The sequence below is a fragment of the Furipterus horrens genome, unplaced genomic scaffold (assembly GCF_987537825.1).
Source record: "Furipterus horrens unplaced genomic scaffold, mFurHor1.1.pri manual_scaffold_10, whole genome shotgun sequence".
In the NCBI taxonomy this organism is placed as follows: Eukaryota; Metazoa; Chordata; class Mammalia; order Chiroptera; family Furipteridae; genus Furipterus; species Furipterus horrens.
Genome location: NW_028327180.1, coordinates 59,271,893 through 59,546,330, shown reverse-complemented (window position 1 = coordinate 59,546,330; position 274,438 = coordinate 59,271,893). Strand labels below are relative to the sequence as shown.

The window sequence follows — 274,438 nt, the reverse complement described above, 5'->3', positions numbered from 1 at the left end:
GTGGTCTTTGTGTCCTGGGCGGTGGTCTTGTGTGTCCTGGGCTGTGGTCATCTCACTCTGGAGTATAATGGCTCAGATACTGTTTTGATTGCTTGCAGGACTCGTGAGACACAAAGGTGGAATGGCTTATGGTTTTCTGGAGTCGAGGTGGGTCATGTTTCCAGGTCCTGAAAAATAGCTTTTAACATACATTGGTTACTAAGTTTATTGGTTTTTACCTGAAACTAAAATTTTCCAACATTTGAGGCCCCCATCAGAGCAGGAGTGTGTGAGAAATGCTCACAATAAAAACACCAGGACACAGGACTTTAGCATAACTGAGGCAGTTGTTTATTCACAGATCTGCAGCTCCAGGCCCAGCCAAATCAAAGGTGCACACCGACAAACAGAGCAGGCTGTTTTTATCCTAACACAAGTAAAACACCCCTCTCCATTCTCCTCCTCCTCCGTTTTTCCGTGTTGGTTACTCTGGAGTTACGATCTAATGCAATTAGCTAAATTAACTGAGAGTGATAATTAACTAAGAATGATCTGGTTATAGGTCTGTCTCCAGCTCTCCTTTGAAATTTCCCTAACTTGTTTGCTTGGCTGTCTAGCTACATTTTCCCATTTTCCTGTGTTTGGTGATGAGTATCTCCCCACTTTGATCTCAGATATCTTCCCCCTTTGATCTCAGAGGCATTTGTGCTGAGCTGTGGAACATCCCTTCCTGATTTGTAAATATGCTAATACTGTTAACTCTGGCTCAGAGACCCCCTAATTCAAGATTACGTTTGTACTTTGCTGCTAATTGTTTTCTACTGGTTTGAGAGTCACCAGTTTCTCTGCCCTTACAAGTGCAGCTAGGTTTTTCCCCATCTTAGTGCTATAGCTGTGTTTTGGGAAATTTAGTGCTGTATGCCTAATGAGGTGCCCCCTTTTGAGTTACCTACTCCAATGTCAGGAAAACTCTGACTCCAAAAAACCTCCGCTGCCTTGCGGCATACCTCTTCAGGGGAAAGGCTAGGGGAGTAAACCCCGACAGAAAATCCGGAGCCGGAGTCCCTAAGGCGGTTTGACGTTGTAGTCAACACCGGCAACTCCTGCGGCGCACCTGAAGCCAAGCTGTATTGACTCCGTCTTTCCCTTGGACCCTTCAGCTGCGAAGAGAGGGGGGGTCTGCTGCATGGGCAACAGCAGACCCTCCATATCACCCTGCCCAGGCTCTGTAGCTTCAGCTCCACTGGAGAGGACACTCCAGCGTCATCGCAAGATGTCGATTCAACACGGGAGGAGACAGATACCGTGTCACTCCCGAGTCGGACTGCGCAGCCATTCTCGGCGGTGCAGATAGACTCTTAAGAAGCTACACCATCGTCTCTCGAGACGGACGGCTGCCGCCGCCGCCGCCGCCGCCGCCGACGACTCCAATGTCCTTCCTTCCCATAGTATGTATACCTCTTTCCTTTATTCCTTCACGATCCTTCACTTTCTTAATTCCTTTATTTCTCTTTCCTTCCTTTCACTTTCTGCAACTTACACGGACCATCTATGACTTACACGAACCCTCTGCAACTTATATAGTCCTTTGTGCAAAACACAACATTCTCAAATAAGGGAGATGAACTTTCCTTTAAAGTTAATCAGGCATCTGATTAATAGTTTGCTTTTTAGGCAGATATAGGGAAAGATTTTATCCTATGGTGGGTTTACATAGTGCTCAGAAGTGAGCTGTTTTGTTATCTTGTAACCTTGATAGCAGCTAGGGCTGGAGAAGAAGAGAGACCAGGCTTGGGCGACCTTCAGCAGCTCCATTTTTAAAAGTATCAGATTTTTTCTTTTGTACATCGATGGAGGGGTGTTTGGTGAGAGAGGATCCATAAGACTGTTTACACATTTGGTCTTCCCCAACTCTCTTACATGTCTCAGTTTTTCCCCTGACTGTCTAAAACAGCCAGGGGGGCTCAGAGTGCTGGATGACCAGCCCTTATCTGGCACATCCCCAAATGAGCCAAAATTATGTTACAGTGCTGGGAGTTCCCTATGAGGCCCATACACGTCTTAGGGATTGACCCCAAATGCCTCCATGACCGGAGGGAGAGAAGAAGTACCTCTTTTGTCTTTGGAGCCCGGGCAGAATCTGAGCACTCATTTCATATTTCATTGTTTCTGTCTCTAAAAACAGGGCTAGCACATTTGAAATCCCCACTCCCACAGTGCAGCACCTCCTTTACCTCAAAGGCGAGAGACCGTGCTCACTGCATTCCAAACAGCTGGAGACAAAGAGTGGAATCCAAGTCATGGCACCATTTATATTAAATAATGGAGGGAAGAGAGTGGGGAGCAGTAGGTGGTTGAGACAGGGGAGAAAAATGCCATGTGAGCTCTGAGGAGAGGGAAGGAGTATCTGAGCTTTAAGCTTGACTAGAATATCTTGGCAAATACATGTTCTTCTAAGGAGCGTGGAAGGAGGGGATTAATGGATGGTTGCGAGGTTATGCTGTCAATCCCAATAATTAAGATTGAGGAACTAGTAAGTGGCTCAATGTATCAATAAGAAAAGATATTGGCTTACCTGCTACTAATGGAATTACTTGATGTTCCTTCCTGGAGATAGGCATGGGGCCTGTGTGGTCCCTGGGCAACTTCAGTCCTCCACTGCTAGTCCCAGAAGCTCTTAGAAGTCAAAGCCAGGGGTCTGTTCTGGGTGGGTAACCGATATCCCTGTGCCTTGAGGGGCCTGGGGACAATCAGACTTTCGATGGCCCTCTAGTTTGTACAGGAGGCATGGTCCCAGAGGGGCATATGGATTTGGGAACTGTTTAGTCCAGTGTTCAGACTTTTCCTCGTTTGAAGTAGTCTGTGGAGGTGTCTGACTTTTACCTTTTGATGGGTTAGGTTTGTGGGACTCTTTCAGAGCAGAAGCCTGTAATTGGAAAGCCTAAGTTCACAATTGGGCGCACTCCTCATCTTGATTGTTGAAGACCTTGAAAGCCAGGTTAACTAATTTGGTCTGACTGGTTTGATGGCCTGCCTCTGGTTTTTGGAGTTTGTGGCATATGTTGGGAGCTGACTGGGAGATAAAATGTATATGTAAAAGCAGGTTGCCCTCTGGTGAGTCAGGCTTTAATTTAGGTTAGTATATTTTTGGAGGGCTTCCCTGTAACCTGGCTAGGAAGACTGCTAGATTTCCATAGGATTTTGGGGATATTTCTTTTAATTTGTCCTGTAATCCAGCTAGGAAGCACACTATCATATGATTATGGGCCTGTCTCCTAGGTTTGCCATTCTGATAGTCCCAGTTGGGTTCCTTTCTAGGGACTGCCATGACCCCAACCAGACTATTGTTGGGGTCCTGTCTGTTAAGAGTATTGGCATGTACCTGGGATGCCAGTCATACCCATTCCCTCCCCTCACTAAATAGATATGTGGACAGAACAACAAAGAGATCTTGCCAGGTGAGGCAATAGAAGACAGTGAGATATTGAACTTCCTTAATTAAACTGGTTGGGTCAGTAGAGTAGACATGGTCCTTGTTTCTGGGAAATGGTCAAGGGAAAGGGGAAGGGCCAATGGGGGCATAACCCTCTCTGTTTCAGCACAGGTGGTGGCTCAGATCCTCCAAGTCCCAGTACATTCTAACAGAAAGAGTATTTTTTAAAAATTAACTACATACAGCAGTTTGGCAGGAAAGAGCACACTGTGGTGGATTGGAAATCAGAAGGCCTGGATTCTGCTACTAATCAGTTGAATGGGAACAGTCACAGAATCTACCTTATTATTAAATAAGATTTTGCAGGATGGAGCACAGGGCAGATGCTAGCAGCTGGGGTGCTTGTTACCTAGCCAAGCATCTGGGGCAAGGTACTTACCACTTGTGAGGAGTTACAGCCTCTTTTATCACTTGGGGAGGAGGGAATTTGATAAAGTAGAAACCCAAATTTCACTAGCATTTGACACTTTGCTTGCAAGGTACTGTATGTGGGCCTCATCCAACCAGAACTGTTTAGTTTGATTCCCAGAATGCTTAAATTTTAAATTCAAAATGTTTAACTTGTTAGAGATATTTAGAAATTGAAAATATTTTGCATAAAACTCTAGACTTTGGCCTTCTCTTGAAATATTGGGAGATTTGGCAACTCAGTATATTTCGAATGGCAATGAACTGGTGGAGTGGACAATGCCTCCCCTTTAAACATCGAGGCATCTTGGCCCAGCCCCCTTCTCTAGTTTGCATGATCTGTCTGGCTCCTGAAGGCCAGTTGTTTTCAGTGGGGTGGGGAATGAGTGGGGAATGACTGAGCAGTGGGGTGGACGGAGGTGTTAGGTAGTCTGGAATGACAAACAGTTGTCCAGGCTCCGTCAGGACTCTCCAATGCAGGGTGACAGCCACATAACAGAAATCAGAGCCTGGAGCCAAATTCCATTTTGCATAAAAACATAATTCCTTTTTGGGGAGACAGTTTTGATGTGGTATCAGGCTATGCTTCAGTAACAACCCCAAATCTCAGTGGCTCAACATAATAAAAGTTTGTTCCTCATCATGCTTCACTGGAGGACTTGGGCTTTGGCAGGTTCCATCACTAACATTAAATGCCCTGGCCCTGGAGGGACAGGCTTCACTTGTACACATTTCATTGGCCAAAGCAAGTCACATGCCACCTCTAACTTCAAGGGGGTTAGAAAGTTCAATCCTACTAGTATCTGGGAAGAGAAGTGGGGACATTGGTGAACAGTATAATGACTACCATAAATGTACCCTGAATTTTACCTGAATACCACTAAGTTGATTTGTTCAGAAACTAAGAGTTATTCACCATTTCAGAACATCACATCACCCAGAACAATGTTGCCTTCAGTATTTGAGATATTAAGATGATGCCTGTGTTGTCACGATCATGGGGATTTTATATAAAGGGGCAAATGTCTGGTTACAGTATTTCTTTCAGTGTTAGTTGTACCTCATTTACATATTAAAATATATATTATAAACTCATTTCTCTTTTATATTATAGTTAGGACATTAGATTAATTTTTTGAAATTTTATGTGTGGGTGGGCTTATTGTCTACGAATTTTATTTCAAAATTGTAAATGGGGCATTATAAAATACGTATTCCTGATAGGGTAGGCAATTGAGTGTGCTGGTAATGATCTTAATTCTCCTAGCAACAAACAGCAATTCTAAGTGCTTTCAATTTTCACTTCACATGAGAGCAACTCTGGAGAGAAGTTAGTAAGAGGAGTTTTGGTGAAGAGGATGTGTGTGATTATTTTAGGTCAACTAATAACACTTAGAAGACATCCTACTATATTTGTTATATTATTTTCTATAATTTTCCATATACTTGAAATGTTCTATAATAAAAGTTCCTTTCCCCAAACATATGGCCCAGTTCTCCCTCCCCGACTCTACCTCCACTTTTTTCTAATACATTGCCCTCTGTGTGGTTTGTCCCCTAGCCCTTTCCTCCACTCTGCTTAGGCCCTGTTTCTTATGCTTTGGGTTCCATCTGTCTGCTGCCTTCTCCAGAGTGTGAGTCCACCCTCAGCCCGTTGTCACTCTCGCCTTTTTTCTAACCTTTGGGTGGATGGGTGGATTCTCACTGCATTTAGATCCTGTCTCTCAAATCTGGCCTTGCTCTTCTTGTCCCAGCTGCCCAAGTGCTCCTCACCTGTGTGTTGCAGTCACCCTCCAGATGTCTCCTTGTGTCTTAGGGCCTTACGGCCTCTGTTTTGTTTTTGACACCTCAGCCCTTGGATTTCCTAAGGCCCAGTACTGATCCTTTAACCTTCCTGCTTACAAATCTCCCTTTGCTTCCCCTTTGCAGGAGACCTTTTTCTTGTCTGTGTGCTGCAGGTGCAGATTGCTCACTGTTTCCTCAGTGTGGCCTAGCAATGGAGTTCTGCAGCACCTTGTGGGGGCACGGTAGGGGGTTTGCTGAGCCCAAAGCAATTCCCAAAGAGACAGAGTGCCTGGAGCTTTACTAGTTTCTTCTCACGTGTACAAAATATACATTTGGTTGGCATTTTATAATCTAGGAAATCCAAACTGTCTGGACATAGTCACTACCCTGGTGCCAGGAATGCCATTTAAAGTCAAATCATTTTTATGAACAGTGTAATATAAAGCATAAACCATTGGCTATGAGCATTGCCTGATAGGCCCTCTGAGGTGATGGAATGTTCTAGGTTTGTGCTTGTACCACAGGAGCTCAGCTCCAGGCAGGTTAACTTTGGATTTGGTGAGACTGAGTGGAGTGCTGGAGAGGGAATCCATACCAGGTTTATTCTTGCAGTGGCAAATGAGACAGCAACAGAGCATCCACCTTTATTCTATTCTTGTGGCGGCAGGCAAGACAGGAACAAAGCATCTGTCTTTATTGTTGTGGCAGCAGGTGAGACAGGAACAAATCATCCATGCTTATTCTAATGGCAGCAGATGAGACAGTAGCAGAGCATTTGCACTAGAGTATCCATGCCCCGTGAACAACAGGGGCTCATATATAGAGAGTATTGAACAAAAGCGGCATGGGGCCAACAAAAATTGTGAGATAGTGTAGCACTTGAGCACTAAGGCACTCTCTTATATAAGGATGATTTGAGAAAATACATGCGCGTTGAGGTGGGGATCCTGACTACAGTCATCCCAACACAATATCCACCCTTCCCGGATTCTTGCTTCACAATCTACGTGACAGGATTCTTCTGCCTGGGGCCCTGTGTAGGAAGACTGGAGCACTGCATTCAAACCCCACAGCAGCAATATAGGTTGTAACAACAGAAAAAAATATGAACTGCAATGCATAGAGCTGTAATTAAGGCTGTATGCCATCCAGAGGTTAGTGAGGCTCACTAGGCCCTCCCCAAAGAACTGGGAATGCACTTACACAGGCAGTGCCATGTCTTCCCCAGTGACCTGCACCAGAGACGGTGTGGGTGTTGTGACACAAGGGAGTAGGTAACCACCCTACTGCCATGGAGGTCTTGGGCATGGTGCCATTTTGACATTCTAGACAGAGGGTAGCAAGGTGTGCTAACTCCACCATCACCGCCGTTAGCCAGCCTAGTCCGTCCCAGAGTGAGTACCTTAACAGGTGCCTGGTGCAATTCACTTGGCTGTGTACCAAGCCCTTAACTTCAGTCCATGTGTCCTTTCATGAGGAGGTGGGGTCAGCATCGGTCCAATGGAGCAGCACTGCCACGAAGAGTGGTTGGCAGGCTGCACTCTCCATGGCAAGCCAGTGGCATCTCTGTGTAGACCCAGCTGGGGCATTTGCCACATCAGCGAAGCTGCATGTCCCACCCATAAACGCATTGCTATCGACCAACCTGGAGTTGGGTGTGCATGCTGCTTCAGCGCTGCGTGTGTGGTAACAGATGCGAACTCACCCATTTCCTGCTGGAAAGCAAAATGCCATCCACCACCCCTACATCACATAATCTGAGCAACCAAGCTGCTAAAGATTTTGGTGCCTTTTGTTGGAATCAGCTCCCCAAATCCACCAGTTCCGCTTGCAAGTATGGACACATGGTGGAGCACTCTGTGACTTGCAGAGGGGCCTGGGCTTGGCCCTGGGCCATTTGGGGACACTCAGTATTAATCTTCCACATTACCACTGGTCATGCCTGAGACAGGGGAAGGGTCTGGCTATCCCTATCATCCTAGTCCTCTGAGGAGTATAAGACCTGTACCTCTGATCCTGTTATGGAACTGGTCCCAATGTGGGCTCTCAGGTCAGCCACTTCCATCTCTAGTAGATCCTGTGTTTTCTTCCAGGTAGCCCTCATTTCCTGCTCCTGGGACAGGTCCTCCTCCAACTCTCAGACCTGTGCCTACAACACAAGTGACTCCCGGACTGCTTTACACAGAACAGTGAGAAATAGCCAGCCCACAGCACTGGCCTCTACCTGGGCACTTTTCTTCTCCAGAGAGCCCTCTGTCTTCAACGGGGCCTCCTCTGTTGCCTTAGGAGTTACTTTTATCACCTCCCAATCCTGCAGGGGCACCCAAGCCTCCAACACAGTCACCACTGTGAACCACGTATCCATGATGGGCCAACCTGATGGCCCACCCTGAGTGGCCATGGCTGACCCCTGCTCCATAGTTTCAATCTGCAGCAAATCTTGAAGACTATGCCAAGTTTTCCACAGGAGCTCAGCTCTAGGCAGGTTAACTTTGGATTTGGAAAGAGGAAAAAACAACAGTGGAGCATTGAAGAGGGAACTCATACCAAGTTTATTCTCATGGCAGCAAATGAGACAGCAACAGAGCATCCATCTTTATTCTATTCTTGTGGCAGCAGGCAAGACAGGAACAAAGCATCTGCTTTTATTCTTGTGGCAGCAGACAAGATATAGCAGAGCACCTGCACTAGAGTATCTGCATCCCCTGAATAACAGGGGCTCATATTTAGAGTATTGAACAAAAGCAGCATGGGGCCAACAAGAACTGTGAGATAGTGTAGCACCACGCACTAAGGCACTGTCTTATATAAGGATGATTTGAGAAAATACATGTGTGTTGAGGTGGTAATCCTGGCTGCAATCATCTTGACACAACAGTGCTGGACTGTATGGGGGCTGCCAGCCACAGGTGGACACTGAGCACTTGCAGTATGGTTCATGACACTGAGAAATGGAACATTTACTTAAATTAAATTAAAAGAGCTCTATGTAACTGATGACTATTGTATTGCACAACACAGGTATAGATCTAACTCCAAGGTTACAGGGAATATAGGGGAAAAAGGAAGGAGGGAAACAGCACCTGTGTAAATAGCAAGACTCTTCAAGACAGGGCAGCATCCCCTGGGCCTGGCTGAAGACGCAACTCCTTGAGACCAGAATTACTTGCTGGGAAAGACTGGTGTTTGCCAGGTGGTGAGGTTTGAATATGGGCTGAATATTAGATATTATGGAATTACTATTAATTCTGTTAAGTATGATCATGGTTGTAGGCATGAAGGAGAGGCCTTTATTTTTTAGAGCTGCATTAGAGTATCAAGTGGTAACATGTCATAATGTCTACAGCTTTAAAAACTTCAGCAAAAGAAAATAGATGATACAAATGTGACAAGAGGTTGACAGTTTTGAAGTCTAGTAACAAATATAAGTTATTACAGATTCCTTCTACTTTTCTGAATGAATTTTCATAAGAAAAAGTGAAAATACATTAACAATTGAATCTGTATGCAACAGAAACCAGTGCTTCATAAAGAGATTTCTTTTTTGAAAAATGAAATAAAAAATGAAGAAAATAAGTTTATTTTATGTACATTTAATAAAATTTAGAATGTGTTCACAACCATGTGCAGGCTTTCAGAATGAACAAAGACTGAACAAGTAATGGTTTTTGCCCATCTTTTCTGAAAAATTACATGATATTAAGGCATGGCATATCACTCACACCATCCCATGTGTCACAGAGTCAGAAGGATCCAGACCACTCAGGCTTCATCGTACTCCTCAAGGCCTCTTTAGTCCTTTGGTAGACAAGCCATACCTTTTGTTTTTGCTGGCCGTATTTCCATTTAAATCGTATCTCTGCATGTAGTTAGTATTCAAGCTAATTGGTCAAAAGTGGTGAAGTAATTATCCCACTGACCAAGCTGTTTGTCCTTTTGGATGCTTTTGTGGGATCTCTGATAAGGAAATAAGCCATTTTACTGTATTATTACTCTATACTTTGTGCCTATACCCTGGCTGGTTTGGCTCAGTGGATTGAGCGTCGGCCTGCGAGCTAAGTGTCGCTGGTTCGATCTTCCAGTCAGGGCACATCAGAGAAGGAAAACTCTGACTCCAAAAAACCTCCGCTGCCTTGCGGCATACCTCTTCAGGGGAAAGGCTAAGGAAGTAAACCCCGACAGAAAATCCGGAGCCGGAGTCCCTAAGGCGGTTTGACGTTGTAGTCAACACCGGCAACTCCTGCGGCGCACCTGAAACCAAGCTGTATTGACTCAGTCTTTCCCTTGGACCCTTCAGCTGCGAAGAGAGGGGGGGTCTGCTGCATGGGCAACAGCAGACCCTCCATATCACCCTGCCCAGGCTCTGTAGCTTCAGCTTCACTGGAGAGGACACTCTAGCGTCATCACAAGATGTCGATTCAACACGGGAGGAGACAGATACCGTGTCACTCCCGAGTCGGACTGCACAACCATTCTCGGCGGTGCAGATAGACTCTTAAGAAGCTACACCATCGTCTCTCGAGACGGACGGCTGCCGACGACTTTGTGCCTATCTAAGCTCACTCTTTACTTTTAATATAAGCTGTAAATTCATTATTTTTTCAACCATCTTTTAAAAAAGATTTTATTTATTTGAAGAGAAAGGGGAAGGGAGGGAGAGAAACATTAATGTGTGGTTACCTCTTGCACATCCCCAACTGGGGACCCAGCCACAACCCAGGCATGTGCCCTGAGTGGGACTCAAATGGGCGACTCTTCAGTTCGCAGGCCTGTACTCAGTTCAGTGAGCCACACCAGCCAGGGCTCAATCATCATTTTTGAAGCTCCTATCAGATCAGCAGTATTGACTTTCTTTTCTGTGGACCTCATGTGTCTGTGGCTTTGTGTGGGAATTAAGTGGGACCTGAGCAGCATTCTCATTTATTTGGGAAATCTTGCATCCGGTGTGAGGTTTATAGTTCCACTGTACAATTGATTTGCACTGTAGACATCTGACAGTTGGAGAGACTGGCCTGCCTTTGGCGCAATATGCAGGGAATGGTGCTTTGTGTCAGCAGGCATTAGCTTTGAGAAAGGACTGATTTTATGACTGGTAATAGATTTTATAAGGAGTAATACTAATATATTCATTAGTGAATATTTTAACATTATGAAGACTTGCTTCTCTAAATGGCCTTGTAACTGCAGAGACTTGGGTAAAATATCTGCACCCAAGGGACACCCTCTGTTTTGAGTTTAGAACTTAGACCTTGTGGTGGTAGCTGTAACTGAATGGGATGCAGGTACTGGTGCTAAGATGACCTCAAAGCTCAGCAGTTTCAAGGGTGATCAAATAAAAGGAAAATCTCGCCTACTTGTCACAATTCTGATGAATTGCCCAGAATGGGTGCACTCCACCTACATCAGACACTCATCACTAGTCTGGGCCACTGGTACTTCCAACCAACTGGCTACCAGGGATTCCTGTGACACCCTCCTCTGGCTCAGTAATTTGCTAGAATGACTCATATAAGTCGGGAAAGCACTTCACTTACTGTAATCGTTTATGACAATGGATATAGTTCAGGAACACTCAAATTGAAGAGCTGTGTGGGTCAAGGGTTGTGGGAAGGGATGCAGAGCTTCCACACCCTCTCTGGGCATGCCATCCTTTCAGCACCTTGATGTTTTCAGCAACCTAGAAAATCTGTGAACCCCGTTGTTTAGGACTTTTATGGAGCTTTCATTACCTGGGTGTGATTGATGAAATCATTGGCCATGGGTGGTTGAACTCCATCTCTAGTCTCTCACCCCTCCCTAGAGGTCCAGTGGTGGAAATGAAAGTTCCAACCTGTTACCAAACAGCAAGTTGGTCCTGTTGCCAACTGTCACCATCTATCCAAAATTCTAGAGGCAAAAGTTTGATGAGAAAGGAAAGAAATCTTTATTCAAAAGTGGTCACTTAATCCTATCAAGTCACAGCTTTAATTATTAAGCCTATCAATTAAGGCTAATCTCTAACATTTTGGTTCTCTTATCTTTTCCCATTAGTTTGTATGGGGTAAGTTTACAAACTAAAACAACATAATACACAAAAGCCACACAATTCTGGAAGAAAGGCAGGCTTCTGCCTCAGAGGTTGTCCCCCCTAGAACACCCCCAAAATAAACCTGCCACCCTCTGCCAGGCCAGCATTATCCTAGGCTGTATCCAGAGTTCCTTATCATCAAAAATACCATATGTTGGGAAATGCAGGCATCCTCAAGGATGAATACCAGGAGAGCCCCAGCCCCAGCCAGAGCCTCAGAGAGTCAGCCATCTCAGGAACCAGAAAAGCTAATGAGCCGAAGAGCCTGCCCTCTTTTTATTTCCATTGGCTCTGGAGGCTTCAGCTTCTCAGCCAATCCCATCCTAGACTGCCTTCCATTGGGTCAGCAAACTCTTCCTATGGCCCCTCCCACTTCTCCCCAGTGATCTTAATCAGATCTCTCTGTGTCAAACCCTCTAACCACTTGGTTTAGGTTCCTCAAGCAACCAGTCCTCATCCTGCAAGAGTCACCTCATTAACATAAACTTAGGTGTAGCTGAAAGGCTATTTTTAGAAGAAAAAAAAACAGACTTCTGGCCAAGATGGAGGTATAGGTAGACAGACTTCACCTCCTTCCACAACCAAAAGGATTACATCTACCTCAAAACTAAAAACAACCAGAACTACCAGAAAATTGAACTGCATGGAAGTCAAACAAACAAAGATATAAAGAAGTAATACTCATCCTGATGGGTAGAAGGGGTGGAGGAGGATATCGGGTGATTGTGGTGGTGGTGGCGGTGATGGTGTTGGCGGCGGTGATGGCGTTGGCAGCGGCAGCAAGACAGTAGCTGTGGCCAGCCAGCAGAAAGAGCAATCATACATTATAAAAGCCTGGAGGGACATGTGGGGAGCAATCTCAGCCCCAAACCAGACCGCACAGCTCATGGTTCCAGCGCTGGGAAAAATAAACCCTCATTGCTTCTGACTGTGAAAACCAGTGGAGTTCAGGGCAGCAGGAGAAGAAACTGCTGGGCTCTCAGCAGAGTCTGTTTGTTGAGAGGCCCCCACAGTTCTAGCCCATCTGCCAAGACACTCATTCTGGGAACCACAACCAGGACAACAGCTAGAGGGGCAACAGTCCCATATGGGAAGTGGGTGAAGTGCTTGGAAAAGGAGCAAGTGCTTAGAAAGTGCATTGTTCCTTCTCTGACCCCTCCCCAGCTTGCCCTTCACTGATGAATACCTAAGGCTCCACTCCTTACAATGTAACAAGTGCGGCAACTCTTCCTAAGACACAGAGGCAAACACAGGAGCCTGTCAGTTGAGGATATGGAGAAGCATGGCCCAAAAGAGGGAATGGATCAAGGTTCCAGTGTGAGAACTAAGCAAGGAGGAGATAGCCAACCTAACAAATACACAATTCAAAACACTGGTGATAAAGATGCTCACAGAAATTATTGAGTACAGCAAATGCATAAGCAAAGAAGTGAAATGAAGAAAAATCCACATGAAGTCGATAGTGAAGGGAAGGAAGCCGGGATTCAAATCAATGATTTGGAACATAAAGAAGAAATAAATAGTCAACCAATACAGAATGAAGAAACAAGAATTGAGAAACATGAGAAGAGGCATAGAAACCTCTGGGATAGCTTTAAACATGCCAACATCTGAATCATAGGGGTTCCAGAAGGAGAAGAGGAAGAGCAAGAAATCGAAAGCTTATGTGAGAGAATAATGAAGGAAAACTTCCCTAATTTGGTAAAGGACATACAAGCCTAGGAAGCACAGAGAGTGCCAAACAAGCTAGACCTAAAGAGGACCACACGAAGACACATCATAATTAAAATGCCAAAGGCGAAAGGTAAAGAGGAAATCTTAAAAGCAGCAAGAAAAAAGAAGAGAGTTACCCACAATGGGGTGCCTATGAGACTGTCAGCTGATTTCTCAAAAGAAACTTTGCAAGCCAGAAGGGACTGGCAAGAAGTATTCAAAGTAATGAAAAGCAAGGACCTACAACCAAGATTACTCTATCCAGCAAAGCTATCATTTAGAATAGAAGAGCAGATAAAGTGCTTACCATACAAGGTAAAGCTAAAGGAGTTCCTCATCACCAAGCCATTATTATGTGAAATGTTAAAAGGACTTATTTAAGAAAAAGATTAAAACTATGAACATTAAAATGACAACAAAGTCACAACTATCAACAACAGAACCTAAAAAAATAAAAACAAAAACAAACTAAGCAAACAACCAGATAGGAACAGAATCATAGGCACGGGGAGCATTTGGAGGGGTATCAGCTGGGAGGAGAAAGGGGGAAATGGCAGAGATTAAGAAGCATAATTGGTAGGAAAAAAATAGACAAGGGGAAGTTAAGAATAGTATAGGAAAGGGTGAAGCCAAAGAACTTACATGCATGACCCATAGACGTGAACTAAGTGGGGGTGGGATTGTTGGAGGGAAGGGGTTTACTGGGCGGAGGGGAGCAAAGGAGAAAAAACTGGGACAACTATAATAGCACAATCAATAAAATACACTGAAAAAGGAAAGAAAAGAAAAAAAGCAAAAGATGAACCTACCTCACCATTTACTCAGGAATTTAAAGAGCTCTGTGCCAGGAACCAGGAGCAAAAACAAAGTATAATACCAGTTGTAAGACATGAGGGGCAGAAAATGAAGTTTGTTTGTTTTTTATGGCAACAGAGATGTATATTTTGATACCAGAAATTACAGGTTCAGTATCATAACGTGGAGCATGGCACGTTCCACTGTCCACCTGATGGCTTGTAATGTGGAGAGAACTGAATTAAAGTGATTTTATAACAATAAAACAAAACAAAGCAAACAAAAAAAGTATTATTTCTTCTCCTGCTCTTTATTCTTCTTATTCTGTACATCATTTTTAAGTATATTTATTGATTATATTGTTACAGTAGTCCCAATATTTTTCCCTTTGCTCCTCTCTTCCCAGTACTCCCCTACCCTCCAGCAATCCCACCCCCCCTTAGTTCATGTCCATGGGTCATGCATATAAGTTCTTTGGCTTCACCCTTTTCTACATTATTCTTAACTTCCCCTTTTTATCAACCAATTATGCTTCTTAATTCCTGCACCATTTCCCCATTTCTCCCCCTCCCCCCTACCAGCTGATAACCTTCCAAATGATCCCCATACCTATGATTCTGTTCCTATTCTGGTTTGCTTAGTTGGATTTTGTTTTTATTTTTTAGATTCAGTTGTTGATAGTTGTGGCTTTGTTGTCATTTTATTGTTCATAATTTTGATCTTCTCTTTCTTAATTAAGTCCCTTTGACATTTCATATAATAATAGCTTGGTAATGAGGAACTCCTTTAGCTTTACTTTGTCTGGGAGGCACTTTATCTGCCCTTCCATTCTAAATGATAGTTTTTCTGGATAGAGAATCTTGATTGGAAGTCCTTGCTTTTCATCACCTTGAATACTTCTTGCCAGTCCCTTCTTGCCTGCAAACTTTCTTTTGAGAAATCAGCTGACAGTCTCATAGGCACCTCTTTGTAGGTAACTCTCTGCTTTTCTCTTGCTGCTTTGAAGATTCTCTCTTTCTCTTGAACCTTTGGCATTTTAATTATGATGTGTCTTGGTATTTTGCTCAGTGGATTGAGCGTCGGCCTGCGAGCTAAGTGTCGCTGGTTCGATCTTCCAGTCAGGGCACATCAGAGAAGGAAAACTCTGACTCCAAAACACCTCCGCTGCCTTGCGGCATACCTCTTCAGGGGAAAGGCTAAGGGAGTAAACCCCGACAGAAAATCCGGAGCCGGAGTCCCTAAGGCGGTTTGACATTGTAGTCAACACCGGCAACTCCTGCGGCGCACCTGAAGCCAAGCTGTATTGACTCCGTCTTTCCCTTGGACCCTTCAGCTGCGAAGAGAGGGGGGGTCTGCTGCATGGGCAACAGCAGACCCTCCATATCACCCTGCCCAGGCTCTGTAGCTTCAGCTTCACTGGAGAGGACACTCCAGCGTCATCGTAAGATGTCGATTCAACACGGGAGGAGACAGATACCTTGTCACTCCTGAGTCGGACTGCACAGCCATTCTCGGCGGTGCAGATAGACTCTTAAGAAGCTACACCATCGTCTCTCGAGACGGACGGCTGCCGACGACGTCTTGGTGTGGTCCTCTTTGAGTCTAGCTTGTTTTAGACTCTCTGTGCTTCCTGGACTTATATGTCTATTTCCTTCACCAAATTTGGGGAGTTCTCCTTCATTATTTTTTCACATAAGCTTTCAATTTCTGGTTCTTCCTTTTCTCCTTCTTGCACCCCTATGGTTCAGATGTTAGCACGTTTAAAGTTGTCCCAGAGGTTTCTAAGCCTCTTCTTATTTTTTCAATTCTTTTTTCCTCATTCTGTACTGGTTGACTGTCTTTTTATTCCTTATGTTCCAAATCGTTAATTTGAACCCCGGTTTCCTTCCCTTCAGCATTGGTTTTGTGTGGATTTTCCTGTTTCATTTAGCATAGCCTTCACTTCTTCCCTTATGTATTTGCCGTACTGAAGCACATCTGTCAAGCTTGTGAACATCTTTAGCACTGGTGTTTTGAACTCTGGGACTGTTAGGTTGGCTATCTCCTCGTTGCTTAGTTCTCCCACTGGAACTTTGATTTGTTCCCCCTTTTGGGCCATACTTCTCTGTCTCCTCATCTTGACAGACTCCTGTGTTTGTTTGCCTCTGTGTCTTAGGTAGAGTTGTTGTTCCTGTTACATTGTAAAGGACGGAGCCTTAGGAATTCATCAATACAGGGCAACCCATTACCCATTTCACCATGTTGTGGTGCTGTATGTGGGGGAGGGGTCTGAGAGGAAACAATGTTGCTTGCTCAGCACGTGCCCCTTTTTCCAGGCACTTCTCCCACTTCCATATGGGACTGGTGCCCCTCTAGCTATTGCCCTGGCTGATGTTCCCACAGCAGGTGGGTCTGTGGATGTTCTAGGACCATGGGGGTCCTTTAAAGAAATGGACTCTTCTGAGAGACCAGCAGTTTCTCCCTCCACCTCAACTCCCACTGGTTTGCACAGTCAGAAGCAATGAGGTTTTTTTTCACCAGGGCTGGGACCATGAGCTGCGCGGTCTAATCTGGTGCTGGGAGCTCTCCCCAGGTCTTCCTCCCTACTTGTTAAAATGTATGACTGCACTTTCCGCTGGCCTGCCACTGCCGCTGCTGCTGCCACCACCACATCATGTCCTCTCCACCCCAGCTCTGCTCCTTCTACCTGTGGATGAGTATATCTCTCTCTGTTTTTTTGTTGGACTTCCATGCAGCTCAATTATTCTGGAACTTCTGGTTGTCTCTAGTTTTGAGGTAATTGTATTCCTTCTTGGTTGTGGAGGGAGGTGCAGCATGTCTGTCTAGGCCTCCATCTTGGCCGGAAGTCTCATTTCTTTATTAACAGGTTACACCACACAAATCAGGTTACCCTTTTTAAAAAGTCTGATTACAGAGCTAACATAATTTGTTCCTGTATTTAGAGCAGCAACAGAAAATTTTACTAGAAAGATATTCTGTATCTGGACCAAAGGACTAGAACATGCATTGGCAATCTAATGACTAAGACAGTGCAAGTGGCTGCAAGGGTGCAACCCTGCAAGAAAATTAAGGTGTGTGTTCCATGCCTTTCATAATAAGCCTCTCTCTAGAAGAGATCATACATGAAGAAGGGAGTGATGTAGCCAGAGAAGGGTTGATGTAGGAAACCACAGGAAATCCAGCCAGTAGAGAAGGAGCAGAGGGTCCATGAAAATTTAGAAGTGTTAAAAAGAAACACTGAAGACCCGGCTCCCTGGAGGGACACTGCCATGAAGGAATGCACTGCGGTGGCTGCTGCTGGAGGGGCCTCCTCTGGGCACTTCATTCAGAGAAATCAGATTAGTCACTTAAAAGGGGTTTTTACTTATTTGCTTATTTTATTATTTATTTATCTTTAGAGCGAGGGGAAGGAAGAGAGAAAGAGAGGGAGAGAAATATCAATGTGTGGTTGCCTCTCCTGTGCCCCCAACTGGAACCTGGACCACACCCCAAGAACATGCCCTGTCCAGGAATCGAATTGATGACCCTTTGGTTTGCAGACCAGTGTTCAATCCACTGAGCCACACCAGCCAGGGCAAGGGGTTTTATTTAAAATAGATACAAGGTAGGAAGAGAAAGGGAAGCACTGGGGAGTTCCTTGAGAACTCAAAAAGTATTTAAGAAGCCAAATGAAGCAAAGAAAAATATAAAGTTTAGGTGAAAATGTTTCTCTACAAATAAAATTTAGTTTCTTGAGGGCTTTCAACTAAAACACTCTAAGAGAGTGATATTCAAAGTAGGCTTCAAGGTCCTTCCTCCCCAACCCTGGCTTACTTAAATTCAAGCATTTCTAATTTTGCTTTGTCTTTTGTGGTTTCAGGAAAGATTTCCCTTAAAATCTTTTATTTCATAAAATAAATCTGATGAGTTACTTTATGAAAATGATATTAACTCAAAAATATATGTGCAAAAAATGTTAACCTGAGAATTTGCATAATGAATCTGCATGATGTGTCCCTAACAGGGAGAACCCTCATCCCAGCAGTTAAGTAGCCTGTCATTCACAATTTGGTGCCTCACGCTGGCCATGGGTGGCAGAGAGAATCCTGTATGTAGCCCAAGTCACACTTTTGGAGAAAATACCAAGTAACAGCAGGGCCTGGGAGCTGGTGGGCTTCAAAGCCCCTGCCAGTGACTTCTAAAACAATGGATTTTCTGGTTTGGCAACATTTTTTCATAACATGTTCTATAAAATTTCCTAGTGCTTCCCCCGTCCCACAATACTTTATTATTAAAAATATAGAGTGTAGCATCTATTACATCTATCTATATATTCATTCCTGTGTCCATCTGTTAATCCATCGTATTTTTTGATGTATTTCAAAGAAAATTTACTAATACTTTAAAAATTTTATTGATAAATAATTTTCATCTTACAAAAAAGGTGCAACAGTAAAGATGGAGCAAAGCAAACTGTGCAGCCTCGCCCCATCGCCCTGCAGGTCACACGATTCCTCCCCTGCTCTGCCACCTGCCCGTGCTCTCTGTCTGTGTTCCTGTATGCACAACTCACAGGGCCTTTGAGTGAAAATTCTGACCCACATAACAATGGTGAAGTTATTAACTTCAGTATGTTTAACATTGAAACAAACTTTTTTTAAAAAGATTTTATTTATTTATTTTTAGAGAGGGAGAAAGAGAGGGAGAGAAACATCACTGTATGGTTGCCTCTCTCATGCCCCCAACTGGGGACCTGGCCTGCAACTCAAGCATGTGCCCTGACTGGGAATCAAACCAGTAACACTTGGTTCACAAGCTGGCGCTCAATCCACTGAGCCACACCAGCCAGGACGAAACAAACTTTTAATAAGATATTTTTTATCTAAACCTGTTTTATAAGAAATGCTAAAGAAGATCCTTGAAGTTGAAATGGAAGGACATTAATTAGTGACATGAAAACATATGAAAGTATAACTCACTGATAAAGGTAACTATATAGTCAAATTTAGAATACTCTTCTAATGGTAGGGTGTAATCACTTTTAACTCTAGTATAAAGGTTAAGGGAAAAAAGCATTAAAAATAACTATAGATATAATAATTTGTTAATGGAGACACAATATAAAACATAAACTGTGACATCAACAACATAAAATGTGGTGGAGGAAACCATGTACAGTTTTTGTATGGGATTAAGGTTGTTATTATCACCTAAAAGTAGACTGTTGTAACTGTGAGATATTTTATGTGAGCCTCGTGGTAATTGTGAAATGAATACCTATGTTAGATACACAGAGATGAAGAGAAAGGAATCAAAGCACATTAAAAAAAAGATATTTTAATCTTATCTTGCATTTGTATAAATTTCTAATTTAAAAAAATGATGCACTGGATCATGTGGAGGCATCTTCATTTACTTTACCAATTTCCTATTGTGAGATATACATATAGTTTCCTGATTTTAAATATCTAAACAACACTATATCTTTGTGTTGTTATATCTCCTAAGAATAACTATCTAGGAATAGAATTGTTATGTCAAAATACTAACAGTGGAAAAAACCTTGATTTTTAGTACATTACCAAATGAGGATGGTGTCTTTCTACCCACTGGCTGTGAAGTGTTCGCTTTCCTCTATCTTCCCAACAGTAATGTTGTCAACCTTTTAAAATCTGCCCAGTTTGATAGGCAAAAAGGATCTCTCATTTTAATTTGCATTTTTTGATTAGTAGTGTATGTCCAAGGCCAGTTCCCTTTTCTTTTGCCAGTGAGCCCTGATTTTGTTCATAGGGTCAACCTGAGGCGAGGCCCACATGCCAACAGCCTCCTGGCAGCCAGGCCTGCAGTGGGGCTTCATTCTGACTAATTATCTATAACTGGAGTGTGTTAGGGTTTCTGGGGAGTCTGCTGCTGCTTCTGATAAAGTACAGTTGACAATGTATGTCCTTTTTCTTTCCTGCCTCAAAGGCAGACATGACACCTGGAGCTAGGGTAGCCACTCTGCCACCATGAGGTGACCAACAGGAGAAAAATGTCCAGAGAAATAGCTCTGTTTCAGCCACGGGACAGCTCTCACTTGTCAGCACTCCTACATGATGTACCCAATAAAGCTGACCTTCATTTTGTAGGCTGGTGGGCCACAAGGACCTTTTGCTGTAGAAGTCCTCAGCTTGCCTGTCTGCCTGCCTCTATAGTGGGGGTTCCTTCACAGAAAGGACTTCCTGATAATAATACCCACATCTGGGTGTCAGAGCAAACAAAGATCAGGTGCTCATTAAGTGTGTTTTGAAGGAATGAATGATATAATTTAATTCCACAAATAATTTTTTAAATGAAGAGTGCAGGACTAGGTCATTTCCTGATCTAGTATTCTCAAACTTTTCGGTCTTTTTACTTCTTTATCAGAACCAGAGGTTCTCATCCTCTAAAACTGCGCCTCCTTATCTTGTTTACATCACGACCGACTTAGAACATGATAGTGTTATGTACAACATGGCATTGTAAATGGGCGCAGACTGCCTGCTGCAGAGGTAATGCTGGGGAGTCTGGCTCCCCCAGACCTGGCTCCATAGCTCCTGGACCAGGACATCAGCATCTCTGCACAGCTGCTGGCCCAAGAGCTGCACCTGCGGAGAAGCTGCTCTGCCTGAAAGAGAGTGAAAAGCCCGGCTATTTCCCAGTGAGGAATATTGTGTATGCTTTTAAATGTATGCCAAAAGACAGACACAACTATGCAACCAATGTGTGGCTCTATCTAGTGGTCCAAAATGGACTTGGGTTTCCATCCATCCACCCTCCCTTCCTCCCGTTCATCCTTCAGTCCATGCGTATTCATTCTCCCACCCCTGCAGCCATCGCAGACCATGAGACCCTGTGGGGCCTGACCCTTACCAATCCTTCTGACCCCATTTAACAACATTATATGTGGATTTGTTAAGCCCCACATGGTTTCTTTCTATTCCTTAAACACACCAATCTTATTCTTCACATATACTTCCCCTTCTGCTTGCAGTGATTCTTCCCCCAGTCTGAGTCTGACCACCTTGTATCACCATCCTCCCTATCCAAGCTCAATTCAGCTTTTCAGAGAGACCTTTCTTAACCACTCTGAAACACACAGTTGCCCCAGTCCCCTCCCCTCTTTGTCACTGGGGGAAGTGACAAGGTCCTGGTCTCTGCCTGCTAGAGTCTTGCTGGTATTGCTTGACTCCCCACCAGAGTGTAGCTCAGAGGGAAGCCTGCCTCGTCTGTTCACTGCTGGATCCTCAGTGCTCAGAACAAATGACCCCCTTATGTTAATGACTTTAAACAACACAAGTGTGTGTCATGCTCACACCACGCAGTCATCATGCAGGCATATATTATTTATTTGCCAAGTATAGGAATGTACAAGTTTGAATGGTTTTATGTAAACTTCTTTTGTATTTAAGAAAAGGTTCAGAAAAAAGTTATAGACAACTGAAGACTACTTTTGTTAATGTTACTTCTGAATACCCATTGTAAATAATGTTTTACAAATTTTACAATTTTCTTCATATTTGAAAATAAATTTATTATATAATGAAGTTAATATTTCTCTTCATTTTTACAGGACTGATGTTTACAATTTTAATCTGAATAGAGCTGATGAGCCTATTATAAAACTTGGAGTAAGCTAAAAATCTGTAGTTATTTTAAATATATTTAATATTTATTTTGTATTTATCATGCAGTTATTAGAGTGTGTATCTTATTTCCATCCTCTTAAATATATGCTTTTGAAATATATATTCTATTTATTTTTATTAAATATATTGGAGTAACATTGGTTAATAACATGATAGAAATTTCAGGTGTACAACTTTGTAAGAGAAAAACAAGTAATTGGGACACGGAGGCACTCAGACTACTTCATCAAGAAAGTCACTTTTCTTGGATACAGCAATTTAACTTTTTTACAATTCTTTAAAATTTTTAAATGATTATTTTATTTTTAGTATATTTTACAGCACTTGCTCTCCTAAATATGAAACCATTTTAGTGAGCTTAGTTTTATTGTCACATCTTATGGCCATATGAAATGATAGAGACTAGACTTTGTTTTCTTTTAGTTTTTGTTTATTTTGACAGTAAAATTTTTTTTAATGCTTATTCACTATATAGATCCAGGAATTTCAAACTACAGCTAGAGAAGCCTGCGTGGATAATTCAGTAAAACCGTACGTGCTTTATTATACTTAGTTGGGTCAGATTAAACTACTTCTCTCAGTTGTTCTTTTTCTTAAATATTTTCTCCCAATGTATCTCATCTGAGAGTTCTTAATACATGAAAAGAGCAGATTAAAAGGCTGTTGTCATGATAACTCCGTTATGACCCTATTATTTCAGCATTTAGAGTTGACCTTGAACCACACGGGCATTAGGGGCACCGACTCTTTGTGCAGTTAAAATTTTGTGTATAACTTTTGACTCCCCCAGAACTTAATTACTAATACCCTACTGTTGACACAGAAGCCTTACCGACTACGTAAACAGCTGATAAACACATATTTTGTATGTCATATGTATTATAGACCGTATTCTTACCGTCAAGTAAGCTGGAGAAAAAATCATAAGAGAAAAATACGTTTGCAGGTTTTATTGAAAATAATCTGTATATAAGTGAACCTGTGCAGTTCAAACCTGTGTTGTTTAACAGTCAACTGTACTCCTAAAATAAATAATGCAGATTCTGTGCACTTTTAATATTAGCTGTATATCTTACATGATAAAGCTGAAAGGACTTAGTATTTTTATCTAACCTTTTAACTTTATAATTAACTGAGGTCAGAGAAAGTCACTTAGCTACATTGTATAGTGAATTAGTAAAGAGTAAGGCTGAAAACCCAGGTCTAACTGTTTAGTGCATGCTGCCTTAAGAAAACAAGTACTTAAAATTAATTAATGCATATTTTTGTTTAAGGGTTGGTTTAAGGAATCATGATGAACTTGAACCTTCTCTCAAAACAAAAGATAAAAGAGTAATTTTAATATCTTGATATGTCTACTAAAACCAGTATTTCTTTTAATAATTTTCCAATACCAAAGATTGTCACAGAACTGGAAAAGAGAAGTAATTGGACCATTTTTTCCCCTGAGAGATTATCTGTGTTCTCATTGACTTTTCTTAACATCTAGTAACACATGTGGCAACTTTAGTTACTTTCCTTGATGGCAGTACGTTATGTTTCTGTGGAAGTAAGCCGTTTTGTTGTAACCTTTAATTAACACCACCACTGACAACACAACACAAATGTTGATCTCTGATCTAAATTTCCAAGTGACTTTCCTGGACAGGCCCTTGAGGCCAGGTAGATTAGTATGCTAAAAACACAAGAAGTTGGTTCTTCTCATTTTTTGGTGGACTTTATTTTTGGCTTAACTTATTTTGCATGACATATACGACACATTTCTTCCTCTTTTACAAGGATTCTTTTTTAAAATAGATTGTAACAAGTCATAAAAATAGAAACCTCTTTAGTGACACTGACACAGAATACAGGTGTGATGACAGCAAGACAGACATCAGCTGGCTGACAGAGCCCAGATCAAAGCCACCGCTCATAGACTAAAGCAGGAACAAAAGTGGGAAGAAGAAATGCAACAGTGGGAAAGCAAGTAAGAAATCACCTCATAGAGAAATGTTGCAAATGATCGTACTGTTTCAATTATGTAAAATGCATAGTTGGCAGATTTGCTCCGCATTCCTTCCACCTAGAGACCCTGCTGGCCGAGCCCCCATCCTCTGGAGCTTCCTTGAGCAGCTCAGCAGGGGAAGGAGCGGGGAGAAAAGCAACCTGCTCCTAAGGGCCTCCTCACAGAAGTGACCATGCACTGGTGCTCATATCTCACTGCCAGGAGGGAATACGTGGCCATGCCTCACTTTCAGGGACACCAGGGGTGGGAAGTGCCATCCCTCCCCGTGCCAAGGAGAAGAACCAGGCCAGGGGTGTGCAAGCCCAACAGTTCCCAACTCAATGGGGTAGACACAGCAAGGAGAGCTGAAAGGGTCAAGGCTGGAGGGAACACACAGCAGAGCACCTGCGCACACACAAAGGAGCCAGTGGTCATCCTCAGGTGGGGTGCTGGGAGGGGCCAAAAAGGGTTGGCAGAGAAGTTGACCTGGCCTGAGCCTGAGAAGACTAGCAGTTGCACGCCTGTATGGGGAGCTGGGGAGGGGAAGCAGCTAGGGTGAAGCTCAGAGGTCTGAAGTGGCTGTGAGACCGTACCCTGTGTAGAGCAGGCTGTGGGCCCTGAGGCACTGTGTGGGTCATGGGGAGTCTGCACAGTTGTCTGCGTGCAGGCCTTGGAGGGCGCCTGGGTAGATTAAGGAGTCTGGGCTTTATCCTGCATGCAGCAGGGACAAGGACACTTGTAAGCAGGGAAGTGGCCTGTTCAGAAATACGCTTTAGAAATGAAAACGAGGCAGGTGGATGGTTCAAAGGCGCATGAGATCACAGAGCGGTGGGCTGGTGGGGAGGTCAGTCTGGCCATCTAGGTGGGAGGCCTGCATGGGGCAGAGGCAGTGGGGTCACTGGAAAGGGCCAGATACCAGAGCTGCTGGAGGAGGAGTGGCAGAGGACTTGCTGTGCTGAGACATGGACAGAGGGGAGGAGAAATGAAGGCGGTACTCAGCTTCCTGACCTGGTGAGAGGATGTGGTGGGAATAGGACAGGACATGCTCAGGGACATCCAGGTGGACCGAGCGCTTGGAGAGGCTGGCTGGTGTCTCCTGCTGTGTGAGTGGCAGTGAAGGAATACTGGTGTTCAACGCTTACTCCCCGTCCCTGTGAAGGAGCTGCGTGGGGAATGAGATGAACACCTCCCCCCAGGCCTGTTCATCAAGGTCTGTGTACCTGTGGGAGGTGAGATCGGGTCTCCTTCCAGGCCTCCCACTGCCTCTGGGTAGCCTTGGATGGATCACTGCATTCCTCTGGCCCTAACAGTGCTCTTCTTTGTTGTGAGTTTGTGGGAGGCACACATGATGAATTCTTTTCTTTTTTTTTAATATTTATTAATTTTTTTTAGAAAGAGGGGAAGGGAGGGACAGATGGAAAGAAACAACCATGTGAATAGACTGCCATGGGGTAAAGGCTACATAAATCGGTGTTATTGCTCCTTATGAGCAGAGCTTCAGGGCCAATGAGACCATTACCCCTGTATCCATAGTTAAAGTCTAGGGTACTCAAGCAACCGAGAGTGAGCAAACTACCCACCAGATGCTGGCAGAAGAGTATTTATTTACTGTATTAAAATAAAGAAAGATAAAACTTCTGCTTTCATGTATGTAAAGCAGAAGATATCTAGGCTGACTATTCCTAGGTTATGTGCAGTTTTTTTTGTTGTTGTTTTTGTTTTGTTTTGTTTTTATACCCTTTATAATCTTATAAAGGACAATGGGCAAAGGTCTTGTGCTCCTCTAGCTGCTTCAAGCTGTGCATGGTTGTTGTCCTACCTACCCTTGGGCCCAGAAATCCCTAATAAGAGTGGAGATGTGGAGGGGAGGGTGGCCTTCCCACGTGGGGAAGGATCTTGCAGACTCCAGGTCAGCTGGCTGTCCCGGGACAACGGCATGCTTGGTTTAACAGGCTGGCATCCTTCTTGTATTCTGGGGGCAACAGATTTGGCAGGTTATGTGTGTTTTTAAGAAGGTAAGATAAGCCGGGGCATGCTGTGGGAAGGTCATAGGGTCCCCCCACTGCCTCTTTCTCCCAGGCACCTTTGGAGTATTCCCTTCTCAAGCTGACTTCTCTACCTTCCACCTGTCTACAGGCCAGAAATGATCAGTAGATAATAAAATGAGGCTCAAATTTCACTGGGCATGTGGTCAAGCCACTGAACGCTTGTGCCTTTCCCTCTCTGGGCTCTTTACCCCTATATTTCTGCAGCCTTATTTAGGCCTTACCATGACCACAGGAACTCCAGCCATTTCCTCCTTTCACTTATCTCTGAGGTGAATCACAGATCTGATTACTTCTCCTGTGCCTATTTAAAGTAACCCAGTGTCTTTCTCTTGCCTTCAGGAGAAAGTTTCTAGCTACCTAGGTGGCCTGCAAGACTCTTTGCAGGCTGGTCCTGCCTTTCCAACCTCAGCTCTCTCTTCTACTTCAACCCTGCATTTCAGATCTCTGAACAACATAGAGGTGCTTACCCACAGTGTGCTTTTGGGTGACACCAGGTAGGTGCCTCACATGCTCTTCCTTTACCTGGGCACCCACTCTTTGCCCTCCAAGGTGTAGCTGAAGAATTGTCCTCTGCGACATCTTTACCAAAGTCTGCCCCAAGCACACTTGAAGGTAGAAATGTATGTGTCATCTTGCCACATGCCTGCTGCATTATAAAATGGTAAATACTCCATTAATGCTCATGGAAACATGCAATAATTATTTCAAATTCAATGGATCCTTCCCCAAAGAAACTCAATAACTGTCATGAGTTCACTGAAAGAAAGGCACACATAAAAAACAACAAAGGTCTGCTCAGTTTGTACACTGACCATCTGCCTTGCTAGAATTCATCTCTTACAAAAGTGCAAGCACACGGTGCTGAAGCACATGGTCTATCTTGTCACTTTCACATGCAGCACCTTGGAGAGCTCATCTCTGTTTCCTAAATTAACTCCAGTGATCTCTCTTACCTTTGCTTCATCAGAATCCCTGGATTAACCTGACTCCCACCTTTACTCTCCTATCCTTATCCCATAGTGCACCTCCCACTGCCATGCAAAGGAACAGGTATGATCCATCTGTCACAAAGCAGTTCCAATGTCACCTCTTTCATAAGCCTGTTCCTAATTTTACCCAGCAGAGCCTCACCCTCCACAACCTCACAGCCGTCTTTCTGTGGCTGTCATGCCCCACCTTAGGGCTGGTTGCACATATGTCTCCCTGCTCCCTGGACCTCAGGCTTCCATAGGTCAGAAGATGTGCTCTCATTTTCTCCATCCATGTGCATGCCTTGTTCCCACAGACAATAAATATCAGTCCAAACAAAATTCTGCGCTGGTGCAAAATACTAGTGAGTGCCCTGCAATGCTACAGAGTCTTTACGGACCTTCAGTCATAAAGGAAGACCTGGGGGAAAGGACAGTGCACACACTCTAAATTCAGTCCCCATTCAGTGGCCAGAAGAGGTCCCAGACAGTATACTTAATCTTTCAGTGGTGAGCATGTTACAGGACAAAAAGGGGTTCTTTCACGTGGCACCTTTGTGTAAAACCCAACAACTAGTGTTGAGGAAAACAGGTCTTTATTTACAGTATTCCAACCTGGGGAGGACAGTGAGCACTTCAGCTCAGAGCCCAGTTCTCCCACGGGACCCAACACTTCCCTTGCTCCACAAAAGGCTAAAAGCCTAAAACATGCCCAGAAGTTCCCCACCCCTTATCTGTCAGCTGTGTCCTTCAGGATCTGAGGTTCGATGTCATCAGCCTCCGTATAACAGTCCAGGAAAACATGTGCCATGTTGCACTGGATCATACGTGGTTCTCTCTTTGCCCTTTCAAAGCCGCATAGTATTCCCCTCTTCTCAAAACCGCATGGAGAACCTAGCTAAAATGTCTGCTGCCTATTTTTAAACTCCTGACTGCGTCCTCTGATGCAGTGGGTGTGGTAACCAATTCTGACCATTCACAGAACCTTGCGCAAGATCTGTGTGCTCTTTCCGCACCATTCCGTGGTCAAAACCCCTTCCATCTTCTTGGGGTCTTGGAAGAACCAAATTCATTTGCATAACTGAGAGACTAAGCTACTAGCTGTAGTCATGCAAAGGCATCTTATAAGCTCTTCCCTTTTCTCCACCCCCAACGTGCAGGCTCTGGGGACTTTTGGAGACCCCCACTCTGTAACAAGCAGACACATGTGCTGTGTTTCAAGACTACAAACTAGGACAGTCACCAAATTCACACATGCTCAGTGCCTAAAGGTCATGTGAAACAAGTGCCTCCAAGGCAAAAGTTCTTCCCAAGAAATTGCTCTTAAAGAACCCACACATGGACTCACCTACTCAGATTCACTCTCACGAGCCCCAACCCTGGGGTAGCAGCTTGAAAGTCACGAGTGGTCAGTGGTACATAGGCAGAAACTGAAATGTCTGGCATCAAGGCCAGCAGAGGCCACTGTTTCTTTTCTAAACCCTCCCCCCTCAGAGTTGGAAGCTGGTGCCATATCTGAGACTCCATCAGCCTGGCTAACATTGTTTGACCTGCCTTGGAGATCCCCAGAGACTCCATCCCACCCAACTTGCAGACCCACCCAAGCTTCTTTTCCATACAAATGGCTGGTGTTGACATATGCTTTACAACCTCCTAGATCCTATCAATAAGCAACAGCTGGTCTCGGTGAGCTCCAAGCATGGACTAGCAGCAACTAGCTTGGATTCACAACTTGGCTTTGCCTGGGAATCTCCAAGCCCAGCATAAGTAGCAGCCATCTCCAATTGCTTTACAGCTCATGCAGGGTGGCTGCAGGCAGAACACAGGTGGGGGTTAACCTTGGCCTACACTACTTGGGAAACCTCAGAGCCTGCACACCCAGTGGACAGCTACAGAAGGCATTAGAGCACCACTGCCTTGCCCCTGCACATCTGATCCTCCACGAAGAGCAGAGGTTGGTGGTCAGTGGTCACAGCCAGTCCTAGCCCCTGACTGGCCTGGGTAAATCCCTCCCATTGACTTGCCAACAGCAATCAAGGCTCAACTGCAAGAGGAGGGTGTAGTCAGCCCACATGGGGAGGGCACCTTGAGTACCCAGTTTGGGTGATAGGACAGACTGTGCCACTGGACCCTGCAGGACACGTACTACATTAGAGCAATTACCAAGAGAGGGAGTCATAGCAGCTCCAGCTAGTACATAGAAACAAACACAGGGAGGCTGACAAAACGAGGAGACAAAGAAACTTGACCCAAATAAAAGAACAGATCAGAACTCCAGAAAAAGAACTAAACAGTGGAGATAAGCAATCTATCAGATGCAGAGTTCAAAACACTGGTTATAAGGATACTCAAGGAACTTAGTGAGGACCTCAGCAGCATAAAAAAGATTCAGTCAGAAACAAAGAATACACTAACTGAAATAAAGAAGAATTTACACGGAAACAACAGCAAAGTGGATAAATCAAATCAATGATTTGGAACCTAAAGAAGCATAAAACAACCAATTAGACAACAAGAAGAAAAAAGAATTAAAACAAAAAAAAAGGATAGTGTAAGGAGTGTCTGGGACAACTTCAAGCATTCCAACCTTCACATCATAAACGTGCCAGAAGGAGAAGAGAAAGAACAAGAGATTAGAAATCTATTTGAAAGAATAATGAAAGAAAATTTTCCTAATTTAGTGAAGGAAATAGGCATGCAAGTCCAGGAAGCACAGAGAGTCCCAAACAAGATGGATGCAAAGAGTCCCACTCCAAGACACACCATAATTAAAATGTCAAAGGTTAAAGATAAAGAGAGAATCTTAAAAGCTGCAAGAGAAAAGCACTTAGTTACCTACAGGGGAGTTTCCATAAGACTGTCAGCTGATTTCTCAAAAGAAACTTGGCAGGCTAGAAGGAACTGGCAAGAAATATTCAAAGATCAGTCTACCCAGCAAAGCTATCATTTAGAATAGAAGGGCAGATAAAGAACTTCCCAGACTAGAAAAAGCTAAAGGAGTTCATCATCACCAAACCATTATTATAAGGAATGTTAAAGGGGCTGATTTAAGAAAAAGATCAAAACTATGAATAATAAAATGGCAAATAAACACATGCCTATCAACAATTGAATCTAAAAAAAACAAGCTAAGCAAACAAGAAAAACAGAGACAGAATCATGGATACAGAGAATGTTTTGATGTTAACCAGATGGAAGGGTGTGGGAGAATGGGTGAAGAGGTGAGGGGATTAAGAAGTACAAAGAGGTGGTCACAGAATAGCCATGGAGATGTAAAGTACAGTATAGGAAATGGAGAAGCCAAAGAACTTATACTCATGACCCATGGGCATGAAAAATGGTGTGGGAATTGTCTGAGGGAGTGGGGGGTGCTGGGTGGAGAGGGGCAAAGAGGGGAAAATTGGAACAAGTGTAATAACGTAATCAATAAAATATAATTAAAAAATAAAATTTGTGTTTGTTAAGCCAATACTGGGTTGTGTGTGTGTGTGGACATTTGCTTTGTAATCCAAATTTTCTCCCATTCCAAACTATTAAAGAAGAATAACATTTTAAAAGGAGGATAAAATATTCAAGAAAATATAAGGGTTAGTGATTTCCATTTTAATTATTCAAAAGTAATGTCCTCCAAATGCTCACTTTTTTTCCCACAGAAAAGGTAAACAAATAAAAAATAAACCTTTAAATCTTTAAATTTTCCATCAAGAAAAGCACATTTTAAAAGTCATGATTCACAGTCACTGCTGTATCATTATAATGCTTTGCATATACAATGGGCACATTGGAGCACTGGAAACAGTTTCCTCCAGCTGGAAGTGACACGTCCAGTAAATGTACACAAGAGAGCCCTTTTGCCTTCCCTGCGAAGGGGTTGTTCTCTTTGAAAACGACAACCAGTTATTATTCTAGTTGTGAGCTCTTCTATCTGTTCCAAAGCATGTTTTATATTTCATATCAATACTTCATGTGATTAAAAGGAATTAAGTTACTGTTAGCTCTGTGTGATGACCACCTCAAATAGAATGGATAAAACTGTGAGGCTACACCTTGCTAGTTTCTACCTTCATCTCTATGTCTGTGGATAACAGGCTCTACTCTCACTTATAATTTGGTGCTCCTCAGACGGTGGGCTTGGAAATGCGGTGGCTCAGCTGGTTTAGAAAAGTACAATGAAGGGAACAGCAGCAGCCTCTGAGATTAACATGCAGTTGGGGCTGTGATCAGAGAAACAGCTGGTGTGAAACAGGGGATGGCAGGGGCTCCTGCCTTGGGTCACCACCAAAGCCTTTCAGAGAGAATTCCTAAACTGAGCCCCAAAAGATGAGCAGCTTAAAAGCTTACAGGTGAAAAGGCAGAGTAGATGAGTGTGTGTTCAAGTCCAGCTCGGGGAAGGCCAATAGGCAAGCAAGTAGGAGAAAGGTAGGAAATGGGAAGTAATTATTGCTGTGGTTTCAGCTGAGATTCTGTGACAGAGGGGATAGAAGAAGCTAGAGAACAGGTAGGGGCCACACCAGGAAGAGCTGTGCAGGGTCCCTGCCTGGACTTTGGTCTCCAGAGCCATGGCAAGTCCAGATGCCTTTCAGCCAATGGGTGGGGAGGGGGCAGGATGGGGGACAGGGGTCATGTGGAAGAGATGAAGACTAGAGAGAAGGAGACTGGTTCAGGAACATTCAATAAGCCAAGTGAGGGACAAAGGTGGTTTGAATTTTCCTCTGACCTTCCACATCATTTAGGAGCAGAATGGAGAAGACTTGCTTGTAGGATATGGAAGACCAGAAAAAACGCAAGTCCCAGATGCCTCTCAGTTCCCTGCTTGCACAGTGAATGGAGAGAGTTCCCACAAACAGGCCACACTAGCAATGCCACCCAGAAAAGACTATGGGGCCTTTTGAACTAAGAAAGATTTATGTGGTTTAGTGCACAGATTCTGTACCATTTACTTTGCTGGTTCAGGGCTTATGTTGTTGTTATGGTTTCTCTTGGTTTTCATTTTTGTTCTAAATGCGTTTTATTGTGAGAGAGCTAAACTCTCAGAAGTGAAAATGTATGCATTTAATGAATTGACTTTTCTTCACTTGACAAACCAAATTTGATAAATGTGTTTTAAGGATATTTAATATATTAAAAATAAAATACAAACTATAAGTTTGAATGTGCTTATTGACATTAAAAATGATTTTTAGTCCTTTAAGAGATAATTCACTCTAGTTTTATCTTTATTATCAATATCAATTTTGGATTATTAACTAATGGTTTCATTATAGGTAATTAAGAAAATATGGGAATTTTAAAGCAGAAAGACATCTCTATGCCATCATAAAGAGAAAAATTACATTAATGTTTTCTTGGTTTCCCTCAATTATTTTACACTAGTAATAATTTGTTCTCTCATTTAATCTTCATAGTAACTTCATAAGGCAGATGCTACTATCATTATGTCAATTTCACAGAAGAAAAATGGAAATACTGTCATGTAACTAATAACTAAAGGTAAAGTCAGTATTCAAATCTAATCCATTTACTGGGCCTCTGTACTCTTAGTCACTAATTAGTTTTCACACTTTAAAAAGTTGAAATAATACCATGTATACTATTTTATATTGTTAAACAACATTAACATCTTTTTAAAAAGTAAGAAGTATTAATATCTCATGATGACCCTTTTTGTATAAATTATTCAAAAGCATGATTTTCACAAGATATATAATATCCCATCATAACGTATTTAATCATTTCCTTTTGTTCCAACTTTTTATTAGTGTCAATGAATCTTTCCACATTTTTGAGCATGTCTTAAATTGTTTTCTAGACTAAATTGTTACAAATTAAAATGATTGGTATTGAGAATAAGATATTTAAAATTCTTGATAAAAACAAGCAAACTGCTTCCTAGAAAGTCTACCAATTTATACTATCTCCAGACATGTATGAAAGTGTTTATTTTACCCCCATTGATTATTTATAATTATATTTATTTTGCAAATTTTAAAGATGAAAATATTTTAAATTTTATTTTGCATTTTTTTATTCTCCAGTATATTGATAAAAATTCCTCATTTTATTTTCTAATGGGATATGTAAAAAATTTCATTCATTCATTTACTCATCAACATTTATTGATAATCTATACTGTGGTACTCTGAGTTACCAGGAAGTGGAAAATCAAATTTGGGTGTTATTGAGCTTAGTTTAGTGGGGAAAAAAAAACACATACACATTAATAAAGTAAACAAGCTATAACTGTATAAATTACAAAATATAATAACAAATTAATGAAATTATATGCTAAATAAAATCTTAATGGCCTTGGCCAGGTATTGCAGTTGCTTAGAGTGTCCTCCCTAAGGTTGTGAGTTCAATCTCCGGTCAGGGCACATACAAGAAGCAACCAATGAATGCATAAATAAGTGGAACAACATATTCAGGTTTCTCTCTCTCTCTCCTGTCTCTTCTCTCTCTGTCTCTCTAAAAGCAATCAATAAAATAAATAAATAAGTCTCAATGACTAAAAAAATGAAGTAAGAACGAGTGCAACTAGTGACTTATCTCAAGTGGAAACTTTCACCTTCTAAACTCTGTTCTGATCCATCAAATGACAAATTTTATTTCTTCGTGGGAAGTTATCTTGCTTGTTTTGAACACCATTTCCGAAACCCTTCCACCGAGATTATAGTAATTCGTGACATTAATTTCCACTAAAAACAAAATAAAACACACACATGAACACACAATAAAATTGCATCTAAACTTCTAAAATCAAAATTACAAATTTCAACTGAATTTTCTTTTATTAGAAGTCCATTAAGAAAATCATTTATCGTAGGTATTACATTCTAGTTCCCCCCATGGTAGGTGAAAACCCATGAAGTAGGAACCTTACATTTATTTTAGTATTTATATATATTTTAAGGCTTTATAAACCTTTCCCGCACACTCATAAACCATTCCCAGTCCCTTATTAACCTTTCCCACTCCCTTATTAACCTTTTACACACTTTTATAAACACTACTTATGTTCTTAAACATATTCTACACTCTTAAACCTACGTAACTTTAACAACATATGTATAAAGTACCGCAAAATCCCGCGATATAGCGAAAAATCCACGATAAATAATTAAATGCAATATTTTTTAAAATCCCACGATACAGTGAGGCCACAAGAAGTGAACCACGATATAGAGAGGGACTACTGTAAAAAAAAAAAAAAAGCCCTGACTGCTGTGGCTCAGTGGATTGAGCGTCGCTCTGCGAGCCAAGTGTCGCTGGTTCGATTCCCAGTCAGGGCACGTTACTAGGTTGCTCATCAGGTCCCCAGTTGGGGGTGCAAGTGAGAGGCAACCACATAGTGATGCTAAAAAAAAAAAAAAGTTGTCCTTTGGAAACTGAAATTGTATCTGTGTGATATACTTAATATATCTAACTTACTGCCACAGATGGTAACTAACCAAAGACCATAAATGCTGTGGGACCCTCAGAGCAGAAGTCGGCCAGCCAGGCTGCCTGCCCTGTGTGTTTGATGTCCTGAGCTGCCCTGAAGCTCTGCTTCTCTCAGGCATCTGATGACAGTGAGGGGACAAAGTGAGGGGAGAAGGAACAGAGGAAAGGAAAGAAGAAAATTCTCCTCTGGGGAGTGCTTCCGACCTCTCACTTATAGCTCGTTTCTATCCCACCAGGCTGCTGCTCCGCCCACCTTCTATCCCTCCACGCATCAACCCAGTCTCCACCAGGTCCAGAACCTCTGTCCCAGGCTTTGGCAAGGAAGGCGGAAACCCATTCCCAGCTCACCTTGGAGCCCCGAGTGACAACTTTCAAAATCATAAATTCTCCTGATTGAAGTTCCAAGGCAGAGATTATCTGACTGTATTTCAAGAGTTGTCTTGAGATAATCGACTCCCTTTAGAGTCTACTGCAAGGTTTTAATGTTGGGGAACAGCTCCTGGGTTTCCTGTGCCAGGACAAACATCGAAGCTGCAGCAGCCAGTGTTCATGAGAAGAACAAGCCCCGCCCAGGGGAAAAACACCCACCCCACCCTCTGGAAATCTGCTTGTCCCACCCTGCATCTTTTCTTTTCTTTTTTCATCTTAAGCCCTGCTGAGGAGACAGCAACATAGGCAGACTTGGGGTGTCAGAGATTGGCTATGGGAGTTGGCATTTCCATACACATTCCCAGGTACCAGACTGGCAATTCCTGTTCATGGCAAGCCATTAAAACACCCTCCTGGTGTCCCGCAGACCCAGACTCTGGACTATGCAGACCCCACCTACTATCCTACTAGGGGATTTGCCCTGCCAAGTTCAGGGAAACACTTTGAGACAGACTCAGATGTGTTGCAGGGGTATGAGGGGACACACCCACCATCTTCCCTGAAGTCTATATCCCAACTCCCAGGGGAGAGCCGTGTGCTTCACCATCCCAGTTCTCCCAGAAGCCCTCTCAGAAACAGCCTGGTCAGGAGCAAGACTAGAACTGACATCAGGACAGCAGGCAGAGGCAAGTGGAGGCAATTCGCGGTGCCTTCAGTTATAGGCACAGCGACTGAATGTTTGACCTCTCTGCTAGCCTGCCGGCCTGCCGGGGCCACCTCATTAGCCTCCCACATGCCAGCATAGCTTCTGTCACGGCCAGGCCTGGGAAAGAGGCCATGATGCTCCACATCCCCATCACTGCCGAGGGACACCCACAGCCCTCTGGCGGCGTCAGACAGTCTTCTGGGGGCTGTGGCTGAGGGCATCCTACTGTTGGTCCTCTGCTGAGGCATGGTGGTCAGAGGACTGATGAGTACAGAGAGCCCAGAGGCGGTGAACACAGGACTGCCTTTACCTGGAGTAGAACATGTGGGACCCTGAACCCCCAGGTCAGTGGAAGGGATCAGCTGGACTCAGGAAGGGCTTTCTCATGTGCTCCCCTCAACCAACCCCGCCCCCACACATACACCCTCCTGATTGTCATGCACACACCTGCCCTTCATGTTCGCACACACACCATCACACACCCGTGTTGTCACATGCATATACCAACACACCTGTGGACACAGACGCACACACTCACCGTTGGACACACGAAGCTCTATCCAGAGCTTTGACACCTCCTCCTGGAGTCTTTCCAGTGAAGTCAAGGCTGTGCGTCTCTCATTTAAGCCTTGGGGGATTGAATGGGAACAGTGGTCACAGGAAAACATGTGGGCCCCTCCTGGCTCTTCCCTGCCTCCGGACCCTCCCAAGCCTTACCCTGGGACTTGAGGTTGCTCAGGTCCTCTCGAAGTCCATCCAGGTTCCGGGAGAGCTCAGAGTCTGATGGGGGGGTGTCAGGAGTGATACCCGAGGGTCGCAAGGTTCCCATGGCTCTAGGACCCCACCGCCACCCCAGTCTCTCACCCTGAGTTCCCGTTCTCTTCTGTTCTGCTTGGGTTTTCTCCATGGTCTGGAACATCTGGACGGCTGGTTGCGGGGAAGGGCTCAGTGGTCAGCAAAGTCTGTCAGGCCATCCGCATTCCCCCGCCGCCCCCCTTGGCTCTTGGTGTGTCATTTAGGGCCTCCTGCTCATTTTGCAATTCACAGCTGGTTGGGAGCACTGTATCCACATGTTCATCCAAGTCCCCTTCCTCTCTTTCTCCCAGACCCCCAGCGAAGGTCACTTACCCTGGAATTTCTGGGCCATCCGGTCACCCGTGTGTCTTTCCAAATCCTTGGAAACCTGAGAAACTGGGGAAGGGGGAGGGAAGACATGTCCTCAGGAGCCAGGCAGACAGGTCCTCGCATCCCGCACCCTTCCCCAAGTGCAGGGACCCCTCTCACATAGTCACATTGGCTAGAGCTTTTTGTTTCTCTTTCTTTTTAAGGATTTTAGTTATTTATTTTTAGAGAGAGGGGAAGGGAGGGAGAAGGAGAAGAGGAAAGCACCGATATGCAAGAGACACATTGATTGGTTGCCTCTCACACGCCCCCAGCTGGGGACCGTGCCTGCAACCCAAGCCTGTGCCCTCACCCGGGATCAAACCGGCGACCCTCAGGCGCTTGGTCCACTGAGCCACTCCAGCTAGGGCTACAGCTTTTTGTTTCTAACCTTGGTGGCGAAAGCACTAGGGAAAGTGTGGGTAATAGAGTGAATTTGTGTGCCCTTGCTGCACCCAGAATTATATATAAAAACAGGAGGCAGGTATTGAAAGCTCACTGGATGCCAGGGGCCCGCTGAGTGCCTCACAGTCTGAGCTGGTCCCACCTCAGAGCACTGAAATGATGCCCATTCTACAAGTGACTGGTCGAGGCTCGGAACAGCTCCATCACATTCCATCAGCGCTTCTCAGAGCCTCTCCTCCAGGAGCCACTGGGTTACCCGCCCCATGGGTGAGGGGGAGGGACTCAGGCTGACCCTCATCTGACAGTGACCAGTGGCAGAAGCAGGACAAGAGCCTGGTGTCCTAGTTCCCCTCTCCCATGGCCCCTCCATACCATTCCGGGCAGCGGTGTCTTCCAGCTGTTTCAGATGCTGTACAGTCTCCCAGTCTGGGCAGGAGGAGAGGAAGCATTTTTCAGGTGCCCCCAGCCACCCACACCCAACCCGCCAGCCGGGGACGGAGGCCTTGGGTGTATCATGGGGAGGTGCCCACAGGGTGGGAGACGGGGGTGCTGAGCGGGAGTAGGGGCTCTTGAGAGTAGAGGGAGAGCCGTGAGAAGGGGCTGGCAGGGCCAAGGTGGGAGGCATGCTGGTGAATTGGGCTCCAGGGGTGTTTTGGGCTCCCCAGGATCTTAGAGAGGGGGTCTGGGAGGGAACAGGGGAGGTGGGCCACACGGGGCTGGGGATGTGCTCACGCCACAGGAGAAGCAGGGTCAGCAGCCCAGCCCACAGTGCAGCCGTCCCCAGCCCCAGCAACACCGTCTGCATCCCCGGTCTGCAGCACTGCCGCTGCCTTCCGTGCAGATGGCAAACGTCTGTAGGGAGTTGGGGTCGGGGTTGGGGGTGGGGGGCGCTCAGGGGCACAGGGAAGCCGGGTCCAGTCCTGCTTCAGAGCACCCCCATCCTGGGAGTCCAAACTGAAGTAGAGGGTCTCATTGGACCCCAGCCTCTTCTGTACCCCTGCCCACCGCTCTATCTCTCATGTCCGTTTCTGCATCTGTGCTCTCTGTGTCTGTCCCTCTGCCCATCCAGCCCAATGCCTGCCGCCCCTTCTGCCCAAACTCCAGCTGTCAGAGAGCCCAACTTGGGGCTGGGTCACTGTCCAGAGAGACACACCCAGGGCCAGGGGCTGAGAGCCCACTTCCCTGTGCCCCTCCTGACATGCTGGCCCCAGCCAGCTCTCACCTGTGCCCCTCCTGCCTTTTATAGGTCCAGCTACCCCCACTACTAATGATGGGTCCCCAGCCTCACCTGAAAGGGGGCTGGACCTCCTTCCCCACTGACCCTAGCCCTTACCCTGATGCCTGTCTCCCAACGTGGCCGTTCCCTAAACACAGGACGTGGGGTCTCGGTTCTTCTGCGGATCCGAGCTCTTCCTCAGCCCTTTCCCGGATGTCAGACCCCCAGGCCTCACTCCAGCTCCTGCCCCCACAAACCCTACCTTGATGCTCCACTGCAGGTCCAGGCCCCCTCCCCTCGTCCTGGCTGTGAGGATTCATCCTGCGGAACCTCACTTGCTCCCAGTCCCCTTCCCACTTGCTCTCCACTCTTTTGGGCCCCCAGGGACTGCTTTGTTCTTGTTTTGAGGGTGTGAGTCAGAGAGGGGAGGTGCCCTGTGCTTCTCTTTCTGCTTGGTCTGGGCTGGGAAGGCCACGCGGGGCTCACCTACACGCGCCCCCACCCCCACCCAGTGGGCCTCCCCTAGACATTCACTCCTCTTCCCAGAGGGGACCCAGCAGCCTCTCTCCTCTCCTGGGGGAAGTAGCAAGTCAAGGTCAGCTTCAAAGGGTCCTCTCACTTGAGTGGGCACTTTCTTCCGTGGCAGCCCTGATTGGTCCTCCCAGGGACAGGGTGCTCACCACCGGTTAAGGTGGCCCACGGGCTGCACGGTCTCAGCTCCGCCTGGGGTCTGTGTCTCACGAGGGGTAGGGTCCGATAGCAGCGTCTGAGTCGCTGAGAGGCACAGTGAGCACTGGCTGGTTGTGTCTGGCTCCCCGCCGGGGGCTGGTGTTGCAGTGAACTAGGAGGTGCGGCTGGTGGGCACGGTCACAGGCCGAGCCCAGAGCTGAGCGCCCTAGAGCCCGTCCCACACGAGGGACACAGCAGGCGCTCAATAAATGTGCGCCCAGGCAGTCCGGGCCAGTGGCTGAACCTCGGAACCAGTTTCCTCGCTTATAAAATGGTGATAGGAAGCTCTGGCCGGGTTGCTTAGTTGGTTAGAGCATCGTCGAGTTCCCCAAGGTTGCAGGTTCGATCCCCGGTCAGGGCAAATACAAGAAGCAACCAGTGAACGCATAGATCAGTGGAACAATAAATCCATGCTTCTCTCTCTCTCTCTCTGTCTCTCTCCCTCTCTCTCCTTTCCTTGCTCACTCTTTAAAAAAAAAATAAAATGATATTAATGACACCAATACTGTAGGGTGGTGGTCGGCTCTACATGAAGGGCTAGTGTGCTTTGAACACAGCCTGGCACATAGGAAGCCCCCAAATACCCTCAGCTCTTGTTAGTCTTGCTGCCGGGCAGCGGCAGCCTGGGACTCAACCCTCCAGGGCCTCGGTTTTTCCGTCACTGGAATAGGGGCTGAGCGGGGACCCGCTCCTGAGGCGGGAGAGAGCCAGGAGAGAGCACACTGTGTGCGAGGCTGTCGCACAGAGCTGGACATGGCACGTTTTCAGACACTAACCCTTTTCCAGCCTCTGCTCTGTGCTAGGTCTGGCTGGGAAATGCAGAGACCCTGCTGCAGGCCTCAGCGACCTCTTCTGCCAACCTTCTGAGACATCTTTAAAGTCGCTTGACTTTAAAGTACGTACTATGTGCTGAAGAGCGCGGACTTGGGTCAGGCAAGCCTGCGGGTCACTGGCTACCCCTCTTGCTGTGTGACAATGGGCAACTGGCTTCCCTTCTCTGAGCCTTTGGGAAATGGCGATGTGGGGCGGCCAGACTCTGATTCCTGGCAGCTCAAAACAAGTGTGTGGCCCTCCTGGAGGAGGCCAGGAGCGTTACCATTCTGTGGCTGGACGGGCCTGAGCCCGAGCCAGCCAGACCTGGGGCTGAGTCCCGGCTTCCCCTGGGTCAGCGACTCAGTTTGCTCACCTGCTCCTGGAGTGACAGTGCTGACTCCACGGGGTGGCATACAGTGGGGTATGGGAGGGGCTGCTATGCAGTAGGTGCTCAGCGAACCTGCTGGGGGTGCTGGGCGAACTGAGGCACAAGAGGGTGAGGAACTTGCCCGCTCCCCAGGGCTTGAACCCAGGACCTTGGAGCTTTTCTGTTCAACCACTGGGGCACATGGCCTCCTGGGAGGTGTCTGCTGGTAAGCGTCAGGGTGGCAGGGTCCAGAAGCCAGGCCCCTATTCCAACACAAGGGTGCCTGCCTGTGCACGCAACCTTCCGTGGCTCCCCAGGGCTCTGCCCCATCAGCCCCCGGAGCACACATCAAACTCATCCTTTCGGCTGCCTGTCACTTTGCCCAGCTTGGTCCCCGCACCCCTGGAGAAGGTGTCCATGACACCTGCCACCCATTGCCCTGTCCTCTTCTCACACAGATCTCTTCCTGGCCATCCCTCAAGACTGAGCCCAGACTTGTTCCTTCCAGCAAACCCATGCCCACTTCCCACCACCAGCACGGACACACACACACAAGCACATGCGCCAGCACACCCACACTCACTCAGGCACACGCTCGGAGACAGCACACACAGACACATGTGTGCACGATGGCAAGCATCGCACGCTCACACTCGCTCACGAGAGTTCTGTGCATGGCGCTGCCCAGGCCACAGAGGCCACGAGCTGTGGGAGGCACTGAACCTGGAGGCGCACTTTTTCTTCTGGGAGCACAGCCACCCCTGCTACTGTTTTCACGGCCGATGGTGGGCTCGCCCCAGATAAGCACGTCACACGCATGGCCTCACCTCATGTGCCCACAGCCGGTAAAGTCCCCGCTATTATTGTCGCCGTGTCTCAGGGGAGCAAACTGAGGTTCCGAGGCACCAACCCAGGGTCCCAAAACTGCTGAAGGGGTCAGCGATAGAGTCGGGATTTGAACCAGAGTGACTGGGCAGGAAGAGGGGAGAGAGAGAGAGAAGGAGGGAGAAAAGAAAAAGAAAGACACCTGAGATATCATGATAAAATTGTGCCCAGATATTGGCGGCTATGCTGTACGGTTTCTTTTAGTAGCAGCAAGGACTAGGCACACTTCTTAGCATCTCAGAGCAGCAACACATTTAATATTCATAATCGCCCTATGAAGTAGATGCTTCTGTTATCCATGCTGCCTTATGGATGAAAGACGTGAAGCACAGAGAGGTAAAGTAGCTTGCCCAAGGTCACACAATTCCTAAGTGGCAGAGGCAGGACTTGAACTCAGGCAGTGTGAGTCCCAAGTCTACAGCCCTAACCATCAGGCCACCTAGCCTTGTGTTTACAGGGACTGCTTGGCACTTTGCCCACCTCACTCTTTCTCCCTACACCATGTCCCCTGGTCCTTAACCCTATTCCCACTCTCACTTGGGACTGCTCATTGCCAACCCCTCCACTCCTGGCTGGGCCACCTCCTCACCGCAGGCTGGACACCCTGGCTCTCACTCTGGAAGATGCCCACCTGTGCCCCATGTCCCAACCAGAAGAGAGCCGGGCCACCCACCAGCTGGGAAGGGGCCTGGCTGGAATGTCCCCCTGAGCGTGCACTCCTGGTCAGAAGGGACAGTGCTGCCTTGTCCGTCGCACTGTGTTGTGTCCTCAGCGTGGGGACGCAGAGCACTCCGTACGTGTCTACTGAATGAATGACTCCCGTGGGTTGGGGCTACTCCATTCTCTCCACACAGATGTCCCTCTCATCTTGATCTGGGGCAGTTGTGAAGGCTTGAACCCATTGCGTAGTTTGCCAAGTGACGAGGACGACCGTCTTCAGTAGGGGAGAGAGCTGTCAGCTGGGCATCAGAGAGGGCACTGGGGGCTGCTGGTGGGAGAAGGACAGCGCCAGGCCTGGGGGTCCTGGGGAGCTGTCCTGGGGCCGGTAGGAGGGGAACGCAGGGAGGGCTGTTTTTGGAGGGCCTGGCAGGGATGGAGATGCGGTGGGGGTCTGTCACCCGGTCCACAGGCAGAGGCAGCCCGAAGCTGCAGCCAAGGGATGGAGAGAAGCAGACTGGTTTGAAAAGACACCGGCGTTGGTAATGGCTGAGATGTGGAGGTGGCCACTCGGAAGATGCTGTGAAAAATGACCAGACTCAGCCGAGCGTCTGGGTGTACAGTGGGGCCGTCCTAGCGACGAGGACACAGGAAAGAGGAGGAGAAAGTTTGGGAGCAAGTCCTGTTGCCCGCACTGAGGACACAGGGTGGCGGGTAGAGGGTAGGGTTGCATCGGGTTTTGGAGTTTCTGTGTCTCTGCTCTGCCTGGGAGCTCTGGCGCCTGTCCCCACTCGGACCGCTGGGGTCTCTCCATGCTCCACGCTCAGCCGTGCTGGGTCCCTGCCAACATTTCGTTTAGACAAGAGCATGCTTTGGGAGTGAAATCTCAACTGGGGTTCCTGTCACGCGACCGCCCCCCCTCTTCCCCTCCGCGGTATCAGCCCCTGTCCCTCACCCGCGTTAGGGGAAAAACAGGAAACTGTGCGGATGTGGGCCCTGATCTGAGGGTGTCGGTTTTTCTTTCAGGTTCTCGATCCTCGTGCCTGGGGTGTGCCTCGCCCAGTGCCAGGCGTGGGTCCTGACTCAGTAGGAATGAGTCAGGGGTCCTGCAATGTCCATACGCGGTCCCCAGAGGGGATCTCTCCGGAGCTCCAGCCCTGGCCCCACACAACCCCAACTTGACCCCCCGCCCCGCACTAAATTCAGAGCCTCGGCACCTGGAACAGGGCCACACCAACTGCAAACGTGAGGAAGGAACCTGGCCACCCTAACGCCAACCGCACCCTGCCACAGCCCTGGGCACCCCCCACCCCCCGCTTCATCTCCCCTGGTGCTACCAGGAGAGAAGGGAAGGGGGTAGGTGAGGCAGTAGGAGTGTCAAATCCCAGAGGCCCTCGAGGAGGAGGTGTCTCTAAAGCTGGTTTCTCTTTCTCCACACTGCTGACATTGGGGCCGTGGGGCATCCTGTGCATTGTAGGCCTTTAGCAGCTTCCCTGGCCTCTACTCACCAGTGACCAGTAGCATCTCCCTCCTCCCTTTCTTCCACCCAGTAGTGACAACCAAAAATGTCTCCACGTGTGGTGAATGCCCCCTGAGGGGACGGAATCACCTCAGTTGAGAACCACTGCTCGGAAGCACGATTTAAAGATGATGGACGAGAAGGCGCTGCTTCGGCGTCAACTTTCACCGTTTTCTCTGTGCCCATCTGTCTCTCCATCAGCTTGGACAGATCACCTCTCTCCTCTTTCATTCCCTCAACCTGTCATTGACCACCTACTGTGTGCCCAGCTCTGGGAAGGAGGTAAAGAAAGCCCCAGCTCTCAGAGGGTGGAGGGCAGAGTTTTATTTTCAATTGTAGTGAAATATACATAACATAAAAGTTACCATTTTAATCATTTTCAGTGGCATTGAGTACAGTGTTGTGCAACCAACCCCACCATGCGTCTCCCGAACTTTCTCATCTTCACAGACTGAAACTCTGTCCCCATTAAACACTAACTCCCACCCCCTCCCGCAGCCGCCCCCCACCCTGCCACCTCCTCTCTCTCTATGGGTCTGACCCCTCTAGAGACCGCCTGTGAGCGACTCACACAGTGTGTGTCCTGTTGTGACTGGGTTGCCCCCCTGAGCAGCACGGTGCCCTCAGGGCTCACCAGGTTGTAGCATGAGAGCAGAAATTAAACCCATATAGCCACAGGACAGTTTTGGGTGGTGGAAAGCAGGATTGGGGGTGTCTTGGGGAAGAGCTAGTTTAGACTGGAGGATTGAGAAACCTGAGGCACAGGAGGTGACCTCTGAGCAGGTCACTGTGGCAGGAGCAGAGCTGTGGCTAGATTTTCACCCTTAACGTTCTCCACAGGCACAGGTCCTCCCCTGAGCTTTACAACCTCAGTCACGAGCAGCCACCAGGCCCCCGCCAGCCAAGGGAAGTCCACTCTGCCCTCTCCCAGAGGCCTCAGGTCTGGGGCCAGGGCCAGTGGCCTTTCAGCTTCCCCAAAACTTGCCTGTGGGGCTTAAGCAGTCCCTACCCTTCTTGAGCCTCAGTGTCCCTCACAGAGAAGAGCACTGGACTCTTGGCCCCAGCAGGCCTGGAAACCTTATAACCTCTAGCAGAACACCCATGCTGCAGGGACCTGGGAATTCTAGAGAACTGGGGCTGGGCCCAAGGGACAGCTGCTGTGGCTCAGCAGGTGGGACTCCAGCATGTAGATGTACAAAGTGACGCAACACCATCACTGGCAGAGACACACACACGGACAGAGACTGACAGGCACTACACAAGAAAATCACACCACACGCACAGCGCATTTGCAGCCCACGCACACAGCACACACACACCACACGCACAGCACATGCACATGCACACAGACACTTACACCACACACATGCAATTCAGACACGTAGACAAATGCAACACAATCCAATCAGATGCAGACGCAACATAAAACCACAGACAGCACATACACACAGACTCTGCTCGGAGAGATGTCTACACAACACATACACAAAGATACAGGCCACAGGGCACAACCAAACCAGACATACATTACAGAAGACACACACACGACCTACATAATGCAAGCACACAGATACTCACAGAGACACAAACTTGACATAGGAACACGGACACTACACAACCAACCACACACTCGATATAATAAGACCACAGATACGACCCATCGATGTCTGCACAGCACATGCACAAAGATGCAGACCCCACGATACACCCAAACCACAGCTGAACATCCGCACACACACAGACACAACACAGTAAACCATAGACACACACAACAACACACACACAGAAACACGGACACACACAAACACACAGACACCCACAGAGGCATACACAAAGCACACACATCATAAACACACATAGACACGACACTGTCTAACTACAGACGCAAGAATGACACAACAATGTGCACACAGATACACACACAACACAATCGCATGCACAAACACATAAGCACACGCACATAAACGTATGCACAAACCAAGCACACACATGAACAGAGACCCACACCACAGGTGTGAGCACGCGCACAGACACACGTGTGCCCTCGGCTAGCCCCCTGCACAGCTGAAGGAGCGGCTGGACAGAATCGGCACCGTCTGCCGTAGCCCTCCTGCACCACTCCGCTCCTCTCTGCAGTGCAGCCTCACTTTCCCTCAGGACCTCCTGCTTTGCCTCTTCACGACCCCTGGACTCCCATGGGCCGTCCTTGCTGACTCCCCACCTCTCTGTGTTCAGCCCAGCCCCATCTCCTGAGTGTCACTTAGAAATGCAAGGGCTCCCTCACTCACACACTCATTCCTTTATGCAGCGAGGCTCTGGGCACTTGGGCCACAGTAGGGAACGAGACAGACAGAAATCCCTTTCCTCGGATCTGCCCTTCCACCCAGAGAGACAGCGATAGCACACGGTGGCGAGCATCCTAGGGTACATGAGGCAGGAGGAGTGGGAGACAGGTGCTGTCCACCTGGAGTGGTCAGGGACCAGGGAGGGACGGCTCTCTGAGTGGGTGATGTCTGGAGGAAGCAGCCTTCAGGGATCAGGGGGAAGGGTATCCCCGGACGAGAGAACAGCACAGGCAAAGGGCAATAGCCCGCAGGCCCAGTGTGGCTGTCCCTTCCCCCAGGTGGTACCCCCTTTGCTTGGCTGGGGAATCCCTGGGCTGGACCGAACCTGGCGTGTTGGAGGGACTCCGAGGAGGCCAGAGTGACTGGAGTGCAGTGAGCCCGATGCGGCCGCTGCCCCACGCTGGGCACAGGATCGCCCCAAACCACCACCACCTGGCCATGGGCCCCTCTCCCTCATTTCTCCTTTGATGGGTCCTGGTTCTCCTCTTCCACGACCCCACCCCCAGTCACTGTCCTTTCTCCTGGACAGTGGTGGCAGCCCCCCGTATCACCCATCTCCCTCCACCCTCTTTCAGTCCCTTCCCTGCATAGCAGCGGTATGAGTGCCCAATTCCTACACTACAACTTTCTGTGGCTCCCCTCTTCCATGCACCCAAACTGCCAGCTCCGCACCTGGAGTTCAAGAGCCTCACCTCTCAGGCCCAGCTGCTCCCTCCTAGCCACACCTCCGCCACTGCCTACAAGGCTCCCCAAGCTCCTGACCAACACAGAGCTCTGCCACGCCACACTCTCCTGCACCCACACCCTTGGCTCTGTGCACTGGCAGGTTCCCACGCTCGGAAGCCGAGCTGGCGTGCAGCGCTGGTCTGTACAGAGGCCTTTCTGACTGCAGACGCCAGACCAGGGGCCTGCCTCCTCTGAGCCCCTGCAGTCCTCTGCACCCCTCTTCCCCCAGCACTGAGCTCCTGCGTGGAATGCACCTCTCCTAGGCATGGGAGCTCCCCAAGGGCAGAAACTGGTTTCCCTTCCTGGAGGGGCCCTGAGCTCACAGCCACATCCACCCCACGTTGCTCTCCATCCTGACCCTCACCCGTGCAGAGAGCAGGAAGGGGGAAAGCCTCTGGGAGAGGCGCCTTCCTGGAGCTTGGGGGTCTGGAGCCAGGCTGGCTTTGTTTTTGTCTGTTGTTGGGGGTGCTCAGGAGTGGACCCAGAAGAGGGCTCATCCACAGCTTTCCTTCCAGATGGCCTCTCAGGCCCACTGCCCACTCCCTCCAGCCAGGGGCTGAGCCGATTTGTCCAGGAACCCTCAGAGCATTCCGGGCGACACTGGGAGATCTGGGCGTTTCTCGCCAACAATAACCACGGTTCCACGAGAGGATGAGACGTTGTGTGGGGACCAGGCTGATGGCCGGCTCTCAGCCCCTCAGACATCCAGAAATTCCTCAGGGACCCAGAGGTCCAGGGCCCCAGGAACCCCAGCCCCTTAGGGGCCCAGGGAGCCAGGACGCAGGCCCTGACTTTCAGGGACCCAAAGAGCCGGGACTCCAGCCTCAGGGAGCCAGGCCCCCAGCCCCTCAGGGACTTCCCTCTAGGGTTGTGCGGTGTTTTTTCTGCCCCATCCCACTGGGCTGTTTTGCCAGCTGGTGCGACACATGGACCAGGACAGGAGGGGTGCTGCCCCCCCGCTGGAAACACCCGGTCACTGTCCCCCACTGGGTGTTGGGAAAGTTGCAGAGTCCCAGCTCCACCCCCTTTCCCTGCAGGGTGACTTTGTCCTGCTCAGGCTTCAGTTTCCTCAGCTGTACAGTGGGGAACAGCTGGATTCTCCCACGTGGGCTGTCTGTGCATTCAGCCTTCCACACCACGCCGCGTGCAGAGAAGTGCCCGCTACCTGGGAGGGTTATTAGCGCTCCTTCCCAGATCACACGGCTGTCCTGTCTCTCCCATCATGGACCCTCACCCCTGCCAAGGCCCATGGAGGGACACCCAGCACCCTGCAGCCAGCAAGGCACCATGTGGCCCACACTCCCCGCAGACATGGTCCTCCCTTCGCTACGGCTACAGCCGCAGCCACAGGCTTTCCCCATTGCTGAGCCCTTTCGCCAGTCCTTGCTCATCCTCTAGGACTCCTCTCTCTGTGGGAAGGGACCCCGGCTAAAGGGGCCCCTCGCTCCCCAGTCATCCCTCTAATGGTCTCTGTGACCCCTGCCCCCCGTGTGTCAGTGTGCCTAGGTCACCACCAGGTTGTGGGCTCATGGCTCGGGGGCTTGGCACACAATAGGTGCTCTATAGGCATCATATCTGTGACTGAATTGGTTACCAGAGACCTGGAGGCTTTAAACAACACAAGCGTATAGCCTCACAGCTCTGGAGGTCAGACATCCACCGCCGTCCTGCTGGGCTGACATCAGGGTGGCCACCGGGCTAGTCCTTCTGGAGGCTGCGGGGAGGACCCAGCTGCTGGAGGCGCCACATCCCTCGGCCTGTGGCCCCTTCCTCCCTCTCCCAAGTCCGCAGCGCAGCTTCTTCCCGTCTCTGCTGCCTCTGCTTCTGTGGTCACGTCTTCTTCTCTGAGTCTGACCCCCGCCTCCCTCCCACAGGGCCCTTGTGACTACATGGCCCCCTGCCCGCATAACCTCCCATCTCCAGATCCTTACCTTCACCCCACCTGCAAAGCCCCCTTTACCAAGGAAAGCCACACGTCCACAGGACCCAGGGTGCGCACTGGGCATCTTCGGGGGCTGTTATTCAGTCGACCGCAATATTCTCGGAGGTGCGTGCTGCTGTTGTTATTATTCCCACCTGAGAGATGCAAGAGCTGGGGCTCGGAGAGCCAGCATCACAGGCCCGGGCTCACTCTGAGAGTAAGCGGCAAGCACCAGTTTTGGACTTGGGGCTTTCTCACAGCACCTGCCAAATTCACCCGTGTGAGCCATCTGTGAGTGGGTTGGGGACACAGCAGAGGCGAGGCTGGGATAGGGGATGAGGGAGCAGTGAAGAAGTTGGGGAAGGGGCGGTCCAGGGCTGGAGGCAAGTGTGTCCTGTCTCACCCTGGGGGCTTCCCCAGACACCTTGCCAACCTGGGCAGACGCCTGGGGATCCCGGGGTTTTCCTGGAATTGGGAGCAGGGAGGAGGAAGCTTGGAAAGACAGGTTACTGTTTCTCAAGGCCATTTCCTTCGAAAGGGGGGTGACGGGTGGGACCAGTGTGTCCAGGAAGCCCTGGCTGGCCTTCAAGGCCACCACTGACCTGCTGATTCAACCCCAGAAAGTGTGGTCATGTGGTCGCTCAGGAGGATGTTGGGGACAGCCACTGGGGAAAAGGCAGAGGGCGGCTGGAAGGGGCTTCTGCCTGCACCCCCGGCCTCCCAGCAAAAGCCCCCTCTGTCTCCAACGCAGACCCTCCTTCCCCCACCACTTCACCCTCAGGCTAGAAGTTTCGGGGGAAGTTTCTTTTCTAGAAAGTTCCACCTCCAACCTCACCGCATGGGCACAGCAACGTCTACCCCTCCTCCTCACCTCCTCCTCCCCCTGCCAGACTCTGAGCCACCGGGAGGCAGCAATCAGTTTCCTGAACCCCAACATTTCACTATGACCGTCTTCAAGCATCCAGAGAGTCGAGCTTGAAAACGGAACACTCATCCTTAGACTCTGCAGTCAATATTGTCCTTATGTGCTTTATTATGGATTTATGCATAAAGAATAAATCCATCTTATTCTTTATGCATTTCAAGCTTAGTTACAGATTTCCAGCTCACTTCCCCCGAAATACTGCAGCCTGCAGAACGTGAACCAAAGTCCAATATTTGTTTACCACGCTCTTTACTCTCCTTTCCTTTTGAGTGAAACTGCATGGAATGAAGTGCACAAATCCCAAGAGTGTTTTCTCTGGGCTTTGACAAATGCATTTGCCTTGTAATTCAAATGTCTCTCGAGATCACAGAACACTTCCATGCCTCCAGAATGTTCTCTCATGGCCCTTCCCAGGACACCCTGCCTCTGCTCCCAGACAGGCACTGTGCCCATGTGTTTTCCCATCTAGAGGAGTTTTGCCTGTTCCAGAACTTGATGTAAGTGGGTGCCTAGAGTCTAGACTGGTTTGTGGATGGCTGTTTCCACTCAGCCTAAGGATTTTCAGAATCCTCCACGTCCAGAGACCCTAACCTCTTGTCCTCCGTCAAATGCAGTGCCCGACCTATAATAAGCTAATCAGCGCCCGAGAACTGTTTGTGGATGGGAAAAGGATTGCATGAATGAATGAACAAAATTGCTCCTCGCTCCCAGGAGACCTGGTCTCACTCCTCTCTAGCTTCTCTCGCCAACCTCCTCCTTGGTCTTGGTTCAGGGGGCTGTAGTTCCACATAGCAGAGATCCCCCAACTCCTGTTTCCCAAGTCCCCCAGTCTCCCCATAAGAACACACAGCACCAGGCACATGCTAGCCCCAGCTTCCTGCCTTCCCCTTTATCTGCTTCAGCTTGCAGCTTCATTTGCTTCCCTCCTGCTCATCTCTAGAGAAACCCCTCCACCTGCTCTAGAATGGCTGAAATCTCTCCTGGGTCACAACGTCCTTCCTGAGCAACCAGAGCCCGAGGCACTGCTGATGGGGCGCAAAGTGGTGCAACCCCTTTGGAAACTGGTTTGGCAGTTTCTTATAAATGTTAAACACTCATCTGCTCTCTGACCCACTGCCAGGTATTTACCCAAGAGAAGTGAAAACTTAAAGCCATAAAGATCTGTGCAAGGTAGGGGGATTTGGGGGGCAGGAGGGGCAGGGCCTGCTGGCTGGGGTTGGATGGGAGGGGCAACTTTCTGGGGCAGCCAGTGAGGGTGTCATGACCATGCCCTGGTACTCCTCAGCCCTGCACACGCTGCCACACAGAGCCTGGAGCCCCCTGCCTGAGGCGTCCCAGGCCTGAATTAGGTCCCTGGGGCCCCTCCCAGATTGGGGCTGGGCAGGCAGCCGCTGCAGATTTAATGAGGTGGGCCACCTGCTGCAACCAGTCCTGCCCCGATGGACAGCCTGAGGAGGCCCTACCTCCCCTGGTGCCAGGGTGCAGGTCTGTTCCAGCCCTGGGTACAGTTCCTTCCCGTCCCCAAAGGCTGGGAACCAAGGTGCAAGGCCTGGGGGACCATGCCACAAGCACGGCCAGGAAGCAGAGCTGCCTGGACTGTCAGGCAAGTTTGTGCATGACCGGCTCCAGCCAAGTGGGGATGGGCCCTGCCTCTGCCTTCTCTGTCCCCAGATCCATCGGACCAGCAACCTTTCAGCAGGAGGAGCTCAGGAGATGAAGGGGAAGAACCTGTGGGGCTCCGCCTGCATGACATCTCTACCTAAATGAGCCACGGGGGTGGCGGTGGGGGGGTGGGGGGTGAGGGGTAGGGGGGTGGGAGAGGAGCTTAGCCAGCAGCCCATCATCTCCAGGGAGGCAGGACCCGTGCCCCCACCGCTTCCCGGATGTCCCTGGGCAGCAGGCCTTTGGGACCCAGCCTCCCTCCAGCACACGGCCTCCACCCTCACCCAGCCTCCCTTCTTCACCCACACAAGCCACTCCTGTGCCCCTGGCCCAGGCTCAGGAAAATCAGCAAGGTCGGTCCACTGGAAGACGGCTCCGTCCGGGGCTGGAGGGCTTCTCTGTCTGACTTGACCGACCCGGTCTGACTGGGCTGAAAGAGATCCTAGCTGTCGCTTCGTCAACAACAAGGGCTGCTGTAAGAAGTGGGAGCTGATGCAGAGGGAGATGCGGCGGGACAAGGACCAGAAAGGCCTCCAACACCTGGTGTGCGTTGCCAAAGACAAAATGGGACTGGGGGGGAGGAGGGGCGGGCAATGCCTTGCGGCATGCAGGAGAGCCTGCCTAGGCTTGGCAGGGACCTGCCCACTGACTGTTCTGCAGGAGTGTGGCCACATGGTACCCCACACCACGTACCACGTGGGGCAAGCGCACGAATGTGTCCCACCGGCTGGCAGTATGTGACCCGAGCCGTGCGTGCTTCCGACCATGGGGGCTTGGTACCGGCTTCCTCAGTGCCTCCCAGGGACACAGCGCCAGCTGCCAGGGCTCCAGGCTGGCCAGCTGCAGTGGGCCAGGAGGACAGGAATATCTGTGGTGTTCCCCAGACCCGGGCGAGCGGAGATGCCATGGCACCTCTGGGCACACCTGTCTCGCTGCAGAGGGACACCTCAGCTGGCAGAGTGTCTGAGGCAGTGAGGGCTGGCATAGGCCACTGGGGCAAGTCCGTGTTTCAATGATCTCGGGTGGTGTGGTAACTGATGAAGGCAGAGGACTTTCCAGAACTTGGACCTCCTCCTGGACTCCACCCACACCCCTGAGCTGCCGGCCTGTGTTTCACCAATCAGGAGCCCTGGTGGAAACGGTTCTCCTCCTCCCCAGAACATCTGGATTTATTTCTGGTTTCCCCGGCTTTCTGTGCCTTAACCTACCTTTCCTCAAGTTTCTTGCTACGTTGCCTAAAATCCATTTCTTTCTTCAGACCAAAAAGATGTTAGCTTACCAGACCAATAAGGATCCTCCTTAGGACGGAATTGGACCGGTAAACTTATCTCTGGGGAGGGAGGGAATAAAAAGAACGATCTGTACAAGAATGTTCACAGCACTTTAATTCGTCGTAACTGACACTGGAAACAATGCAAACGCGAGTCCACAGGGAACGTGCAGAGATGGGGTCCGGCCACGCGATGGAAGATGAGTCAACATGAAAAGGAGAAACCATGGATACACACAACAGTATGGATGAATCTCAAGGATGTTATGCATAGAGAAAGCTCTGGGCTCAAGGGACAACAGACGGTGAGATTCCATTTCCAGGCCACCTGAGGAGGAGAGTCGCGTCTAGCCAGCGGAGATGGAAGCCGACCGTGGGGGCGGGGCAGGGTGGGCGGGGCCTGGAGGAGACGGTGGGAATGTTTCCTCTCGGGTGTGATGGTGGCTACACAACTGTACACATTCCTCAAAACTCTTGACTTGCAGTTTGAAATGGATGCATTAAAAGTATTTAAAGATTTTCATTCTGAAAAGACAGATGTGTGGAACGCTAATGACTGAGCAAAAAAAAAGTATTTAAAGTTTTAATTGTGGTATAAAATATTTACACATAACATAAACTTTACATCTTAAGCGTTTTTAAGCGGGCAGTTCAGTAGCATTAAATATAGTCACATTGCTGAACAACGAATTGCCAGGGGTTTTTTTCTTGCAAAACTGAAACTCTATATCGTTAAATAACTCCCCAAATCTCCCTCTCCCCAGGCCCTGGCACCCACCATTCTACTTTTTGTGTCTGTGATTCTGGCTGCTCTAGGTACATCAAGTAAGTGAAATAATACAGTGCCTGTCCTCGTGACCGGTCTATTTCCATAGCAACAGAAATTTAGAGGACACGATTAAGGATTTAGAGGTGGGGGAGGGGTTCTGTGTTAAAGAATCTGATTGATCTCTGTCCCTGGTTCTCGGCAAGGAGCGTCTAAACCCTCGGGACTTTCCAAGTGCTAGGAGTGTCCTCGACCTTCATCGGGACCCCTTGGCTCACACCTGAGTTTATACCAAGGAGATGGCTCAGGGTGGGGGCTGGTCATACCAAAAGACCAACCATGGGTGGTGGTGGGGGTACTTCCAGGGAGGGGAGTAGGGCTGGAGAGGCAGTGCAGGCCCCTGACCAGAGAGTCAGTCCATCACACCTTCATAATGAAGCCCCAAGGAAGACTGACACCCATGCTCACAGCCGCCTCCTGGGCGGTGGACGCACGGAAGGGCTGGACGGCGACCTGCCCTGCGTCCGTGGGAAGAGGGCACGGGAGCTCTGTGTTCGAGACCCTCCCACCCCTCTGCCTATGGGTCTCTTCATTTGCCTAGTGAATTTACGTCCTTTATAATACAACTGTAAGTGCAGGGCTTTCCTGAGTGCTCAGTCACTCTGACAAATTGTGGAACTACAGGGGGCTGTGAAAGCCTCTGAATTTGTATCCATTGGTCTGAATCCACTGGTCAGAAGTGTGGGTGGCTTGGAGACTCCCCAACTTGCAGTTAGGGTAGCCCTGTTAGGAATGTACCCTTAATCTGTGAGTGGTGTCTGCACTAGCTAGGAGTGGTCAGGGCCCCAATTCCATCGCAGGATTACAGGATTTCATCCCAGGTTATCTGGGTGGACCTTAAAGTCCCATCACAAGCATCCTTCCAAGAGGAAAGCAGAGGGAAATGGACCCAGAGGGGAAGGCAGTGTGACAAGGGAGGCAAGATGCTACCCTACCGGCTTTGAGATGGAAGAGGGGGCCATGGGCCAGAAAACAAGCGGGATGCTGCTATAGAGGCTGGAGGCCTTGGAGCTTCCGGAGGGAGCCTGGCCCAGGTGACACTCCTCGACTGTGGCTCAGTGAAACCGATACTGGGCTCCGGTACTGTACAGAATGTGTGCTGTCCCTTTTTTTTCAATCCATACCCAAGGATATGTTTATTGATTTTTAGAGAGAGAGAGAGGTACATCGATGTGAGCGAGAAACATCGGCAAGTTGCCTCCTGTATGCACCTGGACTGGGGACCAAACCTACAACCCAGGGATGTGCCCTGACCGGGAATTGAACCCAGAACTCTAAGGTGTACGGGACAATGCTCCAACCAACTGAGCCCCCTGGCCAGGCCCAGAATGTGTGCTGTCTTAAGCCATCCAGTGGTGGTCATTTGTTTACAGCAGCCCTAATGAACTCACACACTCCTGCAAGCTGACCATCTGAAAACGGTCAGTCTGGCTGCCAGTTCACCACGAACACTCTCTGTCCAGGATCAGACGGCTCCTGGGCCTGGCCAGTGCCTCGCTCTGAGCTGTAGTTGTAGAGGGCCCAGAGAAGGGGGGGAGGGCTGGCTGGTCATAGCACTGGAAGGGTTCACCTGGCCAGGCTGTCTGGCTGGTGGTCTCGCTCCTTCCTGCTCAGTCAGTGCTCTCAGAGACAGGCATCCTCGGGGCTCCGGCAGCTCTGGTTTTGGACTCAGTTCTGCAGAGAACTAAAGGCTGCTAGCCGTCATGCCCCTCAGTTAGACCTGACTTCACTGGAAATTTCAGGAAAGCCCCAAGGTCCCAGGACAGGGGCAGGAAACTTTGGGAGTACAGAGTGAATTCAGATCGAAAGTCCCCAGTTGATCAAGCCAAGCTTTGTGCTCCCTGCATCCCCCAAATGGGTTCAGCCATACTTAATACCTTCCAACACTCTCCACGTGCAAACCCTCCCTTTGCAGTTCCATGTGCTGAAATCTCATTGTTCCTCGAAAGTTCATCTTCTCTGGGATGGATTTCCTGATCGCCCCACCCAGTGGTCACAGAACCCAAGTGCCCGACGCATAAGGCCCCTGCTCTTCAGATCCCAGCAGCCCCCCTCACACCTGCCTCAGGCTGCCTGAAATTTCAACGGTGCAGCGACAGTCTCTTCAAGAAAAGGGGCCACCACTTTGGTATCTCAGCACAGCCTCTCTCCCCGCAGACAGTCGGTGCCTTCAAATGCATCCTGTGTCACTCACTCATGCATTCCTCCCAAGTCACTGGGCACATTGTCCCTGTGCCCAGCTGAACCAGAATGAGACAGTCTGGGTGGAGGTGGGGCGAGGACCGGGCCCGCCTCACTCGTGTGTCCCCAGCGCTGCACAGCGTTCGGGGCCCAGTGCAGGCCACTCACTGAGTTTGGGGGCATCGCAGAGCCATGAGATCACTCAGAGAGGTGGGGGTCACTCACAGGGATCATGTCAGGCTTTCTGGGATAAAGGTAAGAAGAACGCCCCAGAGCCAGGAGCCAAGGTTCACATCTCACACATGAACTGATGCTCCCCAGGGCTTTGGGGGCAGTTCACAAAACCCCTGTCTTTGAGGCCTCCCAGTCTGGGGAAAAAGGCAAGAAAACCAAACAGCTCACCTCTGAGTCACCTGGCCTTGGCTGGGGAGGGATGTAGGTGTCAGGGCAGCCTTGCTCTGAGAAATCACCCAGAGAGCACTCACTCTGGGAGCAGGCAACGGGTTTATTGAGGGAATAAGGGAGAGGGGGTGAAGGGGCGAGGGAATTCCCAGACCTACTCGAGGGCTTGTAGGAGCAAGGAAATGGGGACTCCCAGGACTCTATGCAGCCATAGGAATCCCACCCAGATTTTTGCAGGTACGCTTCTTAAACTTGCGAACCACACATTTCATTGAGGGTGAGTTTGTTGTATTAGCGTGTTCAGTAGATCCTTTGCATTTCATTGCTTTTCCCCACCAGCAGGTGAGTTAACACATCCTTTTGTCTGACCAGGTTTGCATCCTGGCTACCTCTATATTCTGAGATTTCCAGCCTTTTGTTTGTAATAAAAAGAATGGCGATGAGACTCAGGATTGTGCATTGTGTGGAAGTTGAAGGAAAGGGGGTGCCATGGTCATTCTAGCTACTTCTTGCTGACACGGTTTCATTGAACAGGGGTTGTGGGGCTTTTACCCCCGTTCAAGTGATGTATGTCTCAGCCTGGTGGATGGGCTGGTAGCAGTAATCTCTCAGCATTACTGTTACAGAGAGAAGGGGGATTCTTTCACGTGGTGCCTTGGTGTAAAACCCAACAACTAGTGAAGGGCAGTGAGCACTTCAGCTCAGAGCCCTGTTCTTCCACAGGACCCAGCACTTCTCTTGCTCGCCAAAAGGCTATAAGCCGAAAACATGCCCAGAAGTTCTCCATCCCTTATCTGTCAGCTGTCTCCTTCAAGATCTGGGGTACGATGTCATCAGCCTCCCTATAACAGTCCAGGAAACCATGTGCCATGTTGCACTGGACACATGGTGTTCCTAGCCAAAATGTCTGCCGCCTTATTCTTAAATCCCTGACTGTGTCCAGTGACGCAGTGGGCATGGTAACCAGTTTTGACTGTTCACAAAACCTTGTGCAGGCTCTGTATGCTCTTTCCTCACCATTCCATAGTCAAAACCCCTCCCATCTCCTTGGGGCCTTGGGAGAACCAAAGTTATTTGCATAACTAAGACACTAGCTACCAGCCATAGTTATGCAAAGGCATCTTAAAAGCTGTTCCCTTCTCCCCATCTCCCAACGCACAGGCTCTGGGGACTTTTGGGGACCCCTACCCAGTAACATTATGATTGAGTGGGTTGCCTTGTGCCGTAGCTGCGTTGACAGTCCTATGAATAAAATAGTCTAATTAATAATTGGTGCTGTGTGGTGGATTCAGGACTTGATTCCCATCAGCTTCAGGGAAGAATGCGTTGTCTACAGGACATCATAGGGACCAGTCTATTGTTCGACCAGCTGCTGGTTAGGGTCTTGAGTCTTCAGGTCTTTAGTAAGACTCGATCCTGTGGTCAGGATGAGTACGGTGCCTCATCAGGTGAATAGACAAACCTGCAAGGAGCAACCTTGTGCAAGATGGTTAATTTATGCAACAACCTACAAACCGGTCACTGAGTCTATAAGACTGTCTTTGGGAAGACATTCAGTTGCAAGCCCCGCCCCCCCCCCTTTTTTGAATGACATTTAACAGATGCAATTTGAAAGATTCTTCTTGCCTGTAAATTGAGCATTTCTTCCTGTGTGGAAGGAGTCATGTAGGGCCTTTAAAAGGGTCCATTGAGAGGCCTGGGGAAGAAGTCTCTGGCAAATGTAAATTCATGGCCTTTCCTGTGTATCCCCTTGCTCTATAGCCCAAGATTTCTCCTCAGTGGATAGTCAGGTTTCAAGTTAGTGTTGTCCATGGATGAGAATAGTCAGAACATGGAGGAAGCTAAAATGCACACCTGGATTTTTGGTATATGCTAATCAACTTGGCCCTGGACTTAGCCATTCCCAAAGGATATGCTAATGGACCGAGCAGTTCCCAAAGGATATGCTGATGGACTGAACCTGTTCCCAAGGGAAATGGTAATGGAACTAGCCTGATATGTTAACTAACCTGGAAGAGGGGGTGGGGCGGGGGGGGGGGAAGCAATGAGATATAAATGACCTACTGAATATGTTGATAAGCAAACTCACCCTCACCGACTTATGTGATTGACAAAAGGCATCTGCAGAAGTGTGAGTGGGATTCCTACAGGCCCATGAGGAAGACTGGGAGTCTCCATTCCTCACTACTGGTTCCCCATTCTCCGTTCCCTTGCTCCCGTTCCCCTTGCTCCTATGGGCCCTTGAGTTGGTCCAGGAGTTGCCTCTCCCTCCACCCCCTTCCCCTTTTTCCCTCAATAAACCCATTGCCTGATCCCACAGTGATGTCCGGGTGATTTCTCAGAGCAGGGCTGCCCTGACATTTTGGTGCCGAAACCCAGAGGGACTTCAAGAGAGATCAATGACAGCTTGGGGGCAGGGGAGCAGTGGGCTGCAGCAGCACGTCCCAGGTTTACCCCCTGTTCTGCCTGTTGGAACCTTCTCTCCCCCTCCTCCCACACCTTGCTCGAGAGATCTGCCCGTCTGACGACCTCCGCCTCTGGACCTTTTGCCGTGGCCTGCCCTCCATCCTCACCGGACACGAACTAGTCGAGTTTTGTCTCATTGGGCGAGTCTCTCCTCAGGTTGACCATCTCATTTCTGAGCCTACTGTGGCTCTGCTTGAAAACCTTAGGCCTAGGTCAGTCTTCCTTGGGGCCTTGCACCTCATTGGACTTTTAGCAGTGGTTGGGAACGCCCACCCTGTGGACAGTTTGTTTGAGGCCTATGCGCCTTGGAGCCTTTGCATTCAGTTGAACTTCCAGAGGCGGCTGGGGACGCTCTTCCCCTGGACAGTTTGCTCAGGGCCTTTGTGCCTCGTAGCATCAGCGGCTTAAGTGGGGGTGCCCCTCAACTCTCCTGATTCATTTAGTCTCAGGCTCACCCTCTGGGTCGTTACTCTCAGTGCCACGGGAGTATATCAGCCCCTGCTAAGGAAGCTAATTTTTCTCTCCATTGTTGACTGGCCTCAATATTCTTTTGATAATCAACACTGTTGGCCAGAACATGGGACATTTGACCCTCAAATTCTTACTGATCTCAACAACTGCCCAGGCATAATGGCAAGTGGTCCGAAGTTCTGTGAGAAATGCTCACAAGAAAACACTGGGACATAGGACTTTAGCAGTAACCGAGGCAGTTGTTTATTCACAGATCTGCAGCTCCGGGTGCAGCCAAAAAGCCAAATCAAGGTGCGCACCGAAAAGATGGAGCTGGCTGTTTTTATCCTAACGTGAGTAAAGCACCCGCCCCCTTCCCCTCTCCCCCTCCTTCTCCGTTTTTCCATGCTGGGTACTCCGGAGTTACAATCTAACACGATTAACTAAATTAACTGAGGGTGAAAATTAACCAGAGATGTCTGGTTATAGGTCTGTCTTCAGCTCTTCTTTGAAATTTCTCTATCTTGTTTGCTGGGCCATCTAGGTACATTTTCTCACTTTCCAGAGTTTGGTGATGACTATCTCCCCTGCTTTGATCTCAGATATCCTTTGTCCTCAGAAGCATTTGTGCTGAGCTACGGAATGCCCCTTTTTCTGACTTGTAAATATGCTAATACTGTTAACTCTGGCTCAGAAACCCTCTAATTTACATTTGCTAATTATTTTCTACTGGTTTGGGAGTCACCAGTTTCCTTGCCCCTTACAGTTCCATACTCATGGAGGCTTTTTTTATTCTTCACAGCGGACCGACCCTTTGCTCCTCCTGCTCCCCCCTCCAACTTATTCTCCTTCAACTGACCTCTGCCTACATTTCCTCTGTGTCGATGAGCTCCCCTGACTGCCCCCCCATCAGCCTCTTTTACAGCCGACCTTTTGGGCCTTGGACACCCTTACTCCTCCCCTACATGCCCCCTCCCAGTCAACAGCAGTAAATCCTTCTCCCGCATCCCCCTTCCCACCTGACTCGCTGGCCAAAGACAAGCCATTGCTGCCTCCAAACTCCACCACTCTCATTTTGCCTCCCCGCACCCGTTCTTGGGCTGCACTCATGCCCTCATTCTCCCTACCATCCTCGGGCCTGTACCTTCTTTGCGAGGTGGCAGGAGCCGAGGACATTGTCCGGGTACATATCCCCCTTTCCCTCACGGATTTATCCCAAATTGAGTACCACCTAGGGTCTTATACAGCAGAGCCTACCCACTTTTGCAAGGAGTTCCAATATATAACTCAGACATATTCGTTAACATACCAAGATGTCTACGTCATCCTAATCTCCTCCACCACCCCAGAGGAAAAGGATCATATTCTGCCCGCTGCCTCTATATTTGCGGACACCCTACATATCCAGGATCCCAAAAGAAATCCAGCCGGACCCGCTGTAGTTCAAACTGCAGATCCTCACTGGAACTATCAGTCAGGGTCCCCTTGTGAGAAATGCTCACAATAAAAACTGGGACACAGGACTTGAGCAGTAAAGCGAGGCCTTTATTCACGAGTCTGCAGAGCCTGGCACACCCTCACAGCCAGGAGAATGTGCGCGCCAAGTAGACAAAGGAAACTGGTTTTATAGTCTTAGCTTCCCCACCCTGAAATTGCCACCCTAAAGTGATTATCTTCCTTGCCCTAAAGTGAGAGCGATTAGCTTCCCCGCCCTAACGCAATTAGCTCCCCGTCCCCTCTCCTCATTCCCCGTTTCTCCATTACTGGTTACTCCGGAGTTACAATCTAACACGGTTATCTAAATGCCCCTTCTGTGGTTTGTAGATATGCCAGTGCTGTCAGCTCCCTTCTCAGAGATCCTCTAATTACATTTGCCCTTTGTTACTGATGACTTTTTACTGGTTTGGGAGTCACTATGTCCTTATTTCTAACACCCTTGTTACAGAAACAGGGGTGTTCCAAAAAAAAAACCCAGTTTGCGGCTGGGGGATGGGGAAAAGGAAGCAGCTTTTAGAATGCCTCCACATGCCTGAGGCTGGTGGCTAGTGTCTTTTTTATGCAAAATGGCTTTAATGCATCCAAAGCCTCAGGTAGATGGGAGGGGACTTGGACCAGGGGAAGGTATGGAGAAAGCACACAGAGCCTAGTAAGGTTCTGTGAATGGTCAGAACTGGTTACTGCACCCACTGCATCAGAGAACGTAGTCAGGGATTTAAACATAAGCGGCAGACATTTTAGCGAGGCTGAGTGCGCGGATTTGTCTGAGGCTGAGGCTGAGGCTGACTATGTGAATTTAACTGGGACTGACGATGCAGTTTTAAGGAAGGGACATACCTTGCTGCTTTGAAAAGGAACAGACTGACCATGTGGATTACAAAAGGACTAACTATACAGTTTACAAGGAAGCTGAGAATCCATGAGGTTCTGGATTAAAAGCTGGTGGACTCCATAACACAGACAAGGTCTCCCCAATCAGAATTAAATGATTGGCAGCTACTGGTAAAGCTGAACTGTGTTTGCAAAGTAGGAAAACAGTTTCTCTGACTTTTCTAAAGCTAGCCTGGTTTGGTAGGGGGGAGGCAAGAATATGTGTTTGTGGGTGTTTTAAAGAACATAAGACAACAACAGAAATCCGCAAATAACTAAATCTATGTAACTGTTAAATAAACGATTCTTTTTCTTTTCACTAAACTCTGGTATTGAGAGTTATAATTTTGGCGGCGGCAATTGGGCCCCTAACTAAAAAGCCCGTGGGTTTGTTTTCAATTGGAGCAGTCCAGGGGTTCTGTAACAATTTGGCGACCCAGATGGGACGTTAATAATTGCCCATGGCAGGTTGACCCCCTTGGGAGACACCCTTCTGAGGGCGCCGGCCACCTAAGTACTCCTGTGTGGTGAAAAGAAAATAGAACTGGGAAGGGATTAGAGAAGTAAGATTGTTTGCTAAAATTATTTCTGAGCACTTCTGAAAAATGGGATTGTGGATGCTAGATTTTTTTGTCCGATTAAGAGTACTCCTGGTAATAATAGAATTATGGATGCCTGAGTGGTATATATGTTTTCTGGTCCTTGCCTCTCCCCAAGTAGAGGTTGTTTCTGCGGCACTGCCCTCTCCCCAGGTGGAGGCAGCTTCCACCACACCACCCACTCCACAGGTGGGAGTGGCTTCCGCAGTGCTCACCCCTTTGCAAACTCAAGGGACTTTTCTCGTACCACCCTTTTTGGTTCTAGCCTCTGAAGTGACTGCAAAGCCAATGACTCCACCCCTGCAGAAGGAGAAATGGGTCTCTCCCTCCAGAGCCCACATGAGGGTTGTGAATTGGACACTAAGCCTCATAGGTATACTGCCATTTTGGGTAAGCCACGTGAGTGCTCCACCATGGTGGTAGAGTCACGTGGATTTGCCACCATCTTGTGGGTGGTACTTATGGGTGCCGCCATCTATAAAGATGTTGCATGTAATGCTACCGTCTTTGAAGTGGGCAAAATGGTTGGTTAGGTATGCTCTCAAGGTGATGTGCTTTGTTTGCAAAATGGTATATGTCTAAACATTCAAGTCATTGTTGCATGACAGGTGTTTGCAAGGTCTAAGCTTAAGAAAACTGCAGAATACCTACAAATCTAGGGAAATTTTAGCTGCCAGATACTGAGTTTGAGTATAGTCCTTTACAGTGTGAAAAAAAAAAAACAGGAATTAGAAAATAGGTTATGGTTAAAACTAAATGGGTAAATATATGGAAAGTTTGTGAATGTTGCAGAAGGTCTGTGGAAAGTCATAAAAATATATAGAAAGGTTGTGAAAGTTTTTAAACCTGGGGAAAGAAAACCTCAACAACTTGTGGTCTTATTGTATGGTTACTGTACCCCTGTATTGGCATTTAGCCTTGGGACCTATGTAAGGTCTAGAATTCTCTGAGACCTAGGAAGGGTCTGGAATTATTTCGGTTGGCATTAGCCATTGGAGACCTATGTAAGGTCTAGAATTCTCAGACCTAGGAAGGGTCTGGAATTCTTTGGTTTGGCATTAGCCATTGGAGACCTATGTAGGTCTAGAAGTCTCTGAGGCCTAGGAAGGGTCTAGAATTCTTTGTATTGGTACTGGCCATATAATCTGAAAGGAAAATTGAGGTTTCCCAGAGAAAGTTAAAAAAACTTCACATGTAGAAAAATGAACAAAAGAAAGTATAAGGCATGGAAATGCAATTTTGGTGAATACCATAAGGACAAGGATTTTCCTTCACACTGTGTATTTTTCTCCTTACCTGATCCCTCCAGAATTTGGCAATTTTGAAGGATTAAGTAATGACATTAGGTTTCTTTGCATAAAACTAACAAGACCAGTTGTTAATAAAGGTATTGTTAACCAAGACTTTTGACTGGAATGACATGCCTGAGGGAGGCATGCATATGCTCTGGTTGTTACCAGAAAGCCCTGAGGAACTGGACTTGACTTTTGAAGGTAAAGGAAGCCCAGAAGGAAAAAGGCCTGACACCTTGGTTTGTTGTGTGGTTCATGGCAATCTTTCCAGGGAAGGAACGAAGGTTGCTTTCCTGAAGGATGGCGAGAAAGAACCTTAAGGCACAATGGAAAACCCAAAGGACTTGGAAAAGCAGGTGTTTACAGGCAAGGCTGAATGGCAGGTATGTGGCTCAGCTTCTGTGCCCTGATGGGCAGACTAAAAGTCAACATGAAGGTTCCTTGTGTAAGTTCCAGCAAAGTAGACTTAAAGATCATATGTGATCAATCACTGCTCTTGTTGTGTTTATGCAAATGAACAGACTAAATTAAAACTGGACTTAATGCAGTCCCTTTACTGACAAGGAAGGTGATCTTAAGGAGAAAAATCGTGACTCAAGGAAAATCGCAATGCTCAGTGTAGCTAACTGTCTATAAAGTTTGTTTTCACTTAAAAGTTAAACCAGGTCTGTGACATTATCAAGGATGCTTAATTTACAGGCAAGAAGAATGTCAAATGCCTTGCAACTGAATGTCTTCCCAATAAGACAGTCTCTCAGATTAAGAGACTGGTTTGTGAATCGTGTTGTGTGAATTAACATGTGTATTTTTTCTGTTTTCATAGGGCATAAGCCTATGATCTCTACCTGAGTGATTATCTGTACGTATAGGCCTCATTTAAGAAGCCCATCTATCTGCATTGCCATCTCCTGAGACTCAACGGCTTGGCTGAACTACGTGGTTGAGTTGGTGAAATATGGGGTGGTCTGCGGGCTTCACTTTAAAAACTTCTCTCTTTTCTGTCCTAATGGCTTGGACAGAAAGGGCCCAGAGGTTTGAGAGGGGGGAAATCCAAAAATTATACCCAGTTGGCCCTGGCTGGTTTGGCTCAGTGGATTGAGCGTCGGCCTGCGAGCTAAGTGTCGCTGGTTCGATCTTCCAGTCAGGGCACATCAGAGAAGGAAAACTCTGACTCCAAAAAACCTCCGCTGCCTTGCGGCATACCTCTTCAGGGGAAAGGCTAAGGGAGTAAACCCCGACAGAAAATCCGGAGCCGGAGTCCCTAAGGCGGTTTGACGTTGTAGTCAACACCGGCAACTCCTGCGGCGCACCTGAACCCAAGCTGTATTGACTCCGTCTTTCCCTTGGACCCTTCAGCTGTGAAGAGAGGGAGGGTCTGCTGCATGGGCAACAGCAGACCCTCCATATCACCCTGCCCAGGCTCTGTAGCTTCAACTTCACTGGAGAGGACACTCCAGCGACATCCCAAGATGTCGATTCAACACGGGAGAAGACAGATACCGTGTCACTCCCGAGTCGGACTGCACAACCATTCTCGGCGGTGCAGATAGACTCTTAAGAAGCTACACCATCGTCTCTGGAGATGGACGGCTGCCGAGGATACCCTTCAGCCCAAGCTAAGTATAGTGGGCAAAAGGGCTTTGGACAGGTGTGACATGCCCTGCACACATTCCTCCAAAGAAGACATTCTTTTTCCTATTGTGGGACATTGAAAAATTAATTCCTGCCTTTTGTATATAGTGGTTGTAGGTTAAATTGTGTTTATTTTTTTAACCCTGTTGCCAAATCTGTTGCCCTCAGAATACGACAAGGATGCCAGCTTGTCCAGCAGTGCCAGCCCTTGGAAACCAAGCATGCCACTACCAGAAAACCAGAAATAACCAGAAGTTCCAGAAAATAAATGGAAGTCCAACGTATGAAGTTATAAAGAAGTGGTGCTTATCTGGACGGGTAGGAAGGGTGAAGCCAGGGCGGAGAGGTCAAGCTGTGCTGGTGGCAGCAGCAGCGGTGAAGGCAGTGGGACAGCGGTAAGCATAGACACCCATATTTAAGGGGAGGTGAGAAGCACCTGGAGAGCACCCCCAGCTGCAGACCAGACCCGTCAGCTTGCGATTCCAACACCAGGGAAGGCAGACCCCCATTGCCTTGGACTGTGAGGCCCAGATGGGGTGGGGATGGAGAAGGAGGCTCCTGGTCTCTCAGCAAGAGTGAAAGGTAGGAATCCATCTTGGACCCCCACCCCCACAGAAAACACCACAGCATGGTGAGAAGGGTCGCCCGGTTGTGAGGAGTGCACGGGGCTCCGCCCCCTATAGCGTAGGAGGTGTGAAAGCCCCGCCCAAGAAGGAAAGGTAAACACAAAACGGTCAGGATGACAGAGATCATGATAGAGATCCCGGTGATGCAGCTGACCAGACAGCAAACATCTAATCTAACGAAGCAGCAGATAGAAAATCTTTCTGAGCACAGTTCAGAGCTTTGGTTATAAAAATGCTTACAGACCTAACAGCAGATCTTAAATAAGATGGGGAAGGAATGAAGGCTAGTCCTGCTGAAATGAACAAAACCACATACAAAACTAGTGGTGAGGGTAAGAAAACCAGGGATAAAATCAACAAATCAGAACATAGGGAAGGAACAAACAGTCAACCAGTGCAGAAAGAGGAAATGAAAAGTGAGGAAAATGAGGAGGGGCTCAGAAAGCTATAGGACAGCCATAAGCAGGCCAACATTTGAATCATAGGGTTGCCAGAAGGTGAAGAAGAAGAACTAGAAACTAAAAAATTATGTGAAAAAATAATGAAGCAGAACTTCCCTAACCTGGGGAAGGAAATAGACTTACATGTCCAGGAAGCACAGAGAGTTCCAAAAAAACTGGACCCGGGGAGAACCACATCAAGACACATTATAATCAAAATGTCAAAAATTAGGGATAAAGAGAGAATCCTGAAAGCAGCAAGAAAGAAGAGAATTACGTACAGAGGGGTCCCAATAAGAATATCAGCTGATTTCTCAAAAGAAACTCTGCAGGCAAGAAGGTACTGGCAAGAAATATTCAAAGTAATGAAAGGAAAAACCTACAACCACAATTACTCTATCCAGAAAAGCTATCATTCAGAATAGAAGGGCAGAGAAAGTGCTTCCACAACAAATTAAACTGAAGGAGTTCATCAGTTCCAAACCACTGTTATATGAAATGTTAAAGGGACTTGTTTAGGAGAAAGAGGATCAAAGCTATGAACATTAAAATGAAAACTGTATCACAACAACCAACAGAAGCTAGGGAACTGAAACAAAGGCAAACTAAGTAGGCAACGAGAGTGGGAAAAGAATTATAGATATGGAGAACATTATGGGGGGAGGTCAGCAGGGAGGGGGAAGGGGGTAAAGGGAGGGAAATGGTACAGGAATTAAGAAGCATAGTAGGAGGTAGTGGAGTAGACAGTAAGATGTTGAGAAGAACTATATGCACAACCAACGGGCATGGGCTAAGTGTGGGGGCGGGGGGACAACTGGAGGGAGGGGAACAAAGGAAAAAGAAATTGGGACGACTGTAACAGCATAATCAATAAAGCATTATTTCAAAAAATAAAATAAAGGGCTTTGGACAGGTGCGACGTGCCTTTCACACCTTCCTCCAAAAAAGCCATTTCTTTTTTCCTAATGTGGGACATTAAAAAATTAATCCCTGCCTGTTGTCATGTAGTGGTTATGGATTTAATGATGCCTTTTAACCCTGTTCCAAATCTGTTGCCCCCAGAATACAACAAGGATGCCGGCCTGTTAAACCGAGCATGCTGTTACCCGGGGACAGCCAACTGACCTGGAGTCAGCAAGATCCTTCCCCATGTGGGAAGGCCACCCTCCCCCTAACACCATCACTCTATTAGGGATTTCTAGACCCAAGGGTAGGTAGGACAATGACCATGCACAGCTTGAAGCCGCTAGAGGAGCACGAGACCTTTGCCTATTGTCCTTTATAAGATTATAAAGGGTCTTAAGTCTGAGAAGGGGGAATTGTTACAGAGTGGGGGTCCCCCCCCAAAAAAATAAATCCCCAAAGCCTACAAGTTGGGGAATGGGGGGAAGGAAACAACTTTTAAGATACCTTGCATAACTATGGCTAGTAACTAGTGTCTTAGTTATGCAAATGGCTTTGGTTTTTCCAAGGCCCCAAGGAGATGGAGGGGTTTTAACCATAAAGTGGTGAAGGAAAAACATACAGAGCCTATGCAAGGTTCTGTGAATGGTCTGAACAGATTACCATGCCCACTGCATCACAAGCCACAGTCAGGTGGCAACCATTTTAGGGAGAGGAGAGGAAATCCACACGGTTTGCAAGGAGAGCAGAGAAAAGATCCATTCAGCTTTGGAAGGGCGGAGAGCAGAACTGTGGGCCCTGATGCGGGCATTACAATTAGCAAAAGGTCAGGTGGCAAACATCTACACAGATTCTCGATATGCCTTCACCACCATCCGTGTCCACAGGGCTATATACAAGGAAAGAGGTCTCTGCACTATGGGTAGTAAGGAAATGAACAAGGAAAGAATCCTCCAACTCCTTACCAGTCAGTAGCCTTGCAGAACAGGCGAGCATTAAATCTGCTCACAGCAGAAAAGGGGGGAACCTGTGTTTTCCTCAGAGAAGAGTGCTGCTACTATGTAAACCAATCCAGTATAGTAACTACCAAAGTAAAGGAGATAAGAGACAGAATCCAGAGAAGAAAAGAGGAGCAAGAGAACGGGGGCTATTGGGGCTTAGGACAATGGCCATCCTGGCTCCTACCACTAACAGGACCCCTCGTCACTATCTTACTACTTGCCACTATTTGGCCTTGCCTGGTTAATGCCTTCATAAAGTTTATAGAACAGAGAGTCACCCGAAGGGAAACCACCAAAATCTTAGCCCTAAGGGGATATCACCTATTAGCCATAAGTGATGCCTTATAGAGAAGTAATGGCATCAAAAGGGGGAATGATAGGGAAAATAATCACCATGTTCTGTACCTGTAACTGTAAGAAACAAGGAAATAGTGGCTCCTGAACCAGTAGAAAATCATTAGTAACAAAGGGCAAATGTAATTAGAGGGTCTTAAGGGGCATCCTGAAGGGGGAAAGATAGTCATCACCGGACAAAGGGAAAATGGGAAAAGGGAGTTGACAGTAGTAGCATATTTACAAATCACAAAAGGGGCATTTAGATAATCGAGTTAGATTGTAACTCCAGAGTAACCAGTAAAGGAGAAATGGGGAAGAAGGAGAAGGGAGGGGAAGCTAATCGCGTTAGAGGGGGAGCTAATCACATTTCTATAAAACCAGTTTTCTTTGTCTACTTGGTGCTCACATTCTCCTGGCTGAGAGTGCGCCCAACTCTGCAGACTCGTGAATAAACACCCCGCTTTGCTGCTCAAGTCCTGTGTCCCGGTTTTCATTGTGAGCATTTCTCACATAACTGCTTGTATTTGCATCAGAAAAACTTTGAACAGTTTGCCCACAAACAATCTTCCCATGAGCATTGATTCCCACGCTTACTGGGAAAATGCCATAAAAACCTGCAAGATGTGCAGCTCGTGGCTCAGACCTTTGGAGACTGCTCCTCTGGGCCCACATGCGTGAATAAAAGTTTGTTTCTCTGCCTCTCTGAGTGATGCTTGAGTTTCTCGCTCCTGGTAATTTCCTGCAACACCATAACTTTCTTCTAATATAGGGAGCAGAGTATGTAATAAAATGGGTATTAAGATACACCTTGCCTTCTGAGTGGGGTTCCAGGTTGGTGTACTTGAGAACCGCCCCTGTAAGGCAGTTCGTGAATGTGGCTGGGTTCTCAGAGGCCTCCTGCATAATTTGTAGGATTTTGTCATAACTTATGGCTTAAGGGAAGCCCTGTGCATGCCTTTATTTAGGCATGTGAGAAAATGAGACATCTTAGCAAAATCAGGGTGTTACAGAACCCTTGGGCTGTTCCAATTGAAAACAAACCCACGGGCTCTTTAGTTAGGGGCCTGATTGCCGCCGCCAAAATTATAACTCTCAATACCAGAGTTTAGTGAAAAGAAAAAGAATCGTTCATGTGAGAAACGCTCACAATAAAAACTGGGACACAGGACTTGAGCAGTAAAGCGAGGTCTTTATTCACGAGTCTGCAGAGCCGGGCGCACCCTCACAGCCAGGAGAATGTGCGCCCCAAGTAGACAAAGGAACCTGGTTTTATAGTCTTAGCTTCCCCACCCTAACGCAACTAGTTTCCCCTCCCCTCTCCTCCTTCCCCGTTTCTCCATGACTGGATACTCCGGAGGTACAATCTAACGCGTTCATCTAAATGCCCCTGTTGTGATTTGTGAATATGCTAATGTTATCCACTCCCTTCTCAGAGATCCTTTAATTACATTTGCCCTTAAGACCCTTTAATTACATTTGCCTTTTGTTACCAATGACTTTGCTACTGGTTTGGGAGTCACTATGACCTTCTTTCTAACAATTTCCCCCTGTCTCTTTTGGAAAATTGACTACTCAAACCATTCTATTTATTCCTCCAAATTTAAGGAGGATTTCTTGACTTTCTTCCTCATGGTTAGGATTCCCTTTGGTCTCTCGGAGGAGGAGATTATGAAAAGTTGCTGCATCTGTTTAGTTAGTGCAGTCTCAATTAGTCTTTGAACTAAACCTCTGATGGATGGAATACAGCAGCCTAAAGCTGTGAGGATGCCTGTTACCACTATGAGGGATACCAGAGCTGATGAGATTATTCCTTTTCAGTTGCCAAACCAATTTTCTAACCATTCTGTTATGGGATTGTCAATACCTGAGTTTTCTGCTAGCTTATTTGCTAAGGTAGTTAGTCCCTGCAGAGCCTTAGTGATAGATTCATCAGGGGCTGTATTATTAGGGATAAAGGTGCAACACTGCCCCCCAAGCATGACACATACACCTCCCTTTTCTGCCAGCATCATATCCAGTGCCATCCTGTTCTCCCAAGCCACTCAACTGGTGGCATTTAATAAATAAATCAACAGAAGAGCACTGACTCAAACCCTGCTGCTATTTGATTTCTAGCTTTAAACTCATTTGGAACTCCTCTGGGGACCCCAATTGCATCAATATAGATATGAGGATCAAAGGATCCACCAGACACCACTGACCTCTTTTCCCTAACAGGGGCAGTCTAGTCTGGACCAGTTTTGGAAATGCTAGGGTAAATGGGATAGCCAATTGAACCAGGGCACAGGTTCCACTCCACCTGTCAGGTAGGATTTTCCAGAGACTCCTTTGCCCACAATACCACCAGACATCTGCTCTGGGGACTTGGAGGGGAATATAGTCGCCGGCCCCACTGTGAAGGTGGCTCGCATTTCTGGTATGAGTGCATGTTCGGAGTTCTTCTGCAGGGGTACCCGAATTCGCTTCCCACCTAGAGAGGCAAGAAGAGTAATTCATGGGCCCCACTGAGTATGAAGGGAGGGATTGAGTCCCATTACTCCTTATAGAGGGAAGAGGAGAGACAAGCTTCTGCAAGTCCCATTTCCCCATCCATTCTCATCCTGGTAGAGAGCGAGCATACAGGCCATTCCCGAGGGGTCAGAGCCCCAGCCTAGTGGAAATGGTACGACCTGTGCCTGGGGTCTCCCTGTGGTACAAGCATAACAGTTGCTTTTATTCAGGGAATTAACAGCAAATTTGACCCATTCTACCCAAGCATTTGCGTCCCCGTACCCAGTCTCTATCTCTAAGGTTTGTCTGAGATCTAATACCTTAAAAACTTTTACCTTGGCTGGATTATTCTGGAGTCTTTTCTGAGGTGTAGCTGAGAGAAGTTAGATTTTCTAGGGAAGGAGTAGTTGTCACTAAGTGAAGACCTAGCCACCCTACTGGATTTATGTCAGATACATTAGCTTTTAGGCCATAAACTCTGGCAGCCACATGGGGTTCCTGACTTAAGGTCTGTGGCTGGTTCAGTGTCAGAAGAAGAGGGTTGCACTGGAGAGGCTGGCAGTTTGGGGAAGGAGCTCCTTGGTGAAAGTTATTTTAAGCAAAAGAGAGACCAGTTTAAAGTGAAGCCCACTGACCAACCCATACTTCGCCAACCCAACCACTTAGTTCAGCCAAACTGTTGAGTCTCAGGGGGTGGCAGTGCAGATGGGCTTCTTAAGTGCAGCTTCTATGTACAGACAATCACTCAGGTAATGAGATTATAGGCTTATACCCTATGAAAACAGAAAGAACACACACATGTTAATTCACACAACACAATTCACAAACCAATTTCTAAATTTGCAAGACTGTCTTATTGGGAAGACATCCAGTTGCAAGGCATTTGACATTCTTCTTGCCTGTAAATTAAGCATTATTGATAATGTCTTAAGATTACCCTCCTTGTTATTAAAGGGACTGCATTAAGTCCAATGTTAATTTAGCCTATTCATTTGCATAAATACAACAAAAGCAGCGTTTGATATTATAAATTTTTTAAGTCTGCTTTGCTGGAACTCACACAAAGACTCTTCAGGTTGACCTTCAGTCTGCCCCCTGGGCAAGAAGCTGAGCCACACACCTGCCATCTGGCCTTGCCTGTAAAACCCATGCTTTCCCAAATCCTTTGGGTTTTCCATTGTGCCTTAAGTTTCTTCCTAGCCATTTATTAGGGAAGCAACCTTCGTTTTTTCCCTAGAAAGATTGCCATGGACCGCACAACCAGCCAAGGTACCAGGCCTTTCCCTCATGGGCTTTCATTAGCCTGGGCATGCCTCCTTCAGGCATGACATTCCAGTCAAAGCCTCGGCTGACATAACCACCATTAGCAACTGTGTTTTTAGTTTTATGCAAAGAAACCTAATGTAATTACTTACTTCTTTAAATTGCCAAGTTCTGGAGGGATCAGGTAGGGAGAAAAATACACAGTGTGAAGGAAAATTCTTGTCCTTCTAATATTCCCTAAAATTGCATTTCCATGCCTTATACTTTCTTTTGTTCACTTTCCTACATGTGAAGTTTTTTTAATTTTCTCTGGGAAACCTCAATTTTCCTTTCAGATTATATGGCCAGTACCAATACAGAGAATTCCAGACCCTTCCTAGACCTCAGAGAATTCTAGGTCTCCAACAGCTAAATGCCAAACCAATACAGGGAATTCCAAATGACCTTTCATAGGTCCCCAATGGCTTAATGCCAATACAGAGGTACAGTAACCATACAATTAGACCACAAGTAGTTGAGGTTTCCCTTTTCCCAGGTTTAAAAACTTTCACAACCTTTCTATACATTTTTATGACTTTCCACAGACTTTCTGCAACATTCACAAACTTTCCATATATTTACCCATTCAAATTTAACCATAACCCATTTCCAATTCTTTTCCACACTGTAAAGGACTCTACCCAAACTCAGTATTTAGCAGCTAAAATTTCCCTAGATTTATAGATATTCTGCAGTTTTCTGAAGCTTAGACCTTGCAAACACCTGTCATGCAGCAATGACTTGAATGTTTAGACATATACCATTTTGCAAACAAAGCACATCACCTTAAGAGCATATCTAACCCAACATTGTGCCCACTTCAAAGATGGCGGCAGCATTACATGCAGCATCTTTGAAGACGGTGGCACCCATAAGTACCACCCACAAGATGGTGGCAAACCCACGTGACTTATCCACCATGGTGGAGCGCTCACGTGGCTTACCCTAAATGGCAGTATACCTATGAGGCTTAGTGTCCAAATCACAACCTTCATGCAGGCTCTGGAGGGAGAGACCCATTTCTCCTCCTGCAGAGGTGGAGTCATTGGCTTTGCAGTCACTTCAGAGGCCATAACCAAAAGGCGTGCTGAGAGGGAAGTCCCTTGAATCTGCAGACGGGTGGGCACTGCAGAAGCCACGCTCACCTGCAGAGGGGGCTGCGCCCCAGGAGCCTCCGATGCTGCCGCGGGAACCGCCCCCACCTGGGGAGAGGGCTGTGCCGTGGGAGCCGCCCCTACCTGCGGAAGGGGTGGTGCCATGGGAGGCGCCTTTACCTGGGCGCAGTTTGGCGCCAAAACAGTTCCTTTGTCTCCCGGATTTAGAGAGTTAAAGAGGGCTACTTCCTCATTCTCTTCCTCTCTTCTAACATACACTTTCTGAGCTTCCCTGAAGAGTTTTCCAGTTGCTTTAATTGGCCCATTCACTTACTTTTTGCAATTTCTTACAAATATTTGGCCAGTTTCTGTTACAATGGTGACTTTTAAGAGTCCCTGTCCTACAGCATTCTCTGGATTTAGACCAGAATACTTCCTCATTTTGTCCCTGAGCTTCTGCAGGGATCTGATGGAGCTGTATTTCGAATGCCTTGGAGACATTCTGTGCATGGGGAACGGACTCCTTGATTTCCCTGATGACGAAGCTCCTAAGGTCTTTCATTTGAGCCCTAGCCTCCGGCCTGTTATCCCAATCAGGGTCTATACTGGGAAACTTCTGTTAGGCCGGGACAATTTCCTGACCGGGGGGGATGTTCCCTTTCCCATATCCTCATAGCAGCCCGTCTGATCACTCCCTTCTCTTCCCCACTGAAGATGTCTAGTATAGACATTAATTCTGTCCACATGTATATGCTGGGTCCGGGGAACTGATCTAATTATTCTGCCAGTCCAAGGGGGTCCTTTACCAAGCGCTTCATATTGCGCTTGAAGTTTCTAACTTCAGTGCTTGTTGAAGGAGCATTTGACATATCTAATATGTCCTGGACCCCTGGAGACTTCCCTAAGGGGAAACCAGCTGCTCTGAGGGAATGGGGAAGTTCTTTAGGTCTTGCTTACATTGTTTCAATTCCTTTCTTAATTTAGATAAGTTGCCACCAGCGCCGTAGGTGTCATGAGGACGGATACTGGTGGGGTATCTGCTAGGTGTTCCTGGCCTCTTCCGTCTGTACTGTCCGTCCACGGTGCCTCTGCCCAGTTGGCCGCCGGCTGGCCAGGGCTATAAGGCAGTGGGAGACAGGACAGAGGGTCCCAGGCCTTCTCTTTTTCTTTTTTACAGGGAAGAGACCTGCGGATCTGCTGGTAGGTGGTGATCAGCAGAGAGCATATTCCCTCTCTTCCTTAAAGGCTGATGCCTGGCCCTGGCTGGTGTGGCCCAGTGGACCCAGCACCAGCCCACGAACCAAGTGTCGCCGGTTCAACTCCCAGTCAGGGCACACGACCAGGCCACATGCCAGGTCCCCAACTGGGGCATGAGCGAGAGGCAACCACACAGCGATGCCCCCTCTTCTCTCTCCAAAAACAAACAAACAAACGAACAAACCATCCAAAAAAGCTGAACACACATATAAGACCAGGGCTTGACAAACCCAACATTCATCAGACCCAAATCGGGGCTAGGAGACAGATTTCCCCTAAATGGGTTCCTTTGGCCAAAGGAAACAACAATAATTTACCATTGTCTGTTCTTCCTTACTTTTGGTCCCCACCCCTAGGCCTAAAATTTCCATTTCCCATCCTCAGCTGATTCCCGTGGCTGAATCCGGCTGTGTTCTCAACCTAACAGACCCAGTGGAGGGGCACTCCACACTCGCTTACTTGCACACAGACCGAGATGCTTCGTTTGTCTCCGGCCGCTTCCCTCACAGGACAATGGACCCAGCGGAGGTGCACTCCGGCTGTTTCCTTCACGGGACAACGGACTCAGCGGAGGTGCACTCCGGCCGTTTCCTCACAGGACAATGGACCCAGCAGAGGTGCACTCTGGCCGTTTCCTCACAGGAGAACGGACCCAGCGGAGGTGCACTCCGGCTGTTTCCTTCACGGGACAACGGACCCAGCGGAGGTGCACTCCGGCCATTCCCTCACAGGAGAACGGACCCAGCGGAGGGGCACTCCGGCCGTTTCCTCACAGGACAATGGACCCAGCGGAGGTGCACTCCGGCCGTTCCCTCACAGGAGAACGGACCCAGCGGAGGTGCACTCCGGCCGTTTCCTTCACGGGACAACAGACCCAGCGGAGGTGCATTCCGGCCGTTCCCTCACGGGAGAACGAACCCAGCGGAGGAGCACTCCGGCCGTTTCCCTCACGGGACAACGGACCCAGTGGAGGTGCACTTCGGCCGTTTCCCTCACGGGACAGCGGACCCAGCGGAGAGGCACTCTGGCCGTTTCCCTCACAGGACAGCGGACCCAGCGGAGAGGCACTCCACACTCGTACCAGCCACACGCACAACTCGTACCAGCCACACGCACAATCAGCTTCCCGAGGATGCCCAACCACCAACGCACTACTTAAGTCCAATTTTCCTACCTTGGCCCGTGCACGAGGTTGCCTGGTTGCCGCGGTGTTTGCTTTTGTTTCCCCCTGCGTCGATCCACTGCTGTCCCAACAAGAAGTCTCGGGTCGTTTCCGGACACTGAGCCGGGTGGGCCCTGGGTCAAGCGGGCCACCCAAAAGCGGGTAGGACGCGTCTCCCCGCCTTGGCTCAGAGCCCTTCCCGCACACAGGCGGAGGATCCCGGACGAGCCCCCAAATTGTGAGAAACGCTCACAATAAAAACGGACACAGGACTTGAGCAGTAAAGCGAGGCCTTCATTGACGAGTCTGCAGAGCCCGGCACACCCTCACAGCCAGGAGAATGTGCGCCCCAAGTAGACAAAGGAACCTGGTTTTATAGTCTTAGCTTCCCCACCCTAACGCAACTAGTTTCCCCTCCTTCCCCGTTTCTCCATGACTGGATACTCCGGAGGTACAATCTAACGCGTTCATCTAAATGCCCCTATTGTGATTTGTGAATATGCTAATGTTATCCACTCCCTTCTCAGAGATCCTTTAATTACATTTGCCTTTTGTTACCAATGACTTTGCTACTGGTTTGGGAGTCACTATGACCTTGTTTCTAACATTTATTTAACAGTTACATAGATTTAGTTATTTGCGGATTTCTGTTGTTAAGTCTTATGTTCTTTAAAACACCCACAAACACATATTCTTGCCTCCCCCCTACCAAACCAGGCTAGTTTTAGAAAAGTTACGAGAAACCGTTTCCCTACTTTCCAAACACAGTTCAGCTTTACCAGTAGCTGCCAATCATTTAATTCTGATTGGGGAGACCTTGTCTGTGTTATGGAGTCCACCAGCTTTTAATCCAGAACCTCATGGATTCTCAGCTTCCTTGTAAACTGTATAGTTAGTCCTTTTGTAATCCACATGGTCAGTCTGTTCCTTTTCAAAGCAGCAAGGTATGTCCCTTCCTTAAAACTGCATCGTCAGTCCCAGTTAAATTCACATAGTCAGCCTCAGCCTCAGCCTCAGACAAATCCGCGCACTCAGCCTCGCTAAAATGTCTGCCGCTTATGTTTAAATCCCTGACTACGTTCTCTGATGCAGTGGGTGCAGTAACCAGTTCTGACCATTCACAGAACCTTACTAGGCTCTGTGTGCTTTCTCCATACCTTCCCCTGGTCCAAGTCCCCTCCCATCTACCTGAGGCTTTGGATGCATTAAAGCCATTTTGCATAAAAAAGACACTAGCCACCAGCCTCAGGCATGTGGAGGCATTCTAAAAGCTGCTTCCTTTTCCCCATCCCCCAGCCGCAAACTGGGTTTTTTTTTTGGAACACCCCTGTTTCTGTAACAAGGGTGTTAGAAATAAGGACATAGTGACTCCCAAACCAGTAAAAAGTCATCAGTAACAAAGGGCAAATGTAATTAGAGGATCTCTGAGAAGGGAGCTGACAGCACTGGCATATCTACAAACCACAGAAGGGGCATTTAGATAACCGTGTTAGATTGTAACTCCGGAGTAACCAGTAATGGAGAAACGGGGAATGAGGAGAGGGGACGGGGAGCTAATTGCGTTAGGGCGGGGAAGCTAATCGCTCTCACTTTAGGGCAAGGAAGATAATCACTTTAGGGTGGCAATTTCAGGGTGGGGAAGCTAAGACTATAAAACCAGTTTCCTTTGTCTACTTGGCGCGCACATTCTCCTGGCTGTGAGGGTGTGCCAGGCTCTGCAGACTCGTGAATAAAGGCCTCGCTTTACTGCTCAAGTCCTGTGTCCCAGTTTTTATTGTGAGCATTTCTCACAAGGGGACCCTGACTGATAGTTCCAGTGAGGATCTGCAGTTTGAACTACAGCGGGTCCGGCTGGATTTCTTTTGGGATCCTGGATATGTAGGGTGTCCGCAAATATAGAGGCAGCGGGCAGAATATGATCCTTTTCCTCTGGGGTGGTGGAGGAGATTAGGATGACGTAGACATCTTGGTATGTTAACGAATATGTCTGAGTTATATATTGGAACTCCTTGCAAAAGTGGGTAGGCTCTGCTGTATAAGACCCTAGGTGGTACTCAATTTGGGATAAATCCGTGAGGGAAAGGGGGATATGTACCCGGACAATGTCCTCGGCTCCTGCCACCTCGCAAAGAAGGTACAGGCCCGAGGATGGTAGGGAGAATGAGGGCATGAGTGCAGCCCAAGAACGGGTGCGGGGAGGCAAAATGAGAGTGGTGGAGTTTGGAGGCAGCAATGGCTTGTCTTTGGCCAGCGAGTCAGGTGGGAAGGGGGATGCGGGAGAAGGATTTACTGCTGTTGACTGGGAGGGGGCATGTAGGGGAGGAGTAAGGGTGTCCAAGGCCCAAAAGGTCGGCTGTAAAAGAGGCTGATGGGGGGGCAGTCAGGGGAGCTCATCGACACAGAGGAAATGTAGGCAGAGGTCAGTTGAAGGAGAATAAGTTGGAGGGGGGAGCAGGAGGAGCAAAGGGTCGGTCCGCTGTGAAGAATAAAAAAAGCCTCCATGAGTATGGAACTGTAAGGGGCAAGGAAACTGGTGACTCCCAAACCAGTAGAAAATAATTAGCAAATGTAAATTAGAGGGTTTCTGAGCCAGAGTTAACAGTATTAGCATATTTACAAGTCAGAAAAAGGGGCATTCCGTAGCTCAGCACAAATGCTTCTGAGGACAAAGGATATCTGAGATCAAAGCAGGGGAGATAGTCATCACCAAACTCTGGAAAGTGAGAAAATGTACCTAGATGGCCCAGCAAACAAGATAGAGAAATTTCAAAGAAGAGCTGAAGACAGACCTATAACCAGACATCTCTGGTTAATTTTCACCCTCAGTTAATTTAGTTAATCGTGTTAGATTGTAACTCCGGAGTACCCAGCATGGAAAAACGGAGAAGGAGGGGGAGAGGGGAAGGGGGCGGGTGCTTTACTCACGTTAGGATAAAAACAGCCAGCTCCATCTTTTCGGTGCGCACCTTGATTTGGCTTTTTGGCTGCACCCGGAGCTGCAGATCTGTGAATAAACAACTGCCTCGGTTACTGCTAAAGTCCTATGTCCCAGTGTTTTCTTGTGAGCATTTCTCACAGAACTTCGGACCACTTGCCATTATGCCTGGGCAGTTGTTGAGATCAGTAAGAATTTGAGGGTCAAATGTCCCATGTTCTGGCCAACAGTGTTGATTATCAAAAGAATATTGAGGCCAGTCAACAATGGAGAGAAAAATTAGCTTCCTTAGCAGGGGCTGATATACTCCCGTGGCACTGAGAGTAACGACCCAGAGGGTGAGCCTGAGACTAAATGAATCAGGAGAGTTGAGGGGCACCCCCACTTAAGCCGCTGATGCTACGAGGCACAAAGGCCCTGAGCAAACTGTCCAGGGGAAGAGCGTCCCCAGCCGCCTCTGGAAGTTCAACTGAATGCAAAGGCTCCAAGGCGCATAGGCCTCAAACAAACTGTCCACAGGGTGGGCGTTCCCAACCACTGCTAAAAGTCCAATGAGGTGCAAGGCCCCAAGGAAGACTGACCTAGGCCTAAGGTTTTCAAGCAGAGCCACAGTAGGCTCAGAAATGAGATGGTCAACCTGAGGAGAGACTCGCCCAATGAGACAAAACTCGACTAGTTCGTGTCCGGTGAGGATGGAGGGCAGGCCACGGCAAAAGGTCCAGAGGCGGAGGTCGTCAGACGGGCAGATCTCTCGAGCAAGGTGTGGGAGGAGGGGGAGAGAAGGTTCCAACAGGCAGAACAGGGGGTAAACCTGGGACGTGCTGCTGCAGCCCACTGCTCCCCTGCCCCCAAGCTGTCATTGATCTCTCTTGAAGTCCCTCTGGGTTTCGGCACCAAAATGTCAGGGCAGCCCTGCTCTGAGAAATCACCCGGACATCACTGTGGGATCAGGCAATGGGTTTATTGAGGGAAAAAGGGGAAGGGGGTGGAGGGAGAGGCAACTCCTGGACCAACTCAAGGGCCCATAGGAGCAAGGGGAACGGGAGCAAGGGAACGGAGAATGGGGAACCAGTAGTGAGGAATGGAGACTCCCAGTCTTCCTCATGGGCCTGTAGGAATCCCACTCACACTTCTGCAGATGCCTTTTGTCAATCACATAAGTCGGTGAGGGTGAGTTTGCTTATCAACATATTCAGTAGGTCATTTATATCTCATTGCTTCCCCCCCCCCCGCCCCACCCCCTCTTCCAGGTTAGTTAACATATCAGGCTAGTTCCATTACCATTTCCCTTGGGAACAGGTTCAGTCCATCAGCATATCCTTTGGGAACTGCTCGGTCCATTAGCATATCCTTTGGGAATGGCTAAGTCCAGGGCCAAGTTGATTAGCATATACCAAAAATCCAGGTGTGCATTTTAGCTTCCTCCATGTTCTGACTATTCTCATCCATGGACAACACTAACTTGAAACCTGACTATCCACTGAGGAGAAATCTTGGGCTATAGAGCAAGGGGATACACAGGAAAGGCCATGAATTTACATTTGCCAGAGACTTCTTCCCCAGGCCTCTCAATGGACCCTTTTAAAGGCCCTACATGACTCCTTCCACACAGGAAGAAATGCTCAATTTACAGGCAAGAAGAATCTTTCAAATTGCATCTGTTAAATGTCATTCAAAAAAGGGGGGGGGGCGGGGCTTGCAACTGAATGTCTTCCCAAAGACAGTCTTATAGACTCAGTGACCGGTTTGTAGGTTGTTGCATAAATTAACCATCTTGCACAAGGTTGCTCCTTGCAGGTTTGTCTATTCACCTGATGAGGCACCGTACTCATCCTGACCACAGGATCGAGTCTTACTAAAGACCTGAAGACTCAAGACCCTAACCAGCAGCTGGTCGAACAATAGACTGGTCCCTATGATGTCCTGTAGACAACGCATTCTTCCCTGAAGCTGATGGGAATCAAGTCCTGAATCCACCACACAGCACCAATTATTAATTAGACTATTTTATTCATAGGACTGTCAACGCAGCTACGGCACAAGGCAACCCACTCAATCATAATGTTACTGGGTAGGGGTCCCCAAAAGTCCCCAGAGCCTGTGCGTTGGGAGATGGGGAGAAGGGAACAGCTTTTAAGATGCCTTTGCATAACTATGGCTGGTAGCTAGTGTCTTAGTTATGCAAATAACTTTGGTTCTCCCAAGGCCCCAAGGAGATGGGAGGGGTTTTGACTATGGAATGGTGAGGAAAGAGCATACAGAGCCTGCACAAGGTTTTGTGAACAGTCAAAACTGGTTACCATGCCCACTGCGTCACTGGACACAGTCAGGGATTTAAGAATAAGGCGGCAGACATTTTGGCTAGGAACACCATGTGTCCAGTGCAACATGGCACATGGTTTCCTGGACTGTTATAGGGAGGCTGATGACATCGTACCCCAGATCTTGAAGGAGACAGCTGACAGATAAGGGATGGAGAACTTCTGGGCATGTTTTCGGCTTATAGCCTTTTGGCGAGCAAGAGAAGTGCTGGGTCCTGTGGAAGAACAGGGCTCTGAGCTGAAGTGCTCACTGCCCTTCACTAGTTGTTGGGTTTTACACCAAGGCACCACGTGAAAGAATCCCCCTTCTCTCTGTAACAGTAATGCTGAGAGATTACTGCTACCAGCCCATCCACCAGGCTGAGACATACATCACTTGAACGGGGGTAAAAGCCCCACAACCCCTGTTCAATGAAACCGTGTCAGCAAGAAGTAGCTAGAATGACCATGGCACCCCCTTTCCTTCAACTTCCACACAATGCACAATCCTGAGTCTCATCGCCATTCTTTTTATTACAAACAAAAGGCTGGAAATCTCAGAATATAGAGGTAGCCAGGATGCAAACCTGGTCAGACAAAAGGATGTGTTAACTCACCTGCTGGTGGGGAAAAGCAATGAAATGCAAAGGATCTACTGAACACGCTAATACAACAAACTCACCCTCAATGAAATGTGTGGTTCGCAAGTTTAAGAAGCGTACCTGCAAAAATCTGGGTGGGATTCCTATGGCTGCATAGAGTCCTGGGAGTCCCCATTTCCTTGCTCCTACAAGCCCTCGAGTAGGTCTGGGAATTCCCTCGCCCCTTCACCCCCTCTCCCTTATTCCCTCAATAAACCCGTTGCCTGCTCCCAGAGTGAGTGCTCTCTGGGTGATTTCTCAGAGCAAGGCTGCCCTGACACCTACATCCCTCCCCAGCCAAGGCCAGGTGACTCAGAGGTGAGCTGTTTGGTTTTCTTGCCTTTTTCCCCAGACTGGGAGGCCTCAAAGACAGGGGTTTTGTGAACTGCCCCCAAAGCCCTGGGGAGCATCAGTTCATGTGTGAGATGTGAACCTTGGCTCCTGGCTCTGGGGCGTTCTTCTTACCTTTATCCCAGAAAGCCTGACATGATCCCTGTGAGTGACCCCCACCTCTCTGAGTGATCTCATGGCTCTGCGATGCCCCCAAACTCAGTGAGTGGCCTGCACTGGGCCCCGAACGCTGTGCAGCGCTGGGGACACACGAGTGAGGCGGGCCCGGTCCTCGCCCCACCTCCACCCAGACTGTCTCATTCTGGTTCAGCTGGGCACAGGGACAATGTGCCCAGTGACTTGGGAGGAATGCATGAGTGAGTGACACAGGATGCATTTGAAGGCACCGACTGTCTGCGGGGAGAGAGGCTGTGCTGAGATACCAAAGTGGTGGCCCCTTTTCTTGAAGAGACTGTCGCTGCACCGTTGAAATTTCAGGCAGCCTGAGGCAGGTGTGAGGGGGGCTGCTGGGATCTGAAGAGCAGGGGCCTTATGCGTCGGGCACTTGGGTTCTGTGACCACTGGGTGGGGCGATCAGGAAATCCATCCCAGAGAAGATGAACTTTCGAGGAACAATGAGATTTCAGCACATGGAACTGCAAAGGGAGGGTTTGCACGTGGAGAGTGTTGGAAGGTATTAAGTATGGCTGAACCCATTTGGGGGATGCAGGGAGCACAAAGCTTGGCTTGATCAACTGGGGACTTTCGATCTGAATTCACTCTGTACTCCCAAAGTTTCCTGCCCCTGTCCTGGGACCTTGGGGCTTTCCTGAAATTTCCAGTGAAGTCAGGTCTAACTGAGGGGCATGACGGCTAGCAGCCTTTAGTTCTCTGCAGAACTGAGTCCAAAACCAGAGCTGCCGGAGCCCCGAGGATGCCTGTCTCTGAGAGCACTGACTGAGCAGGAAGGAGCGAGACCACCAGCCAGACAGCCTGGCCAGGTGAACCCTTCCAGTGCTATGACCAGCCAGCCCTCCCCCCCTTCTCTGGGCCCTCTACAACTACAGCTCAGAGCGAGGCACTGGCCAGGCCCAGGAGCCGTCTGATCCTGGACAGAGAGTGTTCGTGGTGAACTGGCAGCCAGACTGACCGTTTTCAGATGGTCAGCTTGCAGGAGTGTGTGAGTTCATTAGGGCTGCTGTAAACAAATGACCACCACTGGATGGCTTAAGACAGCACACATTCTGGGCCTGGCCAGGGGGCTCAGTTGGTTGGAGCATTGTCCCGTACACCTTAGAGTTCTGGGTTCAATTCCCGGTCAGGGCACATCCCTGGGTTGTAGGTTTGGTCCCCAGTCCAGGTGCATACAGGAGGCAACTTGCCGATGTTTCTCGCTCACATCGATGTACCTCTCTCTCTCTCTAAAAATCAATAAACATATCCTTGGGTATGGATTGAAAAAAAAGGGACAGCACACATTCTGTACAGTACCGGAGCCCAGTATCGGTTTCACTGAGCCACAGTCGAGGAGTGTCACCTGGGCCAGGCTCCCTCCGGAAGCTCCAAGGCCTCCAGCCTCTATAGCAGCATCCCGCTTGTTTTCTGGCCCATGGCCCCCTCTTCCATCTCAAAGCCGGTAGGGTAGCATCTTGCCTCCCTTGTCACACTGCCTTCCCCTCTGGGTCCATTTCCCTCTGCTTTCCTCTTGGAAGGATGCTTGTGATGGGACTTTAAGGTCCACCCAGATAACCTGGGATGAAATCCTGTAATCCTGCGATGGAATTGGGGCCCTGACCACTCCTAGCTAGTGCAGACACCACTCACAGATTAAGGGTACATTCCTAACAGGGCTACCCTAACTGCAAGTTGGGGAGTCTCCAAGCCACCCACACTTCTGACCAGTGGATTCAGACCAATGGATACAAATTCAGAGGCTTTCACAGCCCCCTGTAGTTCCACAATTTGTCAGAGTGACTGAGCACTCAGGAAAGCCCTGCACTTACAGTTGTATTATAAAGGACGTAAATTCACTAGGCAAATGAAGAGACCCATAGGCAGAGGGGTGGGAGGGTCTCGAACACAGAGCTCCCGTGCCCTCTTCCCACGGACGCAGGGCAGGTCGCCGTCCAGCCCTTCCGTGCGTCCACCGCCCAGGAGGCGGCTGTGAGCATGGGTGTCAGTCTTCCTTGGGGCTTCATTATGAAGGTGTGATGGACTGACTCTCTGGTCAGGGGCCTGCACTGCCTCTCCAGCCCTACTCCCCTCCCTGGAAGTACCCCCACCACCACCCATGGTTGGTCTTTTGGTATGACCAGCCCCCACCCTGAGCCATCTCCTTGGTATAAACTCAGGTGTGAGCCAAGGGGTCCCGATGAAGGTCGAGGACACTCCTAGCACTTGGAAAGTCCCGAGGGTTTAGACGCTCCTTGCCGAGAACCAGGGACAGAGATCAATCAGATTCTTTAACACAGAACCCCTCCCCCACCTCTAAATCCTTAATCGTGTCCTCTAAATTTCTGTTGCTATGGAAATAGACCGGTCACGAGGACAGGCACTGTATTATTTCACTTACTTGATGTACCTAGAGCAGCCAGAATCACAGACACAAAAAGTAGAATGGTGGGTGCCAGGGCCTGGGGAGAGGGAGATTTGGGGAGTTATTTAACGATATAGAGTTTCAGTTTTGCAAGAAAAAAACCCCTGGCAATTCGTTGTTCAGCAATGTGACTATATTTAATGCTACTGAACTGCCCGCTTAAAAACGCTTAAGATGTAAAGTTTATGTTATGTGTAAATATTTTATACCACAATTAAAACTTTAAATACTTTTTTTTTGCTCAGTCATTAGCGTTCCACACATCTGTCTTTTCAGAATGAAAATCTTTAAATACTTTTAATGCATCCATTTCAAACTGCAAGTCAAGAGTTTTGAGGAATGTGTACAGTTGTGTAGCCACCATCACACCCGAGAGGAAACATTCCCACCGTCTCCTCCAGGCCCCGCCCACCCTGCCCCGCCCCCACGGTCGGCTTCCATCTCCGCTGGCTAGACGCGACTCTCCTCCTCAGGTGGCCTGGAAATGGAATCTCACCGTCTGTTGTCCCTTGAGCCCAGAGCTTTCTCTATGCATAACATCCTTGAGATTCATCCATACTGTTGTGTGTATCCATGGTTTCTCCTTTTCATGTTGACTCATCTTCCATCGCGTGGCCGGACCCCATCTCTGCACGTTCCCTGTGGACTCGCGTTTGCATTGTTTCCAGTGTCAGTTACGACGAATTAAAGTGCTGTGAACATTCTTGTACAGATCGTTCTTTTTATTCCCTCCCTCCCCAGAGATAAGTTTACCGGTCCAATTCCGTCCTAAGGAGGATCCTTATTGGTCTGGTAAGCTAACATCTTTTTGGTCTGAAGAAAGAAATGGATTTTAGGCAACGTAGCAAGAAACTTGAGGAAAGGTAGGTTAAGGCACAGAAAGCCGGGGAAACCAGAAATAAATCCAGATGTTCTGGGGAGGAGGAGAACCGTTTCCACCAGGGCTCCTGATTGGTGAAACACAGGCCGGCAGCTCAGGGGTGTGGGTGGAGTCCAGGAGGAGGTCCAAGTTCTGGAAAGTCCTCTGCCTTCATCAGTTACCACACCACCCGAGATCATTGAAACACGGACTTGCCCCAGTGGCCTATGCCAGCCCTCACTGCCTCAGACACTCTGCCAGCTGAGGTGTCCCTCTGCAGCGAGACAGGTGTGCCCAGAGGTGCCATGGCATCTCCGCTCGCCCGGGTCTGGGGAACACCACAGATATTCCTGTCCTCCTGGCCCACTGCAGCTGGCCAGCCTGGAGCCCTGGCAGCTGGCGCTGTGTCCCTGGGAGGCACTGAGGAAGCCGGTACCAAGCCCCCATGGTCGGAAGCACGCACGGCTCGGGTCACATACTGCCAGCCGGTGGGACACATTCGTGCGCTTGCCCCACGTGGTACGTGGTGTGGGGTACCATGTGGCCACACTCCTGCAGAACAGTCAGTGGGCAGGTCCCTGCCAAGCCTAGGCAGGCTCTCCTGCATGCCGCAAGGCATTGCCCGCCCCTCCTCCCCCCCAGTCCCATTTTGTCTTTGGCAACGCACACCAGGTGTTGGAGGCCTTTCTGGTCCTTGTCCCGCCGCATCTCCCTCTGCATCAGCTCCCACTTCTTACAGCAGCCCTTGTTGTTGACGAAGCGACAGCTAGGATCTCTTTCAGCCCAGTCAGACCGGGTCGGTCAAGTCAGACAGAGAAGCCCTCCAGCCCCGGACGGAGCCGTCTTCCAGTGGACCGACCTTGCTGATTTTCCTGAGCCTGGGCCAGGGGCACAGGAGTGGCTTGTGTGGGTGAAGAAGGGAGGCTGGGTGAGGGTGGAGGCCGTGTGCTGGAGGGAGGCTGGGTCCCAAAGGCCTGCTGCCCAGGGACATCCGGGAAGCGGTGGGGGCACGGGTCCTGCCTCCCTGGAGATGATGGGCTGCTGGCTAAGCTCCTCTCCCACCCCCCTACCCCTCACCCCCCACCCCCCCACCGCCACCCCCGTGGCTCATTTAGGTAGAGATGTCATGCAGGCGGAGCCCCACAGGTTCTTCCCCTTCATCTCCTGAGCTCCTCCTGCTGAAAGGTTGCTGGTCCGATGGATCTGGGGACAGAGAAGGCAGAGGCAGGGCCCATCCCCACTTGGCTGGAGCCGGTCATGCACAAACTTGCCTGACAGTCCAGGCAGCTCTGCTTCCTGGCCGTGCTTGTGGCATGGTCCCCCAGGCCTTGCACCTTGGTTCCCAGCCTTTGGGGACGGGAAGGAACTGTACCCAGGGCTGGAACAGACCTGCACCCTGGCACCAGGGGAGGTAGGGCCTCCTCAGGCTGTCCATCGGGGCAGGACTGGTTGCAGCAGGTGGCCCACCTCATTAAATCTGCAGCGGCTGCCTGCCCAGCCCCAATCTGGGAGGGGCCCCAGGGACCTAATTCAGGCCTGGGACGCCTCAGGCAGGGGGCTCCAGGCTCTGTGTGGCAGCGTGTGCAGGGCTGAGGAGTACCAGGGCATGGTCATGACACCCTCACTGGCTGCCCCAGAAAGTTGCCCCTCCCATCCAACCCCAGCCAGCAGGCCCTGCCCCTCCTGCCCCCCAAATCCCCCTACCTTGCACAGATCTTTATGGCTTTAAGTTTTCACTTCTCTTGGGTAAATACCTGGCAGTGGGTCAGAGAGCAGATGAGTGTTTAACATTTATAAGAAACTGCCAAACCAGTTTCCAAAGGGGTTGCACCACTTTGCGCCCCATCAGCAGTGCCTCGGGCTCTGGTTGCTCAGGAAGGACGTTGTGACCCAGGAGAGATTTCAGCCATTCTAGAGCAGGTGGAGGGGTTTCTCTAGAGATGAGCAGGAGGGAAGCAAATGAAGCTGCAAGCTGAAGCAGATAAAGGGGAAGGCAGGAAGCTGGGGCTAGCATGTGCCTGGTGCTGTGTGTTCTTATGGGGAGACTGGGGGACTTGGGAAACAGGAGTTGGGGGATCTCTGCTATGTGGAACTACAGCCCCCTGAACCAAGACCAAGGAGGAGGTTGGCGAGAGAAGCTAGAGAGGAGTGAGACCAGGTCTCCTGGGAGCGAGGAGCAATTTTGTTCATTCATTCATGCAATCCTTTTCCCATCCACAAACAGTTCTCGGGCGCTGATTAGCTTATTATAGGTCGGGCACTGCATTTGACGGAGGACAAGAGGTTAGGGTCTCTGGACGTGGAGGATTCTGAAAATCCTTAGGCTGAGTGGAAACAGCCATCCACAAACCAGTCTAGACTCTAGGCACCCACTTACATCAAGTTCTGGAACAGGCAAAACTCCTCTAGATGGGAAAACACATGGGCACAGTGCCTGTCTGGGAGCAGAGGCAGGGTGTCCTGGGAAGGGCCATGAGAGAACATTCTGGAGGCATGGAAGTGTTCTGTGATCTCGAGAGACATTTGAATTACAAGGCAAATGCATTTGTCAAAGCCCAGAGAAAACACTCTTGGGATTTGTGCACTTCATTCCATGCAGTTTCACTCAAAAGGAAAGGAGAGTAAAGAGCGTGGTAAACAAATATTGGACTTTGGTTCACGTTCTGCAGGCTGCAGTATTTCGGGGGAAGTGAGCTGGAAATCTGTAACTAAGCTTGAAATGCATAAAGAATAAGATGGATTTATTCTTTATGCATAAATCCATAATAAAGCACATAAGGACAATATTGACTGCAGAGTCTAAGGATGAGTGTTCCGTTTTCAAGCTCGACTCTCTGGATGCTTGAAGACGGTCATAGTGAAATGTTGGGGTTCAGGAAACTGATTGCTGCCTCCCGGTGGCTCAGAGTCTGGCAGGGGGAGGAGGAGGTGAGGAGGAGGGGTAGACGTTGCTGTGCCCATGCGGTGAGGTTGGAGGTGGAACTTTCTAGAAAAGAAACTTCCCCCGAAACTTCTAGCCTGAGGGTGAAGTGGTGGGGGAAGGAGGGTCTGCGTTGGAGACAGAGGGGGCTTTTGCTGGGAGGCCGGGGGTGCAGGCAGAAGCCCCTTCCAGCCGCCCTCTGCCTTTTCCCCAGTGGCTGTCCCCAACATCCTCCTGAGCGACCACATGACCACACTTTCTGGGGTTGAATCAGCAGGTCAGTGGTGGCCTTGAAGGCCAGCCAGGGCTTCCTGGACACACTGGTCCCACCCGTCACCCCCCTTTCGAAGGAAATGGCCTTGAGAAACAGTAACCTGTCTTTCCAAGCTTCCTCCTCCCTGCTCCCAATTCCAGGAAAACCCCGGGATCCCCAGGCGTCTGCCCAGGTTGGCAAGGTGTCTGGGGAAGCCCCCAGGGTGAGACAGGACACACTTGCCTCCAGCCCTGGACCGCCCCTTCCCCAACTTCTTCACTGCTCCCTCATCCCCTATCCCAGCCTCGCCTCTGCTGTGTCCCCAACCCACTCACAGATGGCTCACACGGGTGAATTTGGCAGGTGCTGTGAGAAAGCCCCAAGTCCAAAACTGGTGCTTGCCGCTTACTCTCAGAGTGAGCCCGGGCCTGTGATGCTGGCTCTCCGAGCCCCAGCTCTTGCATCTCTCAGGTGGGAATAATAACAACAGCAGCACGCACCTCCGAGAATATTGCGGTCGACTGAATAACAGCCCCCGAAGATGCCCAGTGCGCACCCTGGGTCCTGTGGACGTGTGGCTTTCCTTGGTAAAGGGGGCTTTGCAGGTGGGGTGAAGGTAAGGATCTGGAGATGGGAGGTTATGCGGGCAGGGGGCCATGTAGTCACAAGGGCCCTGTGGGAGGGAGGCGGGGGTCAGACTCAGAGAAGAAGACGTGACCACAGAAGCAGAGGCAGCAGAGACGGGAAGAAGCTGCGCTGCGGACTTGGGAGAGGGAGGAAGGGGCCACAGGCCGAGGGATGTGGCGCCTCCAGCAGCTGGGTCCTCCCCGCAGCCTCCAGAAGGACTAGCCCGGTGGCCACCCTGATGTCAGCCCAGCAGGACGGCGGTGGATGTCTGACCTCCAGAGCTGCGAGGCTATACGCTTGTGTTGTTTAAAGCCTCCAGGTCTCTGGTAACCAATTCAGTCACAGATATGATGCCTATAGAGCACCTATTGTGTGCCAAGCCCCCGAGCCATGAGCCCACAACCTGGTGGTGACCTAGGCACACTGACACACGGGGGGCAGGGGTCACAGAGACCATTAGAGGGATGACTGGGGAGCGAGGGGCCCCTTTAGCCGGGGTCCCTTCCCACAGAGAGAGGAGTCCTAGAGGATGAGCAAGGACTGGCGAAAGGGCTCAGCAATGGGGAAAGCCTGTGGCTGCGGCTGTAGCCGTAGCGAAGGGAGGACCATGTCTGCGGGGAGTGTGGGCCACATGGTGCCTTGCTGGCTGCAGGGTGCTGGGTGTCCCTCCATGGGCCTTGGCAGGGGTGAGGGTCCATGATGGGAGAGACAGGACAGCCGTGTGATCTGGGAAGGAGCGCTAATAACCCTCCCAGGTAGCGGGCACTTCTCTGCACGCGGCGTGGTGTGGAAGGCTGAATGCACAGACAGCCCACGTGGGAGAATCCAGCTGTTCCCCACTGTACAGCTGAGGAAACTGAAGCCTGAGCAGGACAAAGTCACCCTGCAGGGAAAGGGGGTGGAGCTGGGACTCTGCAACTTTCCCAACACCCAGTGGGGGACAGTGACCGGGTGTTTCCAGCGGGGGGGCAGCACCCCTCCTGTCCTGGTCCATGTGTCGCACCAGCTGGCAAAACAGCCCAGTGGGATGGGGCAGAAAAAACACCGCACAACCCTAGAGGGAAGTCCCTGAGGGGCTGGGGGCCTGGCTCCCTGAGGCTGGAGTCCCGGCTCTTTGGGTCCCTGAAAGTCAGGGCCTGCGTCCTGGCTCCCTGGGCCCCTAAGGGGCTGGGGTTCCTGGGGCCCTGGACCTCTGGGTCCCTGAGGAATTTCTGGATGTCTGAGGGGCTGAGAGCCGGCCATCAGCCTGGTCCCCACACAACGTCTCATCCTCTCGTGGAACCGTGGTTATTGTTGGCGAGAAACGCCCAGATCTCCCAGTGTCGCCCGGAATGCTCTGAGGGTTCCTGGACAAATCGGCTCAGCCCCTGGCTGGAGGGAGTGGGCAGTGGGCCTGAGAGGCCATCTGGAAGGAAAGCTGTGGATGAGCCCTCTTCTGGGTCCACTCCTGAGCACCCCCAACAACAGACAAAAACAAAGCCAGCCTGGCTCCAGACCCCCAAGCTCCAGGAAGGCGCCTCTCCCAGAGGCTTTCCCCCTTCCTGCTCTCTGCACGGGTGAGGGTCAGGATGGAGAGCAACGTGGGGTGGATGTGGCTGTGAGCTCAGGGCCCCTCCAGGAAGGGAAACCAGTTTCTGCCCTTGGGGAGCTCCCATGCCTAGGAGAGGTGCATTCCACGCAGGAGCTCAGTGCTGGGGGAAGAGGGGTGCAGAGGACTGCAGGGGCTCAGAGGAGGCAGGCCCCTGGTCTGGCGTCTGCAGTCAGAAAGGCCTCTGTACAGACCAGCGCTGCACGCCAGCTCGGCTTCCGAGCGTGGGAACCTGCCAGTGCACAGAGCCAAGGGTGTGGGTGCAGGAGAGTGTGGCGTGGCAGAGCTCTGTGTTGGTCAGGAGCTTGGGGAGCCTTGTAGGCAGTGGCGGAGGTGTGGCTAGGAGGGAGCAGCTGGGCCTGAGAGGTGAGGCTCTTGAACTCCAGGTGCGGAGCTGGCAGTTTGGGTGCATGGAAGAGGGGAGCCACAGAAAGTTGTAGTGTAGGAATTGGGCACTCATACCGCTGCTATGCAGGGAAGGGACTGAAAGAGGGTGGAGGGAGATGGGTGATACGGGGGGCTGCCACCACTGTCCAGGAGAAAGGACAGTGACTGGGGGTGGGGTCGTGGAAGAGGAGAACCAGGACCCATCAAAGGAGAAATGAGGGAGAGGGGCCCATGGCCAGGTGGTGGTGGTTTGGGGCGATCCTGTGCCCAGCGTGGGGCAGCGGCCGCATCGGGCTCACTGCACTCCAGTCACTCTGGCCTCCTCGGAGTCCCTCCAACACGCCAGGTTCGGTCCAGCCCAGGGATTCCCCAGCCAAGCAAAGGGGGTACCACCTGGGGGAAGGGACAGCCACACTGGGCCTGCGGGCTATTGCCCTTTGCCTGTGCTGTTCTCTCGTCCGGGGATACCCTTCCCCCTGATCCCTGAAGGCTGCTTCCTCCAGACATCACCCACTCAGAGAGCCGTCCCTCCCTGGTCCCTGACCACTCCAGGTGGACAGCACCTGTCTCCCACTCCTCCTGCCTCATGTACCCTAGGATGCTCGCCACCGTGTGCTATCGCTGTCTCTCTGGGTGGAAGGGCAGATCCGAGGAAAGGGATTTCTGTCTGTCTCGTTCCCTACTGTGGCCCAAGTGCCCAGAGCCTCGCTGCATAAAGGAATGAGTGTGTGAGTGAGGGAGCCCTTGCATTTCTAAGTGACACTCAGGAGATGGGGCTGGGCTGAACACAGAGAGGTGGGGAGTCAGCAAGGACGGCCCATGGGAGTCCAGGGGTCGTGAAGAGGCAAAGCAGGAGGTCCTGAGGGAAAGTGAGGCTGCACTGCAGAGAGGAGCGGAGTGGTGCAGGAGGGCTACGGCAGACGGTGCCGATTCTGTCCAGCCGCTCCTTCAGCTGTGCAGGGGGCTAGCCGAGGGCACACGTGTGTCTGTGCGCGTGCTCACACCTGTGGTGTGGGTCTCTGTTCATGTGTGTGCTTGGTTTGTGCATACGTTTATGTGCGTGTGCTTATGTGTTTGTGCATGCGATTGTGTTGTGTGTGTATCTGTGTGCACATTGTTGTGTCATTCTTGCGTCTGTAGTTAGACAGTGTCGTGTCTATGTGTGTTTATGATGTGTGTGCTTTGTGTATGCCTCTGTGGGTGTCTGTGTGTTTGTGTGTGTCCGTGTTTCTGTGTGTGTGTTGTTGTGTGTGTCTATGGTTTACTGTGTTGTGTCTGTGTGTGTGCGGATGTTCAGCTGTGGTTTGGGTGTATCGTGGGGTCTGCATCTTTGTGCATGTGCTGTGCAGACATCGATGGGTCGTATCTGTGGTCTTATTATATCGAGTGTGTGGTTGGTTGTGTAGTGTCCGTGTTCCTATGTCAAGTTTGTGTCTCTGTGAGTATCTGTGTGCTTGCATTATGTAGGTCGTGTGTGTGTCTTCTGTAATGTATGTCTGGTTTGGTTGTGCCCTGTGGCCTGTATCTTTGTGTATGTGTTGTGTAGACATCTCTCCGAGCAGAGTCTGTGTGTATGTGCTGTCTGTGGTTTTATGTTGCGTCTGCATCTGATTGGATTGTGTTGCATTTGTCTACGTGTCTGAATTGCATGTGTGTGGTGTAAGTGTCTGTGTGCATGTGCATGTGCTGTGCGTGTGGTGTGTGTGTGCTGTGTGCGTGGGCTGCAAATGCGCTGTGCGTGTGGTGTGATTTTCTTGTGTAGTGCCTGTCAGTCTCTGTCCGTGTGTGTGTCTCTGCCAGTGATGGTGTTGCGTCACTTTGTACATCTACATGCTGGAGTCCCACCTGCTGAGCCACAGCAGCTGTCCCTTGGGCCCAGCCCCAGTTCTCTAGAATTCCCAGGTCCCTGCAGCATGGGTGTTCTGCTAGAGGTTATAAGGTTTCCAGGCCTGCTGGGGCCAAGAGTCCAGTGCTCTTCTCTGTGAGGGACACTGAGGCTCAAGAAGGGTAGGGACTGCTTAAGCCCCACAGGCAAGTTTTGGGGAAGCTGAAAGGCCACTGGCCCTGGCCCCAGACCTGAGGCCTCTGGGAGAGGGCAGAGTGGACTTCCCTTGGCTGGCGGGGGCCTGGTGGCTGCTCGTGACTGAGGTTGTAAAGCTCAGGGGAGGACCTGTGCCTGTGGAGAACGTTAAGGGTGAAAATCTAGCCACAGCTCTGCTCCTGCCACAGTGACCTGCTCAGAGGTCACCTCCTGTGCCTCAGGTTTCTCAATCCTCCAGTCTAAACTAGCTCTTCCCCAAGACACCCCCAATCCTGCTTTCCACCACCCAAAACTGTCCTGTGGCTATATGGGTTTAATTTCTGCTCTCATGCTACAACCTGGTGAGCCCTGAGGGCACCGTGCTGCTCAGGGGGGCAACCCAGTCACAACAGGACACACACTGTGTGAGTCGCTCACAGGCGGTCTCTAGAGGGGTCAGACCCATAGAGAGAGAGGAGGTGGCAGGGTGGGGGGCGGCTGCGGGAGGGGGTGGGAGTTAGTGTTTAATGGGGACAGAGTTTCAGTCTGTGAAGATGAGAAAGTTCGGGAGACGCATGGTGGGGTTGGTTGCACAACACTGTACTCAATGCCACTGAAAATGATTAAAATGGTAACTTTTATGTTATGTATATTTCACTACAATTGAAAATAAAACTCTGCCCTCCACCCTCTGAGAGCTGGGGCTTTCTTTACCTCCTTCCCAGAGCTGGGCACACAGTAGGTGGTCAATGACAGGTTGAGGGAATGAAAGAGGAGAGAGGTGATCTGTCCAAGCTGATGGAGAGACAGATGGGCACAGAGAAAACGGTGAAAGTTGACGCCGAAGCAGCGCCTTCTCGTCCATCATCTTTAAATCGTGCTTCCGAGCAGTGGTTCTCAACTGAGGTGATTCCGTCCCCTCAGGGGGCATTCACCACACGTGGAGACATTTTTGGTTGTCACTACTGGGTGGAAGAAAGGGAGGAGGGAGATGCTACTGGTCACTGGTGAGTAGAGGCCAGGGAAGCTGCTAAAGGCCTACAATGCACAGGATGCCCCACGGCCCCAATGTCAGCAGTGTGGAGAAAGAGAAACCAGCTTTAGAGACACCTCCTCCTCGAGGGCCTCTGGGATTTGACACTCCTACTGCCTCACCTACCCCCTTCCCTTCTCTCCTGGTAGCACCAGGGGAGATGAAGCGGGGGGTGGGGGGTGCCCAGGGCTGTGGCAGGGTGCGGTTGGCGTTAGGGTGGCCAGGTTCCTTCCTCACGTTTGCAGTTGGTGTGGCCCTGTTCCAGGTGCCGAGGCTCTGAATTTAGTGCGGGGCGGGGGGTCAAGTTGGGGTTGTGTGGGGCCAGGGCTGGAGCTCCGGAGAGATCCCCTCTGGGGACCGCGTATGGACATTGCAGGACCCCTGACTCATTCCTACTGAGTCAGGACCCACGCCTGGCACTGGGCGAGGCACACCCCAGGCACGAGGATCGAGAACCTGAAAGAAAAACCGACACCCTCAGATCAGGGCCCACATCCGCACAGTTTCCTGTTTTTCCCCTAACGCGGGTGAGGGACAGGGGCTGATACCGCGGAGGGGAAGAGGGGGGGCGGTCGCGTGACAGGAACCCCAGTTGAGATTTCACTCCCAAAGCATGCTCTTGTCTAAACGAAATGTTGGCAGGGACCCAGCACGGCTGAGCGTGGAGCATGGAGAGACCCCAGCGGTCCGAGTGGGGACAGGCGCCAGAGCTCCCAGGCAGAGCAGAGACACAGAAACTCCAAAACCCGATGCAACCCTACCCTCTACCCGCCACCCTGTGTCCTCAGTGCGGGCAACAGGACTTGCTCCCAAACTTTCTCCTCCTCTTTCCTGTGTCCTCGTCGCTAGGACGGCCCCACTGTACACCCAGACGCTCGGCTGAGTCTGGTCATTTTTCACAGCATCTTCCGAGTGGCCACCTCCACATCTCAGCCATTACCAACGCCGGTGTCTTTTCAAACCAGTCTGCTTCTCTCCATCCCTTGGCTGCAGCTCCGGGCTGCCTCTGCCTGTGGACCGGGTGACAGACCCCCACCGCATCTCCATCCCTGCCAGGCCCTCCAAAAACAGCCCTCCCTGCGTTCCCCTCCTACCGGCCCCAGGACAGCTCCCCAGGACCCCCAGGCCTGGCGCTGTCCTTCTCCCACCAGCAGCCCCCAGTGCCCTCTCTGATGCCCAGCTGACAGCTCTCTCCCCTACTGAAGACGGTCGTCCTCGTCACTTGGCAAACTACGCAATGGGTTCAAGCCTTCACAACTGCCCCAGATCAAGATGAGAGGGACATCTGTGTGGAGAGAATGGAGTAGCCCCAACCCACGGGAGTCATTCATTCAGTAGACACGTACGGAGTGCTCTGCGTCCCCACGCTGAGGACACAACACAGTGCGACGGACAAGGCAGCACTGTCCCTTCTGACCAGGAGTGCACGCTCAGGGGGACATTCCAGCCAGGCCCCTTCCCAGCTGGTGGGTGGCCCGGCTCTCTTCTGGTTGGGACATGGGGCACAGGTGGGCATCTTCCAGAGTGAGAGCCAGGGTGTCCAGCCTGCGGTGAGGAGGTGGCCCAGCCAGGAGTGGAGGGGTTGGCAATGAGCAGTCCCAAGTGAGAGTGGGAATAGGGTTAAGGACCAGGGGACATGGTGTAGGGAGAAAGAGTGAGGTGGGCAAAGTGCCAAGCAGTCCCTGTAAACACAAGGCTAGGTGGCCTGATGGTTAGGGCTGTAGACTTGGGACTCACACTGCCTGAGTTCAAGTCCTGCCTCTGCCACTTAGGAACTGTGTGACCTTGGGCAAGCTACTTTACCTCTCTGTGCTTCACGTCTTTCATCCATAAGGCAGCATGGATAACAGAAGCATCTACTTCATAGGGCGATTATGAATATTAAATGTGTTGCTGCTCTGAGATGCTAAGAAGTGTGCCTAGTCCTTGCTGCTACTAAAAGAAACCGTACAGCATAGCCGCCAATATCTGGGCACAATTTTATCATGATATCTCAGGTGTCTTTCTTTTTCTTTTCTCCCTCCTTCTCTCTCTCTCTCCCCTCTTCCTGCCCAGTCACTCTGGTTCAAATCCCGACTCTATCGCTGACCCCTTCAGCAGTTTTGGGACCCTGGGTTGGTGCCTCGGAACCTCAGTTTGCTCCCCTGAGACACGGCGACAATAATAGCGGGGACTTTACCGGCTGTGGGCACATGAGGTGAGGCCATGCGTGTGACGTGCTTATCTGGGGCGAGCCCACCATCGGCCGTGAAAACAGTAGCAGGGGTGGCTGTGCTCCCAGAAGAAAAAGTGCGCCTCCAGGTTCAGTGCCTCCCACAGCTCGTGGCCTCTGTGGCCTGGGCAGCGCCATGCACAGAACTCTCGTGAGCGAGTGTGAGCGTGCGATGCTTGCCATCGTGCACACATGTGTCTGTGTGTGCTGTCTCCGAGCGTGTGCCTGAGTGAGTGTGGGTGTGCTGGCGCATGTGCTTGTGTGTGTGTGTCCGTGCTGGTGGTGGGAAGTGGGCATGGGTTTGCTGGAAGGAACAAGTCTGGGCTCAGTCTTGAGGGATGGCCAGGAAGAGATCTGTGTGAGAAGAGGACAGGGCAATGGGTGGCAGGTGTCATGGACACCTTCTCCAGGGGTGCGGGGACCAAGCTGGGCAAAGTGACAGGCAGCCGAAAGGATGAGTTTGATGTGTGCTCCGGGGGCTGATGGGGCAGAGCCCTGGGGAGCCACGGAAGGTTGCGTGCACAGGCAGGCACCCTTGTGTTGGAATAGGGGCCTGGCTTCTGGACCCTGCCACCCTGACGCTTACCAGCAGACACCTCCCAGGAGGCCATGTGCCCCAGTGGTTGAACAGAAAAGCTCCAAGGTCCTGGGTTCAAGCCCTGGGGAGCGGGCAAGTTCCTCACCCTCTTGTGCCTCAGTTCGCCCAGCACCCCCAGCAGGTTCGCTGAGCACCTACTGCATAGCAGCCCCTCCCATACCCCACTGTATGCCACCCCGTGGAGTCAGCACTGTCACTCCAGGAGCAGGTGAGCAAACTGAGTCGCTGACCCAGGGGAAGCCGGGACTCAGCCCCAGGTCTGGCTGGCTCGGGCTCAGGCCCGTCCAGCCACAGAATGGTAACGCTCCTGGCCTCCTCCAGGAGGGCCACACACTTGTTTTGAGCTGCCAGGAATCAGAGTCTGGCCGCCCCACATCGCCATTTCCCAAAGGCTCAGAGAAGGGAAGCCAGTTGCCCATTGTCACACAGCAAGAGGGGTAGCCAGTGACCCGCAGGCTTGCCTGACCCAAGTCCGCGCTCTTCAGCACATAGTACGTACTTTAAAGTCAAGCGACTTTAAAGATGTCTCAGAAGGTTGGCAGAAGAGGTCGCTGAGGCCTGCAGCAGGGTCTCTGCATTTCCCAGCCAGACCTAGCACAGAGCAGAGGCTGGAAAAGGGTTAGTGTCTGAAAACGTGCCATGTCCAGCTCTGTGCGACAGCCTCGCACACAGTGTGCTCTCTCCTGGCTCTCTCCCGCCTCAGGAGCGGGTCCCCGCTCAGCCCCTATTCCAGTGACGGAAAAACCGAGGCCCTGGAGGGTTGAGTCCCAGGCTGCCGCTGCCCGGCAGCAAGACTAACAAGAGCTGAGGGTATTTGGGGGCTTCCTATGTGCCAGGCTGTGTTCAAAGCACACTAGCCCTTCATGTAGAGCCGACCACCACCCTACAGTATTGGTGTCATTAATATCATTTTATTTTTTTTTTAAAGAGTGAGCAAGGAAAGGAGAGAGAGGGAGAGAGACAGAGAGAGAGAGAGAGAAGCATGGATTTATTGTTCCACTGATCTATGCGTTCACTGGTTGCTTCTTGTATTTGCCCTGACCGGGGATCGAACCTGCAACCTTGGGGAACTCGACGATGCTCTAACCAACTAAGCAACCCGGCCAGAGCTTCCTATCACCATTTTATAAGCGAGGAAACTGGTTCCGAGGTTCAGCCACTGGCCCGGACTGCCTGGGCGCACATTTATTGAGCGCCTGCTGTGTCCCTCGTGTGGGACGGGCTCTAGGGCGCTCAGCTCTGGGCTCGGCCTGTGACCGTGCCCACCAGCCGCACCTCCTAGTTCACTGCAACACCAGCCCCCGGCGGGGAGCCAGACACAACCAGCCAGTGCTCACTGTGCCTCTCAGCGACTCAGACGCTGCTATCGGACCCTACCCCTCGTGAGACACAGACCCCAGGCGGAGCTGAGACCGTGCAGCCCGTGGGCCACCTTAACCGGTGGTGAGCACCCTGTCCCTGGGAGGACCAATCAGGGCTGCCACGGAAGAAAGTGCCCACTCAAGTGAGAGGACCCTTTGAAGCTGACCTTGACTTGCTACTTCCCCCAGGAGAGGAGAGAGGCTGCTGGGTCCCCTCTGGGAAGAGGAGTGAATGTCTAGGGGAGGCCCACTGGGTGGGGGTGGGGGCGCGTGTAGGTGAGCCCCGCGTGGCCTTCCCAGCCCAGACCAAGCAGAAAGAGAAGCACAGGGCACCTCCCCTCTCTGACTCACACCCTCAAAACAAGAACAAAGCAGTCCCTGGGGGCCCAAAAGAGTGGAGAGCAAGTGGGAAGGGGACTGGGAGCAAGTGAGGTTCCGCAGGATGAATCCTCACAGCCAGGACGAGGGGAGGGGGCCTGGACCTGCAGTGGAGCATCAAGGTAGGGTTTGTGGGGGCAGGAGCTGGAGTGAGGCCTGGGGGTCTGACATCCGGGAAAGGGCTGAGGAAGAGCTCGGATCCGCAGAAGAACCGAGACCCCACGTCCTGTGTTTAGGGAACGGCCACGTTGGGAGACAGGCATCAGGGTAAGGGCTAGGGTCAGTGGGGAAGGAGGTCCAGCCCCCTTTCAGGTGAGGCTGGGGACCCATCATTAGTAGTGGGGGTAGCTGGACCTATAAAAGGCAGGAGGGGCACAGGTGAGAGCTGGCTGGGGCCAGCATGTCAGGAGGGGCACAGGGAAGTGGGCTCTCAGCCCCTGGCCCTGGGTGTGTCTCTCTGGACAGTGACCCAGCCCCAAGTTGGGCTCTCTGACAGCTGGAGTTTGGGCAGAAGGGGCGGCAGGCATTGGGCTGGATGGGCAGAGGGACAGACACAGAGAGCACAGATGCAGAAACGGACATGAGAGATAGAGCGGTGGGCAGGGGTACAGAAGAGGCTGGGGTCCAATGAGACCCTCTACTTCAGTTTGGACTCCCAGGATGGGGGTGCTCTGAAGCAGGACTGGACCCGGCTTCCCTGTGCCCCTGAGCGCCCCCCACCCCCAACCCCGACCCCAACTCCCTACAGACGTTTGCCATCTGCACGGAAGGCAGCGGCAGTGCTGCAGACCGGGGATGCAGACGGTGTTGCTGGGGCTGGGGACGGCTGCACTGTGGGCTGGGCTGCTGACCCTGCTTCTCCTGTGGCGTGAGCACATCCCCAGCCCCGTGTGGCCCACCTCCCCTGTTCCCTCCCAGACCCCCTCTCTAAGATCCTGGGGAGCCCAAAACACCCCTGGAGCCCAATTCACCAGCATGCCTCCCACCTTGGCCCTGCCAGCCCCTTCTCACGGCTCTCCCTCTACTCTCAAGAGCCCCTACTCCCGCTCAGCACCCCCGTCTCCCACCCTGTGGGCACCTCCCCATGATACACCCAAGGCCTCCGTCCCCGGCTGGCGGGTTGGGTGTGGGTGGCTGGGGGCACCTGAAAAATGCTTCCTCTCCTCCTGCCCAGACTGGGAGACTGTACAGCATCTGAAACAGCTGGAAGACACCGCTGCCCGGAATGGTATGGAGGGGCCATGGGAGAGGGGAACTAGGACACCAGGCTCTTGTCCTGCTTCTGCCACTGGTCACTGTCAGATGAGGGTCAGCCTGAGTCCCTCCCCCTCACCCATGGGGCGGGTAACCCAGTGGCTCCTGGAGGAGAGGCTCTGAGAAGCGCTGATGGAATGTGATGGAGCTGTTCCGAGCCTCGACCAGTCACTTGTAGAATGGGCATCATTTCAGTGCTCTGAGGTGGGACCAGCTCAGACTGTGAGGCACTCAGCGGGCCCCTGGCATCCAGTGAGCTTTCAATACCTGCCTCCTGTTTTTATATATAATTCTGGGTGCAGCAAGGGCACACAAATTCACTCTATTACCCACACTTTCCCTAGTGCTTTCGCCACCAAGGTTAGAAACAAAAAGCTGTAGCCCTAGCTGGAGTGGCTCAGTGGACCAAGCGCCTGAGGGTCGCCGGTTTGATCCCGGGTGAGGGCACAGGCTTGGGTTGCAGGCACGGTCCCCAGCTGGGGGCGTGTGAGAGGCAACCAATCAATGTGTCTCTTGCATATCGGTGCTTTCCTCCTCTCCTTCTCCCTCCCTTCCCCTCTCTCTAAAAATAAATAACTAAAATCCTTAAAAAGAAAGAGAAACAAAAAGCTCTAGCCAATGTGACTATGTGAGAGGGGTCCCTGCACTTGGGGAAGGGTGCGGGATGCGAGGACCTGTCTGCCTGGCTCCTGAGGACATGTCTTCCCTCCCCCTTCCCCAGTTTCTCAGGTTTCCAAGGATTTGGAAAGACACACGGGTGACCGGATGGCCCAGAAATTCCAGGGTAAGTGACCTTCGCTGGGGGTCTGGGAGAAAGAGAGGAAGGGGACTTGGATGAACATGTGGATACAGTGCTCCCAACCAGCTGTGAATTGCAAAATGAGCAGGAGGCCCTAAATGACACACCAAGAGCCAAGGGGGGCGGCGGGGGAATGCGGATGGCCTGACAGACTTTGCTGACCACTGAGCCCTTCCCCGCAACCAGCCGTCCAGATGTTCCAGACCATGGAGAAAACCCAAGCAGAACAGAAGAGAACGGGAACTCAGGGTGAGAGACTGGGGTGGCGGTGGGGTCCTAGAGCCATGGGAACCTTGCGACCCTCGGGTATCACTCCTGACACCCCCCCATCAGACTCTGAGCTCTCCCGGAACCTGGATGGACTTCGAGAGGACCTGAGCAACCTCAAGTCCCAGGGTAAGGCTTGGGAGGGTCCGGAGGCAGGGAAGAGCCAGGAGGGGCCCACATGTTTTCCTGTGACCACTGTTCCCATTCAATCCCCCAAGGCTTAAATGAGAGACGCACAGCCTTGACTTCACTGGAAAGACTCCAGGAGGAGGTGTCAAAGCTCTGGATAGAGCTTCGTGTGTCCAACGGTGAGTGTGTGCGTCTGTGTCCACAGGTGTGTTGGTATATGCATGTGACAACACGGGTGTGTGATGGTGTGTGTGCGAACATGAAGGGCAGGTGTGTGCATGACAATCAGGAGGGTGTATGTGTGGGGGCGGGGTTGGTCGAGGGGAGCACATGAGAAAGCCCTTCCTGAGTCCAGCTGATCCCTTCCACTGACCTGGGGTTTCGGGGTCCCACGTGTTCTACTCCAGGTAAAGGCAGTCCTGTGTTCACCGCCTCTGGGCTCTCTGTACTCATCAGTCCTCTGACCACCATGCCTCAGCAGAGGACCAACAGTAGGATGCCCTCAGCCACAGCCCCCCAGAAGACTGTCTGACGCCGCCAGAGGGCTGTGGGTGTCCCTCGGCAGTGATGGGGATGTGGAGCATCATGGCCTCTTTCCCAGGCCTGGCCGTGACAGAAGCCATGCTGGCATGTGGGAGGCAATTGAGGTGGCCCCGGCAGGCGGGCAGGCCAGCAGAGAGAACAGATATTCAGTCGCTGTGCCTGTAACCTGAAAGTCCCACATCCCCCACCCTTTCTTTTTGGCCTTCCACCTCTGGGAAGCCCCATCTGCCCAGCTGGGTTAGAGAAGAGGAAGGATCTGTGGTTGGTGAAGGAGTGCTGTCCCCTGTCCCATGGTGTGGCTGTGGGAATCCCAGCAGAGACTGCGTGCTCCCCAGGGGTCGGTGGAAGGATCTGGACCAGCTTTCTCTGAAGGGTTACCTCTGATGGTTCCCCAGCTCCAGGGCTGTCTCTCCATGACCCATGACACACAGCCATGCCATGTTCCCCAAATTTTCCTGGAAGGGTCCTGAGGCATTCCCTTCCTGTTTTAATGTGGTACCCCCCGTAGGGCTGCATACTGGCTGCCATTTCATGAGCAAGAAGCACCCAACTCTGTTCCTCCCAGGGCTCCATGACCTTCTTTGGGCCTCAGGCCCCTCACCACAATGCCTCCCAAATGTCAGTCACAGAGTATCTATTTGAAGTCACAAGTGAGTGGTGCCAGTGACAGTGGATTCAACCCCAGTTGGGAATGCTTGGCAGTGAAAGTGCCTGTGAGTGTCCTTGGGGTGGGAGCAAGGGGAGAAAGGCCAAGGTGGCCCTGGGTCAAGGTCATGGGGACCCAGCCCTCCAGTCCCCTCCCCACCTCTCAGAGCCTCTCCTGGCCAGTGAAAAGAAAATCAACTCAATACCCCCCAAAGTGGCCAAGTGTGCTGGTTTGGGGGGTGCTGACAGTGATAATGGCCAAGGACATACAGGGTAAGGCATGCTGGCTGTCCTGGTGATGGAGACACACTGGTGTGGTATTGGTGCTGAGTAGGTGTTGCTGGGAATTGTCAGTGATGCTGACTTTGGTGTTAAGGTGTTGCTGAATGAGGCAGTGTTTGGGGACATGGTATTGGCAGCTGAGATGCTGTTGATGATGGAGGCTTTGTGGTAATTGCATCAGCGATGGGGGCCTCTGGCAGTGGACATGTTCGTGGGAAGGACCTGGGCAGCTGAAGTGTTGCTGACCATTGTGCTGCTGGCGACGTGGTGATGGTGCAGGCAACTGAGTGCTGCCACTGCAGGTGTACTCGTGATGGTGCCACTGATGGCTGATGCTGGTGGCTGAGAGGTGCACATGCGCTGTGTCAGTCACGGATGCTCTGCTCGCAGGGGTGGCCGTGCATGTGGTGCTGTTTGTGGCTGGGCTCCCATGCACGGCTGCTCTTGCATGTCAGCATCAGAGCTCTGGGGAAGACATACCTGCGAGACTCTCTGTTAGGCTCTTGGTGGGTCTGCTTTCAGCGTGGACCCCAAGAGGGACTCTAGGAGAGATGTTGTCACCCCTGGTGGCACTGTACCACTGGTGCCCACCATGCCAGCCACTGTACCTGCCACAGGGCCCACCATAGCACCTGCCACAACACCAACCACAGTGCCAACTACAGTGCCTGCCATAGCACCTGCCACAGTGCCCACCCTGGTGTCCGCCACAGCTGCCCCCCTGAGCCTCTCCTCCATCCCAGACTCCCTATGTGACACATGACCTGAGAAGTGTGTTCATTTCCAATGGAAGTGCTACTACTTCAGGGAGGGTGCCAAGCGGTGGATCGAGGCACGGTACACTGCAGCAAACTCCAAGGGCTGGTCAGCATCCACAACCAGGAGGAGCAGGTGGGCCAAGCTCTGCAGAAGGTGCAGCCAGCGTGGTGGCCGGTGGGGAGGTGGAGCCCCAACACAGCCTCTTGGATGGCTGCGGGACCCAAGCACACCCCTAGCCCTCCAGCCCTGTCCTGCTCCTCAGGACTTCCTGGCCAAATATGTTAACAAGAAGGGCTCTTGGATTGGCCTTTAGGATCTGAACATAGAGGGTGAATTTGTCTGGATGGATGGGAGCCAACTGGACTATAGGTGAGTAGAGGGGATATTTAGGAGGTGGCCCCAGGCCCCGACTCAGAGAGAGGGGACCTCTCTGTGATGAGAGGGCAGAGTATTTGGGGGCATGTGCCCCAGGCCTGGAGTTGGGGGAGCTTCTGGAGTGTAACGGTGTGATATGGTCAGGGTTTGGAGGGAGACCTAGGCTGGGGTGGGGGACGGCTGGAGTGTCTCTGGGATGCAAGGAGATGGGGTGGGGATCCAGCAATCAGGGGCAGGACCCAGGTTCAGAGGGGTGAGTCTAGGCTGAAGGTAGTGAGCCCCTTCCGCCTACCCATCCTGACCCAAAGCCTTCCACGCCAGCGACTGGAAGCCAGGGGAGCCCAACAACAGGGGCGAGGGCGAGAACTGCGTGGTGATGCTGGGCTTAGGGCAGTGGGATGGTGCCTTCTGCAGTAGTCATCTCGAAGGCTGGATATGTGACAGGTTGGCCACGTGCTGACTGCCCACCAGCCGCCTCGGTCTCCCAGACATGGACCCTGATCGCCCCCTGCCTGCCGTCCGGGTACACTCCTCTTTGGGAACCCCCGCCTCAGGTATGGGAGCAGCCAGGCCCAGAGTGGGACGCTGAGGTGCCCAACCAAAGCCTCTTTCATGGTCAACAAGTCCTGGTGACAATTCTGCCCAAAGGAGGGCAGCTGACCCGTCCCCGGCTCCTGCCAACTCCCCAGAGGGCCTGTTGCTTGTTCCTCAGCCCAGCTGGCTATCTCCTGCTTCCTTTCAGTGCTCAGGGTCCCCACCTTAAGAACCCCTGCCGGTGGCTGGAACACTGGGCACTCCTGCCCCGGGCACAGGGCCAACAGCCCAGGTTGGCAGGGCACAGGGGAGGCCCTGTGTGTGCTTGTCACCCCTTTCCTCACAGGACGCAGGGAAGGCCCTGTGTGCTCCCTCTGTTGCCCCTGCCTCACTGCTGCAGGAGTCAGGAGCAGACCCGCCCTGGTTCTCCCCAGATGCAGCCTGTGTCCTGGCACCACAGGATAGAACTACAGCTGGGGGCCAGGCCTCCTGCCCTGCCTGCAGCCATAGAAGGGGGTAATGCAGCACCTCACACACCCCTCCCCAGGGGCCCCACTAGATCTGGTCTCAAGTGTGGAAGGTGGGAAATGGGATTTCGAGCCTGTGCCTGACGCCGCCTTTGAGAACCAGGAACAACTCAAGTGGCATTTGCACCTCCCCACCCTTTTCCCCATTTTATTACAAGAGGCACTTACTAGGCAGGGGTGGAGATAATGGTTCCAGGCTCCAGGGGAGCACAGAGCCTCCCTAATCCCCCAGGAATGCCGTGGGATGAAGCAGTGCACTGAGCCTGGCTACCCTCCCATGTCTGAGCCAACACAGAACGTGCTCACAAAGTGCTAGCTTGCTGTAGGGACTGATGGGGAGGGGGTAGTTGAGGTCGAGGCTCTAGCCCTACTGCCCCTCAGGGGCTGAGGCAGCACCAGGCCCAGGTTTGGCCAAGGTCAACCTGGTACTGAAGGAAGGAGGCCAGCCAGGGTCTCCGGACTCCCCTCATTGAACCCCTCGCCTGCCTTTCCCACCCCCAACTCCTGATCCAAAGAAGAGCCAGACGCATGCACGTGACTCTTGGGGCCCCCAAGGAGGAGGAGGAAGGCTTCATGGGCAGATGCCTGGGGCCCTGGGAGTCAAGGCCAGGCCAAGGTCCAGCCACGACCCAGGGGGCTGGAGATGGTGCTGTGGTGGCACCTGGGAGTCCTGGGGCTCAGGGCGAGGCAGGGAGGGAGCTAGACACTTGGAGTGAAACATGGGTTGGAATTCCAGGTCACCTTTCACCTCTGCCACTGCCTGTGCCTGGATTATCTCCTCCAGCCCCTCTCTGAAGACCTCTCCACTGGGGACTCCACACCACCAGCCCCCAGGCCAGCACTGGAACCATCCTCACCACCTCCTCCAAGCCCATAGGAAAGCCGTGGGCTCTCAGAACCCGCCCACTGGTGTATCCCCCATCCTCATTCACCAAAAACTGGTGTGGTCTCCCTTTTCACTGCCCCAAACCTTTCAGAAGTGTCCTTTGCCATTGCAGAACCTCTCCCCCAGCCTCACCACCTGGGCTGCATCTCTTGGTTCCCCTCCCACCCCCAACCTCCTCACTGCTCCTTAAACACTTGGGTCCACTCCCGCCTCAGGGGCTCTGCACATGCCGCCCCCACTCCTCAGCAAGGCCTATCCTAAGCACCCCCTCACTTAAAATGGCACCCCCCACTCTGATCTTTTGGCCCTACTGTACTTTCTCACCATAGCACTCCCTCACCAAAATGCTAACTTCATGGATCTGTGGTTGCCCACCTGTGCCAGCTAGAGCATGTTCTCAGCTCTGTCCCCAGCACCTGGAATAGTAGGCAGTCAATAAATATGTCGAATTAACTGACACATGACCTCTTCTCTGGGAAGCTGCTTTGAGGACTGTTCAGTAAGGTCCTGCCTGCCTGAGTCTCCAAAGGGCTGGGGCTGGGTTCTCCCTCCTCATGCCACCACCCCGTCTGGGACCTCTAACTCACAGTCGCCTACTCTTTCTCCCCATCCGCCCTTGCCCCAAATGGGTGCTCAGCCCCATATTCACAGCTTATGCCAAGCCTGCTCCCTCCTCCACATGTCCCTCCTCATCCTCTGCAGGGAGAAACAGATCCTAGCACCCCAACCCCACCCCAGTTTACAAGCTCTCTTGCACCCCCTCCCCCATTTCTCTCCAGCATCCTTCACCTCCGGGGCTCTAGACAGAGATGGTTGTGTCACCCTTGCCTCCTGCCTCTCCTACAATCTGGCCTCCAGTACCCCAGCAGGCCCTGAAGCCACCCCCACCAGGGTCTTGGCAGACCTTAGGCTGATCAAGCCAAAGATGGCCCTTATTTCCCACCACACACTCTAGCTCTTTCCCTGGGCCTGTGGCTACCATCTGTCTCACCTCCAAACCTCCCTTGGACTCCAGACCCCAAATCCCTGTTGGACTCCTAGGCACTGCCCACCACTCCAGATCCAGGCTGCCGCCCTAACCAACCCTTTCCCAGCTCCCTTGGGCCCCCTCCCTTCCCCTAGCCAACAGTTATTTTTCTGACCATCCTCAACCTACACACACTGCAAGCCAAGTAGTTTCATTTATCCTGTGGACACTCCTGCCCTCTTCACCATGTGCTGACGCCTGCCTGCCTGTCACCTCTGGCTGGGACTGAGCTGTCCCCCAAGAAAGCCAGAGCCTCAGGTCTCCCTTCTCATGCCATCCTGCACATCAAAAAGCTGCACCCAAGCCACCCTAAGAGCTCTGTGAGTAGTGAGGAGGGCCCAGCAGAAAGCACAAGAGGCTCCCTTTCAAAACAGCCTTGCTCAATTCCTGTGGAGGCAGGGGAACAGGGAAAATTGAACAAGTCCCCAGGAGTGGCAGGATTTACCTCACAGGGGAGAGGAATGATCAGCGTCCCGGGTAGTAGGCCAAAGGGAAAGGGTTGCCTGAAGCGTATTTTTTAAACAAGGGATGTGCATCTGTGTATCGACTGTATAATTATAAATTAACTTTAAACTATTTCAAGCATCCAGGTGATTCTGAAGTGAGCCCACCCACGTCCCTTGGAGCCAGGTGTTTAGGGTCACAGCTCTCAAAGGGCAGACCCCATGCATGAGGACTTTCTGGGAAACTTGTCAAACAGGCAAATCTTCTGGCCCACCCAAATCTGCAGAATCTGAGGCTCAGGAAGGGAGGGGGTAGAGCCCAGTCACTCAGGTTTTAACATTCTGTGCCCTAGCACACTGCTTCTCAAACTGAAGCACACAGGAACCCCCTGGGGTCTTGCTAAAATGCAGACTCTGAGCCCATAGGTCTGGGGTGGGCCTGAGTCTATACTATGCACAAACTCCCCAGGATACTGGGGGTTCCTGAACCACACTTTGAGTAGCAAGTCTAAGCAGTGGTCAGCCTGTTTTCTAGGCATACAAGCCACACCCAATCTTTGACTTACTGCTGGGCACAAACTATTCACTACCTAGTCCTTGGCAGAAAAAGTGTGCTGGCCCCTGGTATAAGGAGTCTCTTTTAGCAGGATCCCTTCCCCTATCCCCCCTACCTCTCCATTGTACAGTCAGCCTCCATTTGGGATTCCAAAAACCATCAGCACCTCCCCATTCCAGCAGCTCCTCTGCCTGGTCTATCCCCAGCTGCCCCTGGACTCCCCCAACCCAATCTGAAAACCTACGCTGGGTCCAACTTGGCCCTCCCCATGGTATAACAGCCTGGACCTTGGCCTCCCTCACCAGCTTGGGGCAGGGATCTGGGGCATGCTGACTGAGTCTCTGAGGCCCCCACACAAGACACAAGACACACTTGGGTAGGAGGCTCTCTCATCCTTTATCTGCAGTGGGGTCAGCGGCCCTCAAGGGCCCGGTCTCGGCTGATGACAGCCTCCTCAAACTTGATCATGAGTGTGGTACCCTTGTGCCAGTGTGCTGTGACCTTGGCGGGGAAGCCGCTGTGTGTGAGCACCGCTTCCACGATGCCTGCGGTAAAGCTGGCACAGTTGAGCGTGCTGTTTTCCTTGGGCACCGAGATGTAAGTGTTGATGAGTGGTTCCCGCTCAATGATGTAGAAGGTGCGTGCATCGTCGTTGGCCTGCTCCAGCTTGTCAGCCTCCTTGCCGAAAAGTGCCTTCCACACCGCGCCCTTGACGAAGAGCAGGGCGCCCAGCACTTTGGTCTCACGTCGGGCACCCTTTTCACGAGCCACCAGTGCATCCAGCACGCGTGCACCCACCTGGCGGCCCAGCGTGGCCAGGCGTGCCTGCAGCTCGGCCACAGAGAAGACTCGGCTCTGGCAGTGCTGCACCAGTTCTGAGAAGAGCAGCGCGAAGGCACTCAGGCTCACCTCAGTGCGCGGCCGGGCCAGCGCTCGCTCCAGCAGCGCAGACTTCCCACGTGTAAAGCGCGCCTCCATGACACCGCTGCCACCCCGCCTGCGGGGAGACCAGACGACACCAGCATTAGGGGACCCTCAGCCCACCCCGTGTGTTCTGTCGCTGACTTCCCATATGGGAAGAGCCGAGTAGAAGGAAAAGGGGCATTCACCTCGCCTCCACTGCGCCTAGCCAGCGAAGGACAAATGGGGGATGGAGAGGACGAAGAGGGTAAGGTGGAAGGAGAGAGAAGTGGGACCGCGAGGGGGAGCAGGAAACCCCAACCCCAAGGTGATTCCTTGTGCATGATAAGCGTTCTTGTGTCCCCTCACCACCTGTGACAGCGACTAGAAAACTAGTGCAGGGAGGTGGGGACATCAAACCCAGGGTCAGCAGGAGACAAAGAGGGATGGGGACCGCTAGGGGACTCTGGCGTGTGCTCCAGCACTGATTTACCGCGGGTGAGGCTAATGTCCCCGCCTCTCCCCAGCGGAAAGCCAGAGACCCTGAAGGTGGGATCAAGGGGTGTGTCGAGACCAATGGTCAGGACTGGAAGCTCGGGAAACGGATGAGACGCACAGGGCAAGCCAGGAAGGGGCACTGGGAGCCCTTTCAGCCCCGCGCCAGAAGCGCCCACTGTGCACGAAGCCCGCCTCCTTGCATTCGTAAACAAGACTGGCAGGGAGAGGGGAAGGGGTGCTGTGAGCTCCTTGCCCCCATGCTCTCCATCCAGAAAGGCGCCTGAACAGGAGGGCAGGGGGGAGCCATGAGACCGGAGTTTGAGACAGCCAGGAGGGGCGCTGCGACCCTCCATCCCAGCACGGAAGGGGCTGTAGGCGGAAACCCCGAGGGGGTGCTGAGGCTCTGCGGCGGAGGTGGCAGTAAATAGGGAGGTGTCCCCAAGGGCGCTGAGACCCTCTCTTCCCCTCCACCGTCGCCCACTCAGGTGTGAAGCCACTGCCCAAGGGCGGGGTCAGGAGGGGGAGCTGGGAACCCGTCCCCTACCAGACAGGACAGGCCAGAAGCCAGAGAGCTCTGGGAATGTTGAGACGCCCCCAAAAGATGTGCATGGGGGATGGGAAGACCAGCGGGGTCCCAGAGGCTCCAGGACGCCCCGGCCCGGATGAGCAGCCGCCTACATGGGAGGGCCCAGGGCGCGAGTTGAGGCCCCTCTATTGGGCCGCGAGGCAGGGTCGGGAGCCGAGCCGCAAAAAGGCTGGGGCCCGAGCGCGGAGCGGGCAGAGGGACCGAGGAGGAGGCCACCTTCCTTGCAGTCCTCCTGGGTGGGCCAGAGCGGACGGCGGGGGTCGCGGAGCTGGAACCCTGGCCCAGGACCCACAGGCCGCGGGCAAGGGTCGCGGACGAGACTTGGGGAGGGGAGGGGGCGCGGGCGGGCAAGGTCTCACCGCGAACTGCGGCCTTCAGCGCGGCCGGGCTGCTTGACGACTCCGGCGTAAAAGGCCCTAGTGCGCAGGCGCCGCGGCGGCAGGTGTCGATGGGGGGGGCCTGCGCTGTGACTCCCAGGACCTGCCACCAGGGGGCGCGCGTGGGGAGGGGCGCAACTGAGGGGGAGCCAAGCCGGCCCCAGCTGGTCCCCACTCAAGACGGTGGCGTGTATGGTCACGTGCTCAGGGCCCGAGTTTGACGACGGGCGCGTGGCTCTGTCTCAGGCACACACGCACATATACATCTCTGGCCGCAAACCCTCATGGGCACCAAGTCAAGAGTACAGGGACTCCATCACTCCCGGGCACTCACTCAGGACATCTTTCTCACCCTTGTGTCCCCAGCATTCCTGGTATAACGTCCACCTGTTCACTGTGTGGTTTTCTCCAACCCCCAAGTTCGAAGCCCAGTCACACCAGTAACAGATCTGAAAGCCACATTGTTTCCCCTCGGTGTTTATCTCCATGAGTCACGAAATGCAAGTGCAGAAACAAGCAGGCACACGTGTGTACATGCTCTAAACACCCTCGGTGACATAATCAGGCACACTCACACTGACACAGGTGTTCACGTGGGCACAGGACGTGACAGGGCACACCATGGCACCCACAATGACGTGTGGGTGACGTGTGCTCCAGACACCTCCACCATGACACATTTATGCACACAACATACTGCAAGACATTCGTGCATAGTCACACCAACAGTGAAACAGGTGTGGGCAGCATGCACTACCACCACACGCACTGAGATACACCGCTGTGGCCCCTGCTGGTGCAGCCACCCACTGTGACATGCACAACACAGCACACTACAATGCCCACAGATGGGACACAGCCACGCACACCACACCCTCTGTGACTCCCACACTCAACATTCACCCAATACACCTTCCTGTGGGACACATACACATGCACACAAGCAACTCCACAATACTCATTCACCATGATGTGATTTTCTATATGTGGGCATGATGAACAGGTTCAAACCAGCCTGGGGCCCCCCATGTTTCATCTTTACTGGGAAGTACCACGCTGTTCTCCAAGTTGCAGCCAGGGCTTCCGTGTCTTCTCATTTATTGAGGTGTGGACTCTGGAGGAGGGAAGTGGAGACTAAGATCAGACAGATCCCCCTGGGAGAGAAACTAGGGCCAAATCCAGGGGGCTTCACCTCCCCTGGCCCCAACTTACGTTGATTTGACATTGTCTGCAGCTTCTCCAAGATTTTCTGTAATTCACTCTTGATTTGGTTTATGTCTGGGAGAGGGGGTGACAGGAGAAATCTGGGGTGAGACCTCAGACAAGGCCCCCACATTTATTGGAAGGCCCCTCCTTGCCCAAACCCCCAGGCTGAGGTGCTGCACAGTCCTGCACTTGGGGTTCCCAGCAGCATTTAAATACCCCCCAAGTCACTGGAAGGTGGCATCCATCACCCCTCCAAGCCCTGCACTCTGGGAGGCCCCTCCCCAGCTTCCCCAGCATCATGGTCCGTGCAGTGGAGGTCCCCAAAGGCACCTGCTGACAGTGCCTTCAGTTTCTCATTCCCGGCCTGGACATTGCTCTTGACCGTGTCAATGCGGTGTCTGGCATCATTGACTTTCTGAGAGATATTGCTCCAGCCCTGCTTCTGCTCTTCCTGGCATTCATGCACTGCCATGGAGACTGAAGACATGGGTGGGGATGTCTGTGTCCCCGCCACTCTCTCTGCCCCCACCCTGGCCCCTCAGGCCACCCCCAGGTCCTCCCCTCACCATTCCAGAGCTCCCTTTTCAAGACCAGCAGCTCTTGGGACATCTCAGAGTCTGTTCAGGAAGGGGGACAGGAAAATCCTTGAAGTGTCCCAGTTCTGTAGCCCTGGGAACAGGGGTGGGGGAAGGAATAGGAACTAGGGGAAGGGGGAACTCTGGGAATACTGCTTCTGAGGATCCCTCCATACTGCCCCAGACCCCTTCCCTGCCACCAAAACCGAAAGCTCACTCACTCTTCACCAGGACCCAGGCCAACAGAATGATGGAAAACAGGGCGAGAAGAATGTACAGGCTCATGATGGTTGTATGCACCCAGTGAGGGGCCTGGGCAGAATCCGAGGATGGCCTGGACCAGGCTGGGACTGGGGCAGAGGTGGGGCAGGTGACCTCCATGGTTCAACACCACCACTTGGACTATCAGTACTGATTCCAGCACCATCGACAGCTCTGTCACCTACACCCACTCTTCGCAACACTATTAGTAGCTGTGACCATCCACAACACTGCCACCAACACGCACCCTGACCTGCACTACCAGCACTTGTTTCTAACACTGCCACTGTTATGTCCCTTTATTATTCCCATCACCAACAACCACTAGTGTCAGCAGCAGCTCTCATCAACAGCCACCAACATCAATGTTCATTGTTGCTGGCATCGTTCCCATCAACAGCACCTTCGTTAGCTCTATCTAGGTGATTCCTTCTCGATCCACTACATTGTCACCTACTCACCATCACCATCACCCAAACTTTCACGAACACTTCCACCTACACAATCACCACCTCCATCATCACCACCTACAAAGCTACCCACTACCACTGTCACACATAAGCCTTGGTGCCACCACACCCCACACCACTGACCCCAACCTCCACATACTGCCTGCTGTCCCTGCCATGCCCCCAGGCTGTGGGACTTGGGCTGGCAGGTGGCTGCTTACCCTCACTCTTGAGTGGTGAATGGCTGCCCTTTGGCTGGTCCTGCTTTCTGAAGGTCAAGGTAATATTCTCATAGGCAGGGTCATCTACACCTGTGGGTGGGTCAGTGGGAAAGGTTTGTAAATCTGTTTGGAGCTCTGGTGGGGGTGGGACAGGGATGGGTATGGGAGGCGGCGGGACAGGGATGGGTATGGGAGGGGGCTCAAAAATCTTGGTTCACTGAACCCCTGCACACAACACATTTCTAGGGATGAAAGTTAATGAATGGGACCTCAGATGTGCTCCTTGGTTAAGAGGAGAGGGTGTGTGAGCGTTTGGGGGATGCACATGCACACACACCTTTTGGGGAAGGGAAGAAGCCCTCTGGCCCTCACTCTCAGCCCCTTAACTCTCCTATCCCATCCTTTCCCTCCTGACCACCTGCCCCCCAGCCCCCGACACACACACACACCCTGTGCTGAGGTGCCTAACCTTTCATATTGGCTGAGGCCTCCCAGTGCTTGCCTTTGGAGGCGGCTGCCTGCATCCTGGCCTCTGGGTTTATGTAGATTTCCTCAGCTGCCACGGTCCCCAGTCTGCCAATCTGTCTACACATATCCCCACCCCCGGAAGGAGACATGGCAGATGAGGAAACTTCTGAGTTGGGGTGTGGGAGAGGAAGAAAAGGTCAGCCTCCTCTTTTCAGGGATCCGGAGCCCTCACACCGCCCCCCCCCCCCTTCAAGAGGGGTCTTAGGAGACCAGAGGTCTCAGGGACAACCAAGAAGAGAAGTCCCTAGACCTAGAGACAGAACAGAATGGTTAGGAGTCTGTGATAGAGGTATTAGCTAATGCTACAGTCATCATTTTAATGTTTATAAATGTATCAAATCAACATGTTGCACAGCTTAATTGTATTCAATAAAAATAATGTTTTCAATGACCAGGAACTTTAGAGGAAGCTGTGTACATGTGTGCATTGTGTGTGTGTGTGTGTGTGTGTGTGTGTGTGTGTGTCTATCTACTTGGGTGGCCCTCATACTCCTGTCTCTCGACAGAGAAGCTGTGGCACTCTGAGGCCCACCTCTTGGTGGCGATCAGCCTCAGAGGCAGGGTTTCCAGGCCACCCACACTTTCCTTCTTCCTGCCCACCCTCCACACCACTCCAAGAAATTCTACTTCAGGTCCTAGCTGCTGTGGCTCAGTGAATTGAGCGTCAGCCTGCGAACCAAGTGTTGCTGGTTTGATTCCCAGTCAGGGCACATGACTAGGTTGCACATCAGGTCCCAGTTAGGGGCGCATGAGAGGCAGCCATACAGTGATGTTTCTCTCCCTCTCTTTCTCCTTTCCCCTCTCTCTAAAAATAAATAACAATTAATTAATTAATTTTAAAAAAAGATTCTCTCTTTATAAAAGAAAAAAAAAAGAAATTTTACTTCTTCAAGGCCTCATGGAGGAAGAGAACAGATGTGAGAAAACGGTGCTCACTGCTGGAACTCCACACCCCCTTCTGGAACAGAGGTCAGACCTGCACCTTGACCTTCCCTGGAGCTACTGTTTCCTCAGCCTGGAGAACTGAGTGGAAGAAATGCTCAGAAGCAGACCCACTCTCATTCACACATCTACTTATCTGCCCAGACTCATACACACACACCTGCACACACACGGACTCCCAAATACCCTCGGCCACACGCCCCATTCACATGCTAACCCAAAGAAGTGTGCATTCATACCCTGCACTCTAGTCTAGAGTCTGAATGCCCTCTCTGTGTCTATTCGACCTTGAAAACTGGGGATAAAAATGAGACAATACATATAGGGGGTTTTCTCTGCAAGTCTACAGAAATTTCTCTGTATAAGTCTAGAGTTTTCTCTGTAAGTCTAGTGCCTTCCAAGAGAAATATAATATGAACCATATGTTTAATTTAAATTTTTCTAACAGCCACATTAAAAAGATAAAAAGGGACAGGCTAAATTGATTTTGATAATGTATTTTATTTAACATAATATACCCAAAATATTTTCACTTTAGCATGTAGATGATATTTTTAAATTATTGATATATTTTACTTTTTGGAAGGTACTAAGACTTCAAAGCCAAATGTGTATTTACACTTCAGGTGCATTTCCCTTCAGAAGAACAACATTTTAAGTGCTCAATGGCTGCTGTGTTGGATAGCCCTGGTCTAGAATCTTATAGTTTTCTCCCTTTGGAAAAAACAGGTAAGCCTTTCTGACAATATGCAGGAAGTGTTATGTTCTAGGTTTAAAATCTGTGATTAAATTCAAGCTGGCTTTGAAATAGTCCCCCCAGATCTGGTGAGGATAATGTTCTCTTTCCTAACCTATTGCCAACCTATTGCCAACCTCACCTGCTCCGGGGTCATCGACGAAGCAGTGGTTGGATGCCAGCTCCTCCTTCTGACGGTAGACAGCAGTCAACCATTGAGCAATTCTTCCCCCTTATCACATAACAGGCACAGGGAGAGGAACAAATGGAGGGCTGGCTGTGCTCTGACGGGCAGGTGCGGGGTGGGGGTGGGGGACCGCAGACTTGTACATTTCCCTGCTTCGGATGGGGCTGAGGCTGGGCTCCAGTTCTCTGGACATGGAGAAAAAGGCAGTGATGACCGTGGAGACCCACAAGTAACCATGTCGGTGGCCTGGGAGGGCTCCTAAGCAGCCCCTTCCATGGGGTAACAGTTTTCTTTTCTTTTCTCTTTTCTTTTCTTCCTTTATTTTTCTTTCTTTCTTTCTTTCTTTCTTTCTTTCTTTCTTTCTTTCTTTCTTTCTTTCTTTCTTTCTTTCTTTCTTTCTTTCTTTCTTTCTCATTTTCAAAGAAAGAAAATGTGTCTTAATCAGGGATTGGCTTAAGGTGGGCACAGGACCCAGGTCCAGCCAATCAGAGTCTAAGATTTGGCACAGGGGTGGACAAATGAGTTTCAACCAAGAAACTTAGGCCTGTGGCTCTTGTGGGGTTAACCAAGAAAACAAGGCATTGTCTTCTTTTTCTCCTCCCCTCCAGCCGCCCCTCTGGGGGAATGCACACCTAGAGCTGTGACTGAAGAACCTGCTGGAGAGTGAGCTCCACCCAGAGGAAAGCAGACCCCAGAGGGAATTGAGTCCTGGAGACATCATTTGAGACTCTGGGTTCAGCCACACCTGAATCTGCTGTTCTAACCCTGGGCCTCTCAGTTACATAATCTAGAAACTTCCTTTTACTTTTGCTCAAGCTAGCTTGAAATAAGGTCTGTGGAACTTGCAACTGGGAGAATCTTGGCAAATGAAGAAATAGAGGCTCAAGGATGGGGCTTGCCTGTTCAAGGTCAGAGAGGCAGAAATGTGATCTCCAAGTCTGCCCTCTGACTGTGTTGGAAATGAGGGCTCTGAGGGGACAGTTCTTGTCCCCCAGTTACAGGGGGACAATTGGGTGGGAGTTGGATGCAAAGGGATACACATTAGGGCCTCAGTATAAGGGAGTGCCCCTTCCCACAAACCAGTGAGGGCGAGTGCAAGGCACCAGGCTCATCTTCTCTGGTCCTGGACACACTTTACACTCAGTGGCCTCACTCTAGTCTCAGGACCACAGTGGAGTGTGGAGGAAGGACCTGAGGGGGAATCCCCAGGTTGGGGTCTGGATGCACTTTATAGGCACCAGAAGTGTTTGTGACCTCAGCTCATGGCACCTATGATCAGTCAGGGCACTGCACCACTGTAGGGGGTGGGTGGTAGTGGAAGGAGAGTCCAAAGACACCTAAAAGAGCATGCTGCTGGGCCTGGGACTTTTGAGTCTGGGGTCTCTTTCAAGACCGGGCACCAAGTGTTCTGAAGTTTGCATCTCTCAGGGGCTGGATTTTAAGACCGCCCCCAGGTTAGGATTCCTAGAAAACCGGCCCCTGAATCGTCTGGATTTGTGCCCCCAAGGATGCTGAAGTTTACCTTTTAGAGCAGTGAGTCCAGACTGGGACAAGTGTTATTCTGGCTGGGGTGAGGACTTGATGTTGGAACCAGGAGAGTCTTTCCAGGGCATATGTGTCTGTGTGTCCCTATGTCCCCACTCCTATAGGCATGCCTGTGTATTTCAGGGGTGACTTCCTGTGTCCATGTGTGTCTGTGGGCAGTGTCTCTGCTTGACAATGGTAACTGGGTTGTGTACTGTGTGTGTATGTGGCCATGTGTAAATATGTGTACAAGGCAGGACCCCGAAAAAGGAATTTATTTATAAAACTTGTGTATTTATTTTCACATGTTTAAACTTCAGTCACCTGCAAAGTACTCTCCATTTGATGTACTACACCTATCCAGATGTTTTTTCCACTGCTTAAAACTTGTCAGTTTTGATGCCTTTTAATGCTGCTGCCATTTAAAAAATTTTTTCATCTGGGGAAACTAGATCTCTCAAGGTGAGATCAGGTGAATAGGGAGGGTAGGGCACAGGGGTCTGCTGTTTCTATTCAAAAACTGCTGAACACTCAGCACAGTGTGGGCAGGTGCGCTCCTAAATCACCCATCATGAAATGGGCAAAAGGCATTGAAAGAGGCTTCAAAACAAATTCTCTGAAGCGAACACAGCCTCTCACACCAACGCCACCTGGAACACTGATCCAGATGGGTTCGTAGAACACTAACCGGGCAGGGGAAGCCTGTACTATAAGGGCCTGCCCTCCAGAAGATAATACAGGTCCTTTGGGGGGAAGGAGCCCCCCTCCTATATGTAGTGTGTATGGGTGGTGTATTCTTGCATGTATGTGGCTATTTATTCAACAGACATTTCTTGAGTGCCTATTATGTGCCACCGTCTCCTTTAAGCACCAGGAACACACCAAAGAGCAGGCCAGCCCCTTGCCACGCGTCTTCACATGTGAGTGTTGGGGGGGGGGGGGCGCGATGGCGCCCCTGTGGGCCGCAGGCAATGACTAGTGGAAACCGCTGAAGACCCACACCCACGCGCTGCACGGAGAGCGGCTCTCAGCAGCCCCTGTGAAAACTCCTCTCTGTCCACCACCCCGGCTTTGCCTGCACCCCGGGGGTTCTTCTAGGCTGGATCTGGACTCTGGACTGAGAGATCACCGGGTCCGCGCGGACCCTGGAGCTGCGGGGGCGCGAGTGCACTGAAGGTGGGGGAGGGGACCTCTGTCTCATCCAGAGGTCTTCTGTCTCAGTCTCGCTGTGGGGGGGGTGAGGGAGGATGGCCCAGCAACTTCTTGGGAAGCCCAAGACTGGGGGTGCCAGTCAAGGTGGCCTCAAATGTGGCACTCACCTGCCCTCCTGGAGGAGGCCATGAGCCATGGGTATTGGTGTCATCGGAGGAAGCTGAGGCCCCATTCTCAGAGCTAAATGTGGGGTCGGTCCAACATGGGAGGGGGGGTTGGGGCAAAAGAAAGTATCAGTCGTGCTCCCCACCCCACCAGTGCCCACGCGTCGCTCCAGAGTCCAGGCACCCCTCTCTTGGGAAACAGGACCAGTCGACCCTCACTGTGCAAAACACAGCCCAGCGCCCAGACCCTCTGCATCTCCTCAGGGCTTATTTCCAGTCCCGCCCCTCCAAGGCCTGGACACATCCCCCCAGGCACAGAGGCAGCCCCAGGCACAGAAGAAAATATTGGACCCCTTAAAAAAAAGAGACAAGGAAAATAAAAATGCATGTTAACCATATTTTATGCAGTGTAGTAATGAAATCAAACTTGGTGTCGTTAAAAAATAGTGTAGGACTTCCAGCCAAGATGGAGGCATAGACAGACATGCTGCATCTCCCTCCATAACTAAGAAGGAATATAACTACCTCAAAACTAGAGACAACCAGAAGTTCCAGAAAATCGACCTGCATGGAGGTCCAACAAACAAAGATATAAAGAAGAAATACTCCTCCAGACAGGTAGGAGGGGCTGAGCAGGGGCAGAGAGGACACAGTGCGGTGGCGGCGGCAGCAGCGGCAGTGGCGGGCTGGCAGAAAACACAGTCACATGCTTTAAAAAGTCAGGAGAGACACCTGGGGAGTGTTCCCAGCTCCTCACTGGACCTCGAGGCCCACGGTCCCAGCACCAGGGAAAATCAAGCCTCATTGCTTCTAACTGTGAAGGCCAGTGGGGGTTGGGGTGGAGGCAGAAACCGCCGGTCTCTCAGCAGAGTCTGCTTATTTAAAAGGCCCCCACGGTCCTAGAACATCCGCAGACCCACCCACTCTGAGAATGACGGCCAGGGCAGCAGCTAGAGGGGCGCCGGTCCGGTGCAGAAGTGGGAGAGGTGCCTGGAAAAGGGGTGAGTGCTGGGCAGGCGGCATTGTTCCCTCTCGGACCCCTCCCCCACATACAGCGCCACAACATGGTGAAACAGGTCGCCCTGTACTGATGAATCCCTAAGGCTCTGCCCCTTACAACGTAACAGGAGTGACAGCTCTACGTGGGACACGAAGGCAAACAAACACAGGAGCCTGTCAGAATGAGGAGACAGAAAAGTATGGCCCAAAAGGAGGAACTGATCACGGTTCCAGTGGGAGAACTAATCGATGAGGAGATAGACAACCTAACAGATGCAGAATTCAAATCACTGGTGATAAAGATGCTCACAGGTTTGACAGATGTGCTTGAGTACAGCAAATGCATAAGAGAAGAAATGAAGGCTATGCTAAGTGAAACAAAGGAAAATTCACACAAAACCAATGGTGAAGGGGAGGAAACCAGGGTTCAAATCAATGATTTGGAACATAAGGAAGAAAAAAGTCAACCAGTGCAGAATGAGAAAGCAAGAATTGAAAAAAATGAGGAAAACTTCCCAAATTTTTGAAGAAGATGCACATACAGGTCTGGGAAGCACGGAGTGTCCCAGGCGAGCTGAACCCAGAGGGGACCACACCAGGTATGCTTCATGATTGAGGTACCAAAGGTGAAAGATAAAGACAGAGTCCTGGGGGCAGCAAGAGAGAGGTGGAGAGTTGCCTACAGGGGGTTGCCTATATGACTATCAGCTGATTTCTCAGAGGACACTTTGTAGGCAGGAAAGGACTGGCAAGCAGTATTCGATGTGATGAAAAGCAACCTACAACCAAGATTATTCTATCCAGCAAAGCTATCATTTGGAATGGAAGGGCAGATGAAGTGCTTCCCAGACAAGGTGAAGCTAAAGGAGTTCATCATCACCAAGCCATTATTATATGAAATGTCAAAGGGACTTACTTAAGAAAAAGAAGATCAAAACTACAAACACTAAAATGACAACAAACTCACAACTATCAACAACTGAATCTAAAAAATAAAAACAAAATCCAACTAAGCAAACCAGAACAGGAACAGCATCATAGGTATGGGGATCATTTGGAGGGTTATCAGCTGGGAGGGGGGAGGGGGAGAAATGGGGCAATGGTGCAGGGACTAAGAAGCATAATTGGTTGGTACAAAATAGACGGGGGAGTTAAGAATAATATATGAAAGGGTGAAGCCAAAGAACTTATATGCACGACCTGTGGACATGAACTAAGGGGGGTGGGATTGCTGGAGGGAAGGAGGGTACTGGGAAGAGGGGAGCAAAGAGGGGAAAAATTGGAGCTACTGTAACAACATAATCAATAGAATATACATTTTTTAAAAAGTGTAAAGTTGGGGTTTTGCAGGGCTCTTCAGAAGTTAGGGCCCAGGGTGCGCACCCATTGCGCCCGTCATTAAATCTGCCTCTGCCCAGGCCCGCAATACCCCAAAGGTGGCCCACAGAGGACAGCAGCGTTCCTGTCCACTCCATGCCCCCCCACTGGCAGTGGCCAGTGCTCTTGGCACATATGTCCACGAGCCACACGTGGAATCACATATGCAGCTGGTGACAGCAAAGCCTGAGGACCCTGGCAGAGGAGCTTGATTCCAAGCATGAGGCTTCCAGGGGCAGAGGTCCAGGAGGTTGGAGACTTCCACACCAGGGAATGGGAGTCAAATTCATGGGCTGTGGGGAGGCTGGAGGCTGGGGGCCTAGACACCCACCGGTGTCCTGAGGAAGTGGGGGCCCACCACTGGGGCCGGGAGAAGGCTGGAGATGTGGACCAGGATTCTGGGGAAGTAGAGGCAGGGACTCCATGATCTTACAGATATAGAGGCTGGATGTGGGGAAGGGGGTTACAAGGCACTGGGAACAGAACTGAGGGCTTGAAAAATGGACTTTTGTATTCATCTGTGGGACAGGAAACCAGTCCCCCACCTCCACCCCCATGACAATCTCACAGTCCAGATCAATGTTTCTTATTGCCCCAAGAACTGCAGGAGGGTAAAGGAGGGGGTCTGTGAGACCAAGCTTCCCCTCCCCCATTCTCATGTTGCTTAGGCCCTGGGGGCTTGGAGATACAGGGGACCAAGGAAACTCCGTTGCAGAAGGCCCAGCTGGTCCAGGCCCTGGTGGAAAGCCAGGTGGTGGGGAGCCCACCTCGAGTCTGCCTTAAGGTGGGTATTTTGGAAGAAGGAGGGTTTGAAACTGTGGTTAAAGGTGGAGCTGGATGGGGTTGGGATTGGGCTGGGTTGGGTTGAGTGTTGTGGTTTGCCTAAAGATTGGGTCTGAACTTGAGGTTTCGCTGGAGTTGGGCTCCAGGCTGAGGTTTATTTGAGATTGGGATCAGGGTTGGGGTGGGTTGAGGGTGGAGCTGGCTTAGTCTTTACTCCAGGTCGGGAATCAGAGGGGCCTCTGAGGCTCCTGCTGGGGTTGGGTGTGAAAGCCCTCACTCAGGAGCTGCTGACACACTGGATCTGCTCGTTGACTGATGGCCTTGTCCAGGGACAACATGACTTGCTACAAGCCAGCAGCCCCAGGAGGAGGAGGAGGAGGAAGGGAGGGAGGGAGCCTTCATCCTGTAGGCCCACTGCTGGATCAGTCCCTGCCCATCCTGAGAGGGTCAGGTGCATAGAGCATGTGGGATCTGGAACCCTGGGCCCCTGTGGGAAACAGGCATGCAAGCCTGCTTTGCTTCCAGGTCCCCTGCTGGCACTCTGGGCAGAAGCAGGAGCAGCTGTCACTTATCCATTTGCAAACTCAGCAGGCCAAATCCTGGACACAAATTTCATGGTGCTGCCATATCTCTCTTCAAGGCCTCCTGTCTTGGGCAATGGGTCGTTTGGCCCCCTAGCCCTCCCTGACCACATCCGGGGCCAAGAGGAAGCCCCTGGAGCACAATTCAGGGGCCCAGGGGTGAAAGCTCTGTTCCCCTCCCTGGCATAGCCTCACCCTTCAAAAACTCGCCCTTCCCACATCTGGGAGATGATTCCAGAAGCCTAAGTTTGAGGGATACGTAGAGGAACTGGGGAGCATGTAGGGATGGAATTGCAAATGTGACCACAATGATGCCACTGTGTGAGAATAACAACACGTGATGTCCACCCCCAAACATCTATCAGCAGGACGGCTGAATAGAACCAAGGTTCAGCTCCTCAGTGGGACCGTCTGCAGTGACCTGTGGGCCAAATTCAGTCACCATCTATTTTTATGTGACCCAGAGCTAAGAGAGGTTTTTACTTTTTTGGTTTGTTTCCAATACAAATGGATTTTTAAAATTGTGGTAGAAGACATGCCCTGGCTGGGTGGCTCAGCTGGTGGGAGCATTGTCCCGTGTACCAAAATGTTGTGGGTTCGATCCCTGGTTGGGGCATGTCTGGTAGGCAACTAATGTTTCTGATGTTTCTCTCTCTCTCTCTGTCTCTCTCTGTCTCTGTCTCTCCTTTCTCTCTAAAGTCAGTAAACATATCCCTGGGTGAAGAATAAAAAACTTGTGGTAAGAGACACCTAACATTTACCATTTTAACTATTTTATGTGTCCACTTCAATGGCATTAAGTACATTTACAATGTTGTGCAACCATCACCCCTCTTAATTTCTAGAATTTTCTTATTTTCCCAAAATGAAACTCCCATTAAACACTAACTCCCCTTGACTGGAATGTCAAGCCTAAAGGAAACATACTTGGGCTCAGATTGTTACCAGAAAGCCCTGAGGAACTGGGAATGACTTTCAAAGGTAATAAAAGCCCGTGAGATAAAAGGCCTGGTACCATGGTTGGTTGTGCGGTCCACAGCAATCTTTCCAGGGAAGGAACGAAGGTTGTTTTCCTGAAAGATGGCTAGAAGGGACCTTAAGGCACAAGGAAAGACCAGAAAGACTTGGAAAAAACAGGTGTGTACAGGCAAGGATGAATGCCAGATATGTGGCACAGCTTCTGTGCCCTGAAGAACAGACTGAAGGTCACCCCAAATATTCCTTGGGTAAGTTCCAGCAAAGCAGAACTAAAGATCATAAGTGATCATTTGCTGCTCTTGTTATGTTTATGCAAACGAACAGGATAAATTAAAAATGGACTTAATGTAGTCCCTTTAAAGACAAGGAGGGTAACCTTAGGGAGAAAAATTATTATTCAAGGAAAACCACAATGATCAGTAGTAGAGTATAAAACAGGGCAACTAACCGTCTTAAAAGTTTCTTCTCCAGATTTAGAGACTTGTTTGCGGGTTATGTTACATAAATTAACACGTGTTTTTTGTTTTCAAAGGACATAAGCCTATGATCGCATTACCTGAGTGATTATCTGTACGCATAAGCCTCACTTAATCCTCTCTGCAGCGCTGCCTCCTGAGACTCAACGGTTTGGCTGAACTAAATGGCTGGGTTGGGGAAGAATGGGGTGGTCTGTGGGCTTCACTTTAAAACGGGTTTCTATTTTCAATCCTAATGGCTTGGACAGAAAAGGCCCAGAGGTCTGAGAGGGGGAAAACCTAAACTATTTACCTCAGCCCAAACTAAGTGTAATGGGCAAAAGGGTTTTGGACAGGTGAGATGTGCCTAGCACACCTTCTTACAAAGAAGCCTTTTTTTTTTTTTTCCCTAATATGGAACATTGAAAAATTAATCCCTGCCTTTTGTCATCTAGTAGTTATGGATTGAATGATGTCTTTTAACCCTTTTCGCCAAATCTGTTGCCCCCAGAACACAACAAGGACACCAGCCTGTTAAACCAAGCACGCCGTTGACCGGAGACAGCCAACTGACCTGAAGTCTGCACGATCCTTCCCCATGTGGGAAGGCCACCCTCCCCTCTACACCCCCACTCTTATTAGGGTTTTCTGGACCCAAGGGTAGGTAGGACGACGACCATGTCCAGCTTGAAGCAGCTAGAGGAGCTTGAGACCTTCGCCTATTGTCCTTTACAAGATTACAAAGGGTCCTAATATTTGAGAGGGGGGGGATAGTTAATTTTTACGAACCAGGGGTATGGACTTGGGGGGGATTGCTGGGGGAGGGGGGTGCTGGGTGGAGGGGAGCAAGGGGGAGAAAATTGGAGCTGTTGTAACAATATAATCAATAAAAAACATTAAAAAAAAAAACAAAAAAAACAAAAACAAAAACACTAACTCCCCTGGTCCTTGTCACCCACCATTCTACTTTCTGTCTCCATGAATTTGCCTATTCATACCTAAAATAAGTGAAATCATACAATAATTATCCTTTTGCATCTGGCTTATTTCACTTAGCATAATGTTTTGTTTGTTTGTTTTTTTAGAGAGAGGGGAAGGGAGGAGAAAGAGAGGGAGAGAAACATCAATGTGTGGTTGTCTCTCGTGGGCCCTCAACTGTGGACCTGGCCCACAACCCAGGCATATGCCCTGATTGGGAATCAAATCAGAGACCCTTGGGTTCTCAGGCCGGTGCTCAATCCACTGAGCCACACCACCCAGGGCATAGCATAATGTTTTTAAGATTCATCCATGTGGTATCATGTACTAGGACTTCATTTCTTTGGAAGGCTAATCCACTTTATGTTACATTTTGGTTATCCATTGATGTATTCATTAACAGTTTGGTTGTTTCCACCTCTCAGCTATTCTAAATGATGCTGCTATGAGCATTATTGTATAAATATCTCTTGGAGTCCCTGCTTTTAATTCCCTTGGTATATACCCAGGAGTGGAATTGCTGAATTATATGGCACTTTTTATGTTGCAGTTTTTCAGGAACTGCTAAACACTTTTTACATTTTTACATCATTGAAAAAATATTTAATACTTAGAGACAGAGGAAAAGTATATGACATTTGAATCCTAATCTTTATAAACTTTTTTTGGGAAACAGCCATGCCCACTTTTTTTTTTAGTATATTTCATTGATTATGCTATTACAATTGCTCCAATTTTTCCCCTTTGCACCCTTGTGCCTGGTACCCCCTTTCCTCCAGCAATCCCCTCACCTTAGTTCATGTCCATGGTTTGTGCATATAAGTTCTTTGGCTTCTCCATTTTCTTTACTATTCTTAACATCCCCCTATTTTCTACCTACGAATCAGGGTTCTTAATCCCTGTACCTTTCCCCCAATTCTCCCCTTTTCCCCCTCCCCGCTGATAACTCTCCAACTAATTTCCAAACCTATAATTCTGTTCCTGTTCTGGTTGTTTTCTTTGTTTGTTTTTGGTTTTTAGATTTAGTTGTTGATAGTTGTGAATTTGTTGTCATTTTAATGTTCATAGTTTTTATTTCCTTTTTCTTAAGTAAGTCCTTTTAACATTTCATATAATAATGGCTTGGTGATGATAAACTCCTTTAGCTTTACCTTGTCTGGGAAGCACTTTATCTGCCCTTCCATTCTAAATAATAGCTTTATTAGATAGAGTAATCTTGGTTGTAGGTCCTTGCTTTTCACCACTCTGTATACTTCTTGCCAGTCCCTTCTTGCCTGAAAAGTTTCTTTTGATAAATCAGCTGACGGTCTTATGGGAACTCCTTTGTAGGTAACATTTGTCTTTTCTTTTGCTGCTTTTAAGATTCTCTCTTTCTCTTTAACCTTTGACATTTTAATTATGATGTGTCTTGGTGTGGTCCTGTTTGGGTCTAGCTTGTTTGGGACTCTCTGTGCTTCCTAGATTTGTAGGTCTATTTCCTTCACCAAATTAGAGAAGTTTTCTCTCATTACTTTTTCAAATAAGTTTTTAATTTCTTGATCTTCCTCTTCTCCTTCTGGCAGCCCTATGATTCAGATGATGGCACTTTTGAGATGTCCCAGAGTCTTCTTATTCTCTCCTAATTTTTTTTTTAAATCCTTGTTTCTTCATTCTGTATTGGTTGACTGTTTATTTCTTCCTTATGTTCCAATTCATTAATCTGAACCCCGGCTTCCTTCCCTTCACTTTCATTTCCGTGTAGGTTTTTCTTTATTTCACTTAGTGTAGCCTTCATTTCTTCCCTTATGCATTTGCTGTACTCAATGAGTTCTCTGAGCATCCTTATCACCAGTGTTTTGAACTTAGTTCTTTTTCTGGAGTTTTGATCTGTTCTTTCATTTGGGCCATATTTCTTTGTCTCCTCAATTTGGCAGCTTCCCTGTGTTTGTTTCTATGTAGTAGGTAGAGCTGCTTTGACTCCCTGTCTTGGTGCACCTGTTAGTTGGAAGGGGTGGAGCCTTAGGTATTCGTCAGTGCAGGGGCTACCTGTTTCATCTCTTTGTGGCACTGCATGTGGGGGAGGGGTCAGAGAGGGGACAATGCTCCTTGCTTGGCCCTTGGCCCTTTTCCAGTCACTTCACCCACTTCCTGTATGCAGCTCCTCTAGCTGTGACCCTGGTTGTTGTTCCAAGAGTGGGTGAGTTTGTGGACATTCTAGGACTGTGGGAGCCTCTAAATGGACTCTTCTGAGATGGGCAGTTTTTTCTGCTGCCCCAACCTCCAATTGTTTTAACAGCCAGAAGCAATGAGGCTTTATTTTCCCGGTGCTGGAACCATGAGCTACGTGGTCTGGCCTGGGGCTGGGATTGCTCCCCAGGTGTCCTTCCAAGCATTTATCATGAATGTGGGATTGCCCATTTCACAGGTTGCAACCTAACCTCTGCCACACCGCATTCTCTCTGCCCTGGTTCTCTGTCTCCACACCTCCTACCCATCTGGATAAATATTTTTTTCTCCAAATCCTTGGTTGTCAGACTTCCATACAGTTCGATTTTCTGGCAGTTCTGGTTATTTTTTGTTTTGAGATTAGTTGTGATTGTTCTTATGGTTGCGCAAGGAGGTGAAGCATGTCTACCTATCCTCCTCTTGGCCCACTTTTTAATATGTCATCTGTGACTGCTTTAGCATGTCAATAGCAGAGTTGAGTAGTTGTGACAGAGATCATATAGCCCAAAAAAACCAAACACATTTACTATCTGACCCTTTATAGAAAAAACTTTTGCCCCACCTTGGTCAATAGCAATGAATGTGAAAGAGAGCGCAATGTATGGATTGCAGCTACATGTTTCTCTCCCTCTCTTTCTTCCTCCCTTACCTTCTCTCTGAAAATAAATAAAATGTACTTTTTTAAAGAAACAGTTTATGGGAGACTCTTCCAGTTTTCTTTTTTAGAAACACGCCCTTTAGAATTAGAATATGAATCAAAAATCAAACAATATGTACAACATTTAGGCAAATACTAACAGTTGTGCACAAGTTTACTCATCACAGGCCCACCTACTCGTCTGATGAGCCCTTACACCCATTATAGCCTGGAGACCAAGTCTTACTAAAGACCTGGAGGACTCAAGGCCCTGAACAGCAGTTAGCCAAGCAATGGACTGGTCCTGTTGACAGCACACTCTTCCCTAGAGTTCACGGGAATCAAGCCTTGGATCCACTACACACACATAAAGTGGGCGCCGCCTGAGGAGGACTCAGATCTTGCTGCTGCTATTGATACTGCAAGGGAAAGCTGGACCTGCACTCTCCAAATTGATTTAAAATTCCTCTTTCAGAAAAGGACAGCACCTCCCAAAGCTAAATGACGTTACTTTTTATCATTATTTTTTGACAGTTGCTATACTTTATGCCCATGCTTGGATTGATAATGCCTTTGTCTGCATTTCCCAGACAGTGGCTTCCTCAGCAAATGTATTCTGCTGCTGAGTGAGCCACCCAAAGCCCCACTGAGGATGAGATCATGGGAATCTTTAGTCTCTCCAGTTTCTGATCCACTACAATCCCCCTGCACTACTAGGCATACCCCCTGCTGAACACTTGTTTGTTTGCCTGCACAATAAGTCTCACCTTGGAAGCCCATCTGCAACACTACTTCCAGCTTTCACAGTAGAAACCCCCTACTGTCTCTAGAACTTGAGCTTATATGTTTGCAATTTCTATGGAAAAATTGCTGGTATGGGGAAATAGAGTAAAAAAAATGTTGGGATTAACTTTAATCTTTACAAGATATATTTTGTGGTCTGTTTTTCTCTTATGGTATGAGTAAACGTTTGTGGTATGGGCAAGCTATTGATAGTAATCTTATGACTAGTTAACTAAGTTTCATATCTGATGGCATTTAGCAGACTCTAAGTCTAAAATGGCTTCATCTTGGTCCATGTGTTTAGTTTTCATGCCCCTCCCTATATTACATAGTTACTATAATGTAATTGACTATATTCCCCGTGCTGTACTTTACATCCCTGTTGCTATTCTGTAACTGCCAATCTATGTTTCTCAATTCCTTCGCCTTTTTCACTGAGTCCTGTTACCCTCTTCCTCTGGCAATCATCAGTTTGTTCTCTGTGTTTGAGTTTGTTTCTGTTTTGACCGTTTGTTTATTTTGTTCTTTAAATTCCACATACAGGTAAAATCATATGGTATTGTCTTTCTCTGTCTGACTTATTGCACTTAGCACAATGCCCTCTAGGGCCATCCATGTTGTCCCAAATGGTAAGGTTCCCTTCTTTTTCATGGCTGATTTCCCAGTTTTGTTGAGATAGAATTGACATACAACATTGTGTAGGCTTAAGGAGTACAACATGATGGTGAGATGTCCATTCAGCACATGTTGTGAAAGGGTCACCGCATAAGGTTGGCTAATCCTCCATCACCTCACATAATTACCCATTCTTTTTTTGTGGTGAGAGCATTTAAGTTCTACTCTCTTAGCAACTTTCAAGCATTATGAGCTATACCGACTGTGCTGTGCATTAGGCCCCCAGGCCTTTCTCCACATAATGGGAGTCTGTACCATTTAACCTGTCTCCCTATTTCCCCTCCCACAGCCCCTGGAAACCACCCATTTATTTTTTGTTTCTATGAGTTCAGCTTTATTAGGTTTCACATAAAAATATTAAAAAACAAAATTCATAGAAACTGAGAACAAATTGGTGGTTGCCAGAGGCTGTAGAGAAATAGGTGAGGGTTCTCAAAAGGTACAATCTTCCACTTATAAAATGAATAAATTCTGAGGATCTAATGTACACATGGTGACTACAGTTAACAATACTGTATTATGTGTTTAAAAGTTGCTTAGAGTAGATTTTAAAAGTTCCTGCCACACACTAAAAAATGTAACTATCTGAGGGGATGTATGTGCTAACACCTTATTGTGCTAATCATTCAGCAATACATCACTAGCTCTACACCTTACACTTGCAGGAAGCTGGAGGGTGAAGATAGATCTCACATATAAGTGAGATCATACAGGACTTGTCTTTCTCTGTCTTAGTTCATCAAGCAAGCACTGTATGTGAGTGAACCTGTGTAGACTATACAGATGGGGCACAGAACATACTAAATGCTGCATAAATGTCACCTTTTTAAATCATCATTTTCCCATGCCACCGGCAGGGATTGAGAATCTCAGTGGTCTCAGAAGGGAACTATGGTCACCCAAGCTGAAGGGGCCCCCACCAGGACGTGCCCTTTCTGTCCTGTGCCCCCAGCGTCCAGCCTCAGGAAACCTCATCTCTGACCCAACTGGAGCGGAACCTCCCCGCCATAGGGCAATTTCCTCACCCCAGACACCTTTTCACAATGTCCTTGGCAGTAGCTGTTGGTTAATTTGTGTTTTAAGATTTTGACCAACTTTACAAGAAAAAAAAAAAAAAAGGAAGGTTGCCCTGCTCCTGGATGTCTGGGTTCCCCGGGACACTGGTGTCCCTCCCCCTGCACTCTTCACACTTCTGCCAGCTTTCCTTGGTTTATTAAGCCACAGTCACTTCCTTTGCCCCTGCAGGCTGACGCACATCTTATTCCGCTCCTTTCCCTCCTCAGGGCCCTTTGCCCCAGGCCCCCTCCAGGTGTCCCCGTCTCACCACTCACCCAGCTGGCAGCTCCATTGGGCCCGGGACCCTCAGATTTTTCAAGCTGAGCAAGTTCAAAACCTTTTCTTCCTATTGCTTGGATGAAACATTATTCTAAAAGAAGTCCCTGCATAGCATAGGGGGTGAGCTCCCTCCCTGGAGTGTGTTCCTGCCCTCAGGAAGCCCCAAGACTGCGTGAGTGCACATCAGCCAGAATGAAGCTCTCTTCCCACTGGCAGGAACCACTGTCCAGCTCAGGACTGCCCCCATTAGAGTGCAAGTAACTGTAACATCATTATATCAAGAATATATTATTATAATCTCCTGAAGCACCAATTCAAAAGAACCTACACACCCCAGTGTTCATGGCAACATTATTTACAATAGTCAAGTGCTGTAAATAGCCTTGTTGTGGCTGCATAGGTGAGATTGAACACTCTGAAGCAGTGTATAAAGTAAGCAAAAAGGTTTATTTGCCGGTAGTCAGGCTGAGACCAAGTCTCCAAAATGGCACCGAAGACGACGAATGTGGATAGGGCAAGGCTTATATAGGGTTTTGCTCCTCCTCCAGGGGGAAGCAGCTTTGCGAAGCAGGGCAGAGAGGGGGGAGCAGAACAGAGCTGCAGGTGCCAAGCAGGAACAGGAGTTCTCAAGGCCAAATGTTCAAAGGACCATAAAGTTATCTCTGGAGGCAGCAGCGCAGCTTCTCTGTAAAACAATCTATCTTCAAAAGGCAGATATCCTGTAAAATATAACTTTTCAAATGTTATAAACAAGTCACAAGCAAATAGGAGGACATAGGGGTTATGGGAAGAAATGTGGTGGCTGGGGTCTCTTAGCTTGTAAATCACCGAGTGGCTGCAACATTCCTCCCTTTTAAGGCTTTTAGCAGGCCTTTGCTACTTCTTAGAGAGAACATCTGAAGCCCCTACATATTTACATATTTAGTAGACTTCTGCAACTTTTTACAAGGAATATCTGGTGCCTCTACATAATCCCCCCTCTATTCCCTGGACTAAACCTATTAGGGACGTCTAGAGACTACAGTTAGGGTTTTTAAACTTTGGTTTCCAGGAGGGGCTTAGTGGCAAGGATAAGGAGTTGGGTATCTACAATACTAGCTTTTAGGCATTGAGTAATATACCGCAGTATACAAGGAAGGACAGTTACTGCTAGAAAGAGAAGCAGCAAGGGCCCAGTGAGGCTAGTCACTAAAGTGGTTAGCCATGGATTCCAGTCAAACATATTTTGGTACCACGAAGAGCTTTTCTGCTGGTCGTGTTGCCGCTGTTCTGTGCAGTCCTTTATGGTCTGTAGAGTGTTTCGGATGACACTGGTTCGGTTGGCATAGGAGCAACAGTTCTCACCTAGGGCAGCACAAAGTCCTCCCTGCTTCATGAGGAGGAGGTCTAGGCCTCTTCTGTTTTGCAGGACTACTTCAGCAAGGACTCCATTTGAGTGGTCATTCCTTCAATTGTTTTATGTAAGGCTAGCAGATCCTGGTTGACAGCTGAGGATAGAGTTGCAAGTCTGGTGTGGCTGGTGATGAGTCCGGCTACCCCAGTGGCAAGCGATCCCACTAGGGCAGCTCCGGCTAGTATGGGAAGAACGGATGCTCTTCGCATTCGAGACTTGTAGGAGGGAAGGAAGAGCTGGCTACTTTCCTGTCCTCGATAGACAGTCACTTGAGGAACAATTTGGACCAGTATGCAAGGCCCTGAGGTCAGGTCATCTTTGGAGAGACATAATGAGATGCCTGTAGGGCAAATAAATCTGGAACCATTCAGGGCTCGGAAGTAGCAGTCTGAGTGCTGGATGGTCTGAGCACAGATGGATGCAGCAAGGATGACCTGAGAAGCTTTTAAGGTGCGGGAACCGGGAGCATTGATGCAAGTACCATTTCCAAGAACCTCCTCTGTCAAGAAAAGAGCAGCAGTGTCTATTTTCTCGCATCTGCTGGTGCTGGTTGGGTTGAGTCTTACACCCAGTGTAAGGGAGGTCTTGCCCAGTAACAAAGCCAGCAGTCTACAGCAATTCTGGGCTGGCTTTGGTTTAAGGCCTGGTGGGTGGTGTGTGGCTTTCACAAGTCCAAAGAAGCCGGGTAGTTCCACAGGAACACTTGGGAGTGACGAGAGTGACTTGGCTGAGGTACTGTTTTTAAGAGTTGGGCTCCAGTTCCAGAGAGCTGACACTTGGTCAGTCTGGCGGGGCTCTTGCTGGGCTGGTTGTAACCCCAAGAGGTGGGGAATTATGAACCGAGGAGTGGTAGGTCTCCCTTGGATTGTGAAGAAGTTTCCAGAGTCTGGTTCATCAAAGACTGCAAGCCTCAGTCCCCAGAGGTGCCCTGCGCCAGTCCAAGTATCATCTGTTGGGTTTGTAATGGTCAGGTCTAAGGGAGTTTCTGTCTTGCCCGGCTTGATCAGCATAGGCGGCTTTTAGGAATCTTTGGATGATTTTCCAGTATCCTCCTACGGCCCAGAGGCCTAGGTCCTCACAGCCCCAATAGGGGCAAGAATAGTCCTTGGCACTGTAACAGTGTTTGCTGGGTTTTCGGCTGGAACAGAAATAGAGGTTTCTGTGCCACCTGCAGTTGTGAGGAAAGAAGTCTTCAAGATGGAGTTTGAAGGTCAGCGATTGCTCTGTAGTATTCCAGTCTTGTTCCACTGTTAGGCGGCCCGTCCCCGTCTCGATGATGCAGAACTGTAAAGGCAGTGGGGCTGTGGTAGCAGGGAGAACGAGAGCAAGGATGAACCAGACCCGGAGGTCTGGGTCAGCTCCTATCCCGAAGAGCTGGATGAAACGCCAGCCACCTGGGGTTGTTCTCCAGCTGTCCCCTGAGATGGGCTGCAAGAGGGGTTGGGCTTCACTCTGGTGTGGTGGATCCATGCTGCGATGTTGGTGGCTTTGACTGCAGTGGGAGAGGTGAAAATAACAGTGTGAGGACCTTCCCACAAAGGGCCTAAAGGCTGTCTTTTCCAGACCTTAATTAAAACTTGATCCTCCCCCGCGCCCCCCATAGGGTGCAAGGGAGCAACTATTGACATTAGGTGGCGCTCTAGGACCATTTTTCTAAACAGCTGCTAGGGTCCTCTGGAGTGCCTGCAGTTGTTTAACTAGGGACAATTTCCCTTTAACTTGCAGGTCCCCAACTCCAGGCGTGAGTGGGTTTTATCAGTTCTAGTCCAGTTCCTCTCGGCAAGGATGTGGCCAGAGCCCGCTGAAAATGCAAGGGAGTCAATGAGAATGGCATAAGTAAGCAAAGGGTGAGGCTTGCCCAGAAGGCTAAATAAGAAATCTTCCAGTCAGGTTTACTAAATATTGTGGAGATTTGTCTAACAACTTGCCACGGGCAAGAGGCTGAATAGACAGTGAGTCAGCTCAAACACTAAACACCAGCTAATGTAGAGGAATCCGAGAGCCACCCTTTCCCAGAGGCCCCAGTCGTCTGGGGCAACAGTACCAAGTCCTATGGCAAATAAGGTAACAACTGAGTTGGCTAAGGTTAGGTATAAAGCAGAACACTGTTCAGTCATTTTCTTTTCTTGAGTTGCTCCGATTGTCGGGGAAGGGCTGAGTTCGACTGTTCTGCTGGTCCGGATCCACTGGGCTTTTCTTCAGAAGTTGGTAGGATGTAGGGTTTGACTCAGGAATGATGAATCCAAGCAGCAACGCCAGCAACCTTTACAGCCATTGTGGTAGTGAGAACAGCAGTATGAGGACCTTCCCATAGTGGCCCTAGGGGTTGTTTTTTCCAGACCTTAATGAGGACTTGGTCCCCAGGCCTGACGGGATGCATGAAGGTCACTATGGTAATGGGGCGCCTCTCTAATACTCATTGCTGGACAGAAGTAAGGGTCTTCTGAAGAGCTTGCAATTGCTGAATTAAAGTGTGGTCACCCCTAACCTGCAAATCTATCCAAGGTGTTAGAGGGGGTCATCTCCCATATAATATTTCAAAAGGGGTTAGGCCATCAGTATACGGAGTGCACCTGGACTGGAAAAGACCTAAAGGGAGAAGATCTGGCCACGGAGAATCAGTTTCCTGGTGGAGCTTTCACAGAGTCTGCTTTAAAGACTGGTTCATACATTCTACCTGACCTGCACTCTTAGGCCAGTAGGCAGCGTGGAGGTTCCACTTGATTCCTAAAGCCTTAGGTACAACTTGAACTGTTTCTGCTATAAATGCTGGACCACTGTCTGACCCTATGCTAATAGGTAATCCATATCTAGGAATAATTAAGTTTAATAGAGCCTTGGCTACTTCCCTGGCCTTCTCTGTTCGGGTGGGGACTGCCTCTACCCACCCAGAATAGGTACAAATTAAAGCTAATAAGTATTTATAGCTTCTAGGGGCTGGCCCTACTTCTGTGAAATCTACCTCAATGTCTTCAAAGGGAGTAGTTCCCAGCCAGCGCACCACAAGCGGCGGGACCCTGCCAGTCTTTGAGTTATTCTTAGTACAAGTTAGGCATCGCTTTACAACTGAAGCACAAACAGTCCAGAGACTGGGTATATAATACTCCTTTTCTAGAGATGTGACAAGTGCTCCCTTCCCAAAGTGAGTGGTCTGGTGCAAGGAGGTGGCTAACTGCAGACCAACGCTGTTTGGAACAAAGATCCTGCCGTCTGGCAGAATTAACCAGCCATTTCTCTTTGTGGCATTTTCAGTCTTAGCCCAAGCTTCCTCAGCTGGGGAGTAGTGTGGGGGCTCTGTTGGCTGTGTTAACACAGGAAGAATATTACCCACCTCTGGGGCAGAGGCTTTACCTTGCAATGCAGCTGCTTTGGCAGCCTGATCTGCCAGCTGGTTCCTGGTTTCAGTTTCCCTGGTGCCCCTCTGGTGACCCTTGCAATGAACAATTGCTATTTTGGGCTGGCTTCCACATTGCTTGTAATAAGGCTAGAATCTCCTGAATATTTTTTATTGCTTTTCCCTTGGCTGTAAGCAATCCTCTCTCTCGATAAATTGCCCCATGCACATGAACAGTGGCAAAAATATATCGAGAGTCAGTATATATAGTGGTCCGCTTGCCAGTGGCTACCTCTAATGCCCAGGTAAGAGCGGCAGTTCTGCTCTCTGGGCTGACCACCTGCGGAAGGGGCTTAGCGCGGATTACTTTCTCAAGGGTAACTACAGCTGCTCCCGTATAACGTATGCCCCCGCGAATGAAACTGCTTCCATCCGTGAAGAGTACAATGTCTGAATTTGGGAGCAGAGAGTCCTGTGGCCCAGGCCGGGATGAACATTCTTGGTCAATGTTTTCTTCATAATCGTGCTCCGGCTCCCCCTCCTCAGTGGGTAGGAACAAGGCTGGGTTTAAAGCCTGGATGGTCTAGGATCCGAGGGTCCTCAAGGAGAGTTGCCTGGTAAAGGGTGAGGCGGCTATCAGTGAGTCATTTTCCTCCCGTGCCCCTTAGGAGGGCCTCAACTGAGTGTGGTACATTAACAGAAAGGTCCTGTCCTAGAGTGAGCTTGACGGCCTCTTTGACTAGACGGGCCGTAGTGGCGACAGCTCTGAGACAGGCAGGCCACCCTTGGGACACCGGGTCTAGTCTTTTTGAAAGGTATGCAACTGGCCTTCGCCAAGGCCCAAGGGCTTGAGTCAGGACTCCCCTGGCTGCTCCTTTTTTCTCATGGGCAAAAAGGCTGAAGGGCTTAGTGACATCTGGCAGGGCCAGGGCTGGAGCCTGGGTGAGTTTCTCTTTCAGTTTTTGAAACGCCCTTTCCTGTTCCTCTCCCGAGTCTAACAGGGTTTTGGGGTCTCGGTGGCCTCATGGAGGGGCTGTGAAACTGCAGCGAAGTTGGGATCCAGAGGCAGCAAAATCCCGCCGTCCCTACAAACTCACAGAGGTCCTTCTTGGATTTTGGGGTGGGAAGTCTGGTGATTACCCCCTTTCACTCGGCTGACAATCTCTGGGTCCCTTCTGACAAAATGAACCCTAGAAACTTAACTTTCTGGGTGCAAATTTGTGCCTTCCTGTGGGAGACTCAATAGCCTTTTCCCTCAAGCAGAGTGAGGAGGGCAGATGTGCCCATTAGACAATCCTCCTCACTCTTAGCTGGTAAGAGGAGATCATCCACATATTGGAAGAGTATCAGATGAGGGTTTCCCATTGAGAAGGGGCTGAGGTCTTGTCCAAAAATAGTAGGGGAGTTCTTAAACCCTTGACGCAGTCGAGTCCAAGTAAGTTGCTTTCTGTTTGTTTCTGGATCCTCCCACTCAAAAGCAAAAATGTCTTGTGACTGTGGACGCAAAGTGATGCAGAAGAAGGCATCCTTTAGGTCTAGTGTCGTATACCAGAGTCTATTAGGTGGCAGAAGACTTAGGAGAGTATAAGGATTTGGCACCATTGGGTGGATAGTCTCTGTTACAGCATTTACCCCCCTCAGGTACTGAACCGACTGGTAATCATCAGTCCCAGGTTTCTGGACGGGTAAGAAAGGAGTGTTCCATGCTCACTGACATTCCTTTAGTATGCCTTCCTATAGCAGTTGGACTGTGGGGTTTAATGCCTTTGCGGGCTTCCCAGGAAATAGGGTACTGCTTGATGTGAACAGGGCTAGTGTCGCTGAGCAGCGAGACTATTACAGAGGTATTTGGCTTGCCAAACCCGGGGGATTGTCTTCTGCCCATACTTTGGGAAACTGCCTGAAAATCCCTGGGGAGAGGCTCGGAATCCTGCTGAGGAGACTCAAGCAGTCAATATTCTTCTTCTAAGGAAAGGGAGACAGACAAAATCATTCGAGAGTTTACCTGAAGCTCTGCAGCCTCGGGGGAGAAGGAGATTTGAGCTCAAAGCTTTCTGAGGAGGTCTCTCCGGAGCAAAGGGAACGGACAGTATGGAATGAGAGGAAATGAGTGGGTGGTAGTAGCTTTTCCTAAGTTGACCTTCCAAGTTTCACAAAAAGGGTATCCTGCAATTTCTCCTGTTGTCCCCTGCACTCTCATTTTCTTCTTTACAATAGGTCCTGTAGGTTTAGTTACTACTGAAATTTCAGCTCTGGTATCCACCATAAAAGTCATTGGGAGGCCCCCTACAGTCATGTAAACATGGGCTCCCGTGGGCCTAAGGAGAGGGAGCCCTGGCCCCCTCAGTCCCTGCCCTCCCCTGTATCAGACATTATTTTGGGAGTAGGCCGTTCCTTTAACTTGGGGCAGTCACTTTTCCAATGTCCCTTTTCTCTGCAGTATGCACACTGATCTGAAGTTAGTTTCTTTCCTGGCTTTCCCTCTCCCTTCTTGCAGAGATTTTTGTTAGATTCTAGACCTGGTTTAAAGGAGGTCTCTTTAAGGGCAGCGGCTAATACTTTAGCCTGCCGCTTTTCTTTTTCAAGTTCTCTTTTTATTGGCCTCATCTCTGTTTAAGTATATTTTGGTGGTGATTTCTAAGAGCTGGCTTAAATCCATGCCTCCGAATCCCTCTAATTTTTGTAACTTCCTCTGAATGTCAAATGCTGCCTGAGTGACAAAGGCCAGATTGAGGGTACGGGCATTTTCTGGAGCCTCAGGATCGAAATGGGTATACATGCGATAAGTCTCTCGCAGGCACTCAAGGAAGGCAGTGGGACTCTTGGTGGGACCCTGAATAACTTCTGAAACCTTATTCAAGTTAGTGGGCTTCTTAGCCACCTTGATCATCCCTTGAAGTAAGGCTTGATGGTAAGCTTTAAGAGCCGTCATCCCAGGTGCTGTATTGGGGTCCCAGTTGGGTGGCTTGGCAGGTACTATCCCCCTCACGGCTGCCTCCCTTTCCTGTTCTGTCCCTATTGCCTGACTCCTGACATTTTCCCTGGCTGACTTAAGAATTGACTCTTGCTCTTCTATCGAGAAGAGGGTCAGTAGGAGCTGTTGGCAATTCTCCAAGATCGGTCGATGTGACCGACAAATGGATTCAAATAGACTGGTAAGGGCCCAGGGCTGCTCAGAGAATGGCAGGTTCTGGGCTCGCCAGTTATATAAATCACTGGTGGAGAAGGGGACATAAACGAAAGTAGGCTGATGTCCTGGGCCCGGTCCTATAACTTCCCTTAATGGGAGCATGGGCCTAGCAACCTGAGTCTCACTGGCTCTAACAGAACTAGGAGAAGGCCTTGGGTGTAGGCGAGAGGAAAGAGGGCTCCCTGGGGGCAGCAAGGTAGGGGAGTCTGGTTCCTCTTGGGGGAGCTGGGGATATAGGGATGCAGAGGCCCCCCAATAAAGAGGGGTCTCTAGAAAGAGGTCTTTCTCTGGGGCTGACGGGAGAGGCAAGGTACCTGGCCGACGCGACTCAGTGACTTTTGGTTTGTCGTGTTCTCCCTTGTCCTGAGGCCAGCGGGCTAGGAGGACTCTGCGGGCTTCTGACCCAACACACTTCCGGAGCAAAGAAGGTGGGTCCTCAGCTAGCTCCTGCCAGCAATCAATGTGCTCAAACTGATCAGGGTGGCCAGGCTTCCCTGTGACACAGAGGTGGATGATCCTTATAATATTTAGATTCAAAGTACCCCCAGGGGGCCATCTGATCCCAAAAGGAGGCCACTCTGACCTACAGAATGTTTCCAAGGTGTCAGAGTTCATGGAGGGGTTTTGTCCCCAGAACTTAGGGAAATTCTGGAGCATACAGTCAAGAACTGTGGATGCAGACTTGGACTGGCTTCCCCCCATGTTGGCTAAGGTGATTTTTACAGATTTACAAATATATTTCTATTCTGAATTACAATCACAGGTGGGACTCTGAGTCACAAGAACAAATCCCTGCCCCCCCCCCCCCCCCCATGGCACAGACAGACATGAGATGGGAGCTCCCAGAGGAAGTCAAACAGATGCCCGCCTGGCCTCTCCTCTCACTAGGACTTAGGCTTTGTCATAGCTAAGGCTGCCTGCATAGAATCCGGGTTATATCCAGCCGTTATGCGATATGACAAGTCGAGGAACCACAGGTTAGGGCCCATTCAGACTCCGTAGACTGAAGTCCGTGGAGCCACACATACTTGCTCACACACACACTCAGAGGCTAAACAATCCCACCCAAACCCTGCCTAGGCTTCTGACATTAGACGAACAGTGTCGGTTACAGGCAGCACAACTAGGAACCAAACCAGAAGAGCTCCATACAATCCAAATGAAGCTAGCTGAGCTTCAACAAATGCCCTGTCTGGGAATATGTACCGCTGCGTCCAGAGGACAAAAAAGACCAAGTCTCCCAGATGGCAGTGGCCTAAGCCCGCTGCCCCAGAGGTAGTGACCTAAGCCTGCTGCCCCAAATGGGTTGCCACTCACCTGTCACCAAGGCAGTCTGCTTCCCTTTGCTTACTCTAGACTGGGCTGTCAGGGCTTCCAGCAGCTCCCAAGTGTCCGCTGAAGGTGCAGGGAATTGCTCTGAAAGGGAGCATGCAGCTGCTGTCCTGCCACCCATCAACTAGGCACCCAGGACCCGCACGAAGCCCTGGGGGTTCACCGAAGGCAGCACTGCTTTACAGAGGCATCTCGCTGGGGCCTCCAAAATGTTATGGCTGCATAGGCAAGATTGAACACTCTGAAGTGGTGTATAAAGTAAGCAAAAAGGTTTATTTGCTGGCAGTCGGGCTGAGACCAAGTCTCCAAAATGGCACCGAAGACGATGAATGTGGATAGGGCAAGGCTTATATAGGGTTTTGCTCCTCCTCCAGGGGGAAGCAGCTTTGGGAAGTGGGACAGGGGGGCAGGCAGAACAGGGCTGCAGGTGCCAAGCAGGAACAGGAGTTCTCAAGGCCAAATGTTCGCAGGGCCATAAAGTTATCTCCAGAGGCAGCAGCGCAGCTTCTCTGTAAAACAACCTATCTTCAAAAGGCAGATATCCTGTAAAATATAACTTTTCAAATGTTATAAACAAGTCACAAGCAAATGGGAGGAGATAGGGGTTATGGAAAGAAATGTGGTGGCTGGGGTCTCTTAGCTTGTAAATCACTGAGTGGCTGCAACATTCCTCCCTTTTAAGGCTTTTAGCAGGCCTTGCTACTTCTTACAGAGAACATCGGAAGCCCCTAACATATTTAGCAGACCTCTGCAACTTTTTACAGGGAATATCTGGTGCCTGTACAGCCTAAGTGCCCATCAGTAAATGAGCAGATCAGAAAACTGTGGTACATTTACACAATGGAATACTGTGCAGCAGAAAGAAAGAAAGAACGCCTACCTTTTGTGACAGCATGGTTGGAACTGGAGAGTATTATGCTTAGTGAAATAAGCCAGGTAGCAAAAGACAAATTCCATATGGTATCACCTCATACAGGAACCTAATGAACAAAAGAAACAAATGAGCAAAATAGAACCAGAGGCATGGAAACAAGGTACAGACTGACAGTGACCAGCTGGATGGGGAAGGGGGAAAAGCGGGAAAAGAAGGAGAAGGATCTAGTTAAGGAACTAGTATAAATGACCCGTGGACATGGGCAACAGTGTGGGGATTGACTGTGGGGAAAAATTGGGACAATTGTAATAGAACAACAATAAAATATTTAATAAAAAATAAAAATAAAGAATGTATGATGATGACGATGATGATGATTATCACTACTACTACAGCTAATGGCTCCTGGGTGCTTCCTATGTGCCTGTAATGTGACCAGGGGAGATCTGTCCTCACCCCAGGCCTCCCTGATGAGCTCATGTGTCCACTTGCCTCCTGGGGATCTTGAAGTAAGAAAATGTATCAGATTATTACTTCCCATGCAAACCCACTAGTTGCTGAGGGGTAGTTCCTTTGAGAAGAACCTCAGTTAATTCCAGCAAAAGGAATGTAAGGTTGGAAATCATCTTCAAGAGATAATGGGTCTGCCCTGTCAGGGTAGTTCAGTGGGTTAGAGCATTGTCCCAATATGCCAAGGTTGCGGGTTTGATCTCTGACCAGGACACATACAGGAATTAACCAATGAGTGCAAAAGTAAGTGGAACAACAAATCAATGCCTCTCTCTCTCAAAAAAATCAATCAATAAAAAAAAAAAAGTTTAAAACAGATAATGGGTCCAAGTGGAGAGGTCTGATAGCTGCTAACATCTTCATGTGGAGAGTTGGTAGGGAATAGAGGACACCCGTTCATTGGCTGGAATAGAGGGAATGCTAAGGAAGAAGCTATATGAGATCATAAAGAAGAAACCAGTCAAATCCAGAATGGGGACCATTCCCCAGGATGGGAAAAGAACCCCAAAGAAAACATGCCAAGTGGTGATAAAAGCCCCTAGGGGAGTAAGCAGAGGCCTCTCAGAGGCGATGACATTGGAGTTAAGATGGGAAAGAGGGGAGGATGCCAAGGTTTTGAGGAAAAGCCTTGCAGCCAAGGAGAACAACAGGTGCAAAGGCCCTGTGGCAGGAAGGGCCCAGTGCTGCTAGTGCAGCTGTGGGGAATGGGCTTCACAGGACACAGACAGAGGGGGGCTACATTTTATTCTCGTAGGAGGGTTTTGAGCGTGTGGAGGATGCTGGGGTGCTGTCAGGGCCTAATACTGCTAGCTGCTGCAGTCCATGGGGGCCCATGAATATTTGTAGAATCAAAATATCTTTAGTAAAGCCTAACTTTTTTCTAAAATTGGTTTTAGAGAGAGGGTGAAACACCGGACCTGGGATGGAAGCCCCAACTTTGGCATCTTGAAGAGGGGACGCCTCTCTAACCAGCTAATCTACGCAGCCAGGACCCTTGACCTTCTTACCTGACGTTTCTAATTTGCGGTCACCAAAGCTCCGGCTACAAATGCAAAACGACAGAGAAAGCGGGAAGGTGCACCACAGCGCCTACCTACATAGACAGGTCCTGGAGGAAAACCACCCTTGTCAGGAGGGCGGGTTCACAGATTTCCCTTGAAACCGTCTCCCCTAGTTCCTAGGCCTCCTGCCATTTACACCAGTTCCTGACCGAAACCCCGCGGGGAGCTGTGCACGCAGGGCGAGCAGTTTCAGGGGCTTGCGCCCTCCCACTTTCTCACCCACCATGTAACTGTACACCCATCTTACTACCCTGGTGGGAGTCTCAGGTAAATCCTAGAATTGCTGAATCAGTTTCGCGTTTCTCCAAGGCCCCACCTGTGAGCTGCGTGCGTATGCGTTTCCTCTAGGAAGGGTGTCCAGCAGAGTTCCCTGAGTTCTCAAAATGAGGGCCAAGTCCTCGGTGGGTGGGAAAAGAGGGTCCTAGGCGTCCAGTCTCAGCCCAGAGGTGATGGAACGGAAACAAGTAGCGCTCCACTGTGAGAGGGAGACGGGGTGGGGGTGGGGAGCGCTATACCTACCTTACCCACCCACCCAAGGCCAGGCCCTGAGGCTCTCAGATCTTGTGGTCCCTTAATACTTTCCCTCTGGCTTCATTCCATCCTCCTCCGTTTGCCTCCACTGTGCCCTCTCCTCCAGCCCCTGACTCTTCTTCCCTTTCAGCGCCACGTTTGCCTACTCCAGGAAGCCTTCCCTGACTGTACCCAGACTAGGATGATTAGTGTCCTCTGGCCTCTCAATGGACCCCTCTGCTGCGATTGTCAGTCTGACTGTACGTTTGTGCCCCAGAGACAAGGCTCCTCATCTTAGTGCTATCGAATTCACATCTCATTGTAAATGAGTGTTCTGGGCTGAATTGTTCCCCCCCCCCCAAGAAAGGGCCTTTAAGACAAGTTAAAATTCGGTAATTAGGGTGGGCCCTAATCCAATGAGGTTGATGTCCTTTAAGAGATGAGGACACAGGGAGAAGACAGCTGTCTGCCAGCCAAGGAAGGCTCAGAAGCCAACCCTGATGACATCTTGATCTTGGACTCCCAGCCTCCAGTCACCTGAAATGTGGTACTTTGTTATGGCGGCCCTAGAAAACTAACACATCCAGTAAAGGCTCTGATAAATCCTGCAGTTAGGGTCCCCTGGGAACATCCTGGGGCTGAGGAAGAGGATGGGCAGGGCGAGTTCTGACTTGCTGTGTGCTGGTCCTCACACAAATGCAGTTTGACTCCAGGAGCTGGAGAAGCCCCCAGGCCTCAGGGGCTGTAGGACAGTTCCTGGGGTCTCAGAAGGGAGCGTACAGGGTCCATTCTGTTTGTCAACGATCCTACTAACAATCCCATTGGAGCAGCCAAGGTAACTCTAGTGACAATGAAGGAACAGCAACTGTCACCCATTAGCTTTCTGCCACCATCTCTTATTTCCTCTCCAAAGCAGTGGCCATTACTGGGCCCATTTTTTTTGAAGGGGAACCCAACAAGTTGGCCAAGACCTATCAGCTAGTCAATCGTGGAGCCAATATGCAAACCAGAGCCCAAGTGCTTAATCTCCACTTGGGTTTCAGATGTCCTCTGGCAGGACAACACAGTGTGACAGGCCAGAGGCACAGGTCGGGGAATGGGACCATGCGAGGCTGGCCATGACAGCTCCCTAGGAAAGAAAGCAAGGTGGGCCCTGGCCCCAGACAGGAAAGAGGCGTTTATTTTTCTGGAAAGGGAGGGGTGCAGGTCAGCGTGGGAGTAGGAGGGTCAAGGCAAGGAAATGTCCTCTAACTTCTGGTCCAGTGTCTTGAGGTCATCCAGGAAGCGGGTTGGAGTGAGGATGTGTGAGGAGCCTGGGCAGGAAGGGAGAGATGGGAAGTGGGGTTACTGCTCAGTCTGAGACCCCCTGGCCTTGGGAGGTCAGACCTTGACTCTGAGCACTCTAGAAACACAGGACCCCAGTCCCCAGGTGACCCCTTCCCTGGAAACCAGGCTCCAGCCCCAGTGAAGCTCAGGGGTCCACCCACCGCCCCTTGTCCAGGGCTCTCAGATGCTAGCTCCACAGAGGCCCCAGGCTGTCAGGTGTACCTTCTAAAGCACTTTGGAGTCCATTCGCAGCCCGTGCGGGACCGAGGCACAGGGGAGCCCAGCTCCCAGCCCTACTGCAGCCCAGGGATCCCAGTGTCGGCTACTCACCAATGAGCACCTCCCACTTGCCATCAGTGGCCCTGGTCACTTCATAGGCAGCCCTCATCTCTGACATGGCCACACCGCCCACAACATAGATGATGAGCCGGGGCCCTGCCCGTGCCTCTACACCAGCCTTGTTCTTGTGCCAGTGGCCGAAGCGGGCACTGTGCAGGTGGAAGTGGGGGTGGGGGAAGGCAGAGGTCAGTCTGGGCAGGAGACCCCCAGAGTCCCCTCACCTAACACAGCCCTGGGCACCAGCAGGGGGTGTCCCTGGGCCTTCACCTGACTGCAGCCTGGGAACTCGGTGTGGGGGTGGGGTCAGACACAAAGGGCCATAGCTTGCGGTCCAGTCGGTCTTCCACTGCATTCTGGGGTGAGAGTGGGAGGCTTAGGAGAGAAGCTGCGAGTGATGGGGCCCAGGCTCTGGAATCCCCTCATGGGGTGTTTCAGAAGCCAGAATCCTAGCAGACAGAAGGCACCATCTGCATCTCCATCCCCTTTGGGACCCAGGAGTCTGGACCCCTAGCCTCTTGAAGACCCAAGCATGTGGGATACCAGTCCCCTGAGACCCAGGAGTCCAGGCCCCCAGCCACTCAGAGATTCAGGAATCCAGGCATCCAGGGTCCATGGGGATGCAAAAGCCAAGGTCACTGGGCCTTCAAGTGGGTGGAAGTACCAGGACTCCACAGGGACAGCAGGCAGGAAGGCAGGAAGGCAGGAAGCCGGGCCCCCTGACCTGGTCCTTTTTGTTTTTGCTGCTTTTGGTGCCTAGGATGGGCAGGGGCTGGTGTGGGGAAGGCAAAGGGTGATACAGGAGGTTTTTCCAGGGACAGGGGAAGAGACCAGGGAGATGGAGAGGGGCAGAGGAAGGGATAGGTGGATAGAGAGAAAAATGAGACACCCCACGAGGGGATCTGCTGCTGCCCCAATTCCTTGGGTGGGGTTTGGGGTGCCACCCTGCCAGAGCAGATTGCTGGAGAATGCCTATAATGGATTTTCCTTCAAGCCCTGAGGCTTATCCCCAGGAGCATGAAAGGGGCTGAGTTGATGCCTGGGTCAGGGCAGGACTTGGCAGGGGCAGGAAAGGTCAGTCCCCAGCCCTACCCTTCTGGTGCCCAACCCTGCCCATGGTACCTCCATCACGTCCTTAATGACTGGGGTCCAACGGGACAGCTGGTAGGTGGGCTCCAAGCGCTCCTTCCGCTCCAGATGGCTGGAGGTCCCAGGGCCCTACAAGCCAAGTGTGGCAGGCCAGTGGGGGAATTGAAGAGGAGGAGGCAGGTCACAGATGGGGCTGGGGGGTCCTATTGTTTGGGGGTGGGTTGCAGAAAAAGATGGAGAAACAGAAGACAGAACTAGAGAGAATGAGAGAGAGGGGGGAAGAGACAGGCAGGGAGACCAAGAGGGGCAAAGAGAAAGAGGGCAACAAAGAGAAAAATGCGGACAGAGGTGGGAGGACATAGAGAAATGGAAGAGGAGAGGTGGAAAATAGGGATAGACAGGGGACCAGAAAAGAGATGGGAGACACAAGAGAGGCACCACCTAGGGGCAGAGCCCAGCAGTGCAGGCCCGGACAAGGGAGGCCGGGATGGGCATGGCCAGAGACAGGAGAAGCCAAGCGGCAAGCTGACCAGAGGAAGTTGCTGTGTGTGTGCTGTGTGCACAGCTGTCCTCAGATGTCCAGGAGCTCAGGGTCAACTATGCCCTCACCCAGTGTGGCAATGCTGCTGCCCACCCCGGGGACTCAGACCACATATCCCATGCTGCCCAACCACCAGGACCAGGTTCTGACTACACCACAACCCCTGCCTATCGCATGACCCAGAGCTGGGGACAAGCCTGGTACTCCCTGGTGTTCAGACAAGTCACTGCAGAGCATTCTCTGTCCCCCCAAAACCACACTGTACCCTGTGGACCCCAGTCCTGTGATGTGCCCCCTACACCCCCAGGGCCCTGGCTCTGATGCAATGTCCCCTCCTCAGGTTCTGGCCCCAGCATACCCCAGGGTTGATAACAGTGGCCCCCAGCTGCTCCAGATTCCGGATGAGGCTGCTGTGGGCCTGCACATTGGCGTGTTGGATCAGCTTGGCCAGGTTCTCCTCACTCACACCTGGTGGAGGGGCGTGGGCAGGCTTACATGGGTGGGATTCTCCTGGGCAATGGGCTCTGGGAGGGCAGGGGGACAGAGGTGGCCATGAGACTTCCTGGTTTAGGGGTGGTGTGATAAGGTCTCAGGATCTGCAGTGAGAGGTCCTTAGGATGAAGGAAGCCACTGGGGCTAGTGCAAGGGGGAGTTCTGATGTTAGAATTCTGGGTGGACATAGAGCGTAGAAGGGGTGGACTAGGGCTCCTCTGGAATTAGCTGAGGGGCCAAATTTGGAGAAGTCATAGATTTGGGGGGGTTCTCCCTGTTGATGGAGCCCTCATGTCAATGAAGGATTCTCCAGGTCAATGAGGGGGGGGGGTGTCCCAGGATCCAAAGGGGTATGTGTGAGTCTGGCAGGCCTGGCCAGTGGGGGAATCTCAAGAACAGGGGAACAGTGGGGTTGAGGGAGTCCCAGGACCATTGGCCACCCTGGTGAATCCCAAGGCCCACATGTACCCACCCACCATTCCGAAAAAGAATGTAGAGCAACAACACCCGGATCTTGTCATAGGCAGGCACAGCTGCATCCAGCAGCACCGGCACAATCAGCTTCATGGCGTCCTTGATCTTCTCACCCTCCACATCAGTGCCCATGGCCAAGTCCTATGGGGGTCGGAGGTCAACTATTCTGTCAGCCACTGGTGTGGGGTGGGCATGGCAGGAACATCCCTAGGGTCCTCGGTAAGACCTTTGGGGCTCACTTCATCTAGTACCAGGCCTCTGAAGGTTCTACCCTGTCTGCCAACAAGCCCTGCCCCTCACATGGCCACATCCCATCTTGCCTACCCCATAGCTGCACCCACCTGCTCCACACTGCACAGCTTCTCCACGGAACCCTTGAAGCGCTTCATGCAGTCGTCAGCTAAGTGCAGGTGGGTAGAATACTGCAGGGAGGGGTGGGAGTCAGGGGTAACAGAGACTGAGTTAAGGCGAGACAGGGTGTGGGGGGATCCTGGCCCGCGCTCACCTTGTTTAGCTCCTTCTGGTATTGTGGCATCTTTTTCAGGATGTGGGATAGGTCTTTGATGTTGGCCTAGGAATAGGGGTGGGGAGGTGAGGACCCCACTTCTGGCTTGGGATCCAGAAGGAGGCCCCACCTCCACTCTAGTGGGGGCCTTTCCTCCCAAGCTGCCCACCCTAATGCAGACGGGTCCTACCTTGTCAGTTGTCAGTCTCTTGCTCTCACAGAATGTCTTCAGAAGCTCTGTGACCTTCCTGGCCATGAGGGTGGGGCAGGGGTGAGGTTGGGAGCTGGCACCAAGACTGCAGTTTGAGGGCAGTGTGGGGGGTGCACAGCCAGGTGGCATGGGAGCAAGGGGACACATGCCACTGTGTAATGCCATGTGCAAGCCCACATTGGGGACACACTGGGGTGTTGGCTGAAGGGAGTGGCTTGTAGAGAGAGCGTGCCCATTAGGGTGGAAGACCCTGTAACAGGGCTACAGTGGGGGAGGGGTGGAGATGTTGGTGGTGAGAATCAAGATGGGGACCACGGTTCAGAAGGGCTCACACCCCAGTGCCCCCAACACACGTACTTGGACACGTCCGCAATGTGCATGTGCCGCAGCTCCACCCACAGGTCATCGCCCTCATCTAGTAGCACGGCTTTCTCGCGGGCCTCACTCAGCCCTGCAGCCTCATACCTGCATGAGTGGGTAAGCACGAAGTGCCAGCTGAGGACCAGGGACCCAGGTTGGTTGTGATGGGAGGAAGGGGTTTCCAGGGTCCACCTACCTATATGTGTTTTGCTCGATGTCCAGCAGATCATAGACCATGGCCTGGAACGTGAGCTCATGCAGCAGTGGGGACACGAGGTCGGCTGCCCGGTCCATGATCAGCAGCTGTGAGTGGGTTTTCTCAGCGCCCTGGGAGTAGTGGGGGGTGGGCAAGGATTAGGACATTAACCCAGACCCTGGCTAGGGCCTCACCCCACCTCCCCTGTGTACCCCCTCACCTCGCCCAGACTGGGAGTGTCTGCCTTAAAGGCATTCAGCTTGGCCAGGACCGCATGAGCCAGCTGGGCTGTGTCCTCTGAGCCCCTGGAGGTGGGGTGGGCAGACATGGGGTCTCAGGGCATGGGGTTGGGGAGGGCCAAGTACAGACTGGGGTCAAGGATGGGGTTAGGGACAGGAATCAGGTAGCAGGATGAAGACTGGGGCTAGGATTTAAAAAGAGGTAAAAGGTGGGAGGCAGGTTGGGGTCCAGGTCAGGGGGCAGCATCAGGGTGAGGTTCCTACTTGTGGTAGCGGATGGCCGGGTACTCCTGCAGTGTGGCACAAAGCGTGGCGATTTGCTGGGCCAGAGCTTCAAGCTGCCTTGTCCGCTCACTCGCCCGGAAGGGGCAGTAGAGGTTGTAGGTGCTGTGGGAGGCATCCAGGGAGAACACCTACCAGGACACAAGTGCCCAGAGGAGGAGGTGGAGAAATACCCCAGCCCCTCCCCCTTGGGCAAGACAACTCAGAGGCTGCTATACGCTGCCCCCTCCAGGTGCCCACAGTGGTAGGCTCCTTTCCTTTCTGACTTGCTGTCCCCCTTATTTGTCTTAAGACTGTTTCTGAGGGACCCTGGGGGATTTGGTCCCAGACCCCACGCCCCGCCCAGGACTAGATTGGGCTGTACCTGGGCCTCATAAGGGAGGAAAGCAAGATGGATCTCTTTTAGCGTCTTCACCACCTTTGCCATACGGGAGTGGCCCAGCTCACTGAACAGAGGCTCAGGGCAGGCTGGGGTGGGCAAGAGGGGACATTAGGCCAGAACCACCCCCACGCCTCCAGCCCCAACCCCTATGCACTCCTCAGGTCGTCCTCACTCACTGTCTGTGAAGAAGACGTGTGCTGCTTTATAGGTGAAGGTTGGGGTCCCACGAAAATCTGCGATCAGGGCCTGCACTGACTGGGGAATGCAGACCACTCTCCAGGCCTGGCCCCGCACCCCCGACCCCCCCAGCCCCCACCCCAGCCCCCGGCCACTGCCTGCGCCCCAACGCACGTGCAGGCACGCAGAGGCGTGCGCCCGTGCATGCGCACACACTTGCCCACACAGGCACCTTCTCCGTGGGGCTCAGCAAATAAACGGCCTCCAGGCTGGGGATAGGCTCGCGCCGCTTGTTGATATCCTCAACAACTGGTAGGGACAGAGGAGGGGACACAGGAAGGTGGCGTTGGAACTGGGGCACATGGTGAGCATCAGACACTGCAAGTGTTCTGCACATTCAGGGTCACCATTCCCATAGGAAGCTGTGCATCCTGGGGCCCCACATTGAGTTCACCCTGAGTTCTACACAGGGGTCCACACACATGGTTTGCACAGTTGGGGAGGCTGACCCCTCAGGGGCCACAGCTGGGAGTCCATCATGCGTTTCCACTCGGGTCCCATCTGGGGAGCACAGGGTGGGGGTGTCCAACTCACTGGTGATGCCCTCCTCCAGGATGTCTGACATCTTGCAGCAGGATGACAGGATGCGCATGCTTGGATGGTCCACGATGAGCACCTGTCCAGATGGATGGACTGATGGACCGATGGACAGACAAGTGGGTAGGAAAGGCTGACGCTTCCCCAAAGGTGGGACTGGGGTGCTGAGCAGGGCTGTCGGCTTCAAGGGCTGACTGGATGCGAGGACCCAGGACCCCACCCCGACCCCAGCCCTGCTCAGCCTCCTCAGGGAGTTTGGGGGGTAGTCCCACATCCAGGGCCTCCCACCTGGGTTTGGACAAAGCATTCTGCCTCGCCCCTACCTTCCACTCCCCGTCCTTTTTGACACTCCGAATGACTCCGCTCAAAATTTCTGTAGGGGAGGGTGGACTCAGGATGCTGGGTCCTCTGGCCCCACCACACCCCAAGACCTTCTGAATCCCAGGCTGTACTTCCATCTTAACTAGTTTATTCCTTCCCCTCTATTCTGTGATGTATCTCCTGGCATCACCCCCAACTTATAGACAGGGACATTGAGGTTCAAAGGGGGCAAGTGACTAGACTCAGCACCGTGAGGGTGAAAGTGGCCTAGAGTCTAGTATATCAGTAGCCGCTAGATGAATACCCTTTAGATAAATAGTAAATGGAGAGTCTGGTCTTCCTGACTCCAGAGCTGGACTCCCGGCTTCCCCATGGGCCATCTCAAGCTCTCCTGGTGAGGAGGTTTGACCAGAGCCCCCACTCCGCCTCCATCAGTTTCCACTGCTCTAGAGTACAGGTCCCCCGTTTCCCAGCTTTGAAATGTGCCTGGCTGTGGTCATTCCATCACCCAACCTCCAGCCTCACATTTCCTCATCTGTAAAATGTAATCAGTGGTTTTCGGGTATCCAGGTTAATAAGCTCCTTTCTCAGTCGGGGTGCTGGGGGTTTGAACCACTGCCCGGCCGAGCTGAGGGGCAGGAGGGAAGTCGCGGCTCTGCCCCGCCCTGCCAGAGTGTCCTCGCGGTTATCAGGCCTACCAGGGCGGAAGCAGCAGCTGAGGCCGGAACTACCCGAGGTTCAGGAGGGGGTGAGCTTCACCCCTCCCCCAAGAACCTGGCCCGCACGCCCGGACGCCTGGGTCCTCAGGTTGCATGCGGCTCAAAACGGAAGGCGTCCCCCACCCTTGGACCTGAACAGCGGGTCTGGACACACACCCTTAACGTTCGCACTATCTAGGGTGCGCTGAGCAGAGCACCCAGTTCAGCCGCAGTCGGCAGCTTTGGGCCCCCAAAATCCAGCCCCCCGGCCTTTGCGGGGCTCAGAGATCCGGGAGTCTGGGCGTCCTGCTGTGCCCTCCCCGCGCCGGCCCTTGGGGGCTCAGGAATCCGGGCCCCGACACCTGCCTACCCCACCGCTTGGGTCCCCGAGGATCATTCTCCCAATTTTGTCTAGTTCCGGCTGGGGAGAGTCGGGGCGGCCAGCTGGAACCTGCTTCCCGCCCGCTCCCTCGAGGGTCAGGTGCTTGACGCCCAGGCCGGCACCCAGCTCCCCGCCGCCGGGGTCCCAGAGTCCCTGCGCTCCTTGCCCCCGCCCCTCAGGGGACGCAGGAGCCTGGCCCGGGGCGACACTCACTTTCCCCCACCACCGCCTTCAGCCCCGAGAGCGCCATCTTCCCCAACGGGCGCCGCTGCCGCTTCCGGGTCTGTCCAAGGTGGGGGCGTGACCTCGAGCGTCACCCACGTGGACTCCGCCCCACTGAACCTGGCCCCGCCCCTGCACACCTGGCCCCGCCCCTGCACACCTGGTCCGGCCCCGCTGTCGGTTCTGGGAAGGTGGGGCCTTCGCGGAGTGGACAAGTGCATGTGCCCAAACAGTCCGGCACCAAGTCTCTGTAGGAGCCGCCCCCGACGACACACAAACGTGAGCTCAAACACACGTTCCCTGCTTGTGTGCAGCGAGAAAGTGGGAATATAGGGCAATAACAGCCCTTTCATCTTCCCCAGCACATCCACGAGCTTCTCCGTGGTTGAGAGATGCTGTGTGCCCACACTGGGCCGCGGGGTTACAAACCCGTGACCCATTTATGTTAACCTGTGACCCATGCAGGCGTTGGTCTAGAGGGAGGGCTGGAGAGAAGCCAGCACCTACTGAGGGAGTACAGTATAGACAGTGACGCCTGGCTCAGCAGGACCTGTGTCCAAGGCTGCGTGATGAGTAGACTTATTCGGATTTGAACCAAGAGTCTGTCCCTGGAGGAATCCTTCTCACAACCTGGTGCTCACTGGTTGCACACACACACCCTCATAGGCGACAATCACATTAGTCGTCTGATACACAAGTGGATTGAATGGTATGCTCGACTGCTGGCACACTCACACACACCTCAATTCACACTCAACTCAAAACTTTAGGGCCTGCTCCTGCTGTGTGCCAGCAAAAGGTTGACACCCTGTCTCAGACAGGGCACAGTCCAGCAGTGCCCATGTGAATGAGATCTCAATATAACGTGTGATGCGCATGCGTGAAGGTAGACTCCTGAAGTGGTTCCTTCATTTGGTATTTATTAAGAGTGGATCCGGTACCAGGCCCTTTACCATTTACATGGGACAGGGTGGGACAGACAACGGAAGGTCTGCCACGTGCAACTTACAGTTAAGGAGGGAGGGGACAGGAAATAATCAATTCTGCCCTAAAGGAAATAAATAGTGATATAGTAGCAAGTGCCATGTTGGGGGTGCTATATTAGGGGTGGTACCACAGGACCTCTCTGAGGGGGGTGGCCTTCAGACTTAACCCTGAGTGACATCAAGCAGCAGCCATACAGTGATCCAGGCAGAGAAGAGGAGATGGTGGGCAAGGTGGGCTGGGCAGAAGGTGAGGATGGAGGGACTGCAGAGGCCAGACTTCTGTGGGACAACGTAGGACTGACCCAGCCTGACCTGCTTGGGATTGAGAGGTTCCCAGGGTGCAGGACCCTGATAACACTGGAACAGTCCCAGGCAAAGGACATCCTGGACAGGGTTTTGGGTTCTTTTTTCACCATTATTTCTTTTTCTTTCTTTTCCTTTCCTTTCCCTTCCTTCCTTCCTTTTTTTCTTCTTTCTCCTTCTCTTTCTTTTCTTCCTCTCTTCATCTCCCCTTCCCTCCCTTCCCTGTCTCTTCTTTCCTTCCATTTCTTTAACAGCTTTATTGAGGTATAATTCGCATATTAGTATAATTCATCCACTGGAAGTATACTGTTCAATAGCTTTTAGCATCTTCAGAGTTGTGCAGCCATCATCAGTCCATTCCGGAACACTCCCACTACCCCAAGTTGTTTGAGTTTTCTCCTAATAACAATGAAGACCAAGGAAGAGTTCTGAGCAGGGAAAGGAGTGGACCCCTGCAGCTCCTGGAGTAGGAAAGCATAATTGCAGGGGCCAAGGAGGGATCCAGGAGACCATGAGGAAGCTGAGGTTACCTCCAACTTCACAACTTGTGTCCTGCCACCCCACATACACTCGGTGAGGGCAACCAGGCTTTTCAGCTGTTATGGGCTGAATGGGCATTTGTCCACCTGCCCTCCCCCAATAGAGTATGTTGAAATCCTAAGCCCCTGGACCTCAGAATGTGACCTTATTTAGAAATAGTGTCAGGGTAATCACAGATGAGTTTAGATGAGGTCATACTGCAGTAGGGTGGGTCCCTAATACAATATGACTGGTGTCCATATTTTATGACAGTCATATGAAGACAAGGACACATGAAAAATGTAGTGACAGAGGCTGAGACTAGAGTTCTGTAGCTACGTGCCAAGGAACACTGAGGTTTGTCAACAACCATCAGGAGCGGGGAGAAGCAAGGAAGTCTCCTCCCCGACAAGTTTCAGGAGCATGGCTCTGCTAACATGATTTCAGACTTCTGGCCTCCATAACTGTGTGACAATAAGGGTCTGTTGTTCTAAGCTTCCCAATCTGTGACACCTTAAGGCAGCCTCAGGAAACTAATGCATCTGTGATGGAGCAGGACATTACATTGGCATCAAGAACTTGGGGCCATGGAAAGGGTATGACCATGGACCCTGGATAGGGAAGGGCTGCCCAGGAAGGAGGACCAAGCTTTGCACTCGGGCGGGGGGGTGGGTGGGTGTGTGTGACAATGTTCCAGGAAGAATCTTTAACTACTTTCCAGAAAGGCATCTTGCAGAGGATGGGGCATGGCAACCAGACACAGGGACAGTGAGGAGTAGCCGTTGCCAAGAGACAGAAATGGAGCTAGGCTGCTGGTGGTGCCTCAGGGGTCTTCAGGTCCAACTTCCCCTACCACCTGCAGATAGCAACTGCCCTCCACTTAGGTGAGACCATCTGCACTGCTTCCTGCTGCTGGGCTGCAGACCCTCTCTGAGCTACCCCATTGGCCTGTCCTTCCCCACTGGGGACACTGCTCTGGTCTGCTGCTGCACCCTGCCTGAGAGCTCGACAGTTTGTAGGACACCTAATTAGCAATTGGGTCTCCTGGGACCCCTGACCCAGTTTGCTGCCCAAGGGAGTGCTGATGGGCATGGGGGTCTGGGTGCCTAGCCTAGCCCTGGGCAGTGCATCCTGCTGTGTCAGCTAGGTCCCAACCCAGGCCACCCAGCTTCCTGCCCCCATGGCAGCCCCAGCATTTCACAGCAAGAACAATTATCTGGATCATCTTTATGGGGCTTAAGCTTGCGTGGGAGCAGATGCGGTGTGAGCTGGGGATTTCGGGCTGTGTATCCAGTCCCCACACCTGTCTTTTAAAAAGCCTTCTCTGGCACAAGTCTGGGCCAGTGGCCAGCAGGGAAGTGGACCAGACCCAGGGAGCAGGAACAAGAATGGACCAGGAAAAGAGGGTGATGGGGGGTCGGCTCCCTGTGTCAAGGTAAGCAGATCCCTCCCCCACATACCTCCAACTCCTCAAGAGCAGTGAATGACAAGACTAACCAGTTTGTAGGGCACCTAATTAGCAATTGGGTCTCCTGGGACCCCTGACCCAGTTTGCTGCCCAAGGGAGTGCTGATGGGCATGGGGGTCTAGGTGCCTAGCCTAGCCCTGGGCAGAGGTCAATGCTCTCAGTGATGGTCCCAATGAGCTGGGGGGGGGATGCTGGGATTTGGCTGGTGCCCTGTAGTCAGGCCCCAATCTAGGACAAGCTGCCAGCAGCCTCTCCCTTGAGGCAGAACCACGTGCAGTGGCACTACTGGCCAGGTCTGGGGGCAGGATTAGTAAGGAGACTTGCATCTCATTCATTCGCAGCAGCTCTGCAGGGCAGTGCATTGGTGGGGACCATGGTGAGAGCCAAGGAGGAGGGGAGGAAAGACTCCAGGGTCAGGTTGGAGCTGGTGAAGGGTCCCCCAATTGAAGGGCCAGCTGGATCAGGTGTGTCTGTCTCCCAGGCGGGCTCCCCAGACCAAGAGGGCTTCTTCAACCTGCTGAGCCATGTGCAGGGTGACCGAATGGAGGAGCAGCGCTGCTCACTGCAGGCAGAGCCAGGCACTACCTCTAAGAGCGGTGAGAGTGGGCAGTGGGGTGTGCAGGGTGTGCATGCTGTCTAGGCGCGTAAATGGGGCAGGGCTGAGGGGGGGTCCCATAGGCAAGCATCTGAGAGTGAGCAGGCAACTGATGACACAGATGTTTGTGGGTCTAGGGGCAAGGGATGGAGGAAGAGAGATGAGTGAGCTTCCTGGAGAACATGAGTAGGGGGAAGGGGTGGGCTGAGGGCTCCAGCTGGGCTGTGTTCCCTGAAATCTGTGTGTATGTCTGCCCCCACCTACTTCTACACCATGCAGAGAGTGGCCCCATGCCAGAGATGGACAGTCTTATGGACATGCTGGCCAGCACCCAGGATCACCGCATGGATGACCAGCGTGTGACAGTCAGCACCTTGCCTGGCTTCCAGCCTGCAGGCCCCAAGGTATGTGATGTTCTGCTGGGGCTGAGGGAGACCAGTCATGCTGAGACCCCTGGCCCTACCTCCCACCCCACCTCTGTCCATCACATGCCTTCTGGGGATAAGTGCCTGGTAGGAGTGATTGCCCTGTGTCCCTGCCAGTCACAGGCCCTGGCCAATCCAATACCCAATTCAGATAGGAGAATGAAAGCCCAGACAAGGCCAAGAGGGCCCCAAGGTCATGCAGAGGGCACATTAATGTCAGAGCCATGGCTGGAACTCATGGCTCATGCCCTACGACTAAGGACTGAGGAAGAGTTGAGAGAATAAACACCCTCCTGGGAAAATAAACCCAGGGAGAAGGGCACACAAGCTCACACATTTGCATGTGTCTATGTCACATGTGATCACACACAGCTTGGATTCTGATCAAGACCCCAGTGGGATCCCCAAGACTCCCACCCCACATTCAAATACCACCATAAGTGTTGAGCACTCAGGTATGTAGAAGCTCACAGGTGGTGGAGGCAGATGGTAGGAGGTGGGACAGGGGTTCCCACCTGTACTTTCCTTCCAATATTTGTGTCACCTTGGGCCAGCACTGCCCTTGGTCCCTCCCTCTGGCTGAACCCTGTTCATCCACAGGACGGAGTGGAGAAACGAGCTGGGACCCTCAGCCCCCAACCCCTCCTTACCCCTCAGGACCCATCTGCTCTCAGCTTCCGTCGAAATAGCAGCCCCCAGCCCCAGACACAAGCCCCCTGAAGGCCTGGGCCATCTTGCACCCCTCTTGTGCCCCCGAAAGCAGACAATAAAACACTTCCACGAGAAATAAAGAATTGAGTGTATGTTGTTCCATCAGTGGTACTCAGGCACTTGAGAGTTCAGGAGCTCTGCTGAGCAGTGCGAAGAAGCTTCTCCTCCCGCTGCTTCCGTATTCTCTCTTTGAATTCTTCTACCTCTTGGCGCTAATGGTGTGGAAGAGGTAGGACATACCTCAGAGCTGGGGCCCCTCTTCCGCCACCCTACCTCCTACTCCCCCAGGCCACAGCTTCAGAATGTGGTGTCCACATTGGGAGCCCTGTGCCACTTCCAAGCAGGGTCCAATAGGGATCAGCCTCATCGTTCGGAGTGGACAGGAAGGAGACTACGTGCCCCTTTCCTCTCACTTCTCTACTCACGACTGAGGATGACATTTTCATTAGAACCCATCATGGTCACAGGGACCCAGGCCTCTCTGTCCCTCTAGCAGGAGGAGGAGTGTGTTACTTACCTGGTTCTCCTCAGGTGGCCACAGCTCCCTCTGTAGGGATAAAGTCACAGGTGAGCCAGGAGCCCCCTAGGCGAGCCAGCTCACGGAAGGCAGACATTGCCCTCCCCAGTCCTCTGCAATGAACCCTTGAAAAACTCCCCTGCGCCCACCTTTCGCTGTATGACGTAGTCCTCAAACCACTCAGCCTGATTGGCAATCCAGAACATAGCCACAGGGAAGGTGAGATAGAGAGTCATCTGGAAGGGGGAGGGAGTCGGAGGTGGCTCAGCGCCTGGCGGACCATCCTCCTGCGCAGCCCGGAGCGCCTCCTCAGGCCCCCAGGAACCCCAGCTTCCAAGAGACCTTATTTCTGAGAGCTCCTTCCGCGTTTGGGGACATACACGCCCTGGCCCCAGGAGGACAAGGGCTCCTACGACAGTCACAGGCGTCTCTTGGAGACCTCACTGTCCCCGCCCCCAAGTCAGATGCCGGAAGCATTCCGAATCCCTCCTTCGTCAGAGTATGCTTCCCTAGGCCAGGAGTCCCCTACCAGGGACACACACCCAGCAATGCTAAGCCCAAGAGCTCCTCCGGAGTCTGGAGCCTTCCCTCTTAGAACCCCGCCTCACAACAGCCGTACTAGGGCCTCAGAACCCAGCACCCCTCCTCGAGCGTCCAACCCTGAAGGGCCTTCTCAAACCTCAACCCCTTCCTACTCAAAGCCGCCTTCTCAGATCCAGGAAGACGTCCCCGCGTCCTAGCTCGTGTGCCCACTGACCCGAAACACCTCCAGCTTCACCCCCATCTCGCCTTTCCTGGGCTACGCGACCGCCCTGTCCTACGCCAGCCCTCCAAAGCGGCAGCGCTCGGTCGGAGCCCACCCACTCCACAACGGAGGCTGATTGGCCGAGGAGCCTCGATGACATCATCTCCGGGCCCTACTCGAAGTTCCGGTCGCCGGCGAAGTCTGGCGGAAGTTCGAGCGGGGCCTGAATGCTCGGGACATGGCCAGCCAATAGGAAGTGAGTCTGGCCCGGGGGCGGGCCTTTAGGAGGAGATGTCATTATAACTGGACTCCTGCTGCAGCTGGGGAACTGGGAAAATGGTGGTTGTGGCGCGACTTTCTCGACAGGAGCGGCCGGACCTTGTCTTTGTGAGTCCGCTGCGGGGCTGGGGGTGGCCTGGGGTCAGGGTCTGACCTCCTCCCCGGGAATCCAGGCCAAAGCTACGTCGGCCCACAGGGGGGAGGAATCTAACGGGTCGAAGGCCATATGGTGATATCCGGACCAGGCTGGCCAGGAGTAAATGTCTGATATCCGAACCCAGGTGGCCTGAGTAAAGGACTGCTGTGAAGGCTGTGGGTCTGGCGTCCCGGGCCTGGGGCGAAAATGGAAGCGCCCCGGGAGCGGGAGAGGAGGGAAATTGCAATAGTTAAATCTTGAGAGATCTGGGGTTTGGAGAAAAGACATGGTGTCCGGGCCAGGGCTCTGGTTTTGTGGTAAAGGCTTGATAGTCTGGGGAACGGTCCTAAGCGTTACAATTTCTGGGATAAAGGGTTGGTGTCTGGCTTAGGAGAACCCTGCAGTCAGAAGTGAAGGCCTGCTGATGTGGAGCAAATCAGGCGATGGCCACTGGGACCCAGAGGAGGCAAAGACTTGATAAGGTTTACCCAGGACAGCTATAAGTCAGATGTCAGGAGGTCTGGATGATGGGCACCAGGTAGTCTAGACAATGGGTGCCATGGGTGGGAGGTCTGGTCATGTTAGGTGGTGTGGATACTGAATCCTTCGGAGGGGATACTAAGAGGGTACCTGCAAATCTGGTGTGTAGCCAGGTATTGATACACTGATGTGCTGTATATCCAGGCAATGACACAAGACTGGAAAGTTCAAAGGTCAAGTTCCCAAAATAGTTAAGAGAAGAATTGTTTACTCATGTCTCAGCCTGCTTGATTTCAGTAACTTAGCAGCTTGACTATAGTGACTCAATTTTGTTTACTTTGTTTTGAGGATATTTCTTTTTCTTTTTTTACCTATCTTCCCACCTCTCTGCCCTCTGGCAATCATCAGCTTGTTTTTTGTATCTGTGGATCTTCTTCTGTTTTGTTTATTCATTTATTTTGCTTTCTTAGAGTCCACATAAAAGTAAGATCATTCTGTATTTATCTTGCATGATACCTCTGGGTCTATCCATGTTGTTGCAAATGTCAAGATTTTATTCTCTTTTATTGCTGAATAACATCCAGCTGTGTGTGTGTGTATACACACACACACACACACACACACACACCTTTATCCAGTCACCTATTGATTAGCACCGGAGTTATTTCCATAACTTGGCTATTGTAAATAATGGTGCAACAAACATATAGGTGCATATATGTTTTCAAATTTGTGTTTTTATTTTTTTCATATAAAAACGTCATAAGGTAGTTCTATATTTAACTTTTTGAGGAACCTCCATACTGTTTTTCATATTGGCTATACCAGCTTACAATGCCACCGAGAATGCCAGCATGAGGATTTTCTTTTCTCCACATTCTCACCAGCACTTATTTTTCATAGATTTTTTTGATAGTTATTCTGACATGAGTGAGGTGGTATCTCATTGTGGCTTTGATTTGATTTCCCAGATGGTTAGTGACGTCGAGCATCTTTTCATGTCTGTTGACCATCTGTATGTCCTCTTTGAAGAAATGTCTGTTCAGGTTCTCTGCACATTTTTTAATTACATTGTTTGGTTTTTTGGTGTTAAGTTGTATGAGTTCTTTATAAATATTGGATATTAACATGTTATCAGAGTATCATTTGCGAATGCCTTCTCCCATTCAGTAGGTTGTCCTTTTAAAAAACTTATTTAATATTTTTTAACCCTCGCCTGAGGATGTGTTTACTGATTTTAGAGAGAGAGGAAGGTGGCATGGGGAGAGAGACATGTCAGTTGGTTGTCTCCCCTGTGCGCCCCAACCAGGGATAGAACCTGCAACCTAGGTATGAGCCCTGATCGGGGATGGAACCTGCAACCTTTTTATGGTGTACAGGAAGATGCTCCAACCAACTGAGCCACCCGGCCAGGGCCAGTAGGTTGTCTTTTTGTTTGGTTGATGGTTCCCTTTGCTGTGCAGACACTTTTTAGTTCGATGTAGTCCCATTTGTTTTTCTTGTCGTTGCCTTTGCCCAAGGAGACATATCCAAGAAGATATTGTTAAGACTGATGCCAAAGAGTTTACTGCCTATGTTTTCCTCTAGGAGTTTTATGGTTTCACGTCTGACGTGTAAGGGTTTAATCCATTTTCAGTTTATTTTTGTATATGGTGTGAGAAAGTGAATCAGTTTCACTTTGTTGCATGTCTCTGTCCAGTTTTCCCAGCATGTTATTGAAGGGACTGTCTTTACCCCATTGTATATCCTTGCCTCCTTTCCTATAGGTCCACTGACTGTATAAGTGAGGATTTACTCCTGGGCTCTCTTATTTTATTCCAGGGATTTATACCAGTACGAAACTGTTTTGATTATTGTAGCTTTGTTGCAAATCAGGAAGCGTGATACCTCCCACTTCCTTCTCTCTCATTGTGTCTCTGGCTATTTGGAGTCTTTTACAGTTCCATATAAATTTCAGCATCAGTTGTTCTAGTTTTGAGAAGAATACCATTGGTATTTTAACAGGTATTGCTTTGAATCCGTGCATTGCTTCAGTAGTAAGGACATTTTAACCATATTAATCCTCTGATCCATGAGCATGGTATATCCTTCCACTTATTTGTGTCTTCTTCAGTTTCTTTCTTCAGTGTCCTATAGTTTTCAGAGTACAAGTCTTTCACCTCTTTGACTAAATTTATTCCTAGGTGTTTTATCCTTTTTGATTCAGTGGTAACTGGGATTGTTTTCCTATTTTCTCCTTGTGGTCATTTGTTATTGGTGTATAGAAACACAGCAGACTTCTATGTATTGATTTTTGCATCCTGCAGTTTTTTGAATTTTTATTCTATTAGTTTTCTGGTAGAATCTTTTCTACATATAACACCATATCAACTGCAAACAGTGAGAGTTTTACTTCTTCCCTATTCGGATGCCTTGTATTTCTTTCCTGACGTTAGAGGAAAAGCTTTTAGCTTTTCACCATTGAGTATTATATTAGCTGTGGGTTTGTCATGTATGGCCTTTATTATGTTGAGGCGTGTTCCATTTATACCCACTTGTTGAAAGTTTTACTATAAACGTATGTTGAATTTTGTCAAATGCTTTTTCTTCATCTATTGTGATGATCATGTGATTTTTATCCTTCAATTTGTTAATGTGAAATATCACATTAATTGATTTATGGGTGCTGAACCATCCTTGCATCCCTGAGATATATCCCACTTGGTTGTGGTGTAATCCTTTTAATATATTGTTGAACCATGGTTGCTAATATTTTGTTGAGAATTTTTATGTCTTTGTTCATCAAGGTCATTGGTCTATAATTTTACTTTTGTTGTAATGTCTTTGTCTGGTTTTGGTATCAGACCAATGCTGGCCTTGTAAAATGAGTTTGCTAGTGTTCCTTCCTCTAATTTTTTGAAGTGGTTTAAGAAGGGTAGATGTTAATTATTCTTTATATGTTTAATAGAATTTGCCTGTAAAGCCATCTGGCCCTGCACTTTATTTGTTGGGAATTTTCTTTACTTCCGTTTCATTTTCATGGCTAGTAATCAGTCTGTTTAGGTTTTCTACCTCTTCTTGGATCAGTCTTGGAAGGTTATATGCTTCTAGAAATTTATCCATTTCTTCTAGACTGTTAAATTTGCTTGTGTTTAATTGTTCGTAGTACTCTTTCATGATTCTTTGTAATTCTGTTGTTAACTTCTCTTTCATTTATGCTTTTATTTATTTGAGATCTCTTTTGAGGTGTTTAGCTAATGATTTTTCAATTTTGTTTATCTTGTTAAAGAAACAGCTCTTAATTAATTTATTTTTAACTTTTTATTGTATTTTTTCCATTACCATTTAACCCCCTTATATTCCCTACTCCCTGCAGTCACCATGCTGTTGCCATGTAAGAGCTTTTTCCAGCTCTTACTTTAATTGGTCTTTTCTGGTTTCTTTTTTAATCTCTATTTTGTTTAGTCCTGTTCTGATCTTAATTATTTCTTTCCTTCTGATTAGTTTGGGTTTTGTTTGTTCTTATTTTTCTAGTTTCTTTGGGTGTAACATTAGAGATTGTTTATTTGGGATTTTTCTTGTTTTTTGATGTAGACCTGTATAGGTGTGAACTTTCTGTTATTACTGCTTTTGCTGCATACCATAAACTCTGACAAGTTATGTTTTTATGTTCACTTGTCTCCAGGTTGTCGATTTCCTTTTTGGTCCACTTGCTGTTGAGTCTCCACATATTCGTGTTCTTCCCAGTGCTCTTTCTGTAGTTGATTTCTAGTTTCATGGAATCATGGCTGGAAAAGATGTTCGCTATGATTTCAGTACTCTTGAATGTGTGTTTATGTTACTTTATTTCTCTATTCCTCAGTGTCCAGGGCTAAAGGCTTCATTTCTTTCCATACCTGTCCTTCTGAGATAAAGGTCTAACTCCAAGTTCTGGGGTGCAGTTGAACTAGACTCTGGCTAGTAGAGCCTCAAGTGCCAAAGACTTGGTGGCTAGGGAGAGGCTTTGTGAGGAGATAAGGCTTGTAGTCCAGAGCAGAGGGCTGGTGTGGACCAGAGAGCCTAAGGAGTCTGGTGATCCGGGTCAGATTGTGGGGAGTCAAATTCTGAGGGCTGCATCTGGGCCAGAGTCCTGTTATGTGGGCATCTGGTGGCCTGGCTCTGAGGTGGGCACTGGGGTCTGGGATGGGGCCTGGAGTTCAGCGTGGGTGGTGCTGTGCTCAGCTCTAAGGGCAGGCCTCCCTTTGCCCCATTACCTGGTCTGGCAGGATGAAGAAGATCTCCCCTATGAGGAGGAGATTATGCGGAACCAGTTCTCCGTCAAATGCTGGCTCCGCTACATTGAGTTCAAACAGGGGGCCCCGAAGCCCAGGCTCAATCAACTGTACGAGCGAGCACTGAAACTGTTGCCCTGCAGGTAGGAGCTGCTTCAGCTGCCCCACCCATCCAGTCCTAGTGGAACTGGCCAGTAAGTCCCTGAATATGCATCCTCTAGAGGGTCAGCACACCCTCCCTGATAGCCCAGTCCACCCCCTCATGGCGGATACTTGTCTCCCCTCCCAGTCCCCTTTGCCTAGCAGTTGCCTCATAGGGTAGGGTGAAGGATTCTTGGGCTCCAAAAGGCTGACCCATCCATGTCTGCCTCCTCCCCCCACTCCCCCAGCTACAAACTCTGGTACCGCTATCTGAAGGCACGCCGGGCGCAGGTGAAGCATCGCTGTGTGACAGATCCTGCCTATGAAGATGTCAACAACTGCCACGAAAGGGCCTTTGTGTTCATGCACAAGGTTGGGGGTGGGGCGGCTGGCCTGGGGGATGAGTGAGGAGGTGGGGCTCAGAGTCCATGAAGGTGGACAAAGCAGAGGGGTTAGAGTCCTGTCGCCTCTGTGCACCTGGAGTTGAGCTAGACCTAGTTCTGGGGGAATGGGGTTCTGGGTCCTGCTGCCTTTTGGCTTGGCTGTAGGCCATATGCTGTGGTACTGGCAGCTCAGACCCTGTCTCTCTTCCTGCCTCCAGATGCCACGTCTGTGGCTAGATTATTGTCAATTCTTGATGGACCAGGGCCGCATCACACACACCCGTCGCACTTTCGACCGTGCCCTCCGGGCACTGCCCATCACACAGCACTCACGTATGTGGCCTCTGTACCTGCGCTTCCTGCGCTCGCACCCACTTCCTGAGACAGCTGTGCGGGGCTACCGGCGCTTCCTCAAGGTAAGCCCATGGTGGGGCTGAGGTGGGGTCAGGCTCAGGTGAGTGGGCCAGTTCCCCAGGTCAAGAGTGTCCCTTTGGCCCCATGCAGGATGTCACCTAACAGATGGGATATGGGGAAAAGGTTCCTTGAGACAGGCAGGCTTTTGTTTGCAGTTTATTTGTTTATTCTTGAAATAGTTTGGGGCACTGTGCCTAAGACAATCCCTGCCTGCAGATGGATAGGATAGACAAATGCACGTGAGCTGACAAGTTTTACTCTTAAACTGGAGTAAAACTGCAGCCATGGGGGAAGCACAGCTATGGGAATGCATGACAGGCAAGGTGGAGAATCAAGGTGCAAACAGGGTGGAGTTTTTGTATGCTTTTCTCAAATTTACCATTTATGTATATTGTGAAACCCTTAGTGCAGCGCTGTTTGGGTAGGGGGCTTGTGATGAAATCAGGGTCTGCCTTGAGCAGGTTGGACCATTGATGTCTAAGCCAGACCAGTCAGGGCTGAGACTGGACCAGTGTGGTTCATATTGGACCAGTGGGACCAAGGATGCCCCGTGGGGCTGAGGCTGGACCAGTAGGTCTTAGGCTGGACAGGTGTGGCTAAGGCTGACTCTTGGCCAAGACATGGTGGTAGGCTGACAGACGGCCCAGAGCCACTGAGGGATAGGGGCACAGTAGTGTGGCCTTGTGGCCCCACTAACTGCTGGCACGGTGGGTTGGTGCCCAGCTGAGCCCTGAGAGCGCAGAGGAGTACATTGAATACCTCAAGTCAAGTGACCGGCTGGACGAGGCTGCACAGCGCCTGGCCACTGTGGTGAATGACGAGCGCTTCGTGTCCAAGGCTGGCAAGTCCAACTATCAGGTGGGCCTCTGGGGAGATAGACCAGGTGGGTAGGCTTGCCTCCTCCTGGCCTGAGGCTGAGATTTCTTCCTGGGCCCTGCAGCTGTGGCACGAGCTCTGTGACCTCATCTCCCAGAACCCAGACAAGGTACAGTCACTCAATGTGGACGCCATCATCCGAGGGGGCCTCACTCGCTTCACCGACCAGCTGGGCAAGCTCTGGTGCTCGCTGGCTGACTACTACATCCGCAGCGGCCACTTTGAGAAGGTGTGTGGGCACCCTGGGTACGGGGTGGGGTCTCCCGCCAGTGCACAGTACTCAGGACACGCGGACATACTGGTGAGCAGGAAACGTCGGCAGATGTGCTGGCACACACACGTGTGTCTCATGCGCCCATTTACCTTGCTGAGGACCTGCTGGCAATGCACCGATCTGGGGTCAGCCAGACCTGGGTTCTACATGGCTGTGTGGCCCAGGACCCTCAGTCTGCATGTCTTCATTTGAAAAATTAAAAGTGACAGTCATACCCTCATCTGTGGGGAGTTGGTGCCAAGCATGTGCCTGACTTGAGGATCACTCCCAAGGTGTTTATGTGTTTAAGCTAGAAATAAAAGGCCCAAGTGAGAGTCAGCAAGCATTTGTTTCAGATCCAAAAGCACAGCTATTCTGAAAGCACTGACTCAGGCAAAAACCCAAACTGTTCTGATTAGGAGTGAAGGCAAGGGGTATTTATGAGAAAGAAGAGGAACAACTCTGTCAGTAGAAGAGAGGAATATCTGTAGGTGTAGATAAGCTAACATAGTGCTACTAATTCTAAAGATGCTTTCAATTTTCAGTCTGTTAGTCATCACATCTGCTCTCTTATCTTTGCAAACAGTTGTTTAGGCAACAGGCTAGTTTAGGCCCAGTCCGCAGGTCATTTTTCCCAGTTCTAACCTTCCCAAAGTTTGAGAAGTAAGATGTGCACGGAAGTCTCTCTGGGAAGGCAGCTCCAACTCCATTTTAAAGTTGCTCCATTTATATTACTTTTGACATTTTCCCCCTTTTGATTGAGATCTTTCCTTGAAAGCATTGCTGATCAGTTTTTACAAGCATTGTTGGCCTCCATTGCTGGGCAGGCTCCTTTTCAGTATGTCAAGCCATTGTCGGTCCCTTGTCGCTAGGCAGGCTCCTGGCTGGTATGTCATACCCCACATAGGTGGGAAGGTGGTGTTTAGGAGCCGTAGGTGGCATGTGCGCAACATGAGCATCGTCCCAGAGGAAGGCTTCACCCTCACGTCCTCTGCAGGCAACACCTTCGGTGGGTCCGTGAGGCTGCTCATAGGAGGTCTCATGGCCATAGTGGTCATTTCAGAATGTTGAGCACGCATGATCAGTGGTGTCTTTAAAACATTGAGCTGTACAAAACAAAGTTTATAACAGCAAAAATTTCTATAATAAATAAAATGTTAAGTTCAAATTGAAGACTAGATCTGAACAAGGAGGTAATACCTGAAGGAAGTCACCTAGATGTTAGAGAGCCATGAGGTGTCAGTGTGAACTGTTATTTAATCATTTGCTTTGTACCCAGATTTTATCTAGTTCTATCTCTATTTTACTAGAGGTGTTTTATCCAAGTACAACAAGAGGTATTAACAACAGAGCAAACACCACCTTGCTCAGTGAGGATAAGGTGAAGAGCAATTCTACTGTCTTAACACAAGGCATGCAAGGGAATTTAAAGGGTTTTCTGGCTGCTGTTGCTGTGAGGGCTGCTGCAGTAGCCACCCAAGGGAGAAGGATACTTGCAGATCAGGCACCTCCCCAGGTGACTTCAGCAGACATGGGACACCCTTGACTGGTGAGACTAGCTGCACATTTCAGCCTGTGAAGTGCGTTTAAAGATGATGCCCAATGTTGAGTTACCTTCCCAGGAAGAAAGGGAAACGATAACTATTATAGTGAGTGCTTGGCCTTGTGTGTTATTTGTGAGATAGGAAGGAACTAAAGTAAGGGAAAAAGAAAAATGAAGGTGTAGATTATACTAAGAGTTTATAAATTTCGGAGGGCAGGTAGAGAGGAAAAGATAAATGTTTTAATTATGCTTAGGAAGGTATAATTTATTAAATTGATGTAGGTCATAGATAGCTTAGGAGAAAAGAAAATTTATATCTGGAAAACTAAGATAAAAAACCCTAGTAATATGTCATATAAAAAGTCATAAAAATTGTAATCAGAACTGGCCAATGTGGTTGGACATCATCCCTCAAAGTGAAAGGTTGCTGGTTCCATTCCTGGTCAGGGCACATGTCTGGGTTGCAGGTTCAAGAGGCAGCTGATCAGTGTTTTTTATGTTGATGTTTTTCTCCCTCTTTCTCCTTCCCCTGTCTCTAAAAATAAATAAAATCTTTAAAAAAAATTATAATCATCCTCATCAGTTCATTCATCCCATGTTATTAATTCTTATTAATCTTAATCTTTTTGTCAGCAGTTTTAATGAATCCAGTTTTTCTTAGTATTCGGCAAATCCTCACCTAGTTTAATGGTTTGATCTAAAAGATTATCAAAAACCTGTGTCAGAGTTCTCTCCTTGAATTTCTCTTAAGATGAAGCTTTTTGGTAAGAACACTTAAATAAAAGCATCAGAGTAAAATATTAACTGTCTGTGTAAATGACAAAGGACTTAAAAATGGCCATGGTTAAAGATCTAGTAAGTGCATACACACAAACACACACATACACACAAATGATGCAGTTGGCTTTGTTATTCATTCCAATCTTGGCTTGACCATACATAGAATAATTTTCTCAAGATCCCTCTTCCATAAACCTCCTGCAAGTTCCATAAACCTTCTGTAATTTCCATAAACTTTCTGCAACTTTCATATACCTTTCAGCCGTTGTCCCTTTTTTATTATTCTTATTTTAAAACAAAATAGGACAAAATTACTTTCCTTTTTCTTCCTTTGTACCAAAAAACCGAGAATAACAACAAAAACCAACCAAGTTCTTTATGTCTTTCCTTATACAAAAAACACATCTCTTTTCCTTTCTGTCAACAAAAGTGCACCTTTCTTTATCATAACTTCTTTTACTGAAAACATCTAGTCATTTTTCTTTCATCTTTATATTTTTAATAGTTTTGTTTAAAAAACTTTAGCTCTTTTACTAATCAGCTTTATCAAAGGAACTTCTATAGTAGTCTGTAATTTTTATTTTTTAGTTTTTTAAAGTATATTTTGTTGATTGTGCTGTTACAATTGTCCCAATTTCTTTTCCTTTGCTCCCCTCCGCCCAGGACCCCTCTGCCCTCCAGCAATCCACCTCCCTTAGTTCATGTCCATGGGTCCTGCATATAAGTTCTTTGGCTTCACCCTTTCCTGTACTATTCTTAACATCCCCCTGTCTATTTTGTACCTACCAATTATGCTGCTTGATCTCTGCACCATTTCTCCCTTTATCCCCCTTCCCCCTCCCAGCTGATAACCCTCCAAATGATCCCCATACCTATGATTCTGTTCCTATTCTGGTTTGCTTAGTTTGTCTTTGTCTTTATTTTTTAGATTCTGATGTGATAGTTGTGAGTTTGTTGTCATTTTAATGTTCATAGTTTTGATCATTTTCTTAAATAAGTCCCTTTAACATTTCATATAATAAGGGCTTGGTGAGGATGAACTCCTTTAGCTTTACCTTGTCTGGGAAGCACTTTATCTGCCCTCCCATTCTAAACCACAGCTTTGCTGGACAGAGTAATATCGGTTGTAGGTCCTTACTTTACCTCACTTTGAATATTTCTTGCCAGTTCCTTCTTGCTTGCAAAGTTTATTTTGAGAAATCAGCTAACAATATTATAGGAACCCCTTTGTAGGTAACTCTCTTCTTTTGCTGTTTTTAAGATTCTCTCTTTATCTTTAACCTTTGACATTTTAATTATGTTTTGTCTTGGTGTGGTCCTCTTTGGGTCTAGCTTGTTTGGGACTTTGTGCTTCCTAGGCTTGTATGTCTGTTTCCTTTGCCAAATTAGGGAAGTTTCTCTTCATTATTTTTTTCACATAAGTTTTCAATTCCTTGCTCTTCTTCTTCTGGCACCCCTATAATTTGGATGTTGGCATGTTTAAAGTTGTCCCAGAGGTTCCTAAGTCTCTCCTCATTATTTTCAATTCTTGTTTCTTCATTCTGTACTGGTTGACTGTTTATTTCTTCCTTATGTTCCAAATTGCTGATATGAACCCCAGCTTCCTTCCCTTCATCATTGGTTTAGTGTGGATTTTCCTTTGTTTCACTTAGCATAGCCTTCACTTCTTCCCTTATGTGTTTGCCATACTCAAGCATGTCTATCAAGTCTGTATCTTTATCACCAGTATTTAGAACTCTGCGTCTGTTAGTTTAGAACTCCTCGTTGCTTAATTCTCCCACTGGAACCTTGATCTCTTCCCTCTTTTGGGCCATACTTCTTTGTCTCCTCAATTTTACAGGCTCTTGTGTTTGCCTCTGAGTCTTAGGTAGAGCTGTCACACCTGTTACATTGTAAGGGGCGGAGCCTTACGTATCCCACGGTTGTGGCACTGTATGTGGGGGAGGGGTCTGAGAGGAAACAATGCTGCTTGCTCAGCACTCACCCCTTTTCTAGGTACTTCTCCTATTTTCTGTAAGGCACTGGCACCTCTGGCTGTGGTTCCCAGAGTGTGTGGGTTTGTGGACACTAGCACTGTGGGGGCCTCTAAACAAACGGTTGCTGGGAGACCGGCAGTTGCTTCCTCCGCCCCCACCCCCACTGGTTTTCACAGTCAGAAGCAATGAGGCTTTATTTTCCTTGGTGCAGGAGTTGTTTGGTCTGGTCTGGTGCTGGAAACCCTCCCCAGGTGTCCCTCTCTACTTTTATAATGTCAGTCACAGCCACTGTCACCACTGCTGCCTCCATAATGCATCCTCACCACCTCGACTCCACCCCTCTACCTGTCTGGATGAGTATTTCTTCTTTGTATCTTTGTTCAGTCATGCAGCTTGATTTTCTGGAACTTCTGGTTGTCTCCAGTTTTGAGGTAGTTGTATTTCTTCTTAGTAGTGGAGGGAGATGAAGCGTGTCTACCTACACCTCCATCTTGGCCAGAAGTCTTTTTCCTGATAAATTTGTAATAAGCCTAGGTAGAATAAAAGTATTATATTTAATGTTGATAACTCTAAAGACCTGTTTGTTTCAAGAAACCAACTTAATTTAGCTTTAATGCCAAAGTTTTTTTAGAACCTGAAAAACATTTGGGTTAGTTTTTGTTACATTTCTTAATTAACGTAAGTGCTGGATTCCTTGGAGTGAATTGAACAAAGCTCTTTACAGACCAATTTTATTAATCATCTGGTAGACATACATACACATATGTAGACAGACACAAGCAGAGAGACCTGATAGTTTTGTTTTGTTTTTTTTAAAAATTCAGCTATTAGGAAGGTACAGTAAGAGAAAATTCAGTAATTAATAACAGTTGGGAAAAGTTTATTTGTTCAGATAGGTAAGGCTTCTACTATTATCAGAGAAAAAATTTTAGATTTGTATTAGTCTTTGAGAAATAATTTTTAGGGAGGCTGTGGAGCAGGTGGTTACGTAAGAGAACCTGTTTAGTCGCTTGTATTTTTAAAAGGCTTTTGCTCCCATTTTCCTTTCCTTTGCTTTGTTTAGTCTCAGGCAGTTGTGGACTGTGTTTATGTTTCTAGAGGGCCTGGGAAGTGGCTAAAGAGGCTTAAAACAACCATTGTCAAACTTAATTCTGCCGGATTTCTTATCATAGAGTTACTAAACCATTTGAAATATCCTGTCAGGTTTCAGGTGGGACAGACAGCATAAAGTTTAAAGCACCTGCTCAGATGACTTGAGATCCCTGGAGAGCTGGGTTTTTTTTTTTTCACTTAAGTCATATTGTCTTTTTTTTTTTGTAATTAACGTTTTTTTTTTCTAAACCGTCCCCTGACCACCCGCCTTCTCTTTGCCAACCAACAGCTTGTTCTTTCTTCCTATGGGTCAGTATCTGTTTTGTTTTTACATATATATTGTTATTTCAAATTCCACACATAAGTGAGATCATCCAGTATTTATCCTTCTTTGTCTACCTTATTTCACATAGCATAATATCCTTGGGTCCATCTATATTGGTGCAATGTCAAGATTTCATTCTCTTGTTGAATAATAACCAGCTGTATATATATGTACCACATCTTCTTTATCCAATCATTATCGGTTAGCACCCTGGTTGTTTCCATCTTGGCTATTGTAAATAATGCTGCAGTGAACATATAAGTGCATGTATATTTTCAAATTTGTGTTTTTTTGTTCCGATAAATACCCAGATGTGGTCATAAGGTAGTTCTATTTTCAATTTTTTGAGGAACCTCCATACTGCTGTTCTTTTTTTTTTTAATGTTTTATTGATTATGCTGTTACAGTTGTCCCAATTTCTTTTCCCTCTGCTCCCCTCCACCCAGTGACCCCCCCTCCAACTGTGCCCCCACCCCCCGCTTAGTTCATGCCCATTGGTTGTGCATATAGTTCTTCTCAACATCTTCCTGTCTACTCCACTCCCTCCTACTATGCTTCTTAATTCCTGTACCATCTCCCTCCCTTTTCCCTCTTCCCCCTCCCCCTGACCTCCCCCATAATGTTCCCCATACCTATAGTTCTTTTTCCACTCTCGTTGCCTATTTAGTTTGCCTTTCTTTCGATTCCCTAGCTTCTGTTGTTAGTTGTTGCCATGCAGTTTTCATTTTAATGTTCATAGTTTTGATCCTCCTTCTAAACCAGTCCCTTTAACATCTCATGTTACAGTGGTTTGGATCTGATGAACTCCTTCAGTTTTACTTTGTCCTGGAAGCACTTTCTCTGCCCTTCTATTCTGAATGACAGCTTTGCTGGATAGAGTAATCATGGCTGTAGGTTTTTGCTTTTCATTACTTTGAATAATTTCCTGCCAGTCCCTTTTTGCCTGCAGAGTCTCCTTTGAGAAAACAGCTGGTAGTCTAATTGGGACCCCTTTGTACATAATTCTCTTCTCTCTTGCTGCTTTTAAGATTCTCTCTTTATCTTTAATTTTTGACATTTTGATTATAATGTGTCTTGGAGTGGTTCTCCCTGGGTCCAGTTTATTTGGAAAACTCTGTGCTTCCTGGACCTGTAAGTCTATTTCCTTTCCCAAGTTAGGGAAGTTCTGCTTCATTATTTTTTCACATAATTTTTCAATTTCTAGTTCTTCTCCTTCACCAGGCAACCCTATAATTTGTATGTTCGCTCTCTTATAGTTGTCCCAGAGGTTTCTGAGCTTCTCCGCATTTTTCTCAGTTTTTGTTTCCTCTTTCTGCACTGGTTGACTGTTTATTCTTTCCTTATGTCCCTGGTTTTCCTTCCCTCACCACTTGTTTCATATGTGTTTTTGTTCATTTCAGCAGGACTAGTCTTCATTCCTCCCCCGTCTTGATTAAGTCCCGCTGTTATTTCTGTAAGCTGTCTTATAACTATAGCTCTGACCTGAGCCTCTGAAAGGTTATCTATCTGTTAGTCCATTAGTTCATGTACTTGCTTTCTGGTCACCTGCGTGCTTGGGATCTCTATCATTATCCCTGCCATCCTGGCAGTTTTTGCTTCCTGGGTGAGGCTGTCACACCTCCTATGCCATAGGGGGCAGAGCCCCATGCACTCGTCACTACCAGGCGACCCTTCTCACCACACTGTGGCACTTTGCGTGGGAGCCGGGGTCCAAGATGGATTCCTGCCGTTCACTCTCCTCTGAGAGACCGGGAGCCTCCTCCTCTGTCCCCAGGCCCTCTGGGCCTCACAGTCCGAGGCAATAGGGGTCTGCCTTCCCCGGCATTGGAATCGCGAGCTGACAGGTTTGGTCTGCAGCTAGGGGTGCTCCCCAAGTGTTTCTCGCCTCCCCTTAAATATGGGTGTCTGTGCTTCCCGCCTTCCCGCTGCTGGTTGCCACTGTTGCCGCCGCCAGCACAGCTTGACCTCTCCACCCTGGCTTCGCCCCTTCTACCCGTCCAGACGAGCCCCACTTCTTTATAACTTCATACGTTGGACTTCCATGTAGCTTTACTTTCTGGAACTTCTGGTTATTTCTGGTTTTGTGTTAGTTGTAGTCCTTCTTAGTTGTGGAGGGAGACGGAGTGTGTCAGTCTAGGCCTCTATCTTGGCCGTAAGTCTTTTTTGGTAGTTTTCCATACTGATTTTCATATTGGCTGTACCAGCTTACAATCCCACTGAGAGTGCACAAGGGTTTTCTTTTTTCTACATGCTTACCAGCACTTGTTATTCATAGATTTTTTGATAGTTATTCTGACATACATCAGGTGGTATCTCATTGTGGTTTGGTTTTTTTTTTAAGATTTTATTTATATCTTTAGAGAAGGGGAAGGGAGGGAGAAAGGGAGAGAAACAGCAATGTATGAGAGATACATCAGTTGGTTGCCTCTCACATGCCCCCAACTGGGGACCTGGTCAGAAACCCAGGCATATGCCCTGACTGGGAATTGAACCAGAGACCTTTTAGTTCACAGGCTGGTACTCAGTCCACTGAGCCACACCAGCCAGTGTGTCATTGTGGCTTTGATTTGATTTCCCAGATGGTTAGTGACGTCGAGCATCTTTTCATGTCTGTTGACCATCTGTATGTCCTCTTTGAAGAAATGTCTGTTCAGGTTCTCTGCACATTTTTTAATTACATTGTTTGGTTTTTTGGTGTTAAGTTGTATGAGTTCTTTATAAATATTGGATATTAACATGTTATCAGAGTATCATTTGCGAATGCCTTCTCCCATTCAGTAGGTTGTCCTTTTAAAAAACTTATTTAATATTTTTTAACCCTCGCCTGAGGATGTGTTTACTGATTTTAGAGAGAGAGGAAGGTGGCATGGGGAGAGAGACATGTCAGTTGGTTGTCTCCCCTGTGCGCCCCAACCAGGGATAGAACCTGCAACCTAGGTATGAGCCCTGATCGGGGATGGAACCTGCAACCTTTTTATGGTGTACAGGAAGATGCTCCAACCAACTGAGCCACCCGGCCAGGGCCAGTAGGTTGTCTTTTTGTTTGGTTGATGGTTCCCTTTGCTGTGCAGACACTTTTTAGTTCGATGTAGTCCCATTTGTTTTTCTTGTCGTTGCCTTTGCCCAAGGAGACATATCCAAGAAGATATTGTTAAGACTGATGCCAAAGAGTTTACTGCCTATGTTTTCCTCTAGGAGTTTTATGGTTTCACGTCTGACGTGTAAGGGTTTAATCCATTTTCAGTTTATTTTTGTATATGGTGTGAGAAAGTGAATCAGTTTCACTTTGTTGCATGTCTCTGTCCAGTTTTCCCAGCATGTTATTGAAGGGACTGTCTTTACCCCATTGTATATCCTTGCCTCCTTTCCTATAGGTCCACTGACTGTATAAGTGAGGATTTACTCCTGGGCTCTCTTATTTTATTCCAGGGATTTATACCAGTACGAAACTGTTTTGATTATTGTAGCTTTGTTGCAAATCAGGAAGCGTGATACCTCCCACTTCCTTCTCTCTCATTGTGTCTCTGGCTATTTGGAGTCTTTTACAGTTCCATATAAATTTCAGCATCAGTTGTTCTAGTTTTGAGAAGAATACCATTGGTATTTTAACAGGTATTGCTTTGAATCCGTGCATTGCTTCAATAGTAAGGACATTTTAACCATATTAATCCTCTGATCCATGAGCATGGTATATCCTTCCACTTATTTGTGTCTTCTTCAGTTTCTTTCTTCAGTGTCCTATAGTTTTCAGAGTACAAGTCTTTCACCTCTTTGACTAAATTTATTCCTAGGTGTTTTATCCTTTTTGATTCAGTGGTAACTGGGATTGTTTTCCTATTTTCTCCTTGTGGTCATTTGTTATTGGTGTATAGAAACACAGCAGACTTCTATGTATTGATTTTTGCACCCTGCAGTTTTTTGAATTAATTTCTTAGTTCTAATAGTTTTCTGGTGGAGTCTTTTCTATGTATAGCATGTCAACTGCAAACAGAGTTTTACTTCTTCCCTCTTCAGATGCTGGAAGTGGTGTTAGGTGGATCTAACGGGTGCTTAGTAGCAACAACTGAGCCTTCTGTGCCCAAGCTGTGTTTAGGTTCTGTGCTGTGTGGCCCTGGGTGCCAGGTTCTTGACACATGTCTTTCTTGAGCCTCATAGTGACTCTGCCTGAGGGGCTGTCCCTCAGTTTACTGAGGAGGAACCAAGGTTCCCAGGGTAGGAAAGGACTCCATCCTGGCTGTGCTGCAGTCACTCTTAGAGCCTGATGGAGCTGAACAAGCCCTGGAGAGGACCTTGTGGGGTCCCAACTTGGGGCTGGTGCCAGGGTGGTCCTGCTGGCTTCTCTGTGTCCATCTGAGGGGAAACACGTGCCTCTTCCCTGCTGGCACATTGCCCCTCCCCAAACCCACAGGCTCGGGACGTGTATGAGGAGGCTATCCGGACCGTGATGACTGTGAGGGACTTCACCCAGGTGTTCGACAGCTATGCCCAGTTTGAGGAGAGCATGATTGCTGCCAAGATGGAGACATCCTCCGAGCTGGGACGGGAAGAGGAGGGTGAGCGCTGGGGCAGTCCTGGGCCATGGGGCAAGGGGCTGGGGTAGCCCGCAGGTGCTGAGGGAGTCCTGCGTGGCTGGGGCCATGGAGAGGTGTGCCTTGGGGTTGGTCAGGCCAGTAGGGAGGGAGACTGGGTGGACAGTGTAGGGGGTCTTGCCGAATAGCTCTGACTGAGCATACATCTCAGGCTCTGGCTAGACACAGTCTGGGTGGACAGCAGTGGTTGACAGGGAAGGAGGGCTAGGGGGAATGTTGGGGGCTGGAGGTGAGTCTGGGGTCAGGCTGGCCCAGTGCTGGAGGGAGCGAGGGCTGGGAGATGGAAGTGGCTATGCACTGACGCCCTTGCCCCCATTCTCCTGGTCCTCCCATGGGTCCCAGATGACGTGGACTTGGAGCTGCGCCTGGCCCGCTTTGAGCAGCTCATCAGCAGGCGACCCCTGCTCCTTAACAGTGTCTTGCTGCGGCAGAACCCACACCACGTGCATGAGTGGCACAAGCGCGTAGCCCTGCACCAGGGCCACCCCCGGGAGGTGCGTTATGGCCCTGCAGCCTCAGAGCCCCACCCCATTCTTGCCTGCCATGGTCCCAATTGTCCAGCCCAATTACCACCCCCACCCCACACACAGATCATCAACACATACACGGAGGCTGTGCAGACAGTGGACCCCTTCAAGGCTACAGGCAAACCCCACACGCTGTGGGTCGCATTTGCCAAGTTTTATGAGGACAACGGGCAGCTGGATGATGTGAGTACAGATGTGTCCTTGTTCAGAGGAGCCGGGGTGGGGGTGGGGGGCAGGGTCTGAGCCTGGCTTCTGACCACCCCGGCAGGCCCGCATCATCCTGGAGAAGGCCACCAGGGTGAGCTTCAAGCAGGTGGACGACCTGGCGAGTGTGTGGTGTGAGTGTGGTGAGCTAGAGCTCCGGCATGAGAACTATGACCAGGCCCTGCGGCTCCTGCGGGTAAACACTGCAAAGGTGGGGGTGGGGTGGGGGTGTGGCCCAGTATGGGCCACACCCTCTCGGCTCCCCCACTGCATGTTTCTGCAGAAGGCTACAGCACTGCCTGCCCGCCGGGCAGAATACTTTGATGGCTCGGAGCCTGTGCAGAACCGTGTATACAAGTCACTGAAGGTTTGGTCCATGCTTGCCGACCTGGAGGAGAGCCTTGGCACTTTTCAGGTGAGCTGCCAGGATGCAGTGGGTCATGGGAAAGTGGCAGGGCTGCCCGCACAGTCCCAGGATGTGCTCCGACCTGTCCCCGCCTCCACCCCGCAGTCCACCAAGGCCGTATATGACCGAATTCTGGACCTGCGCATCGCCACCCCCGCAGATCGTTATCAACTACGCCATGTTCCTGGAGGAGCACAAGTACTTTGAGGAGAGCTTCAAGGTGAGGGGGACCTGTCAGGAGGCCCCAGGAGGCAGTGTCCCCTACCCTTGTGCTTCGGTTACTCTATTAGTCTGCCCAGGCTGCTGTAACAAAGGGCCATGGGCTTACATGACAGCATTTATTCCCTCATGGTTCTGGTGGCTGGAAGTCTGAGGTCAAACTGTTGGCAGGGTTGGTCCCTCCTAAGGCCTCTTTGGCCTTCTCCTTGCCTATTTGTGGCTGCATGTTTCTGATGTCTCTCCATGTGTCCCATTTCATCTTTTTTTTTAATATGTTTTATTGATTATGCTGTTACAGTTGTCCCAATTTCTTTTCCCCCTGCTCCCCTCCACCCTGTGACGCCTCCTCCCTCCAGTTGCCCCCCCCCCTTAGTCCATTCCCATTGGTTGTGCATATAGTTCTTCTCAACATCTTCCTGCCATTTCATCTTATAAGGACACCCACCCTATTAAAGGAGGGTCCACCGTAATGATCTCATTCTAACTTAGGTACTCCTGTAAACACTATATCTCCAAATCCGGTCACACTCTAAGATGCTGGGCCTAGGGCTTCGACATGACTTCAGGGGACAAGTTTAGACCCCCAGGCGCTGAGTCCTGCCTGTGTGTGTGAGAGGCAGGGGAGGGTATGGGTGTGTGGGCTGTTCCTGTGCTGCTGCTCGGGTGGCCGGGCATAGGTACGTGGGGTGCTTTACACATGGATACTGCACATGCAGGGATGGGGAGGTGGGGCACATACACGTGTGCTGACCCTGCCTGAGTAACAGGTCCTGCCCCTTGGCCTGGGCTCCAGGGTCTTCAGAGCTGAGGGTCCAAACCCCTCTCACCCATTATTGTCTACTCGTGACTTGATTGTTGGCCCAGCCCAGTTCTGGGGTCCTATGGACGGTTGAGGGGCACAGCAGCGCACAGAGCCTTCTGACTGCCAACATCACAGGCAGGTGGGCAGAGGGGAGGCTGCTTACGGAGCTGGAGGGGACACAGGCAGTGTCCTAGCAAACGGCACCAGGGAGCCTTTCCCTGCACACTCACACATGACTCCCCCGTCTCTGGGCAGGCATACGAGCGTGGCATCTCACTGTTCAAGTGGCCCAATGTGTCTGACATCTGGAGCACTTATCTGACCAAGTTCATTGCCCGCTACGGGGGCCGCAAGCTGGAGCGGGCGCGGGACCTCTTTGAGCAGGCGCTGGATGGCTGTCCCCCCAAATATGCAAAGAGTAAGGAGGATGAGGTAGCTCAGTGGGGGGCGGGGGGCCAGGTCATGGACCTCCAACGCTCTTGTCCTGCCACAGCCCTGTACCTGCTGTACGCGCAGCTGGAGGAGGAGTGGGGCCTGGCCCGGCACGCAATGGCTGTGTACGAGCGCGCCACCCAGGCCGTGGAGCCTGCCCAGCAGTACGACATGTTCAACATCTACATCAAGCGGGCAGCAGAGATCTATGGAGTCACCCACACCCGTGGCATCTACCAGAAGGCCATTGAGGTGACCATTGCAGGGGGTGGGGCAGGTCCCGCAGGTCCCTTAGAAGGTGGGAGGGGTCCCATAGGCTGCAGGTTTAAGTGAGCCTGCACTTGGGGGCTAGTAGGGAGCATTCTGGAAGCTCAGGGACCAGCCTGGTGTGTGAGGACCCCTCGTGGCAGCTCTCCTCCCGCCTCTTCCAGGTACTATCAGATGAGCATGCTCGGGAGATGTGCCTGCGGTTTGCAGACATGGAGTGCAAGCTGGGGGAGATTGACCGTGCTCGGGCCATCTATAGCTTCTGCTCCCAGATCTGTGACCCCCGGGTAGGCATGGGCCCAGGGCAGGGGGGGCTAGCGTGGGGAGGCTGCAGCTGAGCTGGCCCATGTCTACATTGGCACCCTCACCCTCCACAGACAACTGGGGCCTTCTGGCAAACATGGAAGGACTTTGAGGTACGGCATGGCAATGAGGACACCATCCGGGAGATGCTGCGGATCCGCCGAAGTGTGCAGGCCACATACAACACGCAGGTCAACTTCATGGCCTCTCAGATGCTCAAGGTGTCAGGCAGCGCCACGGGCACTGGTGAGCAACTGCAGCCACCCCTTGTTCTGGCTGGGTCCACCCTTGGAGCAACACAGCCCCCCTACTTATGGGTCCTGCCTCTGCCTTCTACCCAGGGTTGGCCTCCTGGGTCTGGGAGCATCAAGGTTCAACTCTGCCTTTCTGCCTGAGCCTGGGAACTTGAGGCCTGGGGCCTCGAGGACAGGTGGGGGTCCTCTGGCATCTGGTGTGGCTGTGGAGAGGGCCTGTCTACTGTGTGTGACCTATCACTTCCCCACCAGTGTCCGACCTTGCTCCTGGGCAGAGTGGCATGGATGACATGAAGCTGCTAGAGCAGCGAGCAGAGCAGCTGGCAGCTGAGGCCGAGCACGACCAGCCTCCACGGGCCCAGAGCAAGATCCTGTTTGTGAGGTGAGGATGGGGGGTTTGGGGTGGAGGCAGCCCATCCTTCCTCAGGACAGAGAGGTGGTCAGGCCTAGCTGAACAGTGGCCCCACCCATCCCAGGAGCGATGCGTCCAGGGAGGAGCTGGCCCAGCTAGCCCAGCAGGCCAATCCTGAGGAGATTGAGTTGGGCGAGGATGAAGATGACGATGAGATGGACCTGGAGCCCAATGGTGAGGGGCAGGCCAGCCTGCATGGTGGGGAGGGCCAGGAACCCTTCTGCAGAGCTGCCAGTGACAATGTCCTCTCTGCCCTGCCCCCGCCCCCCAGAGGTGCGCCTGGAGCAGCAAAGCGTGCCGGTAGCTGTGTTTGGGAGCCTGAAGGAAGATTGACACCTGCCCCATCTGCACACACCATCCCCCTCACGCAATGAAGCCTATGTTTATATCACATGGTCTGGTCTCCTTCCTGCCTGCCCCTCCTGCTGCCCAGGTGCACTCAGGGACTGCCAGCTCCTCCCTCTGGCTCTGTGCCCAGCCCCTCCACCACCAGATTGGCTAGTGCAGGAGGTGGTGCAGCTTGGCCAGGGGCCAGGATGCACGCCCATTCTCACCTGCAAAGCCAGTTCTGGACTTGGAGGCTGCCTGAGGCCTCCTTGATCCTTGAGCTTGGGTGGGGGTGGGGCATCTTGTCCCCAACTGCCCAGGTCTCACCAGCCCCAGCCCCACTGAGGCCTGTCACCACCCAAATCAGCAGGTGGATTCCCAGCCTCCCTCCCCTTGGGGAGACTGTTCACAAGCTTGGAAGGCAGGCAGTTCCTGGAACTTAGTGAACCAGGTGCCTTTGTCCTGTACAGAGGCTGGGAGCCAGACCTCGCCATGGGCCATGCCAGGGTGTGGCCCTTAAGTCCTAAACTCTGGGAAGCCATCAGTGGGCTCTAAGCCATTAAAGGATTTTAAGCATTTGGGGATATAATCAGATTGTGTCCTGAATAGGCCGCACAGCCTGCTGTGGGGAATTGGCTTGTAACAGGATGCAGCTGGGAATGTGGGGAGGCCCAGGTTGTTTGGACAGGGGTGATCAAGGGGACAGAGAAGTGACAGGCGGAAGAGGGCTCTAGGAGGGGCAACGTGCAGTCCTGGATAGCACGGAGGAAGCTGGCCCCTCACTCGGCATGCCACAGCTGCAGGGAGACTGGGAGTCAAACTGGCTCAAGTGTATGGTGTAGGGCCCACCTCTGAGACATCCAGTGGCCATGCCAGGAGGCAGCTGGACCCTCAGATGAGGAGCTCAGGAGAGAACATGGGGACCCCTGGCTTGGGGGCAGTGACTGAGCCTTGAAAGGCAGGCAGGTGGCTGGAGGAGAGCTGAGACAGACAACAGATGCGCTGAGGAGGAAAATGCAGGGAGCAGGGATGGGGAAGGCCACAGGGAGAGGGAGAGCTGGTCAGAAGCCTCCCATGTCCAAGAGTTAGTGAAGGGGCTGAGACATGGTTATGGGGTGGGGTGGGGTGGGATATTGTCGGAATTCATGACCTTGGCTGGAGCTGCAATGGGGCCAGCAAGGGAGCTGGAGGCTGGAACAGGTTTGGGAATGAACAGGATACAGGAAACTGGAAAACCCTCAGGAAACCGGTGCCCCAGCCAGGCTCAGAGATGCCGGTGCTCAAGGCTCTTTAAATTATTTTATTCAAGAAGGGAGGGAGGACAGACAGGGGACTGAGCTGAGCCCTGAGTCCCTGAACCTCCCAGCTCAGCCCCCACAGCAGGACGAGACAAAAGTTTGGGGGGGGGGGGACTCCAGCCCCCCCGACAAGGTTGGGGACAGACAGGACCCAGGAATACCCACTGAATGTCCTCCAGGCTGTCCTCTAAGAGGGTGGTGGACAAGCACCACCTGGTGCAGGGCTATTTGGGGGCACTGTTCCCCTTCTTGGGGGTGGTGGGCTTCTTGCTCTGCCAGAGGTGTCCCTGGATGGTGAAAGCGTCCACGCTCATGGACATGGTCTTGGCGGGGATCTGAGTGAAGCGCTTGCGGTCTGAGTTGTACTTGTAGATGCCCTCGACCATGGCAGGTGTGACTGTGCGGGGGCCATAACCCGCCAGCCGAGACAACTCCTCAGTCTCCCCTGACAGGGTGTAGAGGGCCCGGAACTGGCAGCTTGAGTCCCGGAAGAGGATCAGGAAGTGGTTGGCCTTGCTCTTCTCTATTTCCTGGTGGACAGAGGAGGCAGTCAGTCAGTGCCACAAGGCCCCCGACCTCCTGCTGGCCCCCCTGTCCCCGGACAGACTGACCTCGAGGATGCGGTTCTTCTGCGGCTCATTCACCTTGCCTGCCAGACAGCAGTGTGACAGGGCATTATGGATGATGAACTTGTTGGACTTGGCGCTGGGCTCCTTGTATAGCCGGGGACCTAGGGAGTAGGGGGTCAGCAGGGATGACTAGGCATGGGTGGGGCCCAGCACTGGCCACCTGTGGTCCCGCTTACCAGTGTACTCAGGCACGGATGCAGGGGAAGAGGCATTGCTGCCATTTTCCCAGTCGCGCTCACGGCCACCAGGCAGGCGGCTTGGGGACATGAGACCTGATGGGGATGGAGCCCTGCAGGAGAAAGAGTGGGATGGAGATGCAGTCAAGAGGTGGGTGACACTGGCCAGTATGGGGTGGGACTAGGGAAGGGACAGCCTGGAATCCTTGGCAGAGGGGGAGGTGCGTGCGTGCATTGGATGTGCTCCTGAGTCTGTGCTGCCCTCCCAGCCTCAGGCATGCTGAGCTCTGGCCCAGAGACACCTCCGTGGGCCCTGCGCATGAGGTACACAGTCCCACTGTGCACACGCCCCTTCAGCCCTTCCATGGCATCTCTGCACACTCACACCACAGCACGCATGGCAGTTCACACATGCACATGCGGACTTGGAGAGGCCACCTGCCCAGGCCAAACTCACCGAGATGTGGACCTCTTCACGCCAAGGTTATTGGGGGCTTCACTGGCCACAGTGGACAGTGAGAGGGTGGAGTGGGAGTAGACCTTGCTGAGCCGTGAACCTGGGGAAGAGTGCGAGAGTCAGAAACTACCTGAAGCTCCCCTGCCTCCCAAAGTGCCCAGTGGAGCCTTGCCTGACAGACCCTCACCCTGTGCAGCCCCCAAAAGACATCTCTCACCCTCACATGTTCCCAAGGGGCCCTCATCCATTAAGCCCTAGAGAGAACTCCGGGCCACTGCTGCCCAACAGCCTTTACCCTACCACAGCCCCCACATCCCTCTGGAAGTGCACTCAGCAGGCAGAGTACTCCCACCTGAGACCCTAGTCACCTATGTAAGCTCCCCTGCCATGCTTCTGCAAAATATCTGCCCCTCTCAATGGGCCTCACCAAACAGGCTTCGGGCTGGGCTTCGAGCCAGGGCCGAATCATCACAGCAACCGGAGCGTGGCCTGGGGGCCCTCCGTCCCCCACGGCCAGGCCCTCCAGTTCCGGAGGCCCGCGGCCGCAGCACCTTGTCCAGGTCATCCATCAGCTTCAGCTGGGCCCGGCGTTCATACTCAAGCCGCGTGAACTCCCCCCGCCGGGGGCCCACCTCTTCCTCAACTGGGACCCTGGCCGTGGGGGCCAGGGGGCCTGGGGCCACCTCCTCTTGCGCCAGCCTACAGGTGGAGGGAATGGAGTGCTCAGACAGGTCATGGGGTCATGGGTGGCAGGGGTCCCGGGGCCGGGCCAGCTCACCGTGCAGCCTCCGCCCTCCGCTGCTCTTTCTCGGCCTCCTGCCACTGTTTCCGCCGCTGCACCTCCTCCACCCGCCGCTGTTGCCGCTCCAGCAGGCTGGCCCGCTTTTGAGCCATCTCATCCTCAGGCTTGTCTTCATCCTGGGGGCAGGCACTGAGTCTGGTGGGCTGTCTCTTCCCTTGCACAGCTATAGTCTGATCAGTCAATCCAGCCTGCCAGCCACTCACCTGTCCTTTGGACTTTATAACTGTTCTAAAGGTATTTAGTTGTTTGCCCACTTTATGCATAGCCCCATGTGCTGTGTACTGGCACAACGGGTAGGGCAGGCCCGGGCGCTGCTCCCACAAAGCGCTTAACCCAGTGAGGAAGATCATCTGATATGTGTGAGAGGCACCAAGTGGGGCTTCCTGGAGGAAACAGCCCAGGGAGTGAGGAGGAGGACTTAACTGGGAAGGAGTGAGGAGAGCGGTCCAAGCAGAGGGAACAGCAAGGACAAAGGCCCCAAGGCCAGACAAGCCTGGTGAGCATGTGGCATAGCAGGGAGGCAGAGCTGGGGAGAACGGCCCAGGCCACAGTCCCAGTCCCGGGAAGCCTGAGGAATGGGTTTAACTCTGAGGGCGAGGGGAGCTACAGAAGATTTTTAATAGTGCAAATGGCCAGGGATTTGGGGGAGGGGGTCAGCTTAGACCAGTCAGGCTGAGACTGCAGGTGTCTAGGTGAGAGATGGTGGCCCAGGCTAGGGGTACCATGAGGAAGGGGAACTGGCAAGGCAGTTGGGGAAGAAGGGGGACCATGAGGGAGCTAGTAGGACAGGGAGGAGATACTTTGTCCTAGTCCATTTTGTCCTTCACCCGCCCATCTATCCATTTGCATACACCCACCTAGCTGTCTACTCATCTACCCTTTCTGTGTCTGCCCACCACACCTATCTTATCTACCCACACACCTTGTCTGCCCATTCCCACGTGGCTATATAGCCACCCATTCACCCACCTGTCCTGTCCATCCACCAGCTCCATCTATTTGTCCATCCATTGGAATGCCCTCTCCACCTGACCACATGTCCACCCGCCCTTTGAGCCACCTGCCCACTGCCTCCCCACTCCCTGACAATCCCTCCTACCCTCCCTCCCTCCACCCACTCAAGCAGCTCACCTTATAGAAGAAGCCCAGCCCGGAGTAGGGAACTCCCTCTGAAGGCAGGTCTTCCTCTAAGGAGTCATCAGCACCAGGGGGGCTCCCGCGTCCCTCATTCGCAGCCGAGGGCTCTTCCAGGCTGCCCAGTGGGATCTCGATGAGACCTGGTCTGGCCATGGGCTCCTTGGGAGGTGGCCCCTCGGCCAGGAGGATGGAGGAGCATGTCTGCACGGGCACCTGGCTCGGCGAGAACTTGCGCAGGTGGGGCAGGCTGTCCACATCATGGGGAGGCGTGAGCACCCTTGTCAGGGGCGTCAGTCGCAGCTCTGCTGGCCGCGTGTGCTTCAGGCTGCGGGGTGCTGCGCTGGGGCCCGGCCCAGGGCTGCGCCGGGCAGCTGAGGTGCGCCGTGCAGGGCTAGCAGATGCAGCTTTGGGACCTGTAGTGGGGACAGGGATGACCCACGCAGCAGGAGGGGGGGTGGGCTCAGGGGATTCTGGCCGGGCCAGGAGCCGCTGTTGCTGGTCCGTGAGCCTCTGCATATCCCGTTGCAATGAGCTCAGTGCAGCACTCAGCTTGCTGACTGCCCGATTATAGTCCCCCAGACCCTCAGGAGGCACCAGGCCCAGTTCTGGTGAGAAGGTCACTACCTTATGCCGTGGGGATGGCTCACCCTGGCCCTCGCCCAATGGCCGCTCCCCATCAGGAGCTGACTCTGGCTCTGGCTCCAGCTCTGCTTCCGCTTCCCCTCCAGCCTCCCGCGGCTGCACCTGCAGGAAAGCACTCTTGCCCAGTCGCTGGCGGTGCTTGGCAAAGATGGCCTCTATCCGCCGCTTCTGAGCCTCTATGGCCCGCCTTTTCTCCTCTAGCCGGGCTCCAAGCTCACTCATCTCTGAGCTCAGGGCCTCCGGTGCAATTGGGGTGGAGCCCAGGGATCCTACTCCAGCCTCTGCCTCGGCCTTCACCAGCTGCTTCTTGCGTTCAGCAAAGCTGGTCATCCTCACTTCAGAGTTGCCAGCAGCTGATGAAACTGCCCCCTTTGGGGCGTCCTCAGATCGGGCTGGCAGTTTCAGTACCTCCCCTGCCAGGCAGGGAGACAGTTCCAAGGGGCCCTCGAGGTGGGGCAAGTAGACAGGTGCTTTGTCAGGTGGGTAGGAAGAGGCCAATGGGGGTTTGGAGGGCCCCTCAGGTGAGTGGAGGTAGAAGCTGCCATCAGCAGCCCCATCTGGGAGCAGCCGGGGCTCGGCACTGTGGATGATCTGCAGGGCCTCCTCAATGGTAGGCAGGTCGCCGGGCTCTGGTGGGGGGTGGGCAGGGGTCAGGGCCAGCATGGGGTGCGGGGGGCCCAGGCTGTCCGAGCTGACAGAGCGGAGGAGGACAGGGTCTCCCATGACGACATCCACGTCGCTGTCCAGGCCAAAGGGGGTGCTGAATGACACAGCCTGGGAAAGGGGACGGCTGGGCGGCCAGAGGAAGGGGTCAGTCCCTGGGTCAGGCCCTGGCCCCGCCCTAGCCCCACTCTGGCCCAGCCCTCTCCACTGCTCAGGCCCTGCAGATGCACCCACCTGAGCTGCCGGTTCCAGGCCTTGCTGAGGGCCTCCATGTGGGACATGGATGGAGAGGACTTCAGTGAGCCTGTGAAGGGGGTTGGTGAGGGGCCACTCAGTGGTCACTAAGGGAGGCACTGGGGACCCTGGGTGGGGTTAGCCAGGGTGGGTCACTGGATGAGTCACTGATGGGTCAGTATATGGATGGATCGCTAGGGTCCATTTAGTGTTACTAGGGAGTCCTGTTGAGCCATTGGGGAGGTCAGTGTGGGGGTCAATGAGTGTCACCATATGCCAGAGGGACCCAGTGGTGGGGTCACAAGGTGACAATATGAAGTCAGCTGGGACAGTCTTTGGGGGTTTGTTTCCAGGGCCATGCCATCCCCTTGCCCTCACCTGTGGATCCTCGGAGTGGGGACTGGGGGCCACCAGGTGACAGGAGTGGATGGCGGAAGTTGAAAACAGGAGAACTGCCAAGAGACACCCATCAGCCATGAGACACCCCCCACCTCTCCCGTAGTAGGGCGCAGAGCACCCCTTAGCCCTGTTCAGTGATCAGATGGGAGGAGGAGCCTGTCAGGGTTGGGGACACTCACCCAACGGGAAGAGCGTACCTACTGCTGCTGCTGTTCCGAGGTGTGGAGGACTCTGTGGCCTGGGGGGAGGAGGCTGCAGAAGAGAGAGGAAGGTCAGGCAGGGTGTGCACCACCCCCATCCCCACCCGGACTGGGCCAGGCCCAGGCCTCACCGTGGCCGTCAGGCAGGTCCTTGGCCTGCACAAAGTCAGGTTTCAGCACCTCAAAGCACACGAACATCTCGGCCAACAGCACCACCAGGTTGATCTGGAGGCAGAAGGCGGGCTAAGCCCACTGGACCCATGGCCTGGACGCCCACACTGGCCCACCAGACCCCAAGGTGGCCTTACCTTGAGGGGCGGTGGCACATAAAGCAGGTCCTCGAGGGACAGTGGGCAGCCATGAGGAAGGCGCGAGGCGCAGAACTCCTGCACCAGCTGTAGGTTGTATAGGCTGTCTGCCACAGACATGGGGTCCTTGAGACAGACCTCTGTAGGGACAGAAGGCCCAGGCCTATGGGAAGGAGCAGGGGCCCCGGAAAAAGGAGGGCCTCCTGTGGCCTGGTGCCAGGCACCCTTCACGAGGTGGGTACTGTGACAGGCTGTTCCTCAGGTCTCTGCATCTGCTACTTCCAAAACCTAGACCACTCAACTCAAAAAGCTTTTCCTGATTACTCTGTGCCCTTAGGGCACCTAACATCTGAATGGTCTTCTGGATGAACTTACTGTCTTTCTCCCCAAATTAGGATGTGAGCCACCCGAGGTCTGTATTGTTCTCAGTGGACCCCTGGCTTCTAAAATGGGGCCTGGCACAATTCATGCTAGAACTATTTGCTGCAGGAATGAGTCACATGAAGCGCAGAGAGGTTTAGACACTTATTTGAAGTCACACAGCTACTTAGGGGAAGAGAAAAGTTTAAACCCAAGCTTGCTAATTCTGGAAGATGCACTCATAACGATGGCATTGGTCTGGGAACAGATGCCTGGTACTGCGTCTTAGGACACTGGGCTCCTGAGGGCAGGGCCTTGCCCAGGCCTGCTCACTCACCCTCAAGTCGCAACAGCTGGGGACAATAGCAGTAGATTGTGGCAGCCAGTGCGGCTCCACTGGCCAGGTCCTGGAGGCCAGTCACAGTGGGAAAGCAGGGGGCACATCGGGCCACGGAACGGTCCTTGCGGTAACGGATCTGTAGGTGGGAGCTGGGTCAGGTCAGAGGTCATGCAGGCTGGGCAGGGAGGCCTGGGGTTTCCACCACGAGGGGGCATGAAGCTGGGGGTCCCAGAGCCAGAGTGAGGGCCAGCTTGGAAGGGGGGAAGGGCAGCAGCAAGGCAGAGGAGGTGTCTTTGAGCAGCCAGGCCAGCAGTGGGGGCTGGGGCAGGGGACCCTGGGACCCTGGGGTGGGGGATACATTACCATGGGGGGTTTGCTCCCCGACTCCTTCAAACAGAAGGCAATTGCGTGCTGAGGGGAGAGGAGCAGCCATCAGCGGGGCAGGAGGAGCAGGGGGCGGGAAGGCCCTGAGCCCTGTCCTGAGCCCTTAGCCATCCAGCTCCCTCCTTGCACTCCGGCTGGCTTTGGGGGTCCCAGCTCCTCCCAGCCTGGAGGGACCCCACAAAGCAGGCTCCATGCAGAGAATCCTCCCCTCACAAAAGACCCAGGCCCTGCTCAGGAGGGGATGCAGAGGAAGCAGGCAGGCAGGCAGGCAGAAGGAGAGGAACCCCCAACCCAGGCCCCAGGAATGAGAAAAGGTGGGGACCCCAGCTGGCCCAAAACCTCCTCCCACATGCACTGGTCACTTTCCCCTTGTCATGCTCCCCACCCCACAAAGCTGCGATCTCTACTTAGGGAAGCTGGGGTCTTGGGAAAGATCAGCCACCTTCTTCTTGGCTAGGAGGGGTCTTTTCTATGGGTCATGTGTCTGATAGGCTGGGGTCCTCCCTTCAGAAATTCCTGAGGACTCCCCACCTGGCTCAGTGGACCAGCTAAAGGAGTTCTACCCTCTTTGACTGATGGGAGGGAAGGGGGTCTGCCCTCTCAGTGACATCGGAGATATCCCAGAGGGGTTCTCTCTGTCCCTCAGGGCTGGGGGTCACATCTCCTTTGCTTACAGCTCAGGGGGGGTAGGAGGAATAGACAGGCAGACAGACACAGAGGGACAAGCAGGCAGGCAGATGGGGCAGAGGCAGCCCCACTTACAGGAACCAGCTTCCAGTACCAGCGTGTAGGGCACTGACACCATAGAGGCAGAGAGGAGAGGAGAGGGGCAGACACAGGGGAGGGGTGGGAGTCGGGAGGGGGGGAGAAAGAGTCACCTCCAACACCCTCAATGCATAAATGGCCGCGAGATACGCCCATCCTGCCCACCCAGCCCTCTGACTGCCCTTCCTTCCATCCATTGCTTCTGTCTCACCGAGGGCTGTGCTGGGGCTGCCCCATCTGCAGGGGCTGCTGGAGATGCCCTTTGGGCTGCTTCCTGCTCCGTCTTCTCCTGCAGCCACCGGAGTGTCTGGGGGGCCAGGAGAGGTCAGTGCTCTGGGCGATCCTGACCCCGAGCCCATCCTGTCCCAACCCCACCTACCGTGTCCACCCAGAAAAGGAGCTTGTGCTCCAAGCTGGCCAGGGCCAAAGGACCGGGCAGCGTCTTTGTCCATTCTAAGGCGAAGGCAACCATGAGGGCGTCAATGACAGCAAGGTGGGCTCCCTGTGGGCACAAGGACTGAAAGGTGAGGTCAGAACGGAATAAAGGGGAGGAAACAAAGTGGGAGGGGCTTGAGGGGCGGGACCTCAGGGAAGAAGCCAAGACAAGAGTCCCGGCAGAGCCACTTCCTGATGGGCTGGACTTTGAGGTCACACAGTAGGTCTTAGGATCTGGTGGGCCATGTAGGCAAGTTCTCCAAGGCCATAGTAGTATCTTTTGGAAGGTGCCAGGCCTGGGGGAGGAGCCTTTGGGGGAGGAGCTAAGCCTTGTGGGTGGAGCCATAGAAACCAGCCAAGCGCAGTGGGCGTGGCCTACCATGAGGATAGGATGGTGTCTCAGGTCGGCCTCCTGCACAGGGCGCTCGGGCAGTGCGGGCACTGTGCCCCTCCGTGCCAGTAGGGCCAGCAGTGCAGAGGGGCTGGGGGGTGCCTCGAGCTGCGGCAGCGCCTGGCACCAGGCCCGGCAGTACAGCTCAGCCGAGAGCAGCAGCCGGGTCACCGGAGGCTTCAGGTGCTCCTGCGCATACTGGTCGGTGTAGAAGGGCTCCCACAGCTCCGAGGGCACATGCTCTGTGCAGACAAGGCGGGTGAGGGCAAGTCAGGACCACCAGAAACCAACCAACTGCACCCACAACTACACCCACACCATCACATGGCTCCAATTAAGGGGGAGGGGGACTTTGGGCCAAGGAGGATGGCACCGGGAAAGGAGATGCAAGTGTGGAGGAGTTTGCCAGAGGAAGGGGTGGTGGTGTTCCAGACACATGCAAAGGTAGAAGGTGGAAGAGAGCACAGTGTTCGGGCAGAGGGGGAGAGGGCAGGCTGGGAGAGGTCTTGTTGTGGGGCGGGGGGAGTAGGGGAGAAGGCAATAACAATGCCAATATCGCTTAATAGCTCCCTGGGTGCCCCACAACACCCCTGTAGGCCCATTTACACCTTACTGCAACCCTAGGAAGCACCTGCCTAAGCCCACACAGTGGGGCAATGGGGCAATGATGGAACTGGCCTTCAAATCCAGGCCTTGGGCAGACTATATTCATTCAGGTTCGATTTGGGGGCTGGCTGCAGGGTACCATATGGGGGAGGTGGACAGACTGCAGACTTTTTGGTGGGGGGGTGGCTGGTCTAAACTTAGTGACTGAAAGGAGGAGGTGGAGGGAGGTGCCCAGGGTTCTATGGGAAAGAGGGTACTGACTGAGATGGCGGTCCAGGAGACTCAGTGTGAGGGCCTGGGTTTTAGGAGAGCAGTGAGAGCATGTCATAGAAGCAGCCACGGAAACCCTGAATGAGACAGAAGACTAAGAGGCTTGAGAAAGCCCAAAAGAGAGGGGGTGGTAGCAGGGCCTCAAGTAGGACTCTAGGGTGAGGAGGAGAAAGATCAGAATAAGCTGCCAGAAAAATCCAGGAAGGCCAGTGTGGTGGTTCCTGCCCTCATGGGGTTCTCCCAGGGAGGTGCAACTCATTCCAATCAGAGAAGCTGTTTTGTATATTGGGGTTCTGTGTGTGTTTGAAAGAATGGGGGCAGGATTCTATTACTTATAACATTTGAATATGACCAGACCTTCCTCAGGTGCCTCTCTTCACAGGTATCTCCCATCCACAACGACCCAAGCATCCTTACCTTCAGACCCTCCCTGGCTGGGCTCTCTACCTACCCCCTAAAATTGCACTTGACCTCCCCACTTAACGCCCCACCCCTGTGGAGAGTTGTGCCTGCTTTCTGCCCCTCAGCTCAGCTCCTTGAAAGAAGAGTTCTCTAGGCTTCACTTCCTTCCAGCCTACCCTCACCCCAACCTCCCCGGTCTGCCTCCTGCCCTTCCAGATCCCAGCCTCCTCAAGGCCAGCAGTAGCCACCCAATGCACAATAGTGGGCCTGTATCTTGCCTGGACTCTCTTCTGGAAGCTATCCTTCCCTCAAGTGTCTCCCAGTTTCCCACCACTCAAACCAAGCCCCCTCCATACATGTCCCTTCAAGGCAGACCTCTGACAGCTGTCTCAGCAGCCCTGTAAATAGACATGCACTCCCCACATATATGATGGCCTCTACTGCCATCTGAGCACCAGCTGTAGCCTTGGCATCTCCCATAATCCTTGCATCTTGATCCAAACCTGCTCCCGCTCTCTGTTCCCACTGCAGTGAAAAACATCCATCCCTCTTTCACTCTCCTGCTCCAACATTCAATCAACTTCAACCTTCTGGCATCTTTCAAAATCAAACCCTCCTCCCTGTCTCTCCAGCTCCTACTCATTTCCTGCTCCCATTGTCAAAAATTAAACGTTTCTTTTCTGCAGGACTTATCAGGGCCTTCAAAATGAATACATGAGGTGAGATATTACTACCAATGGCTAATGTTTACCAAGCACTTCCTCTGTCATAGTGTGTCTCCACCTCTGCTCTGTTGGCATTTGGGGCTGGATAATTCTTTGTGTTCACCAGGGGGGTACGGTAGGCTGTCCTGTGTTGTAAAATGTTGAGCAGAATCCCTGGTCTCTAATCACTGGATGCAAGTAGCACCTTCCTCCCAAGCAGTGACATCCAACAGTGTCTACAGACAGTGCCAAATGTCTCCTGAGCCAAACTCAACCATCATTCTATACCATACACTGTTTATTAGCATTTGTTACAGAGCAATGCTGTCCCACAGAGATATAGTGCAAGCCACACGTGTAGTTTTAGATTTTCTAGTAGCCACATTTAAAAAGTAGAAAAAAGCAACACTAATTTAGTAATATGTTTAACCTAATATACAGCTGACCCTTGAACAACGTGGGTTTGAACTGGATGGGTCCATTCGTACGTGGATTTTTTTCAGTAAATACTGTAAGTACAACTTCTCCTCCTTATGGTTTTCTTAATAACATTTTCTTTTCTCTAGCTCACTTTATTGTATGGATATAGTATATAATACATACAATATACAAAATAGGCGTTACTCAACTATTGATGTTTTCGGTAAGGTAAACAATAGGCTATTAGTACTTAAGTTCGGAGGAGTCAAAAGTTATACACAGATTTTTCACTGTGCAGTGGGGTGGGGGTGGAGGTCAGTACCCGAGCCCCTGTGTTGTTCAAGGGTCCCCTGTACACCCAAATTATTATCATTTCAACGTGTAATCTGTATAAAAACATTATTAATGAGATATTTCACACTCTTTAGTCCATCTCAGGTCTTCAGAAGCCAGTGGGTGTACCACGTTTACAGCATGCTGCGGTCCGGAGCAGCCATGGTGCCTCGTGACTGCCATAGGGGACAGCAGCTCTTAAGTGCCACTAGCATTTACTTACACCACGACCATCTTCATACATTTGGCCATTTAGACCTTACAGCACTTACATATGCATCCCCATTGTGGAGATAAGAAAACCAAGGCCCAGACAACAGACAGAACTTGCCAGAATGCATGCAGTTAGCAAATGGCAGAGCTGATACCAACCCAGTTTCCTTGTGCATCACATTGATATTCTGAAGGCCTGAGGGACTGCATGCACTGTTCCCCAAACTTGCTTAAAGATGGCTCTCTTTCTATGTTATCTCTGAGCTAGAGTTCTGCAGAGCCCACCTGCCTGCTTTGCTCCCCAGTCCCCTCACACCTGTGCCTTGCAGTCACCAGAACTACCCCTTCCTCAGCCACTTACTTGCATGTCTGATCTCACCTTGCCAGTCCCCAAACACTTTCCACAACTCCCCACTGCCCAGGTCCTCACTCATCGCCTGAGAGGTCCTCCTCAGTTTCACCAGCCTCCCTCAGTTATCACCAGGACCCCCATGTTCTTCTAAGTATGTTCCATACCCCATGCCTTAGGACATGTGATTGCCTCCCCCTGGCAAACTCCTATGCATTCGTGAAGGTTCCAGCTGTCCTTCCAGGGAGCCTTCTCTTTTCCTCCCCTCCCTGGAAGATTTCAGGAATGTCTTCCCCACGCGGGATCTGCTGCAGCCTCTACTTATCAGTCAAGGCAGTGATGATCTGGCTTTATGTCTCATAGCTCCCCTACCCCCAATCTATCCTGAGCACCCAGCACTGGCTTAGCACCCAAAAACATCAGTAAAGAGTCCCAGAGTCCGTGAACCATGCAGAGTTGTGTTCCCCACTTCCTTCTCAGGACCTGGTGTCCCACCTTCCTCGGCCCCCTCTGTTTAGAGAAGGTGGGTGAGGAACTGATTGAAATTGACCTTTGGGGAGGGTGTCACGCAGCACGGGGAGCTGGGTCAGTGACTCAGTGTATTTCCTCTGGGGACTTCACTTCCCTTTCTGTGAAATGGGATAGTAATTTCTGCTGTCCCTTGGCCAGGGGACGATGACTAATATTCATACTTTATTAATAAAAACACCACACTGATGCTAGCAGCAGTAATAGCAAGCATCTATGTAGCATGTACTATGTGCCAGACACAGTGTGGAGGATTCTGTAGTGGAGCTCTCTCCTCTGCCTCCTGGCCACCTGGTGAAGAAGGTACTGGCCAGGATTCCAATCACTCTTGCACTGCCCCAACATACTTGCCAAACAGATGAATAGGTAAAAAGAAATGCCTTCTGTTACAGAGAGCAAAATGGGAGCCTAGAGAACTGAGATCATTTGTCCACAGTCTGGTGGAGCTAGGACTCAAACCCAACTCTGATTCCCAAAGGTGAGCCCTCTAGGGCCTCATAACCTGGGATGTGAGGGGCCGAGGCGACCTGAGCCTTTCTTCCTCAGGCACATCCTTTGGGGCAAATGGGTCCTGTGTGCAAGGGTGCAGGGAAAGAGTGGGAGAGAGAGAGAGGCTTGGGCGGTACCAAGAGAGGAACAGCTATCACAGAGACCCACACCCAGAACAGGTTGATCTGGGAAGGCCACTGCGGGAGGATGGGCTGTGCCCAGCTGGTGCCAAGACCAGTAAGCAGGACCAGGGGCTGGTCAGGGCATCCCCCGGGGAAGGCTCAGTCCTTAATTAACCCCAACTTCCCCTTGGCCAGGCCCTGGCTCCCAGCTCTGGCATGTGGCCCTGCCTGAGCCTGCCCAGGGCATCTAATCCCAAGGACCCACCCACATTCTCCCTCTTCCGGGGGCCGACTTCCTCACACAAGTGGGCCTGGGGGTCGGGGGTGGAGGGGAGTGGGAGAAGGGTCTGCACCTGGGCACCTGGCACAGGCGATCTTGGACAAGCTATTTCCCTACTACTGGGCTCTACAGCTTCCAAGGCAAAACGAGGCAGTAAGTCACAGCTGCCAGCCACGGCCGGGTACATGGAGGCGAAAGAGAGGGTTCCCGGAGCTCTCCGCGCCTCCCGCAGCGCAGGCAGGGCCGACGCGGGGTATTTGTTCGGGCCTCCGGATGTGGGTCCTGGGTGTGAGTTGGGAGTTCTCGCGCGCGTGATGCGAGTGTGTAAAGGAAAGGAGAGCGTGCAAGACAAGGCCCGCACTGGAGACCCCAGGCAGCCTACAGACACTGCCCCGCTCACCTGGGGCCGCGACGCCGGGGTCCCGGCGCGGAGCTGGGCCGCCGGCCCCACCCCCACCGCGCTCCCGCAGCCGAGACCAAAGTCCACCGCCTGGTCCGAGCAGCAAACCCGGAGGCCGGGGAATCCCGGCGGCCCGCACTATTGTTCCCAATACCGCGACCTCCCAGGCCCGCCCCCCGCACCTGTCGCCCCCCAGCGGGTACCTGCGCCCCCGAACGCGGCCCGCAGCACCCACGCCAGGCTGGCCGCTGCCTTGGCTCGCGAGAAATCGTACTGGTCCAGCGACTTGATCTCGGGTACCAGGAAGGTTCTCCGCAGCGGCCCGGGCCCAGGGGGCGCCGCCTCCACCATGGCGCTGCCGGGGCTGCTGATGCCGGTTCCGTACTCGCTCTGGCTGGGCTGCGCTGCGCTGCGCAGCGCTTGCAGACGGGCAGCCGCGGAGCCAGGTGCGGCCGCCGGCGTTCACGACGCTACGTCGGCCCCGCCCCGGGGCGGAGCCCAGGTGCGCCCCACCCCCGGCCCGGTGCCCAGGCCTGGCCTGGGCCTTCGCCGCAGGGTGGGGCGGGGGAGGCTGCCGAGGAGTGTGTGCGCGCGCGCACGTGTGTGCGTGTGTTTAGGTATGTGTGCGTGCGTGCGCGCGTGTGAGCGCACTGGAGAGGATGAGGGACCCTCTGTTGGTGAATGTGTGTGCTGACCTTGGATGCAAGTGTGAGCATTTGTGTGGGCTTGTCTACCTGGCCAGAAGGCAGCTAGCTGTGCGTGGTTGCACCTGTTTCTGATTGTGTATTGTGAGCACACAAGAATGTGTGTGTTCATATCTCTATGTGTCGCTGAAAGTGTGTAGGTGCTGAACGAGTGCATTTGAGGGTGTCTACGGGTACGCATATGTATGCGGGGATTTCGTGTTTTTCGTATGTTGTGTGTATGAGGATCTGTATTGTGTAGATAGATGTCTGTCTTGAGGATGTAGGAGTGGTGTATTTGTCTCTGTGTTTTGTTGGTGGCTTTGTGTGTATGTGTACTTGTGTTTTGTACAAGGGTGTGGTGTAGGTCAGTGAAGGAGTGTGTGACAGACACTGAAAGTGTGTATACTTGTGACTACTTGTGTTTGTGTGTTTGAATAGCTGTTACTGGGTATAACTGCAAATGTCTGCATGTGTACTTCTGGTGCATTTGTATGTGAGTATCTAAGTGTGGCGTGTACACATGCATGGTGGGGAGCAGTTTCGAAATGTATGCATCATGAGTGTAGTTGTGGGTGACTGTGTTTGAGTCTGTGGCGTCAGCCAAGTGTGACAGGGTGTGTAAACTGTGGAAGTGGGTGTAATTGTGTAAGTGTTCATTTCTGGATGCACTTGTGAGAGTGCACATGTGCGTATTTATTTAGGAACTGCATATTTGTGTAAGTATACTTGTGTGTGTTATAAATCTGATTGTATGTGTCACTGTGCAGGTATGTGTGAATATAGTTGTGCACATAGTGCAAGTATATGCATTATTACTGGACATATTTGTAACTGTTTGAACCCATATTTGTGGATATTTGTTTAATACTTGCTTGTGTGTTCCATTGTGTGCTTGCATTGCTGTGTGTAATAGTGAGTACACAGTGTTTGTTAGGTCTGTGTGGGCCTGTATGTCTCGGTGTGTATATCCAGGTATAATTGTGTTTGTGTATGAGTATACATGTGTTTGGGTATGTTTCTGAGTGTATTTGTGCATATGAAGCTAGTGTTTGCATCTGTGTGAATTTGGTGGATGTTGCTTGGGTATGTGTGTGAATGTAAGTGTGACAAGTTGCGTATGTATGCGTACCTGCTTTCTGAATGTAAATTGAGTAGCTGAACATATCTCTTTACATGTGAGTGCATTTGTGGGTATCTGGGTGTGCCTGGTTGTGAATATACAACTGTGGTTGAGTGTATGCATGCATGTGTAAGTTGTTGTGCTTGGAATAGTTTGTGGTATATGGGTATTTTTGGGTGTCTAGTTGCATTAGTGCCTCACATATAAGTAAGACTGGGTGGGTGAACTCCACATAGAAAATGTGTAAGTTTGTGCACCTACAACTACAGAGAAATTTCCATCAATGTATAGAACAATCAGTGTTTTCTCGACTATATGAAATTCTATGAAATGAGAAAGCAGACAGCCAGTCAACTTCCCAAGATCCCACCCTACTCCCACCTCAGATGGTGGTCCCTGAGTGCGACCTTGTAGGAAGTTCCAAGTCCCTTTAATGTACATTGCACAGGTATGTTTGAGGCTGGGTCTCATGGGCCAGAGTGCGTGACCAGGCAGGGTTGGGTGTGCCCAAGGGAGGGGAGCTGGGTGTGGGCTCTCCTGTCTGGATGTGCCCGTGCAGGAGTGGGTGTGGGCGCACAAAGAGGCCTGTGTGTATGCATTTGAGCACACGTGAGGATGTGTGATACATATGCCCTGGCTCCTGTCTCAGCCCCCTGAAAGACCTGGACAAATCCTTTCCCCACTGGGCCTTAGTTTCCTCATCTGTGGCACTGTTAGGGGGCGTCTGGGTTTCTATGAGCATAGCATGGCCAGCCAGCTCACAGGTGTGTTTGCTTTTCCTGGGAAGGTTATTATGACCTTTGTGGACCCAAAGGACAAACACAGGTGAAGGCAATGCCCACTGCTTGCTGGCATACACTCCCAGAGGGTGCACATAGGACACTCAGACACAGGTTTCAGCCCCAGGTCAGGGCCCGTGGGCCCTCAGCTCTCCTGGGCTGGGAGGGCCTGGGGTCAGGAGCACAGCCACCACACCAGGCCAACTGGAACACCAGGCTGGGCTAGACCTCCCCACCCACACAGGCCCGCTGGAATCAGGTCCCACCTGCCCCTGAGGGCCTGTTCCTTGGGCCCAGGCAGGTGCAGCCATACTGACTCCCCTGAGTGCCTGAGGCAGCCCCTCCCCACAACCCCTGGGCCTGCCCCAATTTCTTGGCTACTGTCCCCTTCCTACCTGGGGTTTCCTTCAGCTGTCATACCTCCTAACTCTTTTTTTTTTTTTTAATTGTTTTTCAATTACAGTTGTCCCATTTTTCCCCCCTCCTAACTCTTTAGGCACCAGTGATTATGCTGGGTGTGGGGATAACTTAGTGCGGTAAGTCAAGTGTTCAGGAATAGACTTGGGAGAGTGTATGAACACCTAAATCACCTGCACAATTCTATTTGCGTGTGTGTACTTTCAGAATCATACTAACGGGTAATGATTTTTGAGAGTTTTTATACCTGGTACAATCTCATTTAATCCTCACAACATCCCTAGCCAAGGAGAACAGAAGGAGGCTCTGAGCCCAAGTCACCTGGACCAGGGGTCCACCAGTATGCTGCCCTTCCAGTCTGAGGCTGTGCCTTCTCTAAACATCCTCGACTCTCACATAGGGCTGGATGAGGCCTGTGTTGGGGGAATCTCAAGGCAGATGAGGTTGGGGTCCCCTTGCTGTACCTCCAACCCACAGTAAGCTGTAGTGATAAGATTCAGGTATGACCACTGTTTTTGCCCTCACCACTGACAGTGTTCCATGGTGGCCTCTCTGAAGTTTGACCCTGGCTGATATGGCTCAATTGGTTTTGCCATAAACTAAAGGGTCACAGGTTCGATTCCTGGTCAAGGCACATGCCGGCGCTATGGATTCAGTCCCCTGTTGGGTCACATGTGAGAAGAAGCCAATTGATGTTTCTCTGGCACATCGATGCTTCGCTCCCTCTCCCCACTCCCTTCCCCTCTCTCTAAGATTAGTGAGCATGTCCTCAGGTGATGATTAAAATAATAATAATAAATAAATAAATGAAAAGTGATTTAGAGCTTGTGAAATTAGTCATTCCTAGAGACTACTCTTTGTGTCAATGATTTCCACATTCAAAAATCAGTGTTTGGTTTTGTTTGTTTTTTTAAAGAGATAGTTTATTATCAGACACCCAGGGATCTCTGGGAGACATTTCTGAAATATTTCAAAATAATTAAACAGAAAAACAATGTTGTACATGCTAAGGATTGTCCCTGTCCTTATGACACTTGCATTTAGATGCAATAAACAAATATGTCAGAAAACATCATGTGAGCAAGGGACGAAGTATTGGTAAAATGATAAAATAGAAGAGGGCTGCAGGAGACAGCTGGGGTGGAGGCTGCCTCAGTTTAGGAAAGAGGTGGCCAGAGACAGGAAAGATGAAAAGAGCAGGTAGAGGGAAAGCATCGCAGGCAGAGGGGCTGCAGAGCAGAGGCTGGGGCAGGCCCAGGGGTGAGTGGGGGAGGGGGGTCCCCCGATAACTGGAGTGTACTGATGCGCGGGTGGAGGAAGACAATGGGCAGTTTTGGAGTGCTTCTCCAATTCTCTTCAGTGAAGAGACCACTTTCTTTTTTTTTTCCAGCCCATTAAGTGCAATAAAGACTAATTTCTAGGAGCATAAAACTGAAAAAGATATGCATAGCGCCATGACCAGGACGGACCTGTCGAAAGCATTCCCGAAGGACGGAGCTGGGGCAGCGGCAGCGGCAGCAATAAAACAGATACAGTGCTGGCTTATCACCCTACGAATAAAATAAACACTCCTGAGTCCAGACTGATAGAAAAATGATCAAATTCGTTAGTACATGAATTAAGAGACAAACTTGATGTGCAGAAGAATTCCAAATATTTTGTGTAAGTACTCCACCCTCAAGGAGGGGTGGAGCTTCGTTTAGTGATTTCATTCCAAAAGATACAGTTTGGAAAGAGCGGAAGAGTCACTTTTCTGTGGAGAAACCTGAAAAACATGCTCTGTCCCCTGGCTAGGTGAACAAGGTCAACACCCACGGCCATTATTAAGTTGACAGTATGTATTCGTGATATGATGTGATGAAAATAGCCTTTGCCTCTGTGTACTTCCTCCCCCAAACCCTAATCTGATGGCAGGGGCGGGGAGCAGTCAGGGAAACACCCACAGGTCACATGTGTACTATGCCGAACAGAAAGCCGGCAAGGCCATCAGAGATGGATGCTGAAGATGCCACCCCAACCCCTAGGGGCCTAAGGAAACGGAACAACTAAATGCCATGTGGGATCCTGGACCAGAAAAAAGACATTAGGAGAAAACCGGGGGCACTTCAAAAAGCATGGGCTTTAGTTAATAGTAATGTATCGATATTGCTTCATACATTGTAACAAATGTTCCATACTAGCCTAAGATGTTACAAATAGGGGATCTCTTGTGTGGTGGTGGGTGGGGGTGGAGCGAGTATATGGAAACTATCTGTACTATCAATTTTTTAAAAAGATTTTATTTATTTTTAGGGAGAGAAGGAAAGGGAGGAAGAAAGGGAGAGAAACATCCATGTGTGAGAGGAACATTGATCATTTACCTCTTGCATGCGCCCCAACAGGGGACCTGGCCCACAACCCAGGCAGGGGCCCTGACCAGGAGTCAAACCTGCAACCCTTCCCTTTACGGGACGATGCCCAAGCAAATGAGACACAATGATCAGGGCCTATCTCCTCAATTTTTCTGTAAATTTAAAATTGTTCTAAAAAGTCTATTAATTAAAAAAGAATTTTTAAAAACATGCAAAACAGGAGCTCAACAGTCATAAATTTTCTATGCTAAGCTATTATAAAGTTTCAGGTGATTAATCAGTGGTTGGGGCCAATCACTGTCAGTGGATGACTCTGAGCAGTTCCTGAGCAGGATTCTCACTCCCAGCTCTATGGACATTAGGGGACAGGTTATCCTTTGCTCTGGGACCATCATGTGCAATGTAGGGCCTTGAGCAACATCCCTGACCTATACCCGTAGATGCCAGTAGCACCCCCCCCCCTTCAACTGTGACAACCAAACACATCTCCAGACATCGCCAGCTCTCCCCTGGCAGGCTGAGTCATTCCTGCTGAAAAGCACGCACACATACAGGGGACAAAATAAAATCTGTCCAGTTGATTTGGAAAAAAGCCGTGCACATCTGTGAGCCTCAGGGCTGCCTCAAGGGGCCTGGTATCTCTAGGACAATCCAGTGGTGCCAGGTGGGTCATGGCCTGGGCATGTCTTTGGGGATGGAGAGAACACAGATTCTGAAGGCATTTGGAAAAAGAACTGACAGGTCTTGCTGACTGACTGGGGCAGGAGGCGTGGACAGGAGGGAGGAGTTTGGGAAGGTGCCCAGATCTCTACCTTGTGCAGCTGGGTGGGTGGTGGTGTCATGTGCTAAGGTGAGCCTAGAAGATGAGGGACCAGCCTGAGGAGGGAGGGGAGGAGGATGCTTCTCACTTGGGACAGGCTGAGTTTCAGGACCTGGAGGGACTGGGAGGAGAGCAGCATTTCAGGATCTTGAGCCCACCGTAATGAGAGGTCCGTGCACATCTGCGGAGGTGTAACATCCCAGAGGGCAGCTTTGCCCCTTTGGGGTCTCACACAGACACAATGGGACTTGGAAGCCACCAAGATGTCCTCCAGCAGGTAAATGGGTACATAAACTGTGCTACATCTAACAATGGGACATTGTTCAGCACTACAAAGAAATGAGCTCTCAGGCCATGAAAAGACATGGAGAAAGCTTAAATGTATCTTACTAAATGAAAGAAGCCAGCCTGAAAAGGCTACAAACTACATGATTCTAATCGTATGACATTGTGGGCAATGTGAAACTACAGAGACTGTGAAAGGGTCAGTGGTTGCCAGGGGTTGGCATGGGGAGGAGGGATGAATAGGAGGGCACCAAGGACTTTTAGTTCCATAAAAGTATGCACACCACCAGGATGGTCCTAATGTTAACTAAGGGGCTGGTAGGAAGCGTCAGCATTGGGTCATCAGTATCAACAAAGGCACCACCTGGTACAGGGTGCTGATGAAGGGGCAGGTTGTGCCTGTATAGGGGCAGCAGCATTATGTTCATGTTTGTTGTGAACCCAACACTGCTCTAAAACAGCCTATTGTACACACACACACACACACACACACACTCTCTCCTGTGGTTACTCTGTCTTGATGTTGGTTCAGGGAGAGAGGTTATCTTGGTGTGCCCTTTCCTTTCCACGTACTTGTGGGAGGAACATTCTGTCCATGTCAGCCCTTGCTTCCCTTCCCTCTTGTATCATCCTTTGAGCTCACCACTGTGCTTGTGGCCCCTGTGAATCCTGAGGGCACAGGGAAGGGATATAAGGGAAACATCAAATCATACATCAGGATGTTCCACTCATACAAGACTCCGTGACTGGGAGTCCCTGGTTGTGCAGGTCTGGATCTTGGGTGTCATTGTTAGGGCTGGAGGAGGCCTGTGGGAGTCAGAGACACGGAGGCCCCTGGGTCCTGAGACGCAGGCTGAGGACAGGACCTGGGGAGGAACAACAAAGGAGGCGAGGGCTTCTGGAAGGCAGGAGTGAACTCCAGGGCTCAGCAAGCACTCAGGGTAGATACAGGGACAGAGTGGTCAACAGTAGCCTTGAAGGAAGCAGTCTCAGAAGTCAGACGGGTTTGGGGAGGCATGAGAATGGGAGTCAGATTGAGAAGTGAGATGAGAGGGGTGGACGCATCACCTAAAGTCTCCCCTCTGAAACCTCTCTGCCCCTCCAGCCACCCTCCATGCTTTCCTCTGCTTCTCTCCAAAGCTGTTCTTCCCCAAGTCCCATCTTTCCACCTCCTGGGGTTCGCCCCTTGTGTTCCTTTCCTACTTCTTATGTCCCTGTTGGGAAATGGTATAGTACCAGAGAGGAAAGGAACCATGAACGCCAGCTAATCCAAACCTACACCCAGACCTCAAACAAGCCCCTCCCTCTACAGCATCTGTCTCCTCTTGCCCAGCCCATCTTTGACTCTTCCCGTGAATAGGGAGCCACTACTGCAAGAAGCAGCCCCTTCTAGCTCTGCTGGTTAAGAGTTATTCCTTCAGCAGAGTCATGCACATAAACAGATACTCAATTCATGTTTGTGGAATCTGTTTCACAGCCAACCTCCTCATCTTTTAACTTTTGTATTAAATTATGTATCCTAGACATAAAGGTAAATGCCAAGGTGTATCAATGCAGGCTTTCATTTAGAATACATTAATTAGTAGAGAACACATTAATTGATTGCTATGAGCTAGGAGCTAGGGATACAATCTGGACAAAGACAGATGGTCTGTCCTCAGAGAGCTTCTGTTCTCGTGGGAACGTAGACATAGAACAGCTAAAGACACAATTTTTTAATTATAGTTGTGAGAAATGCTCACAATAAAAACACCGGGACAAACCTTGGCTGGTGTGGTTCAGTGGATTGAGTGTCGGCCTGGGAACCAAGTGTCACTGGTTCAATTCCCAGTCAGGGCACATAACTAAGTTGCACATCAGGTCCCCAGTTGGAGGCACCAGTGAGAGGCAACCACACAGTGATGTTTCTCTCCCTCTCTTTCTCCTTCCCCCTCTCTCTAATAAATAAATAAATAAATAAACAAAACAAAATTAACAAATAAATAAATTATAACAAAAAAAAAAAAAAAAACCCCACTGGGACACAGCACTTAAGCAATAACTGAGGCAGTTGTTTATTCACAGATCTGCAGCTCTGGGCACGACCAAATTAAAGGTGTGCACCAACAAATGGAGCAGGCTATTTTTATTCTAATGCGACTAAATGCCACCCCCACTTCTTCCCCTCCCCCTCCTTCTCCTTCTCCATTTTTCCATGCTGGATAGTCTGGAGTTACAATCTAATGCGATTAGCTACATTAACTGAGGATAATAATTAACTAAGGGTGATCTGGTTATAGGTCTGTCTCCAGCTCTTCTTTGAAATTTTCCTAACTTTGCTGGGCTGTCTAGCTACATTTTCCCTTTTCCCTGTGTTTGGTGATGAATATCTCTCCTCTTTGATCTCAGAGGCAGAAATTTGTGCCGAGCTGCGGAATGTCCCTTCCTAACTTGTAAATGTGCTAATACTGTTAACTCTGGCTTGGAGACCGCCTAGTTCAAGATTACATTTGTCCTTTGTTGCTAATTATTTTCTACTCATTTGAGAGTCACCAGTTTCCTTGCCCCTTACACAGTTGCAGTGCGTGTACTGAGAGGAACAGGTGTAGAGGAAGCACAGACAGTTAAAACATACAATGCAATCTTGATGTGAGTTCAATACTTTTGTTACACCTACATAAATAAAACTGGCCACACAAAATCATTAAGCAACTAATGTGAATGACTCTGTTCCTTAAGGACAGAAGCTTACCACTAAGAGGGACTGTATGTGGTAAACTATTGAAGTAATATCTCCAAGTCTGTTCATATCTGCTTGCCTGCACCCTCTCCTGTGGGCCCCTCCCACACTGACTCTGGACATAGTCATGTGACTTGTTTGGGCCAATGGGAATGTGACAGAAGCAGAGGCTTGAACAGCATTCGCACACTGGCATGAAAGATGGGAGATCAACGCTGACCCTTCAGAGAGTAACAGGATAGTGAGGAAATTTTATGAACAACTTCACATTGATAAATCTGAGAACTTAGAGGACGTAGACAAATTGAAATACAAAACTACTAAAGCTCACTTAAGAAGAAATGGATAACCTAAATAGTCCTGTGTCTAATTTAAAATGGAATTTGTGATTAAAAACCTTCCCACAAAAAAATTCCATGTGCGGACAGCTTCACTGGTGATTCCTACCAAATGGAGGAATGAAATAATGCTGATTCTACACATGTTTGGAAAATAGAAGAGGAGGTACATTTTCCAATTCATTCTATGAGGTTAGCATTATCCTGATACCACAATCAGATAAGGACATTACAAGAAAAAAATACACAGCTCAATCTCTTTCATGAATATGGACACAAATAATCATTAACAAAATATTAGCACATGGAGTACAGCAACATGTGAAAAGGAAAACAGAACCATGCGGCCTAGGCTAGTAAGAAAGCAGGCATGCTGATGCTCTTATCATGCTCGCTGAAGCCACCAAAGACTCTGCCTTGCAGATCCAGACTCTACCTGGACTCTTGGAACTTGAGACCTACAGAAAGGACACTTCATAACAATGACAGACAGACCGTTTCAGGAACTCCACTGCTGCCATGCATTTAACATCCTGCTACACCTTGATGAGACTTCCTCACCAAGGAAGAATATAACCATTTAAATGCAGAGTTGGAGGCAAAAACAGCTGATCCAATCTGACAAGATGAGGAAGCCATAAGAGATCAGCAAGAAGTACAATCTCAGCCTATTTCAACACAAATTAAATCATGAAGAGGAAGATGGTTACAGTTCAAGAGGCCTGTTATCTGAAGGGTCAGTTCATCTACATTCAGAAACTCAGCCAAAGACCAAAAACATTGATCCAGTAAACAAGGTTAAAAAAAAAATTACACTCTGCAAATAAAGGAAGGAAAACGAATTCAAGTGTAAAATTGAAATACTCTGATGTACCAACTGCCAATGATGTTGCCATTCCAGAGTATTTCTCAGACTTTTCTTTTGCAAGAACAGTTAGCAAAATTGAAGGGCAACTGGAAGAAGAAGGCTTACCTGGTATATAGATTATGATTTTTTGTGTGTGTGGTGTTAGTAAAGACATTGGAACAGAAGCACGAATCAGATTTCTGAAGGCCAAACTTCATGCTATGCAGCAGGAATTGGATAATGTTGTATGTGAATGCAATAAAAAGGAGGATGACAGTCAGGATTTAAAACCTCAAGTAAAAATTTTGAGGAAGATTGTGTGAGACAGCAGCAAACGATTAATTTATAACACTCTCAAACAGAAAAATATAAAACTATTTTCAAAGAAGCAAACAGAAAATGCAATGGATTACAGCAACAGTTGTCTTCAGTAGAAAGGGAATTAGAAAATAAAAGAAGGTTACAGAAACAAGATGCCACTAGCCAAGTGCCACAGAAGTTCACTTGAATAGAACTCTAGAAGAAGCAGAAAAGTATAAATTGGAGCTAAGTAAATTAAGGCAAAATAACAAGAATATAGCAAATGAAGAACACAAAAACATTGAGGCATTAAAATTAGAAAACAAGAAAGTTGAAAAACAAAAAAGAATTAATGATAGGCTTCAAGAAACAATTAAAATTAATTAATGTTTTAAAAAGGCAAAAGATGCATATTGAAGCTGCCAAGATGCTATCCTTCATGGAAGAGGAATTTATGAAGGCACTTGAATGGGGAAATTCTTAAGTGGGTTCTTTAGTGAATCTCTATAACCAACAGTGTGTGATAGATACATATTTCATTTAAGTTGTAATGGTTTGAATTATTTTTACTCTTAAATAAGTAATGAAGATATTTGATAATGAAATCAAAATAATTCCCAAGAATTCCCTGTTTGGGGGAATAAAAAATTGATATGTAATTATTAGGAAAAGAAAATATTTTATGAAATAAAGAAACAGGAACTTAAAAAAAAAAGGGAAACACATCACAATTAGGTGATTTATCCCATAAATGTAAGGTTGGTTAAGCATTTCAAAACCCGATGAGAATCATCATGTCAATAGATAGAGAAAAATTATTTTGACAAAAATCAACACTTATTTATGAGACGGAAAAACCTCTCAGCAAACTAAGAATAAAAGGAAATTTCCTCTACCAAAGAAAAAGTATCTATGAAAAACTTACAACTAACATCATTCTTAATAGTGAAAGAACAAATGTTTTGCCTGAGACTGAGAGCAGTTATCTGCTTTAACTGCCTTTATTCAACATTGTATTGGAGGTCCCAGAAAGTGTAATAAAGAGAGAAAAGTAATAAAAAGCACACAATTTGGAAAAGAAGTTAAACATGATAATCTACATAAAACAAAAAGAAAGAATATAAGTAAAACATAGTTATCTACATAGAAAATTGTAAAGAAAGCACAAAAAGGCCCTGGACCTAAAGTGAGTTTAACAAAGTTGTAGGACACAAGGTCAATATGTAAAAATGAATCCTACCTCTATGTACAAACAAGAAACAATCAAACACTTAAAAAATTAATACCATTTTCAATAGCAGCAAAAACATAAAATATTTAGAGATAAATTTGACAAAATATCTGCAACACCTCTTCATTGAAACTAGAAAATTCTGTTGAGAAACCAAAGGTGGCTGAAATAAACAAAGATGCACTATGTTTGTGAATTAGAGAATTCAATATTGTTAATATGTCAGTTCCCCCTAAATTGATCTCTAGGTTTAACACAATCTCTATAAAAATTCCAGCAGGTTTTCTTGTATAGACTGATGAGCTGATTCTAAAACTTACACAGAAACGCAAAGGACCTTGAGCAGCCTAAGCAATTTGAAAAAGAAGAATGAAGTTGGAGGACTTGAACTACCTGATCTCAAGAACTATTATAAAGTTTGAGTAAGCAGAACAAACTCATATTGATATAAGGATGGACATACATCAGTGGAATAGATTAAAGAGTCCAAAGTAACTCTTTTCTCATTGAGTTACTTTGACACCTTGCTCTTGACGAAGATGTCAAAGTAATAAAATAAACTTTAATCCTTACCTTCGCCCTGGCTGGTTTAGCTCAGTGGATTGAGCGTCGGCCTGCGAGCTAAGTGTCGCTGGTTCGATCTTCCAGTCAGGGTACATCAGAGAAGGAAAACTCTGACTCCAAAAAACCTCCGCTGCCTTGCGGCATACCTCTTCAGGGGAAAGGCTAAGGGAGTAAACCCCGACAGAAAATCCGGAGCCGGAGTCCCTAAGGCGGTTTGACGTTGTAGTCAACACCGGCAACTCCTGCGGCGCACCTGAACCCAAGCTGTATCGACTCCGTCTTTCCCTTGGACCCTTCAGCTGTGAAGAGAGGGGGGGTCTGCTGCATGGGCAACAGCAGACCCTCCATATTACCCTGCCCAGGCTCTGTAGCTTCAGCGTCATCGCAAGATGTCGATTCAACACGGGAGGAGACAGATACCATGTCACTCCCGAGTCGGACTGCACAGCCATTCTTGGCGGTGCAGATAGACTCTGAAGAAGCTACACCATCGTCTCTCGAGACGGACGGCTGCCGACGACGACGACGGTACAGGTGGGTAGTGGAAATACTTCATAAAGTATATGATTGTCTAACCACTGTGCTGTACACATGAAACATTTATTGAATGTAAACTGTAATTAAAAAATAAAAAAAAGAAAAGAAAAGAGACTTCCGGCCAAGATGGAGGCATAGACTGACACGCTCTGTCTCCCTCTACAACTAAGAAGGATTCCAACTACTGCAAAACCAAAAATAATAAGAAGTTCCTGAAAATAAAGCTACATGGAAGTCCAAGGTATGAAGTCATAAACAAGTGGTGCTCTTCCGGATGGGTAGGAAGTGTGAACCTGCGGCTGAGAAAGATCGAACTGTGCTGGAGGCGGCAGCCGCAGCAGCGAACAGCAGGACCCGGTAAGCAGACACCCGTATTTGGGGGAAGGAGAGAAGCGCCTGGGAGCCGGCCCCAGCTGCAGACCAGATCCGTTGGCTCGCGATTCCAACGCTGGGGAAGGCAGACCCCATTAGCAGGCGGCTCCCTGTTCCTCAGCGGAGAGTAACAACAGGAATCCATCTTGGACCCCCACCCCCACGCAAAGCACCACAGTGTGGTGAGAAAGGTCACCAGGTTGTGATGGGCACACGGGGCTCCACCCAATATAGCAAAGGAGGTGTGACAGCGCCCAGCCCAAGAAGAAAAGATAAACAAAACGGTCAGAATGGCAGAATTAATGATTGAAATACCAATCACACAGCTGACGAAAAAACAAATAAAAGCCTTGACCAGTGAACAAATAGCAAATCTTTCCGAGGCTCAGTTCAGAGCTATAGTCATAAGGCAGCTTACAGACCTAACAGCGGGGCTGAATCAAGACAGGGAAGGAATGAAGGCTAGTCCTGCTGAAATGAATAAAAATACATACAAGACAAGTGGTGAGGAAGGGAAAGCCATAGATCAAATTAACAAATTGAAACATAGGGAGGGAACAAACAGTCAACCAGTGCAGAAAGAGGAAACAAAAAGTGAGAAATATGAGGAGAGGCTCTGACACCTCTGGGACAGCTATAAGCGATTGAACATTCAAATTATCGGATTGCCAGAGGGTGAAGAAGAAGAACAAGAAATTGAAAAATTATGTGAAAAAATAATGAAGCAGAACTTCCCAAACTTGGGGAAGGAAATGAACTTACAGGTCCAAGAAGTACAGAGAGTTCCAGGTAGGCTGGACCCAGGGAGGACCACACCAAGACACATTATCATCAAAATGTCAAAAAATTAAAGATAAAGAGAGAATCTTAAAAGCAGCAAGAGAGAAGTATTATGTACAAAGGGGTCCCAATTAGACTATCAGCAGATTTCTCAAAGGAGACTTTACAGGCAAGAAGGGACTGGCAAGAAATATTCAAAGTAATGAAAATCAAAAACCTACAACCACAATTACTCTATCCAGCAATGCTGTCATTCAGGATAGAAGGGCATAGAAAGTGTTTCCAGGACAAAGTAAAACTGAAAGAGTTTGTTAGATCCAAAGCACTGTTATACGAGATGTTAAAGGGGCTGGTTTAGAAGGAGGATCAAAACTATGAAAACTGTATCACTGTATCATAACAACCAACAGCAGAAGCTACGGAATTGAAACAAAGGCAAACTAAGTAGGCAACAAGAGGGCAAAAAGAATTATAGGTATGGGGAACATATTGGGGGGATGTCAGCGGGGAGGATGAAGGGGGGAAAGGGAGGGAGATGATGCAGGAATTAAGAAGCATAGTAGGAGGGAGTGGAGTAGACAGGAAGATGTTGAGAAGAACTATATGCACAACCAATGAGTATGGACTAAATGGGGGGACAACTGGAGGGAGGGGAAGAGCAGGGGGGAAAGAAATTGGGACAACTGTAACAGCATAATCAATAATAAAAATAAAAAATAAAAATAAATAAATAAATAATAAAAAAGAAAAGAAAAGAAAAGAAATACAAGCCCCAGATTGGGAAAAATATTCTCAAAACAGATAATTGATAAAAGACTTGTATCCAGAATATATTATAAACTCTTACAAATCAATAATGACAAGCAACCCATTTCCCCCATGGGTAAAAGATTTAAATGAGCACTTTACCAAAGAATTTCTATAAGTGGCAAATATGCATATAAAAAGGCGTTCAACATAATTATCAGAAAAATGCAAATTAAAACAATGATGGGACACCACTGCACTACTAGAACAGAGAAACAAGATAAAATACAACAATAACAAAGGTTGGCAAGTATGTGGAACAATTGCTCATACATTGCTGCTGGGAATGGGAAATGGTGTGACCACTTTTGAAAACAGTTTTTCAACTTTTTCAAAGTCAAACAGACACTTACCACCTGACACAACAATCTCATTTTCCCACTGTAATGTAAGGTGGGGACTATTTCTTAAATTTCTCACTCACTGTGGGCACAGATTACCACATAGTAGTTGCACAGAACTGGTTCAAACATTTGCTGAATGAATCAGGAGAGCCTGTACAACTCTTTGAATAAGCTCCAGTTTTAAGCACTTACTGGTCCACAGACCCTCTTTACTGAACTCCTAGAAAGGACTCAAGGAATTCAGTTTGGAAAATTCTGGTCTAAGTTCATTCAGTGAGACAATTCCAGATTAGTCATAGAGAGATAGGGCTTCTTTCAGATCCCTGGATTATAGAAACCACCTTCAAAGGGAACTCAAGTAGCCCAACTCACCTGCCTTACCTATCCATACACATTAGAAAGGGTCAGTAAATTTAATCCTTTTTTCTGATTAAAAACTCTGAAATCAAAGCCAATATCATGCTCAAGGTGAATTCCCACAATTAAAAAGAAATAATAATTATCAATATCATGTGTGATCAATATCAGCTTCGTTTTGTGCAGGTGCCAGAGAAAGCAATAAGACATGCAGTTATGGGGGAATGGAGGTGATTCATCATTGACATCATTGTTTGCTTAGAAAACCAATGGGAAATTATTAGAACCAGTAAGTGCGGCCAGTTACAAAATAAAAATAGAACATTCAATAGCTTTTCTAAATGCCAGACATAATTGATTAGTTTAATACATTCATTCACAATAGTAACAAAATTAAGATAAAATTAACAAGAAGTGGGTAGGACACGATATTATGAGAAACATAAATGAAGGCTTCAATTAAATGGAGAACTGAAAGCATTACTGGGTAGTGACTTTATATTATAAGTTTGCTGATATTCTCTAAATTTATTTATAGGTTTAAAATACTTTCAAATAAAAATTCTAGTGTCTTGAGGGGAAGCTATTTGGAGAAATCTCTGGAAGATTGATATATATCTGGAAGGATAAACAAGCAAGAACATCAGAATAAAACTTGGGAAAACATGGATGAAACTACCATAAAATGACAATAATATAAAGACTATGAAACAATTACAAGAATGAAAAAACATTAATAGAAAAGAACAGATGTTAGAAAACTAAAGAGGTTCTTTGCCTGTGTGCATCAAAGTCCAATAAAATGTGAACAATTCAAACAAAAGTAAAGGTTTAATTAAGGAAATGGCACCAAGCCCCGAGACACAGGTGAGCTAGCACCGCATAAGACCAGGGTCCCTGGTGACCTGCACGGGGACCAATTATATACAGGAAGAATCACTAGTCCTGGTGACTAAATGAGTTGGAGCCGTGGGTTCCACTGCTTGGTAGGGGCAGGGAAGGGGCAGTTGATCTCTGTTTCAGGCCCTGACGTCAGCCATGGTGTCACTCTGTCCAGTTTCATGCGGGTGTGGTGGTGTGGCTGGTCAGCAGAGTCAGCTCTGCCTTCAAGGGCCTGAGGCTGAAACACAACTGAAGTCAAAGTATTATCTTCAGTTTGCCCCAAACTGTATTCCCTTGATCAACAGAACTGAGGCTTTGTTCTGTTTTGTTTTGTTTTGTTTTTAATTTGACTTTTTAATGTTTATGCATTTATTGGTTGCTTCTGGTATGTGCCCTGACAGGGGACTGGACCCACAACCTTGGTGCATCTGGATGATGCTCCAACCAACCAAGATGCCGGGGCTGGGCCTGAGCCTTTACCCTCAAGGCTGATCAGAACCTGATGTTCTAAAGGCCTAATCAGTAAGGGAATGGCCCTGGCTGGGTGGCTTGGCTGGTTGGAGCATCATCCCCTACATCAAAATGTCACAGGTTCAATTCCCAGTCAGGGCACATGCCTGGGTTTTGGGTTTGACCCTGGTTGGAGCATGTATGGGAGGCAACCCATAGATGTTTCTCTCATATTGATGTTGCCCTGTTTCTCTCTCCCTAAAATCAATAAACATATCCTCAGGTGAAGACTAAAACAGGAAGGAAGGAAGGAAGGGAGGGAGGGAGGAAGGAAAAGCGATTATAATAATAATAATGATTAAGGGAGTGGATGTGCAGTCTGCCATGGTCAAAGCCAGCTTGAATTAAGGAAAAAGTCATATTAAAGAAACTGAGTTCTTATATGTTTACACAAACTCTAGTTTCAATCTACCTATGTATCATTCTTCTTACCTATAAAATGTAGCATAATGCATTTTGATAATATTAATATTTCATAAAGATAACATTTCAAATTTGTGGGGAATGGATAGAATATTTAATACATGTGGCTTGAACAACTGGTTGAACATTTGAGAAAGTAATTATTTCAAACCCTACCACACCTCATAAAAAAACTAAATTCAAGAAGAACTACAAGTAAAAAAAGGAAGCCATAATACAAGTCAGTATAAAAATATTTGCAACATAAATTACAATGGGTTACTATCTTTGATATACAGTGAACAACTAAAACAGAGAAGGGCAACTATGGCTCAGCAACCAAAACCACCCACCATTCATTTTTGTATGGCCTGCAAACTAAAAATGAGTTAGACATTTAAAAATTATTCTTAAGCCCTGGCTGGTGTGGCTCAGTGCATTGAGTGTGGGCTTGCAAACCAAAGGGTCGCTGATTTGATTCTCAGTCAGGGCATATGCCTGGGTTGTGGGCCAGGTCCTTAGTTGGGGTTGTGCGAGAGGCAACCAACCAATCTATCTCTTGCACATTAATGTTTCTTTCCCTCTCTTTCTCCCTCCTTTCCCGTCTCTTTAAAAATAAATAAATGATTCTTAAAAATCAAAAGAAAAATATCTGAAATTTTACTGCCTATGTTTTCCTCTAGGACTTTTATGGTGTCACGGCTTACATTTAAGTCTTTTTTCCATCTTGAGTTTATTCTGGTGTGTGGTGTAAGTTGGTGGTCTAGTTTCATTTTTTTTTGCATGCCCCTGTCCAGTTCTCCCAGCACCATTTGTTGAAGAGGATATTTTCTCTCCATTTTATGCTCTTTCCCCGTTTGTTAAATAATAGTTGACCATAGAGACTTGGGTTAATTTCTGGGCTCTCTATTCTATTCCATTGATCTATATGTCTGTTCTTATACCAGTACCAGACTGTTTTGATTATAGATTCCATTGCTAGGATTATACCCAAAGAATCCTGAAACACCAATTCAAAGGAACCTATGCACCCCTATGTTCATAGCAGTGTTATTTACAATAGCCAAGTGCTGGAAACAGCCTAAGTGCCCATCAGTAGATGGATGAATGGATCAAAAAACTGGTCCATTTACACAATGGAATACTATGCAGCAGAAAGAAAGAAGGAACTCCTACCTTTTGTGACAACATGGATGGAACTGGAGAGTATTATGCTTAGTGAGATAAGCCAGGCAGCAAAAAACAAACACCATATGATATCACCTAATACAGGAAACTAATGAACAAAAGAAACAAATGAGCAAAATAGAACCAGAGGCATGGAAACAAGGAACAGACTGACAGTGACCAGGTGGATGGGGAAGGGGGAAAAACGGGGAAAGAAGGGAAATGGTCTAGTCAAAGAACTAGTATAAATGACCCATGGACGTGGACAACAGGGTGGGGATTGACTGTGGGTGGGTGGGTGGACAGGGTAGCAGGGAGCACGGGGGGAATAGGACAACTGTAATAGGAAAACAATAAATTAAAAAAGTGTATCTGACAGCACCTTGAAATTATATGAAATTCAGATTTCACACATAAAGTTCTATTGGGGCACAGGCATACCCCCTCATTCCCATATTATCTGGCTGCCTTTGACTTACAAATGGGAGAGTTGAGTGGTCACAACACAAACTGTATGGTCCCTAAGACTGAAAATGTTTACTTACTGACCCTTCACAGAAAAAGTTGAAAAGACATTACTGTTAGAGAGGTCATGAACTCAGAGTCTCAACCCATTGTGCTGAACTCTAGGTTTCTTTTTTATTTTTTTATTGTTGACACTATTGTAGATGTCCTTATTTTTCCCCTCTGTCCTCCCTCCTCTCAGTCCCCATCCTTGTTTCCCTCTGACCATCACCACACTGTTGTCTGCATCTACGAGTCATACATGTATGATCATTGGCTAATCCTTCACCTTTTTTCTTGCAGCCCCTCCTCTCCTCCTCTCTTACAGCTGTTAGTCGGTTCCATCTGTCCATGCCTCTGTTTCTATTTTGTTTATCAGTTTATTTTGTTCACTAGATTCCCTGTATTAGTGAAATTACATGGTATTTGTCTTTCTCTGACTGGCTTATTTCACTTAGCATAATAATCTCCAAGTCCATCTATGCTGTTGCAAAATGTAAGATTTCCTTCTTTTTCATGTCAAATAGTATTCCATTGTGTAGATGTACCACAGTTCTTTTAATCCACTCATCTACTGATGAGCACTTCGGCTGTTTCCAGATCTTGGATATTGTAAACAGTGCTGCTATGAACATAGGAGTGCATAGGTTCTTTTTAATTGGTGTTTCAGGATTCTTAGGATATAACCCCAGAAGTGGGGTCGCTAGGTCAAAAGGCAGATTTATTTTTAATTTTTTGAGGAAACTCCATACTGTCTTCCACAGTGACTGCACCAGTCTGCATTCCCACCAACAGTGTATAAGGGTTCCCCTTTCTCCACATCCTCATCAGCACTTGCTGTTTGTTAATTTGTTAATGATGGCCATTCAGACTGGTGTGAGGTGGTATCTCATTGTGGTTTTTATTTGCATTTCTCTGATGATTAGTGACACTGAGAATTTTTTATATGTCCGTGGGCTCTCTGTATGTCCTCTTTGGAGAAGTGTCTGTTCAAGTCCTTTACTCATTTTTTAATTGGATTATCTATCTTCTTGGTGTTGAGTCGTATAAGTTCTTTATAAATTTGGATATTAACTCCTTATCAGACGTCTCATTGGTGAATATGTTCTCCCATGCAGTGGGTTCCCTTATCATTTTGTTGATGTTTTCTTTAGCTGTGCAGAAATTTGCAGTTTGATGTAGTCTCATTTGTTTATTTTTTCCTTTGTTTCCCTTGCCTGAGGTGATGTATCGACAAAAATATTGCTACATGAGATACCTGAGATTTTACTGCCTGTGTTTTCCTCTAGGATTTTTATGGTTTCATGGCTTACATTTAAGTCTTTATCCATTTTGAGTTTATTCTGGTGTATGGTGTAAGCTGGTAGTCTAGTTTCATTTTTTTGCCTGTACCGGTCCAATTCTCCGAACACTATCTATTGAAAAGACTGTTTTTACTCAATAAATGCTGTTGCCTCCTTTGTCAAATATTAATTGACCATAGCGATGTGAGTTTATTTCTGGGCTCTCAGTTCCTGTTCCAATGATCTACATGCCTGTTCTTAGCCAATATCAGGCTCTTTTGATTACAATGACCAGGTTTTGTGATCCCTCCAACCTTGTTCTTTCTCAAGATTGGGGAGGCTATTCAGGGTCTTCTTTAGTTCCATATAAATTTTTAGAATATTTGTTCTAGACCTGTGAAATATGTCATTGACATTTTAATAGGGATTGTGTTGAATGTATAGATTGCTTTAGGTAGGATGGACATTTAATGATTTAATTCTTCCAATCCATGAACACAGTATGTGCTTCACTTATTTGCATCTTCCTTAATTTCTTTCTTTAATGTCCTGTAGTTTTCTAAGTACAGTACAGGCCTTTTAATTCTTTAGTTAAATTTATTCCTAGGCTGTCCTGGCTGGGTGCTTCTGCTGGTTGGAGCATCATTCCGCACACCAAAAGATTGCGGGTTCAAATCTGAGTCAGGTCACATACCTAGGTCTCAACTTCCATCCCCGTCAGGGCGCATACAGAAGATCACTAGTGGATCAATGTCTGTCTCCCTCTTTTTCCCTTCTTCTCTCTCTAAAATCAATTAACATATCCTTGAATGAAGATTTTAAAAGTTTATTCTTAGGTACCTTTTTTTTAAGTACATTTTATTGATTATATTGTTATAATAGTTCCAATTTTTCCCCCTTTGCTCCCCTCTGCCCAGCACTCTCCCTCCCCCAGCAATCCCACCCATCTTAGTTCATGTCCATGGGTCATCCATGTAAGTTCCTTGGCTTCACCCTTTCCTATATCAGTCTTTTTAAAAATTAATTAATTAATTAATTAATTTTTTATAACATTAGAAAATAACAGTTCCCCCCCCTCAGACTTAAGACCCTTTATAATCTTATAAAGGACAAATGGTGAAGGTCTCATGCTCCTCTAGCTGCTTCTGGCTGGACATGGTTGTCGTCCTACCCACACTTGGTCCAGAAATCCCTAATAAGAGTGGAGGTGTGGAGAGGAGGGTGGCATTCCCACATGGTGAAGGATATTGCAGACTCCAGGTCAGTTGGCTGTCCCCGGACAATGGTGTGCTTGGTTTAACAGGCTGGCATCCTTGTTGTGTTCTGGGGGCAACAGATTTGGCAAAAAGGGTTAAAAGACATCATTCAATCCATAACTACTAGATGACAAAAGGCAGGTATTAATTTTTCAATGTCCCACATTAGGGGGAAAAAAGGGCTTCTTTGGAGGAAGGTGTGCCAAGCACGTCTCACCTGTCAAAAACCCTTTTGCCCATTATACTTAGTTTGGGCTGAGGGAAATATTTTAGGTTTCCCCCCTCTCAAACCTCTGGGCCGTTTCTGTCCAAGCCATTAGGATAGAAAAGAGAAACCAGTTTTAAAGTGAAGCCCACAGACCACCCCATACTTCACCAACCCAGCCACTTAATTCAGCTAAACCATTAAGTCTCAGGAGGCAGCGATACAGACAAGATTAAGTGAGGCCTATATGTGCAGACAATCACTCAGGTAATGAGATCATAAGCTTATGCCCTATGAAAACAGAACACACACGTTCATTTATGCAACATAACCCACAAACCAGTCTCTTAAGTCTGCAAGACTGTCTTATTGGAAAGACATCCAGTTGCAAGGCATTTGACATTCTTGTTGCCTGTAAATTAAGCATCTTTGATGATGTCACAGACCTGGTTTAGCTTTCAAGTGAAAATAAACTTTAAATGAGGATAAACTTTAAAGACAGTTAGCTGCACTACTTTATAGTCTACCACTGAACATTGTGATTTTACTTGAATCGTGATTTTTCTCTTTAAGATTACCCTCCTTGTCATTAAAGGGACTGCATTAAGTCCAGTTTTAATTTATCCTATTCTAGGTACCTAATTTTTTTTGTTGCAGTAGTAAATGGGATTATTTTCTTGGTTTCTCTTTCTGATAGTTCATTGGTGGTGTATAGAAATGCCAGATTTTTGGATATTAGTTTTGTTTCCTGCTACTTTGCTGAATTCATTTATTAGTTCTAAAATAACTTTTTTGGTGAAGTCTGTAGGGTTGGGTTTTTTTTTTTTTTTTCCTTCTTTTTTTAAAGAGACTTTCACAATTCTTTTATTTATTATATTTTAGAGGGAGGGGAAGGTAGGGAGAGAGGAAGAGAAACATTGATGTGTGAGAGACACATCAATAAGTTGCTTCTGGCATGTCCCCAACCAGGGGCATGGCCTGCAACCCAGGCATGTGCCCTGACTGGGATTCAAACCCATGACTTTTCCACTTGTAGGCCAGTGCTCAATCTACTATGCCACACCAGCCAGGGCTAAGGTGTTCTATGTGCAATATCATGTCATCTGCAAATAATGACAGTTTTACTTCCCTCTTTCCAATTTGGATGCCTCTTATTTCTTCTTGTCTGATTGCTGTGGCTAGGATTTCCAGTAGTATGTAGAATAAGAGAGGTAAAAGAAGACATCTCTGTCTTGTTCCCAGTCTTAAGGCAAACACTTTTAGTTTTTGTCTGTTCAGTATGATGTTGGCTGTGGGTTTGTCACATATGACCTTTATTACATTGAAGTATGTTCCCTTTGTTCCCACTTTGCTGAGAGTCTTCATCATAAATGGATGCTGGATTTTATCAAATGCTTTTTCTGCATCTATTGATTGATTATGTGACTTTTCTCCTTCATTTTGTTTATGTGGTGTATTATATTTATTGCTTTGCAGATATTGTACTAACCTTACATCCCTGGAATAAATCCCACTTGATCATGGTGTATGAACTTTTTAATGTATTGCTAGATATGACTTACTAATATTTTGTTGAGGATTTTAGCATCTATGGTCATAAGGGATATTGACCTATATATTTTTTTCCTTTTTATTGTCTTCATCTGGTTTTGGAATTAGGATAATGCTGGTCTCATGACATAATCTTGGGAGTCTTCCCTCTTCTTGAATTTTTTTTTTTTTTTTTTGGAAAAGTTTGAGAAGGATAAATGTTAGTTTTTCTTTGAATGTTTGTGAAGCCATCCAGTCCAGGACTTTTGTTTGTTGGGAGTTTTTTGATAACTGCTCCAGTTTCACTAGTTGTAACCTGTCTATTCAGGTTCTCTGATTCAGTTTTGGAAGACTGTATTTTTCTAGAAATGTATCTATTTCTTCCAGATTGTCTAATTTGTTGGCATATAGTTGTTTGCAATATTTTCTTTAAATCCTTCTTATTTCTTTGGTGTCAACCTATCAATAATCACTTTTAATGTAAATGGCTTAAATGTTCCAGTCAAAAGACAGAGAGTAGCTGAATGGATAAGAAAGCAAGACCCAAGGGTAGGTAGGACGACGACCATGTCCAGCTTGAAGCAGCTAGAGGAGCTTGAGACCTTCGCCCATTGTCCTTTACAAGATTACAAAGGGTCCTAATATTTGAGAGGGGGGGGATAGTTAATTTTTATGAACCAGGGGTATGGACTTGGGGGGGATTGCTGGGGGAGGGGGGTGCTGGGTGGAGGGGAACAGGGGGGAGAAAATTGGAACTGTTGTAACAATATAATCAATAAAAAACATTATAAAAAAAAAAAAAAGCAAGACCCATATATATGCTGCCTCCAAGAGACCCATCTCACATCAAAAGATACACACAGACTAAAATTAAAGGGATAAGGTTATCTCATGCAAATGAAAATGAAAAAGCAAACAAACAAAAAAAGCTGGGGTAGCAGTACTTATATCCAATAAAATAGACTTTAAAACCAAGGCTATAGTAAGAGACAAAGAAGGACACTATATAATGTTAAAGGGAACAATCCAACAAAAGGATATAACCCAACATAGGAGCACCTAAATAAGTGAAGCCTATCTTGATGGACATAAAGGAAGAGATAGACAGGAATTTTAACATCCCATTGACTTTGATGGATAGATCTTCCAGGCAGAAAAATCAACAGAGACATCAGCCTTAAACAACACACTAGATTGAATGGATTTAATTGACATCTTCAAAGAATTTCACCCCCAAACCAGCAGAATACACATTCTTTTCAAGTATACATGCAACATTTTCTAAGATAGACCACACGTTAGGACAAAAAACAAGCCTCAGTAAACTTAAGAAGACTGAAATCACATCAAGCATCTTCTCTGACCACAATGCCACGAAACTAGAAATCAATCACAAGGAAAACACTGTAAAACACACAAAGACATAGAGACTAACTAACATGTTATTAAACAATGAATGGGTCAACAACGAGATCAAGGAAGAATCAGTAGCTACCTTGAAACAAATGAAAATGAGAGCACGATAACCCAGATCTGTGGGACACAGGGAAAGCAATCCTAAGAGGGAAACTCAAAACATTACAGGCCTATCTCAGGAAGCAATAACAATAAAAATCTCAAGTAAACAATCTAACTTTACACTCAAAGGAACTGGTAAAAAACAACAAACAAAACCAAAATGAGTAGAAGGAAGGGAGTAATAAAGATTACAGCAGAAATAAATGTAATAGGGACTAAAAATCAATACAAAACATCAATGAAACTAAGAGTTGGTTCTTTGAAGAAATAAACAAGACTGACAAACTTTTAACCAGATTTATCAAGAAAAAAGTGAGAGGTCCAGATAAAAAACATCAGAAATGAAAGTGGGCTTCTTATTTAAAAGTCAGACTGTTGACCAAGTCATCTGATTATTCTGTGCCTCACTTTACCTATAACAAGAAAAGTAAGGTTGTTACAAGGAATAAATAAAGAGGTAAGTGCAGGACACTTAGAATGGAGCCCGACATAGAATAGCCCTGCTTGGATGTTGCATCAGTAGGTATTTTAAAATTGGGATCCTGCTTGGTGCTTTCAAGTGCTCTGTGAAATAGGACTTTGCATCCACTACTGGGGCGTGGACCCTTTTCCCAAGGCAACTTGGCCAAATGCATCAAGAACTATTGACTAAACTGCTTAGATCCAGCATTTCCACTTCTGAGATTTTTTTTCTCTAACATTGCTTGTTCATTTATTTCTTCACCCATGAAAGGGCGGTAGCACAAGGAAACCTGAAGATTAATGTACTAAGGATATTTATCCCAATTTCATTTCTCATGTGAACAGCTGGCAACAACTTAAATACCCAGCAGGAAGAACTGGTTAAATAATGATGCAGCCGTGGGGGTTGGGTAGAGAGAAGGTGTCATGCTTTTAAGGAATGTTTAACAAGATATTTTCTGGGGCTTTAAAAATATCAATATAATACAATCTTATTGTAAAAGTGAAAATACAAAAATGTCCCAGCCACTCTCACACTGCCACTTCTTTCCACACAGAACCACAGTTGACTTAAACAGACTTTCAAGATGTCTTATGCATGTACACACTTGTGTGCCGTTTGTGTTTTTAGCTGAAATTCAATTATGCTGTCATTGTTCCCTGGCTGTTTGCTTCATGGAGCGACACACCTGGGGAGTTTTCCAAGTCAGGAATGTAGGGCTGCCCTGTTTTTAGCAGCTGCAGAGTATCCTCTAGCAAGTCACACCCTAATCCCTCATCTATGCCCCTATTGTCAGGCATTGAGACTGTTTTTCCATGTTACAGTTTTAGGAACGACGGCTTTGTGGTGAGCCAGACTGCAATGAGCACACATTGTTAGGCACCGGTATTAATGGAAGCAATTTTTGGATATAGAATGGCCACAGCAGTGATATGCTATAAATATTTTATTCAACCACAAATTCCCTTCCAAAAAATTTTCAGTAATTTACACTTTCCTTGCCCAACAGTGTAGCAATGTGTATCATTCATCCAATTCTCTGTTAAAAATTGATGTAATCGATTTTTTAAATATTTGCCAAATTAAAGAATGAAAACAATGGGTTAGGGTTAGGGAATAAAAACGGCGGGGTGGGGGGATTAAAAGAAAAAACTAAAATTTGATTACTAGGGAGATTGAGGATTTTTTTTGTGTGTGTGTGGTTTGTATTTCTACTGTTACATATTGTTTATATTTCTACCGTGCACTAGTCTCAATGTCAACCTAGACTCCACAAAGTCACATAACGATGTAGGGGTAGGAGTATGAGCCATGGGGCCAAGCGGCTTTGATCCAAGGTCTGATGTTTACTGGCTGTGAGCTTGGGCAAGGTGCTTAACTCCTCTGTGTGTCACTTTCTCGTCCACAAGCTGGAGATAATAACAGCATCTATCTCAGAGGCTGAGCATTAAAGCCGTTTGTATATATAAAGCACCCAGAGCAGTGCCAGGTATGTAGTAAGCATTTAATAAACATTAACAATTATCAACCTTTTGCCTATAATTTATGTTGCAAATATTTCTTTCCAAGCTGTTGCTTTGTTGGTCTTTTGTCTTTGTCATGTCGTCAGGTCTAGCCATATTTTCTTTTATGGCTTCGAGTTCCAATAAGAGCAAAACCAGATATTTAAAGTAAATGTGGAGTAAGAAACCGGGAAAGGGGAAGAAAATAGCAGCAATGTTCATGTCTGGGCAGTGTAATCTGGATGACGTGTGTTCCATTTTTATACTGTGTTTTCCAAATGTTTTAATGAACACATATCACAAATCTATATTTCCAAATGAACACATATTACCTTTACTTTTTGTTTATTGATTTTAGAGAAAGGAAGGGAGAGAGAACAGAAAGGAACATTGATGTGAGAGAGAAACATTCATCAGTTGCCTCCCCTACGGGCCCCGACTGATTGGGGCTCAAACCCGCAACCTTTTTGGTGTATAGGATGAGGCTCCAACCAACTGATCCACCTGACCAGGGCATATTATCTTTACTTTTATGCTTTGTTTTTAAATGTTATTTTAAGTACATGGTAATCACTTAATAATGAAAAAAAGCACTACTCACGCCCCAGTAAATGTTGTTTACCCTAAAGGACAAAAAAAAAAAAAAAAAAGCAAGGAGTTAGTTAACTGCTCCACCCCGAACCCTCCAGAGGAAAACTCCACCCTTGAAGTCGGCCCACTTGGGGCCCCACACCCAGACATCCGGCAGGATCGCCCCCTGGTGGCCGAAGTAAGAAGCCATCCAGGAAGGGGTGTGGGCGTGCAGCATGCCCGCTTGCTTGTGCGTGTGTCCCCCTAAGAATCTATTTCATTTTATTTAAACCACAAAGCAAACTTTTGAGTTGGGGACTAAAATTATGTAAAAGGAAGGTGAGAAATATGAGCCACCCAGCTGACAAGAGGCAGAGTCCCCTCATTCTGAAAAAAGTTCTCTGTTCCTAAAAGCTCCCTGCCCTGCCTGTAGATCTGAGTCACATACCATGTAATTTGCCTGTGAGAAGTGTGCGCTTCAGTGGGCTTTGGTGTATTCACAGAGCTGCGCGACCATTGCCTCACTGGGTCTGAGAACATTTCCATCACAGGATGTGGGGAAAAGTAACCCTCGTGCACTGTTGGTAGGAATGGAAATTAGTGCAGCCACTATGGAAAATAGGATGGAGGGTACTGAAAACACTAAAAATAGAACTACCATAGGACCCAGCAATCTTACCCCTAGCAATATATGCAAAAGAGATGAAATCTTTATCTCAGAGAGATCTGTGTCCTATGTTCATTGCAGTATCCTTCACAATGGCCAAGCCATGAAAGCAACCTAAGTGGCCATGGACAAATGACTGGGTAAAGAAGCTGTGATTTATATACACAATGGAATATTATTCAGCCCTTAAAAAAAAGGAAATCCTGCCATTAACAACACATGGATGAACCTGACATTATGCTGACATAAGCCAGACAGAGAAAGACAAATACTGCATGGTATCACTTTTATATGGAATTTGAAATTAAAAAGCAGAACTTACAGGAACAGAGAACAGAGAAATGGTTACCAGAGGCTGGGGGTGACTGGGGAAAATAAGGAGAGGTTGATAAAAGGGCATGAAATTCCAGTTATACAATGAACAAAGCCTGAGGACCTGATGTAAAACATGGTGATTGTAGTTGATAACACTATTGTGTAATTGGAATTCCCTAAGAGAGCAGAGCTTATGTGTACTCACCCAAAACAAGGTAAATACATGAGGTGACAGGTATTAACTAACTCAATGGGGGATCCTTTCACAATGTGTACATGTAGTCACATTGTGCACTTTATATATTATACTGTTTTGTCAATTACACAACAATAAAGCTGAAGAAGAGAACATTTCTATCACTCCACAAGAAGCCCTATACTCATTAAAAGTCATTCCACATTCCCCCTCCCCCCTCCCCTGACAACTGCTCATCTAGAGATTCGCCTATTCTAGATATATCATACAAATAGAATCATTCATACAAATGAGATCATGGACTATGTGGCCTTTGTATTTGACTTCTTTGATTTAGCATAATGTTTTCAAGTGTCATCTGCTTTGTGGTCTGTATCAGGACTCCACTCCTTTTTATGACTAAATAGTATTCCATTGTATGTGTAGACCACAATTTGTTTATCGATTCACCCACTGATTGGCTTTGATTGGCTAGTATGAATAATGTTACTATGAACTTTCATGTACAAGATTTTGATGCACATGTGTTCTCATTTCTCATGGGTAGAAGTGGTTTGAGGAATCATATGGCAACATTATGGATGAGAGGCCCTTTAACTTTGCTTCTCAGATCCTGGGGTCCCATCTGGTTGTCAATTCCCTGTCTGACCTCTATGTGGCCATTTCCAGAGACCAGGCCAAAACACACCAAGCAAACCCTTTTGTGAGCCTGACCCTACCAGTGTCCTCTGATTCCACTCTTCTTGGCCAACTCCTATAAGCTCCATGCAGGACAGGTCCCCTGACACAGAACCCGGGCCCTCACTAGAACCCCAAGGTTTCTTGGCATTAGTTGAGTCTCAAGATCTGGAACCAGAGAGAAGTAGCCTGGATGCCCCAGTGAAAACTAACTGTTAGTGTTGAATGATGTTAATATTTACATTGCTCTCTCTCCTGAGCACACTGGTAAGGTATGTCCCTTCTGGTTGGGTAGGGCCATGTGACTTGTTTTGGCTCATGAGCAGTGAGCAAAAATGCAGTGTCATTTCCAGGCCAGAGTACTTAATTGCTGATGCGAGGGCCCTCAGGGATTTCTTTTTCTCCATTACAGTGACCTGAACCATTTCAAACACTGGCTGCTCATCACTCTGGTGGAGTGGGGTACATGGCAACAAATCCCCAGATGACCTGTTTTGGGTATATCCTGAGAGTAGGAAATTAACTTTGCATAGTTTTAGGTCCCCATGATTTTGGGCTCACTTGTTACAGCAGCATACTATATAACTCATCCTGACTGATACGCCAACCCATCCACATCATGGCACCTGGCTCCAGCCAAGGGCTCTACTTTAGTTTGCTGGGGCTGCAAAGCAAAGGACCACAGACTTGGGAGCTTACACAACAGAAATGTATTGTCTCACAGTCCTCAAGGCTAAAAAGTCTGAGATCAAGCAATTAACAGGGTTGGTTTCTCTGGAGGCTGTGAGGGAGACTGTCCCAATCCACTCTCCTAGCAGCTGATAGTCTCCCTGTGTCTTTACGTTGTCTTCCCTCTGTGTGTGTACACTCAAGTTTCTTCTCTGTATCAGGGCACCAGTCATAGTGGGTCAGGACCCACCCTAAAGACCTCATTTTAACTTAATAATCTCTTTAAAGACCCTATCTCTATATATAGTCACACTCTGAGTGTTGGGATTAAGACTTCAACATATAGATTGAGTGGCACAATTCAGGCCCTAACAGACTCCATTCCAACCAATTCCAGGGTGCCAGGGAGCCTGTCCTGCCCAGGATGAGTGAGGAGGTAGGGGCAGTTGACGAAAGTCTAAGTTGGTGAGACTTGGGACATCTTAGTGGTAGGTTCTTCTTTCCTGAAGACCAAGTGCTGCTTCCAGGACTGCAGCCTACAGTGGAAACTTCAACAGACCCACTTCCTGGGGAAACAGCATAACGTGGTGAGTAAGCTTATGAACATGACTCCTGATTCCATCACTTAACAAATGTACAACTTAGACACCTCTCTGAGCCTCAGTTTTCTCTTCTATAGGATCATAATGTGTTCTTCATAGAGCTAGTATGAGCAATCAAAGAATAAACATGGCCAATACTTGGCAATCTTGCCATAAATGAATTACTGTTGTTGTTGCTGGTGGTGATTTTCATATGTGCTTAAAGAAAGGGGAAAATTATGTGGTTTCAGTGCGGGATTTCAAGGTTCCTAGAGAGTGGGAGACAGCTCAGGCATCTTTGCTTTATCTTCACAGCTTGATCTCATTCAACAACCCTTTACTGAGCACCTTCTGTGAAGGTTTCTCCTGTGAGGGAACTCACGTTGAAGCATGTCTGACAGAGTGAAGATCAACAAGTAAAATGACTATGACTTAGAGGCAAGGAAGGGGAGGGCAGGGGAATGTAGTCAGCACCTTCAGAGTCTGAAGATGTGACATCTGAGACAAACTTATTTAGTTCCTCATAGCAAAGAGCAAAGGCCTTCAGAGTGTGACTCCATGAAGTCTGAGAAGAGGAAAGGATGCTGGTGCAATTGGAGCAGCACGAGTGGGGGTGGGGCCAAGATGCTGACAGGGGCGCACATGAGCTGAACTTTCAGCTTCCTGTGCCATGCACAAGGGGGCAGGGGTGTTGGGGGCTCTGAGGGCAAGACAGAATGGGGTGGGGGTGCTCAGCAGCATCTCGCACCGCGCCCTTGCTACCTGTGGTGCTGACACCCCGAGACCAGGTTCCCCAGAGAGGAGAAGCCCTAATTCAACATTCTGCCCTCCACAACTGTAAGAGAAGTGGGTGTTCTTATTTAAGTCACTAAGAAACCCACTCAGGAGCCAAACCTCAGAAAAGCCAGGTCTTTTGCTCTCAAAATCTAGGAATTGCAAAAATGTAGAATTCAAATCAGTACTCTGCGCTGCCTCACCATGCTGCAAATTCTTGCCCTGGTTTATGGGCTGAACTGTGACCCCCAACCCAATTCACATGCTGAAACCCTAATCCCTAGGACCTCAGAATGAGCACACTTAACATTTGGAGATAGAGTATTTAAGAAGATAATCAAGTAAATGAACCTGTGCCCTGGCTGGGTAGCTCAGTTGGTTGGAACCTTGTCTTGTGCACCAAAAGGCTGCAGGTTCAATCCCCGATCAGGGCACATATTTAGGTTGTGTGTTTGATCTCCAGTTGGGGAGTGTACAGGAGGCAACTGATCGGTGTTTCTCTCTCTCAAATCAATTTTTAAAAATACCCTTGGGGAGGATTTTAGAGAAAATGAGCCTGTTATGGTGGGCCCTAATCCAGCAAGACTGGTGTTCTTATGAGAAGCAGTAAAGACACAGACCCACACAAAGGGAAGACCATGTGAGGACACAGGGAGAAAACAGCCGTCTGTGAGCCAAGAAGGAACCAACCCTGCAGACACCTTGATCTCAGACCCCCAGTCTCCAGAACTGTGAGATAAACACCTGTTAAGCCCCCAGCCTGTAGTACTTGGTTGTGACAGCCCCAGAAAATTAACACACTTGGGACTCTCCAGCTCAACCCGAGCCCCCCTTGAGAGGAGCACTCCCAAACCCAGAGTCCCCAGAATCAGGAAGCCCAACCCACCCTAGCACGTTTAAATCACCAGGTTACTTCAAGGCCAGGAGGGGAGCTTAGAGGAGCATGTAGTCAGTACCTGAACACAGTAGGACTAACACATCGCCCCACAGCATCAAGTCTCCACCATTGTCCCTACACGTCCAGACTTATTCACAGAATTCTCTCTTTAAGTTCCTATCCCCAAATGTCTGGAGCCCCTGCAACCGCCCCCCTCCCCCCGTGGTACCTTTGGCTCCTTAAACTCAATGAGTTCTAAATGGAGCCCAGCATCTCTCCTGCTCCTGCCCCTTCCCCCTCATTCTGTCTCTACGAAGAAGCCTCCTATCACCTATGCTAAGGTCCCTCATCTTCCTTGGCATCCTCAGGCCTGCCTACTCCATTGCCCACCGAGCTCTATGTTCTGCCAAAATTTGTTTTTAGAATAGGATGGAGGGAAGGAGGGAAAGAAACATCTATTTGTTGTTCCACTTATTGACGCATCACTGGTTGATTCTTATATGTGCCCTGACTGGGGATTGCACCCACAACCTTGGCATATTGGGATGACACTCTAACCAAGTGAGCTACCCAGCCAGTTCCCAAATTTTATTGTAAATGTTCCTTGAGCATTGTCCTTCTCACCGTCTCCTTGACTGCTGTCCTAATTCAATTCGGGCCTCATTTCTCCCTGGCCTCTGGCCTCCAGCCTTGTTCCCTCCAATCCATCCCCTTCTGGGAATAGAGTCCAGTAATAGAAACCCCTGATGAGACAGGTACTCTCAGCATCCCTACCTCACGGGTGAAGTGACTGAGGCCCCAAGAGTTTTGGTAAGGAGCCCAGGGCCGCTGGTAGAGGCCAGGTCGGGGTTTCACACCAAGTAGCGTGACTCAATAGTCTTAAGCTATTACCAGCACAGTGAACAACACTGCACAGTAGGGACTGGTTCATTCTGTGTGACCTCAGCTAAGCATACAGTAGGGGTAATGCCTGGGAATCTCTTGAGAATAGTTATTGAGCCCTATGCCTGCATGCACACGTGTGTGCACGGGGTATCTTTCAGGAACCAGGCTCAGCAGTGCACATGGTAGAACATACAGAAAACTTGGGAGTACCCACACACAGTAGGATCAGCCCAGGGACAGAGGCTGAGGAACCTAGTAGGGGAAATGAGTGGTGCTGTGACAGGCACCCAGAGGTGTCTGGGATCCCCAAGGGGTGCACATGGCATTTGGAAGTCCTGTGGTCTGACACCAGCACTGAGTAGGACTACAGGTGAGTTTTGGGACTGCACTCACAGCTGGTGGTGCCCAGTCTGAGACCGGGTGCATGGGCCACTGCGACAAGCTCCAGCCCCAGCCCCAGCCATCCTGAACATGGAAGGGGGGGTGAGATGCCCCCTGAACTCAAAGATGACAGGGGCCCACCTTCAGGGGGGCAAGGTTTATTGGAGTGACTGTTCAAGGGTCATCAGTGCAGTGCTGCCCTCCTCTCGGAGCGGCAACAATCCAGTGTGTGGGCCCTGGAGGTCACAGGCATAGTAGCAAGCAGAGGGGGGAGCAGCCCCCAGCCCTGGGGGTCCTTCACAGGTCCTCAGGCATCTGCAGCCGAGCTGGAAGGGTCCTGTGGCAGACAGCGCCGGTGCCTGAGAAGCGACTTTTCCTCCTCCTGTAGGAACAGGAGTGCCGCATACGTCACACAGAACGGGGCCTCAGCACATGCCACTCAGCACGCTTCCGCCATGGGGGCCGGGCAGCCCCTTACCATCTCAAAGGCCGTGCCTGGGCTAGCGCCCTCGGGAGAGCCCCCTTCATCCCGGGAGCACTCAGGCCCTGCCTCCTCCTCATACTCCGTCAGGCAGTCCGACTCCTCCCCTGGAATTCGGGAGCAAGGTGAAAGTGAGGAATCGTGGGCCAGGCTGGCATTTCCAGCCATGCCCTACCAACCTTGGGCCCACCCTGCCCCTGGAGGCCCTCACCATCAGCACAGCCATCAGAAATATAGCTGGTGGGGGGCTCAATCCGGGACACAATCTCAGCCAAGTCAGTGAAGCCAGAACTGGGGAAGGCCAGCACCTGCAGGGTGGCACGGGTGACTGGTACAGCAGCTCCAGGGGGCCTGCGGGGCTGGAGGACTGGGTGCCTTGGGAGCTTAGAGATCCTCGGGGGAGCTCTCTGGTCAGAGAAGCTCAGTGAAACCCAGGGAGATCTGGGTTCACCTGAGATTTGGGAAAGACCTGGTGGAGGGAGTCCCAGGCTTACGTCTGCACGGCGGCTCTCGATAAGATCAGCAGATCTCCGGTCCGTGAGCATCTTTTCAATGACGTCGCCCCGGCTCCAGCCCCCAAACACAGCCTTCCCGTACTGGTAGCCCACATCCTGCAGGAAGCGAGGGGGCTGCAACTCACCCACGTGTTCTCCGCCTAGTCCTCTCTGCTTTTTCCCACTCTGCCTGCCCCTTCCCTGGCCTCTCAAAAGCCTGATGCTTTGAGGGAGCTGGCATTTAACACTAACCCTACTTCACAGTTAGCCATATGTAGCACACTTGCCCTCATGTCCCGCATTCTGTGCACCTGCCAGACATTACCAATCCATCATTCCATATTTTTTCCCACTCATCGCATACAGTGTGCCGAGTACCAAATGACCTAAGATGGTTGTGGGCAACCTTATTTCAAGCTGTCCAAATATGCAGTACATCAGTGGATATTGTCACTGCCCATGCCTATTACAGACATCACTAATCCATCAGGGTATGCTTTCCCAGTTAGCCCTGAAAGGGCATCTGACATTTCTTACGCAGGGCTAGGGACAGCAGCTAGGGATCAGTTTCAGGTGGCACAGGATATGTACGTTTTTCGGGGTCAGCAGCACACGACGTACACACTGCTCCATCCCTCACTGACTTGTGGCAGACATTACTAGTTGACTACTGCTCTAATTCACACAAATGCAGAAATCTCTACATAGTGTTTCAGGCATTGCGGCTGGCACATAAAAAGCTTAGTTGATATTCAGCATGTGGGCTGCACATTCCTTTGCCACACCCAATGCAGACATCACTAATCAATGACCGCTTTACTCCCCACAGATCCCATTTGGGAATAGAGGCCTAGAACCCTTCCCCTTGTGTTGCTCTGGGCTTTCAACAGTAAAGCTCTGCCAGCCCCCCACTGACACCAGGCCACTTCCACCCACTCACATAAATCTGGTCAAACTTCCCAAAGTCCATGGTTTTGAAGCAGTCGATGGGGGGGCGCAGGTACTCGCAGTAGGAACTGGATTTAACGACCTCCAGCTGACGTACGCAGGACACATAGGCCAGGCGTGACTGGATCTCGGCCATGTCTGGAACCTTGATCTTGTCTGCCCAGGGGTTTAGCCGCTTCCACAGCAGCCACCAACCAGACAGGCTGTCTCCATAGGTGCTAAGGTCTGTCTCATCCTGGCTCCCCACATCAATGGCAATGACTGTCTTGGCACCCATGCTGCGGGCGATGTCCGCTGTGGGGCCAGAGGGTCAGTGGGCAGCTACCCACCAGGGCCCAGAGCAGAAAAGTTCAACCCAGTCCCACAGACACCATTATGCAAATGTTCACACAAAACAACCCATGCAAACAACATGCCAGCATGCAAATGGCATGGAAATTGATGCCAATGAAGTGGAGGGGGTGGGATCAGATGTTGGAGCTCTCCGGTGAGGAACCATGGCCCGAGAGATAGAAGAGATAGAGGAAGAGGGATGAAGTTGCTGGGGAAATAGACACAAGGGCAGAGATGTGGGAGAGGAGTAATGCACAGAGACAGAGGGTCATAAGGACACAAGGAGACAGAAATAGAAGAATCAGAGACACAGGGAGACAGAGACAGACACAGGGAAACTGAGGGATAAGAAAACAGAGAAACATAGACGTAAAGACAGCAGGAGACAGAGCCACAGGGAGAGAAATATGGGGCAGCAGAATTAGCAAAAGATTTGGGGAGATAGAGATCAAGGGTCAGAGATATGGAAGGAGAGAGAATCCAGGTACAAAGAGAGACCCTGGACAAGGCACAGAGAGCCAAGAACAGGGACAAAGAGCAGGAAAGTAGGGCAGAGTAGGTGAGGAGAGAGGACCCAGTAGGGAGGGTGGGGTGTCCATAGGTTCATGTGACTCACTGAGGGTCACTGAGTAGGTTTGGGGTAGCCTGGGGGAGGGGGGAGAAACAGAGACAGGGTTCTATAGCCAGGGCCAACCCAGAAAAACATCGAGTCTTGTCTGATTATGCATGTGTCCCTCACGAGCTTGTTTGTATGTCTGGGTACATGTGCCCATGTCCATGTGTCTGTGTGCATCTCTATGTGTCTATCACCTGTGGGCATCACCTGTCTATGTGTACTTGTGAACAAAGACACCCCAGGGTGTGCCTACACCTCTGTACGCAGCCCCAGGCATGTCTCTAGTCATCTCAGTCCTCGTGCACCTAGGTCAATGTCCATGTTTCCTCATGCATCCAAATATGCTTGCCCATCTATGGGTCTGGTACACACATGCAGGTGTGTGGTTGTGTTAGTGAAGGTATATGTACAGAGCACCTATACGGGAGTTGGCAAATTTTTTCTTGAAAGGGCCAGAGAGCAAATAATTTTGGCTTTTCAGCCACATGATTTCTGTCACACTACTCAACTACGCCACTGCAGCACAAAGCAGCCACAGACAATGAGTAAATGACTGCATGTGACTGTGTGTCAATAAAATTTTATTTACACAGTCAGGTAGAGACTGGATTTGGCCTGCAGGGCAGAGTTTGCCAACCTCTGCACTACGATTGCACATGTGTGTGCAGCTAGTGAATGTGTCTATTTATGTATATACACACACATGCTTCTGGGCGTGTAAAATTTTAAGTTGCACACTTGCCTACTTCTCATCTGCACACAAGTCAGAGGGTGTGAAAGGAACTTAACTTGGTCTTGTAGGTGCCCCACCTATCTCTGTGTATACACTTACGCATGTTTTAGGAAGCACGCAGGGTGAGTGTGGATAGACAGGCATGTGAGGACACATGCTCCATCTCATCCACACATGTTTATATCTGTGCATGCCCATCTAACTGTGTGTGCACATTAGTGCCTTACCTGCCATCTGAGTACCTGTGAGAATGTGTATGTGAGCACATGTATCCCTACATTCTATCCCATTCTATCCCTACATCCCATGCTGTGTGCATGCAGGTCTGTGTGCTTCCATTTGCGTCTTAAATATGGGTATATTTTCCAACTGTACATTCCTGTCCTTGGCTCATGCACATATCTCCTTGTGCACATAAGTGTGTATGTGTGTGTGTCCATAGCCCTGCACAGGTCTGCTTGCATGCCTATACTCCAGGGCATCTGTCTGCCTGTGCATGGGCTACTCACTCATTGTTTGCCTGTGTGTGTGTGTGTGTGCACATGAGTGAGTGGGCAACCACTTGCCTGGCAGGTTGTTGATGTAGCCGCCATCCATGAGGAGGTGCCCGTCCTTAGGGTCGCACAGCGGGGGCAGGTAGCCCGAGAGCGTCATGCTGGCTCGCACATATCGCCACAGGGAGCCTGCCCGGTGGGATATACAGACACAGACACGCACAGACACTCTCAGACACGCTCAAAGGCCCGGCCAGCCCAATGGGCTTGCTGACCTGGCACGTTGTTGACGTAGCACCCGTCCACCAGCAGGTGCCCGTCCTTGGGGTCGCAGAGAGGGGGCAGGTAGGGGCAGTAGGAGGCACTGGCCCGGACGTAGCGCCACACGCAGCCTGCGGGGATGGCGTGAGGGGATGAGGTGCCCAACTAGTCTCCTGGTCCCTACCCCTGAGGACAGACATACCTGGGACCTCTGGGGCATTAGTAGGTGACGGTTAGTGCTTGGCAATCAGGTCAGGATGGATGGTCACTCATGTTAACAGTGTCCCAGATGCTTGGCTGCCCTCCTTGCCTCCCCTCCCCACGTGGCCACAGTGGTTGTTATGGGGTCAACCAGGGGCACCCACCATCTTTGTGAACACGCATGGCCGAGGCAGTGATGTCTGTAGTCACATTGAAGTATGGCAGCCACAGGTCCTATGGGGACAAGGACCAACACTGGGAAGGAGTGGGGACATCTGTGGGAAGGCGCAGGGAAAAAGCAGGAGTGGGGGAGGGCACACCTCAATCTGCTTGTCCTGGAAGACACGGTGGATGCTGCGGTTGAAGGCTGACCCCGTGAACATGGATGTGACGGGGTACGTGAGGTCCAGCACGGGCTCCAACACCGAGGTCATGCTCTAGGGGCAAAAGGCCAGCTGGGGTAAAACAGGAATCACTTGGGGTCACTAACAAGTGGTCACTAAGAATGCCGATGGCTCAAGCTGGGAAATGGGGACTAGGGTCATTAAACAAAAGGTCATCTATATCTCTATAAGGGTGGGTCTACAGATTAAGCCAGGAAAAGGTCAGGAGAAACCCAGAAGCCCCCGTGGGGTCATGTGTTAGGGTGCTCCTGGGGTGGGGAGGCCCCCAACACACACCTTGGCCCATTCCCGGGTCCGCTGCTTAGTGCGGCTGGCACTTCGCTCTTCCGCATAAAGGGCTCCAATGAAAGAGCCAATGGAAGTGCCACCCACTAGGTCGACAGGGACTCCTGCCTCTTCTAATGCCTTCAGCACCCCAATGTGTGAGCAGCCCCTGCAAGGAGAAGGAGACCCGGTGACCCACTGTGAGTCTCCCAGGCTGCAGTCCGAGAGTCCTTTCTCCCAATCACCCCCATGGGCCAGGAACCAGGTGCCAGCACCACCCCTGGAGCTTATTCACCCAGGGAATAAGCTCCACCCCTCAGACACTGGGCCCCACCCATGCAAGCGATTGCGACACCCCCTCACCTGGCTCCGCCTCCACCCAGTACCAAGGCAATGGTGTTGCCTGTAAGCACACGTGCCAGGCGGGAGAAATCGCTGTGCCGGTCTGCGCGTCTCGAAAACACCTTTTCGTACAGTTCATGCTGGGATGGGAAGACAGAGACGACCCATGAGGATGGGGGTGTACGAGGTAGCACCTGGATCTCCAGGCCCCGACCTTAAGTCACGCCCCTCTAGTAGCCACACTCTCCAGTAGCCCTTCCTCAGGTCTGGTGAGAGGCCATTTCTTTGAATTTTGCTCTCACCAGCTTGACAGGGCTTCGGCGGGAGAAGAGGCGGCGGGGACAGCGCAGGTGCAGGTGTCCCGAGCACCAGCTGCGCATGTTGAGCCATTCCACGGTGCGCATGGGGCCCGGGCCCTCCTCGCGGTGCAGCAGGACAAGCTGCTTGAGGGCGCGAACAGCTGTGTTCTCCAGCATCTGCTCCAGCTGCAAGGGAGTGGAGGGCAGGTGTCACCAATCACCAGTCATTTCCTCCCTGCCCAATGCACCTGGCTGAGCTCAGGTCTCTAGGGTTTTGCCTGGCTCCACATTGAGGACGCAGGCACTGGAGGGAGGGGAGGGGTCCCAGCAGTGGGGTCACTGTGCATGGTCTCTAGACCTGGCCAAGCGTGGGCTCCTGGTCGCCCAGGCCCACGATGAGAATGCAGTCAGCCTGGCGCAGGCAGCGCAAGGTCCAGGGCGTCAGTGACGAGTCTGTCTGGTAGAGCACGATGCGGTGGGTGTCCTCCTGCTGGGCCAGCCACCCTGACAGCCGAAACTCTTGGATGCTGAGATTGGGGTGGGGGTAGGGGGAGAGTCATCCTGAGACTGGATATGAGTCACATGCCCCCAGAGACAATTATAGCTCCACTGCTGGGGGCAGGGGGACTTAAGACATCCAGGCTTCCACACACACAGGCCCTCCAGGGGCAAATTCATCCCATTGACTAGATAGGTGGAGATCATGCTCCCAAGCTCACAGCCTAGATCTGGAACTGTATCTGAAAGAATCCTAGGTTTCAAGGCTCATCCCTGAACCTCTACTTCTCTGCACCCCAACACACACCTGTCCAGTGCAGAGGCGCCCAGGCGTGCCCGGATGATGTCACTGTTAAGGAGGAGTGTGGGGCCTGAGGATGGGTGAGGAAGGGGAGTTAGGAACCCAGGTCAACAGAGCTGGGGGCCTCTCCCAGAAGAGAATACCACCCATGCCACTCCTATGGCCCTGTTCTGCCACACCCCTAGGGAACTGCCAGGCATCTCTATTCATTGGCCAATGCCCCACAGAGACCGGCGGTCAGCCCTCACCCACACCCCTTCTGCTGACTTACCAATGGCTTGCAAAGCATGCTGTAGCTCCAGCGTGAAGGCCATCATGGGCACCTCAGCACACACAGGCAGCACTGCCACTGTTGCCAGGTTGCTGGCTGGGTTGGTGAGTTCCGAGTGAGGGGGGACACCTAGTCCCGAGCCTGCCAAGACCCAAAAGGATGAAACCTGCTATGCGGTCCTCTGTCTGGAGAGGGATACCCTCCTCCTCCTTAGAAATCCCTGCCCCTTCTCCTTCAGTTGAGACTTAGTGAAACCATGGTGAAGGTGATGGCCTCAGTCCTAGACCCACAGCTTCACGCTGTCTTTTCTCTTAATTAAACTTGGCCATCTGACATTCAATTTTGGCTCTAATGTGCTTAATGGCATCCATTAAACAACCATCCCGTTTCCCCACATTGACCAATCACTGCCCTACCCCATTCTGGCCTGGGTGCCCCTGTCCATTGAAGGGATTTGAACACAAAACTAAGCAGAAACAAATATAGCTTTGATCCATCTATTGCTTCTCAGCTTCTCTGCTAACACCCTAGGCTCCCAATAACCTCCATTGCTTGCATGAGCCTCTCACAGCCTCCAGGTTTGAATCAGCTCAAGTGTCTTTCTATGGCTCCTAGCCCCTATATGACTTGCCCCTGGCCTAGTTGCCCCCATCACTCACTTTCCTCTTGGAAGTGTTTCAAAACCACCAAACTGTGTGCAGAGCCTTTGAAGTTCTCTCCAACGTCCAGTCCCATATCATGTATCAAGCCTCAGTTCACTATCCTCTAAAAGCTAGTTACTCTTGATGAAGACCCTAGTTAAGTTTTCTTCACAGGACTTGTCTGGTGGTTTGTCTGTGGGGCTGTAATCCCCTCTAGGGCTTTGTCTGCCTGTGCGCTCTCCCACCCCAGTGCCCAGGATGGTGTCCAGCACATACCAGGTGCTCCCAGGAAAATTCTGTTTCTGTAGAGCATCACCAGAGAGGCTCTCGGAAACCCAGGCTCATAACGTCTCTGCCCCCATGGCTGCCCAACAACCCTGTCAAGGGTTGCCTAAGCAGCCAGCAGGGAATGGGCAGGCATTCAGGACCCTGGGGGATAAAACTGTCTCGGAAAGACCCTGGGCATGTGGCAGTCCTCGGCCACTGCTCACCACTGCCACCACTCTGGGGAGCTAGGAGTCAAGGCTGATGGGGCAGAAGCCCCTAGGGTAAAAGGGGGCACAGAGGTTGCCAGTCTCAGGCCCATATTTCCGCACACCTCAACCTGTTTCCATTTCCCTGGGTACCCTAGCTCCTGGAAACCACACCTCCCAGCGATCCGGTAACTTCAAAGGCCACTTCTCAAAATGCCCTGGGGCACAAACACCAGACAGGAACTCCATTTCCCAGCATACTCTGCCTCCGACGCAGACTCCACCCCTCATCCTAGTCCTGCCGCCCAGAACAAAGCTCACGCCTCAGGGCTCCGCCCCTTCATACGACCGATCCTTTAGATTCCATACACAGGGATACCCTGGGTCCAGCAGCCCGTTTCCGGCATGCCCGGGAACTCTAACTCCACCCCACAGCAGGCACGGAAGCTCGAACCCACTTCCTTCTTCAAACGCGCCCAGCGCGGGGCTGCGACTCCGGGTACGCCCTGGGCCCGGGGCTCCCTTTACTGGCGTCCCAAACCTCAGACAATATCCCCCAGCATTCCTGGGACCTACCGGCTCTCACCTGGGAAAGGTCCTTGCAGCTGCTGCAAATTCCCCAGAATTTTCTGGCTCAGCAGGTGAATGAGGCGGGTCACGACCTGGGGCGTTGGAGGTCGGCGCTTCTGTGAGACTGGACAGGCAGCTGCGCGAGCCCCACCTTTCCCTCCCGTTACCCGGGCCCCACTTCCAAGAATCCCACCTCTACACATTATGGGCCCGTCTACGGCCTCGCCCTCCCCCTATCAGTCCAACCCACACCCCGCCCAGTCGCACCTGCGGGTATCGTCGTTTGATGTGGCCCAGGGTGCCTTCAGGGAGTTTGGCCAGCTCCGTGTCGCGCACCGCGTGCACCGTGGTGGCACGTGGCTGCCGTGTCAGCGCCTCCACCTGGGGGACCACGTGCATGACCAGAGCTATTGGGGCAGGAGGCCCCGGATAGGTAAGGGGGAGGCCCACGGACGAGGCAGAGAGGAAGCGATTCCACTCTCACTCATCATCCCCTGCGGTGGAGGTTAAAAGAACCAAGCCTCGCTCCCCGGGGAGAGAGAATACAGGGATCCACCCGGGCGGGGGTCCTCTCTTCTGATGGAGAGAGGTCTGAGGAGAGTCAGATCAGTTACCCCCTATGAAGTTCCTCCCCCCCCACAAGGAAAGGCTGACTGGGCGAGGTCACAGGTCCAGCGCCGTGTTCACCACCCCATCAAATGACCGGGGCGATGTGTATGTCCGGGGCAGGGACAAAAACGGGACTAGGGGAGGTCAGAGGTCAGTGGACGCGGCCGCGCTCACCACGCCAATGAGATCCCCACGGCCGTACTCGCCCAGCAGCTCCTTCTTGCCGCTGCCGCGCTGGATGACGCTCCGCAGCCGCCCATTGAGCACAATGTAGGTGCAATCGGAGCGGTCGCCCTGTCTGGGGTGGGGGTGGGTCACACAGGGTCCAGAAGGGTCTTAGGCAGGGCCTGAGTGGCGAGGTCGGGGCAGGGGCTGCACCTGTACAACGCACGTCCAGCTTCCACTGCTGTCCAGTCAATGGCAAAGTCCATCTGGCGCACAAAGGGAGACATCCTTGCAGCCACCGTGTGCGCGGCGCTCAGCACCACACTGGGCTGTGCACGCATGATTCTGTGGATGAAGGGTGAGGATGCGTGGGCTGGGCGTGTCCTGGAACTGCCCTTAGGGAGTGGACAGGGCAGGTGATGTCCTGGAGGTGGAACTGGATGTACCCAAAGCTGCCCTATTAAGGTGTAAGCTGTCCAGAGGGATGGCCTCTTCCCTAGCAGAATGGAGTCCAGTCAGTACCCTCTCAGTGCCAGCCCCACCCCAACACAGGGCCCAGCCGTACTCATAGAAGTCGCCCTTGGATATCCGCAGGAAGGTGCAGTCGCGCTGGGCTCGCAGTGTGAAGATGAGAGGCTCCCCAGTGAGCACGGCCAGCTGTCCAACCAGCTCCCCAGGCTGTGCCACAAACAGGCACACATCCTCAGCCTTGTCGATCATGCGCTGGTACACGTGCAGGCAGCCCCAGAGCACAAAGTGCAGGCTCACATCCTGTGGGGAGAGGGACCAGGAAGTGGGCACAAGGCCGATCTTCCGCCCCCAACTCAGGTCATCTCACTCCGTAGGAAACCTTGAGGAGGGAGTGAAAGATCTGTATAGCTCAGCTGAGCAGCATATATATATTTCCATATTATTCAGCAACCAGAGCAGACATTGCTAATGGATCACCAAACTCTTGAATCCAGATTAAGGCCCAGGAGGAATTCTTTTCAACACAACCAGCAAGACGCTGCAAGGACTGGTTACAAAGGGGCATGGCTGAGCTTAAATCCTCTGGTCATCTCGGCAACTGGATTGCCACATGGAAGAACAAAGTTGGACCCTCATTTTATATACCATGACAAAATGGATCAAAGATATGAATGTTAAGAGCTAAAACCATGAAATTCTTCAAAGAAAATATAGGGGTCCATCTTCATGACCTGGAATTTGGCAATGGATTCTTGAACATGACACCAAAAGCGCAAACAACAAAATAAAAATGAACTGAACCTCAAAAGACACTATCAAGAAAGTGAATGGATAATCCACAGTATGGGAGAAAATATTTACAAATCACATTATCTGTTAAGGGTCTTGAATCCAGAATATATACAGAAATCTTATAACTCAATAATAAAAGACAACATAATTTAAACATGGGCAAAGGATGTGGATAGACACTTCTCCAAAGAAGATATAAGAACATGAAAAGCTCAAAATTATGACTCATTAGGGAAATACAAACCAAAACCATAATGAGATGCCACTTCACAAACCCACTAGCAGAGCTAGGATCAAAAAGTGTTAGAATATCAGCACCCTCATACACTGTTGGTGGGATTGTAAAATGGTGCAGCCATTGTGGAAAACTGTACTCAAAGAATTAAAAGTAGAGTTGTCATATGACCCAGCAATTTGACCCCTGGGCATCTAACGAACAGAAATGAAAACATATGTCAACACAGAAGTTTTTGCATAAATGTTTACAGCAGCATTATGAATAATAGCCAAAAGGTAGAAATAACCCAAATGAACACCATCAGATGAGTGGATAAGCAAAATGCTGAATATCCACACAATGGACTATTCACCATAAAAAGGAGTGAAAGACTGGTGTACTACAATATGGATGAATCTTGAAGACATGACACTTAGTGAGAAGTCAGGCACAAAAGGCCACATAGTGTGTGACCCCATTCATGTGAAATGTCCAAAACAGGCCAATCTATAGAAACAGATTAGTAGTTGTTTAGGGCTTGGGGTGAAGTGGGGTCACGAGGTAGGAAAAATGATAGCTAAAGTGTATGGGATTTCTTTTCAAGGTGACAAAAATTTTCTGAAATTCATAGTGGTGATAGTTGCACAACTCTATGAATATACCAAAAACCACTGAATTGTACCCTTTAAATGGATTGCATAGTATGTAAATTACATCTCAATAAAGCTATCACCAAAAATTAAGTCCCTTTTGTTCCTTATTCCCTCATTACAATCCATGCCTGTTGACTTCCTTGTTTCCCGGAGATTAATGCATTTCTTTACACCACAGGACATTGGCACAAACTGTTCCCTCTGCCCAGAATGCTCTTACCTCCCCTTATACCTAATTAGTTCCTCCCTATCATTTACTCTTAGCTGCAGGTCACTTTCTGCCTGAGCCAGGTTTTGTAGAGCCGAGAACAGCTCCTCATGTCTATGCACTAAGCACATAGGATTTTACATCCTTTAAATGTAATGTCCATCAGAACTGTGGGCTTTGCAAGGACAGGGATCTGGTTTTCCTGCCTCTGCAGCAGGTAGCACAGGGCCTGGGACATCTGTCCAGCAGGACCTGGAACACAGCAAATAGTCAGTATGAACAGGGGCCTCTCTCTCCTCTGGTTAGCCTGCCTAGTCAGACACCTCCCTTTTCCACCCAAATAAGGAACTGAAACTGCCCGGATATGGAAAGCTTTCCTCCTCACGCACCATAGGAAACTGTCCCGCACCTCACAAAGGCCTGGTGAATGCCAAAACACTGTAGGGGCCCCTGGAGGACCCACCCCCAGGAGACATGCACATGTTGGAAAACTGTAAGGCAGAATTTCTAGGCTATGGATAGGAGTTGCTAATATTAGGCTGCCATTTGCCCTCAGGATGGGAAGCAAGTCCTCTATAGCAAGACATTTCGGAGCCTTGTCTATGCCCTGGGAGCTTCCATGAAGAGATGAAGCAGCCGGCATTTTCTAAGCCTGCATGGCCACAGATTCCGTGTGATGCAGGTGTTTCATGAAACACATTGGGATATGTGTGTAAAGCAGTGTTTCTTGACCTCGACACCACTGACATTTTCACTGGATCATTTTGCAGTGTAGCTGCCCTGTGCATTCTGGCTGCTAACCATTAGATGCCAGCAGTGCCCTCCCAAGTCAATAAAAAAATGTCTCTAACATTGCCCAGTGTCCACTGTGGGACAAAATTCTCCCGGGTAGAAAACCATCAGTGCGAAGTTTCAGGAAGGCACAGCCCAGTATTGTCCCTGACAAAGGCGGGAAGCCTCGAATGGCTGCAGTTCAGTCCAGGCTGTTAGCATCAGGGCTGGGTTGAGCCCAACAGGGTCTCCCAAATAAGTAGGGCCCAGGGGCACCCGTGAGAGCCACAGTGCCATCACATGTCCTCAGCTTGTTCCCAAGAACCTCGAACAGCTGGCAAAAGCATCATCCAGCTTCCTCTGCAGAAAGGCACCACCTCTGCAAGAAGCGGCTCAAAGCAACAGCCAACTCAGCTGACCAAGTGATGTAACAATACTCCAGCTGGCTAAATGGCCAGGAAGCCCTCACTCTGCCCATGAGTGATGCTTTGGTGTCAGTACCTGTGTCATGTGGCCCTTGTGTCACCCTGACCTGCTGCTCCACACCCTGCCCTGGGCTTGTCCCCATTGCAAACCTCAGGCAGCTCAGAACAACTTCCTCTTTAATGCTAGCGGGCAGTTAACTGTTATTATTCTCTCATTCTGCAGATGAGGAAGCAGAGAACTTTCTAGGTGATGCACGCAAAGTCACACAGGGAGTCTGAGCAGAGCCTGGATTTCAAATCTAGCCCCTCTTTCCAGGACCCCCTCCTCTGTGCTTCCTGATATGAGGCATGGCCGCAGTGCCCCATGTGGAAAACAGAGGGGTCCCTGGAGCAGTGTCCTACACATGTAGCTGCTGCCAGCGGCACCGAAGTCCAGCTCCTGGGGCCAGTTCATGGCCTTCTGGCCCCGATTCCAATTTGTACACATTTATCAAGCGTCCACCCCAGCAGGGGCCCAGGTTAGAAGTTAGACAGAATATCTGTGTGTATTATAAAATCAAAAGGTCAGAAAACAGTTTGCAGGAAAAACCAAGGCAGGTGAGAGAGATCTAGGGGTTGCAGTCCTGGCAAAAAGGTTCTGGGGCTGGAGGTGGAAGGTCAATTGGTCCAGAAGACAAGGGGTTTGTGAGTTGGAGGGGTGGTCAGTCATAGGATCTGAGAGTCAAGAACTGAAAATCACAGACTAAGAGGTTCACATATAGGGTCAAAGAGCAAGGATCAGAGGTCAGAGGAAAATCTTAGGTCATAGTGTATGATTACAAGTCAGGGGTCAACCTCACCTGGTCCCCCTGACGGGCAATGATGGTGCCAGCTTTGGCATGATGTAGCAAGACTCGGCTGTTCAGGAGGGAGGGGTCCTGGGGAGTGAGAGAGGTTGAGACTGATTCAGCCAGGCCTCCCTCCACCCTCCACCTCATTCCTCAGACCCTGAGCCACGGCCACCCACCTCAATCCGCATCAGCTTGGCCAGCTCCCGCTTTGCTGCCTCAAAGATGCTACTGGTTTGGCGACCCTGGTAAGGCCCAAAGGGGCAGCCACCGGTGGCTGACTCATCCTCGCAGTAGCTGTACTCACAGGCGCCTGCCGGCTGCTCCCGGAGCTCCTGAGTGGGGGTCTGAGAGAGCAGGGCCTGTGATCTCCTTGCTGCCATCCAACTTTCCTCAGGGGCCTCCACAGGGAAGAGAGAAGAGAGGGCAGGGCCTTACCCGAACTGGGGTGGTCTGAGGTCCTCCTGAGGCCTCTTCTTGCAGAGACACAGAGATCCGGCCACGCTCATATGCCATGTCGAAGTCCGAGCGGGGACCACCCTGCAAGCCTTCAGTGGGCAGGGGACAATAGGAGCAATACAGATGAGAGTGATCACAACTACCATCTAAGCAAGCAGTGCCAATGTGCCACGGCCACATCTGTGGAGACGTGACTGTCAATGATTGCACTCCCTCAGGGTCCTCACTACAGTTGGGGGGGCCACATTTCAATGACCACCCATGAAGAAGTCAGCAGAAAGTGCTGCCAGGGTTCCCAGTTCACAGATAAGAAAAATCAACCCTGGCCAGCCTGCATTCCAACCCAGAAGCTAAATGGCTTCCCCTTCCCAGGTAGAGGCCCCAGACCTGAGATGTCCACAGGCACGGAGATGCAGCGGCTCAGCAGGGGGGCTGAGGGGGCTTCCAGAGATGTGGGCTTCACTGGGTCCCCTGAGGGAGACATAATTTCAGGCTTCTACAATTGGGGTTGGGAAACTAAAGGGAGCCTAGCGAGCTGTCAACTCAGAGTTCCTGGGGATGGGGGATGGGAGAAGTAATTCCAATGGCTCCGTGGGGCTGAGGCCACAGTTCACTGAGAGGCCAGTGGGAGTCAGACCTGGGTACCTAGCCAAGAGGTCCCTGGGGCTCCAGCAGGAGTCATCTCAGGTACCTGCAGGTCCAGGCAACGGGGCCCCAGCGGGGTCAGGCGGCCGGCCAGGGGCCTCCCTGGGCTCCTCAGCTGCAGTGGCGCCAACAGCGCGCTTGGAGCCCCGCACAGGGCTGGTGCGGGCCGGGAGGCCGGGGCTGGGGAAGAGGCGCAGGGGCTGGATCTCCTGGAGGCAGACAGTGCCGCTGTTCCAAGTCCTGGGGGGTATGTGCTGTCCCGCCCTCCCAGCTCCCGGCGCTCTCTGAGTAACTCACGTGGCTGAAGAGCTCATTGGTCAGACCCAGGTAGTTGTGGAGGGCCAGGAAGGTGACCCGCTGTAGCCGCACCATGATGATCTGCAAGGGCAGGGGGAGCAGGGCAGGGCCAGGAGAGAGCAGGGCCAGGGAGCAAGTGAGTCAGCAGAGTGGGTAACGAGAGCCAGAACAAGCTGGGACCAAGCATTTAGGGACCGGGGCCATGGATGGGGAGAAGTTTGGGCAGAGCCAAGGCCAAGGTCAGGAGCACCAAGAGGAAAGCAGAGCCAGAGGTGCCAGGGAGAAACCCACGATGAGAAGGCAGAACCCTGGGGAGCCGGGGGAGACAGCTCCTGGGAGGAGGCCCAGAGGTCTGCCTGCTCAAGGCTGATAAGCACGGCTTTAGACACTGCTGGGTCCCAGCCCAGGGGGGCCAGTGATGGGTGGAGGTCCAAGGCAGGAGGCAAAAGGCCCACTGACCTGTACTACCCGCACCAGGCTCTCAGGGTACTTGGTGAAAACAGCAGAGAATGCCTCCACTGGCAGCCGTAGCACAGTGGAGTCTCGGGCTGCACGGGCAGACACGGTACGCTGGGGGTGCTGGTGACCCTGGGGTGCACGGGAATGAGGAGAGTCATGGTCAGGGGCTGTGAGCCCCTCACTGCTCCCCCAACTCTTCCTAATTCCAGTGCTTTGATGGACCATCAGCAGCAACAGGCCCAAAGAGATTGGGGACCTCCTAGGGGGCCCTCTCCAACCAGTCCACTGGGTGTGGCATTATACACCAGCCTCCCCTCCACCCCCGAAACTGGTCACTCACAGTGATGACATCCAGGATGCTCAGAAGGCTGTTGACACTGTCCCCAGGGACCACTTCCTTCACCACACACTCCTTCCCGTCCTTTAATACACAGGGGTTGGGGTGGGGGCAGTGACCAGGGCTGCCCCTGCCCTGCCAACCAGCACTCCACCCTGACCACACCACTGACCCTCACACTCACGCACCCAGTGATCACTGATGCCATGATCTCTGACCTTACTGAACCTCCCAACCAGCACCCATTTCTTGGCCATAACTGACTGCAATCACTGACCACCTGGGTACCCTTGGGCATCTGTTCCTGACTCCTGTCTGCTCATCGCAAGGGATCACAAACCATACGGACCAACAGCAGTGCCTGTCCCCAACGGCTCCTGCACCACTGCCCATCCCCCTTGCAGTGCCCCACGGACAGTGCACTCACAGGCCCTGGCAGGCAGAGTTCCAGCAGCCCATCTTGCACCACGTAGATGCTGGCATCCGGCTGGCCTGGCCGGAAGACGTAGTCACCCTGGCTGAGCCGCTGGAAGATCATGTGCCGGCAGAGCTCCAGAAAGAGTGGCTTCTCAAAGTGGCCCAGCACCCTGTTGGATAGGAGAGAGGAAGGAGAAATGCAGGCAGTCAAATCAGCATCCAGCTCTGTAGCCCCCAGTCTGCACCCTGACACTGACCGGACATTCTTGAGCATGTAGAGCACCTCGGAGGGCAGGTGGGAGTTGGCCAGGTCACCCTCGGTCAGGTCAGCCTCAAGCACCGCGGGCGGGGGCTCCTTCCGCTGTAGTGTTGGTGTCTCTTTCTGGATGCGTAGAATCCTGGTAGGAGGAGAGAGGTACAGGGGGAGCACGGAGAAGGCTCAGGCAGACCTGAGACCCCTACATAGTCCTTCCCCAGGGTCACCAAAGAATAGGCATCAGCAAATCTGGCCTGCTGGCCAAATCAGACCCTCCACTTCTTTTTTGTACATAAAGTTTCATTGGCACAGAGGCACGTTCATTAATGTATATATTGTCTGTGGATGCTTTCATGGTATGACAGCAGAGTTGTATGTGGACTGCACAGCCTAAGATGTTTACTATGTGGCCCTATACTGAAAAAGTTTGCTGACCCCTTACATAAAACCCTGAGACCACCCCTCCACTAGTCATAGACCTCTGAGCTGGACCTTATAGTTAGCTCCCAAGACATAGGCAGACCTTAGAAGAGACCTCTGTGTTTGTTGTGGAACCCATATCCTTCTAGTAATCACAGACCAGACTCCTGAATAGCCTTTTTAATGTAAGCAGACCCCTGTGGTAGCTTCCTTCAGATGAGCAGACCTCAGAAATAGCCTCTCTGTTCTTTATAAGATCCCTGAGATAACCCCTTCTCCCAGGTCTCAGAGAGCCCTGAGATAGCCCTCATTAAAGTGGACAATCCAGATATGGCCTCTGTGCTATTCATGGACCTGTGAGAGCCCTTCCCTGCAAGTCAGTTTCTGCAGTGCCCACAAGATACTTGAGACAGACCCTCTAGCATAAGCAGCCCCCTGAGTAATTCCATGATATAGAGAAATCCAGATATAGCTCCTCTCTGGAACTGGGAGGTCCTTGGGCTAGCCTTTCCCCAGGCCCCAGATTCCTGAGGCAGCCCTGCGATGACCATGACAACATCACGGTGGCTCTTCAAGGGTGTGCAGACACTGAGATGCATGGAGATACAAGATATAGTATCTGGTCATGAAGAACTAGAGTCAGCCCTTCTCATATCACAGAAAGTCATATGATAGGACATCTGTTGGTCATGGACAGCTCTGGGATACCCACTGAGAATGAGAAATTCCTTGAGACAGACCTTTGTGATGTCTCATGAAGTGGACCCCATGATGTCAGGAGACCCCAGAGCCGGCTGCCAACTTAGAATGATCCCTGGAAGAGAGACATTTGGCCAAGATGGAGGCCTAGACAGACGCTGCGCCGCCCTCCACAACTAAGAAGAAATACAACTACCTCAAAACTAGAGACAACCAGAAATTCTAGAAAATTGAGCTACATGGAAGTCCAACAAAGATATAAAGAAGAAATACACTTCCAGACTAGTAAAAGGGGCAGAGCCAGGGCAGAGAGGACATGGTGTGGTGGTGGCGGTAGCAGCAGCAGTGGCAGTGGCAAGCCAGCAAAAAGTGCAATCACACGTTTTAAGAAGTAGGGAGGGACACCTAGGGAGTGCTCCTAGCACCACACCAGACTGCACAGCTCATGGCTCCAGAATCAGGGAAAATAAAGCCTCTTTGCTTCTGACTGTGCAAACCAGTGGGGGTTGGGGCGGAGAAAGAAATTGCCGGTCTCTCAGTAGAGTCCACTTGTTTAAAGGGCCCCATGGTCCTAGAAGGTCTGTTGAACCACCCACTCTGGGAATGATGGGCAGGGCAACAGCTAGAGAGGCACCAGTCCTATATGGGAAGTGGAAGAAGTGCCTGGAAAAGGGGCAAGTGCTGAACAAGCAGCATTGTTCTCTGACCCCTCCCCCATATACAGCGCCACAACGTGGTGAAATGGGTCGAGAGTACTGAGGAATACCTAAGGCTCTGCCTCTTACAGTGTAACAGGTGCGACAGCTCTACCTAAAACAAAGAGACAAATAAACACAGGAGCCTGTCAAGATGAGGACACAGAGAAGTATGGCCCAAAAGAGGAAATGGATCAAGATTCCAGTAGTAGAGCTGAATGACAGGGAGATAGCCAACCTAACAGATGAGGAGATAGCCAACCTAACAGACATAGAGTTCAAAACACTGGTGATAAAGATGCTCATAGGCTTGAGAGATATGCTTAAGTATGGCAAACACATAAGAGAAGAAGTGAAGGCTATGCTAAGTGAAACGAAGGAAAATCCACACAAAACCAATGGTGAAGGGAAGGAAACCAGGGTTCAAATCAATGATTTGGAACATAAGGAAGAAAAAAAGTCAACCAGTACAGAATGAAGAAACAAGAATTGAAAAAATAAGGAGTGGCTTAGGAACCTCTAGGACAACTTTAAATGTGCCAACATCCGAATCATAGGGGAAAAGAGGAACAGCAAGAAATTAAAAGCTTATGTGAAAAAATAATGAAGGAAAACTTCCTAAATTTGGTGAAGGAAATAAATATACAAGTCCAGGAAGCACAGAGAGTGCCAAACAAGCTAGACCCAAAGAGGACCACAACAAGACACATCATAATTAAAATGCCAAATGTTCAAGATAAAGAGAGAATCTTAAAAGCAGCAAGGGAAAAGCAGAGTTACCTACAAAGGGGTGTCTATAAGACTATCAACTGATTTCTCAAAAGGAACTTTGCAGGCAAGAAGTATTCAATGTGATGAAAAGCAAGGACCTACAACCAAGACTACTCTATCAAGCAAAGCTATCATTTAGAATGAAAGGGCAGAGGAAGTGCTTCCCAGAAAAGGTAAATCTGAAGGAGTTCATCATCACCAAGCCATTATTATGTGAAACGTTAAAGGAACTTATTTAAGAAAAAGAAGATCAACACTATGAATATTAAAATGACAACAAACTCACAACTATCAACAACTGAACCAAAAAAATAAAAACAAAGTCCATCTAAGCAAAACAGAATAGAAACAGAATCATAGGTATGGGGATCATCTGGAGGGTTATTAGCTGGGAGAGGAAAGGGGAGAAATGGGGAAATGGTGCAGGGATTAAGAAACATAATTGGTTGGTACAAAGTAGACGGGGGGGAGTTAAGAATAATATAGGAAAGGGTGAAGCCCAAGAACTTATATGCAGGACTCATGGACATGAACTAAGAGGGGTTGGATTGCTGGAAGGAAGGGGGGTACTGGGCAGAGGGGAGCAAAGGGGAAAAAAATTGGGACTACTGTAACAACACAATCAATAAAATATACTTTAAAAAATAAAGAAAAAAGCAAAAGAAAGATCGATCCTGGAAGAGCCTTCTTTAGACACCCTGAGGGAGCCCTTTGCTAGTGATGGACACCCCTGAAATGTTCTCCCTGTTTTTAGTACAAGGAAGTTCTTCAGATGACTCCTAGGGAACAGAAATCCCTGACATGACCTCCTCAGTGTGGGAAGAACTTCAAGGTAGGGACATAGAGAGGTTTCCTGATGTAGCAAGACTACTAAGATAACCCATGGAGAACAGAAGCTAGAGAAAGCCCCTCCAGCTGGTTACAGAAACAGCTGCGATAACCCCAATGAGGGACCTCTTGTGTGAGGAGACCCATAAAATAGCCTACACCGACTTCCCAGATAGAGACCCCTACTGTATGACAAGGTGTCCGAGACACTGACTGAAGAACAAATAGCTCATAGATACTGCTGGGAGGGATGTCTCTGGTAGGGGAATATCACTGAGATAGCCCCTAGTGGACAGAGACCCCAAAGCAGCCTGTCTGGTGTGGGGAGAAACCCAAAACAGTCCATGGGGTGGAAAGAACCTTGTGATACAGCCTTCATTGTGGGTTGACCACTCGAAAGGCCCACGATAGCCCCCACAGCAAGTAGTCTCAGCATAGCCTTACTTCTTGGCAATGTTCAGCATCTTGAGTTTCTTCTTCATGCGTGGCCGGGAAGTGGTGGAGACAGAGGTGTCCACCAGGGAGGAAGTAGATTGTGACACCTAGGATAAGTAAGGGCGAGGGTGGATCAACTGCCAATTCAGACGCTGGGGAAGAGGGATCTGCATACATTTGTCCTTAATCAAGGAGGAGGGGTTTCCGAAGAGTCTTAACTGGGCTAAGGGCAGGGCTTGTGTGGTCAGCGGGAGCCCCAGGTGGTCTTAGACTCACCTTCCGCATAATCTTGCGGCCATAGAAAAGCACTTTGTCCCTCTTGCGGAATCGATACCGCGGGCCATCCGGGGCTGGGGTTTCTAGGAATAAGGGGAGAGGGACACTGAGCTCTGCGCAGACTCATGTAGCCAGACAGGGGCATTGCGTGCAGACCCCGGTAAATCCCGTCTCGACTGCCTCCGGGACCCAGCATTTCAGCTCCCCACAACACAGCCTCCCCAAAGGGGCCCTTCAGGCTCTCACTTGGCACTCGAAGCCTCCGCACAAGCAGGACGATGAGCACGGCCGTGACCAACACCACGACTCCGGTCCCGATCAACACGCCCAGCACCTGCGGGACAAATGGCACTGGGTGCGCATCGCATACACGCCCCGCCGAGCCCTCCGGGGGCCAGGACGTCCCAGATCCCATACCACCCCCCACGTCCGGCCCCGAGAAGTTCACTGTCGCTCCTGATTTCGCCGTCCCCATCTGCAGAATGGACCAGCGCGTCTCCCTCCCGGGGCGACAGGGGTGCGCAACATTTCCTGGCGGCCCGCGGTGCACGCCAGGAAATGTAGTTCCGCCTGAACAGACGCAGCCCTGTTCTCGCGGGACTGCGATGGTGCACGCTGAACACGCTCGGAGCCGTAGTCCCTTGGCGCCTCACCCCTCACCCCCGCGCTTTACCATTCCTGTTTGCAGCGGGGCCTCCATCAGCTGTTTCAGGCTGGGCGGGAGATCTGGTAGCCCCGAGTCCTGGGAATTAAGAAGCAGAGCCCAGGCCGTCGTCCCTCTGGGCCCGCCCCTACCCTGCCGCAAGACCTGCCCCTTTGTGCTCACTGCCTGGCGGGGGGGGGGGGGGGGGGCGGGGCGGGGAGGCACAGCTAGAGGGGCGCAGTGGACAGAGGGCTGGGGTGTGCGGCGGGTCCCCACCGGGCTTCCTTCGCTGAAGCCCCGGGCTGACCAACCCCCACCCCAGGCAAAAGGGCCGTTGGCCGGGTACCCACTGCCCGCAGCAGGCACACAGTTGCCAAAGGACACGGTCCCTCACGCAGGCCTTTACCCTATGGAACGGGTGACCCTTGACCCATCGACTCCCAGGCCGCACACCGTTCTCCCCGCGTACACCAGTCGAGCTCAGCGCTCTGGAAAATGCCTGGCTCCTGGCTCAAGCCCGCCCCCGTGGTGCTGCTGGGAGTTCCCACACTAGGGGCTGTGACGCTCGGAGCTGGGTGGGTTCCCAAGATGTTACTGGTTGATGCTGGAGATTTGCTGTCATCTAATAGTCAAGTTACAGGGTCTCTGACTGCATCACTGGGGCAGAGGGAAAGGCACTGGCACCATTGCTGGGCAACATGACCAGGGACGTCGGCATGACTGGGGGTACTGGAAAAATACTGAGAGGTTCTGAGAATGCAGGACTATTACTGGGAAGACCAGAAGCCGGGTGCACGTCCCGGGGGTCGTTCAAGCACGAGAGCAGACCTAGGGAGGGCGCCGGGGCTCCTTGGAAGATACTGAGGAATGCTGGAACGTTACTGGCACTGTTTCTGGTGCCGCTAGAGTATTAATGGGGATTTGGGGGAGTCACTGGCCCCTTGAGACATTAGTTGAAAGTTTGGGGGGGGGGGTCCCGAAATCAGCGGAGGGCAAAGCTTGGGAAAACCGAGGACTCGCTAACGATCCCTGAAGGACCGCCCCTGCCGGGGTAACGAAAACCCATACTCACCCTGAGGCCACAGCAGAGGTCTACTCTTGTGCCAACACCGCTAGCGTTCCGCCCAGCGCGGCCCCTTTAAGCTAATCGCCATAGGGCAAGCCGGAGCCCCACCCCCTGCCACTTCGTAAGGTCATGGAGCCAGCCATGCTGAGTGTGGCATGCTTGCAAACAGGGCTGAAGGTCGGCTGGCGCAGGGAATACCCCTCCCGCTAGAAATGTGGACAAGTTTACTTTTTCGTTTTATTTAACACCCACCCTACCCTTATCCCACCGCAGTGTCCGACCCAACTGCCCCACGCCCTCTCAGGGCGCTACAGAGAGCCGGTTCTTAAGAGTAAACCCTAGCAATAAATAGGCAACGTTCTCCCCAGCCCATGATCCTGGGGTTCAAGTCCAGTGGCAATAGCGTTCCGGGTCAATTCACCAGCAGCGAGCGCTCCTCCGAGGCGTCCCTGCAGGAGGAGCAGTGTCTTACGGGGCAGAAGGTAGCAGTTCCCTCCGGCACCGCCCCTTCCCCCAGGCCCCAACTCCAGCCAGATGCGAACCTGCCACAGCAGCAGAGGCCGCATGCGGAGCCGCTCCCGCGGCGGAACTTGCCGGAGGTGGGGCTGTCCTGGCACTGCGCAATGTAGGCTTGGAGTTCGCTCTCATCCACGCCGGCGCCACCCGGGTGCTGTGGAGAGACGCGGGTGGCCAACATGAAGGGGCCCCTGGAGATCCGCTCTCCCCGCCACCTCCTCGCTAGTTCCCACTGACCACCATCTGCGTGCGTCCCTCCCTCCACGAGTCAACATCAAGGCCTTCCAACTTCATGCAAGAGCCACCATCCCTTCCCCAACAGCTAGGCCTTTGCCCTGGCTGTTCCTTCCCCCAGCTGCTCCCTCAGTTAGGCTCCCAGCTCTTCAATCTAGAACTTTCTGAGATAAACGATTCTATGCTGTTCTCTCTGGATGCCACTAGCCACATAGGTTCCTGGTCACTTGATATGTGGATGGTGTGAGTGAGGAACTGAATTTGGAATTGTATTTCATTCTAATTAAAATAAAAATTTAAATAGTCCCATATGATTAAAATAATATTGAAAAGCACATTCTAGAAACTCCTTCCTTCATACCTCTCACCAGCTGATCATCATACATCTTTATGCATCACCCACCTTGCCCACTGGCCCGGCACAGGCCCAGGTTGCGCACAGCTCGCCTTGTGTCCTAGATGCCTGGTGCCCAGCACAGTGCTGGGCTTACAACAGGCCCTCAGACATGTTGGGTAAAACAATCCTATTGACCTGCCACCCCCACATTCTGCTCTACCCACTTCTCTCCTCTCATCCCTATAGCCTGCAGGACACCCACAGTCCCCGGACCCAAACAGCCCTTGCACAAGCCAGAGGGCTCAGGAGCAAGGCTTCTGAATTCACACAGAGCCTGGCTTCAACACTTAGCTGCTGACATTGGCTAAGTCACTGAATATCTATGGTCTGACATCCCTGTTGCTAAAAGCAGACACAAGAACCCTCCCAGCCAGAGCCTCACCTTGATCAAACTGAGAACACGACAGCTGTGCTCATGACATCAGTCCTGCCTGTGCCCCTAATCCGAGCCACCATTTCTTCTGGCTTTGCAGAGTGTCTCCCACATTCTCCCCCTCGGTCCTTCTCTCCTTGCCTCACCGTGTCCTGAGACCCTGATGTGGTGGCCTCCAAGGAACATGAAGCCCAGGTTGGAGCTGTGTGTGACATCTGTTGGCCCCTTGGGGAGGTAGGTAGGAGGGAGAGGTGGGAAGGCTAACCTTGATGGTGTCATAGGCGCCAGTGATGAGCGCAATGAAGAGGCTCAGCACCATGTAGATGAAGAGGCTGATGAAGGAGTAGAGATAGAGCTGGGAGAAGAGCCAGACGAGGCTGCTGCGGCCCTGCTGGGCCTGCATGGCTGCGAACGTCACAAACATGTCATCCCCATTGATGAGCGAGAACAGGCACTCCGACACCATGGACAGTGAGCGGAACTGTGGCCAAGCAGTGAGGTCAGGGGGATTGTGGGGAAAGAGGTAGCTGTGGACATGGCTGGGGACTGGGTGGGGCACCAGGGGTCAGAAGGGACAGCAAACAGAGTACCAGTAATTACAATAGGGCCACCTGGGGGGCTGCTGTGTAATAACAAGGTCAGAGGGTCAAGGTCAGGGTTACTGGGGGTCAGAAGGACAGTGGGCCAAGTATCAGCAGTTACAACGTGGTCATTTGGGGGTCATCGTGTCAATAAGGTCATAAGATCAGTGCCAGAGTCAGTGGGCAGACCCACTGTAGGTCTGTTGGCAAAGTACTGGGGGTCACTCAGTGTGGCCAGGTCACTGATATATAAACCAGGGGTCTGAGGGCTTAGAGTGCAGGCTCAGGGGAAGGGAGCCAGGGAACCCTCACCTGTGGGTCATGAGCACCCCTTACCAGCCCTGGCTAGCCCCTACCTTCACATGGTAGGGCCCCAAAACGATCCAGCCACAGAAGCAATAGCCCAGGTAGATGACAGCCACACAGCAGCAGAAGCGCATGACGCTGGGCAGGGCCACCCGCAGCGTGGCGATGAGGATCTGCAGCGGGCAGATGGCTGGTGAGGGCATGGCCACAACCCGGTCAGCAGTGAGCATGGAGTACAGCAGGCAGGGTCTGGCTGAGGGCAAGCTGGGGGAGCTGAGAAGGGCAGCCTGGAGCTGAGGGCACCCAGTGACTGGACTCAGCTGGATGGCTATGAAGGAGCAGGCTCACGTGGTCACTGCCCAGGTTCAGTGACAGGTACATCTGAGGTAGGCAGGTATAAGGCTAAAAAAGTTGTGAAAGGTCATCTGCAGGGGCTAATGTATGGATTTAGGGAGTGGGAATTGGGAACATGTGCTACCACCCAGAGGGAGGGCCTGGCCTGCATATGCTGGCTTACATTGTACTTATGGAAGAAGGTCAGGTAGCGGATGACGCCGACCCAGACAAGCAGCGTTGAGGTGCCCAGGAGGATGCTGCAGACGTCGTAGCTGGCCAAGTTCTAGGGGCAGGAGTAGTGTCAACCCCATCTGGTTGGGGAATGTGGCCCCAGGTGGGCATCAGCAGGGGCAGTATAAGGACCAGGGTCTGGAAGGGGCCGCCAGGGCTCCAGGCAAGGTGAGGGCAGGACCCACCTTGGCTTCGATGCCAATCTTCATGATGGTGCCAGAGATGGTGAGCACGTCGCTGGTGACTAGCAGGATGTACCAGCCGTTGACAAATTCCAGCCGCTCCCATAGGCTGATGGCCCGTCCCCGCTGCTGCCACATGATCCGTACAAACTCCTACAGGAGGCAGGCACAGTGAGAGCCCCTCCAGGCACAGGAGCCTCAAGTAAGGCTCCAGAAATGGGCAAGGCTTGTTTGGGCACATGTGACCCTGGGGTGGCTCTCACATTCTGCAACAAGAAGCCGCGGAGCAGGGAGCGGGCACAGAGCAGGAAGGAGAGGGAGCAGGTGAGGATAACAACCACATCAAACAGGAGCCGGAAGCTGTTGTCTCCTGTGGGGAGGGAGCCTTGGGTAGAGCCAGGGCCACTTGGGGCCTTCAGAGGTCAGGGCTGTGGCTAGAGCAGGCCAAGGGGATTGCAGGGCTGGTTTGGGCTGGTCAGTGGGCTCATAGGTTACTCTGAGTCAGAAGCTCAGTCAGTGCTGGTCAGGGTCCCTGGTTGATGCTGGCCCCAGGCTTGGGGCTCCCTGGGCAGTTCAGGGCCCCTGGTCAGCACTGATGTGGAGTTTGAGGGCTCACCGTGCCCGAAGACGCTGGGGTGCTTACACTCCTGGATGTGGGTCTGGGTCTCCAGGCTGATGGGGATACGCCCGCTGTATGCCTTATTGTCAAACGTGATCTGCGGTGGGGTGCAGAGTAAGCCTTGGCAGGCCCTGGGTCCCAGGCCTACATGATGGGTGGTCCGTTTGGCCCCAGCTTCTCCATCACCCCCATGCTGTCCTTGGCCAAGGGTGCCCAGGCCAGGGGCTCAGAAGCACCATCCCCCGCTCCCCACCCCAAATCACTGATGGGTCTTTGCTCTCTCCCCAGACACCATGGGCGCACCAGGATGCTGAAGGTGTAGCAGTCTGGGATCTCATTGTTGATCAGGCTTTGAAGGTTGATGGTCTTCAGCTGGAAATGGATGGTGACGTTGATCAGCCTAAGGGAAATGGTCCAGTGAGGGGAGGGGCTCCTAGAGTGGCAATACTCCTGCCTGTGCTGACTCTGCAGCTGGTAGGGGGGAGTGCCCACTCAGCCTCCGGCCTCCCTCCGCCCTCTGTCCAACCTTGGGGCAGCCCCTCCATCAGGCAGTACTTGTGGAATTTGAGTGTGAGGTTCTTGTAATAGGCGCTGCCATCCAAGAGGGAGAGGTCATCACTGGGGGGCACAAAAGGTCTCTCAGGGGGGTTTACCCAGATGCAATCTGAGGACAGGGAGTCAGGGAAGGGGCATGGGATGAGGGAGGCACAGGCAGGTCTCCCAGGGCACAGGCACAGGGAGTCCCTGACATGCCCTCTCTCCAATTCACTTTGTATTTGGACATTTGTTTGTCCTCCATGTCTCCCCAGGGTGGGGTCCATTCTGTCTATTCCCTGCACAGACCCTCAGGCCTGGAGCTCTGTAAACTCCAAAATGTTTAGTGAATTAATGACAATACCTAGCTCTTTCTGCAGCCAAGCATTCTTCTAGCTGCACTGCACACATCTAATTAGTGATACTCAAGACAATCCTATATCCTGGATGAGTGAGGGTAGAGCTGGGATTTTAATCTCAACAGTTGGGGTTCCCCAAAAGCTCAGCCCTGCCTTGCCCACTCACCAGTGACAACCGTTGGGTCAATGTCAAAGGAGTCATTGGCTGGGTCCACATGGCCACGGTGGTAGTAGCGCTGGCAGAGCGCCAGGGCTGAGCCATTGGCCAAAGGGCCGCCCCCACCCTGCACATATGCGTAGTGGCCCAGCGATACATCAGGGAGCATCAGGTACTGTGGGAAACAAAGAATGGGGGAGGGTCCGTCAGCCCTGCCCACTCCTCCTCCCAATGCCTGCCCATCTGCCCCTGCCTCCTTGCACCTGGTCCACAGCGTGGAAGATAGCCTTGTAGAGCTGCTCCCGTGTATAGGCTGCAAAGGTATCATCTGCCTCGTCAGAGTAGCCCAGAAGGAAGAGGTGGCGGAAGGCGATGGTGTTCTCCTCTCGGAACGTCACTGCCACCTGGTTGCTGAGCCCGAACAGGATGAGCTGGCAGGAGGGACAGGGCATCGATACTGCTGGGATGGGGCCTCCCTCGATGTCTCAGTAGAGGAAGAAGAGAGGGACCACACCATGGAGGAACATGTCCCCATCTTCCACACCTACCCTTTGTTTCCAACGCATAGCACACACTGGGCACCCATGTATCTCAGGGTAGCAAATGATGTTCATTAGTTGTTTACCAGATACAAACTTCCATGATGAACCCAAACCTACAGGGTAAGTACCACACTGCTGTGCCCCTTTACCAAGGAGAAATTAGAAGCATAGTTCCACACCCAAAGTCACAGCTTCCTAGGGCAGGGGCAGGTACTGATTCATCCTGGGATCACTAGACCCCAGCACAGGGCCTGGCATGGGAAGGGGGGTAACTATCTCTTCAGCCACAGGGGCAGTTCTCTTTGAGAGTCAACATGGCATCAGACTGCCAGGGTTCAAGTGCCCCCAAATTCCAATGCCTGGTTGCTGGGTGACTTTGAACTCCATGTGCCTCAGTGTCATTATCTGCAAAAAGGGGACGCTCAATCATAGTTGCCTGCTTCACAGAGCTGTTGAAAGAATTAACCTGAGCCTCAGTGCCTCATCTATAACATGGCAGTGATAACAGCTGCCAGGACCTTGGAGGGCATGTGTGAAGTTTAAAGAAACTGCTCTGCTCACATACAGAGCTCACAGGGTTTTCTGATTTATTCCTGCCACTGTTATGTCATTATGCTGCTGCGGGGTCAGGATGAAGTTCCAACTCCCAGAATCTCCTTCAAGGAAAACAGTGGTAATAGGCAGCATTCTGCTGGGACCCAGCAGGTCTCACCTGCACAGTAACCACCAAGATCTTCACCACCTGCAGCATCAGCTTAAAGGGCTTGCGACCCTTGGCCCGAAATTTGTCACAGGGACTCATGAAGAAGTACTTGAGACGGCGGCGGAGGTCCTCCTCTTCCAGAGAGGTTGGAGGGGCTGGCAAAGCCCCCGCCTGGGTCCCATACCCGAGGCTGGGTGTCAGGAGGTGCTCGGTCTCTGTGGGAATGGGAGAAAGCATTGGGTCAGGCCCAGGCAGGCCCGCCTCCCAATACGGGTGGCAGATCCCACGTTTCAGCCAAGAAAGAATTCTGGGAGATCTAAGAATATCTGAAGATCTGCAAGTTTATGGATAAGTGCAGCAGTACAAATTTGGGTTTGGGACTCGAAAGGGCCTGAGTTGATTCCTGAGTCTGATGCTCACTGGCTCCAATGGGCCACCCAACCTCTCTGAGCCTCAGTTTCTCATTTGCAAAATGTGTCAATGGCATCTCATGGGAAACTGATGACTTGATGCTTACAAAGTATTTATCACAGGGGCTGGTACATGGGAATAGTGTCAGGACATTCCATCATTGTTCCTGTTGTTGATTTGTGGAGAAAGAATGAATGGCTTCCACTGGCTTCTCACAGGGTGCTTAAGGCTCCTGCCCCAAGGCTTGAAAATGGAACTCAGTATTTTCTGGACAAGCCTTCCCCACTTATCATGGCCTGGCTTGGCCAGTTGGTAATCCCAAAGCCATAGACCTGGTAAAGGGAAGGTCAACAGTTATGGTAATGAGGGAAAGCACTTGCTGAAGACTCACTGTGCATCAGCAGATGTTATTGCAGCACTGCCCATGTTTATGAGCTAATATGGTATCTTCATTAAGGCTACCAGCTCCTGGAAATCACACAACCCTAGGTCCAAACCCCAGACTGGCCATGTCCTGCTTAGGGGACACTGGGCACTTTTCTAAGTCTCAGTCTCCTTATCTGAATAATGGAAATAAAAAAAGGTCTCCCCTGAGGCTGAAACCCTGAAAATGCTTCCAGAATGAAGTGAAACAAAGCAGTGCAGCCATCTCAGTAATTCTTCAGGAAACAGAGGTTATTCTAAGCACTCCTTATTCCCTTCAATCCGACTAGACTAAGAAGAAGGTCCAAGGTTTCAGCAACTACTGGTCATAGCTGGTCACAGTAGCCCAAAACTGTCCCTGGCACACACCCACCAGCCCCACTGGGATAACCCAGCTTCTTTCCAGAGCCAGGCTGGCTCCCTGCCTGGCACCAACAAGATGAGAGTGAACCTGTTCTGCAGGGAAGGCCAGCTCCTGACTGGTCCCTTTGGAACTTGGATGCTTTTGTGGTTGTTTACAAGAGAGCTGGATGGAAGACAGAGGGTGGGCCTGCCTCCCTGGCTGGATCATAGCTAACCCACCGCAGACCCTACCAGGTGAGACACCTTTGATGTGCCCAGCCAGCTCAAGAAGGGAAGACCAATACCAAGGGTCTTCCTCCAGGCTCCCCCATGAGAGGTGGAGACTGAAGAGTCTGGAGGCTGGTCACCCAACGCCCAAGTTCAGGAAAGCTGAGCTTGCATGGGTTTGGAGATCTGAAATTGAGTTAGCCGCCTAGGCTCAAGGAGGGAATACCCCCAGTCCTCGGCCTGAGTCTAGAGAAACTAAGCATTTACCTCCTGGATTGGGGAAGGAAATCCTGGAACTCTCCTGCGGGTTGGAGAAGCTGGTGCCCGCTGAGTTTCAGCAAAGCTGAGCTGGGATTAGCCTACGCTCAGAATGGGAACCTCGCTGCTGGGAGTCGGAGAAGCTGGCCAACCGCACGATGCCTGCGCTAAGGAACACTGAGCACAGCTTGGGTCCAGGAAGGGCAGTCAGGAGTCCCGCCACTCCGAGGTCGGAGAAGCTGGTGCCCACCGGCCGCCCAGGTTCTAGGCGCCTTCTCCGTAAGTCTGCCCCGCGGGAAAGCTGAGAGGTCAGCACCGGAGTTCAGGTAAGAGAAACTGGCTATTCCGCCGCCCCACGACTGGGCGACCGGCCGCCCGCCATCCCGCCGTCCGCGTTCGGGGACCTGCAGGGGCGCCCACGACCTCACCTGAACTGCACCGGCCCCCGGGGGCTGCCATATCGGGGCAGCGGAGCAACCTGGGCAACAGCGCCCGCCGCTGTCACTGCGGTGTTCTCTCGAGGTGCCCCTTCAAACCTTAGCGCATCAGCTGACTCGTGCCCCCGGTCACGTGACCAGGGCGCTCTTGGAGACACGTGACCGGATCCCGCCCCACCCGCGCCTGCCAGAGCAGCGCGCATGCGCACTTCTCCGGGCGACTTGCGAGCCAAGGGTGGTGCCGGGGCCCTAGCGCCAACCGGCAAGCAAGCTGCTAGGGCATGGGCTGGCTGTAAGCGTGCCAACATAGGACTAGCTCCCGGTCATTCTGGCGCCCACTGCCAACTGCCAACCTCTTGGCTTCCACGTCCGCGACATCCGGTGATGACCCTACATCCTTCTAAGGATGGTTTCCCTCCAGTCCAACAGAAATTCCTGGGTTATTCTCAATCCCTTCCTCTTCAGCTCCTCTCATATGACCTATCAGTAAATCCTATTTCATTTCTCAATTATATCTCAAATAGGACCACTTATTCCCACTTTTATGGCTCTCACCCCAGAGTTCCCCACCATTCCTGGCCTGGACCACAGCAGCAAGCTCCTCTTTGATTTTAGACGTCCACTTCTGACCCCTCCCATTACACTCTCCATCCAGCAGCCAGAGCATCTTCAAAATTCCTCCCGAGTTGTGTGGCTCAGTTGGTTGGGCATGGTTCCACATGGTTGTGAGGTTCAATCCCCAGTTAGGGGGCACATACAAGAGGCAACCGATCAATGTTTCTCTCTCACATTGATGTTTCTCTCCCTCTCTTCCCCTCTCTCAAATAAATAAATATAAAAAGAAAGAATAACTCCTATCAGTCACCTGCCAGTGACTTCCCATTTTTCTGGGATGACAAACTTCCCACTGCGATCCACCAGAGCCCTCTGACCCTCCTCCAGTTCAGCTTCCAGTGGCCCCACGGCCTTCACACACTCTGGCCCTGGAAAATGGTTAAGAACACAGGATCTGGGGAGTGGACAATTCAGGTTTAAATCTAGGTGCTGACAACTGCCATTTCTCTGTCTTCCAGTCTCTTGAACTCCATGTGCCTCCATTTCATCATTTGCAAAAAGGGGATGTTCAATCATAGTTGTCTTCTTCATTGAGCTGTTAAAAGAATTAAGTGAGGAAATGCAGTGGGGGGCGGGATGGGTGAAGTAGGGCAAAGGGGGAAAAATTGGGACAACTATAGTAGAATAACAATTGAAAAAAAAACTTCACTGCTATAAAAAAGGAAAAGAAAATGCAAAAGCATAGCACAAGACTGGGCAAATAGTGCTGATGATTAAATTAGTGGTTACTGGGATTATAGTTCTTTTCCAGCAAGCTGTCTCTGACTTAAATCAGAAGTCTTATATACTTCTTCTAGAATGCACTATATCCTGTAATTACATTTTAAATGTTTCCCAGTTTGGTATCTGTAAGCTCTCTCAACAGATGTTTGTTGAATGCATAAATGAGCAATCTCCTTTGCGCGTTGTGTACCTATAATGTGGACTTTGAGGGGCAAGGGGTAAGTTAGGGGAGCAGAGGGGCAGGACTGTCCACATGACTTCACATCATCTCCATTATCAGCCCACTAATTTCAACACACCATAAATCGAGCCATTCAGATAAACCAAAGGGAAGGGATGCTGCTCAGACCACCTGCAAGGTAAGTCTGCTCCTAAGGTGACCAGGTCTGGGGGAACAGAGAGCTGACTGCTGGGCTGGGGGTGAGGGGCTGGGCAGCCTGGAGGATGTCAGGGGGAAGCCAGAGCACTGGGGTTATGAATGTATGGCTGGCTCAGGCCATACTTTCCCATTTCCCAAGGAGCTGTGCATTGGGGGGAAAGAGAAACAGAACCATGAAATAGAGCCAGAAGGCAGTGGGAGGTTTTTACTAACTGTACAACACACAACTTCTTCAGGTCTCCGTGGGTACAGTGTCCCCTTCACCCATCGGGCCCCAGCAGTGCCCCTCGTGCCTGTACCCACGCAGGACTCTCACAGGTGGGGAGGGCTGAACTGTCATGGGAGGGAGAGCTGGGGTCAGGGCAGGACTCAGGGTTGGGGTTGGGGCTGGGCATAAAATCTAGGTCTGAGCTATGACCAGATCCGCGGTCAGGGCTGGCCACATGGTCAGGAGTGGTATCATGACCAGGCTTAGGGTCAGAATACTTGACAGGATCAGGGTTGCAGGTAGATCCGGAGCCAGGCCTGGGTTTGGAACTGGGATTGGGGAGGGAGCCCAACACAGAGCCAGGGTCAGAGCCCAGGCCAGAGCCAAGTACAGAGACAGCACCAGGACCCAGGAGGGAGACCTGTCCAGGCCTCAACATCGAAGCAGGACTAAGGCCCAAATCAGCAGCAGCTGCTGTAGCTGCCGCAGCTGCCCCCTCATGCACCCGTTTGTGCTTAGTGAGGCTGGATGCTTGACCGAAGGCCTTGCCGCAGAGCTGGCAGCGGTAGGGGCGCTCGCCGGAATGCACGTGCAGGTGCTGCAGCAGCGCCGAGCTCTGCCCAAAGGCCTTGGAACAGTGGGGACAAGCGTAGGGCCGCTCGCCAGTGTGGATGCGCAGGTGATGCTGCAAGTTGGAGCTCTGACCGAAGGCCTTGCCGCAGTGGGGGCAGCGGTAGGGGCGCTCAGCCGTGTGTGTGCGCTGGTGCTGCAGCAGCGCCGAGCTCTGCCCGAAGGCCTTGCCGCACTGCGGGCACGGGTAGGGCCGCTCGCCCGTGTGGGTACGTAGGTGCTTCAGCAGCGCCGAACCCTGCCCGAAGCCCTTAGCGCACACTGGACACTTGTGCGGCCGCGGGCCGCCGTGCGTGCGCAAGTGCTGTGCCAGCAGCGAGCCGTGCCCGAAGGCCTTGCCACACACTGGGCAGTGGTGGGGTTTCTCACCACTGTGGCTGCTGCGGTGCTTCAGCAGTGTGGAGCGCCAGCCAAAAGCCTTGCCGCACGCCGCGCACTGGTAGGGTCGCGCGCCTGTGTGGATGCCGCGGTGCTGGGCCAGCGTGGCACCGTGGCTGAACGACTTGCCGCAATCGGGGCAGCGGTAGGGCTTCTCGCCACTGTGAGTGCGGCGGTGCTGGCTCAGCCCTGAACTGCGACGGAAGGCCCGCCCGCAATCGGGGCAGGAGAAGGGCCGGGGAGGACTGGCAGGTGCAGGGAGCACCGCCTGACTAGAAGCCAGTCCTTCAGGGGTGGCAGTGAGGCTGGATGAGAGGGGGTCCAGGTCTGGGGCTTCTGGGGGGCTGAGGGTATCGCTGTTAGGGTCAAGAACCAGGGGGACAGGACCAATGACGTCTGGATCGAGATCAAAACGCGAAGACATGGGGTCAAGATCTTGGGGAGCCATGGCATCGGACCCCAAGATGGAGCTTGGAGCCTCCACATCAGGGTCCAGATCATTGGAGATGGGCTCCAGATCATCATCGCTGAGGTCCACGTCTTCAGAGACAATGTTGAGGTCATCCAGGTCAGGCTCTGGGTCTTCAGGAACTGGGTCTAGCTCTTCGGGTTTGGGGTCCAGGTCTTCTGAGTCGGAGTCTAGATCTTCATAAGTGGGTTTCGGGCCTTTGTGGCCCGGGTTCCTGACCAGGACTGAGCGCCGCATCCCAGGTGTTGAAGTGCCAGCTGCTTCAGGGGCAGGATCTGCAGGGTGAGGACAAGGTGGGCAGAGGTGGGTTCTGGGGAACAGTGGAGTCTCTTCTGGAGCCTGGGCAGGGGTGAGACAGGTGGCCAAGCTGTGCCCCAGAACCCACTTCTGAACATATACATGGATCCTTCTCTTAGACCACAGGGAAACTTGTCACTCACTCTAGCCAGGGCAGGGAGAAGAGAGACCCTGGTGGGACATTGGGGGGGGGGGGCTCCCATCTTAACTCCAGATGGGGGGCCCTCCCTTCTTAGCCCCACACCTGGATGGAAGTCATGGGATCTGGCAATAGAGGACTCCAGTGCCCAATTCCACAGCTCTGCCCCTCTCTCCATCCTGGACTCCTCCTCTTGTGGGAAGCTTGGGTCCTGTGGAGAGTCCTAGGTTCCTACCCTTAGTAGGGAACGGGGTGGGTGTTGGGTTTCTGTGCTTGCCTCTAAGTACATGGCCTGAATTCCTATCCCATAGTCAGGGGTGGGCTATTTGGGAGTTCCTGGTAGAGAGGGGGACCTCTGGCTTGACTCCTAGAGAGAAAGCACCCTGAACTTAGAAACCTGTATCTGGGGATGAGGGTGGGGGACAAACCACATCTGGTAGTGCTCTTGGGTCCCTGGGGGAACAGAGGAGCACCCCTGGCTTGTTTCCTGAGGAAGAGACCACCTGAATGCCAGGCCTCACAGTTCTGGGGTAGGAGTAACTGTCAAAACACCTGTGTTCCAGAATGCCAGTTCCAAATGTTAGATTGGAAGGTGAGGAATAATATGTTGAGGGAGACCCATGGATACCACAGTCAGGAAGATAGTCTGTATACCTGTTGTCTGATTGGGTAGAAGATCCTGAATTCTAACCCCTACCTGAGGGCTGGGCAGAAATAATACCTGGGGCTGGTCTTTTGACAACTGGCAGGACCCCTGAGCCAACTCCTAGAAAGGGGAGATTCCTGAGTGACTGACCCTGTGGCTGGGGTATGGAAAAGCATGTCGGAGGGAAAGACCCTGAATTCCAGGCTGGAGGTAAGGAGGGGGAGGAGAAACAATAGCTGGGACCCCTTCTGGGAAGCAGGGGGAGCTCCAAAATACCTGATGGGAGGTGATGCCTTAAGCTACCCACCCATGGCTGGGCATTGTGGGGGAAACAAATAAATCTGTTCCCGGAGGACAGGGGGACCTCTGCTGGGGAGGGAGAGACATCCTGGGTCACAACCCATGGCTGGACTGGGTAAGCAAATGGAGGTGGCTAAGTTCCTAAATACCTCCTCTACCCAGAACCCCAGGTTGGAGGGTGGGGAACAGTGCCTGGGTCCCCTCCTGGGTTTCTAGATCACCTCCTGGGGAAGGGGCTTCCAGAATTCTGGAGCCCCAACACTGGCGAGTGAGAGGAGCTATAACTGGGGTCCTGGAGTACAGAGGGAAGCCCTGGATCCCTCTCCTGAGAAAGCCTTCTGAACTCCCAACCCCAGGCTCAGGGCGGGGAGAACAATGCCTGGGGCCCCTCTGGGTTCCTGGGGGCAGGGGAGAGGGTCTAGATCGCCTACAGAGGAGGGGGCGTCCTGAACTCCTGATCCCACAGCTGAAAGGTGCCCCCACCCTTCCCTATCTAAGGCGCCCGGCTCGGGCCGGGCCCTCCCTGGGGCCACAGCGGCAGACCCGGCGCGCTAGGCCCGCGGGGCGTTCGGCCCCTTGCATCGTGCCACCACCGGGTTCTCCCAGGCCAGGCAGGCGGAGCGCGCACGGTGGGGGGTGCCCGGAGGTCGCCCTGGGCCACGCCCTGCACCTGGGTTCCCTACCCACCCCCACCCAGGTCCTCATCCGCCGACCCGCTTGCGGGGACACTCACCCGGGGCCCCTCGCCTTTGCCCGGCCCGCCGCACCCGCCGGCGCCCCAGGGGCCCGCAGCTAGGCCCCGCCCGCTAGCCCCGCCAGCGGCCCCCTCGGCCCAGCTGCCCCACGAAGCGCTCCCAGGGAGCAAGAGGGGCCGGCCGAGGGCCGCAGCGGGAGCTGCTGGGACTTGTAGTTCGCCCGCGCCCGCCACGGCCTTCACCATCGCTGCGGCGCCCCCCCCACCCCCACCCCCACCCCGCCCCGCCCCGCCCCGCCAGCCAGCCTTTGTCCGGACCTGGCACCCCGACAGCGCGGCCGCTCACTCATCTGCGCCGCACCCATTGCACGGCCCTCGGCTAACCGCTCCTCTGCCTGCCCCTCCTCTGCCCGCTCCCCTCTGTCCCTCTCTCTGCCCCTGCCTATTTCAGTCCCCGACTCTGTTTCTGTCTGCCCGTCTCTCACCCTGTTGCTCTCTGCCCGTCTCTCTATCTCTGTTTCTTGCTCTGTGTCTCTATTTCTGTTTCTCTGTTACCATCCTTTTGCCTTTCTACCTGTCACTTTTTCTGCCATTCATTCTCATTCCCCAACCCCCATCTCTCTCTGCCTCCTGCCCGTCTGTCTTTGTTCAAAACACACCAAACATTTTGTCTCTCTCAGACTGGCAGTGCACATAAGCATAATCAAGGCTCTGAGAAGCTCTGGACTTTACAAATGTCTTTATCTTTGCTCAGTCCAGCGTTTCCCTTTAAGGCTCCCCAAGGAAGAGTTGGAGGTTCTGTCCCTGAGTGTCTCCCTCTTCCCACACAGCTGAGGGTCACTCACTGCTGTCACCCTTAGCCTGGTGCTTCCTGCACTGATGACCTCTGGGGGAAGCCTGGGCTGAGTCTGGGCAGACCTTACCTGGAAACAAAGATCCCATGGGAGGGAGTGTAAAATAGCTCGCAGCTGGCAGCCAGGCCATGATGTGCTCCATGGAACAGAAACAGCAGTCACAGAATATAAACAATGATCTACAGGGCTCATCTGTGACCATGTCTGCACCAAGCCAGAGCCAAGGACACTGTGCAGCCACAGAAATACACCACCCTCCTGACTAACTGAAATGCCCACTGCTTCTTATCAATGACAACCCCACTTCTCAGATAGACAGCACCAACTGAAAAGTGCTTCTACTTAAAACTACCCAGCAAACGCACGAGTCTATAAGATGCCCTCATGCCCCCAACTCACTCTTACTTACAGAACTTTTCCTAGTATGTGGTCTTTCCTGCTTGTGTGTTTCTGATGGTCTTTGCCTGGTGAATTTTGACACCACTTCTCCTTGAATATAGCCTTGAGCAAATCAGGCCTCTAGGAGTTGTGTCTCTTCCTTCCTGAATCTTCTAGATCTGTGAACTTCTGGCCTGAGACCTGCTTTTTCACGTCTTTGTGGAAAATCCTGCAACAGACCTGAGACCTGAGACTGCCATTGGGTTATGCTGCTGGTTCTTCATCTTCCCACCTCCTGGATGACCCCACTGTAAATAATACTTGTAATGACAGCTGCTGTTTCTGTTCCTCAGTATCTCTATCAGCACCTTGCTTTCCTTTTGTGGCTCCCCCTCCACTACTCCAGATGGACCCATATCTAACACAGCCCCCTGTTAGGTCGGGCAAGAGTGAGAGGAGAAATGACAGGAGAATAGGCCATGAGTTTAAAATGCTAATTTGGCCAGGTGCAAGCAGGTGGGCTGAGGCCCTAAGGTGTCAGCCCTGAACAATAATAAGGCAGGGTTTTTTAAAGGGGAGCAGGGAGTTGATTAGGGCAGGGGGGTGGAGGGACTCCCTGCAGATGGCTCTGATAGGGGAGTGGGAGTTGATTCTGAGAATAGAGAAGTTGCTAAATTCCTGTCTGCAGATAATGATACCTTTGAGGGACAAATGCAGTCACTGGAGCCAGCAGGTTTTTTGGGGGGGGTGGGGGAGGCAGCAAATTTATTGAGGGTTAGGCAGTCCCTGACACTAGCAGTTATTGCGGGAGCTTGCTAAAACCAGACCTGGATTCCCAGAACCCAGGTCTTATGCCTAAGATTCCTGCCTTTGTTTTATTGATTCTGGGGAGATGGGCCAAAGATATATTCTTCTGAATCTTCTTTAAGCTGAGATTAGGATGTAGAGCTGTCCTCATATTTCTTCTTGAGATATTGGTTGATACGGAAGGGTATGAAGCAGGAACATGTCACCAACAGCTTGATTGGTGGCAGCCTGCACTGTCCTGCAGAAAAACTTATTAGAAGACATAGGAGACAGGGACCTACTAAGAGAAAAAAGCAGGTTATTATTATTTGGGTTATTAAAGGTATTAGCATGACTGGAAGTGGGGAGGAGAAATAGAAGGAGGTCTCAAGCCAGGAGGGGTTACTGGCAGCATTTTTCTGCACGTTTTATGGTGTCAGTGTTTTCTTTTAAAACTTTTAAGTCTTCTACAACCTGCTCACTAGTGTTGATATAAAAACATCTCATGCCCTTTAACAGAGTGCGTGTTCTACCTGCCTCAGCAGCTAATGAGGAGAGGCAAGACTATCTCTGTAAAAGTTCCAGCAGGAGGAGGTGAGCTTGGAAATAGGCTGTCCTGCCCTAGAACGGGGAGGCAGGCACCCAGCTGTTTCTGCAACCAGTAATGAGTTTGAGTGTTGAGTTAATTACACTATTGTTCCCAGGACCTAGGAGCTCCTAGATCTAGAAGTTACAGTGTTTCAAAGGCTTACTTCTTATTTGACAAAAGTTTCCATGTATTTTAAAATGTATTACATAAGCCTGATTAGTCTAAAATTTTCTTTTTTGTAAGAGGAAAAGAATAAATTCTTGACATATTTCAAGGGCCCTTTGAAATATCTCAAAGCCGTAAGAAAAAGTCTTTTACATTTTAAAACCTGGAAATCTTGTCAAACATTTGATTTAAGGAATATATATATTATGAAACAGCAATTACTTTGTAAAGCCGATAGACATGGGGGTGGTGGTAGAGATGTAAACAGAGTGGTCAGAGAAAGGAGAGAAGGACTTATGAGTGAGGTGATTTGAGCTTGTTTCTCCTTTCATGGGTGTCTTTCTTTGCGGCAAGCACCCTAATGGCTTTTAAATGCTTGGCCCATGCCCACAGGGTGTGGCAATTTCTCAAGAGAGAGGAAGATAATCACCTGGCAAATGTAACATTGCCCCTCCTTGCAGCTCCTGTAAGGAGTGTTCAGATGCAAATTGAGTTGCTAAAAGTCACCTGGGGAAGAGAGAAGCTGCAAGCTTGCAGACAATGATTTAAAAGGACTTTCCTCCTGGCCAGGTTTAGAGGCAGAAAAGGTTAAGGAATCTATGTGGTGGCTCAAAATGTACTGTTTTGTGAGAGGGGCTCCCAAAGGCCCTTACCCCTTTGCTCATCCCTAACTCTCTTATGTGTCTTGGCTTCTCACCTGTCTAAAACAGCCAAAAGGGCTCAAACTGCTGGATGACCAGCCCTTATTTTGCACATCCCCAGATGAGACATAGTTACATTACAGTGCTGGGAGTTCCCTATGAGGCCCCTGCATGTCTAAGGGATTGACCCCAAATGCCTCTGTGAGGTCCCTACTCACATAGGGATGCCTGAGAACTTGGGCCAGAGGGAGGAAGTGCCTCTTTTGTCTTTAGAGCCCAGGCAGAACCTAAGCACTCATTTCACACTTCATTGTTTCTACCTTTAAAGACAAGTCTGGTATGTTTGAATGCCCCTCTCTCACAGTGCAGCATCTCCTTTATCCCAAAGGTGAGAGACCGTGCGCATTGTATTCCAAATGGCTTGAGACAAAGAGTGGAATCCAAGTCATGGCACCATTTATGTTAAATAATGGAGGGACAAGAGTGGGGAGTGGTAAGTGGGTGAGACAGAAAGAGGAGAAAAATGCTATGTGAGTTCTGAGGAGAGGGAAGGAGAATCTGGGCTTTAAGCTTGACTAGAATATCTCATTCAAGTATTGGCATTGGACAGTGAGGGAGGACTAGAAATGAGTGGGCAAAAACATGTTCTTCTAAGGAGCATGGAGACTATGTCATCAACCCCAACAATCTAGATTGAGGAATTAGTAAGTGGCCCGGCATATTAATAAGAAAACATATTGGCTTACCTGCTACTAAAAGAATTACCCGATGTTCCGTTCTGGAGATAGGCATGGGGCTTGTGTGGTCCCTGGGCAGCTTCAGTTCTCCTCTGCTAGGTCCAGAAGCTCTCAGAGGTCAAAGCCAGGGGTCTGTTCTAGGTGGGTAACCAATATCCCTGTGCCTTGAGGGGCTCTGAGGCAGTCAGACTTCCAATACCCTCTAGTTTGCACAGCGGGCATGGTCCCAAAGGGGCTCATGGATTTGGGCACTGTTTAGCCCAATGTCCAAGCTTGCCACACTTGAAGCAGCTCCCTGAAGGTGTCGGACTTCTGCCTTTTGATGGGTTAGGTTTGCAGGACTCTTTCAGAGCAGAAGCCAGTAATTGGAAAGCCTGAGTTCACGATTGGGCCTGCTCTTCATCTTGATGGTTGAAGACCTTGAAGGCCTAATTAACTAATTTGGTCTAACTGGTTTGAGGCCTGCCTCTAGTTTTTAGAGTTTGTGGTGTATGTTGGGAGTTGACTAGGAGATAAAAAGCATATGTAAAACTCTCCCCAGTTTTGGCATCAAAATATTAGATCTGGTGATGGTGAGAGGAGAAACAACAGGAGAACAGGCCATGAGATTAAAGATTTACTTGGCCAGCTGCGACAGGTGGGCTGAGACCAAGAAGACGGGAAGCTGCCAGCCCTGAACAGTTATAAGATGGGTTTTTAATGGGGAGCAGGGAGTTGATGAGGGTGGGGGTTGGAGGGACTCCCTGAAGATGGCTCCAACGGGGGAGTCCGAGTTTGTTCTGAGATCAGAGAAGTTGCTAAATTCCTGTCTGCAGATAAGGGTAGCTTTGAGGGACATAGGCAGTCACTGGCACCATCAGGTACTGTGCGGGCAGCAAATTTATTGGGGGCTTGCTAAAACCAGACCTGGATTCCCAGAACCCAGGTCTTATGCCTAACGCCCCCCACTACCATGTGACCCACACTTATCAGAGAACTGCATTCCCTGGCCACAATACTGGTCTGGGGAGAAGACATGATTTTGGAGGGTCTCATTTTCTTCTGGGACCATGAGCTTTATATAGAGCCCCATTCTGCCTTTAGCCATCTTCCTTGATTGTCTGGAAGGATAGTCTGCAGACTGCAGTCGGCCTGCATCAGGATGTGAAGGTGGGAGACTGCTCTGGCTATATTGGTTGAGCTCTTGGCTATAGCCTTACTGAAGCCAGAAGCCCTCATTCTTTCCAATATTATGAGCCAACAAATTTCCTGGGCATTTGAGCTACTTTTACTGGGTCTTTGTCCCTTGCACCTATGGCAGTCTTGACTAATCTAGAACTGAGTGGCTGGAAAGGGGAGAGTATTAAAGGAAGTAACTTGAAATGTGAGACTGGCCAAGCAAAGGTGAGGCAGAGGGCCAGAGCCACCATGTACACATGTTCACTGTGACGTGAACAGGCTTCCAGGGTCTGTGCAGCGTACCACCTGCCCAGGAGTACTGTAAATGAGGCCTCCTCAGGAAACTGGAAATCTCTATTATGTGGGAGAAAAATAGCTGATTAAATTGTTGCCTATTTTATCTTGGGACTCTAATCATGTGTCTCCTGAGACTGTGGCTTATGGGGCTTTGAGAAAAAGAATATCAGGATGTTGTAATATACCCAGAGATTAGTACCTACTCGATTTTGTAAGACTGAGAGAGCTGAATTCTCTGCTGGAGGCTGAAAGTTAGTAATGAGATAGTAGATAAAACTGGGTGGTCCTTGATGCCCCAGGCTGCTCTCCAACACTGAACTCTCCCCGTCTATAAAGGAAACAGCTACCCTCACAGAGAAGAGCCCATTAGCTGTCTTTCCACCTTCCAGACTGTATAACCTGGGGTAAGACAGATATTAAGGGGATGGGCAGGCACAGATCTGTTGCTAGAGACAGAATCCACCAAGGCTGGGCTCCAGACTCAAAGATTCTTATGTGGACTGAGAACAATCACAGTAATCCGTCCCTCTGGGTACAGTGCATGTGACTCCAATGGACCAGAGAGTTCCTTCAATTCCAATAAGAGTTGGGGGAGGGAGATGCCCCTTTTTCCTTTGGGGCTTTAATTCTAAGGATTTGGGGTACCATTCTGTCTCTCTCTTTTTTTCTTTTTGCTACCACTTGGAGGGTTGTTGATTGTGAGGAAGAGTCTTCATGTGGAACCAGCACAGCTGATGTCAGACGTGATTGCAGATTTCGTTGATTCTAGGTCAATAAGATCTCTTTCTGCTTGAGCAAAAGTTTTTTTTTTTTTGTCACTTGCAACCAAAATGACTTAAGATATTAACAAAATTTAGGCCCATTCATTGAGCTGCAGCCACTGCTGGGCCCTTTTTTCAACATGGCTCATGCTTACTTTATTTAACCCTTGTAACCACTCTGTGAATGAAGTACTATTGCCATCCCCATTTTACGGATGAGTAAAGTGAGGGTCAGCATGAAGTCACTTGCTCAAGGACAGAAATACAGGTAAGTGGCAGGTCTCAATTCTGCTGCTGGATGATGCTTACCATTGACAGTTATTTTCCTTTAACATTCAATCCTATTGATCCTATTTCATAAGCCTTTTAGGTTTTCGTAGTTCACTGGAAATGCCTTTTTTTTGAAGGTGAGTGGGACACAGGAGAGAGCAACATAAAGTACATCCAGAATCCTCATGATGTTGTGTCTTTGTACACTGATTAAATAGTTCCAGCAAGACTTCTTTTCTTTGCTGGCAGCTGTCCTGGTGTTGGTCTGCTTCACTGTTAGAAAACGCTTCAAGTTTTGCTGGAATCTGCCTTCTCGTAACTCCTACCCATTGTTTCTCACCTGGTGTCTGGATTGCTTTAAACCATTTGTAGATCCAGGCAGGAACACAAGTAATCCTGCTACTGAACACCAAAGCCAACTTTCTGAGCTTTCTGGCAGGCAGGGCAAAAAGAAAAAGCCTTTTTCACCAAGTAATATGGTCAATAAGTGACCAGCTTCATCAGGAGTACCCTTTTGCCCTGGGAATCATTGTAGGATGCATTTATTGCAGTGGTTCTCAGACAGGGCAAACACCCCCCGACACCCCTGAATCCAGGGACATTTAGTGTTACAGAACCCCTGGGCTGCTCCAATTGAAAACAAACCCATAGGTTCTTTAGTCAGGGGCCCGATTGCCCGCCGCCAAAATTATAACTCTCAATACCAGAGTTTAGTGAAAAGAAAAAGAATTGTTTATTTAACAGTTATATACATTTAGTTATTTGCGGATTCTGTTGTTAAGTCTTATGTTCTTTAAAACACCTGTAAACACTTATTCTTGCCTCCCCCCTACCAAACCAGGCTAGTTTTAGAAAAGTTAGAGAAACCATTTCCCTACTTTCCAAACACAGTTCAGCTTTACCAGTTGCTACCAATCATTCAATTCTGATTGGGGAGACCTCGTCTGTGTTATCGGGTCCACCAGCTTTTAATCCAGAACCTCATGGATTCTCAGCCTCCTTGTAAACTGTATAGTTAGTCCTTTTGTAATCCACATGGTCAGTCTGTTCCTTTTCAAAGCAGGAAGATATGTCCCTTCCTTAAAACTGCATCACCAGTCCCAGTTAAATCCGCACAGTCAGCCTCGCTAAAAATGTCTGCTGCTTATTTTTAAATCCCTGACTACGTCCTCTGATGCAGTGGGTGCGGTAACCAGTTCTGACCATTCACAGAACCTCACGCAGGCTCTGTGTGCTTTCTCCATACCATCCCCTGGTCCAAGCCCCCTCCCATCTACCTGAGGCTTTGGATGCATTAAAGCCATTTTGCATAAAAAAGACACTAGCCACCAGCCTCAGGCATGTGGAGGCATTCTAAAAGCTGCTTCCTTTTCCCCATCCCCCAGCCGCAAACTCTGGGGATTTTTGGACTCCCCTGTTTCCGTAACATTAGCAATGTCTGGAGATTTTTTGGTTGTCACAACTGGGTGGGGAAAAGGGAGTGTGTTAATGGAGTGTAATGGTTAAAGATCAGAGATGATGCTAAACATCCTGCAAAGCACAACAAGGCCTCCGAAACCAACAAATGATCTTATCCAAAATGTCAATAGATAGTGCTGACATTGAAAACCCTGGTGACCATGAAGTAATTCAGAAGAGGGTTGTGTAGAGTGTTAGTGGAAGCAAACAGAAGAGGTGCTCTGCAGCTGGCAGACCCTCTCATGGTCAACGTGGACACCAGGCCTGTAGCCAGAAAGGCCCTCTTGTCCCTGTCGGACTGAAAGCTGAACTCCTGTCCTTTCTATAGAAATGATAGGCTAGCCTCATAGAATTGCTGCCCGTGGGGAAAGGGCTCCTGCTCAGGCTTGGGGTTGGCTTTTGGTGGCCCACAGAATCGGGGGCCTTGGTCTTTTGAAGATTTAACTACAGAGTCAGGGAGTCCCATTCATTCTTTGAAACTGATTATCAGCAGTTTTATTGTGAGAAATGCTCACAATAAAAATCGGGACACAGGACTTGAGCAGTAACTGAGGCATTGTTTATCCATAGGTCTGCAGCTCTGGGTGCAGCCTAAAAGCCAAATCAAGGTGCGCGCTGAAAAGATGGAGCTGGCTGTTTTTATCCTAACACGAGAAAAGCTCCCCCCCCCTACTTCCCCTCTCCCCCTCCTTCTCCTTTTCCGTTTTTCCATGCTGGATACTCCGGAGTTACAATCTAACATGATTAACTAAATTAACTGAGGGTGGTAATTAACTGAGGTTGATCTGGTTATAGGTCTGTCTCCAGCTCTTCTTTGAAATTTCTCTATCTTGTTTGCTGGGCTGTCTAGCTACATTTTCCCATTTTCCAGAGTTTGGTGATGACTATCCCCCCCCCCCCCCAAACCTCGGATATCCTTTGTCCTCAGAAGAATTTGTGCTGAGCTTTTTCTGATTTGTAAACATGCTAATACTGTTAACTCTGGCTCTGAGACTCTCTAATTACATTTGCCCTTTGCTGCTAATTATTTTCTACTGGTTTGGGAGAAAGAGAAGGTGAGAAATATCAATGTGTAGTTGCCTCTCACACACCCCCAACTGGGGACCTGGCCCACAACTCAGGCATATGTCCTGATTGGGAGTCAAACCAGTGACCTTTCAGTTCACAGGCTGGCACTCAATGCACTGAGCCTGTTGTATTAAATGTGGTCGAGGGTGGGGAAGTAATTCCAGCAAGGAGAATGAGTCGGTTGGAGGGCTGCCGCACGCTCTGGCAGGTCAGCGATGAGCGGCGCAGAGACCTCTCCTTTTATTGAGTTTTGCAAGTATAGAAATCAATAGGGAGGGTAAAGAATGAGCTTACAGGCACATTCTAATATTGATTACAATATACAATTACTTACTTGGGATTAAAACAAAACTTGGGATATATAAACTATAAAGAATGATTTCTATCAAAAACAAAAAATAGGAATTCAATCATCTATTCTTTTAAGACTATGGGAACGGCCACACTGTTCCTTAAACATTAACAGAAAGCACACAGGGTTAAGCACCGCCTGTGCTCTGCTTTGTTTGGTTTCCTCGGCAACATCAGGGAAGATGGAGTACTCTGCAAGATTCCCTTTAAGTCACAGAATGTCTTGAAACCCTGAGGCCTGATCAGTCAAAGACTGTTGGCGCCAGCAAGTCCAGCTTGCTAGCTCGGGTCATAGAACACCTGGACCAAGAGGCATGAGGGCATACCTCAGTTTAGGAACCTTGATTTCCAGCATCATGAGCCACACCAGTTAGGGTGCCCACTGTTACAGAGTGGGGGTCTTCAAAAATCCCTAGAGCCTGTGGGTTGGGGAATGGGGAAAAGGGAACAGCTTTTAAAAGATGCCTTTGCATGACTATGGCTAGTAACTAGTGTCTCAGTTATAAAAATGGCTTTGGTTCTTCCTAGGCCCCAAGGAGATGGGAGGGGTTTTGACTATGGAATGATGGGGAAAGAGCACACAGAGCCTGCACAAGGTTCTGTGAATGGTCAGAACTGGTTATCATGCCCACTGCATCACAGGACGCAGTCAGGGATTTAAAAATAGGTGGCAACCATTTTTAGAGAAGAGGAGGAGGAAAGGTGATCTACATGGTTTGCAGAAAGGAAAGATCTCCATGCGGCTTTGAGGAAGAGAGATCCACGTGGGTTGCAAGGAGGGCAAAGGAGAACTCCATGCACCTTGGAAAGGAAAGGAAAAACTCCATGCAGTATACAAGGTGAAGTGTTGATTATGATCTCGGACACTGAGATAAATCCAGCAAGCAGGATGATTGGCCAGTAATGAACGGAGGACTGTGGCTCGCTGTGACCAACAGCAGAGAGCGGGAAGCCTCATCCTCCTTTTATTAGGATTTCAAAAGTTACTAGAACAGGGAGTGTGACATTCCAACCAACAATAGGAGAATTTTACAAGTGAAAGAATTCTTACAAAGTGTCATTAATATGTAAAATACAACCAGGGTAACTCCTGGTTTAGCTAGCACCTATCAGGGAAGCAAAGCAGACCCACTAATCCTCAATGCCAGCTCCATTTTAAGACTTAATATTAACAAGGAGGCAGATGGAGTACTCACTGTTCCCAGGATTCCATGACTCAGTGGCCTTAACAGCCTAAAGCTGAAGGCGGAGAAAAGATTTGCTCATCATCTCCTGGGTCATGGGACGACACCTGGGCGGAGGAGCATGAGAATGCCCCTACCCAGAGATCTGTGTTCCTGCAACAACAAGGAGGCTGGAAACTCCACGTGGTTCTGCATTAAGAGCTGGAGGACACCGCAACACAGGCAAAACCTCCCAATCAGGATAGGATGATTGGGAGGTGCTGGTAAAACTAAACTGTGTCTGGGAGGTAGGAATGTTACAGAACCCCTGGGCTACTCCAGTTGAAAACAAGCCCACGGGCTCTTTAGTTAGGGGCCTGATTGCCCGCTGACAAAATTATAACTCTCAATACCAGAGTTTAGTGAAAAGAAAAAGAATTGTTTATTTAACAGTTATATAGATTTAGTTATTTGCGGATTTCTGTTGTTAAGTCTTATGCTCTTTAAAACACCCACAAACACATATCCTTGCCTCCCCACTACCAAACCAGGCTAGTTTTAGGAAAGTCAGAGAAACCGTTTAACTACTTTCCAAACACAGTTCAGCTTTACCAGCAGCTGCCAATCATTCATTCTGATTGGGGAGGTCCTTTCTGTGCTGTGGTGCCCTCCAGCTCTCAATGCAGAACCGCCTGGATTCTCAGCCTCCTTGCAAACTGCCTTTTTCCTGCAAACCGCGCGGATCTCCTCTCCTTCTCAAAACTGCATGGCGAGAGCCTCTTAAAGCAGCCTGGAGACCCCTTCTCCAAGCCACATGGAGAAGGCCACGTGGAGGGAGCGAGAGAGCCCGTGAGCTAGCGCGCGCGGGGGGGGGGGGGTAGGGAGGAGAGAGAGAGAGAGAGAGAGAGAGAGAGAGGAGAGAGAGAGAGAGAGAGAGAAAGAGAGAGGAGAGAGAGAGAGAAGAGAGAGAGAGAGAGAGAAGAGAGAAGAGAGAGAGAGAGAGAGAGAGGAGAGGAGAGAGAGAGAGAGAGAGAGGAGAGAGAGGAGAGAGAGAGAGAGAGAGAGAGAGAGAGCGAGCTAAAATGTCCGCAGCTACAACCGTTCACAGACACTTACGTAGGCTCTGTGTGCCTTTTCCATACCGTCCCCTGGTTCAAGTCCCCTCCTATCTACCTGAGGCTTTGGATGCATTAAAGCCATTTTGCATAAGAAAGACACTAGCCACCAGCCTCAGGCATGTGGAGGCATTCTAAAAGCTGCTTCCTTTTCCCCATCCCCCAGCCGCAAACTCTGGGGATTTTTGGACTCCCCTGTTTCTGTAACAGGAAGACTGTATCTCTGACTTTTCTAAAACTAGCCTGGTTTGGTAGGGGAGGCAGAACTATGTATGTCGGTGTTTTAAAGAAAATAAGACTTAATGGTAGAAATCTGCAAATAATCTAAATCTATATAACTATAAATAAACCTTTTTCTTTTCACCAAACT

The 274,438-nt window shown here is 50.1% G+C and overlaps 12 protein-coding genes, 2 long non-coding RNA genes and 3 pseudogenes across 35 annotated transcripts; 6 read left to right on the top strand and 11 right to left on the bottom strand.

Moving 5' to 3' along the window:
- Window positions 1-35,710: 35,710 nt before the first annotated feature.
- LOC150000379 (low affinity immunoglobulin epsilon Fc receptor-like) lies at window positions 35,711-39,212 on the bottom strand. The gene is made up of 8 exons (XM_090290230.1): window positions 38,449-39,212; window positions 37,703-37,822; window positions 37,343-37,396; window positions 36,533-36,595; window positions 36,269-36,331; window positions 36,122-36,184; window positions 35,852-36,032; window positions 35,711-35,714 (listed from the first exon to the last, which is right to left on the bottom strand). Exons 1-8 carry the CDS (start codon window positions 38,504-38,506, stop codon window positions 35,711-35,713), a joined length of 606 nt encoding a protein of 201 aa, XP_090146356.1. The 5' UTR covers window positions 38,507-39,212.
- An 11,300-nt stretch (window positions 39,213-50,512) lies between these two features.
- Window positions 50,513-51,476, top strand: LOC150000378 (E3 ubiquitin-protein ligase rififylin pseudogene; annotated as a pseudogene).
- A 32,644-nt stretch (window positions 51,477-84,120) lies between these two features.
- On the bottom strand, window positions 84,121-85,927 carry LOC150000377 (E3 ubiquitin-protein ligase rififylin pseudogene; annotated as a pseudogene).
- Window positions 85,928-97,227: 11,300 nt separating this feature from the next.
- On the top strand, window positions 97,228-103,653 carry FCER2 (Fc epsilon receptor II). The gene is given in 11 exon segments (XM_090290229.1): window positions 97,228-97,991; window positions 98,618-98,737; window positions 99,044-99,097; window positions 99,845-99,907; window positions 100,109-100,171; window positions 100,256-100,318; window positions 100,408-100,523; window positions 102,288-102,627; window positions 102,630-102,679; window positions 102,810-102,916; window positions 103,244-103,653. Coding segments are annotated over 11 exon segments (1,173 nt in total). The 5' UTR covers window positions 97,228-97,933; the 3' UTR covers window positions 103,383-103,653.
- Window positions 103,654-103,659: 6 nt separating this feature from the next.
- Window positions 103,660-105,326, top strand: LOC150000375 (uncharacterized). Its single transcript, XR_016513756.1, has 2 exons — window positions 103,660-103,972; window positions 104,720-105,326. It is a non-coding gene; the product is annotated as an uncharacterized LOC150000375 (long non-coding RNA).
- Window positions 105,327-107,272: 1,946 nt separating this feature from the next.
- TRAPPC5 (trafficking protein particle complex subunit 5) lies at window positions 107,273-109,319 on the bottom strand. 3 transcript variants are annotated; one of them, XM_090290422.1, is made up of 2 exons: window positions 109,239-109,319; window positions 107,273-107,892 (listed from the first exon to the last, which is right to left on the bottom strand). In XM_090290422.1, the coding sequence occupies exon 2, from the start codon at window positions 107,871-107,873 to the stop codon at window positions 107,307-107,309; it is 567 nt and encodes a 188-aa protein (XP_090146548.1). In that variant the 5' UTR covers window positions 107,874-107,892; window positions 109,239-109,319; the 3' UTR covers window positions 107,273-107,306. The 3 variants fall into 3 exon arrangements, with proteins under 3 accessions (XP_090146548.1, XP_090146549.1, XP_090146547.1); XM_090290423.1 differs by lacking the exon at window positions 109,239-109,319 and adding an exon at window positions 109,096-109,212; XM_090290421.1 differs by lacking the exon at window positions 109,239-109,319 and adding an exon at window positions 108,838-109,065.
- A 398-nt stretch (window positions 109,320-109,717) lies between these two features.
- Window positions 109,718-112,561, bottom strand: MCEMP1 (mast cell expressed membrane protein 1). Of its 2 annotated transcripts, XM_090290424.1 has the most exons (7): window positions 112,438-112,561; window positions 111,969-112,058; window positions 111,259-111,387; window positions 111,029-111,079; window positions 110,793-110,939; window positions 110,469-110,534; window positions 109,718-110,370 (listed from the first exon to the last, which is right to left on the bottom strand). In XM_090290424.1, the coding sequence occupies exons 1-7, from the start codon at window positions 112,559-112,561 to the stop codon at window positions 110,354-110,356; spliced, it is 624 nt and encodes a 207-aa protein (XP_090146550.1). In that variant the 3' UTR covers window positions 109,718-110,353. The 2 variants fall into 2 exon arrangements, with proteins under 2 accessions (XP_090146550.1, XP_090146551.1); XM_090290425.1 differs by lacking the exon at window positions 111,259-111,387.
- Window positions 112,562-138,540: 25,979 nt separating this feature from the next.
- Window positions 138,541-140,712, bottom strand: LOC150000372 (uncharacterized). Its single transcript, XR_016513754.1, has 3 exons — window positions 140,628-140,712; window positions 139,117-139,216; window positions 138,541-138,779 (listed from the first exon to the last, which is right to left on the bottom strand). It is a non-coding gene; the product is annotated as an uncharacterized LOC150000372 (long non-coding RNA).
- A 1,637-nt stretch (window positions 140,713-142,349) lies between these two features.
- Window positions 142,350-150,085, bottom strand: STXBP2 (syntaxin binding protein 2). Of its 4 annotated transcripts, none has more exons than XM_090290417.1 (19): window positions 150,013-150,085; window positions 148,722-148,771; window positions 148,396-148,477; window positions 148,034-148,110; window positions 147,801-147,879; window positions 147,607-147,710; window positions 147,225-147,373; window positions 146,942-147,026; window positions 146,722-146,852; window positions 146,523-146,630; window positions 146,145-146,202; window positions 145,955-146,020; window positions 145,791-145,871; window positions 145,452-145,590; window positions 144,842-144,951; window positions 143,976-144,071; window positions 143,124-143,209; window positions 142,848-143,005; window positions 142,350-142,504 (listed from the first exon to the last, which is right to left on the bottom strand). In XM_090290417.1, the coding sequence occupies exons 1-19, from the start codon at window positions 150,047-150,049 to the stop codon at window positions 142,419-142,421; spliced, it is 1,782 nt and encodes a 593-aa protein (XP_090146543.1). In that variant the 5' UTR covers window positions 150,050-150,085; the 3' UTR covers window positions 142,350-142,418. The 4 variants fall into 4 exon arrangements, with proteins under 4 accessions (XP_090146543.1, XP_090146544.1, XP_090146545.1 ...); XM_090290418.1 differs by lacking the exon at window positions 150,013-150,085 and adding an exon at window positions 149,245-149,393; XM_090290419.1 differs by lacking the exon at window positions 148,722-148,771 and having other exon boundaries at window positions 150,013-150,075.
- A 3,117-nt stretch (window positions 150,086-153,202) lies between these two features.
- On the top strand, window positions 153,203-155,102 carry PCP2 (Purkinje cell protein 2). Its single transcript, XM_090290415.1, is given in 5 exon segments — window positions 153,203-153,229; window positions 153,232-153,264; window positions 153,779-153,893; window positions 154,172-154,296; window positions 154,918-155,102. Coding segments are annotated over 5 exon segments (405 nt in total). The 5' UTR covers window positions 153,203-153,217; the 3' UTR covers window positions 155,038-155,102.
- PET100 (PET100 cytochrome c oxidase chaperone) lies at window positions 155,100-156,429 on the bottom strand. Of its 2 annotated transcripts, none has more exons than XM_090290414.1 (4): window positions 156,303-156,429; window positions 155,695-155,781; window positions 155,546-155,575; window positions 155,100-155,240 (listed from the first exon to the last, which is right to left on the bottom strand). In XM_090290414.1, the coding sequence occupies exons 1-4, from the start codon at window positions 156,327-156,329 to the stop codon at window positions 155,157-155,159; spliced, it is 228 nt and encodes a 75-aa protein (XP_090146540.1). In that variant the 5' UTR covers window positions 156,330-156,429; the 3' UTR covers window positions 155,100-155,156. The 2 variants fall into 2 exon arrangements, with proteins under 2 accessions (XP_090146540.1, XP_090146539.1); XM_090290413.1 differs by lacking the exon at window positions 156,303-156,429 and adding an exon at window positions 155,888-156,234.
- Window positions 156,430-156,575: 146 nt separating this feature from the next.
- Window positions 156,576-178,024, top strand: XAB2 (XPA binding protein 2). Its single transcript, XM_090290412.1, is given in 20 exon segments — window positions 156,576-156,677; window positions 161,430-161,578; window positions 161,825-161,948; window positions 162,178-162,375; window positions 163,097-163,231; window positions 163,314-163,478; window positions 173,627-173,771; window positions 174,150-174,301; window positions 174,398-174,517; window positions 174,603-174,734; window positions 174,822-174,953; window positions 175,050-175,097; window positions 175,099-175,164; window positions 176,221-176,383; window positions 176,459-176,649; window positions 176,829-176,951; window positions 177,042-177,213; window positions 177,474-177,603; window positions 177,698-177,807; window positions 177,905-178,024. Coding segments are annotated over 20 exon segments (2,568 nt in total). The 5' UTR covers window positions 156,576-156,626; the 3' UTR covers window positions 177,967-178,024.
- Window positions 178,025-179,240: 1,216 nt separating this feature from the next.
- Window positions 179,241-193,157, bottom strand: CAMSAP3 (calmodulin regulated spectrin associated protein family member 3). 8 transcript variants are annotated; one of them, XM_090290409.1, is made up of 19 exons: window positions 192,900-193,154; window positions 187,569-187,822; window positions 187,134-187,256; window positions 186,966-187,061; window positions 186,752-186,784; window positions 185,969-186,016; window positions 185,599-185,741; window positions 184,906-185,068; window positions 184,729-184,822; window positions 184,595-184,649; window positions 184,377-184,450; window positions 183,999-184,068; window positions 182,454-183,891; window positions 181,299-181,438; window positions 180,948-181,219; window positions 180,521-180,620; window positions 180,064-180,176; window positions 179,870-179,988; window positions 179,241-179,788 (listed from the first exon to the last, which is right to left on the bottom strand). In XM_090290409.1, the coding sequence occupies exons 1-19, from the start codon at window positions 193,045-193,047 to the stop codon at window positions 179,483-179,485; spliced, it is 3,789 nt and encodes a 1,262-aa protein (XP_090146535.1). In that variant the 5' UTR covers window positions 193,048-193,154; the 3' UTR covers window positions 179,241-179,482. The 8 variants fall into 8 exon arrangements, with proteins under 8 accessions (XP_090146535.1, XP_090146534.1, XP_090146536.1 ...); XM_090290408.1 differs by having other exon boundaries at window positions 184,906-185,045; window positions 185,603-185,741; XM_090290410.1 differs by lacking the exon at window positions 186,752-186,784 and having other exon boundaries at window positions 184,906-185,045; window positions 185,603-185,741; window positions 192,900-193,153.
- Window positions 193,158-203,279: 10,122 nt separating this feature from the next.
- Window positions 203,280-203,842, top strand: LOC150000366 (testis-expressed protein 9 pseudogene; annotated as a pseudogene).
- A 22,607-nt stretch (window positions 203,843-226,449) lies between these two features.
- PNPLA6 (patatin like domain 6, lysophospholipase) lies at window positions 226,450-248,691 on the bottom strand. 4 transcript variants are annotated; one of them, XM_090290403.1, is made up of 34 exons: window positions 248,637-248,691; window positions 247,595-247,663; window positions 247,168-247,255; window positions 246,922-247,004; window positions 246,655-246,752; window positions 242,799-242,939; window positions 242,552-242,711; window positions 242,128-242,208; window positions 241,788-241,916; window positions 241,329-241,409; window positions 241,078-241,240; window positions 240,774-240,857; window positions 240,366-240,475; window positions 240,107-240,274; window positions 239,940-240,017; window positions 236,129-236,334; window positions 235,777-235,908; window positions 235,573-235,696; window positions 235,057-235,170; window positions 234,806-234,881; window positions 233,106-233,246; window positions 232,841-232,904; window positions 232,394-232,562; window positions 232,039-232,221; window positions 231,758-231,876; window positions 231,407-231,563; window positions 231,047-231,163; window positions 230,891-230,960; window positions 230,337-230,453; window positions 228,081-228,382; window positions 227,141-227,257; window positions 226,858-226,954; window positions 226,644-226,753; window positions 226,450-226,547 (listed from the first exon to the last, which is right to left on the bottom strand). In XM_090290403.1, exons 2-34 carry the CDS (start codon window positions 247,619-247,621, stop codon window positions 226,473-226,475), a joined length of 3,981 nt encoding a protein of 1,326 aa, XP_090146529.1. In that variant the 5' UTR covers window positions 247,622-247,663; window positions 248,637-248,691; the 3' UTR covers window positions 226,450-226,472. The 4 variants fall into 4 exon arrangements, with proteins under 4 accessions (XP_090146529.1, XP_090146528.1, XP_090146526.1 ...); XM_090290402.1 differs by lacking the exons at window positions 247,595-247,663; window positions 248,637-248,691 and having other exon boundaries at window positions 247,168-247,549; XM_090290400.1 differs by lacking the exons at window positions 226,450-226,547; window positions 230,337-230,453; window positions 247,595-247,663; window positions 248,637-248,691 and adding an exon at window positions 230,540-230,656 and having other exon boundaries at window positions 226,668-226,954; window positions 247,168-247,557.
- Window positions 248,692-249,033: 342 nt separating this feature from the next.
- On the bottom strand, window positions 249,034-256,937 carry MCOLN1 (mucolipin TRP cation channel 1). 4 transcript variants are annotated; one of them, XM_090290396.1, is made up of 14 exons: window positions 256,791-256,933; window positions 254,710-254,915; window positions 253,719-253,886; window positions 253,465-253,630; window positions 252,961-253,069; window positions 252,709-252,805; window positions 252,403-252,502; window positions 252,050-252,156; window positions 251,790-251,939; window positions 251,555-251,656; window positions 251,088-251,210; window positions 250,416-250,631; window positions 249,173-249,300; window positions 249,034-249,079 (listed from the first exon to the last, which is right to left on the bottom strand). In XM_090290396.1, exons 1-14 carry the CDS (start codon window positions 256,819-256,821, stop codon window positions 249,043-249,045), a joined length of 1,740 nt encoding a protein of 579 aa, XP_090146522.1. In that variant the 5' UTR covers window positions 256,822-256,933; the 3' UTR covers window positions 249,034-249,042. The 4 variants fall into 4 exon arrangements, with proteins under 4 accessions (XP_090146522.1, XP_090146524.1, XP_090146523.1 ...); XM_090290398.1 differs by lacking the exon at window positions 251,088-251,210 and having other exon boundaries at window positions 256,791-256,934; XM_090290397.1 differs by lacking the exon at window positions 251,555-251,656 and having other exon boundaries at window positions 256,791-256,934.
- A 1,758-nt stretch (window positions 256,938-258,695) lies between these two features.
- Window positions 258,696-263,219, bottom strand: ZNF358 (zinc finger protein 358). Of its 2 annotated transcripts, none has more exons than XM_090290394.1 (2): window positions 263,201-263,219; window positions 258,696-260,476 (listed from the first exon to the last, which is right to left on the bottom strand). In XM_090290394.1, the coding sequence occupies exons 1-2, from the start codon at window positions 263,217-263,219 to the stop codon at window positions 258,777-258,779; spliced, it is 1,719 nt and encodes a 572-aa protein (XP_090146520.1). In that variant the 3' UTR covers window positions 258,696-258,776. The 2 variants fall into 2 exon arrangements, with proteins under 2 accessions (XP_090146520.1, XP_090146521.1); XM_090290395.1 differs by lacking the exon at window positions 263,201-263,219 and adding an exon at window positions 260,743-262,247.
- Between the last annotated feature and the right edge of the window lie 11,219 nt (window positions 263,220-274,438).

Bases quoted from the DNA above. Each gene is read 5' to 3' on its own strand.
- LOC150000379 (XM_090290230.1), bottom strand. From the start codon at position 38,506: ATGAATCCTCACAGCCAGGACGAGGGGAGGGGGCCTGGACCTGCAGTG. The intron at 36,596-37,342 runs GTATGGAGGGGC...CCCCTTCCCCAG, and splicing joins AGACACCGCTGCCCGGAATG to TTTCTCAGGTTTCCAAGGAT. The intron at 36,185-36,268 runs GTGAGAGACTGG...CCCCCCCATCAG, and splicing joins GAAGAGAACGGGAACTCAGG to ACTCTGAGCTCTCCCGGAAC.
- TRAPPC5 (XM_090290421.1), bottom strand. From the start codon at position 108,902: ATGCACATCTTTTGGGGGCGTCTCAACATTCCCAGAGCTCTCTGGCTT. The intron at 107,893-108,837 runs GTAGGGGACGGG...GTCTCCCCGCAG, and splicing joins CTTCTGGCCTGTCCTGTCTG to GCGGGGTGGCAGCGGTGTCA.
- MCEMP1 (XM_090290424.1), bottom strand. From the start codon at position 112,561: ATGTGTAGACAGATTGGCAGACTGGGGACCGTGGCAGCTGAGGAAATC. The intron at 111,388-111,968 runs GTAAGCAGCCAC...CCTCTGCCCCAG, and splicing joins TTCACCACTCAAGAGTGAGG to TCCCAGCCTGGTCCAGGCCA. The intron at 111,080-111,258 runs GTGAGTGAGCTT...CTTCCTGAACAG, and splicing joins GGCCTGGGTCCTGGTGAAGA to ACTCTGAGATGTCCCAAGAG.
- STXBP2 (XM_090290417.1), bottom strand. From the start codon at position 150,049: ATGGCGCTCTCGGGGCTGAAGGCGGTGGTGGGGGAAA. The intron at 146,021-146,144 runs GTAGGACCCGTC...CCCTATTCCTAG, and splicing joins AGAGACTGACAACTGACAAG to GCCAACATCAAAGACCTATC. The intron at 142,505-142,847 runs GTGAGTAGCCGA...CTTCCTGCCCAG, and splicing joins CAAGTGGGAGGTGCTCATTG to GCTCCTCACACATCCTCACT.
- PET100 (XM_090290413.1), bottom strand. From the start codon at position 156,022: ATGCTTCCGGCATCTGACTTGGGGGCGGGGACAGTGAGGTCTCCAAGA. The intron at 155,576-155,694 runs GTGGGCGCAGGG...TTATCCCTACAG, and splicing joins ACTACGTCATACAGCGAAAG to AGGGAGCTGTGGCCACCTGA. The intron at 155,241-155,545 runs GTAAGTAACACA...CCACACCATTAG, and splicing joins GGCCACCTGAGGAGAACCAG to CGCCAAGAGGTAGAAGAATT.
- CAMSAP3 (XM_090290409.1), bottom strand. From the start codon at position 193,047: ATGGTGGAGGCGGCGCCCCCTGGGCCCGGGCCGCTGCGGAGAACCTTC. The intron at 186,017-186,751 runs GTAAGTGGGGCT...CTCTCCCCTCAG, and splicing joins GGTACTGGAAGCTGGTTCCT to CACGCAATTGCCTTCTGTTT. The intron at 181,439-182,453 runs GTGAGCTGCTTG...GCCTGCCCCCAG, and splicing joins GGCTGGGCTTCTTCTATAAG to GATGAAGACAAGCCTGAGGA.
- PNPLA6 (XM_090290402.1), bottom strand. From the start codon at position 247,396: ATGGGGACGGCGAAATCAGGAGCGACAGTGAACTTCTCGGGGCCGGAC. The intron at 232,563-232,840 runs GTGTGTGTTGGG...CCCCAATCTCAG, and splicing joins GGCGCCTCTGCACTGGACAG to CATCCAAGAGTTTCGGCTGT. The intron at 230,454-230,890 runs GTGGGTGCCCCT...CCCACCGGGCAG, and splicing joins CATGCGTGTTCACAAAGATG to GCTCCCTGTGGCGATATGTG.
- MCOLN1 (XM_090290396.1), bottom strand. From the start codon at position 256,821: ATGGCAGCCCCCGGGGGCCGGTGCAGTTCAG. The intron at 253,887-254,709 runs GTGAGACCTGCT...CCCTCCTGCCAG, and splicing joins TCTTGGTGGTTACTGTGCAG to CTCATCCTGTTCGGGCTCAG. The intron at 251,657-251,789 runs GTGGGTCCTGCC...TCCTGCCCCTAG, and splicing joins AGATTGGCATCGAAGCCAAG to AACTTGGCCAGCTACGACGT.
- ZNF358 (XM_090290395.1), bottom strand. From the start codon at position 260,815: ATGGAGAGAGGGGCAGAGCTGTGGAATTGGGCACTGGAGTCCTCTATT. The intron at 260,477-260,742 runs GTGTGGGGCTAA...CTCACCCTGCAG, and splicing joins ATCCCATGACTTCCATCCAG to ATCCTGCCCCTGAAGCAGCT.